We start from the raw sequence: 245,201 nt of genomic DNA, 5'->3' as shown, positions 1-245,201 counted from the left end.
GGGTGAAGCAACTATTGAAGAGAAATACAAAGAAAATATGAAAGACACATTATTCATTGTGTCCAAATGCAGCGAGAATTTGGCTTTTAAAAATCAGCTCTTTTGCTTTCGGGTCCAGATGGGGCAAGGAAGTTTTGGAACCCTTTGAAGCTACATCTGGATGATTTAAAAAAAAAAAAACAGGGAGACCTTTCTCACATGCTGCCCAGAGGAAACTGGCTGGAGCCCAGAGCAGCCCGGGGCCTTGGGTTTCTGCAGAGGCCATGTACCCATGGCCAGTAGCAATGCCTATGTAGCTCCTTATCAGAGAGCCAGACCCTCGTGCCTGAGGGACAGAAGCGATACCTCTGAAAGCAACCTACACAGCATCTGCTGCCACTGAGACCATATCTGTGGCCTCTGAGTTTGCTGTGGTTCCGGGCCCAGAATGGGGCCTGAGTCTCCTAGGCCTCAGAGGGCCGGGAATCAGCAGCAGCCTATAGCCATACTTGGTCAGGTCAGTGCGCTTCAGAGTAAGAACACCGAAGAGGCACATGGATTTACTCCGGCATTTAGACATCTGAACCAGCGAAATCAAATGCAAGATACATGTTTGTCTGTCTCCCCTGCTGCCTGCCGAGCACATTCCAGTTTAACTGACAGCCTCTTAGACCTGGACTCCCCCCAGCTGCCGTCTACCTGATCTGATTTATTTTTCTTAATTGATAATGTAACCTCTGATGATGAGATCAGTCTGTCCTTAGAGATCAGAAGAGCAGTAATGTAGGCCATGCTTCCCATTTGTAGTCAGGAATTATGCCCATCAGACTTGAGGGTGGCCTCGGCTAATGGGCCACACCTCTGGTGCTCTGAGCAGGAAGGGTGGGGCTGGATTAAGGGCATGGTGGCATCTCAGCAGCTCAGGGCCTGTCAGGGAAGCACAGTAATCCCTGCCCCCTGAGGCCTGGGAGAGCCGCTGCAGTTTACACACTTACTCAGAGCTCTGCCCAGTGTCACAGGAATTCGCCAGCCGGGCACTGAGTCATCCTCTGCTAGGGGGTCAGGAGACCAGCAGCTGGTCTGCCCACATGCCTGATTTCTGCCCCTGTGACCCAGGGCATGCAGCTCCCTGCCTTATGCCAAACCCAGGCTCGAGTCATGACACATCTCACAGCTGGTGGTGCAGATGGAGGTGGAAGAAATGATACTGGCGCCTGTAGTTAAAAGGAAACGTGCATAATGTAGGTAAAAGACTGTGCCCTCTGGACCAGATGAAAGGATAATATGTTGTTAATTCTGACCTCAACGTATTTGCACAATAGAAAAATACTTTGCTTATCAGGGATCAAGTAATTCTTCAAAAATGACATTTCCACATAATGGGATCATCCGTTTCTGTCCGGTGGGAAGCCCTCAGGGGGATTTTGTCACCCCCTCCCCAGCCCCATCTTGTTAAGGAGCACACCCAGCTTGGCCCATCACATTGAGCAGCTGGTACTGTGCTGGCTACTTGACCGGTGGGGCCCAAGGCACCATTGGTGGCTGTGGGACTCTGATTTCCAGGCTTTTGGTTTTTTGGAGTCTCCTCCCCACTCTCAGGCCAAAGTAACATTTGTGGCTGCCATCCTTGTGCCCCACCAGTCTGGTGATAGTTGATGATTGCCAGTCTGCCAGAGGGTGGGAATGCGGAGCCTCTGGCCAAAGAGGCCAGCCCTGGAGTCAACAGGAGTGAGGCAGGCCCTGGGGACATGAAGCTCCTGGACAGCTCTGACATTCAGTTGGGTCCCCATGACTCTACTGCTGAGAATTTGATATGTCAGCTGCATGTTTTCCAAGTAGACTTAGAAGGAAACAGTTCCAAGGTAGGCCTCTCAGAAGGAACAGGCTCCCCTGCCCGCGTTACCTTCCCTCAAACGCATACCTGCAAGTTACCTCCCTGTGCAGTCTTCCTAATGGTCCGGGGCGAGCGACCGGCTCAGACGCTGAGCACTGTATCCCAGCTGTGTCCCCTCCTTTTTCCCTGCAGCCCTGGTCCTCGCTCCTCATCTGTGTTGTTTGCACCCACTGTATTTGGATTGTTGCAAAGCACCGGCTTCACAAGACGCCCTGCTCTGCCCACCCTTCAAGCTCTGAAAGCTTTAGAGGGCTGCTTATATGGTTTCCACCAGCTACAGACTAACCCAGGTTGTGCTCCTGCTAGAGAAGTCACTGCCATACAAAAGCTCTTGTGAAAACTTAATCGAGGGCTGGTTCAGACTGTTCGCAGTAGCTAAAACATTCTGAATGTACAGTCTTTAAAAGGAGCGTGTACTTAGTATTTGCCAGTTTCAGCGTTTCAAAGTGTCCATGCATATTTTCCTCTGTACTTAGTTACATTCCAGGGACTCACACACTTGTCTGGAAAGACGTCATGGGTGCAGAAGGCAACAGCTTCCTTCCCCAAGCCTTGGCCACAGCCAGGCCAGTCCCAGCAGAGTCCCCAGCCCACTCGTGGGCCACCTGGTGGCAGAGCCAGCGTATCTTTTTCTTAGGGCAGTGGAAACAGATTGAACAGCCCTGCTGCTGGGGTCTGGAGCTTGGCCGAAAGCCCCGGAGGGCAGACTCCCAGACAGTGGTGCTGGCCAAGGTGTGTTACACGTCCTCTGGGGCCAGACCCCGCGGTTCCCAGGGTTGCTGTGTTGTCCACCCCCACTTCTTTAGAGAACTGCTGTGAAAAAAATCACAAATTCCTGTTAACATCAGACTTTTTGCTGATTTGATTATCAAATCAAGCAGAATTTTTTTCACATAAAAATTCCAGCAAGACATTAGCCACCAATTGCAGTCTTGAATAGGACACTTCTTTCCCAGCTAGTGCAGTCTATTCCAGGATTGCTTCCATTTTCATCCACTTAAGAATGTTTAATCTTGGAAAGTCAGGTTTGCTACAAGTTCATTGTTCTGGATATAATAAAATGTGTCTAGTGACATGCTAACATATAGTCTTAGTAAAATAACATTTTACTTTTCCTTTGCTAAAGAACTCGGAAAATAAAAACCATCACACCCTTCTTTTCTCCCTCCCATAGCCCTGCCTCAGACAAACCCAGCAGCCCTGAGGGCATAATCCAGAGGAATCCTCATTGCCCAGTGAACCAAAATTAATTCACTGAAAGAACTGTGGTTTGAAAAACGTTCTTCAAAAAACCCAGTGATAGAGGCGTTTGGGGACTTTGCAACGTGAAGAATGTCTATTTATTCAGGTTCAGCTGTATAAAGAACTGAATTATTATAATCTCTTTTTTAAAAATCCATTTTAGGGTTTGTTCATTTTCATTGCTAAATTCACTGAGCCAGAGGTCTTCCAGTAAATTCACTGTTTTGTTTTTTTTTTTTTGAGCTTATGTCAGGGCCAGTTGGAAGAAAATGCATGCCCCATGAGTTCCTGGTGCTGGAGGAGAGACTCTAGACAGCCCCATGCACAGCAGACGGATCAGTACTTGTCAGGGGCCAGTGACCAGGAGAGAGAGTTGGACAGTAGCTGTGGATGGCTGCGCACCTTATGCAGTCTCCCCACTGAGCCTCGGGTCCACCACTCACACCCAGGAGAGGTCTTGCCCTGCTCTGGTGCCCAGGTGAGGCCTGCTCGGTCTTCTCTCCGGCCTCGCAGGACTAACTTGTCCATATTGTATTTTTGGTGTTGGGTTTTCATCACCTCGGTGTCAGACCTCATTGACCTTCCTCACGACTCGTCACTCCCAGGCAGTGCGTGGCGCTCCGTGTTGAAACATTATTTTGTTCTTAAACCAGTTGTTGGTCTTAACAAACATCTCTTTAAAAATGTACTCCAACCTTGACAGCCCTGCTCACCTGTGCCCTTCCTTTCCCTGCCCATGGAGAGGTTGAGGAGCCATAGCTGGCTGCAGCGTGTGATAAAGAGCCTTGTTTCCTATTCCTAAGAGGTTTCAGCCTCAAGTTAGAGTCTGAGGAGAGGAAACCTGTCTCCCTCGGGAATGCTGTGGCTCTCGAAGGAGCAGGAGAGGCGGGTAGAGCCAGTGACCGTGGATCCCACTGTGGCTGCTGTGTGCCTTGCCAGACCAGTAACGGTGGCGTGTGACACAAGCCACAGTTGACATAGGAAGAGCAGCGGGTGGAAGAAGACCTGGCCAAACGCTCTGATGACACGGAGACAAACTGTTGGGCTGGCCTCCTCACGTCCTCCCCACCGTGCTGCCAGAGGCTTTCTGAAACGACCCTTCGCTGTGCCATGTCTTCCCACTGCCTCCAGAGTAAGCACCCTGGTGCCTGGCAGGTAGGGCCTGCCCACTGTGACCAGGCCCTGTCCACCCTGCCAGCCACTGTCCTGACGGCGCCGGCCTCCGAGTAGTGCTTCCATGCCCTGGGGTGAGGTCTGCTCTCCCAAAACACCCAGCTCCCCTCTCGGGGCTCCTGTCAAGCTTCAGTTCCCATGATCCCACATTGAAGCCTATCTGACAGGCAGATGGACAGTTCTGGGGGATCCTCACCTTCCCAGGCTTCCAGAAGCACCGAGAGTGTGGTCTGCACTTGCTCACATATGTATGCCTGCCTGTCCCAGGAGTCCATCGGCAGCTGGAGCACAGGGCCTTATCCTAGCCATCCCGCAACAACTGAACAGGTTAGTACAAAGTGCTTATTCAGTGTTGACTAGAGGCAGCAGGAGCTTGCGCACACAACTACACTAGGTGCAAGCCTGCTCAAGACAGTCACTTCATCAGAAGCTGGGCACGCTGGCCACCCAGCCAATAGCTGAGGAGGGCATCTGACACCACACAGGTGTGCAATCCACCCTTCCATCAGCTGACAGATGCTGAACAGGTTGCTTTGCTTAAGTAAATGAGCATGTGAAAAAACACTGCAGGAAAAGAAGAAATAATATCCAGCAGACTCTTAGGATGAACATGATGGTGGAAATGAAGTGTAGGATTGAAAAACTGTTTCAGTGGAAAAACCACATGTTTAGGAAAATGCAGTAAACTGCACTTTTGACTCAGAATTAAGAAGTCATAAGGAAACAATAAGCAAAAATGAAATGGCAACAGGATGAAACTATAACCATAGTAATAAATCCGCAGCACTGTGGGGCAGTAGTGATGCTGGAAAAATAGACCAATGATGTGGAGACAAATTTAATAAATTCTCCCAGAATGCAGAAGAGAAGAGAGACAGAAACCATCAGTGAGATCATGACAGAAAGGACAAAGGGGATTAGTGCTTGTGGCTAAGATGGAGCTCCAGGATGGAATGAGCTCACCCATCTGAGAAAGCAAGCACCTGTAAGTATATGCAGAATGACAGTTTTCAGACAGTGCACAGGTGGTGCAGGGCAGTGACCCCTGAGTGAGACTTGCCCGGCCTCAGCACGGGGAAGGGGGACCTACGTGGAACCCAGCAGGCACTCTGACTTGAGATGGAACTAAGAATCTAGGGAGACCAAAGGAGCTAGCATTCCCAGGGGAGAGGGTCGCAGAGAGAGTGAGCTTTGGGGACCTGCAGAGGGGTCCTCTCAGGCCTTCAGCTGGATACTGACTAGCATATGCACCTGAGTAAACTACCTGAGGGTGGGGAAGAGCACCCCCCAAAAGGAGCAGAGAAAATGACACTTGGGGCTCACACATGACCAGGAAGAGTGCACATCCCCATGAGCTAGAGTGGAAAACCTTGTGATTCCCAGCACCCTAGAAAGACTAGAGGGGCTCAGTAACAGGAAAACATATACTAAAGGCTGCACTGGCCCCACCCAAAAATGTTACAAGCAAGCCTTAAAAGGGTGCAGTTATTTCAAAGTAACTGTGTCCCAGAACAAAGACAAATAGGATTTTAAAAACCCAAGCAGCCAAGCCCAGAAGGCCTGAGACTACCATCCCCTGTCCAGAGGCACCAGAGCAGCCAGACAGCACCTGCAAAAGGGATTCTGCCACAAGCACCTGGCCCCAAAATCCTCTGGCCACCATGGGCCTGAAGCTCTCTACCGTCCTGACACACTGGGGTCACCAGCGAGCACCGATGGGGAGCCCACCACCACGAGTGCCCAGCCAGGCAAGTCTGCATCCCTGCAGACCAGAGATTCCCATTCCCCAGTGAGACAATGACCAACCTAGCCTGGGGACGTCCCATCTCAGTAGATGGGACCAGTGGGAGTCCTAGCAGCACCAGACAAACCACAGACCAAAATCACACTGCAAAGGCTCTGCTGTGCCTGGGTGCTCTTTTGTCTGGTAAAACAAAAGACTTAAGTGGAACTCACAGTGTCTTAACATAATAGAATATCCAGGATATGGGGCCAGCCCGGTAGTGCAGCAGTTAAGTTCATGTGCTCTGCTTTGGTGGCCCAGGGTTCATTGGTTTGGATCCTGGGTGTGGACCTATGAAATGCTTGTCAGGCCATGCTGTGGCAGGCGCCCCACATATAAACTAGAGGAAGATTAGCACAGACGTTAGCTCAGGGCCAGTCTTCCTCAGCAAAAGGAGGAGGATTGGCAGCAGATGTTAGCTCAGGGCTAATCTTCCTCAAAAAAAAAAAAAAAAATATCCAGGACACAAATGAAAACCACCATCAGACCAAGAACCAGGAAAATAGAAACTTAAATGGGAAAAGACAATCAAGTGACACCAATAATGAGATGAATCAGATGTTGGAATTACCTTACAAGGATTTTAAAGCACCCATCATAAAAATGCTTCAAAACCTGATTATAAATTCTCTTGAAACAAATGAAAAAAATCTCAACAAAGATAAGGAATTTACTAAAAAAAGAAAAGAACCAAGTGAAAATTATAGAACAAAAGATTTTAAAACTTCCTGGATGGCCTCAATAGTAGAGTGGAAATGACAGAGGGCAGAATCAGTAAACTTGAGGACAGATCAGTCTGAACAACAGAGAAAAATTAGACTGAAGAAAGGGAGCTGGGGGAGGTGGACAAAGCCTCCAGGACTTATAGGGGCAAAAACAAAATATCCAGCATTCATATCATCTCAATCCCAAAAGGAGGAGAAAGAGAGGGGGGCTGAAGGAGTATTTGCAGAGATAAGGCTGAAAACTATCCAAATTTGGTGCGTGACAAAATCTTGAGATTCCAGAAGCTGAATAAATCCCCAATAGGATAAATATGAAGAAATCCATGCTAAGACACACCATAAATTATACATCTGAAAACTGAAAACAAAGAAAAAAATTTCAAAAGCAGTCAGGAATGGTGCATTACTTATAGGGGACACCAATTTGAATGACAGTGAGTTTCTCCTCAAAACCATGGAAGCCAAAAGGAAACAGCAGATACTATTCAGGTGCTAGAAAAAAAGTGTCAGCCACAAATTCTATATGCAACAAAAACTTCCTTCAGCAATGATAGTGAAATCAAGATTTTCTCAGACAAAGTAAAACTAAAAGAATTTGTTACTAGCAGACCTACCTGTAAAAACTGGCTAAGGGAAGTTCTTCAGACAGAAGGGAAATGATAAAAAGGAATCTTTATCAATCATGTGATGGTTAAATAAAAATTATACTGTCTGATACTCAAGACAAGGATGTTTAAAAGTAGAGCAGGTAAAGGGAACTAAATGCAGGCAAGGGTCCCTCACTTCATTTGCAGCGGTAGAATGTTGACGCCAGGAGACTAATGAGACGCGTGTGTACGTTCTAATGCTCAGAGCAGCCACTAAGGAAAGGGATACACCAAAACAACGTGAATAGGAGTGAAATCAGCAAAGCTGGCAAAGAACTTCCAAAAACTTTCTCCCCCATAAAAACAAGAAAACTGGCAAAAATTCTCAAGAGTCAACTTTTTCAGAACTCTGGGAATTAACCAAAGGCTTGCAGCAATCCAAGGGGCATGTATGTGCTCAAGTGGGTAAATCTCAGTAAGCACAACCGGTTTGTGGCATTTTAACTTCAGCCGCATTCCTCACTCTCCAACCCCACAGTAGCCTTAAAAACTGAGAGCTAACACTCAGTGAAAACCAGTAACTTGGGAATTACCAGAGGGAGCAGAATGTGGCTGGAGCTCCTTCAAAGCCTCATCCCCAGAGAGTTTGTCGTGGTCGTTCACTGGAAGACTCCGCTTGCAGGCCCGTCTGTATTTGACCTGGTTTGGAACTCACCCAGTGTAACAATGCTTTTCCCAGGTTGCAAGATGCAATATCAATATACAAAATCAGTTATATTTATATATACTAGCAATGAACAATCCAAAAATGAAATTAAGAAGAACAATTCCATTTACAATAGAATAAAAATCAAATACTTAGAGATAAATGTAATAAAAGAAATCTAGGACTTGTACACTGAAAACTACAAAACATCACTGGAAAAAATTAAAGATGACCTAAATAAATGGAAAGACATCCTGTTTTCATGGACCAGAAGACTTAATATTATTAAGATGGCAATAATCCCCAAATTGATGTATGGATTCAGTGCAAACCCTAAAAGTCTTATGAAAATTCAAGGGACCCTGAGTAGTCAAAACAATCTTGAACAAGTTTGGAGGACCGTACTTCCCAATTTCAAAACTTACTACAAAGCTACAGTAATCAAGACAGTGTGGGCCTGGCACATAAGAAGAGACGGATCAACGGAATAGAATGGAGAGTCCAGAAATAAACCCATCCATCTATGGTCATTTGATGTGTGATGAGTGCCCAGACAACTAAAAGGGAGAAAATCAGTCTTTTCAACAAATATTTCTGAGACAACTGGATATCTACATGCAAAAGAATGCACTTGGGCTCCCACCTCATACCATATAGACAGATTAAGTCTAACTGATTAAATATCTAAATATAAGACCTAAAAATATAAAACTCTTAGAGGAAGACATAGAAATAAATTTTCATGACCTTGGGTTAGGCAAAGCATTCTTAGATGTAACACCAAAACATAAATGACAAAAGAAAGATAACTTGGGCTTGACCAGAATTTAAAATTTTATGCCTCAAAGAACATCACCAAGAAAGCAAAAAGACAGCTCACAGAATGGGAGGAAATATTTGCCGAACACCTCTGATAAAAGTCCAGTATCCAGAATATATAAAGACTTCTTACAACTCAACAATTAAGAGATAAATAACCCAATTAAAAAATGGATAAAGGATTTGAATAGACATTTCTCCAAAGCATATCTACAAATGGCCAGTAAGCACATGAATTGTTCAACATCATTAGTGACAGGAAAACTTCCTCTCCACTCACTACTCACTTCTGACACCAGATGTGTGGGCTTTTTTTCCCCATGTAGACTAATTCTGACAGCAGCTGGGTGTCCCTACAGTTCAATCCAATTCTGACACCATCTAACTGCAGTTAGCATCAGATCCCACAGGTTAAGGGCTCAGTCCTACAAGACTGCCCCCCACTGCAGATGCCAATCACAAGTCCAGGCCTCTGGGACTTCTGATTGACTGACTGAATATATATCAGGGGCTCCCATGACCCCATCTTTGGGTGCGGTAATTTCCTAGAAAGCTCACAGAACCCAGGAAAACAGTTTTCTTACTAGATTACAAGTTTATTACAAAATGATATGACTCAGGAACAGTCAGATGGAAGAGATGCATAAGGCAAGGTAAGGGGGAGGGGCACGGAGCTTCCATGCTGTGTCCAGGTGCACCACCCTCCCCGCACCTCATGTGTTCACCAACCTGGAAGCTCTCTCTAAACCCCTTCAGTTAGCGTTTTTATGGAGGCTTCATTATGTAGGTGTGATTGATTAAATCAGTGGCCACTCATGATTAAACTAGACGTCTAGCCCCTGGCCCCTCCTCAGAGGTCAGGGGCAGGGGAGGGGTAGAGCCGAAAGTTCCAACCCTAATCATATGGTTGGTTCCCCTGAAACCGGCCCCCCATCCCTAGGGGCAAGCTGGAGTGTGGTTGAAAAGGGCTTGTTATGAATAACAAAAGATGTTCCTTTCACCTTTATCACTCTTATCAAGTAGGAAGTTCCAAGGGTTTTAGGAGTGCTGTGCCAGGAACAGGGACAAAGATGAAATATACATTTCTTATTATAAATCACAACCTCACAATTAGTCATCAGGGAAATGCAAATGAAGACTACTGCACACAGACTCGGATGGCTAAAATAAAAGACAGATAGATGATAGCAAATGTTGCTGAGGATGTTGAGAAATTAGAATCCTCATCCATTGCTGGTGGGAATGTGAAACAGTGCAGCTGCTTTTGAAAACATTTTGGAAGTTCTTCAACAAGTTAAACATAAAGTTACCATATTACCCAGCAATTCCACTTCTAAGTATATAATCAAGAGAAATTAAAACATCTCCATGTAAAAACTTGTACATGAATGTTCAGGGCAGCATTGTTCATAACAGTAAAAAAATGGAAACAACTCAAATGTTCATCAAATGATGAATGGAAAAACGAGATGTACAGCCAGGCAAGGGAATAGTAAACATTAATAAAAATAAATTATTGATACTTGGTACAACCTGGATGAACCCTGAAAACATTATCCTAACTGAAAGAAGCCAGATGCAAAACGCCACATGGTGTATAATTTGATTTATATGAAATGCCCAGAAAAGGCAAACTGTAGAGATAGACAGTATCTTAGTTGTTGCTGGGGAAGACGGAATGGGAACTGAATGCTCATAAGGAGTGTTTTTTGGGGAGTGATAAAAATGTTCTGGAATTAGACAGGGGTGATGGTCGCACAACTGAAACCAGGGGCCAATTTGCTTTAACTATACTCAGTTGTGTGAAAAAGTAGTTAAATAACACATTACTAAAACCCACCCTGTAGATAACATCTCTGATGTTTGGGTCACCATGCCTCCATGGTCACAGGCACTTAAGTTTTTCAGTAACTGAGAGTTGACTCCTTGTCCAGTTCAGGCTGGTTAAAACCACCGACTTATCAACTAGGCTTGCTTGGATGACCAATAATAGGTGACCCTTTGACATCAAGGAGCCTAAAACTCCACCCTTAGATCATGGTAACACTGCCATTTTGTGAACATGTGTCCTATGAAGAGCCATAAAGCTTGACTGTGCGTGCACAGATCATCAAATACCTACCCCCTCCTTACCTCCAATCATCTGGTCCCACACTTCAGACCGCCCCGCCCCTCTACCTCATAAATATCTCTAGTCTCCATTTTTGGGGAGGCAGATTTGATTTGTTCTCCCATCTCCTTGCTTGCCTGCCTTGTGAATAAACTCTTTCTCTGCTGCAAACTCATCGTCTCAGTGATTGGCCTAATCACGCAGTGGGGAAAAGGAACCTGCTTTGGTAACACAGCCTTGTGAATATATTAACTTTTACATTTTAAAAGGGTGAATTTCATGGTATGTGAATTTTATCTGTTTTTAAACACGATTTGAGAAATCAAGATAGAATACTAAAAAATGTTTGAATAACCCACAAGAAGGCAAGTAAAGAGAAACAGGGTTTAGAACCAGATGAAACAAATAATAAGATGGTAGATTTCAGAGCTAACAATAATTATGTGTAAATGGTCTAACATACCAAAGGACAAAGATTGGCAGAGCGGATTACTATAGTTTTAGAAGATGTTACCACTGTGGAAAACTGGATAAAGGCCCTCCTATCATTTATTACAGCCAGATGTAAATCTACAATGATCTCAGCACCCAAAAGGGTAAACTTTACAATGATGATAGATAGCTCTATTACCTTTTTTCCTTAGGTATGAGTCTGTGTGTTGAATTTACTCTCACTTTCATGGAGATAGCATTCCTCAAATGTTTGGTGTAATTATCACATCCTGTTAGGTCACCTGTTGCATCTGTTTGACCAGCCCACTTGGAATCCTGTTGGCTGCTCCTGCAAGCTGCACCATACACTGCTGTTTCTAAGAGCGGAGGAGAGGCAAAATGGCCAACCCAGCACCTGGTCCTCTGTCCGTGGGCACTCTGTTCTTTCTGGGTATCACCAGCCGTGTGGGGCGCCATCTTGTCTCTCTGACTCTACTCACAGTATGTGCCGGGAAACACAAACACTCTAACTGCTGCCTAACTAGTCCAAGGAATGCTTGAGATGAATCACCTTGTCGGTGGCCCCTGGCCACCTCCAGCTCCCAGCCTCACAGCCTTCCCTAGAGATTTAGAGGATGAAACCTGCCCCTACCTTTCAATTCACCCCACCCTCCCGCCCCCTACGCTGCCTTTGCTTAATCATCTGCTCACTCACCACCTCCAGGACTTTGGCTCTTCTTTCTCTTTTACCTTGTTTCCTTGTTAGCTACCTTCTTCAGCCTAGAAACAGATTCCATCTCTAAAATATTTCCCCTTGATCTTGTACCCCTTTTCAGCTCCTTCTTTTCTCAACTTTTTGAAGAGCTGACAACATTCCCAACTCTTTCATGTCCCGTTCGTTCCTCAACTCTTTGCACCCTCACTTTCACAAACATACCCTGACTGCTCCACTGAAATTTCTCTTGCTAAATTCATCAGTGCCTCCCAATTGTAACATACGATGGACACTTCCAGATTACCTCTCAGTTGCACTTTATGCTGTCATCTGACTTTGACATTCTTCCCTAATTCCCTTTCCTTTCCTCTCCTGTTGTCTGTCCTTGTGTTCCTTTGTATCAATTTGCTTCTTAAATTTTGGTGTGTCCTTTGCTGTTGGCTGCATGTGGCAAGAAATGAGCTGTTTGCAAGCAAGAACGAAAGGAAATCAAGAATCTGGATACGTGGAGACTTGCAATGCTGAAAAAGAGGACTTCTTCTGGACCCCCAACAGGAGAGAAAATTGAGAAAGTCTACGAAAAGTCAACTTCTTGGCAAACCATCCCTGCATTCAAATTCTGGCTCCATCGCTACCCGAGTGACCTTGGGCAAGATGCTGAACTTTCTTGTACCTTGATTTCCTCATATATAAAATGAGGATAACAGTACCCACTGGATAAGGGTGTTATGAGGATTAAATTCATGAATCCATGAAAGGTGTTTAGAACAGTGCCTGGCATGTCCTCAGGGCTCAATATTGTGCCAGGTCGATGGCTTCATCAGAATTCAGGAATCTGGATCTCCGCCCTCTCTCACCACCTTCACAACTGACTTCCGTCACGGCCGAAGGGATACACGCATGGCAGACGCTCCCACTAGACTGTCACAAACAGCTCACCGCGTTCACATCTCACCCATCACTTTCCCCTCCTGTTCCTTCCTATCAGGGTAGAGGCACTAACATCCTAAGTCCCTTCGTTAATCCTTGCGTCCCCACTCTCCCACATGCCCCGCATTCAGCTGTCCCCATTCCTGCCTATTTTCACCCTAAACCTATCTGAACCCACCTTTGCTGCATTTCTACGCCCACTGCTTAGTGTTCCCCATCTCCTGCCTTGGCTATTGTAACAGCCTGCAGCCGGCCTCGCGACCTCTACTCCAGACCCCTCAATCCATCCTCGATAAAGGATTCCTAATTTCAGCGTCACCCAGGAGACGATCGATCACGCACTCCCAGAGCCGCCCCCCGCCTCTCCAGGGTCGGATGTCTCACGAGCCCCAGGGACTGCGGTAACGCAGAGCTGTGGTCCGCTCGCTCACGGGCGCCGCCTTCCCGCTGACTGCCCAGGGGCCCGCGGAGCTGAGGAGCCTGGGAAACGCCCCGGCCCGGCCACCCCCGAGTCCCCGCCACCACCTGTCTACCTCGGGGCCGGCGCCTCCTGCCTGCGCTCCGCCGCTGTGACCACGCCCCCTGTGACGCGCCCTGAGCCCCGCCCCTAGCCCGTCACCTGACCCCGCGCAGCCAATCAGCATTCCACCGTGTCCCAGCGCTGGGAGCCCCTCTTCCCCCCTCCCCCGGGAGCCCGCGGCCCGCTGAAGCGCAGGGATTGGCCGGGACTGCGCAGCTCAGCCAATCCGGACACGCTCCAGACCCTTCGGCCCCGCCTCCTCCCGGCGGGCTCCCGGTGGTGCTCCCGGGCTTGACCCGCTCCGCTGGTTGGGGCAGCGCCGGGGGCGGTTGGGTGGGAGCTGGGCCGCGGTGGGGCCGGGATGGAGGCGGTCGCTGCGCCGAACAGGGACGTGCGGGTGCGCGCGGCGAGTCCGCCCGGCGGCCGCGGAGAGAAGAGCCAGCCAGAGAGGTACGCGCCTGGAGGGGAAGGCGGGGACAGCCGCCGGCGCCCTTCTCCGGGAAGCCCTCCGGACGCCGCGAGCCGAGGTCGGGGTGCCCTGCCCGGGGAGGTCAGAGCGGGTAGCTGGCGGGTGGTCACTCTCTGGGAGAGGGCGCGGCCGGCCGGTGGTCGCTCGGGGGCATGGGCTCCCACGCGGGGATGCAGCGCTGGTCGGCTGGCCGCGAGGGAGGCCTAAATCAGGGGTGCGAGCTGGGAGGACGAGCGGATGCGAGGCATCCAGGAGTCAGCCGCACAAGTTCTGGGGAAGGGCACGCCGGGAAGAGGGAACAGCGGCTGCAAAGGCCGGAGGGCGGAAAGGAGCCTGCGGAGCGCGCGTGGCTGGGAGGAGGGCCTTGTCGGAGCAGCTGTCAGCGAGCAGAGCCACAGCCCAGGGAGGACTTTGGGGTGTATTCTAAGGGGGTTGGGGAGCTTGGAAGTTTGAGCAGGGCAGTGATATAATTTAATTATAAGGAATCCTGGCTGCTTTGTAGAGAGTAGGGACGGGGTAGGGTGTGGGACAGGGGAGGAAACGGGGAAACCAGTTGGAATCTTGTGTAATAATCTAGGAGGGAGAGGTGTTGTGGCCCCGAGTGTGGCAGTGGTGGCACTGGTGTAGGGGAAAGGTGGGATTAAGGAGGATGCCTCCCAGGCTACTGGCCTGAGCAGCTGGGAGAGTGGAGATAACGACAGGGAGGCCCTTCCGGTCCACACTGCTTCTTCAGCCTCCTGGAACGACTTCCCCTGGAAGGGAGGGGTGTGCATTTTCTTGTTTTGAGTCTTGTTCCTCCAGTCCAGGAATGTGTTCAGAACTTTTGGCTAGTGGGGAAAGAATAATCCTCTCTACGTGAATATGAGGAGTGTGTGTTTGTCTTTAAAATTTCAGTCCAGGCCTAAATCCGACCGTTCCTTTCATTAGACTTTCTGCTTTGGTTGCGATGAAGCGAAGGGAGCTGGGAAAATGTCCCCTAGGGAGACTGAGTGGAGAGGAGATTCACCGTGGCTTCTTATTTTTTGGTTCTGAACCTAATAGAGTTTAGCTTTCCCATCCCATGTTCTTAGCACTTCAAGGAAGCAGCAAATCCTGGAGCAGAGTAATCTATAAAACGCTAACCTGAAATTCAAGCCGTAAAGTAGCTCAGCCACACAGCAGATTGAAAACCTGTAGTCACTCAGCAGACACGGGTAGCCTGAGGAACTTTGCGACACTTACTTATAGGAAGTGAGAGCAGAGTTAGGGTCACATGCCGGTTTAGGTCACAGCAGGACCCGGAGATTCCTACCACGGAGTGGCCAAGCAGGGCTGGTCAAACTTCCCAAAGCCCCAAAGCCTTGAACCTGTCAGGTGACTTTGGACAGCTCATAGACAAGGTGCTGCATTAAAACCCTCCATGGTTTTAAAAAGAACTCTATTTTAACGGCCATGGTTGCTAATTGTGTTTGAATTTTCGTGTGGACTGGTTTAAGCACTGTTGTTGATTTTAAAGTCAGATAAAATAATAGTATCAGGTAGGATTACTACTATATACATTTCTGAAAGTTTCTGAAGGTTTCTGATGAGGGTAAAAAGAGGTGCAGATACGTATGCGGGCCCTTTCAGGGAATGTGCGTATTCTGCACTGTTCACTTTGTCACCTGGTAAGTGGAGCCCCTGCTGTGTGCCGGCCGTTGTTCTGTGTTGGCCACAGAACAGAGAGGAAAACTGACCGAGCCCGTCACCTTCTACGGAGGCAGACAATGAACGAGGAACAAGTCTAGAGTGTCAGATGATGAAGAGTGCCCCCAAGAAATGGAGGACGGAAAGGGGGCACAGAGCGCAGGCAAGGAGGGACGTGTGGCTGCAATTTTCTTTAGAGCCGCAGGGAGCCCCAGAAGATGTCAAGTTGGAGCAGAGACCTAAAAAGGAAGGTGGGGGCAAGGGGCGTGGTCATTCTAGGCAAAGCAAACCGAAAGTGCAAGGGGAGAAGGGGTGGGGGGACGTGCCCAGATCACACCAAGGCCTAATCTAAAGTCTAAATGGATCGCCTCTTATCAGTTGTAAAGGAAACTAGCAAATACTAGACTATTGGAAACTCTGCATACGTTTTCCATCAGCAAAGAAGATTTGGACATTTCCAAGTGCAGTTTGTGGAGCCTGCGCAGTGTCCATGCGGAGGAGCGTACTGCCCTTGACGGTGTTTGCTCCTGTCGATGGGATAGACGTGGGGCAGCTGTGGTTCCATGTTCCATCTCCTTTGTTGTCTTTCCGGCAGGCAAGTTTACATGGACTGTAATGCCACCACCCCCCTGGAACCAGAAGTCATCCAGGCTGTGACCGAGGCCATGCGGGAAGCCTGGGGAAATCCCAGCAGTGCTTACCCAGCAGGTAATTCTAGAAGATGCGCACGGATGGAAGATGCGGGGGGCAGAGGCCCTCTTAGGGGAACTGCACACCACATGCGGTCGCTTGGTTTTGAACAGATTTGCTGTTAACTGCAAATCTTTAGCTGTAACTTTTGGTAGTTTTTTTTCTGAGAAGTCCAAATTTGTACATTGAGCCCCGTTGATACCATGATCTTTCCTTTTTGACAGACTCTCCTGTCGCCCTTTCCCAGGTGAAAAAGATGTCGTCTTTGGAGTTATTTGTAATGACAGTACCTACTAAAATCCTTTCATGTGTCTGTCTCGGTCGATCCTTACAAAATTTGCAAAATTGATCTTTTAAATCATCAGGATCACATATAATCCTGGCCTTTCCTTTTTTTTTTAGCAAAAATTACTTTTAAGTTCTTTACTTTCATTATGATTATAAATATTCCCATTTGTTTTTCATTTCTTCTTGTTTTAATGTATTGAATTACATTGGAGATTTTGGAGAATAATTTGTGTCAAATCACTAGTTATGTGGCAAAGTTACATTGTGTTTTTCCCACAGTGAGCTAAAATTATACCTTTCTTGTTTATCAGGGATAATTAAGACAAACTATCTTAACTGTGGATTATGATGAACTGAAGTAACTTTCATCTACTGCCAGGCCCTGGCATTTAGTAATAGCCATGTACAACTTTACAAGTTTCCTGGGTTTTCATATCTGTTTGCTTATTAAAAGCTTCACAACTTGAGAACTAAACACTGTTTCAAAGTCAGGTGCTAGTCACTCATTAACTTCTCTGCCGGTTTACTTGGAACCTGTATTCTGGCTAACCTGGACCTTGCCTGTGTGTAATCTTTCCTCTAGAAAAATTTAACTTTCTGAGGCATTAAGCTTGAGAATATGGAGAACAATGAAATGCAAATAAAAAGCATTTATCATAAAGAAGTTTAGGAATAACCCTCAGGGAAAACTAATGTTCTTGACCAGACAAAGTCTGTCAGTGTCTTTTCAGTGGCCTTGACAGCCTTTGTTTTGACACATTAAGAACCGTAACTAAAGAATGCATTGCAGTCACTTTCTGTTGATTCTCAGGTAGAAATGCAAAAAGAAAAGAAAGAACATCACCTTTACAATAGAATGGTGTAATTATTTTCACAATATTATGATTTAAGAATGATAACCATTTCTTTGGGGAGAATTCATTTTACGGGAAGTCTTAAGGTTGGGTGGGAAGAGGTTATCACAGCCTTGCCTGTAATAGTAAAAAGCTGGAAAGAACCTCAGTGTCCATGAGTCGAGCACTGATCGCATGAAATGTGCTGAGGCCCTGGGATGGAGTTCTGGACCCTGTTGAAGTGACAGTATGGAGTGTGTCAATGGCCTAGAAGGAGAGTAGTGGCATCTGGTTCAAATGGAAAAGGCGTGATATAAAACAGGACGCACGGTATGATTTCATTATTTTCCCCTACCCACCCCCCAAGGAAAAAGTTTTGTCTGAGTGTGGAAAATGTATCGTATAGTTTTGCTGTGAGAGACAGAAACCCCAATAGCAATAGCTTAAACAGCTTGAAGTTTATTTCTCTTGCAGTCCAGGGCCCACGTGGTCACTCAGCGATGACTAAGGACCCCAGCTCCATCTGTCTTTTTCTTCTTCCCCTCTGTGGTCAAGATGGCTGCTCCAGCTCAAGCCATCATGTCAGCAGTCCAGCCTGTGGGAAGGAGAAAGAGGAGGAGAAACAGGTGCCTGAGTCCTTCACAGACTCTCCTGGAAGTTGTAGGTACCACTCTGGCTTAGAACCATTGCCAGAGGTTGGTGGTCCTATGGCCACAAGTTGGCATGCCAATTGCAATGGAATTTGGGAGATGAAGTCTTAATTCTTAATTAATCTAAGAGTTTTGTAATCTAAATGCGGCCTTAATTCAGCCATAAGCCAGCTGACAATGTCACTGTGGTAGGAGGGGAGAGTGGCAGAGAGGACAACCGGAGCCCAGCATGGATGTGAGGTACACCAAATACTTCCACCACAGTTGTGTTTGAGTAGGGGGCTTGTGGGACATTTGGGGTATTTTCTTTTTGTTTCCTAGATTTAAATTTTTCTACAGTCGGCATGCGTAGTGTAATAAAAGTAAAAGTTTACTAAGGCCCAGGTTTAGGGAGACGTCTCTTCAAGTCTGTTCTTACACTGAAGTGATGGCAAGCAGACGCTTCAGTATGGTGTGCTCCAGCTGCCCCGTCTCAGTCACTTTGAGTGCCCTTCGCTTGTGAGATGACGGACGGGTGTTAAGTTTGTATGGTGAGTTAGATGCACGGGGTTTCCACATGTACCCCACTTTTGTTAGTGGTGGCCTATGAGGTGGCACGGATTAGGGCTCCAGGTTTGCAGCTGAGGGCGCCCACTCTCAGAGCGGTCAGCAGCATTCAGTGTCATGCGCTGGTCCTCCCGTGGAACCAGCTCTGTTAGCTCTGGGTTCTGGCCTTTCCCACCGTAGCCCCTCTGACTGCAGTCAGCGCTTCCCCAGCTCCTGTGCCCATAGCGTCTTCTGATGCTCAAGGCTGCCCTGCCTCAGGTTGGAGGGTCTGTGACGTAATGAGACTTGCACTCACCTCCAAGGACTTGAGTCCTTTTTAATGACATGGAAAACCAGACTTCTGTGAGTGTTCCACCTTAGCCATTCATGCACCATGCTAAGGTGCTTACTCTGAGCCTGGTGGAGAGAACCTCGAACAAAACCAACCTCCTGCCCTTAGGGGGCTTCTGTTCTTCTGGGAGGGGGAGGGAGGGGAGCAGACAGTGAACAGATCAACAAACACACCATGTTAGTGGAAAGGGTCCTGTGGGGAACTATCCAGCAGGATGAAGGACTGGGCAGTGCTTGGGGTTGTGGGGCGGCTGCCTTTGTACAGAATGATCCAGATCTCTGATGACGGGGTGTTTGCATAGAGATGAGAGAGGGGCGTCCGGGGGAGCACTGCAGGCAGAGGGAGTGTGCCAGTGATGAGGGAGTTCGGGTGGGCTGGGCATTGGGGTCCGGGAGGTTTGGGGGCAGTGCCGTCTGGGTCTGTGGAGGCCACTGTGAGGGCCCGGCTTTCATCTGACTGAGCTGGAGCATGTCTGGAGGATTCCGAGCAGGGGAGTGACGTGATTAACACAGCAGTCCTCAAACCTTTCCATCTCACGACCCCTTTACACCCTTAAGACTTAACAAGGACTCCAAAGAGCTATGGTGTGTGCATGCCGTGCGCACAGACACTTGCCATGTTAGAAATGAAAACGGAGAAACTTTAAGTAAATATGTGTTTATTAGTTCGTTAAAAATGGCAATAATGAATTCATTACACGTTAACCTTTTTTACGGAAAACAGACTCTCTTTTCCAAAACAGAGCAAGTTTCGTGAGCAGCATGGCATTGTTGCACGTGTCTGAAAGTCTGTTTAACGTCTGGCTGAGGAGAACGCGGTGCAGCCCCGTCGTGCTCCCGTGTCCATTCTGTCGCCGTGCTCCCATCGTGTAACCTCTGCAAGGCTTCTCTCTATGCATGAGAGAAAGTGAGTGGAAAAAAGGCAGATGACGTCTTAGTATCATTAGGAAAATAGTTTTGACTTTGTGAGCCTCATGAACGTGCCTTGAGGACCCCCAGGGTTCCTCAGACACACTTTGAGAACAGCTGATGGAACCAGAGCTGGCTGAGCGCCGACTGTGCACCGAGCGCTGTTCTGGGTTCGGGAGGCATTCGTTTGGCCACTACATGGAGGATGAACCCAGTGGGGTCAGTGGAGTTGGGGGACCTCCTAGGAGAATATTTCAGCAGTGGCCTTGACTTGCTGGGGCAGTGGGGCGGTGGAGAAGTGGGGTGGGCTCTGGGTATTTTTGATAGCAGAGCCTACAGGATTTGCTGATGGATTAGATAACAGGGGACGAGAAAGGCAAGAGCCAGGGCTTTCGGCCTGGGCCCCTCGAAGGGTCGAGTGGCCATTTCTTTGCTGAGATGGGAAAGACAAGTTTGGGGGAGAAGTTGCGCATTCAGCTTTGAGCGCTTGTGGTTTCAGATGCCTGTTGGGGATCCAGGTGGAGGGAGTGGAGCCCGCAGCAAGGTCTGGGGTGGAAGTTTGGGAGTCAGTCATCAACATCCAACTGGTGCTCAGAGTCTTGAGTTGCTGACGGAGGGAGGAGCCTGAGGAGCCGGCCAGGCCTCGGCTATCTCAGCCTGGGACTGGAGCCTCACCAGCAGGGGAGGAGGTGGGGCCCAGGGCAGGGCTGCTGGCAGGGGGAGGAGGTGAGGACCCGAATTTCGAATTTCGCCACATGGGGACCTTGGTAAGAGTAGATAAGGGGCCAGGTGGCCTGAATGCCTGATTGCAGTGTGTTCAAGAGGGAACAGAGGTCGTAAAGGAAAAGAAGAAACGGGCTGTAACTGGAGGGAGGTAGAGGGTCGGGGTCTTTGACGTGAGGAGTAGCAAAGTGAAGGTGACCTGCTTTAATGAATGGGTGATGGGCGCCCCACACAGCCCTACGACTCCTCGTTCCCTCTGAGCGGCAGGAGTGCAGAGCTCTCGCTGAGGCTCAGTTACGGTCACCGTCTTGTGCTGGCTTGCCTGCGTGATCCCTGGCTGCTGCTCTGTTGTAACTCTGCCCTTTATGTTTAATTACACTTTCTGCCAAAGTTTGATTTTGGGAACTGTAACATCTGCAGAAAAGTTGAAATAAAGTATAATGAACACCTGCATTTCCTTTACCTGGATTCAGCAATTATCAACACTTTGCCAGTTGTAAATAGCATGAGGCTTCACTGCTGGATACGTAAGTTTGTGTCTCCTAAGAACGAGAACATTCTCCTGTGTAACCACAGTAACCACAGTTCCCACCCAAGAAATCGAAGCTTAATCTAATAACAGTATCTAATTGCCATTCATATTCCAGTTTCCTTGATTATGCATTTCTGTTTCAAGGGGCATTAGATGCCTTTTGAAAATATAAATTCTAAGTAGATGAAAAGAGCAACCAGGAGGTTGTTTCGGGCAGTTTCCCTCTCTGTTCAAAGGGGGCGTGGTTCCAGTGTTCACCAACTTGTACCGTGGTCTCCCATGTCTGCTCAGTGTGCTGAGGGACGGTGCGCTAGGAGCCCCTGCTCCTTTGACAGCTCTCCTGCAGTATAAGTAACACACACTAAACTGCAGAGTCGAAGTGTGCAATTTGATAACTTTTGACACATGTTCATACCCGTGAAGCCCTCCCCACCATCAAGATGGTCAATGTTTCCATCGCCCCCAAAAGTCCCCTGGTGCCGCTTCGTAATCCCGCCCCCAACCAGCCCCCAGGCAACCAGTGACATGTTTTCTGTCACTGTGGATTAGTGTGCATTTTCTATATTTTTCTGAAAATGGAATCTTACAGGGTTTTTGTCCAGCTTCTTTCAGTCGACAGAGCTCATCCACGTTGCTGGGTGTACCGACATTCTATTTTCTTTTTACTGCTGAGTAGTTTTCTATTGTCTGGCTGGACGGCCGTGTGTTCACGCGTTCGTCTGTTTGTGGACATTTGGGCTGTTTTCAGTTTTTGGCTATTACAGATAACAGTGCTGTGAATATTCGTGTATGAGTCCTGGACATCTGTTTGCTTTTCTCTCAGTAAGTAGCATTTACCTTAAGTGCCTAGGAGCAGAGTGGCTGGATCCTATGGTGGGTGTGCATTTGTCTTCTTAAGGAACTGCCATCCTCTCTCCAAAGTGGTTGTCCCATGTTCTCTTCCCGCTGGCCGTGTATGAGAGTCACAGCTCCTCCAGGTCCTGCCGAGCGCTCAGAATGGTCAGTCCTCTCATTTTAGCCCTTCTCATTGGTATATGGTGGTGGTGAGGTAGCCCCACAAGTCCTTATTTAGAAGGGTCTCCAAGACTTGTTGATAAGTGGAAAAACAGAAGTTTTTGCAAAGCAATATGTAAATTATGAAACCTCTTTTTGAAAAGAAGAAAGAAAACCCTGCAAAAGGCTTATATGAAGGTGTGTGAGTGCCTTGGAGAAGGTCAGGAGCGCCGCACACCGCCAGACTGGAACAGCGATTGCCCTGGGAAGACGGGGGAATGAGCGCGGAAGGAGGCGCTGCTTCGGGGTCAGCCCCGGGGCGTCTCCAAGGGGCATCTCGACAGCATCTTAGAGGAGGAGCAGGAGTGTAGCTGATGGTCGGGATTCGAGCGACATTCCAAGAGAAACTAACAGTGTGTGCCAGGCAGCGTCCTGCCTGAGCTGACTGACAGTTATCACGGACTTTGAGTGTATCCCTCATTGAAATGACTAGGTTTTCCTGAACACCATAGACCTTCGCTGCTTAAAATTAAAATCTGTACAAGTCTGAAGGAGTGTGCAAATTACTTTGTATATTTCTTTTTACATTCCTGTTTTTATGTATGTTTTATAATATATACGTGTATTTATTTGAGTGGTCCCCGGTCAAATTTTTTTTTTATAAATAGGACTGAAGAGTCAAAACATTTGGAGACTGCTGGTCTATAGAATAAGTAAGAATGGCCACTGAACTTTTCAGAATTCTCGTCCCAGGGCCTTTGTTCCTCTGCCATGTGAAGTTCAGTTCCCACAGGCCAGTGAAACTGGGTGGCGGCCGGGCTGTGTAGCCCTATTTGGAAGCAAATCTGTCGCTGAGGCTGGAATGTCTCTGGTGTCCCCAGGGGGACCTGCGATGCAAGATGCGGCACTGGACGTTGTGTTGAGGAGTCATGAGCTCTATTTTTGCTTATTTTTGTTGTTTTGCAGCGTGATCTTAAGCCAATTCCTCCATCCTTTCCTTCTCCTGTCTTGATGAATGGGAAGCAAGGCAGAGGGCCGCAGCTTCCCTCTCCTGTAGCATCCGGTAAGAAGAAAGCACGCCTTAGGAAATTTTAGGGTTCCCAGGCATCCTCCCGTATCTCGTTTCTGCCTCTCACTAAGTTACTTAAATCTCAGTCATTTTTGCTAATTTGCTAATATCTCACTGTTGCCCCTTCACCAAGAGGTCTCTAGGTTGTGCCGTCTTGTCGTGTTCTCCTTGACGGGACAGGTTTCATCTTAGAATTGTCCACTCAGGTCTCGCTCCTTCCTGTCTGGTCATTCTTTACATGTGGGTTGGTTGCTCTTGGTGAAGCAGTGTTACTGAATTTCCATTTTGGTCCCTCAAGGTAGGAAGGCCAAGGATATCATCAACGCAGCTCGGGAAAACCTTGCGAAGATGATAGGCGGGAAACCTCAAGACATAATCTTCACTTCCGGGGGCACTGAGGTAAAGTTTCTAAACAGTCTCATGTTCTTTTAGCTTTTATTTCTTTTTTTTTTTTAGCTTTTTATTTTTAGCTTTTATTTTTTTATTTTAAATTCAAAATAGAAAGTGATTCCCTCTTGGTATTATTTTTTTTTTTTAAAGAAAGGATAATGCTTAGCTTTGCTATTTTGCAAATTGACTTGATATAATGAACCAGTATTTACCCTACAGGTAAATTCTCAATGGCTCATAGGATATTGGTAATATGATGTGTAAATTAACTTGCTCTGCATTCTTATTTCAATAAAGAGATTTTCCCCTCTGTTTTGCCCTGGAATCATTCCTGTGAATCCCTACTAAGTTGTGTGTCTCATGAGAGTTTGAGGTTTGACCCATTCCAAAGGTATTTATTTTTTAAATTGATAGAAGATGCTCAAAGATGGTGGGATGCGGTTGAGGCCCCTGCTCTATTAATAATACTGTCTCAGTTCCCTTCCTGGGAAGGCAGGCACAATAGTCATTCACAGGTGATGTGACTGTCCACATAGAAAACCCGAAAGAATCTGCAACTAGATTATTAGAGTTAATAGTAAATTTAGATACAAAACTCAACTGTATTTTTGTATACCAGCAGCCAACAGCTGTTTACCAAAGCACCAAAAAATATCGAATACTTAGGAAATAAATCTAGTAAAAAAAAAAAAAATTGGGGGGGCTGGCCCCATGGCCGAGTGGTTAAGTTTGCGCACTCTGCTTCGGTGGCCTGGGGTTTCACTGGTTTGGATCCTGGGCGTGACCTAGTGCCACTCATCAAGCCATGCTGAGGCGGCGTCCCACATGCCACAACTAGAAGGACCCACAACTGAAAATATACAACTATGTACTGGGGGGCTTTGGGGAGAAAAATAAGAAGAAAAAAAAAGATTAGCAACAGATGTTAGCTCAGGTGCCAATCTTTTAAATAAAAAAATAATTTGTGGGGTCGGCCCGATGGCACAGCGGTTAAGTTCACACGCTCCGCTTCTCAGCGGCCCGGGGTTCGCCAGTTTGGATCCCGGGTGTGAACATGCCACTGCTTGGCACGCCATGCTGTGGTAAGTGTCTCACATATAAAGTAGAGGAAGATGGGCACAGATGTTAGCTGAGGGCCAGGCTTCCTCAGCAAACAGAGGAGGACTGGCAGTAGTTAGCTCAGGGCTAATCTTCCTCAAAAAAAAATAAAATTAAAATAAATAGTTTGTAAGACCCACATACATGCACCCCGGGAAAGTAATGGAAATATTACTGAGAGCCTTCGAAGAAGTTCAGAATAAATGGAGCAAGCTATCCTGTTCACAGATTGGAAGACTCGATATTATAAATACGTCAGTCCTTTCCAAATTGATCTGTGGATTCAATGCAACCTCAACCAAAATTCTGGCACTTTTTCAGTGGAATCTCACAACCTAATTTATATGGAAATACGGAAGGCTAAGAATAGTCAAGACTCCTTGAAGACGGAGAACGCAGTGAAGTGACTTGCTCTGCCAGACATCAAGCCTTTGATAAGGCTCTGCTGGTTAAGGCCGGTGGTCCTCAGGCTGGGCAGACACTAGACCAGAAGCAGAGCTGCGCAGGGATGGGCCCTTGTCAGGGACTGGGTGGCCGTCTGTCCTGGTTTGCTCAGGACAGTCCCAGGATACGCCTGTTGTCCTGACATAATTATAATAGTGCCTCTTATTCTTAAATGTTTCTGGCTCAGATGATAGGTTATATGGTCATCATATATGATTGGGGTAGCTAACAGAGCAGGTCCCTTCAGCAGGTGGCGCTGGGGCAACTGTGTGTTCACAGAGAAAGAGGAAATTGGACTGCTGCATCACAACATACAAAAAAATAACCCCAGGTGTCATAAAGACCTAATCATGAAAAGTGCAATGTATAAAGCTTTTAGGTGATAAATTAATATGTTTGTGACGTCTAAGAGCGATAGATTTCTTAAATATAATACAGAAAGCATTCACCATAAAAGAAAAGATCAGTAAATTCTACCACCACCACCACAAAACAAACTTTAGTTATCAAAGAACACAAGGAAGGAAATAAAAGGCAAGCAGACAGCAGGAGAAGAGATTTGTGACACATAAGCAAGAAAAGAACGGCATCCAGAACATAAAGGCGGACAACCCAATAGAAATAGGGGCCAGAAACCTGAATCTGTGCTTCCCCGGGGAGAAGCCCGGATGGTTTCTACAGCCTCATAGCGTAAAAAACATCGGAACTCCTCTGCGCACACCATCAGAAGGGTGAAAATGGAGAATTCCCATGCTAGTAAGTTTCGGCAGAGGATGTAGAGCGCTGAGCACTCGCAGAACCACTTTGGAAGGTGGGTTGGCATCTGGTGAAGTGGGAGACACGCTTCCCCTATCCGCCAGCAGTTCCGCTCCGAGGTACACATCCTAGAATGAGGTGCACGCACACCAGGGGACAGGCGAAGACTGTTCATGCCAGCCAGGAACTGGGAACAACCCAGAGGTCCCTCAGAATTGGCATGGACCAACGTTAGTACCTTGCGGTGCAGTCCCACAGCGGAATACCGCCAACTACCTGCAGCAACGTGCATGGATCTTGCCACATGGTAAAAAAGAGGGAGTTGAGCCTGGCAGAGCACAGCTGCCCTGGCCTGGCTGAATAAGGGGAGCAGGAGCTGCCTCCAGGCCCCCGGGCACTGTGACCACCACCCCAGGACCAGATTCCTGCTGGCTTACCAGGAGCTGCCTCAGCCCCAGCCCCCCTGCCGTGGGGCCGTCATGGTCTCTCTGGAGCCAGGTGCTGAGGAACGTTGTGGCCGGGGGCACATGGTGCATTTTTAGATGTGACCTACGGGTTCCGACAGAGGTGACTGTGCTCCCAATGCTGCCGGGGAGCGTTGTCATAGTGAGGTTTCTCGGGCTGATTAGTGTGGGGTCCTGTGCCCCCTTCAGCAGCTGCCTACAGGGGGAGGGTGTGCGTGGGAGGGGCCTGGGCATCTTCATCTTGTTCACAGTCAGTCACCGTCTTTTATACTGCCATCCACGGTGACCTATGGTGTGCAGCCCCCAGGACCCTCTAAGTGGGATTGCTGGGCCACTGCAGCCCCTTGGAGCCCGGAAGACCCTCTTTCCTGGACCGAGAATCGCTGTATGGGGCAGCGTGTTTTCTGCGAGGGTGTGGCCTGGGGCTCCGAGGAAACGTCCACCTTTTGGAGAAGCACATCAGAGTGGTCCAGCCCCGAGCACCTCCCCACCGTCTCGCATCGGGGGAACCGTCGTGTCGGTGGCCTGGGTTCTCCGCCAGACGTGCGCTGTTCAACCCTCAGTGCATTTTACGTCCTCTGAGCCCCGTGGGTGGAGGCCTCAGTGGAGTGCAGCAGCGTCTCCCGCCTCCCCGTGGGGCGGAGCCTCCAGATCCTTGAATAGACGGGATCTTCAGTTGAGGAGAAAATTATTCAGTTCAGTTCCGTTCACATGAAGGTCAGAAAGAGGCAAAATAGACAGTATTGTTTAGGGTGCCTATGCGGGAAGTGCAAGTATGAAGGAAACAAGGAAACGATTGCTGTAAAAGTCGCGGGGCAGTTAGCTGGGGCTGACGGGAGGAACGAGGGACGCACTCCGCGGTGTGGGCAGGGTTTCGGCCTGACCCGGGCAACAGTTACTCAGGCATTCTGTGTTACACCTTTTCATTAAACTTACATTTATATTTTATACACTTTTTTGAAAAAAGCTCCTCCCACCCCAGCCCTTCAGGTACCCACTTCCTCTCCCTACAGGAGACCAATGCTGTCAGTTTCTCTCCTGTGCTCCAGAGATAGTGTCTGCGTTCAAAGCAAATAAGTATGTAGGTTTATATATTGTCTTCTCCTTCCCTGTTTACCTTTTCAAGGGTTGTTTTGCACATATAAGCACGTGTGTATGCATTTTACTCTTTCTATGTAGATCGTAAGATACTGCGTATGAGGTTTGCCACCTTTTTCCGTTTACCGAGTGTATTTGAGGCCTTTTGGTGTCTGCCACAGGGCGTCTGCTCAGTGTAGTTACATCTGCTCTGGATTCCATTGCAGGATGTCGTGTGATTCATTCTACGAGTCCCTTTATTGAGAGACACTGCAAGGCTTTCCAAGGTTTTGCTGTTGCCAGCAGAGCTACACTTCATAAATTACCTTTATGTGCATCATTTTCTTCTGTGCAACTGTGGCCGTAGGATCAAGTCCGGGAAATGGACTTGCTGGGTATGAGGGCTCACTACATAAATAAGCCAAGTGGCCCTTAACGGAGCTTGTACCAGCTTACACTCCCCCAGCAACGGGTGCCTGGGCAGCATATGCTTTTTTGACAAATTTATAAAACTTAAAAATGCATAATGTCATTTAATAAAACAGGCATATTGACCAGAAGTGAATTCTGAAGTTTGAAACCCCAAGACTTCATAGTTAGGCCTTTCAAAAGGTACAGCCCAGGAAGCTGAGCTTCCCTGAGACAGTTTTCCTCTTTCTAAGTGTTAGCCACGAAGGAAAACACGAGTGAGAGAGCTTGCCACTCTGACTCTCCCCTTAGGACAGTCATTGTAAGTGACTTTTCTGCTCTATCTCTGCAGTCAAATAACTTAGTCATCCATTCTGTGGTGAAACACTTCCACGAAATCCACACCTCGAAGGGGGGCGCGGCTGAGAGCCACAGCCCGGCGGAGGGGGCCATGCCCCACTTCATCACCTGCACCGTGGAACACGACTCCATCCGTCTGCCCCTGGAGCACCTGGCGAAGGAGCACGTGGCCGGTGAGTGACCAGCCCAGCTGACCCCCCAGAAGGACCTCTCCCTCTATGTTGACTGACTGAGTCAGTACAGGGAGCCACCCGTGGGACACAGTGAATCGTTCACCCTCCTGCACAGGGCTTCCTGGCTGTTCTCAGGTACAAAGGTCACACAACCTGTTCTTCCAGGCTGCCACACACACACGGAGCGGTAAATGCCGCCAGGTTTTCCCTTAGGAAAAAATTGATAATCAATGTGTAGAACCAGTCGTTTGTATTACCTAATGATATTTCAGACTTCTGTGTGTAATAAATAGATGCAGGGCCGGCCCGGTGGTGCAGCGGTTAAAGTTTGCACGTTCCGCTTCAGCAGCCTGGGGTTCGCCAGTTTGGATCCCGGGTGCGGACATGGCACTGCTTGGCAAGCCATGCTATGGTAGGCATCCCACATATAAAGTAGAGGAAGATGGGCACGGATGTTAGCTCAGGGCCAGTCTTCCTCAGCAAAAAGAGGAGGATTGGCAGTAGTTAGTTCAGGGCTAATCTTCCTAACTAACTCAATAAATAGATGATACTATGTCTATAAAACGCTAAACACTGCTTTTCATTATTTGATTTAATAATTAAATCTTGGCTTCCAGTTCCTCTGATCTGAAGAAAAAGGATCAAATAGACATCAACTTCAGGTGGTAGAGAATATTATTCAGCCATAAAAAGGAATTAAGTTTTGACACATGCTACAACACGGATGAACTTTGAAAACATTATGCTAACTGAAAGAAGCCAGTGGTGAAAGACCACATGTGCTATGATTCCATTCATAGGAAAGTCCAGAACAGGGAAGTCTCTAGACACGGAACGTGGATTAACGGCTGCCTAGGGTTGAGGGAAATGGAGAGGTATAGTGAATGGATACTAGGTTTCATTTGTGGTGATGGTTGCACGACTCTGTGAATACACTAAAAACTACTGAATTGCACACTTTAAACGGGTGAACCGTATGGTATGGTATGGGAAAGCTGATTTATAAAGAGAACAATTGGGAGATGTGGAGGTGGGGGAAGTGTGAGATAGTCAAAGTCCTCATTTTATATCAGGTTTAAATGGTTTTCACCACATGCATGTCTATACTTTGTAAAACTCTGTGTAATTTTAAGCGAGAGGTTAAAGGCAACAGTAACTAATAACGATGTATACTAAGTTGCCCTTCCCTGTCTAAGACGCAGAAAAAAGGCACCAGGGCTGAACAATTGGGAGGTGTGGAGGTGGGGGAGTGTGGGATAGTCAAAGTCCTCATTTTATATCAATTCAGATGCCTGAATTGATAAACCAAGGAATGGAGATTGTGTTTCTAAGTTATCAAGCATAAACTGGAAGGAAGGAAAATGATAACGCTAACCACAAGAAAATCATGAATGGCGGTTGCCTCTGAGAAGCAGGACTCGGGGCTGTAGGGGAAGAACCCCTACTTTGCACTTGATTCCATTCATCAGTTGATGGGCATTTGGGTTCTTTCCAGTTTGGGGCTATTATGAATAAGGCTGCTGTGAACATTTGTGTATAAGTTTTTGTGTGGACACGTTTTCATCTCTCTTGGGTTTATACGTGAGAGTGGAATTGCTGTGCTACATGGCAACTTTACGTTTAACCTTGACCTTTGTCTTCCGAAGCAGCTGCACCATTTTACATTTCCACCAGCAGTGCTTGAGGGTTCCAACTTCTCCATATCCTCACCAACATTCGCTATTGTCTGTATGTTTTATTATAGCCATCCTAGTGGGTGTGAAATGGTTCTCACTGCAGTTTTGATTTGCAATTCCCTGATGGCTGATCTTGAGCAAGTTTCCATGTACTTAATAAAAAGACAAGCAGCCCTGGCCAGAGCTGCCTTTCCTTTGTTCCTCTTTGGGTCGTGTAGTGGGTGCACAAGCTCTGCCCTTCTGTTGCTGGCCTCAACCCATGTACCGGGAGCCGGCCTGGGCCTGTCGTTCCTCTCTGGGCGTGTGGTACCACCCCCTTGCTGGGTGTAAGGCGGGTGCTCTGTGGCCTCAGCAGTTGGCCCCCAGCCTGCTCTCTGCACTGTGCACCCTCAGCGTGGATGGTCACTGGGTCCCTTCCTACGTCTTATTTTTTTTTAAAGATTGGCACCTGAGCTAACAACTGTTGCCAATCTTTTTTTTTTTTCCTGCTTGTTCTCCCTGAATCCCTCCAGTACATAGTTATTTATTTTAGTTGTAGGTCCTTCTAGTTGTGGCATGTGGGACGCCACCTCAGCATGGCCTTGATGAGCAGTGCCATGTCTGCACCCAGGATCCAAACCGGCGAAACCCTGGGCCGCTGAAGTGGAGCCCTTGAACTTAACCACCCGGCCAAGGGGCCAGCCCCCCTTCCTGCTTCTTACAGAGTTAGTTTTCACCTGACAGTGTTGTGAGTGTTTTTTTCCTGTTCCTATTACTCTAACACCATTGTCCTTCTATACTCTGGGGATCCCTCAAAAATACCTTGTCCACAGGTGATTCCCCTTATTTGGAAATCTTTCTATTCTCTCGTTTCAGTGGCACGTTGGGGGGAAAGTGGATACATTTGTCTTCCATCATTTTTAACCAAAAACCTTGATTTAGTCACCTCCACTGATGTCCCATCTGCAGTAGTGAGACCACAGGTGGCTGGAACAGCTCTGGCACGAGCAGGTGGTTAACAGTCGGTCCAGGGTTGAGTGAGTGAGGGTCAAGTCTTGGTGCCCTGAGATGCTCTCGTGAGCCGAGAGTGTCTTACCTGCTCATGGTCCCTTAGAGGCAGAACGGAGAGCGTCTCCCACGCATTGAACCCGCCGCCTGAAGCTGTGTTAAAGAAGCGTTCAAGCTGATCATTTCTGGCTGGAGCCATAGTGCGTGGCTTATATTCCTTCTTTACAGTTTTCTGAACTTTTACAATAAATTAGCTTTTTAATTGTGCAGAATAGTTTTGTTAGGCTATTTCTAAATGAACCATCAGGAGAGGTTACTCTGTGGGACTAACCTCGGTTCCTGTGTCTCATACCTCAGCAGTCACCTTTGTCCCGGTGTCCAAGGTGAACGGGCAGGCAGAGGTCGATGACATCCTGGCGGCAGTCCGCCCCACCACGTGCCTGGTGACCATCATGCTGGCCAACAATGAGACGGGCGTCATCATGGTGAGTCGCCTTTTCCTTTTAAGAAAATCCAGTGGGAAAGAGGCGCCAGGCTCTGCCCGTGTTCCCGTGCTTCCCAGCCCCGACGGCTCGTTTGCTCTCTTCTTCAGTTTTGTAACTTTTTTGCCTGTCCTCATTAGTGACTCCTTGTTTCTCTCATTCAGTTTCCATCAAATGAGAGCAACGTGCTCAGCTCTTTATTTTCCCCCTTCAGCCGGTCCCCGAGATCAGCCAGCGGGTCAGAGCCCTGAACCAGAGGCGGGCCACAGCCGGGCTGCCCCTCATCCTGCTGCACACGGACGCCGCGCAGGCCTTGGGGAAAAGGCGTGTGGACGTAGAAGACCTGGGCGTGGACTTCCTCACCATTGTGGGGCACAAGGTGCGTCCACAGAGGGGAAGATGCCTCGGTGACCTCGAGGCTCACCTTGGAGCAGAGCCCGCAGCACCGTTTATCGTTCACTTGTCACCTGGTACGCCTCGAGTGCCTGCTGAGAGCAAGGCCCTGGGGACACAGTGACGAGCAGCCCCTCCCCTTAGCAGCTTAAAGAAGGGGAGACCCACAGCAGTAGGATGCCACAACGGGGTGTAACAGGGCACCCCAACCCATACGGGGCAGGAGGGGGCTGCCAGGCAGGGCTGTGCGAGGGCACTGACGTCTCAGGTGAGACATGAGGCCAGTGGGGTACAGGTGGTGAGTGTGCTCTGCAGCAGGGACGCTCGCCAGCCCCCCAGGCCCCACCCCAAGGACAGTATGTGTGAGGTTCAGGAAATGACTGTTTTCTCCAACGTGATCAAAAGCGCTGCTCCAGGATGGAAAGGCTTGGTTTTAGCGACTCTTATCTCTTAAGGTGGAACAGGGAAATAGTTCACAGTGAAGACCCTTCTGAAGCTTTTGCTCATCTTCCTGGCCGCTGACTAGAGCTGAAATATTTTTAGTTCTCTATTTTGAAGCACAAGACTCGGCTGGTTTCCAAAGGAGTGTATATGCCGGCCTGACGCTGTGGCACTTAACATTTTTGCCTAGCGTCGACTTGCAAGCATGGAGTCATACCCAGGAGAGGCCCTGGGCGCTCTCTAGTTCCCCCCCGTCCCTTTACAAATTCCTCTGTGTGGGATGCGCAGGAGCCCTGCTGCCCCTGAGCTGGGAACTCGAGCCCCCCGCCCGGGTCCCCAAGGCCTTTGCAACTCCACCCATCCGGAGCGGTGATGGTGGCGCAGCTGTGGGGCCCGGACGTTATCATTCCTCTGTGCCTCTCAGCACTTGGCCGTGTTCAGAGAAGGGTTGTGTTGAACGAATGGCGGACTTTTCCTTTCAGTTCTACGGCCCCAGGATTGGAGCACTGTACGTCCGAGGGCTCAGCGAGCTCACCCCTCTGTACCCCATGCTGTTTGGAGGTGGCCAAGAGCGGAATTTCCGGCCCGGGTAAGGCAGAAGGTTGACGAGGTCTCCGACCTGCTGGCCATGGGCACGGCCTGCCGGGTGGCGGGCTCCGCGTCTCTGGGAAGCGCTGTCACGGCACAGTCTGCATCGCTCCTGAGTTGGAATCGGCCCCGCTGGTCGATTCCATCCCCGGGACTCAGAACCGCCGTCTCTGGGGGCTGCGAGCTGGAGCCCCCTGGCTGAGACGTGCGGCTCTTCTCTGTCCCACGGGTGAGCGGGGCCACCCAGGAGGACCTGGTTTCCTTTCCAATAGCTCCTGTGTCCCCGTGACACACAGAGAGGTTTTAACCAGGGAACGAGGTGGGACCAGCACCACACGTTTTGTCAGAATCTCGACAACAAGAGGGAGAAGCAGGAACGGAGGTGAGTGCCCGGGTCGTCTTTTGCCTCCTCTGTCCCAGACGTAGAGTTGAAGAAGCGGCAACACAGACACCAACAAGGGCAGATGAAAAATGTTCAGCCAAAGCCTGCCATCTCTAGCCAGTGGACCAGGAAGGGGACAGCCTAGCAAGAGAGAGAACTTTTAGACAATGACCACTTTATTCCAGCCAGTCACCACAGAGTAAGCTGCCACCACCCCAACCGATGCCATCGAAGGCCGAGTACAGAGCCCAGACTTCCACCCTCACAGGCTGTGACAAGACACCCCCACACCCCCACCGGGTGTGTCAGAGGGCCTAGTAAGGAGCCAGGACGTTCGCCCCCACCAGCCAGTGATGAGGCACCCCACCTCGGTGTCAGTGGTGACCACATGGGGACCCTGGGCTTCCACCCACACCCGTCAGTAACAAGGAGTGTCCCCACAGTGGGTGTTGACACAGGCCAAGTGGGAAGTCTGGGCTAGGACCTCAGCTGGCAGTGATGAGGTGGCCCACTCCTTCCCCTGCCAGAGCAGTATCCAAAAAGCAGCTAAAACAGAAGGGTTAAGTAGCGTCCAGACTCCCCTAACGTGGTACAGAAACATCTCATCATACCACGAAAACCACTCACCACACCAAGAACCAGAAAGGTCTCAAAGTGAATGAAAAGAGACCAGCAATAGATGCCAACACTGAGACGGCGAGGGTGTTAAAATTATCTGACAAAGATTTGAAGGCAGGCACAATGAAAATTCTTCAGTGAGCAATTATGAACACACTTGAAACAGATGAAATAGAAAGTGTCAGCAAAGAAAAAGAAGATGTAAATAAGAACTAAATGGAAATTTTAGAACTGAAAACTGCAACAACCCAAACCAAAAGCTCAGCGGGTGGACTCACCAGGAGAATACAGGCAACAGAGGAAAGAATCAGTGAACTGAGAGAACAATAGGATTTCCCACTGTAAACAACAGAGAGGAGGTAGGCTGGGAAACAGTTGAACAGAGGCTCAGGGCCTGGGGGACTGTAACGAAAGATCTAACGCTCATTTCATTGAAGTCCTGGAAGAAGAAGAGAGAGGGCGTGATGAAAAAGCACTTGAAGAAATTATATCTGAAAACTTCCCAAATTTGGCAAGAGACATAAACCTACAGATTCAAGACACTAAATGAACCCCAAACAGGATAGACCAAGAGAAATTCATGCCAAGACATATAATTAAACTTCTGAAAATAAAAGACAAGGAAAAAGTCTTGAAAGCAGCCAGAGGAAAAAATGACATCTTACCTATGGGGAAAAATAATTCAAATGACAGTGGATTTCTCATCAGAAACCATGGAGGCCAGAAGGAATGGTGCAATATTGTGCAAGAGCTCAAAGAAAAGAACTGAGAAGCCAGAATTATATACACAGCAGAATGTCCTTCAGGAATAACGGAGAAATGAAGACATTCTCAGATGAAGAAAACTAACGGAATTTGTTCCCAGAAAATCTTTTGCTTAAAATGACTAAAGGAAGATCTTTAAACAGAAAGGAAATAGTAAAAGAAGGAGCCTTGGAATATGAGAAAGAAAGGGTGTGGTAAGCAAAATTGTGGGTAAATAAAATAGGCTTTTCCTCTTCTCTTGAGTTTTCTGAATTATATTTGATGGCTTAAGCAAAAGTCTTATCACTGTCTGACATGTTCAAAGTACATGTGGAAGAAATATTTAAGATAATTATAGATGGGGGAAGGTAAAGAGATGTAAAAGGAGGTAAGGTCTCTATTCTTCACTTGAACTTGTGAAAAATGTTTGAGTAATCCAAAGAAAGGTAGGAAAAAGAAAACAGAAGTAAAAAACAGAAAACAGAAAATAAAATGGCAGACTTAAGCCCTAACATCAAAATTACATTAAATGTTGAGCCAGCCCTGATAGCCTAGTGGTTAAAGTTCGGCACACTCTGCTTCAGCAGCCTGGGTTCAGTTCCTGGGTGCGGAACCACATCCCTCATCTGTCAGTAGCCATGCAGTGGCAGCGGCTCACAGAGAAGAGCTAGAAGGACCTAGAACTAGAATATACAACTATGTGCTGTGGCTTTGGAGAGGAAAAAAAGAGAGAGAGAGAGGAAGATTGGCAACAGATGTTAGCTCAGGGTAAATCTTGCCCAGCAAAAAGAAAAAAATATATATATGTATATGTGTGTGTGTGTGTGTATAAAATATAAATGGTCTAAATACACCAATTAAAAGACAGAGATTGACAGAGTGAATTTTAAAAAAACTGACCCTAATTATATGCTGTCTACAAGAAACTCACTTCAAATGTAGCAATAGAGGCAGGTTGAAAGTAAAGAATGGAAAAAGATGTATCACACAAACATTAAGCAAAGCAATGCAGGAATGGCTATGTAATGTTAGATAAAGGAGACTGCAAAGCAAAGAATTGTGACTTATGGGGTGGGATTATATAATGATAAAAAAGAGTCAGTCCACCAAGAAGACAGCGATCCTGAATGTGGACGCACTAAACAGTAGGGCTGCAAAATATGTGAGCAAAACCTGATTGAACTGAAAGGAGAAATAGACAAATCCACAATTATGGATAGAGACTTCAATACCCTTCCCTCAACAGTGGATGGAACAACTAGACCAAACTTGGCCAGGCAACGGGAGAACTCAGTAACACCTGTCCACCAACAGGATCTAATTGACATGTTTAGAACACTACACCCAACAACAGCAAAATACACATTCTTTCAAGTGGCACAGAATATATACGAAGATGGACCATATCCTATGCCATTAAGCAAACGTCAATACCTTTAAAGAACTGAAATCATAGAATGTGTTCTTTAACCACAATGGAATCAAGCTAGAAATCAATAACTGGAAGGTATTGGGAAAATCTTCAGACACTTAGAAACAGACAACACACTTCTAAATAATCCCTGGGTCAAAGAGGAAGTCCCAAAGGAATTAAATTCACTGAAATGAAGGAAAATGAAAATACAACTTATAAAAATTTGTGAGACACAGCTAAAGCACTGCTGAGAGGGAAATTTATAGCACTAAAGAGGAAGAATCTCAAGTCGATAATCTAAGCTCCCTCTTGAAGAACCTAGAAAAATAGAGCAAAATAACCCAAAGCCAACAGAAGGAAGGAAATAGTAAAGATAAGAGAAATCGATGAAAACAAAAATGGTTTTTAAAAAATCCATGACACAAAGAGTTGGCTTTTTGAAAATATTGATAAACTTGACAAACCTCTAGCAAGACTGACAAAGAAAAAAAGAGAGAAGAAACAAATTGCCAGTATCAAGAATGAAACAGGGGGCCCACCCCATGGCCTAGTGGTTAAGTTCGGCAGCCCCCACTTTGGTGGCCTGGGTTTGGTTCCTGGGTGCAGACCTACACCACTCAGTGGCAGCCAGGCTGTAGCAGTGACTGACATACAAAATAGAGGAAGATTGGCAAAGATGGTAGCTCAGGGTGAGTCTTCCTCAAGCAAAAAGAGGAAGATTGGCAGCAGGGCCGGCCCTGTGGCTGAGTGGTTAAGTTTGTGTGCTCCACTTTGGCAGACCAGGGTTTCACTGGTTTGGATCCCAGGTGTGGACCTAGCACCACTCATCAGGCCATGCTGAGGCAGCGTCCCACATAACACAACTAGAAGGACCTGTAACTAGAATATGTAACTATGTACTGGGGAGCTTTGGGGAGAAGAAGAAGAAAAAAAAAGATTGGCAAGAGATGTTAGCTCAGGGCCAATCTTAAAAAAAAAAAAAAAGCTTGGTAATGGATGACAGATATTGGCTTGGGGCAAATCTTCCTCAGGGAAAAAAAAACAAAAAAAAAGAAGAAGAACGAAATGGGATATCACTACAGACCCTACCAACATCAAAAGGATGATGAGGCTGTGCTACAAACAACCCTACACACGTAGATTTGACAACTCAGACAAAATGGGCCACTTCAACAAAAACATAAACTACCACAACTCACCTAATATGAGAGAGATCATTCTCTATAACTATTAGGAAATTGATTCTGTCATTTTAAAACTCCCTAAAATGAAATCTCCAGGCCCAGGTGGTTTCACAGGAGAATTCTACCAAACGCTTAAAGAATTGACACCATTTCTACACAATCTCTTCCAGAAAATAGAAGTGGAGGGAAGACTTCCCAATTCGTTTTATGAACTGATACCAAAACCAGACAAAGACAGTATGAAAAAATAAAACTACACACCAGAGATCCCTCATGGATTTAGATGCAGAAATCTTTAACAAAATATTAGCAAATGGAATTCAGCAAAATATAGAAATAATTTATACACCATAACGAGGTAGAGTTTGTTCCAGGGATGCAAGGCTGGTTCAGTCTCCAATATTCAAAAATCAGTCAATGTCATCCAGCATATTAAAGAAGAAAAATAACATTATCATATCATTTGATGTAGAAAAAGTGTTTAATAAAACTCAGCATTCATTCCTTCATTAAAAACTCTCACAATAATATGACCAGAGGAGAACTTCTTCGACTTGAAAAGAGCATCTACAGAACACCCACAGCTAACATCACACTCGAGGGTGAAAGCCTGGATGTTTTACCCCTTGACCAGGAACAAGCCAGGATGTCCACGCTCACAGTCATGTTCAGCAGAGCTGGAGCTCTAGTCAGTGCAGAGGGAAGAAAGGGAAATAGAAGGTAAACAGATTGGAAAGGAAGAGGCAAAACTGTCCTTGTCTGTAGACCATGTGATTGTCTCTGTAGAAAATCCCAAGGAATAGATAAGAAAACTCCTCAAATGAATAAGTGAGTTCAGCAAGATTACAGCATACAAGATAAACGAAAATCAGTTGTATTTCTATATATTGGTAATGAACATGTGGGCAAAAAGATTAAAAATACAATACCATTTACAGTCACTCAAAAATCCTGAGATATAAATCTAACAAAACATCTACAGGACTTGTATGCTGAAAACTATGATGTGTGGACAAAAGAAATCAAAGATCTAAATAAGTGGAGAGACATACCATGTTCATGGATCGAAAGACTCAGTATAGTAAAGACGTCAGTTCTCCCCAAATTGATATACAAACTTAACCCACTTTCTATCAGAATGCTAGCAAGTAGATCAAGGGACCAGAATAGATACAAGCAGAAATAAGCCCAAATGATGTTTGACTGATGCGAAAGCAGTTCAGCAGAGGAAAGACGGTCTCTCAACAGACAGTGCTGGAGCAATTAGACATCTGCAGGCAAAAAAAGGAACCTCGACCTAAATCTCACGCCTTAAAACACATTAACTCAAAGTAGATCATGGCCTTAAACATAAAACATAAAACTTTTAGGAAAAACATGGGAAAAAATCTTCAGCATCTAGGACTAGGCAAAGAGTTCTTAGACTTGACACCAAGGGCATCCATAAAAGGAGAAACTAACAAGTTGAACTTTATCAAGATTTAAAACTTTTACCCTGCAAAGACTTTGTAAGGGGATGAAAAGACAAGCCTACATGATAGGAGAAAATATTTTCAAATGACAGATCTGACAAAGAACTAGTATCTAGAATATATAAAGAAACTCTCAAAACTCAACAGCAAAACAAACCCCAAAACAATTCTGTCAGAAAATGGGCAAAAGGCATGAACAGACATCCCACCAAAGAGGATGCACAGACAGCAGATAAGCACGTGCTCAACATCCTTAGCTATCAGGGAAACGCAAATGAAAACCACAGTGAGATACGTACCTACCGGAATGGCTAAAATTGAAAAGATTGACAATATCAAGTTTTGGCAAGAACATGGAGTAATTGGGATTCTCACTCATTGCTAGCAGGAATGCAAAATACTAGAATGGCTAACATAAAAAATAGTGACAACACCAAATGCTGGTGAGGATACAGAGAAACTGCATCTTTCATATATTGCTGGTAGGAATGTAAAATGGTACAGCTGCTCTGGAAAAGAGTTTGGTAGTTTCTTTAAATACTAAATACGCAACTATCATGTGACTTAGGAATTTCACTCCTGGGCATTTATCCCAGAGAAATGAAGACCTGTACGCAAATGTATACAGCAGCGTTATTCATAATAGCCACAAACAGCACACAACCCAGAAGTCCTTTAGTGAGTGAATGGGTGAACAAGCTGTGGCCCCTCTGTACCGTGGAATACTAGCCAGCAGTGAAAAGGGATGCACTGTCAATACACACAACAGCCTGGAGGGATCTCCAGAGAATTACAGTGAGTGAGAAAAACCAATCCTCAGAAGTTATAAACTGTGTGATTCCATTTGTATGACATTCTTGAAATGATAAAATTATAGAGATGAGAACAGATTAGCTGTTGCCAGGGGTTAAGGAGGGGGTGGGACCAAAGGGCAGTGGGTGTGGATTTGGAAGGCCAACAGGAGGGCTCTTTGTGTGGTGGAAATGTTCTGTGTATTGTCAGTATCTTGGTTGTGATATTGTGCTACTTGGGGGAAACTGGGTAAAAGGTACACAGGATGTCTCTATATTATTTCTTACAATCACATGTGAATCTATGTTATCTTAAAATAAAAACTTTAATTAAAAAACAGGAGAAGAAGAACACCAGATGTGCCGGAAGCCGTAGTAGGTAGCTCAGGGTGTGGGCAGCGGGGTTGCATGGCTCTGAGTGGCTGACTGCCCGGGGCGGGGGCGGGGGTGCGGACAGCCCTAATAGCAGGACTGGATCATGTAAGGCGGGCTCTAGGTCCTACGTAGGGTCCCAGCTGCTCCACCCTGGCCACCCTTCCAGGCAGTCACAGGTTGTGGACCTTTAAGAGACGCTCCTGGTGTGGTTGTACAGATGAGGGTGAGGCCCAGAGAGGGGATGCCATCAGAGATCCCACAGCCGGGAGAGGCGTCCGGCCTAGGACCAAGCCCGGAGCTCCTGTCCCTCCCAGAGCCCCCGCAGGTGTTGGAGCCCATCCCCGGGGACAGACCTGACCGATGAACTCGTCAGGGGAGGACAGTGGGATCCCGTTTCCTGTAACACCTGTGCTGCGTGTTCACTTTCCTTCTTATCTGTGGCAGACAGGCGGGAGCCCGCTCCAAAGGCTGAAGAAAACTTGATTTAGCCAATATTCAAAATTAAGAAAATTATTAAGTTAATGTTCTGTTTTTCCTGAAATAGAACGAAGAGTTGGTTAGATGAATGTACAAGAACCACTGGTCTTCGGGGGTCTTGTCCCTCTCCTGAGCACCCACACGCACACCCATGCCCCAAATCTCTAGTGACAAGGATTCATCCCCTGTTACAGCTGGGAGGCCTCAGACGAGACGTCGGCTGAAAGGAACAGTGTCGGCGATGAGTTCTCGGACGCTCGCCTGGTCTGGCAGTGGGACCAAGGAGGCAGGCTCTGGGTCTGAGTCAGAGGAGGGGTTTCTCCTGGGTAGGAAAAGGGTCCAGACCCAGTTGTGACCACAGACATCAGCGTATGTTGCCCACGGCGGGCGGCGTCGAGCGTCACTGGGCCAGGACGAGGGAACCTTGTGTGGAGGGTTTTGGGGCCTGCAGCTGCCATTGAGGCCACTGCATGGCCCTGTTTAGGGAAGATGTGGGTGTGGTTTGTTTTCATTTGAACACATGACTTTCACACAGACAGGATTCCTTCCTGGGACGTTTGTTAAATGCCTTTCACAGACATAGGATTGCATCCCTTGTCTCTTACAGGACGGAGAACACCCCGATGATTGCCGGCCTCGGGAAGGTAAGCCTTGGGGACCTCGGCAGATGGAGCAGTTGCTCTGTCCATCAGTGTGTGGGGACAACTCAGTCTTCCTCCGTGTTTCTTCTCTACTCTTGCACTGCTGTCACACTCAGCGCTTCTGACAGCAGATGCGTGGGGATTTTTCCCACACCAAGCAATTCTACAGCACCAGCTTGATGTCCTACAGCTTAACCCACTTCTGACACTACCTGGAGATAGCGTCAGATCCCAAAGTTAAGGGCTCAGTCCCATAAGATGCGCCCACCACTGCAGACGCGAATTGCAAGTCCGGGTTGTCACCTGTGCTTGTGACCAACGGGCTATAAATCAGAGGCTCCCATGACCCCTCTTCGTGTCCAGCTACCTGCTAGAGCAGCTCACAGTGCTCAGAGAAACATTTTACTAACTAAATTACCATTTTATTGTAAAAGCAGATGAGAGAGGATACAGACGAACATCCAGATAGGAGAGACGCCTGGGGCAAGGAATGTGGGAAGGGGCGCCTAGCTTCCACGCCCTCTCTGGGGTGCCACCCTCCCAGCACCACGATGTGTTCAACCCAGGACCTCTCCGAACCCATGCCATTGGGGTTTCTGTGGGGGCATCCATCAATCAGTGACTCCATTTGGAGCCCCTCTCCCCTCTCTGGAGAATGGGGGCGGGGCTGAAAGTCCCAAATTTCTAATCACGGCTTGGTCGTTCGGTGACCAGCCCCAATCCAGGAGCCCACCCGGAGTCACCCCATTAGAACAAGACAGTCCTACCACCCAGAAATTCCGAGGGGGTGAGGAGCTGGGGGTCAAAGACCAAACGTTAGAATGGATGCTCCTAGTGCTCCATCACGGAGGAAATGACTGACGAGGCTTTGGGAGCTCTGTGCCCGGAAGCGGGGGCAGAGGCCGACAGATACTTTCTGTCATCTGGCATCAGTCTCGCCATTGGCTTTACTAGGTATCCGGGCTTTAGATCATGCTCTCGATCCCAATAAATGGACTGATGCAAGAAAAAGCCTCGAGTTTTATTTATCAACCCGGAGGTGTCCTGTCCGAGGTCTGTGGAGTGGGTCTCGCAGGCTTACCGTTTGGAAGGGAAAAGCTCTAGTGAGACGTACAGTGAGGCCGGTACAGCTGAGGGGGTGGTCAGGCTCGCTCCCCTGGGTCAAGTCACCCCAGCTCCCTCCTGGAGCCCCGCTGTCCCGCCTGCAGGATGGGGATGACTGGAGCAGCTTCCTAAAGGATTCCTCTCGAGATGAGCTGCTGGCCCACCAGCACACTGGCACCTCAGCTTGGGGGTCCCCACAGCCTGCCACATGTTCCTCGCCCCTGGACACCCCTGCACCCAGACCGTCTGACCCTGAGGTTGTTCCAGGACAGACCGTCATCCTCCTCCCTCCCTCCTGCCCCAGCCTGGACTGCCTCCATGCGGTGTGGCCCTGGCACAGCTCTCCACATACGCCCAGAAGATGTGTCCTTGCCCCACCCAGGCTGAGTCGGGGTCTCTTCCTGGCTTCCCACCTCTTCTCTGCCGGCTGAAGAACAGCCCCTCCTGCTGTTGTCCCGCCTTGTGCATTGTCACGGTCCTCTCTACTAGAATGTTCCCCCAGCTTTAGAACTACCCTTCCCTGGTCTCACCCCTCCATGCTCCTCCCCCGTATTTCTCTGCATGACAGCAGAAGGTCCCCAAGGAGTGGCCTGCACATTTTCGCCCCCATACCTCCTTGGATGCCCAGTCTCGCCACTTGTTCCTCTTCTCCCCTGACCCCGGCTGAGGAGGTCCCCAGCCACCACCGTGTTGTCACGTCCTCAGCCGCCCCACAGCAGCTTTCGCTGTGCTGACCACTGGCCGCCGTTGGACCGCTCTCCTCTCCAGCTTCCCCCTCCGCCCCGCCGTTCCTCCTCTGCCTCTTCACCTGTCAGCCGGCTCCTGGGCACCACCCCAGCCTCCTCTCTCCTCCGCACAGCTCCCTTGTGGCGCTCATCCCGTCCCATGGCTCTAACACCAGCCTGGCCTCAGGTCTTCGAACTGGACATCTCAGGGCAGGTGCTGACCTTTCTCCTGGGAGACCCACATCCTCACCTGCCTACTTGACATTTCCTCTGGGTCCACAACGTCCTGCTCTCTCCATTGTCCCCCCTCTGCCCATGGTGCCTCCCACCATGCAGGTTCTCCCTTCAGAAATCTAGGAGATGCCCTTGTCCTTGTCCCCTGCACCTGAGGCAGCAGCCAGTCCTGTCTGTTCTGTCTCCACAGTCTATCAGGATCTGCCTCTTGTCCATTCCCACGGCCACCGACTCCAGACCAGGTCCTCCCCATCTTTTGTCTGGACCTGCCACGGCGTCTTGCGTTCTGCACACAGCATCCAGGATGATCACTGAACATGCAGATCAGACCAGCTCACCCCTTTCTCCAAATCCAAGTGCATTTGCCCTGTTGGGCTTAGCTTCAGGTCCCTCCTGTCACCCTGTCCCACTCACTCGCTCTGTTCCAGGAGTGCACTCCCCTTTCCCTCTGTGGTGGCCGCCTTTGCCTGGGATGCCCTCCGCAGGCTCTGCCATCCCCTTCACACCTTCCCACCGCCACGTGCTGCATCCCCTCCATAGCGCTCACCCCATCGGTATGTGGGTTCAGCTCTTCCCTTGTTGTGTCCGTCTGTCTGTCTGTCTCTCCAAAATGCACGTGCCTTGAGGACTGGGATGGCTTCTTGGTCTTACTGGGTGTGGCCTCTCTGGTGCCTGGAGGCATCAGGGAGTGCCTGATAGATTGCTGTTGGACCAGTGAAGATGACCCTTCTCAAGCACTCATGACCCCTGTCACACAGCCAACACTCAATACACGTTGCCTGCGATGTTCCAGAAAATGAGCAGTTTGAGGAAATGTCACCTCTGCAGCCTAAAGCTTTTTGCTCTCCTCTGCTTCACAGTAACTGAGCGTGATTCCTGTGTCCCCAGGCCGCGGAGCTGGTGGCGGAGAACTGCGAGGCTTACGAGGCCCACATGAGAGACGTCCGCGACTACCTGGAGGAGCGGCTGCTGGTGAGCGCGGGGCGGCGCTGTCGGGCCGTCCTCCCTTCCGCGAATGAGCGATGGGGATGGGGGACAGTGGCCCCGGGTGCAGGCAGGACGTGGGGCTGGTCGCACTGGACGAAGGGAACCATGTTGATTGAAACTCAGTCCCCAGGCACCCTGCAAACAGCCAAGGTCCTGAGGAAAGAGGGAAAAATTAAATGATGAACTGTAGGCCAGAGTCAGAAACCTCCAAAGAGGGACTCCAGACCAAGTGGATTTTTTTCGCAGACACGTGGTAAAAGTCTACCAGAGGTGGGATGTTTAACGATTGTCTGTAGAAGATCTACGTGTATGCAGAATTTTTTTCTAATTAATTTGCTTTCCATAATCAGTCCCCTTAACTATTCTAGGTAGATGCTTATCGATAAGATAATTATCTTGTGTGTTGAGGTTGAGGTTTTGTTTCCCGGAAAAGTCTAAAGTTCAAACAGTTGGTGGGCAGGGGGCCTTTGAAGCTGTCGCTGAGTGTTTTGTTAATTTTTCAGGCTGAATTCGGTAAGAAGAGAATCCATCTGAACAGCCAGTTTCCAGGAAGTGAACGACTCCCCAACACGTGTAACTTTTCCATCCGGGGACCCCAGCTCCAAGGTGACGGTGGGCTCCTCCTGGTCTCTCCACGGTGTGGCGGGTGGGTGCTGGCTCATGTGCTGTCGGGGGTGCTCACTGAGGGGCCCCATGGGTTGGGCTGCTGCCGAGAGCGCGGGACCCCATCGGGTGGCGGTCCCGTGCTGGGCTGGGGCTCTCCTCACAGCTGCTCCTCTCCCTGCCTGACTTTGCTCACTGCCCCGATGCCCTGGATGTGGACAGTGCTCTGTACTTGCTCCGGTCACACCCGAAAGCTGCCAGAGAAGGAGATGAAACTGACTATGTTTTAGACCAGTTGGTCTATCTGTGCCAGCATGTTTTACACAATATTTTCTGAGGGTAAGGGAAAGCAGAGGCCATCAGCTTTAAAAACTGGCTCAGGGTAAGGATGGAGCGCAAATCTGAGGGTCCCATTTGTTCGCGCGATAGCCACCTCCCATGCTGGGAACGGTTGGGATTCCTCCCATCCAGATGCATGCAGCACCTGGCTCGCCCTGAGTCCTGAGGCTGGAGTCCAGGCGTTGACCAGCCGTGTTCTGTTTGGGAGGTGATCACGGTGGCCCCAGAGCATATGTGAGCCATGTCTGCAGAGCAGTTTTTGACTTCCCAGAAGAAGAGTGCGTTGCCTACTTTGTCGTCCTGGGTTACACAGAGAAACGGGACAGCAGCGTTTGGACCACGAAGAAACCCTGGGGCAACCAGCACAGTGGCTCCTGAGTGAGGACATGGGCTGAAACGCACTCTCACTGGAGAGGAGGCGGCGGCTGCTGGCCGTCCCGCCACATCTCCTTGCTGTTTGGGAAGGAAGCTTCCTCTGTCGTCTCTCCCCTTCCTCTGGGGTCAGACTTTGTACTCAGTGACGACTGTGTCCATTGGAATGAGGCAGAGATTCTCGCTTTAATTAAATCAGCAGTCATCCGTGTATTTCTTTACTCTCTGTGCTTGTGAAAGAAGAGGGAAGTGGCTTCCCGCTTAACAGAGGTGGCCCCCAAGAGCCTCTGTCTTTAGAAGACACAGATGTAAATTTGAGCATTATCACCAGGGCTACCAGCCAGAACTCCGGGTACGTCACTAGGCAGTTGATGGGAAATAACATTTCCAAGGCCAGTTTTAGGAGGCAGAATAGAGTCTGCTTTTCTGCAGCCAAAGGAGGGAAGAAGCTATTTCTCTGGATCCTGCTGCAATTTCTCTCACCTGCGGATGGAGGGGCCTGTGTGCTTGGATCCGTTAGGTGGCCTGAGGGAGAGAGGCTCAAAACCTATGGCAGGGGAGAGACTAGGCAGATGCGGCAGGACAGGTGGGCCCCCCGGACTCCCTGCCTGGACTCAGGGCACGTGTACTCTGTCCCCGCAGGCCGCTTGGTGCTGGCACAGTGCAGGATGCTGCTGGCCAGCGTGGGGGCTGCATGCCACTCGGACCTCGGGGACCGGTAAGTGCTCTCCATGTACTGGCCCCATCACCCAGGGCACATCCGTGCTCCAGGCATTGGGCCTGGGCCTTCACAGAGCTGTGCAGCCTGGCAGGGACACAGAAAGTGATCAGACATCGGAAGGGCCAGGAGGCCGGTGCTGCGGCTGGTGAAGTAAAGATCCTACCTGGGCCTCAGGAGCGGAGGAGTGGAAGCTGCAGCCTGAAGGAGGGCTAGGATTGACCAGGAGAAGAGGCCAGCAGCTTCCAGCCCGAGGTGGGGAGGGAGGAGAAGGCGCGGGGCTGGAGGAACAGGGCCAGGCTGTGGGTGCTCACTTCATCCTCAAGAAAAGGGGGCTACTGAAGGTGGTGACAGGATCAGGTTTGGGTTTCAGGCCACTCCCCCTGCCCCAGGGGTGGGGCCAGGGCACGCGGCCATGCTGGAGGAAGAGAAGGAGGTTCCATTTCTGGCTTGCTGTGAGTGTCGGGGGCCTGCAGAGGTGGGAGTGGAGCTGGATAAAGTGGCCTGGGCTCCAGAGAGGGCAGAGAAGTGGACATGGTCAGCAACACGACAGTCCAGGGCTGGCCGGGAGGCAAGAAGGCTCCTAGAGGAGCAGCCCCCGTGCCCATGGAGGTGGAGGACAGGCCAGGGGCTCCTCAGGGCCTTAGCACCCTGCAGTAGAGGGGCAGTTTGGAGGGCAGGCGAGGCCAGGAGCCAGAGTCACCATCCAGAGCAGAAGGCCGGGGCCAGCCTGGAGTGCAGAGCGGTGTCTGTGAGGGCCGTCCCCGGCCAAGTGCTCAGATGTGCCCTTGCTCACGGAATGCTCACCACGACCCTCAAGAAAGGCTCTGAGTAACCCATGTCTCGGACGAGGAAACTGAGGCAGAGTGGTCAAGCTGCAAGCTGACGAGTGCAGAGTGTGCAATCTTAACAGCCACAGAGCTGGGGGAGGGGATGAGAAGGGACTGGCAGCAGGGCTCAAGAGGGACAAGTGTCCAATGTGGCCCCTGCAAGGGAAGGAGGAGAAAGGGGATGGACTGACGCTCACTGCCCTTGTGGGAAGTAGGGGTGCCTTCCTGGATAGCAAGTGAGGTCACCCACCTGGGAAGGGGCAGGGGCTGTGTCACTGTCCACCTGGTCCTGCTCTCTGACCTGTGACAGGATGGCTGCAGGGGCCTCTGGTTCTGACACTCTGTGACTGGAGGTGACAAAAGCCCTCCTTACCTGGCCCTGTGTGGCGGGCACTTGTCTGGACAGTTTCCCTGGCGCTGGTGTGTGACAGTGCACTCTGGCTGGGCTGAGCGGCTGGCAGTCTGCGTCCGTGCTCCCAGGGCAGGGGGAGAGGCCGCAGCACTGCGCAGGAGTTGCAAGCACGAGAGGACCCCGGGTGGGGCGGGCACGGGGGGCTTTGAGCTTGACCCTGCAGACGGGTGTTTGGCAGAGAAGGGAGGAGGGGAGCAGGCCGGGCACTCGGTCCACGCGGCCCGACTCAGGGAGTTGGCTGGGAGCAGAGGGGCAGTGCCCTTAGGCGCACAGGAGAGCCCTTTCCCAGAGACAGCTAACCCGGTCCTCTCACCCCCAGGCCATCCCCGGTGCTGCTGAGCTGCGGCATCCCATTCGACGTGGCCAGGAACGCTCTCCGGCTCAGCGTGGGCCGCAGCACCACCAGGGCCGACGTGGAGCTCGTTGTGCAGGACCTGAAGCAGGCCGTGGCCCAGCTGGAGGGCCAGGCCTAGGGCCTGGGCCACCCCGTAGGAAGCCCTGCCGAGGGCCGTGCCAGGAGGGCTCTTTTCGTAATTCATCCACGTCTTCGTTTGTCCTGAGCGTCCAAGCGAGTGATGGCAGTGTGGGTGCTGGGCACACAGACCCCATAGGGACTTCTAGGCCCGGGACCCAAGACCCACAGGGGACTGTCACTGCCCCTACTGCCCAAGGGCGTGGGTTGAAGTGGAAGTGCTTCAGCCGTGTCCACGCTCCCCTCTGGGAAGTGAGGCGAGCCTGCCATGAGTGCCCCCTTCCTGGAAGGTGGCATTTTTATCCAGAAGATAAAATCCTGGTATTTATGCCCTGCTTTCAGCTGCGATCATGAAAATAGGAAGCCTGATATTTTGCTGTGGTCCCGCCCTTGCAGAGGGGTGGGTGGGCCCTTCACTCTCCCCCACCCTCAGGGTCCTGCTCAAGCCCCTTCCGCACGGGTGGGGCCGCCTTGGTGGGCTGGTTTCTGCTCAGGGCCCCCACTTCCCAGTCCTACCCCGCCCCCCATGAGGCACCGTGACCCCCCAGCAGGCCCCTCCCACCTCCTGCCCTCTCATCCTTTACTCAGGGTTTCAGCTCACACAGCGCTGAGTCCCGGGGCAGCCGGTGCCCCTGCGATTCCGGGTCATTCTTGAGGTGGAAATCAGCCCATCCTACCTTAGCCTTCATCGCCACTTCATCCGCAGAAGGAATCTTTCATCGCCACAGATGCTTCGTGACGTCACGTGATGTCTCAGGCGATGTTCACATAGGAATGATTTTTATTCGCACAACACTTTTAATGTGGGTTTTAAGGTGCAAAGAACTACACAGTGACATTGAGGAAACAAGCGTCAGAAATTAAATGAACTAATAAACGATGTCAATGCTCGTATGGACGTTTGTGGTTTATCTGGGGGTCCATCTCTCAGGGCCCAGGGTGTCCGAGCCAGCCGTGGGGTGGCATTAGAAGGCCGAGCAGGAACCTCAGCTTGTCACTGAATCATTACGCTTTAGCCCAAGAAATTCGGCTTGGGACTCAGGAGCCCCTAGAAGATGGTCCCTGACGCCCGGCATCGTGCTTTCTCCGGACAGAGGCCGCTTCCCGCGCACAGGACTGCGGTGTCCAGCCCTGCTGAAGAGAACAGCCTGGAAAAGGAGCTTAGCGGCTCTGACAAATGCACCTGGACTTGTAGCTGCTGTTCCAGAGACAGGTCCCCGTGGTTGGAGGGGGCCCTGGGGCAGGGGCCTCCAGACCCTCGCTCTCACCTCGCAGGCCTTCCTGTCCTCTCCGGGCCCTGTGCCCCTCACTGGCCCTGCAAAGGTTCATGCAGCCTCCGAGGGCTCGGGCCAGCCTACACGTCCCCGGGGCAGGTGGGCCCTGGGCTCCCCGTGCTGACGACAGAGCCAGAACTTCGAGACATAAGTCCCCAGAGAGGGCCCCCTGGGGATGGGGTCTGTCCTCCCAAGAGAAGGGCCTCCCATGGGCCAGCACAGCTACTCGGGATGCTGCCCCGACCGAGGTAAGCAGTCACGGGCTCGGGGGGCCTCCTGCCTCCTTGAAAGGACATCAGTAACTGTGACGCCCACCAAATGCGGGAAGTCCGTCTCAGGCCAATGCTCACGGAGCATCTCCTCGGCCCTCACTCCAGGGGAGGAAGAGCCATGGTCCAGCCACCAGGCAGTGTCTGCTGGCCGGCGCCCATCCCAACCTGAGCCGGGTGTGGACCCTTCCCTTGCACCCTTGCCCACCGCAGCTCTGGGTGCCGCACAAGTGGCTCGGGCAGGGCTGCGAGGCCCGCTCCCTGAGGCCTTCCCGCCCCCCCCCCACCCCCCGTCCCCCCACCGCCGCCTCCCATCTGCCCTGTGCGCGGCTTATCGGGTAACTGGAGCCGGGAGCCACGTCCACGCCTGAAACAGGAAGCCCGGGCCGTGCGTAAGCAGCCAGGACCCGCCGGGTGGCCGGGGCCAGAGGATGGAGGAGCAGCGGGCGCTCACGGCCGCCAAGAACGGGGACCTGGCCACCCTGGAGCAGCTGCTAGAGGCTGGCGCCCTGGGCCCGGGCATCACCGATGCCCTGGGGGCCGGCCTGGTGCACCACGCCACCCGGGCCGGCCACCTGGCCTGTGTCAAGTTCCTGGTGCAGCAGGCCAAGCTGCCGGGCAACCAGCGGGCCCACAACGGGGCCACGCCGGTGCACGACGCCGCCGCCACGGGCAGCCTGGCCGAGCTGTGCTGGTTGGTGCGAGAGGGCGGCTGCGGTCTGCAGGTGAGCAGGAACAGCAGGAACAGCAGCCGAGCAGGGGCCAGGGACAGCCCGGCGGCCAGTGTCTGTGTGGGTTGAGGGAGGAGGAAGCCTCGAGCCAGAGGGTCCAGAGCCCTTGGCCTCCCCTGGTCATGCACCGTGGCCCTGGGCTCTGTTTCTCTCGGGGACTCAGCACGCAAACCCCAGGGCACAGTCAGTGCTGGCTGTCTCAGCCCCACGCCCCGCCCCAAGGCCCTAGAGAGCCAAGGCCACCTGCTAAACCACCTGGACGCGCCACGCCCGGCACAGAGCAGCCACACGGTGCTCTCCCCTGCCCTCCCCCACAGGGCGCCTGGCCTGGTCAGGGGCTCTTGCTGGTGTTCTCCTCAGCCTGATCCATGGGCCTGTTTCCCAAAGGGTCTGGAAAAGGGTCCACAAAGAAGTGCGGTGGGTGCTTGGGCTCAGGGCTGTGGGCACTGGCTTGGATAACTGGGGCTCCCAGGTGGTGACAGCACAGGCCTGGCTGTGGGGGCAGTGGGATGAGAGCCTTGATGGTAAAGAGAAGGGTCTCCAGGGCTCAGTGGTGGTCTCGTCAGGCGCATTTCTACCAGGGCCTGTCCCCGCCCTTTTCCTGCCTGGCTGGTGCCCCTTTGTGCAGGTGAAGGACCCTGGGAGGATGGTGAGGAAGCTGTGACAGGGCTGGATGGGCATCAGCGTGACCTGCTGGGTCCCAGGAGAGGGAGGACTGATGGTCACAGCCTGAGTGTGCAGCAGCCTCACACCCCTGTGCTCACTGGCTCTTGCCAGGACCCCAAGAGTTAGCAGGTCGGGGTGATGCCGTTTCTGTGGCCAGCAGAACACCCAGGTCTGCCGGAGCCCATAGTGGAAATGTTCCCCAGCTGCAAGGACTCTTGGCGCTCAGTGGGGGTGAGGGCAGAGGCCAGGAGGCAGTGTCCCCAGACATGGAGCAGACCACCAAACCCAACATGGGCACCGTTGGGCAAGTGGAAGCCCTTCTGACTGAGCAGAGAGCGGGAAGGAGCCATGGCCACACTCAGGGGAGGGGCCTGGAGAAGGCCGAGTGACAGACCAGGGAGGCCTAAACCTGAGAGCGAGCCCTGCCTCTTACCTGGAGCAGGTGGCCTCGCTCAGTCCAGCAGAGGGGCCTCGCTCCGTGCTGTGTGATGGAGCGAACCGGGGGCGGATGCTTCCTGGTAGTGTGGCCTTGGCAGCTGGTGCTGGCCTCACTGGTGCAGCCAGCAGGGGTGGTCTGGGCCTGCCATCTGATTGCCACCCAATCTGTGCCTCGGTAGGATCAAGATGCCTCGGGCGTCTCCCCACTGCACCTGGCCGCCCGCTTTGGACACCCAGTGCTGGTGGAGTGGCTGCTCCGAGAGGGCCATGCGGCCACACTGGAGACGCTGGAGGGGGCCTTGCCGCTGCACCACGCTGCCGTCAGCGGGGACCTGACCTGCCTGAAGCTCCTGATGGCCGCCCACGGCAGGTGAGGGGCTGGGGCGCCTCCTGACAGCAATCTGGGGGTGCCAGCTACTGCAGAGGCTGCACCAGGGGGGGACAGAGGAGGACAGGTTGGTGGCTTTCGAGGTGCCGGGGGCAAGGGGAGGCCAGACTGGAGCCAGAGTGTGAGTGGGAGGCAGAGTGGGGTGTGAGGCTCTGAGCTGGGGTCTGGGAAGGGCCTTGATCCTGCAGGCAGCCGCAGTGCAGGTGCCGGGCCAGGTACCACAGCAGATGAGGCACAGCCATCCAGCTGTGGGGAGGGGGCAGTGAGAACAGCCAGGAAGCTGCTAGAACAGCCTGGGCAGAAAGCGCCCTGTGATGCCCAGGCAGTTCCAGGCGCCACCTGGGGATGTCTCAGGGCCTAACTTCCCCAGCTGGGGAAGATGGGCACACTCAAGTCACCTGAAGAGAGCAGAGGCTGCATAGTGGACTCGGAGGCACTGAGGCCCCATCAAGTCAGCCCGAATTCTCCCTCTGCACTGTCCCATTCCCTGCACTGGGAGCCCCTCCAGGACGGCCAGTCTCCTCACCTCGGTGGCCCTGGTGGATGGGCAAGGAGGGAGGGGTAGGGACGGGACAGGCCCCGCTGAGGCAGGGGCAGCAGGACTCCCCACGGTGGGCACTCCTGGTCCTTGTCCTGCATGAAGGAGACCGCGGGCACAGTAACAGGCTGTCTAGGGCGCCTCGCCCATGGCCTCCCCACCGGCTGTGCCCCGGGCTGCTGTCCTGGCCGGCAGTGGGGCCTGGGGTCCACCCCACACTTGACCTGCTGCCTTTCTCCCCGACCCCACCAGCCTCTTCTCTGAGGGGCCTCTTGTTTGGGTGGCTGTCCCGGCCATCCCGTGTTTGCTCCTGACAAGGCCTGACAGCTCCACTGTGGAACAGGGTTCTTATTCCCGGCTCTTCCCATCCTGGCCCTTCGGGACTCACTTCTGTGCATCTTCCCCAGAGTGTCCACACCAGCCGCCCCAGGCCTGGCTGGCCGCAGAGTATCTCTTAGACCCACAGCTGTTAAAGTAGTTTCTGCCATTTGAGAACCGGGAGACTTCACGTTAAAACACAGACACACACACACACGCATGCAAGCTCACACACACACGGGAAGGTCCCATGCCCCGGGGCCCACACTCCCACCTGGCACCAACTGCAGGAGCCAGAGGTGATGTCTTTGTCACCGAGGGATGGGGTGGGCCTTGGGTCAGGCACCCTCCCTCCCTGCAGCGGGTGACCGGGGACCAAGAACTCACCTGACCCTGCTGCAATGTGGGGCAGAGCAGGAAGCAGAGATCCCGTGACCCTGCTCCAGTCCATCCACACTGGGGCCCGGAATCTGGATGCCAGGCCTGGGCGCCCACGGGCAGGCTAGTGTCCTGCTCACCACGGCCCCTTTACAGAGCAGGCCCCACTGGACCACTCATCCCTAAAAGCGCCCCCTGCCGGCGAGACCCAGCTGTGCGCACAGCTTGGTAGGGCCTGGACAGAACCGGATTCTAATGGCCAGTGTCCTCCACTGGTGCGCTTGGGGGATGCACAGCCTGTGCAACCCTACAGGTGACTGGCTGGAGCCCCTCAGCCAGTAAGGGGAGTGGACGCAAACAGGCGGGCAGGTGCAGGGCCACCCCTCCCCTCCATCTGGGCCCTTGACAGGAGCAGCCCCCTGCCCCCGCGACCCCCGCCAAGCCCCTTCTGAACCCCACCCTCCCTCACAGTGGCGTGAACCGGCGAACCCGCAGCGGCGCCTTCCCACTCTACCTGGCCTGCCAGGAGGGCCACCTGCACCTGGCCCAGTTCCTGGTGAAGGACTGCGGTGCCGACGTGCACCTGCGCGCCCTCGACGGCATGAGCGCCCTGCACGCCGCTGCCGACCGCGGCCACTACTCCCTCGTCGTCTGGCTGGTAAGGGGGCGCCAGAGGTGGGGGTGGTGGAGGTGCTGGCAGGCTGGCACCTGCTCGTGCCTTGGCTCTAGAGCCGCCTCTGAGCAAGCAGGGCCTGGCTGGGGTGTGGGCTCCACCCCCCAGGTCTCATTTTGCCCACCTGAGTGCTGGAGACCCACAGGATTGCTGGGGGATCAGATGTGCCCCCCACAGCTTCCAGCACCCGTGTTTGCCAGACCCAGCCTAGGCCTGGGAGTGCAGCCAGGGTCCCACAGCTGGAACCGGTCCTGGGGTAAACCAGACTTCAGAGCCCATGCAGGACCATGGGGACGTGCAGCCCTCCCCCTGGGGCTCTCCTTTCCCTCCCCCAGGAGTCCTGATGGGTCTCCTCGGGGCTCTCAGGGTTAGTGGCATCCCGGTGCTCTGTCACTTGTGCTGGGCACCAGCAGTGCCTGGCCCATCTGGCCACCTGTTCACGCCCTGCTGCCTCAGAGCCCTGGGCAGGTCCCCAGCCCTCTTCCCTCTGGGCCTGTGGAGGGGTCATTCAGGCCTCTTTCTGAAAGGAAGCCCTGAGACCCTGGAACACAGAGTGGCCCGGGTTTGGGGGAGGCCTTCTTTCAGGACGGACTGGGGACTTCCTGCCTGCACCACGGAAAAGCAGACCAGGTGGGGCTTCCAGGAGCTCTGAGTCCGTTCCAGAGAACTGATCAGGTCTCAGAGGAGAAGGGCCTCCCTGAGGAGGTGACAGACGTTTCAGGGCTGAACCAAGGATGGACCCTAGGTGGCTGGGCAAGGGACGGAGTCCAAATTAAATTAAATTCCTAGAGGAGAGCAGAGCTGGTTCAAAATTGGGGAGAGCCTGGCCCGTGGGGCGGGGCCAGGTGAGAAAGGCAGACAGAGGCCCGGGGAGGACCAGGGCTCTTTCCTGAGGGCCCTGGGGAGCCACTGAAGGCTGTGAGCCAGGAACAGCAGGTCTGACAGGCATCTTGAAGGTCACACTGGCCGCTGGTGGAGAAGGGAGAGCCCTTCCTTGCTCAGAACCCCCCACTGCCCATGGGACCTCCTCCAGCCCTTCCTCCACCAGGCCAGCCTCACTCCTGCCCCAGCAGGGGCCTTTGCACGCACTGCACCCTCTGCCAGGTGGCAGCTCCCAGGTGTGCGTGGCCTGCCCCCCTTTAGGATGGCAGCCACCCCGCCCAGCCCTCCATCTTGCTCCCCTGCTGTCTTTCCTCCACGGCAGCAACACCTGACAAACGGAATTTGACTTCTTTATCTTGGTAGTTGTCTATTTGCACCCCTGGGTATAAGTTCCAGGAGCCCCGGGGGGCAGGGACTCTGTCATCTGCTGCCTTTCTAGGGGCTGGCACATCATAAGGGCTCCAGAGGTGCTTAGTGAGTGAATGAATGAATGAAGGACAAATGATTTCCCCTGGCCTCAGGATGAAGTCCAGCTGCTCACCTTGGCCTCAGAGGCCATCAGCCTTTGCCTCCAGCCTCCCTCTGCTGGCCCTGAGGCACCCGCCGGTGCCACACCTCTGCACGGGCTGCATCCCCTCCTGGGCTGCCTTTCCACAGCTCCTCCTGCCAGAGCTGGCTCCTCTCCCAGGAGGAGCTCTGGGCACCCCCTGCACCGACTCTCCAGATGTCAGCCCCACCCTGGCCATCGGGAGGAGTTGTCCCCATGTTCCCTCTCCTGTAGTTCTGACCCCAGCCGCTTCAGGTGTGGCCTTCCCCACCCCTGGACTCCAAGTCCCTGGGGTGAGCTTGAGTCCTGGCCATCTCTGGCCACAGGGCCATGCACAAGCAGGTTCTCGGCAAATGGAAGGGAGCCAGGGGGCTGTGCAGGTTGGGGAGCAGCAGCTCAGAGCAGTGGGGGGGTGCCCAGGACAGGGCGGGAGGAGTGGGGGCGTGACCGAGTATCCGCTGAGCCCCAGGGAGCCCCACCAGTTCATCCTGGGGGAGGAGCATCCGGGGCCCCACCTCCCAGGGCCAGAAGGGCCTTTCTAGATGTGAATCCCTGCCCCCTCCTCCCTGAGGGATGGGCTGAGTGGGGAGGGGGCGGCCTCCAGCCAGGCTCACTCACTCCAGGGCAGGGTACCCTCTCCCGGGGATAGCTGGCGGCTGTGGGGGCCTCTGTTCCAGCCTCACTGTCCTTTTCCTAACAAACATGTTTGAACATTGGATCAGCCAGCAATGCTTTTGGCTGCAGGTGACCAGAGGACTGAAGAGCCTGAAGGTTGTCCCTTCCACATAGAAAGCAGCAGGGGGCCGTTGACCTTGGGTCAGCCGCCCAACCCCATCCCCATGGGGCCACATCTCTGCTGTTCTCCTGACCTTTCCCTCATGGTGGACGTTGGCTTATTCAAGGCAGGAAGAGGGGGAAAGGGGGTGACACACATCCACCAGCTGCTCCTATCAGGAAAGCAGAATTTTCCTACAAGAGTCCCTGATGTCTCATTGGCAGCCTGGGCCTCTTGGCTGTCCCAGGTGCACAGAGTCCACTGTGTGCCCGTAGGAGAAGTGGGTGGGCAACCACAGCATTGGACCCAACATCCCCCCAAGGCCTGGCTGGATGCTGTGGACTGCAGCCCACTGGTGCCCTCCCGGAGGCACAGCTGAGGGCCCGAGAGGAGGGGCCAGCCAGAAGTCACTCATGTGTCTGCCAGTAGAACAAGGCCAAACCAAAGGATGACCAGGCTCTGGGGCCGGCACTCTGAGGAGAGGCCGTGCAGGACCTGCTGCCCAGCATCCCTGTGTCCTTGCCCTGCAGCCGTGTTCAGGGCACACATGGACCTGGTACCAGAGGATGCCCTTGCCCTCCCCACTCCCTCCCTTCCTCCATCAGCAAACATCCCTTACTGTCCCCTGGTGCCAGCCGAAGCATTTGTTCATTTGAGGTGTGAAGCCACGTCCCTGGGGATGTTCGGGTTAAGATTTGGGGCTGGGGCCGATTTGGGGACTGTGGAACCTCCCAATAAAACCACTGAGCTCACTTCCCCCGCAATGCCCAGGGTGACCCGGTGCATGTGAGGAGCCAGCTCTGTCTCCAGGGCTTCCTGGAGAGGGGTGCTCCTGCCCCCGAAAGTCATCCCCCAGTTCTGCGCCGGGCTCCCTCTCCCCATGTCCTCGTCATGGCCGCCATCCTTCTCCCTGGGAGTGGTCACCCCTGTCCAGCTTCAGCTGCTTCTCCCCCACCTCCTTTACAGGTCACCTTCACAGACATTGGTCTGACGGCACGGGATAACGAGGGGGCCACAGCCCTCCACTTTGCTGCTCGTGGTGGCCACACGCCCATTCTGGACCGGCTCCTGCTGATGGGTGCACCCATCATGAGAGACTCCTGGGGGGGCACCCCACTGCATGACGCAGCAGAGAATGGGCAGATGGAGGTGAGGCAGGCGTGGCAGGAAGCTCTGGTGTGGGGGGGCCTGCGCGGGGGTCGGGGTGGGGCGAGAACCAGCAGTCCTGGAATGCTTACTATGCCCAGGCACTTCCTATGTAACTCAACCCTCATAACAACCCTGTAGGGTAGATGTTATTATTCCTCTTTTACAGATGGGTAAACTGAGGCTCAGAGGGTCAGTCACTTGCCCAGAATCCAGACTCTGATCTATCTTGGAACAAAATCCATGCTCTCTCCTCCATATGTGCCCCCTCCCTTTGCACAGAGACTCCCCGTGTGCCTTCTCAGGGCTTGGCCTTCCTGACAATCCCCCGGGATATCTGCTGGCCCCTGCTGTGAGCCCCACCGCAGCCAGGGGCTTGAAGTTGGCCCCTTTGCTATTATCCAAATAAAACTTGGGGGCTCACGTGGCCTAGTCCCAAGGAAACAACGGCCAGAAACCCAGAGAAGCCCAGGCTGGTGTTCAACTACTTAAGGCCCGACATTGAGAATGGGCGCAGCCCGCAGAGGCAGCACCTGCACTGGCGCCCTGCATGTGGACCTCACATAAAGACAGGCCACACCTGAGGGTGATGCTTGGTTTCCTCCCCTACCTGCCCCACGTGGTCCTCCACAGCACATCTCCAGAGGGGCCCGCTCATCCCCATGCTGCCTCCTGGCCTTCTTATGTCACGCTCGCAGCCCAGGGCTCAGCCTGCTGCCGTCTGGAGCCGTGAGAACCGCGCTGGGGGCCCAGGCGAGGCTGGGCAAGGGGGACGATTTTAAGGAGGTGCAACTGAGTCCCCTATTTTGGGTCTACAATTGTGGAGTCTGTTCCCAGCTGGAGCTCAAAGTGTCCCCTGGGGCCCAGGGGGCCCGGTCTCAGCAGTGTCGAGTGAAAGAAGCCCAGGGCAGCAACAAGAGTCCCCAGAAGGCCCTCGGTCCCACTGGACAACACAGAGGAGACCCGTCCCAGCTCACAGCTTGGTCTTTCTCTGGCTGTCTGCCCTCTGGAGTTCCGAGCGCCCCCTCTCCTCCCTACCCCGGCTTCCCCTGCCTCTCAGCCCTATAAGACTCATTCCCCCAGCACGTTTCCCCAGTTCCCATCCCCTACGTAGACGGGAGGGGACACAGGGTGGGGGTGGGGCACACCTCGGGCTGGCCGGCAGCGACAGACCTCAGCAGACCTGAGAGGAGAGGGAAGGCCTGCAGATACTCTGCAGTCCTCCTTTCTGTCCTGCTCCATTGAAGAAGGAGAGCCCGGGGAGGAGGTGCCAGGATCAGGAGTTCAGAGGTGCCTGTGGGCGGGAGGTGAGGGAGAGCGTGTCCCCGACAGGCAGGTGGTGGCCCGGAGCCAAGCCAGTGCCTGTGGCTCTTCCAAAGTCGGGAAGGGGGCCTGGAGCGGGGGTTTACAAACTTTTCTTTAAGGAGCATTATCTTTTTTCATGAAATACTCTCCAGGAGCCTGAGAAGTGGAACAGCTAAGCCAAGAATCCACCAGCTCCTCGCCTTCCCTTAACATGAAAACAAAATAACTCAGGCCTCAGAGCTGAGAACTGCTCTCCTTTCCAATCTTTTTATTACAGAAATTCTCAACTCAGATGAGGACTCCCGTTGTTTTTTATCACAACCTCAAATTATCACACCTAAAAATAATTCGCAATAATTTCTTAATATCTATCCAGTCTGGCTAATTCCCATCTCACATCCATTTCCCTGACTCTGCTTCTCTGCTTGACCCAGACAAGGTCCACATGGTACTGATTTGTCTGTTGAGTCTCTTAATCCTTTAACAGTTCCAGAATTATACTTCATCCAGGGAATATAGGCTAATGCTTGATCCTCCCGCCTTTTAAAATAAATTCTTATTTTAAAATAGTTTAGAATCATTTTAGATTTGTAGAAAAGTTGAGACACTAGTCAAGAGAGTTCCCATAGACTAACATCCATTTCCCCCTGTTATCAGCAATTTACGTTAGTATGGTACATTTGTCACAATTAATGAACCCAAATCGGTACGACCTTGTTAACCAAAGCCCACATTTCATTCAGATTTCCTTGGTCTTCACCTAATGTCCTGCTCCCATTCCAGCATCCCCTCCAGGGTCCCACATGACATTTACTCCTTGCGTCTCCTTAAGGCTCCTCTTGGCTGTGACGGCGGTAGTTCCCCGTTTTTGAAAACAAAACTTCCGAATAATGAGCTGGACCTCAGCAACCTCCAGAGGGAGTGACGGTAGTTTAGTAAGTTTTTTGTTTCACTAGATCACAGTCTTTTTCTTTGAATGGCACAAATTACACTGATTACTTGTTTTTTTAGTTGAGGTAAAAAAACACATAACATGCAATTTACCCTCCTAACCATTTCTGAGTGTGCAGTGTAGTAGTGTTAGCTGTCTGCACGTTGTTGTGCAACAGATCTCCAGAAGTTTCTCATCTTGTAAATCTGAAACTCTGTACCCCTTAAACAAGAACTCCCCACTCCCGCCCCAGCCCCTGGCAACCACCTCTCTGCTTTCTGTCTCTATGAGTTTGACACTCTAGGGACCTCCTGTAAGTGCAATCATACAGTGTTTATCTTTGTGTGACTGGCTCATTTCATTTAGCAGAATGTCCTCAAGGTTCACTCACGTTGTAGCATGTGACAGGATTTCCTTCCTTTTTAAGGCCGAATAATATTCTGTTATTAATATTCTACCACATCGTCTTTATCCATTCATTCGTTGATGGGCATTTGAGTTGCTTCCACGTCTGGGCTGTTGTGAATAACGCTGCAGTGAACGTGGGTGTGCACATATGTCTTCTAGACCTTGCTTTCTACTCTGATTACTTGCTAAGATGTTAAGCCAACCTTGCATTCCTGGAGTAACTCAACTTGGTCACGATATATTATCTCATCTGCATATAGCCGAATTTAATTTGCTAGCATTTTGTTTAGGATTTTAGGTGCCGTGTATAGGGCTAGTGCGGTGGTTCTCAAATTGGGACGCACACTGGGACTCTCCAGGACGGGTTTACAATGTTCTAATGCCCGGGCTCCGCCCCTCCCTCCCTCCCTCCCTCCCCAGAGATTCCGATTTAATCGGTCCTGGGTGGAGCCCGAGTACCAGGACTTTTTAAAACCTAGGTGATTCTGATGTACAGTCAATCTTGAGAACTGTCTGTGTGAATTGCATTAACTGAGCTAATCTAGAAATAATTCATAGAGATGGTGATTCTTTTTTTTTAGTTTTATTGAGGTCACATTGCTTTATAGCATTATATAAATTTCAGGTGTACATCATTATATTTTGACAGACTGCATTGTGTTCAACATCAAAAGTCTAGTTTCCATCCATCACCAAACATATGTGCCCCTTTACCCCTTTCACCCTCCCCCCACCCACTTCCCCTTGGTAGCCACCAATCTGTTCTCCATATCTGTATGTTTGTTTATCTCCAACATATGAGTGAAGTCATACTGTAATTGTCTTTCTCTGTCTGACTCGTTTCACTTAGCAGAATACCCTCAAGGTCCATCCAAGTTATCCCGAATGGCACAATTTCGTCTTTTTTATGGCAAAGTAGTATTCCATTGTAAATATGTACCTCATCTTCTTTATTCATTCATCCATTGGTGGGCACTTAGCTTGTTTCCAAGTCTTGGCTATTGTGACTAATGCTGTAATGAACATAGGGGTGCATGTATTTTTTCAAATTAGTATTTTCTCTTCTTTGGATAAATACCCAGCAGTGGAATAGCTGGATCATATGATAGTTCTATTTTTACTTTTTTGAGAAATCTCCATACTGTTTTCCATAGTGGCTGCACCAATTTGCATTCCCTCTGCCAGTGTATAAGGGTTCCTTTTTTCCACATCCTCTCCAACACTTGTTATTTCTCATCTTTTTTATTTTTATTTTTTTTTAAAGATTGGCACCTGAGCTAACAACTGTTGCCAATCTTCTTTTTTTTTTTCTGCTTTTTCTCCCCAAAGCCTCTCAGTACCTAGTTGTGTATTTTCAGTTGTGGGTCCTTCTAGTTGTGGCATGTGGGATGCCACCTCAGCATGGCCTGATGAGCGGTGCCATGTCTGTGCCCAGGATCCGAACCACCGAAACCCTGGGCTGCCGAAGCGGAGCATGCAAACTGAATCACTCGGCCACGGGGCCGGCCCTCATCTTTTTTATAATAGCCATTCTGATGGGTGTGAGGTAATATCTCACTGTAGTTTTGATTTGCATTTCTCTAATAATTAGTGATGTTGAGCACCTTTTCGTGTGCCTGTTCACTGTCTGTGTATCTTCTTTGGAATTATGTCTGTTCATACCCTCTGCCCAGTCTTTGATGAGGTTGTTATTTTTTGTTGTTGTTGAGGTGGTGATTCTTAAACCAGTGACTTCAACATGGGAAGGAGCAGGATTTCCAGCGAGCGAGAGAGGGTTAGAAGTGGTCAGATTGCTGGAACAGAGCAGAGCGGAAGCTGGGGCTGACAGGAAGAAGTCACCGGTGAGGAGACTTGGAGCCCGTGACTAGTTTCACTATGGTGTAAAGAGGCATTTGGGAGCTGCTGTGGGATCCCGAGAAGAGGGCGTATGATGTCATTGTTGTTTGGAGGAGGGCAACGCTGCAGGGAGTTGCTGTAAGATGAGACGTGGTCTGGGGCTTCGCAAATGAAACTGAAAAGGGAACAGCAGAAGACAGGAGCACACGAGGTTCCCTCAAGGTTTAGACACGTGGTTATAACTCGGTGGAAGTTCTGCCTAACTTGAAGTTGCTGCTAATTCAAGAGAGGATGTTCACTGAGTAGCATATTGTAAGAGTCTCTAAAAAGGCATTCTGAGCACATGATGGCCTCAGTCCACCTCCCGTGCCTGTAAAAGGTAGCGGTGTACTGCCAGTTAATCCATCAGAGGCTTTAATCTCCAACCATTCATGTCCACACTCTCCTGCATTCAGATGCTCACTCTTCCGACAAGTAGTTATTGGGCACTAGCTTAGTTCGTGCCCAAGGATTCGAGAACCAGAAGACTATTTAGATGAGATGAGTGGTTCTCAACAGGGCAGTACCCTCTGTGCTGGCTTTTGGGTGTTCCAGGGCTGTTTCTGGTTGTTACAATGATTGGGGTGCACTTGTGTTACAATATGGGGACATTAGGTGACCTGCTGTTCCTGAACAGTCCTGCACCGTGACAGAAGGTCTCGTGCCCCACACAGCTTCCCAATGGATCAGACATGCATGTAGGTAGAAAACCTGCTTATAATGATCTAAGCTCTGAATCCAGCTCAAGTGTGTATAATTATCTAAGCTTAGAACCGAAACTCAAATATATGTATACCCGCACACCAGTATTTCTTCATAGTTTTAATATACGTAAGCCTTTTCCAAGACTGGTCCTACTGTATATGTGGAGGGAAGATAGCATTTTGTTTTAGTCAGCACTCTACCTGGAATTGCTCACTCTTTGGGAAAATGACATCACTGATGGCAATGCTGAGCCCGATGTTTGTCTTCAGCAGTCTGGTTTTTTGCTGTCGAATTTGCAATGGTTCCACATAGGAGAGCGTTAAAGAGCTCACTTCCTCTTCTCTCGGTCAAGCCATCTCCAGCTGGTGAGCACAGTGGTCCCCAGCAGTCCTGACTCCCTGGGATGGATTTGGACCTTTCAAGACACAGCCTAGAGGCTCATGTGACAGGAGACAGAGGGAGCAGGAAGGCCTGGGGGGATGAGGTCAGAATGGGATGGGGTTTCATTTTTAATGTGTTTTATTTCTACAGTTTTTAAAAACCTACATGATATTATTATTTTTTATTCAGTCATTGAATAAGGACTTATTTAAACTTATCCACACATTTATCACTTTTTTTTATCTTCGTTCCTTCTGGCATCTCAGCCCTTCCAATATGGAATCACTTCCCCTCAGGCTGAAGTAAATGCCTAGATGTTCTCTTAGTGTGGGTTTGCTGCTGGCAAATTCTTAATTTCATTGTGTTTGCCTAGAAACATCATTGTTTTATTGTCAATACTGAAGAATATTTTTGCTGGGTATAGAATTGTAGTTTGGCAATTTCCACTTATTTCCTTTTCATGCTCTGAAAATACCATCGCCTTCTGGCTTCTATCAAGAAGTCAGCTGTCCAGGGTGATTCTTTTCAAGATAATCTTTTTTTCTCTTGTTGCTTTTAAGATTTTCACTTTGTCTTTGGTCTTCCGCAATTCCACTACAATAGGAGTAGAGGTGGCTTGCTTTTTACTTATCTTACCTCAGATTAGCTGGGTGTCTCGAATTTGTGCTTTGGTGTTTCCATCAGTTTTATAAAATTCTCTGCCATTATGCCTTCAGATGTGACCTCTGTGTCCATTCTATTCTCCCCTCTTCCTGGGAATAATATTACATGTGTTTTAGACCGTACTGTATCCGCTGCTTCTTCTGTTTTCATCCTTGTGTCTGTCTGTGCTATATTCTGTGTTGCTTCTTCTGACCAATTTTATGTTTACTAATCCTTCAGCTTCCATTTCTAACTTGGTTATTATTTTTATGTTCTTGATCTTCTAATTAGTCATTTTTCAAGGCTACTGTGTTGCTTTTTATGGTTCGTAATTCCATCCTAAGTGTTCAAGCTTGGTTTTTGTTTCTTTGAAAGTAGGAAGCACAGTTGTGTTGGTCTATGAGTTCTCAGGTCTTTGCGGGTCTATTTCCTTGTGTGTTGGGTCCTCCAATTCTCACTTCTGGTCTCTCATTGGCTTGTGCTCCTGGTTTTGTTGACTGTATGCTGGACGTTACATTTGAAGAATGACTCGTAGGCCTCACTTGAGGTCTGGGATGACATCAGATTCCCTCTGCCTGGCAGGCACACGTGGGAACTGCCAGCCCAGGAGTGTCTTAGTCCACGTTCCAGGCTCGAGGTTCCCTGGACCACCTGCCTGGCGGGAAGCAGAGAGCTGGCTGGCTTCTGGCTTGCCTTTTCTCTGAGGGTGGAGCCCTCAGCCCATAGTGGGAGGTGGTGAATCAGAGCTCCCACCTCTGAGGACCCTGAGCTTTTCCTGGTCTCCTTCGTCCTGTGAGGCTACAGAAGAACCACTCGGGTTAGAACCCTGTCTCCTGTATAAGCATGTTCTTAAGACAAAAGCCATTCTGGGTGATGGGCTTATCCCCCCGGACTTTCCTTGTCTCCTGAGCTTGGCTGGGAGATTCCTCACTTCCTGTTACCTCTCTGATGCTCTAGGAAGGTGACTTTTACATTTGGTCTATTTTTTACCTTGTCCTTTGGGAGTGGATGTGTCTGACCCACCTGGGTCTCTACTTCCTGACGTGGATCCACCTGCCCACCTGTTTTTGCTGGCAGCACGGCCACCTCACAGATTTCCTGACTTACATCTTGATCATCTGTGACCACCCACCCTCTGCTCACAAATCCCAGTGGTAATTGGCCATCGTTCTGCACCCGTTTCTTCATATGAAAATGACACGCACCTCCGAGGGTTGCTGTAAAAACCGGTTCCATATTTAAAGCTGGGGGCATGGGCTACAAGGACAAGGTCAGGGTCAGGTTGCCTGGCCAGGATCCCGGCTGTGCCACCTATTTGCCAGCTGGGCCCTTGGCGTTTCCTGGACGCAGTCCCCTTAGCTCCCAGCCAGGATGAGGGGCTGCTGTTGCCTGCAGGGCATAGCGCCACTGCGGCCAGGACTGGGCGGCTGTGGGAGAGGCTCAGGGATTCAAGTCCTCCCCTGCAGCGAATGCCAGCGGGGTCTTGGGCAGGTTCCTCAGCTGTTGGCAGCCTCAGTTTCCCACCCGGGAGATGGGGCTGGTGAGCTGCTTGTACCACGCCCACCCTCCATCAGCACCGGGTGAATGCCACGGGCTCGGGCATGTGCCGCAGTGGGTCACACGGGCGCCCCCCCCTGCAGTGCTGCCAGACCCTGGTCTCCCACCACGTGGACCCCTCCCTGCGGGATGAAGATGGTTACACGGCGGCAGACCTGGCAGAATACCACGGACACCAGGACTGCGCCCAGTACCTGCGGGAGACGGCCCAGCCGGTAAGCCTTGAGGTCCGTGTCCATCCTGGGGGGCTGGGGTGACAGGGCCCCCTGCTGCCCTGACAGCCCAATTAGCTAGAAAGCTCACTGCACACACCCTGTCATTTGCAGGAAAAGGGGCCAGGACTGGGGCAGTGCCACAAGCCAGCTGGCCAGGCACTGAGGCCAGGCTGTGACAGGGGCCATGACAGGGGCCATGACAGAGGCTGTGACAGGGCTGTGACAGGGGCCGTGACAGGGGCCATGACAGAGGCTGTGACAGGGGCCATGACAGAGGCTGTGACGGGGCTGTGACTGGGGCCATGACAGGGGCATGGGCTGTGATGGGGCTGTGACAGGGGCTGTGACTGGGGCTGTGACAGGGGCTGTGACAGCAGATGTGACAGGGGATATGATGGGGTGTGACTAGGGATGTGACAGAGGCTGTAACAGGGGATGTGACATCGGATGTGATGGGGTGTGACTGGGGATCTGATAGGGGTCATGACAAGGGATGTGACAGGGACCATGATAGAGGCTGTGACAGGGGCCATGACAGAGGCTGTGACGGGGCTGTGACTGGGGCCATGACAGGGGCATGGGCTGTGATGGGGCTGTGACAGGGGCTGTGACTGGGGCTGTGACAGCAGATGTGACAGGGGATATGATGGGGTGTGACTAGGGATGTGACAGAGGCTGTAACAGGGGATGTGACATCGGATGTGATGGGGTGTGACTGGGGATCTGATAGGGGTCATGACAAGGGATGTGACAGGGACCATGATAGAGGCTGTGACAGGGGCCATGACAGAGGCTGTGACAGGGGCCGTGACAGGGGCCATGACAGAGGCTGTGACAGGGGCCGTGACAGGGGCCATGACAGAGGCTGTGACGGGGCTGTGACTGGGGCCATGACATGGGCCATGACAGAGGCTGTGACAGGGGCCGTGACAGGGGCCATGACAGAGGCTGTGACAGGGGCCGTGACAGGGGCCATGACAGAGGCTGTGACAGGGCTGTGACTGGGGCCATGACAGGGGCCATGACAGAGGCTGTGACAGGGCTGTGACTGGGGCCATGACAGGGGCATGGGCTGTGACGGGGCTGTGACAGGGGCTGTGACAGCAGATGTGACAGGGCATATGATGGGGTGTGACTAGGGATGTGACAGAGGCTGTAACAGGGAATGTGACATCGGACGTGATGGGGTGTGACTGGGGCTCTGATGGGGTCATGACAAGGGATGTGACAGGGGCCATGACAGGGGCCGTGACAGAGGCTGTGACAGAGGCTGTGACAGGGCTGTGACAGGGGCTGTGACAGGGGCCATGACAGGGGCCGTGACTGGGGCCATGACAGGGGCTGTGACTGGGGCTGTGAGTGGGGCCATGACAGAGGCTGTGACAGGGCTGTGACAGGGACTGTGACAGGGACTGTGACAGGGGCCATGACAGGGGCCGTGACTGGGGCCATGACAGGGGCTGTGACTGGGGCTGTGAGTGGGGCCATGACAGGGGCCATGACAGAGGCTGTGACAGGGCTGTGACAGGGGCTGTGACAAGGGCCATGACAGGGCTGGGGCTATAGCTGGGACCAGGCCTGGGCTTGTGGCTGGACCTTGGCCAAGGCTCCTGTTGGGTGACTTTATGTCAGTCTGAGGATGACCTGGGGGTGGGATCAGGGCCCTGGGCCCTCGGTGACGTGACCCTGATGAGGCCAGGCCAGCCCTGTGCAGGTTCCAGTCCTGCTCTCCCATCTCGGCGAGTGACATTGCATGACCTCACATCTCTCTGAGCCATGTCCCCAGCCATAAGGACAGGGACCTCATCTGTCCTGCTGGCCTCAGCTCCCAGCATGTGACAGACTGAAACAAGTGAATGAACAGAAGAGCAAACGGATGGATGAGGGTGGACAGACAGACAGACGAGTGGGCGGATGGACGGCCAGGCAGGTGGGTGAAGTCAGCAGTTGGTCCGCGTGGAGCCAGGCTCCCTCATTCCAGGCCCACGGCGGTTACTGTGACAAATTAGTCCCCACCTGCCACAGCTCTTGCCACAATTTTCTCTGGTGGCCGCCCCTTCAGAAGGTTCCCTGGGATCACATGCCCATTTCGGGTGCGAGCAGTGAGACCCAGAGAGGTGACATGCCCCCCACACCAGTTGTCACCTCCTTTTCCCTTGGGGGCATCCTGAGAGGGTCCAGGACCAACTGAGGCAGAGCCGCAGTCCTCCTTGTCACTGGGGCCTACAGGACGGTCCTCACCCGGCCACCACCAAGAGCCTCTTGTCCCCATAGCCTGAAACCCACCGCCAGGACAGCGTGGGTGCTCCAGGGCACACGTCGGTGCCCTCGTTCATCCTGGTGTCATAGTTTCAGAAGCGGGAACTACAGCTACTGCTCAAAGTAGCTTATTTACTCATCATCCATTTACCAAATGTTCGATTGGGTGTTGTGCGATCAGAGGTTGTCTTTCTGGCTTGGGTTTGAGAAGCTGGTGGAGCTCAGCGGATTTCTGGTGTAGTGGACCGGCTTCGGAGTCCAGAGACTAGGAACGCCCCAGCCACCTGGGTCCCTCCGGGCCCCTGTGTGGTCACTGGGGTCGGCCTGGCCACTGAGATTAGGAGGTGGGGCCGGCAGCTGCTCTGCTGCCAGGGCCTCTGGCTGGGGTTGCTGACCCGTCCCCGGCCCAGCCATGCTGTGCTGCCCTTGGCCTGGTCTTCTGTCCAAGCAGGGTCTCTGGCCCCGGGCCTCCATCCCTAGACCCTGGCACATCTGCCAGCCCCTCCTGGCCACTCTGCCCACTCTCTTAAGGGGATGGTGGCTCTGCGTGCTCTCCCCAGAGCTGTGGGGGACAGCCCATCTCAGGCCTCCTGGGGCTTCTTCTGGTCTTGGATGTCCCCTGGTGTCATCACAAACTCAAGACAGGGTCCCCTTCATTCAGGATTCCCCAAGCCGGTCTGAGCTGCTTGTGTATCCTCCCCACCCCAACCTGCAGGCCAGCGGCGCCCCGCCTGTCCTCTTGCCCCGGCCTGAGGTGGTGGCGGGTAGGTGGGCCCATCCAGCTCCTTCGGACCCACAGTGCCCACCAGCCTGCTTCCGGCCAGCACACGCAGATCCAAACCCCTGGCCCTCGCGGCTCGTTGCTGGGTCCACAGCGAGCTTCAGGACTGAGGGTTCTGACTGGAGCCTCGGTCTCTGTCCTCCCTCAGTGAGCACCCGGGGCAGCGGGGTGCCAGTCTCTCAGCCCTGGCTGGAGTCGTCCCCCAGGTCCCCACCTCACCTCAGTCTCGGCTCCGTGGGAGGGCAGGCTGTCAGCTGGACTGCGGGGCCGGGGAGGGCTGTGTGCCTGATGCAATATTGATGGCAACGCGATCCTTGGAGGTCGCCGGGGCTGGCCTCTTCCCATGTCGGGCTCCAAGGAGGTGGTGAAAGCCAGCATTTTCCCCGTGACAGGGCAGCCTGTGTCTGCTCCCAGGAGTCGTAGGTCCCGAGAGAGGCAGCCTGGGGCACCACAAGGCTGGACGGGGAGTGGTGAGACCTGCCCTGTGGGAGGTATCCACTTCATAGGCGGGTCTGCAGGGCCTGGGTTCACCCCCTGCCCAGTGAGGGGCTGGGCCTCTCTGACTCGGGTGGGGCAGTGGCCAGAGGGGCCGCCTGTACCCCGACCCCCAGGCAGTGGGCTGGACAGCTGGGCTCCTGGCTGTAGGGCCAGGTTTGATTGAGATCCTGGCCAGGCGGCAGCAGTTAGGAACAGCAGCCCAGGATGGCGAGGGTGGCCTCTGTGCTCGGGGACCCAAGCCCCTCAGTGTCTCCCATGGCATCTGGGGCTGTCCTGCTTGCTCCTACCCTTGTGCTCACTCCCACCACGGTTGGAGCAGGCCTTCCTGGCTGGGCAACTTCTGAGCGTCTCCGAGCCTCCATTTTCTCGAATCTGTGAAATGGGACTGAGGAGCCTTCTCGGAGGGTAGAGACGCACATGGAGCACCCAGCGGGTGCTAACTCCCCACCCCCAGGTCCAGAAGCGCTCCAGGACCCCTTCATTTTACAGAGGGGGAAACTGAGGCCCAGAGAGGGCAAGGGAGACACCCCTGGGCACCCTCTTCCCCCGGGGAGGGAAGGGGCCTTGACCATGCGGCCAGAAACCGAATCTCAGCTGTGGTGACCGGTGTCCGGCGTCCATATGCGGGTCATGATTTTCTCGGCCTGGGTGGCATTACAGGCCTGTAACCCGGCTTGCACAGCTGTCCTCGATGTATAATGCATGGCAGGCACAGCGCTGCTCAAATCTCACCAAAAACGCAGGAGAGACAGCAGGCCGTGGGAAGGGCGCCAACCTCGGGCCACTGCAGCGTATGCCCAACTGTCAGGACCCCAAAAGTCGGGCCCCAACATCCACCACTCCTTCAGGTGCTTGTAGATTCACTTAGCGTCCGGCACCGTATGTGGGACACAGGGATGTAGACACTCCCGTTGCCTGGGAAACACCACAGCAGAACTCTGTCCCAGTTAAAATTCAGAGATCATGGTGACACCGTGGTAACAACAGCCACGAGGTCTGGGTCCCACCATGTGCCAGGCGCTCTCCATAATTCCCATCTTCCCGACAACTACAGAGTTCTTCCTGACTTCCCAGCGAGGAGACTGAGGCTCAAGGAGTGACTCCCCAGGGCTTCTCCCGGGCCACAGGTGGAGCAGGATTTGGTCCCAGGGACCGGGAGGGTGGCATGAGGTCCCCCAGGCTACAGTGCTGCTCTGGGCCAAAAGTCCATTCCCCTGAGCCTCAGACCAGCTTCCTGCCTCTTCTGTCTGTCTTCTCCCGCATGAGGGGGCTGCTGCTACCCCAGCCAAGCCCCGCACTCTGCCCGGGGAGGGGAGGTCCTTGCCCTCACCCCTGGGAGCAGATTCAATGGGGGGAGGGGCTGAGGGCTCCCAGGTTGGGGAAGAGAGCAGGGGGAGGCACTGTCAGGTTCACAGCTCTGTCCTGGCTGGGCAGGGACCAGGGCATTGCGGTGGCCCTGTGGCGAGGGCCCACCTGGGGTTCAGCCCTCCTGTGTCCATCAGACTGTCAGAGCCAGCTTCTCTCTGTGCCGCGAGGTCTAGGGACTGACTTGACCCTACTTAAAGCTCTTAAGCCACCCTGTGCCTGCATTGTGGACGCTGGGAGAAGACACGAGACTCTCAGGTCCGAGACACACAGCAGGAAGCAAGCCTCATGTTTTGTCAGGTCCCCTTGCCCGCCAAGTCTCAGGGTGACGTGATATGGGCCCAGACAGCTGCTGTGCACACAGTGGGGTTGTGTCACAGCCGAGGACCACTGAGCCTGGGGAACCCCTGTTTTATAGCGGGTAGAAAGCAGCCTGCTTGGCCCTCTGGGTCCCTCCCTGTAGACGCAGCCCTGAGAAACGGCTGGGTAAAGAGCAGCCAGGGCTTCGCATCCTTGGTAGGAATGTGAGAGACTCAACCAGCGCCAAGGCCTCCTCTGCCCCCGAGCCCCACCCACCTGCTTCTTCCTCCACTGCCAGTGCCCCTGGACCAAAGGAGCAGGGATTTGAGGGCTCCCAGTCCTGGCAGGAGCAGGGACTGGGATCTCAAGTAAGATTCTGAACCCAGCTCTGCCACGTCCCAGCTGTGGGGCCTTAAGAAAGCCCCTTGCCCTCTCTGAGCCTCAGTTTCCCCATCTGTACCCTGGGGGCTGTACTGGGGGTGGAGGTACTATACTGGAGGATTCCTCTGGGTAGTCTCTTCCTCTCATATGACCCAGGGACCTCAGATCTCCCCAACCTTCCCTGAGGGTCTGCTCCCCTGGCCCCCGCACTGTGGATGGTTAAGGTGCCAAGGTAAGGGATCCCACACCCAGCCCAAGCCCGCCTGGCCACCTGACACCTTGGCCTTCAAATATTAATGCGATGCCTCCCGCTCCCATGGGCGGCAGCTGCGACAGCCCCCGACAGCCCAGGACGGCCGCAGCTCCTAGTGCTCACAGCCCAGACCCTGCTCCCGAGGGTCCTCCCAGGCAGGCGGGCCGGCAGACGCTCCTCACCCTGCGCCTGGGATCCTGGGCTCTCCTCACAGATTCCTGGAAGGAGTGAGGCGTGAGGTGCGTGATGGCTGGGCAGATGGGGTTTCAGCCTGTTCCTTCCCAGCGGCCACAGTGGACTGAGGGTCCTGGACGGGAGAGCGTCTGAGGGACTGGAGCAGTGGGTGCAGAGCCAGGGTTCTCCTGAGGGCACCCCCAGGCTGGGGTGGCACCTAAGGCTTGCAGCATCTCCTTGCTGGGAGGTGGGACTGGGCCCCCCCTACAGATGAGCAAGGGGATGCTGAGAGCGGCCAAGGGGTCTGCAGCAGCAGGACCAGCTACTTCACGTGCAGGGCCCTGTGCAAAATGACAATGCTGGCCTCTTGTTCACAAATGCCTAAGAATTTCAAGAGACAGCAAAGCATTAAACTGAGCTGCAGCACAGGCCACACACGGCTCCAGCCCCAAGCCACACGTCCTGCATGCGGCTGGTTTGAACCAAGTCCTCTGTCCCACTCAGGGCTCTCTCCAGTGCCAACCTGGGGGCCCTGAGGCTGTGTCCCATCTCCACTGCCCACTGCTGGGGGGAAGCGAGGAGCTTGAGTCTGACGGCCAGGGTGGGCTTCTCAGAGGGAACGCAGCTTGTGGCCCTACTAGCTGGAGAGGCAAGTGGGGGCAGCTGTGTGGCAGTCGGGCATGAAGGTGACATGGGTGCAGCTGGGAGCCCAGGCACCTGCTCTCTAAGAGACAGGGTCAGCCAGCCTTCAACTTTCAGCTCTAAACCAGAAGGTGGCAAGCCTGGCTGGGAGGGCAGCTCAGGTGTCCTCCTGGGGAATTTCCCTGCCGCCTAAAGAGGGACACGCCGGGGCGGGGAGGCGAGCACAGTCCCGCTGCTGATGGCACCTGCGGTGTTAGGGCAGCCCACGGGCCTCGCGCCTCCTGCTCCGCGGCCCTGGGAGTCTTGGTCCTGTGGTCCGATGCAAAGGCTGAGGCCTCGTGGGGCTGAGCTGGGGGAGACCTCCAGGTCAACGGCTCTTTCTGGCCGTCCACTGGTCAGTGCTTGGAGGCAGGGAACATGGCCACGGCCAGGTCTGTGCCTTGCCCCAGACGTGCGGCAGGGGGTAGGGGTGAGGCGTGGGTGCCCCTGCAGCCCCGGGCATGATTTCCCCGACACCAGGTTCCCAGGGTTGATCTTGGTGGTCTGTTTCCAGGCGGCCTGGACACTGCATGATGGGTCCACGGTGGGCACAGCGCCACTGCTCTGATGTGTGGCCATGGCCCCCGCTTATGGGGCTGAGAAGTTCCAAGTTCGTTGTGGTTTTCCCCTGTGCCCAGGGGCCGGCCACCTGCTCTCTCCTCAGAGAGTGTGGTGGTTCCAGGCGGTTTGTCTCAGCACAGAAGTCAGGGACAGTCAGGGAGTCTGTGTGTGCACATGCATATGTGTGCATGTGTGCGTGTGCACGCATCCCTCGTAAGGCCATTTGGTGAGAAAAAGCTGGTCACCAGGCCCTAACCCAGTGCCCGCAGCTGCCCAGTTAAGCTGCCTCCAGAGGGAGCCCCTGAGCCTTGAGGGGCCTTAAGATGGGGGTTCACCCGTGGGAATGGCATGGGGGCGCACAGTGGGAGATGACACTCAGACGAGTGCATGGGGCGTTTGGGGAACCCTGTCACCCAGTGTGGAGGGGGTGGAGAGACACGTGGTGAGGGACAGAAGCTCAAGGGGCACTGCCCCTCCCTCCTGCTCTCCAGCCCTGCCACAAGCTGTGCAGCGCCGCCGGGCTGGGGCCAGGGCTAGCCCACTGGAAGCCCCCAGCCCCACCTGGTAGCACTGGCAGCCCAGGTCGAGGCCCACCTGGGCCTCCTGCTGACCAGACCTGTCCACCCGCAGGTGCCACTCCTGATGACGCCCCCGCCCCCACCCTTCCCCCCTCCTCCGCTGTCGGCGGCGAGGCTCTCCCCAGAGGATGGAAGAAGAGGGGGCTCAGGTCTCGGGAGCCCCACCTGTGAGTACACGTCTCCGGGAGGGCTGGCAGGGGCCATGGGTGCCGGGAGTGGATGCCTCTGGCCTCCCCTCTGAGATCCTTCGAGGGGGTGGGTGGGGGAGTAGCTGACTCCAGGCAACTGGGCACACAGGACACTCAGGACGGGGTTGGGGTCACCCCTCCCATCGCCCAACACCCAACTTCTTCCAGGTCTCCTCTGTTGTCTTCGTTGCTTCTTTAAAGGGAGAATCACCATTTTCCATAATGGGCCCTTATTATAATCACAATTCTATGGCCTCCTGCCCACCCTGCGGGAGTCCCTCTGTGAGCTCTGAGCCCCTCAGGGCCAGGCTCTCCTGCCTGTGATCTTGGGCAGCCTCATGCCCTCTCTGGGTCTCTGCTTGTGCAGAAGTAAATCCAAGGTCAGGTCACTGGGACCCAGGCCCCTTCGGGATCTGCTGCCATTGTCCATCTCCAGCAGGCCGAGTGTCCAGGGGCTCGCAGAAGGCAGGTGAATGGTCCTCAAACTGCAGGTCACCACCTGTTAAGGGCTTGTGGCCAGCATTTATCAAAATGAAATGAGACAGCATGAAAATCATCAGCTAGTCCCATAGGTAGTGAGAATGGAATGGGTTGTAGTGATCTAGTCACACGTAGGGGGTTGTGTGTGTGTGTGAGATGCAGAATGTGTTTCTTACTAGGGAGGGTGTTTGTAGGGGTGGGGGAGAGGCAGTACGAGGACAGGCTTTGCGGTCTGCCTAGGCTGCATTAGGTCCCCAGACCACCCCATGCCCTTCCTGGCTCCTTCCAGGCCGTAGGAGGGGGTGGGGAGGGGCGGGGGACGTCCCCTGGGATGGCATGAGGGGGCTAAAATGCAGACTGTCCAAGTGGCCAGGTTGGGGTAGCTCCCTGGATGCCCATGGATGCCCCAGCCATGAATGAGTTTGCCCAGCCCCAGGGCACTTTGTGGGGGGCTGGTTGGGTCTTGGGCTCCACGTCCAGTGTCCTTCAGGGGCCGGTTCTGCCCCAGATCTGGGGTCTTCCACTCCCCATGCCCTGCCCTCTCTGGAAGCCCCTCTGACTCCAGCTCCCCCTCCTCCTGCAGCAGCTCTCAGCCCAGCCTGGCCCAGCCAGCCTGACCAGCCTCTTCCGAGGGAGCGGACGACCTGCACAGCCCCCCCGAGGGTCACCACCAGCACCACGGCTGTCCTCATGGTGAGCCCCCACCTCACATCTCTGTCTCCCGAGGCCCCCAGCCAGCCCTCAAAGCCCAGCTGGCCTCTTGCCGTGTTCTCCCATGTGGGCCCAGGCAGGTCACTTCTGGACGTCAGGCCGGCGCCCAGGGTGACTGGCTGGCTCTGGAGGGCACCCCGGGTTCTAAGGAGGTGGGAATTTCAGGGCCACAAGCAGCTTGCCACTCCATCATAGAAGACCTGGGACCCCTCTCTGATCCCAAGAGTCTCAGCTCCTCACCCTGACCTCTGAACCCAGGGGTGCTTTGTGCCCCCTTCAGACACTGCTGTCCTGGTACAGAGCAGCAGTCGTCCATGGGGAGGGTGGGCCTGGAACCAGGCCCTTATAAATCCAACCCACCCTTTCCTCGAATGGGTCCTGGGAACTCTCCGCCCCTGAGATGTTCTGTGCCATCTGGAAAATGCAGCTCAATGCCCCCCCTCTTGGAGAGTTACAGTGCACACAGCACACTAAAGGCTCTGACAAGTCCTGCAGTCCAGAATTGGCCACCAGACTTTGACTTTGCAACTATTCTCCAAATTCATCCATTCGGCGTGCTCTAGGCAGTGTCCTCTCGGCCATATACAGGAGAGGGGAGGAATCTCTGGTTGCCTCTCACCAGCGATCCCCCACCACACACACCTGGGGATACCCACAGGGGACACCTCGGGTCCCTGCCCTCAGATGCTCACACCTACCAGACAGCAGGGTGCTGTCGTGGTCTACCCGCCCTCCCTGGCCGGCCCCCACCGCCCCTCCTCCTTGGGCCGTGCTCGCGCCGCGCAGCCTCTCCGTCTGCTCCGGGACCGGGGTCCCCTCTGGTCCCGGACTGATCAGCCCGTGTCCCCACAGGGTGCGGAAACGCCGGCGGGGGATGCCCCAGACGGCCTGGCTGCGCTGCAGCTGGACGGGCTGCCCTCGGGCGACCTCGACGGCCTGGTGCCCAAGCGGGACGAGCGCGGCCAGCCCATCCCCGAGTGGAAGCGGCAGGTGATGGTGCGCAAGCTGCAGGCACGCTTGGGCGCGGACCCGGAGGAGCCGGAGGCCCAGGTGGGGCCTGGCGGGGCGGGGCCAGGAGGGGCGGGGCCCAGCCCGGGTGGGCGGGGAGTAGAGGGCGGGGCCAGGGGCGGGGCGAGGGTGGGCGGGACAGGGCTGCAGAGGGGCGGGGCCAGGAGCGGCCAGGCGTGAATGGGCGGGGCCCTGCGGGAGAGGGCCAGGGCGGGGTCCGGACCGGACAGGAGCGGGACCGCAGGCTTCGTTCTGGCAGGTGGACGTGGAAGGTGGGGTCCCTGCCCATGCCTTGAGTCCTGAGACCCCACTGCGTGCCCCTCAGCTTCCTCCTCTGCCTGACGATGAGGTTGAACCCGCTTGGAGGGTGTGAGCAGTGCCCGGTTACTGCGTTACAGGCATGACGCCCACAGTCTCTTTTATCTAACGACTTATGTTCGCACCTACCTTGTGCCAAGCCCTGTTCTCGACGGTGAAGGGGACCAGCCCTGACCCCCTGGAGCCTCTATTCCAGCGGGGACGACGGGGTGACTGGGCAAGGGCAACTGCACTGGGTGTGTGGGGTGGGGAGGGTGGTCTCAGGTGCTATGGAGAGAAGCAAAGCAGTGAAAAGGGAGGGGGCTGTTCTGTATGGTGCTCCGGGCGGCCTCTCTGGGGAGGTGACCTTGAGCAAGGGCCAGAGGGAAGTGAGAGAGGAGCTTTGTGGGAATTTGGGACAAGTATTCCAAGCAGAGAGAACAGCGAGTTCAAACGTCCTGCGGCATGAATGGGCTGGCCCAAAGGAGGACCAGGAGGAGGCAGGACCACTGGAGTGGAGTGAATGAGGGATGGTGGGCTCAGGGTCCCTCCATGTCTCTGGTCCCACAGACTGTGAGCACTTAGGGGCAGGGCTGTATCCTGGTGCCTGGGCAAGCCCAGGGCGGGTGTTTTGGGGTGAACTACTGAGAGAACCCAGAGCAGAGGGGTTGAGGCTGCCGCCTAACCACTGAAGTTTGGTAGGAGGGTCTGGGAGGGCTCTGAGGAGAGAGATCCTTTGGATTAAACATTGAGGCGATGAGGGGGAGATTAGGAAGACGCGGGGTAGCAGAGCAGAGGCACCCTGGCCTCTTCTGAGGGGGAAGACTGGGCCCCCCTGGGGCAAGGTGGCGGCCCTGAGCCTCAGACTTGGGACTGGGGCTGGCCAGCCACCTTGTTTACTCTCTAAGTCCAGGCAAGGGCCTGCTGGTGTCCAGGGGCTGGGCTAGAGCCCCCAGGGGCACGTGGGGCCAGGACACCCACGAGGAGCCTGTGTCCAGCGGGAACACGCCCTCTCCCCACCACGATGAGCGTGGGCCATGGCCTGGCTGACCTGCCTTCCCTGTGCCCAGGACGACAGTGGGAGCGTGGGCCCTGCGGAGCAGGCGGCCTGGCGGTACTCGCAGACCCACCAGGCCATCCTGGGCCCCTTCGGGGAGCTGCTGACCGAGGACGACCTGGTGTACCTGGAGAAGCAGATCGCTGACCTGCAGCTGCGGCGCCGCTGCCAGGAATACGAGAGCGAGCTGGGCCGGCTGGCGGCCGAGCTCCAGGCCCTGCTGCCCACGCCCCTGGTCAGCATCACGGTCAACAGCCACTTCCTGCCCCGGGCGCCCGGGCTGGAGGGCGAGGAGGGCCCTGCCCTGGTGGCCGAGCCCAAGGGTTCCTCGGGGGCCTTGGAGGCCGCGCCCGACGGGCAGCCTCTGCCCTTCTGGTGCAGCCACATCGCCAGGCTGGTGCGCAGCATGTCCCTGCTGCTGAAGGGCATGAACGGGCTGGTGCAGGGCGAGGAGAAGCCAGCCGCCCAGCCCCAGCAGGAGGCCCCCAGGGAGACCCCGGCCAGCCCCCCACGCAGCGCGGCCCAGCGCGAGATCCAGGAGTGTGGGGTGTCCGTGAGGACGCTGCGTGGCAACTTCGAGTCAGCCCCCAACCCACCCTGCACCCCAAACCCGGGCACCAGTGAACCAGGGGCCCGGCCCGGGCAGTGCCTGAGGGGCTGCTGGCCCGCCCCTCTGCAGCCCCGAGGCGAGGCCAGGCCGGGCGACGCAGAGGAGGCCAGCGACTCGGGCATCAGCTGCGAGGAGGCGCTGTTGGAGGCGGGCGCCGTGCCCAGCCCCGATCTGGCCAACCTGCGCAAGGAGCGCATCGTCATGCTGTTCCTGAGCCACTGGAAGAAGTCGGCCTACACACCGGCCCTCAAGACGGCTGCCTGCAGGACCCTGGAGGCCCACCGCACCGGGCCGAGGGGGCAGGAGGCGGCCAGGGGCCCCCGGCTGCCCTCTCTGCCGCCCAGCGAGGGGCCCCGGCTCAGCCACCTGTGGCAGCAACGGAGCATCATTGCCCACCTGCTGGGCAACTGGAAGGCCATCCTGGCACACGTGCCGGCCCGGCAGCTGCGGCGGCTGAGCCGGCAGCCCCGCGGCCCCCTGTCCCCCGAGCAGTTCCTGCCCCACGTGGACGGGGCGCCCGTGCCCTACGGCAGCCTCACGCTGGACCTCTTCATGCTGGGCTACTTCCAGCTCCTGGAGTGCGACCTGCCAGCCGCGGAGCGCAAGATGCGCCACCTGCTCTGCTTCGAGGTCTTCGAGCACCTGGGCGCCCACGGCTGGGAGGCCGTGCGTGCCTTCCACAAGGCCGTCACCGACGAGGTGGCCGCCGGCCGCCGGGCCTGGACCGACGGCTTCGAGGACATCAAAGCCCGCTTCTTTGGCTCCAGCCGCGGTCCCGCCTGGGACATAGAGCCTGGCCGCAAGTCAGGCCTGACCCCGCTCGGGCCCCTGCCCCACGCTGCTGTCCCCGGCAGTGGCCTCAAGCCCGCGGCACAGCGCCTGGGGTCCGGCTCCCAGCGGGGCAGCTTCAGCAACGAGGACATCTGCGGCTACATCGACCGGAGCTTCGCCTTCTGGAAGGAAAAAGAAGCCGAGATGTTCAGCTTTGGAGAGTGAGACGGGCTGGCGGCCTGCCTTCCTCTGGAATGGGGTTTTGGGGGTGGTTTTGGTTTTCTCTTCTCTTTTCCTTTTTCGCCCACCTGGTGGCCGGGCAACCCCGAGGCCAGGCCGGCAGATACTGAACATGCTGGTTGCTTCCTTCCGGTTCTGCCCCTTAACAGGTACCTCCTCACCGGTGGGACTCAGCTTCAGAATCCTTCTCACCACTGGACCCAAGAAGCCCTCTCGGGCTCCTGGTCGGCCCTGAAGTTAGATGCCTTGGCGTCCCGGCCCCGGGCCCCTCTGCCTGGTCGTCCCCCAGGCACCTGGGGTGCTGGCCTGTTTCCCCAGAGCCTCTTTGCAGTGTCCCAGGTTGCCTGGGTGTCCCGTCCCTCTGTTCCTCTGGTGCTGGTGGTCCCGGCTGTGTCCAGAGCCTGTGTCTGCCCTCCACTGGTCCTGCCTCAGTTCCTTCTGGTGACCTTGGGCCATGCCACTTCACTTCCCCAGGCGTCTTTCTCCATCTGTGAAGTGGGGGAGGCACTGGGGGTTGGAGAGAACGAGATTCGATGGGCAAGATGCCTCCTGTCAGACCGGACTGGTCTCTGGAATTTTCCAGGTCAGGGAGATGGCCCACGCTGACGTGCGTGCTGGTCATACACAGCCACCTGCTGACAGACACGTGTTCCACTGCCCTGCCACTCTAGTGCCCCACCCCAGGGTGCTCCAAAAAGGAAGGCTCCCTGTGGGGCTCCTGTCCTTTGGCTGACCACCGCACCCCGCCAGGCCACACGGCCCGAGGCAGCGCGGGGCCCCACCTGCAGCCTCAGGAGAGCAGGGTCTGAAGGGGCGTCCGTGAGAGAGGCGGTGGCTGAAGGGGGCTCTCAGCAGAGGGGGCTGGCATCCCACCCTCAAGGGTGAACCCGGACCCAGAGGAGAATGCATGGCGGCGGGGGCACACGAGCTGAGCCCCGATGAGGGGCAGCCACCTCCTGGGGTCACCCAATGTCACCCACACCTTCTCCACGAGGGGCCAAGGAAAGGAGAGGGGTGCTGCCTCTGAGGGCCTCCAGTGCTTCAGAGTATCGTGGAACAGGGCGCTGGCGACAGACCCCCAAATGGCTGGCCGTGGGATGACAGACCCCATGGCGTCCAGGAAATGGGCCCCCACCACTGGGACCCAAGGAGGGCTGGCCCCAGCCCACGGGGCTTTGGAGAAGGGCTGTCCTGCAGCTGTGTGATGGCCCCAACAGGTAGTGTGTGGGGAGGAGGTTTCAGGAATCTTCCACCGGCCACCGCCTCCCTGCCACCAGGCTCCTTTGGGACAGGGGTCTCTGCAGTGTCCCCACCCGCTGGCAGAGCTTGAAGGGCGGCAGGCGAGGTATTGGATGGAACAGAGTGTCCTCCCAGCCAGCTGACTCAGGGTCCCACAGGGAGGGACACTCAGGAAGATACGAACCCCACAGGCGGTTGAGGCTGCCAGTGTCGGGAAGGGAGGGGGCGCTGGCCCCAGCTCCAGAGCCTCCTGTAGAGCCAACCCTGGTCTTGAATTTGCTGAATAAAGACTCCCATTCCTGGCCAGCCTGCATGCTGTGCTTGTTTTCCCCTGAAAGACCCACCTGTGCCCAGAGAGGGTCCTGGCACTGGGTGGGCACCGAGCCATGTGTCCTCGTCTGAGGTCCATCAAAACTGCAGAGGCCACATGCTTATCCCCAAAGAGCCCTCTCTTCCTCATCTGTAAAATGGGGTGCATGCTGACCTGCCACTCCCAGGGTCACGTTGAGGGTGGACTGCGGTCCCGGACAGGGGAGTCTCTGTGGACAACAGTGACACTCGCCCGCATGCATCGGTATTTCAAGGAGCAGGTTGTAGTGAGCAGGACACCAACTCTGGGCAGCCGTGAGCATCTCAGCGCTGTTGCATCAGTGAGGTCCTGGCTCTTGGCCCCAAAATGCGACCAAGGGAGCCGGATGAGAGCTGGTCCACAGGGCACCACCACTGCCTGGGCTGGCGGGGGTACAGGTCTGAGGGTGGGGCTGCGGGAGCCCTGGGGTAGGGTGTCAGAAGGTACTGGGCACTCCAATGTTTCCCTCCTCGGATGCCGCCTGTGGGACACTGTTTTTCCACGGGCCTGGCAAGGGAGGGGGTGGGGGGCATGGACACAGAGCCCAGCCTCAGAGGTCGCCTGATGGCTGGGGGGTGCTCAGGGGAGCCCTGGACAGGGGACCAGCATGCCTGACTCAGGGCGTCCCTGCGCACTTGCTGTGGCCTTGGGCAAGTCCCTCCACAGCCTCCCGGCCTCAGTTTCCCAGCCGAGGGACCAGACCAAGGCCAGCAGGGAGCACCCACAAGCATCTTGGGTCCCAAGAGGACCTGGGCTTGGGTGGGCTGCCAGGAGAGGGGTGAGAGAGGCTCAGACCGAAGTTTGAAGTGTGGAAGCAGGGAGAGGGCACCTCTGCTGGGCACTCAGGGCTGACTCCCCAAATGCCTTCTGCAGACACCCTGCTTCCTGGGGGTCTATAAAAGCACTGTGTCCTGGGAGTGGCCCCAGGGATTCTGAGTCCCCCGGCATGGGCTCTGCTGGGAAAGCTGTTTTTTTTCCAAGACGTTCCAGGTGATTCTGATGCTGAGCAGCCTGGAACCCCCAACCCACTAGCAGCTCACCTGTGGGGAGTAGGTGGCCCTGCAGGAGACAGGGGCTGGCCCTAGCATGGCCGCAGTCTCAGCCATAAGCCTGTTCGGTGCCTATAACCCTGTTGTCCAGTTGGCAAACACTCACCAAGGACCCCAGAGTCCCTACATAGGCTGCAGGCTTTGGTGAGGTGACCAGACACAAAGCGAGGTGCTGACCCCGGCAGCTCCCAGATGAACTGGAAAAAGACTGGAGAAAGGGAACCCATCTCTCTCCCTGGCATACACATGTGTGCAGGACAGAGAGGGAGAAGAACGAAGCCGGATCAAAGTGGGTGCAGGACCAGCACCTTCTCCCTCATGACTAGAACAAAGATGGTAACCATGTAAGCGCTTCACATATCCATGCACAGGTTTAATGCAAAGTTGAGCACCTTTTTTTCTAATGGCTCTAAAATTTATTTGAAAGAAAAAAACAAACAAGCCAAGAAGGCCCCCAGGGACACGCCCCCCGCCCCGCCTCCTGTGTAGCCCCTCCCACATTGTACCACAGAACTGGGCACTGGGTAGCCCTTGGAGTGGCTTATAAAAGGCTCCCAGCGTTGATTCTCACCTGTCTCTGGGGGAAGCCAGCCGCCGTGTTGGGAGCAGCCTATGGAGAGTCCCCCGGCCCCAGTCCAGCCTTCAGATGACTGCAGCCCAGCTGACCCCTTGGTGCCAGCTAAGGACAGGGGCTGAGGCAGAACCACCCACTAAAGTGCTCCCAGAGCCGTGAAACTGTGTGAAACTAATAAATGTTTGTTGTTTTAAAACACTAGATTTTGAGGTGATTTGTTATGCAGCAACAGACAACTAATATGACAGACAAGAAAATTTCAATAGAAAAGGAATGAAGAGGGGCTGGCCCAGTGGCGCAGCGGTTAAATTCACACGTTCCGCTTCGGCGGCCGGGGGTTCGCCGGTTCGGATCCCGGGTGTGGACATGGCACCGCTTGGCAAACCATGCTGTGGTAGGCATCCCATGTATAAAGTAGAGGAAGGTGGGCACGGATGTTAGCTCAGGGCTAATCTTCCTCAGCAAAAAGGAAAAAGAAAAGGAACGAAGATGATATGAGGACAGCATAACTGTAGAGCAATAGTCTACCAAACAGGGGGGTGCTGACCCCAGAATGTGGTCCCTCAGATCAACAGACAAGAAGAGAGAAAGCTGAGACACCGAAAACACTGCCCCAAGGTCCGGCTGCCAGCCAATCCCTGGGGGAAGAAGGAATTGTCAACAATACTGCTCAGAGTGTGGGTAAACTATTTGGGAAAAAAAAAAAAAAAAAAGTCTGACCTTATGGCACCCCAAGGCCCAAAATAAATCCCAGACGGAATAAGAGATACTGTGAGCAAGTCAACCCATAAACCCCTAAGAGTTGTGCCGGGTCAGCCCCACCGTGTGAAAGCCCCAGGCCAAGCGGAGGGAGTGCATCACTCGCCCAAGCTGGACGGCCCTCTGGTACGTGCACTGAGCTGTAAAAATGCTCACACTCTTCACCTTGGTGAGTTCACGCTCCAAATCTATTCCAGGGAAATAATCCCAGAGGTGGCACCATATTAGTTATCATAGTCCAAAAGGGCCGCCGACTCAAACGTCCATTAATAGAAGCGACTGGGTGTCACTTCCAACTTCTTGAAGTGTGATAGATCCCTCTTATGCTGACATTTTAAATCATATTTTCGAAGACTGATCATGTCAGAAATGCTCGCGGTATAATACTGGTAAAACGGGACACGAACACACACCTGCCGTCATTCTCATGCCTAGAGTAGTAATAGCCTGGCAGGGGAGATACCGCTGTGTTAATGGGGATTGTCTTTTACCTGTGGAATTTCCTGCTTTCTATTTTTCTGTGTTTTCCAAATTTTCCACAATGAGCGTGTGCTATTTTTATCATCATAGAAAGAAACAGCCGGCGTATTTTTAAAAACTGCACCGCTCATTAGCAATCTGATGACGAGGCTCTGTTTTGAGCCCCTGGTATTGAGTTTCCCAAACTGACGTGTCATGTGAGGTGCTGGGTCTCCCATCATCGTCCCCGAAAGGCCTCTGTTCTGGGCACGCAGTGTTGTGCCTAGGTCCCTGTGACGGCGGCCTGTCATCAGAATCCCCTGTCCTCATTTCCTCAGCCTGAGTCAGAGTGCATTAACCCTCCCTGTCCCGCCTGCAAACGGAGTGGAGGACGGGAGGCAAGACCAACGCCTCTGTGCCCCCTCCAGCGTCCTCCCCCAGGGTGGTCCTGGCCACAGAGAGAGCTGGGGACATCCATGAGGGCCCCCCAACATAAGGCTGATGCCCAAGGCTAGGGGAAAAGTCTTGGGACTGTCTGGGGCAGGGGCAGGGCCTTGGGGTGGGCTGGGCTGGGCTGAGCTGGGACATGACTGGACTGAGCTGGCATCTGACTGGACTGGCCTGGACAGGACTAGACTGGGCTGAACTGGGATGTGACTGGGCTGGGCTGGGTTGGACTAAGATATGACTGGGCTGGACTGGACTGGGCTAGACTGGGCTGAACTGGGTTATGACTGGGCTGGACCGGCCTGGACTGGGCTGGGCTGAACTGGGATGTGACTGGGCTGGGCTGGGCTGGAATATGACTGGGCCAGACTAAGCTGGCCTGGGCTGGGGAGGGAAGCCTGGAATCAGGGAGCCTGTGGGTGAGCAGAGTAGGGAAGCACCCTGTGACCTCGTGATCAGCTGGTCAATCATGGCAGTTACTTGAGTAACGACGGTGTCCTCGACAAGACTGCACCCCTCATGAGAGCAGAGTCTGGTTCCCAGCTCAAACCATCTCCTCAGCAGGCAGCAGGGCCAGCGGCTGTGCTGGCGAGGCAGGTGCCCAAGCTGTCAGGATATCCCGATATGCTTGAGAAAGTACCTTACTTTGCCAGGAGTGAGGGCTGTCACCCAGGGGCCTCCTGGGCCGCTCTGCACCGTGAGAGCATCAAGCCAGTCTCTCGTGGGCATCGGGGCCTCTATGGGACCTGGCCCTCCCTGACTCTCCCACGTCCCAGCACACCCAGAAAACGGTTGTGTCAGTAAGGCCCACATGGGTAGAGTGGGGAGGAGCCGACAGGTGGAGGCCCCACCTGGCCACTCCCGGCTGCAGGCCTCTCTCCTCTGTACCCACAGGCCCTGGGCTGGGCAGCCCTGCTCTGACCCACGGCATAAGACATGTCCAGAGATGCCCTGTCGGCCCCCCGGGCCTCAACTCCCCATCTCAGTCAGGGCCTGTGGGTCCAGAGCCCAGCAGACCCAGGCGTGAGGGATTCCCCTGTGACCGCGTGACCCCAGCACGCAGGGGAGGCCGCCAGCCGCCACTGCTGTATTTTTAGATGACCCCGTTTCTCCACCGTCCTTGGCTCCCATGACTGGTGAAGGCACACAGGGCAGCCCCGAGACCAAGGCCACGATATGACGGGGATGGGTCCTCAGGATCCTGTGGCCCTGTCACCAGACTGGTGGGCACTCAGGGTGCCTCCTCACCTCTCTGGGCACTCCCTTGACCACGAGAGACTTCCCTGCCACCACAGACCCCAAGTTTTGAAAGCCTTTGCTGACCAATCTGCCTTTCTTCATAATAGCCACTTTTCCCCACTTGACAGACGAATGAGAGGCCACATGGGTATCTGTCCACAACCGCAGGGAAGCTAGTACCTGTGGGGCCCTCACAGGTCCCCTCCTGAGTCCCCCGCACAGGCAGCACTGTCCCCCTCTTGCAGAAGTGGGGAGCCACAGTCAGCCCCCACCCCAGTCAGCCTGACGCCCTCGCCCTGGAATGCTTCCTGCTGCCCATCCCCGTCCCCAGTCCCAGGAGGACTCAGCCTTCCTGACACAGAGTGACATGGGAAGTGTGGGCTCTCTGAGCGGACAGCCCGGAGGAGTCATCGCCTCTCTCCTTCCCCCACCGGCCCATCCCTCCCTCCTGATGCAGGCAGAGGCTAAAAATACCCTTTCGTCCCCACGTGGTCGCCCAGCCCAGCCCAGCCCAGCCCAGCAGGCCTGTATGCCCCTTGCCGGCTGGCCAGTCCTGTTCTCCGGCCTGCGTGCTCAGCACCGGGGTCCAGGGGCCGACAGAGAGGTAGGGTCTGGGGGTTCTGGAGGGGAGCAGACAGGAGGGGGAGCTGGGGACCAGGGAAGGGACCAGCAGGGCAGGGTGGGCTGCAGTGGGACAGCCCAGCTGCACGGAGATGATAGCGTTGGGTGGTTTGGAGAAAGACCCCCAACCCTGGTTGAGCCGGGCTCCTCGAGGTGGTGGGGGGGCTCGTGGGCCCGCCTTCCTTTGTGTCCTAGCTGGAGAGGCAGGGGGGGGAGGCTGGACCACACCCCCTGACTGCAGCCGGGCCACAGCATCCAGTCCCCGGCCGGAGCTTGCTCAGGCCCTTCCCTTGCTGTCCTGCCCCTCAGCCCTCCTCAATCCCCACCTGGGCAGACGCTGGCTTGAGGCTCCAAGACCCTGCAGAAGCCCCGCCTCGTGCTGGGACTACAGGGAGGCAGGTGTCCGCAGACACGGCTAAGGCCCCTCAGGAAGGTGGCTGGGCGCTCCAGCCCGCTGGCCCCTGTCGCCGCAGCAGCTGGCCAAAGGGAACACAACAATGATGGGAATGCAAGGCCTGGGGGCGGCGGCCGACTGGCTAATCTCTGGTCCTCCCCGGGGAGGGCAGAGCCGCCTTTGCCCGGCCAGAGGGCCTCCCTGGGGAGCGGGTCAGGCAGGACGGATGCCAGCCAGGGCCCCTGTCCTGTCCTGTCCGGGCATGAGCCCAGGCAGGTCCTTGGGCCCCAACGGAGGCTCCCTGGGTACCTCACTGCTCTACAGGATGGAGACGGGCACCCACGGGGAAGGGGGCCTCAAGCTCCCGCCAGCGGTGCTCTCACAGTAACCCAGCAAGACCCTCCTGCCCCTTGGCCTCGGGAGTTCCCCGGTTCTCCTTATGGGGCTTTGTCACTTTGATGGCACTTATTTCACCCAGCTTCTTGTCCCCATGGGCGCGCTGGCCCTTGTCCTACCCTCTGATGGCTCCGGAGGGCGCCCCCTGGTGGACGGGCCATTCCCTGACTGTGCAGCTTTCGGAAGCTGTGGGTCACGGGCGCGAAGGCCTCTGGCAGAACGTTTCTTTCTTGGAGTAAAACATCAGAAATGCGTAAATAAACATGCACATAATTAAATTAGCCCAGAAGAGGATCTGCTGAATCAGACAATGCAAAAACTGGGATGCGAAATCATCCTCCGGAAAGCCCCGTTGGGTTGTTTCTTTACCAACCTACACCCAGCGACGTGAAACCTGGGGGTTCAGGGCAAGGCCCCCGAGCCTGGCTCCCCCACTTCCTGGCTGTGTCATCTTGGACAAGTGACTTGAGCCTTTTGTGCCTCAGTTTCCTCACCTGTAAGAGGGACCCTCATGGCACCCACCTCACAGGGTTGTCGTGAGGGCTAAGTGACCAATTCGTGTGCCACACTCAGGACGTGGAGAGCACTGTGTTGGCGTGCTCATGCAGTCCCTTCGCCGCCAGCCTCTCAATCTGCAGATGAGGAAACTGGGACCAGAGAGGGGCGTGGCTCACCCAAGTTTGCCCCAGCAAGGTCTCGGCAGGCCGAGGCTCCATGTGATGCAGACAGTGAGGATGGGTGGGCAGCAAGCCTTTCAAATGCCCACAAAGCCCTCCCCACCAGTGTCGGCTCTGGGAGCAGAGGAAGCCACTTGGAGATTGGGGGCCACAGGGAGCCCCGTGTGTCAGGAGGTCTGTGCTGCGTAGCCCAGAGTTGGTGTGAAGTGGGTGCCATGAGGGTCCCTTTTACAGGTAGGGAAACTGAGGCACAAAAGGCTCAAGTCACTTGTCCAAGATGACACAGCTAGGAAGTGGGGGAGCCAGGCTCGGAGCCCAGGGCGGGGGTTCTCTTGCTGGCCCCGTCCTGCCCCAATGGCCTGGCTGTGTGTAGGTCTCCCACCCTCTGAACCTCGACCTCCTCACTGTGACTTGGAGGGAGCGCTGTGCCGTCCTCACGGGCTGTGGGGCTGCATCAGGGGAGATGTGCTTTGCCCAAGGTTGATGCTTAGCCAATGCTTGTCGAGGGGTGGAAAGGACTACGGACAGATGGTTGGATGGGTGGGTGACTGGGGGGATGAGACCATCCCCCTGACCCCGGCTGACTCTGCTCTCCTCTCTCCCTAGGATCCCAGGTGGGCACCAGGGCCCTTCTTCCTTGCGAGTGAGTGGGCTACAGGGCGCCCCTGCGGCTGCACTGGTATCCATGGTGCGGAACGTGGATGACCTGGACTTCCACCTGCCCTCGCATGCCCAGGACATGCTGGACGGCCTGCAGCGGCTGCGCTCGCAGCCCAAGCTGGCCGACGTCACGCTGCTGGTGGGGGACCAGGAGCTGCCCTGCCACCGCGGCCTCCTGGCACTGAGCAGCCCCTACTTCCACGCCATGTTTGCTGGCGACTTTGCTGAGAGCTTCTCGGCACGCGTGGAGCTGCGGGACGTGGAGCCCGCCATGGTGGGGCAGCTGGTGGACTTTGTGTACACGGGCCGGCTGACCGTCACGCAGGGCAACGTGGAGGCCCTGACCCGCACGGCCGCGCGCCTCCACTTCCCCGCTGTGCAGAAGGTCTGCGGCCGCTACCTGCAGCAGCAGCTGGACGCCACCAACTGCCTGGGCATCTGTGAGTTTGGGGAGCAGCAGGGGTTGCTGGGCGTGGCTGCCAAGGCCTGGGCCTTCCTGCGAGAGAACTTTGAGGCTGTAGCCCGGGAGGACGAGTTCCTGCAGCTGTCCCAAGACCGGCTGGCCACCTGTCTGGCAAGCGACCTGTTGCAGGTGCAGCCAGAGCAAAGCCGGCTGGAGGCCCTGCTGCGCTGGGTGCGCCATGACCCGCAAGCCCGGGCCACCCACCTGCCAGAGCTGCTCAGCCTGGTGCACCTGGACGCCGTGCCCAGGCCCTGCGTGCAGCAGCTGCTGGCCACAGAGCCGCTGATCCGGGAGTCAGAGGCATGTCAGGCGGCCCTGTCCCAGGGCCACAACGGGGTGAGTGAGGTGGGGAGCAGGGAGACCCCACCTGCATGGGGATGGAGGGTACAGAGTGGGCATCCCCACTGTGGCCCCACGCTTACAAGTCTACCTGCCTCGGGCCGGTTACCTGTGAGGGCATCGCCATTCACCCCCAAGTACAGACTGTACCCCTGTGTGTGCCAAGCCTTGTCCTGAAAGGAGCCCACAGCCTGGTGGGGACAAACCTGGAAACAGACCTAAAGCAGTGTGAGAAAGGGCAGCGCTGTGCTGGGGGCATCCTCGGTGGAGTGGTGGTCAGGGGGAGCTCTCTGGAGGCGGCGGCACCTCAGCTGGGCCTTAGAGGAGGGGAATAGGAGCTGGGCAGGAGGGCAAGCAATCCAGGAAGATGGCACGGTTGTGCAAGGGCGAGGAGCACGGACAGCATGGCAGCCGGCCATCACCTGACCCTCAGGAAGCTGCTCGAGAGTTTATGGGGTGCAATTTCCTATCTGTGCTGGCTGTGGGCCTGGCAGGCGGGGCAGGTCCTGATGAAGTGACAGCCCAGGGTGTCCCTGAAACAAGATGTTGATGAGTCTGTCTGCTGCTGGGCAGCCTGCTCAGGACCTTGCTCTGAAGACTCCTCGGGATCCGGGTCTGGGGACAAAGATGTGGCTCAGGCCAGGAGTGGGGTGTGTGGTGGCAGGATCCTAACCCCTGCACTGCCAGGCACTGCCAGGCACCATGGGGCTCCGCCGGGCTCCACCGGGCACAAGGGGCCAGCCTCATGCTGGAGCCGGCTGGAGGCCCCGCCTTGCTAGGTGTTGACCTTGTAATTGCTGGAGGCGGGCGGTCCAGGGTTCCATAGGAGGGGTCAGAGAGGCGGTAGGATGCGGCTCCGGGGAGCTCTGTGGGGTGGCTCCTTACCAACCAGGGAGGAACCATTCCAGCATCTGCTGCTGGGCCAGGGCCATCCTGGTGTGACCTGCTACGTGCTGGTCTGGGGGAGCTGGGCTCCACGAGGTGGGGCAGGACGCTTAAATGGGGAAGTGGGGACAGGGACTGGGGGTAGATTCCGAAGACGGGGGCAGGAACGCCTCCAAAAGCCATGAAGTGACTGCTGGTGGGGGAGCAGCTCTCATGTTCTGGACTCACATGGACCTGCTCCCAGTTCTGAGCACCTGCCGCCACACCCAGCCCCACGTGTATGTGTGTGCGTGTGCGTGTGCCCACGCGCATGTGTGCACAGGCACATGCACACACATGCACAAACACACAGGCATCCACACACCAAAGCTTGCCCCACCCCACACATGTGCATGGACACAGGGGCACACTTGTGGACCCACAGCCACCCCCATGCATCCAGGCCACCACCTGCCCCAGAAAATGCCCCTGAGGCCTGCCAGTGCCCGGGCCTCTCTCTCCGGGAGACAGCAGCCCTGCCCCTCTGATTCTAGCCCTCTTGGCCCGCAGGCGCTGCTGGCCCTCCCGCAGACACAGACGCTGGAGGAGGTGCTGGTGGTGGTGGGCGGGCGGGCGCTGGAGGAGGACGAGGAGGGCGCCGAGGAGCCGGCTCCCCACCCAGGGAACTTTGCCTTCTACAACACCAAGGCCAGTGAGTAGCCCCTCCCAGCGCCCAGGGCTCAGGCCCTGCACCCGACGTCAAAGGCTTGTGTCCATCTAGCGGGCAGAGCGAGTGAGGTGCACAGAGAGCAGTGGCCCCCTGAGTCCACAGTCCTGGGTGTGCCTGGGCCTCCCCGGGGGGCTGCAGAGGAGCCTGGGGGCCATGGCAGAGGGAGGGGATGCTGGGGGGGGGGCACTGTGGCCCACCTCTTTCCAGCCACAGCCCTGACTGTGGTCTTTTAGGTCCTGGGGTCCCAGATAAAGGACTCTGCTTCCCAGACTGCACTGGGGTGGGCAGGCGGGGGGCCACTGGCCTGAGTGAGGTGAGCAGCCTGGCCAGCTGCTTCTTCTTGGTGCCCTCTCCCCTGTGCACCCACTGGAACCGTGGGCCCAAGAGGCGAACAGGCAGCTGGGCATGTAGGCAGCCTGGAGGGGTGAGAGCTCGGGGTCTGGATTGGCCCGAATGGGGTTCTAATTCCCACCCTTGAGTGGTCACCTCACCTCCCTGAGCCTCAGTTCCTTCATCTGTGAAACGGGCTCCTCACACAGTCGTAATGCAATGCCAACAGGCTCAGGGGGCCAGGCCTTCCATTTGGATGTGGCCTCTCATTCGGGGTGGGGGATGGCATTCCCTCTTGGGAAAGGAGGAAGAGAGGACGGGCAGCAGGGGCCGTGGAGGGGCCGTGCTGGCCCCGGGCAGCTCTTCAGAAAGCACGGATGAGGGCTGGCTGGTATCCTGGGGCCCCCAGGCAGGTCGCCACCGTCCCCATGGCGTCAGCGGCTGGTGGCTCCAGGAAGTCAGAGGCCAGCTGTCCCAGGTCAGGGCTGACGAGACGGGATTTGGGGCTGACGTCAGGGGATGAGCTCTGCTGGTTCCGCCTGGGAGCAGCTGTCCCTCGGACCCCGCGGGGAGTTGGGGGGGGGGGGGCGGGGAACGCTGGCAGGCAAAGGCCTGGTGACCGCTGGGCAATCCCCACCCTGGGGTGACACAGACATGAGTCAGGGGGACATGCAGTCCCTGCCCAGCGGGCAGGTGCCCAACAAGGCCAGGAGCTCCTTGTGTCCCGAAAACTGTCACAAACAGTAAACAGAGTCTCCCGGGGGGACATCCCCGAGGCCTGGGTCTCTCACAGCCTTCCACAAACACCCAAAACATGTCCATTTATAGGACTTACATTCCCACGTTTGTCTCGTTTTGATTTTTTCAAAGCATTTTTTCATCTCGTGCCTCAGTTTACCTCACGTAGCTCCGTGAAGGCAGATCCAACATGTGCACATTGCTCTGTCCCTCACAATAGCCACAGTGGTCCTAACAGCCACCATCAGCTGAGCAGTTGCCGTGTGACAGACAGGTGTCATCTCACGCAGTCCCTCCCCGAGAGCTGGGAATTACCCCGTCCTACAGACGAGGAAACCGAGGCTGGGGTTTGCCCAAGGCCACACGGCTGGCCTGCAAGAGCTGGGATTCGGACCCACTCTGCCTCCTGCCAGGCCTGAATCTGATCCCCTACACGCCCCTGGCTGCACGTGAGCACAGAAGGTGCCGGGGATGAAGGAATGAATGAATGAGGAATGAATGAATGATGTTTGTATTATGACTCACTAGTGACCAGAGATCAGGCCCCTTAACCCATCACCCCATCTGACTGGGGTCAGTGCGGTCAACTGCAGGGTCAGGGTGAGACCTGGCCTCTGGACTTCGGCCGCCTCTCTGCTCACCCTGGGTGTGGTCCTGTGTCCAGTCTGGGTTCTGGGCTCCAAAGGGCAGCATGGGGAGGTAGGGGCCACCAGGGACCAGGCCTGGCAGTGGCACACACAGCATCCAGGGCTGCCTCGGACCCCCACCTCCCCTGGGTGTCTCCCCCAACCACTGCACCCGGCTGAGTGCTCCCCCTTGGCCTTCCACCGGTGAAGGGACATCTGTGCAGCCACTGGGTGGAGGGGCGCTGAGGGGCGAGGGGAGGCCCCAGCAGCGAGCTCAGCCCCTCTAACCCCCTGCCTCTCTCTCTTCCCGCCAGAGAGGTGGATGGCGCTCCCAGACTTCCCTGACTACCACAAGTGGGGCTTCTCCTTGGCAGCGCTGAACAACGCCGTCTATGTCACAGGTGGGCAGGTGGGGGCCCTGCAGAGCCGCCTCGGAGCCAAGCTCCCAGCGGCTTTGTCAGGGCAGCCGATCTGAACTCTGAACATAACTCCAGCGAGAACCAGCTCTCCCCCTTCACCCAACCGGACCCCTGACAGTTGAGTCAAGGCTCTTCCAGAACTTTCCATGATGTGAAAAATGAGGAAATTTAAACTCCCCGGGTCCACACATGGGTGCAGGGAGCCATTCCCTGATCTGTCTGACAGGGACCCCCAGCATGGCCTTGCTCTGCTTTTGCAGCCCGGGCCTCCCCAGAACGAACTGTGCAATCGGCGGGGGGGGATGGTGTCACTCTGCTCTTTCATATCTTAAAAGTTGGGGGTCCTTGTAAGATTTGGTTGGGGAAAAAGCTTCCATGGATGGAGGTTTGAAACCACTGATCTTGTCCCCTTTGTTTATGGGGCACAGAGGGACATGTCTAAGTTGTATGTACCACCACGGTCCCACCCCAGCCAGCGTCTGGCAGCGTGGAGGCCTGGCAGGGGGAGAGGGGGCAGGCCTCACGGTGTCCGGCCCCCACTGGTCAGGAGATCCCAGGCTGGTGGGCGCCCGAGTGACAGCACTCCTCTGGCAGGTGGCTCTCGGGGCACCAAGACGGACACCTGGTCAACCACGCAGGCCTGGTGCTTCCTGCTGACGGAGGCAGCCTGGAAGCCCGTGGCCCCCATGCTGAAGGCCCGTACGAACCACGCCAGCGCGGCACTCAACGGGGAGATCTATGCCATTGGTGGTAAGGCGCCCCCCCATCCCCCTGGGCGCCTCCTGCTCGTCCGAGCCCCCTCCCCTCCTCTCTGCAGCCTGGGAGCCCCTGCATCCCACAAACAAGCCTCCTGCCCCAACGCCCCCACCAGGGACCAGAGAACCCCCCATGCTTGCCTCAGGGATGACAGAGGTGCAGCTCCCCACTCCTGCCCACAGGAGCTCGCTGTCTGGGGTAAATGAGCCCCCCCAAGGACTCCCAGTCAGGCTGTGCCACCTACCATCTGGGCGTCCTGGGCTGAGGCTCAGCCACCAGCCTCAGCAGCCAGCTCCAGGGTGACTCTGATGTGCTCCGGGGACCCAGAAAACAGGGCCATGAGTCAGTCGCCAAAGGGGGACCCATGAGGAGCTGGGGCCTCGAGCTGACCGTGGAGAGAACCACTCCCGTCCCAGACCCTTGGGCTTGGCCCTCAGCTCCAGGTCACCTCCTCAGTGAAGTCTCTGGGATAAGGGGACCCACAGTGGGTCCCTCTGCTGTCACCTTTGTCCCTACCATGCACCCAGCCTGAGCACAGGGGTCCACCCTATCCCCCTCACACCCAGGGCTACGGCGAGAAGTGACCCCAGGGATGCTCACGGTTAGATGAATATTGAAAAACGAAATGCGTGTGGCTGAGCAAGATTCCCACAACCTGTGTAGGTGACGGACTGGCCCTGAGGCCACTTCTAAATGTCCCCACCTGCCCTGAGCAGCCCCTTTTCTCTCAATGGCTGCATGTCATCCCCCCCACCCCCGCCAAGAGCAGGCACAGCTCCTGAGCCCAGGACAACTTGGGGCCCCAGGCTCTCAGAGGCTGAGGGGGGCCCCCAGGGAGAGCAGGAGTGCCCACCGTCCCATGGGCAGGTCCGCATCAACATCACATCCCGGCTCTCGGGGGCTGGGGTGGGGGTTGCCTACAGCTCCAGGGTCTTACCTCTTACAGCTACCCAGGACTGAGCTCCCCCACCCCAGGGAAGGACACCCACCATGTGGGAGGCCCGGAAGTGGCGGCCTCCGGGGGCCCCCACGGCACCTTTCCAACCCGGCCTGGGCTCTGAGGGTTGAGAGTGGCAGGGCTTCACTGTGAGGTCTCCTCGAGCATTCTGGAGTCAGGTACTCCTGAGTGCCCACTCCTTGGCAGTGTGGCCCTCGCTCTCGGAGTCTCAGTTTCCCTCTCTGTGAAATGGTGGTAACTCACCCATCTCACACGGCTGGGCCCTCTTTCACCTCCCTTCCCTCCTGGGACACCCAGAGTGGCCCCTGCGGCCTCTACAGATCCTCTGACCCTGCGTGTCTGGGAACCATCCTTATCCCCACCCCCCTGCATCCCTGACCCTCCCACCTCCGCAGGTACCACTCTGGACGTGGTGGAGGTGGAGAGCTACGACCCCTACACGGACACCTGGACGCCCGTGAGCCCAGCCCTCAAGTATGTCAGCAATTTCTCAGCGGCCGGCTGCCAGGGCCGGCTCTACCTGGTGGGCTCCAGCGCCTGCAAGTACAACGCGCTCGCCCTCCAGTGCTACAGTCCCGTCACAGGTGGGGGCTGGGGCCGGGGGCGGGGGCAGGGGCAGGCGGCCCCGGGCCTCTTACAAAGGTCAGACGTGGATGGGACAGTGGGGGAAGAGGGCCGAGGAAGCAGGGAAGCAAGGGGGTCGCCAGCACAGGGCCACAGCCCCATCCCAGCCTAGAGGTGCCGGGGCTGGGGGATGGTGGCAGGGTGCCCATGGCCAGGGGATGGCGAAGCCCAGGCCCGGGTCCTAAAAGTTCTCTGGCTGGGGCATCCACCTGGAACTGGCCTCATGAGCCAGGAGCCGTGGCCCAGACCCCCCAAGGCCAGGTGGGTGCTAACTGGGACTCTGGGTGCTGTAGCAGGGTTTGGCCCCAGCTGGGCTCTCTTGGGCTCAGTGGCCCTCCCACCCCATCTCTGACCCTCCATCCCATCCTCCACACGGTGGAGATGACAATAGGACCCATTTTGCAGGGTGGGTGTGAGGATTCCACAGGAGATGGACTGGACCCAGGGTCAAGAACCCAGGGGCGACGAGTCAGGGTGGGGCGGGTTGGGTGGCAGCCAGGCCAAGGGCTCTGAGTGCCCTAAAGTCCTGCTGAGGACCTGGGGACGAGGTTCCAAGGGCGCCCTGCCCGCACCAGCCTGCCCACCCAGCCCAGGGGCAGTGAGGCTGGTGAGGCTCGGGCAGTGGGCAGCCTGTGGTGCCCCCACAACCCCCCCAATCCCACCAGGCCCTCACTCCTGAGCCTCAGAGAGGGGCCTTCCCCTGGGGCCCCACCTGGTCCCCCCGGTGACAGTGGGCCTGTGCTATGTCCCCGCAGATACATGGAGCGTCATCGCCTCCCCCTTCCTCCCCAAGTACCTGTCCTCGCCGCGCTGTGCTGCCCTGCAGGGGGCGCTCTACTTGGTCGGAGACAACACCAAGAAGGTCTATGTGTATGACCCAGGGGCCAACCTGTGGCAGAAGGTGGGCCTCAGCCTCCCTCCCAGTGCCACCCGCCCCCCAGGACTCCTGACTCTGCAGAGAGCAGGCTGCGGACAGGGGATGTGGGGCTGTCACTACATGGGGCGGGCAGCGAAGGGAGAGATGAGAACCAACGACCACGGGCTGCTGGTCACCTTGGTGCTCTGTCCCCAGCATAAGGCCACCTGTCCTCCTTCTCAGGGAGCAAAATTGGGCTCACGGGGGCTGCTTCAGGGACAGCTAGACTAAGCAAGAGCACTTCCTTCCTGGTACTGGCCAGGCCTGAGAGGGAGTGAGTCTCCTGTCCCTGGGGGTGATCAAGCCAGGGAGGGGACTCCTGAGCTGTGGGTGAGGTGGGAGCAGCCAGCTCCTTGGCGTCCCATTTCCCCCAGTGCAGCCGCTTCTCCCCTCCTCCCCCACCATCAGACCCGGGGGACAGGACAAGAGGTGGGCATCTCAAGACCTGTCCTCGGGGCCACAGGTCCTTTCCCCACCTTCCTTCCAGAGAAAGAGGAGGGACAGTGCCTGGAGCCCATGGTGGCCTCTATACTAGCTGGACATCCTAGGCCTTGAGGGTCTCAGTCCCCGGAGGCCCCAGGAGGTGGCACTGCTTCCAGAGCCACCCCAGGAAGGCCATGCTGGGCAGCCAGGCAACATGAGGGCCTCTGCGGTCCGGCTGACTGCAGCTGTCCCCTGGCGTCAGTGCTCAGCTGACCGGAGGCCCCCGTCACAGAGTCGGAACAGGTGCAGGGCGGGCCCTGGCAGGCTGGCGCTTTCTTCCTGGGCCCTGTCAGCTGGGCCTCAGCCTGGCCTCTCCCAGCCTACGCCACTGTTCTGGGCTGGGGTCCCAGCCGTGTGGGGCTCCCCTTTGTCCTCTCCAGGCCTGGGTGCTTCCAGAAGTGCCCACATCTCTCTCTGGCCTCTGGAAAGCTGCTGGCCCTCACCCCACAGTCCCTCTCCAGGGCACTCCTGAGGCCACGGGCCGAGGCAGGGGGTGCAGGGGCAGAGCGAGGGGTCCCACGGGGCGAGGGGTCACATGTGCATCTGTCAAGGCTGTGGCCACATCTGTCCCATCCAAGAGAGCAGCTGAGTCAGAGGCCCAGCCCAGTCCTCATCCTGGGAGGCAGCTCCAGCCTCCACATCCCCCACCCCCGCTGAGTCCCCAACTTCACCCTGGGAGATGTGGGTTGGAGGGGAGCAGTGGGGTCTCCCCACTAAAGGGAGAGTCTGTGGGGTCCTGGAGGGGGAGGTGGGGGGAGTTACAGGTCCCCAGGTAGCAGGTGTGCTGGTGCCCTGGACAGGATGGCGGGTGAGTACTGGCTGTCCTCTCTGCCTGTCCCCCGCCCCGCCACCCAAGGGCACCCCTGGCCACCCCCTCCAGCAGCCCACTGGGCACTGACCGCTGACCATCCACAGGTGCAGTCCCTGCACAGCCTGCATGAGAACGGTGCGCTGGTGCCGCTGGGCGACGCGCTCTACGTGACCGGCGGCCGCTGGCAGGGCATGGACGGCGACTACCACGTGGAGATGGAGGCTTACGACCGCGGGCGCGACGCCTGGGTCCGCCACGGCGCCCTGCCCCGCCTCTGGCTCTACCACGGGGCCTCCAGCATCTTCCTGGACATCTCCAAATGGACGCAGCCCTTCAGCCCCGCCCAGGAGCACTGAGCAGCTCCTCGTCATACCTGGGGGGGCCAGCAGAGCCCCCACCCCTGTGGGATGGCCCCCCTCTTATTTTTGTTTGTTTGTTCACTAAGTGCCACCGTCCCCTCCAGGGCTTGGGCTGGGCTCGGGCCACCAGGGACGTCAGAGGACACAGCCTTGCTCTCTGCAGCCACCACCCCAAACTCCTAGCTGACCCATGGCAAGGGCTGGGCCTCAGGATGCCTGTATAGAGGGGAGACCTCAGAAGAAGGAACTGAGGGCTCCGAGGAAGCATTGTGAAAACTCTCGGACTCTGAATGTTGGCCCTTCCGGGCTGTGTCCCACTGGTGGTTTTTGCAGGAGTTGCACAAATGAAGGGTGACACGGATTGGCCCGGGAAGCTGAAGCTGTTGGAGAGGGTGGGCACAGAGCAAAGGGCCCTGGGGTGGGGTCAGCACCAGGCCTTCATGGGCCTGCTTCTGCCTGGCCCACAGCTGTGTGACCATAGTCAGCAGCTGCCCCTCTCTGGGCCTCAGGCACATGGGACCGGCTCCGGTGGGCTGTCATCTCTCCCTGCTCCCAGCCTTGCATGCTGGCACCTTGTTTCCAAAGCTTGCTCCTGGGGACCCAGGAGGCCCAGCCCTTTCTGTGCCACATCTCCCAGGAGGACAGCACCGAGGGAGGCACTGGAAGGAAGGATGTGGGGTGTGGGGGCCAGGAGAGAGGGCTTTTCTGCCTGCCAGGGGTGTGCGACTTGGGGGGGAGGGCCAGCAAAGTCTTCCCAGGGAGGTGAGCAGGAAGGGGTGCTCCCTGGCCAGGATTCCCCCTGTTTATAGGGGCGGTTCCCTTCAAAACCAAGGCTCTTCCTCAGAGTGGAGGTCCCCAGTGGGGCTGGGGGTCCTGCAGGGATTTCCAGGAATGCCTCTTGGGTGCGTTGGTGGCTGACTCCCAGATGACTTCCTGAGCGAGGCTGGCATCCAATGGGCTCCTCCTGCAGCACGTGGTGACTCAGGGTGGCTCAGGGCTCTCCCAGAGCCCCCGGGGCAGCCGGAGACCCCTCACAGAGCTAGCTCAGCCTCCCTGCCCCTTCTCCCTCCTCCTGAACAAGGCGCAATTTGTGACCAAGGGGACAACAAAGGACTCCCACTGGGCGCTCGGTGGCCTCCCCCTTTGTCACAGGCTCCATCGGGGGACACAGGGCTGCAAGTCGAGAGTTCCAGGCCCAGCCCTGGCACTGACCAGCAGAGGTCTTGGGTAGCTCCAGTCTCCCTCTGGACCTGGGGTTCCTCTCCAGGGTCAGCCCACAGGCCCTCCGTGAATCCATCAGGGACCAGAGAGGCCTCTGACATCCCTGGTTCTGAGGAAGGAATCCCCAGGTCCCTCCAGCTTCCAAAGATGTAGATCCACCGGGCTCCCAGACCTGACTCCTCACGCCCGGATCTCTTGGTGGGGAATGGAGTTGGCCCCGCAGGGCCCAGAGAGAGCAGGGCCTCCTGAGTGTCTGCTCCCAAGGCAGCAGGAGTCCCGGACCTGAGGACACCTAGCCAGCTGGTGGAGTGGGTAAAAATGAGGATGAAGGTTTCTGGGATCCTTGAATCTTTCCGTAAGAAAATCTTCTGAAATGTTTTCTAGACAATTCTTGAAGTTACTCAGCTAAGTGCTGTTTCAAAATAAAGACTCAATATGTCAAAATGGACTTATTTTTTTCACAGTTGGGCAGTTGACAAGGTGGTGTCCTGGAACAAGGCTTGCTTTCTGCTCCTGTGCGCCATCATGGCAATGGGAGGCAGTTCCTGGGGTGGGGGAGCACATCCCACTCCAGGGCCTGGGCCTCCCCTTTGGGGTACCAAATTGCCCCTAGTCTGATCAGCTGGACTGCGCCTATTCAGGGCGCTGGATTAGGGCAATTGCATCCTTTAGGACCCCAGGAGGAAACAGATGGCCCCACAAATTGGGTTATAGGGGACAATTAAATGAAGGGTGCTTTCCAAGGTGTGGGCCGGCTGACAGGAACTCAGCAAGGACTTAAGGGGCCCCCAGGGCTGGCAACAGCTGGCAACCTTCACCATCCCTCTGCCTCCAGGGGCAAAGGAAGGAGCAGACGCAGACTCCAGGAGGAGAGCCGGAGGGAGAGGGCTGCCAAGGAGCCGGGGTCTTTGCTGATGGAATGCAGCCCCTGACACCGCCACCTGCAGCCCAGTGGGGAGAAGTGGCGGAATAGATACCCCCACCTCCCTCTCTTTCCTGCCCCGTAGTCTCTCACTAGTGCCTCCCACTGGCCAAACCCAACCAGAATCAGAAGGAAGACAGGCCATTGACACAGTTCATGGCGGCCAGCCCGCAGGGACAGGTAGCAGGTGGAGAAGGTAGACAGGGACCAGGATGGGCAAATGGAAGATGTCTGGCACGCACATCAAACGTTCAAGAGATTCTCATGTAAGACAGACATTAATGGACTAATTCACACAAGGAACAGATGGAGCAGCCGAAGGCAGCGTCTTGCCTCATCAAAGTCCGCAGGAAAACAAGGACTCATTAGAAGCTTTGGGGCTAGTCTGGCTTCTAGAAAGGGCAGTGGAGACCTTGGAACATGTGCAAAAGCCCACCACACTCTCAGGCCCAGGGGGGGGCCAACCACCTCCCCAGCCCCAGAGTATTCACATCTGCCAGGTGGGTGTGTGTTGTCTTTCCCACAATGTTGGGTAAACTGAGACACTGCGCCTGCCCCAGCAGACCTCAGCCCTCAGGGACCACACAGTGTCCTCAGGAGCCAGGCCCAGCACAACCAGCTGGGGCTCAGCTCCTTTTCGTTCCCAGGTGAGCCAGGGTCCAGGGATGTTTCTAGCCACTTCCATCAGACTTGGGTTTTCCAGTACCTCCCAGACAAGACCCTTTTATTATTGGGTATCTTCCTTGTACCGGGCAGGGACAGTGATGTCTGGAATAGAGCAGTTGACACTCTCATGTAAATGTGTGTCATTAAATGGACTGTTCAAATGACAGTTCACCGTTGTCACTTTAGACCACTGCTCCAGTTGGTTGGTTGACCAGTTGGCCCAGTGGAAAGTCTGCGTATTGACCTGGAGCCTGTCCGTGACTTAAGAAGGAGGTGGTCACAGCCACATGCAATGGAAGGATGTCGACTCCTGCAGGGCCGTCTCATTCACCTTTGCTCCCCAGCACCCCCAGCACAGTGCTGTCACTCAGCCTGAAGTGTGGCTGCCGTTGCCGTGTGTCTGTGATTCTCCTGAGGCCCCAGCACCAGGCACACAGGAGGCCAGCCAGGCATGCAGCTGATTAACTGAAGAACGAAGTGGACTGAGACGAGAACCTTCACGGAGGAAGCAATTCCCTGTTTGCCGTGAATATCCCTGGAGCCGACATGATTTCCTCAAGCTGTGGGGGCTGGACCCCAGAGAAGCTTTCATTTGGTGGCTCAAGGACCTTGAGCCAGTCCCAAAATCTGAGCCTCAGTTTCCTCATCTGTGTTATGGGGACAATCACGTGATCTGAGAACTAGGTGATGTCATGTGCTGGGGAGGCTCCGGTAAACAGCGAAGGTCGCCTTCCTTGTGCATCGGGAGGCCACACAGCAAGTCGACTTCAGGCTCCCATTGTGTTCTGGGGCAAAGGGAGCTTTTATTCCCATGACTTCATCACAAAGGTCCTTCCTTTGGAGGAAGAGAGAAGAGTGGGAACAGCTTGACTGCATCAGGCTGCTGGGAAGCCAGCGCGGAGGCCGTGACATGAGGGCCCAAGAATGAAGATTAGATTTCAGCCAGGCGTGAAGGCGTGTGGGGGAGGCCACCTCGAGCCCTGCCTGGGTCCCCTTCTGTGGATGCTCACTCAGTACCCTATCCAGGGGTGGATCAACTTGCCTCCAGATGCTGCCTCTGCTTCTGAACCTGTGGGCTGCTGCTACAGGCAGCAGGGGCCTCGGCGCCATCAGAAGACCATTTCTGGTGGTCCCTGATCCATGCGTTTCTTTGCTAAGCTCAGCCTTCCCCTGCGTGGAGGCCGTTTTTGAAATGTGACCCCAGAAGCACGCAGGGAGCCCACCTGAAGGCCCCAGCCCTTTGTGCCCTCCTGCCCCAGGTCCAGCTGAGTCACAACCTTGGGATCGTGTTACAGGACGCAGCACCAGCACCAGAACCGATTTGATTTGGGCCCTCTGGCAGGGCCTATGACATCACTAGGATTGTTCACTGTTTGGGAAAATAACTGTTTTTCACATGGCAACAGCTCCTGTCCTCAACGCTGGCCTCCTGCGGGCTGGGGCCCCCCACTGTGAGGTGGAAATGATGTCACATGAACACAAGATCACATTCCCCAGATCGGGTCCTTCCATCCCCACATGTCACCCGCATTACCAAAGGTGACAGAGCGTGAGCATCACCTTCCCAGGGTGCAGGTTGGCCCAAGTGGCACTTGACCTGAGAGCAGCAAGCCCTCTGGCCCCTGTGGACAGAATCCGGGCCAGCAACCCAGACACGGGGCCCCAAGCAGCCTGGCCTCCGGGCTGGGGGTGAGCACCATCGGCCGCCTTCCTCCTGGCCGTGGCCTTGCCTGTTCCCACGTCCCTTATGAATGGGATCCCAGAAGAGGGCTCAGGGACAACAGCTGCTATTATGCCCACTTAACAGAGGAAGGCTGCATGCCAAATGGCCCTAGATGTGCCACCTCCAAAGCCCCATGTGACCTTTGCTCCAGGGGGTCGTGCAATGGCCAGGTTTGCTGAGCAGACCCACTGCCGGGATGTCCTGGGCTCTGACCATGCTCTGCCGTGGCCCCCACAGCCTGGAGCCTCTGTCTTCACATTGGTCCGGGGGTACCTCCCTGTGACGTGGTGCTGATGGCCTGGGCAGGGACCCTCGCCACTCAGGTGGCCTGGAAGGCAAGCAGGCCACACTCACCACAAATCCAGCTCATCCTGGAGCAGGCACCTGTGCCTTATTGCCAGCTCTCAGGCAAGGAAACTGACACTCCAAGATGCTCTGGGACAGGCTGGCCACCATGAGGTCCCCAAGCCAAGCTCCTTTCTTCCCACTTCGTTGGGCTGCCCCCAGGGCATTCCACCTCCTAAAGCGGGGGAGGTTCTGTGGACAAGCCCCCTGATTCAAGAGTGGCCAGATACAGGCGTTCCCCTGGGATTCCCTGCCAGCCAGACCCCCGGAGGAAATCCCACCCCCACGGGATGCCCACTGGTCTGAGAGAGACACAGGGCCACATCCTCTTCAATAACCTTCAAGCTCATCCTGCAGCTCATATTTCACGCCATCTAGAATAGGAAGGACCTTAATGGATGAAACGTGCGGCTGTGAAGATGTCATCCTGCCCAGTGGGCAAGAGGGTCTGACTTCAGCCCCAAGCCCAGGCTGTGTGTCCCTGGGCGAGCCACCCACCTCTCTGGGCTAATCAGTGGGGCCTGCGAGAAGTGAATGAAGGGCTGGATGTGGACGTGCTTTTTCAGAAACACCAAGGGACCGTTCACAGAGCTGCGACTCCTGGGGACAGGAGGCCCTCTCTGCCAGTGGATCTTAGGTTTCAGCAGAGAATACCCTACGCTTGGTGTCCTATGATCGCGGATGCAGTCTCCTTGAGTAAATGAAACAGAACAAACTTACAACACTTAACCCTGAAGCACATGCCCAGCACATACAAACAGGTCATGAAAACGTTCCAACGTGAGGCTTCCTAACAGACCTTCCTTATGGGCCCAGAAATAAGAAGCCACCCGAGAAATCCTTAACTCTTTTCCGGCTTCCCAATAACGCCCTCCACGCATCTGGAAGCAAATCTCCTTACTCATAACAAAACTGCTGAACGTTTGCAGAGGAAATAAGTTCATATATTTAGTTGAGTACATCTTACATAAGCCGGTATTCCACAAATGTCTTCTTGGAGATCTGCAATTTCTGTAGGGATTTCTCTTTTTTCATTCCATGGATAAATCTTTTTAAAAAATTGTTAAAAAGATGAGGACAGAACTTCTCTTTTGCAATCCTAATTTGCTTCTGAAAGACATCCTCATAGAGTAAGTCTTTGGGACACACTGACCCGTGGGGGGAACACATTCTATGGTGGGCGGGGTATTTTTTCTTTAAACATCCTCCCCCACCCCCAAAAAACTCTACCACCATCCCCACATCCTACAGGAAAAGAGGCCAAGTCACGGGGAACAATTAATACCAGGCTTTTTCTAAAATATGGAGTATTTCCCGTCCCCTGGAAACCGTGCCTGAGCGGTGGGGACTATAGGTGGTCCATGTGAGCTCCCCTCTGAGGACTACCCTCGTCCCCTCCCCCAGGCCAGACTCCTCCTGGCTTCCAGTTCCTGGCGCCACATCCTGAAATAGGACCGGGTAAGGCCTCCTCTCTTCTCAGAAGAGGTCAAAATCATCCCTTGGTGTGGGTGTAGGCCCTTTGGAAGGCGCATTCCTCAGCAGCGCCTTCTCCCACTGTTGAATAAAATGCACTGTGCACCCACCAGGTGCAGGCCCCCAAGGGCGGGGCACAGAGCCGGAGGGCTGTCGCAGGCCATCACCTTGCAGTGGCTGAGACAGACAGGCAACGGGCAGGGAATAGAACAAGGTGGCCCAGGGAAGGGGTGAGGAGGCTGGCTCTTCCCAGGGAGGAGCCTGGAGCTCAGGCCTGCAGGATCTGGTCCACCTGTCCCAGTGGGGTGCCCTGCGCTGACGTGGGTGGGCAGCAGGCAGCCTTGTCCCTGGTTGGGTCGGCTAGGTCCAGATGGAGCTCAGTCCTCCCAGTCCCCTCCTCGGTGCATCAGTGCAGGGTGCTGCCCCGGGTTGTAGATTCACCCGTGCACCCTTCCCGCCCCAGGCGCCCGCAGGTGTGCCGGGGTGGGGAAGAGCGGCTCATCCTTGAGCTCAGGGCGCCCCAGCCATGAGGACAAGGGTGCCCTAGAGGGGAGGGGCCCTCGCCTGGGAAGGGGGCGACAAGGAGGGACTCAGAGTGTCTTCCTGGTCCGCAGTACTCAACATACGTCGGCAAGGCCAGGACAATGGGGAGGCAGGAGGCGTCTCAAGGTCCCCGCAGAGAAGGCGAGGGACAGAGAAGGAAGAAGAGATGCCCCCGGGCCCAGGAGAAGGGGTGTCCCGGCTCCCCGCGAAGCAGAAGCGCTGGACAGCGCGCAGGGAGGGACCAGGAGCCAGGAGATGGAGCGGAAAAGTGATCGACAGGAGGGGGCGCTCCCGCCACCGCGAGCGAGTGCTCCCCGCGCCCCCTGCCTCCCCGGTAGTCCCCTCCTCGCACCCCCTTCCCTACCCTGTGCCCCGCACCTCAACCCCTCGCTGCAGCGCCCCCCCGCCCTCCCTGGCACCACCCCCGCCACTGCCGCAGCGCCCCCTGCCCTTCTCCGCACCCCCCGCCGCAGCGCCCCTGCCCTTCCCAGAGCCCCGCGCTGCAGCGCGCGCCGGAGCCGGGAGGGGGCGCCGGGCGCGGCGGGGGATTCGAGCGCGTTATAAGCGCGGAGCCCCAGCGCGGTTCCGAGACGCCGCGCTCGCAGCCCAGAGGGACCCGCCGCCCGCATGGCCCCCGCCCGCCGCCCCGCCGGAGCCCGCCTGCTGCTCGTCTACGCGGGCCTACTGGCCGCCACCGCCGCTGGCCTCGGCTCCCCGGAGCCCGGCGCGCCCGCGGGGAGCCGCGCCCGCGAGGAGCCGCCGCCCGGGAACGAGCTGCCCGCGGGCCCCGGGGAGAGCCGCGCGGGGCCGGCCGCCCGCCCGCCGGTAAGACGCCGCGCCCGCCTGACCGCGCCCCGGGGACCCCCGGGCTCTGCTCCCGCCGGAGCCAGCCCGTCCCCGAGGCCCAGGGCGCACCGGGCGCGCGGCAAGCGCGGCGCCGCGGACAGGGACCTACGCTGACTTGGCGTCCTTTCTAAAGTGGGGCTAAAACCGCTTTGCTCTCGGGGCTCCAGGGACACCCGGGAGGTCTGCACGCCGCCGCCTGCACCGCCGGGCGCTGTAAAGGCCAGCCTTGACCTTGGCTTTTGGTGGTTTTCTTTGGCATCGAAGCAAAATTCTACCGGGCCAGGGGAAAATGCCTTTTTTTTGGGGACAGAAGGAAGTTGGGGAATATGTAAAATGTAAATAACTTGATTCTCGTGAAATTGGGAAGGAGGTATTTGTAAAAGTGTGAGCAAATTACTGACCTCTCCCCCCCAATCTACTTGGGGCAAATCCCTCTGAAAAACAAAAAAATGCCTCCTTGCCGGTCTGGGGGAAGGAAGTGGAGGGGCGATGCAGGACCCCTCAAGGCCGTGTGACTTCAGGTGTGGAGGGGCGATCTTTAGCTCTGCCCGGCTCCTTCCTTCCCAGGATGGTGCAGAGGGTGGTAAGGTTGGGGGGGCTGGGGACTGCGGGGCTCCGGAGTCCTCAGTGTGGGCGGGGCCTTTCAGACTGGGTGGGTGGTTGGGTTTCTTTTACTCTGAAGATGCCCAAGGGCAGAGGGTCGCTGGGGCCTCAGGACCCGGCCTCTGCTCTCAGCATCTCACTTGGAACCAGGATGGCCAAGGACGCCTTCATAAGGTGGGCAGAGGTGGCAGCCAGCCCTGCGGGCTCCCTGGGAGGAGCCTCCCCAAAGCCCTCTGTCCCCACCACCCTCAGCCACTTCCCATGGACTGAAGGCAAACTCCCCCCAAACAGTGGGCCACCATCCCTGGGGGGCAGGTACGGCTGTCAGATGTCCAGTACAGTCTCCAGGAAGCAGGAGCCTCCAGGCGGGGTTCTGGCTGTGGACCCTCTTTGGGGTTCAAGGTGGCACCAGAGGCTCTGGCTCCTTTCTGAGACTCCCTCGAGGCTGGAGACCTCCGTGAGCCAGGGTGGCTGCCTGCCACCCACCCACACTGCCACAGGCCCGTTTCCATGGGCTCCAGACCATGTGGTTCCTCTTGTTTCTGCTCCCCCAGACCAAACTGGGGTCTGAGTGCATCCAGAGGCTGCTGGTCCAGCTGAGGGGGCAGCCAGCTCGGCATGCCCACCCGGCCCGTGTGGAGTCCTGACGTGGGTTTCCACCAAGGGCGGCATGAGCCTGTGAGGTGGGGTCACAGGTGTCCGTGGAGAGCAGCTGGCGGGGCAGCACCTCGCGGGGCCCACCACCCAGCTAGGCATGGGGAAGCCCCGGGCACTCTGAGGCCCTTCTCTGTCCACCTCAGGTTCCTCTGACCAAGAAGTCCCCATCTGCCCCCCACAGCACACTGACTCCCAAAGGAAGGCCCCGGGTGTCTGCAGAGTGGCCCAGAGACCACTGGGTCTGTCTCTGATGACAGCCTAGCCAGCACCAGAACCCCAGGGTCCCCCCATCAGCCACCAGACTTGGCGCCCATGACCTCATCTAAGGACTCTTGAGCCAGTTTCCTTGCCAGCTGGCATCCTTGCCTGGAGCCCAGACTGTCCCAGGCCCTCTGCCCAAAGGGCTGAAGGCCTCTCCCTGGAAGGACCCTCCTGGAACTTTCCTCATTGTCAGGACTGGTCAGAATGCAGCATGCCGGGGAATGGATACTTCTGGAAGAGTCACTGTCCTTGCAAGGGTCGAGCATCTTGGAAGGCCTGAGGAAGATGAGTGGCTCACGCTCCATGCAGGGGCCTTGACATCTCAGTGCTGGCCCACTCAGTCCCCCTAACCACCCTGGACTTTAAGCCAGGCAGCCCTGAGGGCTGATGTTGGCCTCCCTGGAACTTCGGACCGTAGGGGTTGGACAAGGGGGCCCACTGGTAGCTGGGGTCCCCATATTCACAGTTACCTCCTGAGCACCTGGGGGTGCCAGTGGTCCCATCCCCCTGGTGACTCTCCCAGGAAGCTGTGATCACTGCAGCTCCTACGGAGGAGGCTGGGAGAGGCCTGGTGGCCCAGCAGTGCCAGGCTTCCCGCCCGCTATGGAGCTCTGCAACCCATCTTCCTCCACCCACGTCTGGGGTCCTCTTCTCCTGTTCCCCAGGGATCATCCTCCATGTGCTAAGAGGAAGGGGTCGGGGGCCAGGGGCTGTGCTGTCTTTGAGGGCACCACTGTTGACAAGGACGGGGCCCGAGGGTGCTGAAGGCCAGTTCTACATGGTCACATGCTGTGTGTTTGGTGGGTGTCAACTAAGGGAGGCGAACCAGCCTGAGGGCCACCTGTATTCCAGGAGCCCAGCACCGAGCGAGCGCGCAGCATCGACCCCCATGATGCCTGGATGCTCTTCGTCAGGCAGAGTGACAAGGGTGTCAACAGCAAGAGTGTGAGCAGAGGCAAGGCCAAGAAGCTGAAGGTGAGCAGGAAAGCGGCAGCCAGTGTGTGTGTGTGTGTGTGTGTGTGTGTGTGTGTGTGTCCCAGGGGAGGGGTGGGAGGGGGGTCTTCCGTGAACCCCTAGCCCACCGCCATCACCCCCTGCACCCCTCGCCAGCCCCCACTGCACACCCTGAGCGTTTCCAACAAACACAGCCCCTACCCCTCGGCCTGGGGCCAGAGAGCACAGAACGTGCCAAGCTGGGGCCCAGGTGACCCTGAGTTTGGGGCCTGATCTGACCACTTACCCTGCACCCCTTGAATGCCAGGCAGCCTGATGGGCTACCCCCTTCCTCTTCCCTCTGCACCTGGTGAGGGAGGCCTGGGCTAGCCTGGGAGGGCAGTCAGGGACCAAGCTGGAGGGGCCTGCAGGCGGGTGGGAGTGACACACAGTCTGGTTCCCAGTGGGTGGGGGGCACGGGGATCCTGGCAGTGCTGGTTCCCCTTCTCATTCAGCCTCGGACCTGGCGCCTGGTTCCGACGTCTGACTCTTGCCTTGAGCCCCAAAGAGGGCCATGTCCCCTGGGGTGGGGAGCTCTGGGGCAGAAGTGTACTGCCCATGCTGGGTTTAGGTTTCTCCATCCACCCAGAGGACCAACCTCACGCTGCCCCAGATCTGCCCCAACGATGCAGTGCCAGGTTCTGAGCCTGAGGCAGGTGGGCGGCTGGGCTGTCCCCACGGCCTGGCCTGGCCCATCACCCTTGCCCCTCTGAGCCACCTGGCCCTGCCCCAAACTGAACTGGGGGGTTTGCCATGCTCCTCCCTGCAGGGACTTCCTTGCTCCCGTGTTGGGTCCCAGCCCTGCCCAGGGTGGGCTCCTTGAAGTCCCAGGCCCTGCTGCTGGGCCAGGCACAGTGGGGACTCACTGATGTTTGGCCGACTGGTGCAGTAACAGACCCTGAGACGAGAAAGTGGCCTGGAGTGTCCTTCCCACCTCCTTTCCCTCCTTTCCCCCTCTGCCTCCCCACTGGCTACCCTGCCCTCCCTCAGCCCAGCCCTGGGGGCCACCCCACCCCACCCCTGGCCAGCCACCAGCCCCTGCCTCCAGCACAATCCAGTCCTCACACTCAAGGCCTGGCAGCTTTCAAAGCGCGGACCCTCACTGCCTTCTCGGGGAGTCTGAGGCTGACCTCCACCTTGGAGGTCACTGCGGGGGCCCCTCCTGCCTGCCTCTTTGTGGCAGCTCCCAGCCTGCCAGTTCAGATGTCCTCACTGCTGAGGTTCCCTTTCAGCTCGGCCTGCCAGGGCCCCCTGGTCCCCCCGGCCCCCAGGGCCCCCCAGGCCCCGTCATCCCACCAGAAGTACTGCTGAAGGAGTTCCAGCGGCTGCTGAAAGGTAGGGGGACACCTACGCGGGCACAGCCCCCACCTGGTGCGAGTGGGGCCAGGGGAGGCATCCTGGAGGAGCCGAGATAGCTAGACCTCAGCACATGGGCCAGCACCCAGGGGGGCCCCTGTTCTGTGCCAGGCTCAGGGGCCGCCCAGCTGGCCTGGGTGGGCTGAGGGTCAGCAGCTGGGGGTTGGAGTGTGGCCAGGAGGGGGCTCCACAGAGGAAGGTGGGCTTGGCCACTCCATGTTCAGTAGCTGCTCGGGGACCAGCACCCATGCCCCACCTGGACATCAGGTGAGCCCAGCGAAGGCCAGCAGCCCGGAACCTACACCCCGAAAGTGGAGAGTGTCAGGGGGAAGTCAGGGCCTTAAGCTTGCAAAGTGCTTCTCTGACCCTCATGGTGACACGGGGGAGATCTGAGGCTCCCCTAGGTACACAGGCCCCCTGACTGCAGACGCCAACTTCCTCCCCTCCATCACCCCTGCCCCCACCTCCTCCCCTGACAGATCTCAGCTGCTGGGCAGAGAGCCCCATGGGAGGGCACCTGTCCCCAGTGGGGCACGGACGATAGTGTATGGGGGCAGCACAGGGTGGAGTCCAGCCTGGCACCCCCCAGTCACTGTCCGGCCCCGGCTGGGGCAGCAGAGCTGGAGGGTGCACAGGGAGAGAGTGGAGTGGAGCTAAGCTGTCACACTCAGGGGGCAGCCTGCACTGTGGCCAGCTGCTAAGCGGTGGCTCACGTTCTTTACTAGAGTTGATTTTATTAGGAAGAGCTATTGAGAGAGCTTGTCCCCCTTCCCGACAACTTACTGTTCATTGAAATACACCAGCTTCAGCAGAGGGAGAACCTCCATGTTATTTCCCGTGTAGCTGCAATAATTTATTTACACCCAGCTCCTTCCAAAAATGATCAAGCCTGGCTTATACGCTGGCATTCGCTGATACAATAAAAAATGTAACCAGAGAAAAAGCAGCAGCGTGAAGGGGGAAGTGTGCGTAGGATAGAGAGCGCTGAGTGTGTCTGCCCCGAGCTTCCCGGTAGCCAAAGCGTGAAAAGAAACAGGAGCGGCCACAGGGCCAGGAAGCAGTTTCTGCAGGCCCCGCAGGCCAAGACGGGGTCTCCCGTGGATTCCGGAGTGCGTTCAGGGGCCATCGGTGAGGCCTCCCCCCCCCCCCCCCCAGCGTTCTGGAAGTGCCAGGGTGTGGAGAATGGGTCCGGGACACCCACGCGCGGGCGGGTGGTCCCGGCGCGCGGCCACCGCTCACTCTGTGCCAGGCGCGGTGCGGCAGCGCGAGCGCGCGGAGGCCGAACCCTGCACGCGCGGCCCCACCGCGGTCCCGGCCGCCACCAGCGGGAACGAGGAGGCGGCGGCGGGGGCCGCGGACGTGCTGGCGCTGCTGGCCGCGCCCCTAGCCCCGGGCCCGCGGGTGCCGCGCGTCGAGGCCGCCTTCCACTGCCGCCTGCGCCGGGACGCGTCGGTGGAGCGGCGCGCGCTGCACGAGCTCGGCGTCTACTACCTGGTGAGGCCCGGCCGGCCGGGGCGGGGCGGGGGGGAGCAAGGATGCGGCGGGCCCGTGACCGTCCGTGCGCCCCGCAGCCCGACGCCGAGGGCGCCTTCCGCCGCGGCCCCGGCCTGAACCTGACCAGCGGCCAGTACACGGCGCCCGTCGCCGGCTTCTACGCGCTCGCCGCCACGCTGCACGTGGGTGAGGCCCGGGGCCCGGGAGGGGGGATCGCCCGCGCCGCCCCGGCCTCCGCCGCCCCATGACCACCCCCCTCCCCGCAGCGCTCGGGGAGCAGCCGAGGCGGGGGCCGCCGCGCCCCCGGGACCGCCTGCGCCTGCTCATCTGCATCCAGTCCCGGTGCCAGCGGAACGCGTGAGTGGGCGCAGGGGAGCGTGGATAGAGGAGACTCAGCCCGAGGCCGCGCCGCCGCGGAGGCAGGCAGCTCCGGGCTTCCGAAACAGGCACCAGAGCCGCCTCCTCCCTCCAGCACCCACCCCGCGTCCCGGCCCCCTGTGCACACTCCCCGACACCCTTCCCAGGACCTGGGAGCCTGGCCCTCGCCCGCCTCGCCCCCCGACCTCCCGCCCCAGGGGACTGACTCCATCTCGTCACCTCCTCAGAGAGGCCTTTCGTGACCACTCTGCAGGGCCCTCCCCAGTCACTCTGGCCCCTCCTGTGGACTTCCTTCCCGCACATGACCCTGTTCATCTTCCCCGTTGCAAGTTGGTCCGCGCGGGCAGGGGCGGCTCCCTCGGTAGCCCCAGCCCCCAGAACAGAGCCCAGGCACAGAGCAGACGCTCCCTGATAAGTCCTATAAGGCATGAATGAATGAAATTCAAAACCTCGTGTTCTGATTTGCAAGTCCTCCACCGATTGGCGGAACTGCTTATTAGCGTCACTGCCGCCATCCCACCACCTCCGCTCGCGTCGTTTCCAGCAAAGCTAGGACCTGCTGCCCCTGGGCGCGGCCAGCCTGCCGGGCCGGCCCTCACAGCTCACCTTGGCCCTGTGGAGACTGTCCTTACTCCCCTTGGGGAGCCGGTTCAGATACCACCTCCCCCAGAAGACCCAGCCGAGACAGCTGTTCCACCGGCACTTTCGCAGGCCCGGTGTTGGTTGCTGGGTGACTATGAGCACATTGTGTGTAAAGGTGGAGGGATCTGGGGCGGGGGGGCGGGGGCTGACCCTCTTTCTGCTTTGGCTACAGCTCCCTGGAGGCTGTGGTGGGCCTGGAGAGCAGCAGCGAGCTCTTCACCATCTCGGTAAATGGCGTGCTCTATCTGCAGGTGCGTGGGGCAGGCTCAGGCATGGGGAGCACCGCCTGGGCGTGGCCTTTGGGTGACAGGGCAGGGAGGGGTGCTGGTGGGTGCTCAGGAGCTCTGGCAGCAGTGCCCTCAGACTCCAGGCCTGGGAGAGGTTTGGGGTCGCATCCAAGCAGAGCCAGGCCATGTCCAGGTCACCTTCCCCCAAAGATACAGAAGGTTGTGTGGGTCCCCAGATTCTGCATTTCTGGAAGTTCCCTGGGGCTGTGACCCTGCTGGTGCACGGACATTTGGAGCAGCCAGCCCAGAGTACCAGTCCCACGAGGCTCTGCTAAATGGGTCGCTGGCCAGGTCTATGGGGCAGGACCACCCTCACACCCCACTGTGGGGCTCTCACCAACTCAGCATGCAGCAGAGAAGCCTGTTTGACTCTTGAACTCTCCGGCCCTGAGCATGGGCTCGCTCCCAAGCACGTGAACCACAGTGAGCCCCTGGCCACAGGGGGGGCCCACGGAGCTGCAGAGAAAGCACTAGAGTAGGGGTCAGAGGCACTGGGTTTGAGGGCAAGGCCAGCCAAGCCCTGGCTCCACGTCCTTGGGCAGGTGGAGTGGGGGTGCCCCTGCAGGCTGGCAGTCCCCAGGCTGACTCCTGGTGGGCGCCCCTCCCTGTAGACGGGCCAGTACACCTCCGTATTCCTGGACAACGCCAGCGGCTCCTCCCTCACGGTGCGCAGCGGCTCCCACTTCAGCGCTATCCTCCTCGGCGTGTGAGCGGCCACCCCAGGCCCTTGCTCTTGCTGGGCAAACAGGGCTAGGGTCCAAATGATCTCTGGGCAGTGTCGGAGTGGCAGAGGCCACACACAGGAGGAAGTCCCCTGCAACTGCCCCCACTGGCCACCGCAGTTCAGCCCAGAGATGGCCACAACAGCCAGCCCCAGGAGGTGACATGGAAACTGGCAGTCCTGGAACCCGGATGACTTCAGGATGCTGTCATTCAAAAATGGGAAAAGCCCCATTGGGCTGTTATTCTGGAAATGTTTCCAGTGAGGTTCAGTGTGCCCAGGAGCACTTGCTTTTGTCCCTGGCTGCACACCGGGCCCCTCCTGGCCGGTTGGGCACCTTGCCCAGAAAGCATCAACTGCCTTGCTGTGGCAGAGCCCTACCTTTTCCATCTTTCTTAGCATTCTCTTGGGCTGTCTGGAGTGCCAGCCTGGAGGGAAAGGCTGGTCAGCCTGCCCAGGTGCCCTGTGTGCAGGGGGAGGGCCTCCCAGGGAAAGCGAGCTGCATGGCAAGGCCGCCATGAGCAACAGCCTTCCCACAGCTCCCCTCTCCACCTGGGGCCCTCTGGTCCGCACCTGTTCTTCCCCCAACAGTGTCTCTGGCCTGCCCAGGGACCTCAGGGTGCTGCTTGGCCTGCAGTGACCACAGGACTCAAGACTCTCATTGTAGCTCCTTGGCAGAGCAACCTTGGAAACCAGAGGGACGCTGGAAAGGGCTTATGAAGGGACAGTGAGAGTCTGGGCCTGCCTTTGAGGAGCTGTGGTCACTTCTAAGGTGTGCAAGATGACCTGCAAGTTCACCTCGCAGATGGCCTTTCCAAACAGGAGCTATGCTCTTCCCCTCCTCAGGAAATCCTTCCCTTTTCCCATCCCCGTTGAGGTCTCAGTGCTGGGATCCACCCACCAGATGAAAGATCTAGAACATCTTTGCAGATTAGAGACGGCCAGGCCCTGCCCACCCATCTGAACAGACACAGCAGAGGCTTCCCAGGAGCTGACAGCTCCCACTGCCCACCTATGGCCTAGCTTGGTCCAACCAGCTCGGGGGTTATTCAAAGCATCTTCCCTAATTGGGTGGAAACGGGGCCCCGAGCTCGGACGGGTGGAGGAGACAGTGCCGAGAACGAGCTGGTCCTGGGAAGGCTGGGTCCCAAGTCCGCCATGCTGCAGTAGCAGTGATGGGACCCGGGTGGGGGAGGGGGACGTGTTCCTGTGAGGAGACATGGGTGTTGCCCTGCAGCATGTTTCTTCCAAGGTGCAGGGGCCCCCACTGCCTGCTGAGGAAGTTACCCCAACCCGTCCCTACATACAACGGGCTACCGGGACCTGGAACCACAGGTTGTCCTGGGGGCCAAACTGCTCTAGCAAGGGTGTGTTCAGGCCTGGGAGGGAAGAGGGCACTGGCCAGTCACCTTAACCTAGCTGGCCTCAGGGTGCGCAGGTGACTGATCCCCAGACTCAAAGACCTCCCTCCTCAAGCACGGTACACGCCGACCCGTCTGTGCCCTCTGGCAGGCCTGGCACGGTTCTCAGTAGGACTCGCACCCGCCCTACCAGGAAGCGCCGGCCGGCCTGTCCTGCCTCCCCTCGCGCTTTGATAAGGGGTGACGTGACCACACCCTTTTCTGGATTTCACTTTGCATCCAGTGGGCACAGATATTTTAGAGAAGTTCTCTTTTACCCTTGAAAAAGCCACAGATCTCTTTCATTTTCTCAAGTGTGTTACACAGCAATTTAATGAAGTATTTATTGTATAATATTGCCAGGTAGAATATATTTATATATAACTGACTTTATGAAGTGGTGCAAGTACGTAAGAATTGTGTTATGTGATTATACAAAGTTGCAATAAAAACAAAGGGCAGACCTTAAAACACAGCGTCGTCTTCATTTAGACCAGGCTCGCTGGGATGGTGGGGCGTGCACTGTGGGGGGTGAGGTGGAAGGATGGCCTCCAGCCTGTGGGGGCCCCAGGACCCCAGGAAGGTGGGGGGGGAAGGCCTTGCCAGGGAAGCCGCGGTGCCAAACCTCTCTAGCTCTGCAGCAGTGGCCCTCTGGGAAGCAGGGACACGTGAGTCACAGGCTGACACCTGGTCTGCTATAGGAAGATGCTTATTGAATAAATTGTTCGATTTCCCAATTCTGAGATGCTGAGACTCTTTTCTTCAATGGTGCCACCCTGTCTGATGTCACAGTCCTCAGCAGAATTGGAACCTGGCTCTAACACGGGCAGGGTGTGCTCTGAACACTCCCAAGGAACTTGGAGCAGGGGCCCCAGTTCCGCTGACCGAGCTGACGAGCTGACGGGCCGATAAGCCCATGTGCGCATGCTGGGCGGGGGCCAGGGAGCATTACAAAACAGCTGCTTCAAAGGCAAATTTTTAGAATCTTACATCATCCTGAGGCTAGCATTTACAAAAACAGACTAAGAGCTGCTTTACTAGAAAGCAGTCCCAGCAATACTGATGGCCTGTTTCACTATAAAGAAGGGCCTGGAAAGCATTTTAAAGTTTGTTTTTCTGAGTAGGCCGATCATGCCTTTTTTAACATCTCTATCGAAAGGGTCCCCTCTGAAGTGGTATGCAAAGACCAACCTCAGCCCAACACAGAGCCACGTGAGCGCAGGCACGCTCCCAAGACTCGAAGCTGGGTCTGAGAAGTGGTGCTGAAGAGCAGCTTGACTGCTCACACCCTGGAAGCGCACATTTCACACCCAGGGGGTCCAGATTCGAGACCTAGCACTCCAGAGTCCTTCGGCCAGATTGCATCTTTATCAGTGGAATCAGAGACGAGCATTGTTCTCGGAGAGCCTGGCAGGGGCACGCTGCTCTGCAGAGCAATAACCTCGTGCACACAGGGCCCCTGGGCAGGCTGACCCGCCTTTCCCTCCATGCTGGCACTCCTGGCAGCCCACGATGGTGCTGCGGAACGTTCTGTCGACTTACTTTCATCCAGAATACTGAAAGAAGCCGCAGCGCTCCCACAGCCCAGGTGCTGGTCTAGCTCATCCTCACCTCGAGCTCCTCGCTGTCAAACGCCACTTCTCCAACCAGGTCATCGCAAGGGTGAAAGGGCACAGGGAGTGAAAGGGCACGGGTAAGGTGCCCGTAAACTACACAACACTGCCCCGGGAGCGGCCTGCAGGGTGGGTCATTACTAGATGCTGACAATGGTCTTAACAAGGAAAGACCCAGAGCATATTCAAATGCAAACACAATTAACCTGTGAAGGGTCAAGAGCTGCTCAAAACGTAACAAGATAACTCAAAGGACTAGAAAAAAAAAGAAAGAAACCTTTATTTACAACCATGGGAGTCCCACAGGAGTACACGAGACACACAGAATGTGCACACACACAATGAACCTTTGAAGTCACTGCCATGCCAGGCTCCCGGCCCGCGGCACCCTCAGTGCCCTATCCGCACCACCATCACGGTGACGTTGTCCGCTGAGCCCCGCTGCACCGCCTTGTTGGCCAGCCTGTTGCAGGCCGCTTCGTAGCGGGCATCGACGGCAGGCTTCCCTTCCCGGCTCTGGATCTTCTCATCCTGCCAGGCAGGAAAGGGTGACTGCTGAACAGGGGGACCCTGCACCCCGCCACTCTCCTGAGACACCACCACCTCAAGGAAGGACTGCTCCCCAGTCTCCATCAGGGCAGGCAGGACAAACTGACTGGCGAGTCCCTGGACAGAGCTGACACTGACAGAGTGCGCGGGGGCTGCCCCCCAACAACAGGCGACACGGGAGGAGCAGGGTCTCAGGACTCCAGTTCTCTAAAACCTAAGGTGCAGCTGGAACTGGCACTCCCCAGGAGATTCCTTACCTCAAGGCAGGACAGGATGAAGTTCACAGCTTCTTCTGGGGTAAAGACCTTGAAGAGGCCATCACAGGCCAGCAAAATGAACCTAAATATAGCGAAGAAATATACGTGGGTTTTACCAAACTTCATAAAATGGGCTGGCAACGGAGGTAAAATAAATACTGTCCAACTGCTCAAAGGCTGAGAATTTTTTAAAACCAACAAGTGCTATGAGATAAAGGTTAAAAGTCCTTAGACATATTTGTAGGTGGGACGGCACACAGCAAGATCAGGACTGCCCTTGTGTTCACCAACAATCACGGATTAACCCCGACACCGGGTGCTGTGCTGCACTTCTCAGACAAGCTCGAGGAAACCACCGAATAACAACGTCGGGTGTTCGGGTGAACACACACCAGATTTCTATCACCACCTGCCTCAAGCCATTTCCCAAGGACATAGAGCTGACAGCCGACCCTCGATGGCATGCCCTTGAGCACTCTCTACCCACATGAGAGTATGTGTGAGCCCCAGAGCCCAGGGAGGACCACCGACCACCCTCACTGTCTGCAAACAGAGTTATCTATCTCCCTTCACAATCCTCCTCCTCCCAACTTCCCCAGGCAAGTCTTCGTGAACCATGATGGGTTCCATGGGACAGCTCTGGTTCTCCCAGCCTGGAGGAACGTTCTCCGCAGCCTGAAGGGAACTACCTTTCTTTTCTCAGTGGAATACTCAGGTCATGATTTTCGTTTTATGACTGGGCATTCATTCAACAAGTACTTACTGAGCACACGGTCTGTGCTTGGGACCCAGCAAGTCCAGGCGGGTTCCTGCCTTTCCAGTGAGGTGACAGACCCTGCGTAACTGATCATGCAAATGCAACACTACACCAGCACATAGAACAGGGGGCCAGGTCCAGTGTTAGAGCAGACAAGACTGTCCTAAGGCCACACTGAGAAAGCCAGAGGAGGCTGGTGAAAATGTCCCCCGACCCAAGGCAGGCCAGACATGGCCCACTGCAGGCAGGCATGGAGAGGCGGCCAGGCTGGGCAGGCAGGGCCGCAGTAAGGCCCCTTGTCGGTGGCACTGGCAGCAGGGCCTGGAAGAGCACTGCCAACTCCAGTGCGGCCAGTGAGCATCTCACCTCCCTCGTCAGTTCAGTCCTGTGAATCCCACTGTTCTGAGCTCTGAGCTCTTCTCTCTCCTCCTTCCCCCTGCTGCCTCGCATCAGCCCTCCCCCTCAAGCCAGGGCCACGGCCTCAGCTCCTGAAGGGCCTCCCAGCTCCGTCTTACTTCAAGCTTCCACAATTCCTTGCTGAGGGCTTCCTGTCACCTAGCGTGGTGCCTGGTCTGTTCAGGCCGCTTAGAATGGGAGGCGGACAAGTAAATGGGCAGGCTCTGTCCGAACACAGCTCAGCTCCACTTAAAAACCTCCCACGGTTCTCTACCAATTACAGGCTAGAATTCAAAGGCCTCAGCATGAACTCAGGGCCCTTCACAATCTGTCCCTGAAGGACCCTGCCATCATCCTTCCATCATTCCCTTTACTGGGGTCTGCCTGGCCACTTTCACACTGTTCTACTTTAATGCCTTTGTGTGTGTCCCCTCTGCCAGAAAGCCCTCTGCCTATCTCCAGCAAGAACATCCCCTCTTCCCCCACTGCCAGAGTATCCCAGAGCACCCCACACTCCCAAGACGCCCTGGATCGGAACCACCCATTCATGTATGCTCCCCTTCCAGACTATGGACCCCACTAGAGCAAATTGTCTTTCTCTCTGCACCTCCAGGGCCTAGCACCGTGCCTGAGACATGGCTGCCCACCCCCACCCCAGGTGCGTTATAGAAATTGGAAGAAGTCAGGAAGAGAAACAACCGTCTGTGTGCACATCTGTGCCTGTGGTAGGGTCATTTTACCTGTCATTGGGGGTCAGCTGGCAGCGCCTGATATCTGGCACAGAAGTGACCCCACAGCGCTTGTACTGCCCATCCCCAATGGAGCGGGACACCTCCAACACACCCAAGACACGGCCGTCCCTAAAATGAGGGGAAAGCACATTAGGACTCCACTTAACAGATCATGGCTCCACAGTACTTAGAACCTGACCTTAAAAGCAGAAAAATGGGATGGAGTGAACAATGTAACCTGTGGAAGCAGCATTATTAAGCAGCAGTGACATCTCTTAGCCTCAAATAATACACAGGGATGTCTAAGTATTTTTGTGCTGAATCTTCATTGCTCTAGGTCATTAACATGGCTGCTGCCCTTGGCGCCTCAGCCCAGCTGCACAGTGATGGGACAGGCGCCCCTCTAGCTGACACATGGCACTGTCTGGCCTAACTCATCCATGTGCCCACAGCCCAGAGTCAGACTTGACTGGATGGGATGGGGCTGGGCTCTGTTTTCCTGTTTTGTTGGCTCTTAAAGCTGCTTGGGTGATTCAAACGTGCAGCCAGGGTTAGGAATACGTGGAATAGAAGGATATTTTGTATTTCAATCTAATTAGATTTGGAAAATACCCCAAAGTGACTATTTCCAGATTCTGAAAAACATTTCCTTTCTATCAGGTATGGGCAGCATGCAACTTAGATAAGAACAGCAGTATTCTGCACAGCATTATACTTTTACTCATTCTATTTTTAGGTGAGGGACATGGAGATGGGGAGGTGACCTATGAAAAGGCCTCCATGCTGTAAGACAGAGGCCTATCAGCAGGGGAGCAGTCCCCAGCTCAATGCCCCCAAAAACCATTGTGGTGGGCTTACTTGCTGTGTGACTTTGGACAGCTGCAACCTCTCAGGCCCTTAGACCTTCATGTGTAAAAGCAGACAAGCCACACTCGATAAGGTGCACAAGAGCGCTCCACAAACACCAAAGCTGTGTGTGGAGCTTTAGCGTCACTATGGGGCTCCCAAATGATGAACAAGCACCTCTGGAGATGCTGTGCAGACGGATGCACACCAGGAAATTCCTCACTTGGGCTGCTGACTCAGAGTCAGAATTCAGCCTGGCCCTGGCCCTTTACTTTAGTCTGCCCACAAACTCACCCCCACCCCCCACCCTCCCACCTCTGCCCCCGGAAGTGGTCACAGCTGAGTAATCAGCAACAAAGACTTCTGCTGGCATCTGTGAAAAGCTGAGCAATCGTGTTGAGTACTATTACTAAGGAAACAGCAAGAGGCGCCAAAGTGCAGAGGAGCAGAGCTGAAGACTGGAAGGGGGTAGGGGTGGGGAGTGGGGGGCCTCTCACATTTCAGAGCACCATTCAAGATGCAGCTTAAAGCACAAGAACCATGAGAAGCCAACAAAGTGCTTCCTCAGTGACCAAGTGAGTGGGTGCCTGGTGTGGACCCCTCCTCCAAGGCATAAACCTGGCTTTTTCAATGAGACTGAGTGCAATGACCACCTCTGCTATGGCAGGTCCTGGAAGACCCAGGTACTACCAGCAACTTCTGGTACAGCACAACTCAGTACAGAAAACGTGGAACAATTTCTAAGTCTGATGAAGAAAAACATGTGTACCACACCACAGAAGCCACCATTTTTATTCTTGTTTACTGAGCAAAGTTCCACTCAAAGTTCCAGAGTGGAAATCCTGCACTCGCTCAACTACAGAGTGACAGGAGAAAGCAACAAGAGACAGAATCGCGGCCCAGAAAAAGCCAACGGTATTTCAGAAACTGGCACAGCAAGCTGGCTGGCACTCTGCCTGCACCCAGTGCAACAGCCTATGTAGGACGTGCGTCTGCACACACCAGTCAGCTCGACTGAGGCAAATCAGAGTGCCAACTCTAAGACTGTGCATCTCTGGCATAAACTCCACCACTTGCCTTTCATGTTCAGTAGAAGTGCAACAGGAGCACTACTGCCTAGGCTGGTCAGGAATCAGCCACAACATGCACCTTATCTTCCCTGCCTGCCTTAGTCCTCCTAGAACTCTCCTACACTCAGCACTACTCCAGACACAAGTGGAAGCTCATGGTTGCAGCAGGTTCTCCCCCAACAAACTGATGAACACTCATTGTCCTTCTGCTACCCTCACAGTGTTCTCCCCAGACCACCACGCAGAATGAGGGTGGGTTTTCAAGTCCTAACCACCAAGCCAATGTGCCCATCCCTTTGTACCAATCATCGACAGGACCAGTCTCCTGCCCTTAAGCACTGGCATCTTTTGCTCCACGCTGCTTTATCTCTCACCTCCTTTCCATCTGCCTGTCAATCAGAACTGTTTTGCCATTGGTGGGCAAGCCATCTGACAGAGTCCCCTGACCTCAGCTACCTCTGCTGGTATTTTCTGTTCCAGTTCTTCCTTCACAATCAGAGAGAAAGGCACTGAGAGACGGCCAATCTGGCTGCTAGAACAAGCTAGACACTGCCCTGACTTCAGCTCCTCTAGCACGTGAGCAAAAGCAGGGACACAGGTGTTCTTGATATGCTTGCAAAGCTAAGGCTGGGAGGTGGAAGCCACATCTTCTGATCATCCAAGGATGGCAGAGGCCAAAATTCAGTGTATTAATGTGATGGGTGCTACAGATGACTGAAGGTATGATTCCAGAACTGTTTCTTTTCAGAACTTGACCGGGTCCCTGGGACACAGTACTGCACATTTAAAACTAAATGCTGCAGAGGGTGATGTCAGCCATCACCGCAGAGCGAGCTGTTCCCTTAATCTCTCCCTGCTAAGATACAACGAAAAGGACATTCATTAGCCATCAGAGGACATCGACACATCGCAACAGGACATTTGAGATATCCACACAGCTATACGTCTGAAAGTGGGGGGATTGGATCCCTGGGAAGCAGTGGAAGGAGGTAAGCGGATCTCCTCCCCTCCCAACTGGCAGTGATCTAGGGTGCAGGAACTCACACAGCAGCCAGCACACAACTCTGAGAGGAGATGGGGAAACAGGTAGCCATCTGAGGGGACGCCCCACACAGAGGTGCTCACACACCATGTGGGTGCCCCCACCAAGCCAAATAGCCTGGGCAGGCTGCAGTGAGTGTGGAGCAGGATCATACAACATCATGTGTGTGATACAAAGCACCTCCCACCCCCAGTGTACCAGCTCAGCTGGTAGGCCAGGGCAGCAAGCCAGCACCAGAGCACCTGCGTGTGTGAAGCAGCGGCACCCAGTGGGCAAATGCAGAGAGCCCTATCAGTCCAACTTCCCGCAGACGCAGCAGGTTCAGAGAACACAACTCCTGCACCCCTACTCCATCAAATACCATGAAGTACATTAACACTCCAGAGCAGACAGAAAATTAGAAACCAATCCTGAAGACACAGAAACCTACAATCTAAATGACAGAGAATTCAAAATAGTTGTCATAAAGAAACTCAACGAGTTACAAGAAAACACCGTGCAATGAGCTCAGGAATAAAATTAATCAGAAGGAATTCTTCACAAGAGAGATTGTAACTAAAAACAATCCAAACAGAAATGCAGGAGATGAAGAACACAATAAATGAGATAAAAGTTATCTAGAATCCTTAAAAAATAGACTTGATGTTATGGAGGAGAGAATTAGTAATTTAGAGTACAGAAACACTTCAGGTGGAAGGAGGAGGGAGAAATAAGACTAAAAAGAAATGAAGAAATTCTCCAAGAAATAGCTGACTCAATTAGGAAACGCAACATAAGAATTACAGGTACTCCAGAGGGAGAAGAGAGGGAGAAAGGAGCAGAGAGCTTGTTCAAAGAAACACTAGTTGAAAACTTCCCAAACCCAGGGAAGGAACTGTATAATTACAAGTAAATGAAGCCAATAGAACTCCTAATTACATCGATACAAAAAGACTTTCTCTAAGGCATATATTAGTAAAGCTAGCAAAAATGAAGGACAAAGAAAAAATACTAAAAGCAGAAAGGCAGAAGAAAGCTAACATACAAAGGAACCCCTCTCAAGCTTTTGGCAGAAACCTTACAGGCTAGGAGAGAATGGAATGATATATTCAAAATACTGAAAGACAAAAACTTTCAACCAAGAATATTCTATCCAGCAAAACTATCCTTCAGATGGAGAAATAAAAACTTGCCCAGAAAAACAAGAGCTAAGGGAGTTCATCACCACAAGACCTCCCAAAGAAATGATCAAGATGGTCCTTGGGGTCGGCCCCGTGGCCAAATGGTTAAGCTCCACTTCAGTGGCCAGGGTTTTGCCGGTTTGGATCCTGGGTGCAGACATGACACTGGTCATCAGACAATGCTGAGCCAGCATCCCATATAGCAGAGCCAGAAGGAACTACAACTAGAATATATAATACGTACTGGGGAGGCCTTGGGGAGAAAAAGGACAAAAAAAAAAAGAAGGCCCTCATAACTGAAACAAAAAAGAAAAGGTTTACAAAGCCTTGAGCAAGGAGACAGACAGCCAAAATCAGAAAATTGTAGCTATCAAAACAGGTTAGCAAATAATTATAACATTAAAGATAAAGGGAAGGAAAGCATCAGAAATAACTATAAACACCTCATTTTAATCACAACTCACAACACAAAACAGAATAAGTTATGACAACAATATTTAGATAAGGAACAGGAAAGGGACAGAAACTGCTTAAGCTAAGGAGTTAAGAGGCTACCCAAAAATGGACTGTCTCATCTATGAGATCTTTTATACAAACCTCATGGTAACCACTAAATAAAAATTCAGAACAGAGACACAAATGATAAATGAAGAGAAAACTGAGAAAACCTTCGTGGAAAGTCAACAAACTGAAATGGCTGTCAGAAACACACGGGAGGAGAAACAAGGGAAACATAGAACAACTGGAAAACAAGAGATAAATGGCAGCATTAAGCCCTCATACATCAATAATCACCTTAAATGTAAATTCACTGAATCCTCCAATCAAAACACACAGAGTGGCTGAATGGATTAAAAAACAAGACCCAACAATACGCTGCCTCCAGGAAACACATCTCCCCTTTAAAGACAAACACAGACTCAGAATGAAGGGATGGAAGACAATACTCCAAGCTAATGGCAAACAAAAGACAGCAGGTTTTGCCATACTTATTTCAGACAAAGCAGACTTCAAGATAAAAAAGACAATGAGAGACAAAGAGAGGCAGTATGTAATGATAAAAGGGACATTTCACCAAGAGGACATAACACTTGTGAATATATATGCACCTAACACAGGAGCACCAAAGTATATAAAGCAACTATTAACAGACCTAAAAGGAGAAATTAACAGCAACACAGTAATAGTAGGGGACCTCAACACCCTACTTACATCAATAGATAGATCATCCAGACAAAAAGTAAAGAAGGAAATGGTGGAATTAGACGAAAAACTAGACCAGATGGACTTAATAGATATATATAGAACACTCCATACCAAAACAGCAGAATACACATTCTTCTCAAGTGTACATGGAAAATTCTCCAAAAAAAACCATATGCTGGGAAACAAGGCAAGTCTCAATAAATTTAAGAAGACTGAAATCATGTCAAGCATCTTTTCTGACCATAACACTAAGAAACTGGAAATCAACAATAAGAAAAAAGCTGGGAAAGTCACAAATATGTGGAGACCAAACAACATGCTACTGAAAAGCCAATGGATCAATGCAGAAATCAAAAAAATATCTGGAGACAAATGGGTGTAGCAAAAGTGGTCCTAAGAGGGAAATTCACAGCAATACAGGCCCACCTCACTACCTCAAGAAACAAGAAAAATCCCAAATAAGTAATCTTAAACTACACCTAACAGAACTAGAAAAAGAAGAACAAAGCCCAAAGTCAGCAGAAGGAGGAAAATAATAAAACTTAGAGCAGAAATAAATGAAATAGAAACCAAAAAAACAATAAAAAGAATCAATGAAACTAAGAGCTGGTTCTTTGAGAAGATAAACAAAATTGACAAACCCTTAGTGAGACTCACTAAGAAAAAGAGAAGGCTCAAACAAATTAGAAATGAAAGAGAAGAAATTACAACCAATGTGATACACCAAGCTAACAAAATGAGAAATAAAAAAATCACATGATCAAGAGAAGTTACAACAGTTACCACAGAAAAACAAAAGATTGTAAAGACAATACCATACAAAAACTATATGCCAACAAATTGGGCAACCTAGAAGAAATGGATAAATTCTTAATCTCTTACAACTTCCCAAAACTGAATCAAGAAGAAATAGGAATCTGAATAGACCAATCACACATAAAGAGATTGAAACAGTAATCAAAAACCTCCCCAAAAATAAAAGTCCAGGACCAGACGGCGTCTCTGGAGAATTCCACCAAACATCCAGAGAAGATTTAATACCTATCCTTCTCACACTATTCCAGAAAATTCAGAAGATGTAACACTTCCTAACACATTCTACAAGGCCAATATCACCCTGATACCAAAGCCAGACAAGGATAACACGAAGAAGGAAAATTACAAGCCAATATCACTGATGAACATAAATGCAAAAATTGTCAACAAAATATTGGCAAATCGAATACAGCAATACATTAAAAAGATCATACACCATGATAGAGTGAGTTTTATACCAGGGACACAGGGATGGCTCAACATCCGCAAGTCAATCAATGTGATACACCACATTAACAAAACGAGGAACAAAAACCACATGATCATCTCAACAGACGCAGAGAAAGCATGTGACAAGATCCACCATATTTATGAATAAAACACTAAATAAAATGGGTATAGAAGGAAAGTACCTCAACATAATAAGATCCAACATCCATTTATGATAAAAACTCAATAAAATGGGTATGGAAGGAAAGTACGTCAATATAACAAAGGCCATATATGACAAATCCACAGCCAACATCATACTCAACAGGGTAAAACTGAAAGCCATCCCTCTGAGAACAGGAACAAGACAAAGGTGCCCACTCCCACTCTTCTTATTCAACATAGTACTGGAGGTTTGGGCCAGAGCAATTAGGCAAGAAAAAGAAATAAAAGGTATCCAAATTGGTAAGAAGTGAAACTCTGTTTGCAGATGACACGATATTATATATAGAAAACCCTAAATAATCCATCAGAAAACTATAAGAAATAATCAACAACCACTGCAAAGTTGCAGGGTACAAAATCAACTTGGAAAAATTAGTGGCATTTCAGGGCTGGCCTTGTGGTGTAGCTGTTAAGTTCAGCATGTTCTGCTTCGGCAACCCAGGTTCGTGGGTTTGGATCCCAGGCATGGACCTACACCACTCATCAGCCATGCTGTGGCAGTGACCCACATATAAAGTAGAGGACGACTGGCACAGATGTTAGCTCAGGGCTAATCTCCCTCAAGCAAAAAAATGAGGAAGACTAGCAACAGATGCTAGCTCAGGGCTAATCTTTCTCAGGAAAAAAAATCACTTGCATTTCTATACTCTGTTATAATAACAAACTAACAGAAAGAGAACTCAAGAATACAATCCCATTTACAATTGCAACAAAAAAGAAAAATATCCAGGAATAAATTTAACCAAGGAAGTGAAAGACCTATATACTGAAAACTATAAGAATTACTGAAAGAAATAAAAACCTAAAGAAATGGAAAGATACTCCATGCACATGAATTAGAAGAATAAGCATAGTTAAAATCTCCATACCACCTCAAGCAATCTACAGATTCAGTGCAATCCCAATCAGAATCTCAATGACATTCTTCACAGAAATAGAACAAAGAATGCTAAAATTCATATGGGACAAGAGAAGACCCCAAATTGCTAAAGCAATCTTGAGAAAAAAGAACAAAATTGGAGGCACCATAATTTCTGGCTTCAAAATATACTACAAAGGTACTGTAATCAAAACAGCATGGTAGTGGTACAGAAACAGGTGCACAGATCAATGAAATAGAAGTGAAAGCCCAGAAATAAAACCACACATCTATGGACAGCTAACCTTTGACAAAGGAGCTGAGAACATACAATGGAGAAAGGAAAGTCTCTTCAATAGATGGCATTGGGAAAATGGGACAGCCACATGCAAAAGAATGAAAGTAGACCACTATCTTACACCAAACACAAATCTAAACTCAAAATGGATTAAAGATTTGAATGTAAGATCTGAGACCATAAAACTCCTAGAAGAAAATATAGGCAGCACACTCTTGGACACTGGTCTTAGCAACATCTTTTCTAACACCATGTCTACTCTGGGAAGGGAAGCAAAAGAAAAAGTTAACAAATGGGATTGCATCAGACTAAAAAGCTCTTGCAAAGCAAAGGAAACCATGAACAAAATGAAAAGACAACCCACCAACTGGGAGAAAATATTTGGAAACCATTTATCAGACAAGGAGTTGATCTTCAAAATATATAGAGAACTCACATAACTCAACACAACAAAACAACCTGATCAAAAAATGGGCAGAGGACATGAACAGACATTTCTCAAAAGAAGATATAAATATGGCCAACAGACACATGAAAAGATGTTCACCATAGCTAATCATCAGGGAAATGCAAATCAAAACTACACTAAGATATCACCTTACACCCGTTAGATTGGCAAAAACATCCAAAACCGAGAGCAACAAATGTTGGAGAGGTTGTGGAGAAAAAGGAACCCTCATACACTGTTGGTGGGAATGCAAACTGGTACAGCCACTATGGAAAACAGTATGGAGATTTCTCAAAAAGTTAAAAATAGAAATACCCTATGACCCAGCCATCCCATTACTGGGTATCTATCCTAAGAACCTGAAATCAGAAATCCCAAGAGTCCCTTGCACCCCTATGTTCATCGCAGCATTATTTACAATAGCCAAGAGGTGGAACCAACCTACACGCCCAGAAACTGATGATTGGATAAAGAAGATATGGTATATATACACAATGGAATACTACTCAGCCATAAAAAAAGACAAAATTGGCCCATTCGCAGCAACGTGGATGGACCTCGAGGGTATTATGTTAAGCGAAATAAGCCAGTCAGAGAAAGACGAACTCTATATGACTCCACTCATAGGTGGAAGTTAGTATATTGACAAGGAGATCTGATGGGTGGTTACCAGGGAAAAGGGGGGGTGGGGGGAGGGCACAAAGGGGGAAGTGGTGTACCCACAACATGACTAACAATAATGTACAACTGAAATCTCACAAGGTTGTAATCTATCATAACATTAATTAAAAAAAAAAATTTGCATTTCTAAAAAAAAAAGGGCAGAGGACATGAGCAGACATTTTTCTAAAGAAGATATACAGATGGCCAACAAACACATGATGTTCAACATCACTAATTATTAGGGAAATACAAATCAAAACTACAATGAGATATCACCTTACACCTGTCAGAATGGCTATAATTACCAAGAGGAAAAACAAAAAATGTTGGAGAGGATGTGGAGAAAAGGGAAGGCTCATACAGTGCTGGTGGGAATGCAAACTCATGCAGCCACTATGGAAACAGTATGGAGATTTCTCAAAAAATTAAAAACAGAAACACCATATGATCCAGCTATCCCACCATGGGTACTTATCCAAAGAACTTGAAATCAACAACTCAAAGAGACTTATGCACCCCTACATTCACTGCAGCATTATTCACAATAGCCAAGACGTGGAAGCAACCAAGTGACCATCAACTGATGAATGGATAAAGAAGACATGGTATACGTATACAACGGAATACTACTCAGCCACAAAAAAAGACAAAATTGTTGCAGCAACATGGATGGCCCTTGAGGGTATCATGTAAAGTGAAATAAGCCAGAGAGAGAAAGACAAACACCATATGCTTTCAAACATATGTGGAAGATAAACACATGGATAAAGAGAACATATCAGTGGTTACCAGAGGAGAAGGGGGTGGGGGGTGTGCAAAAGGGGTAAAGGGGCACATTGATATAGTGATGGATAAAAATTAGACGACTGGTGGTGAGCACGATGCAGTCTATACAGATACTGATATATAATCACGTACACCTGAAATTTCAGTGTTACAAACTATTATGACCTTAATGTAAAAAAAAAAACTAAATACTGCATGTGCAAGCTTCCCCCAAATAGTTAAAATTTATCATTTTAACTCTTTTTTTTTTTTTGATGAGGAAGTTTGGCCCTGAGCTAACATCCATGCCCATCTCTCTCTATTTTGTATATGGGACGCCTCCACAGCATGGCTTGATGAGCGCTGTGTAGGTCCACACCCGTGATCCGAACCCATGAACCCTGGGCAGCTGAAGCAGACTGTGCGAACTCAGCCACTATGTGATTGGGCCAGCCTCCATTTTAATTATTTTTAAATTTACAGTTGAGTGGCATTAAGTACATTCACACTCTTGTGCAACCATCACTAGTGTCCGTCTCCAGAATACTTTTCTTCTTCCCAAACTGAAACTCTGTCCCCATTAAACGCTCATTCCCCATCCCCCTCCCCCATGGACCCACATTCTACCTTCTTCTCTATGACGATTCTGACCACTCTAGGGACCTCATGTAAGTAGGATCATACAGTATTCATTCTTCGGTGACTGGCTTATTTCAATTAGCATAATGTCCTCAAGGTTCATCCACATTGTAGCACGTGACAGGATTCCCTTCTTTTTAAGGGTGAATAGTATTTCCACCATATAAATACACCACATTTTGTTTATCACTTCACCTATCCATAGGCACTTGGGTTGCTTCCACCTTTTGGCCACCATGAATAATAGTACTGCTATGAACATGGGGGTACACATATCCGTTCAAATCCTTGTTTTAAATTCTTTTGGGTATATACCCAGAAGTGGAATTTCTGGATCATACAGTAATTCGATTTTCAATTTCTGGGGCCCTGCCATGCTATCTTCCACAGAGGCTGCATCATTTTACATTTCTACCAACAGTGCACAAGGGTTCTAATTTCACCATGCAAACGTCTTATAATAAAGGGAAAAAGTCCCTAAAATACAAAACGAACTGAAACTAATGATCATAATAACCAAAATGGTAACACAACCACAGTGGACACAGTAACTCCACCTTTCCACACAGCACCCTGCGCACCCTCAGTGAGGCACAGTCTAAGGACAAGAGAACTACAAGGAACTCTCCCTAGGGATAATGTTGATACTATGATTTTGAAGCTATTTTGGCAAATAAATATACTAATGTTATTAGGAACGAAGATTTTCAGCATAAAAGAAAAGAACTACAACTACTGAGTCAAAGAGAAAGCCCTGTAACATTAAGTTTGAATAAGAAATCGCAATTTAAGCTCCCAATCTAAAACGTGTGTGTGCTTCCTAGCTGTGTCTTCGAGGAGACCTGGAATTAGCCACACCCCAGGTGAAACAGGCTTCGCCAGCACAGGGAGCTCAGGCTCAAAGACGAATGCAGGTGTGTCTGAAGGACACAGGAGTCAGCTCGCAGGCGCTCCTGTCCACTGGCCGCATCTAGGGTAAAGTGAGCAGCAAAAGCACCATGGCTCTGTGACTAGAATTAGCACATGGAATAAAGAAAATCCACTGCTGCACGGTGATTCACAGAGTAAGGGAAGAGGGAGAAAGGGAGAGAAGCAGAGGAGTGAAAGAAAAACCACTAAGTTCCACAACTGCAGGTGGCTATCTTACTTTGCAAATTGGTAATTAAAGAGTTCAACACTTACTCTGCTTTGTGGGAAGAAACTATAGTTCATCCCCTACTGACGAAGAAAAGCCTTTCTTTAGAGGATGCCTGCTAATACACATGGAAGGTATCACAGAATTAGAAAACCACCTTCATTCCCTATGAAATAACTGATTCAGGCAAGGACCACCAAGGGATGCTAAAACCATCAGGGAAAGGTCAACAGGAAACAACATATTCACAGCGTGCCGAATCACATGCTGACCAACACAGGGAGACGTGTCCCTTTGCTCTGGAGCCATCTGTTGTGACTACCATAGTCAAGTGCTGGGAAGCAGCACCACCAACAGTGACCTTATGCATCTACTCAAGTGAGGCGCTATCAAGTACGCAACATTTCCCTGTCAAATATTTTTGCTAAAAACATTTACTGTGACTCTAAAGAGGCCTTTAGGCCTAACTTCGAGTTTACAGGAAATACATGCAAACAACTTAAGTGATACCATGAAAAACCAGGCAAACTTGGAATGTTGCTGACCCTACACAACCACTGGCCTGGACTACCCATATGATCCAAGCCTGGACAGAGTGGAGACCATTCTCCACTGAAAGATGCCCATTCCAGGTAAACATGAACGCTGACTGGGCCTGGTGTCAACAAGACTCCTTGGGGACAACTGGGGAAATACAAATATAGAAGGGCTATTAGATAACCTAATAAAACCGAAGGAATTACTATTTTGTGCGGTGTTACACCTGCAACTAGCTTTCTAATAGTTTGGTCTAACACATAAATACACAGACAAAGCAAACATGGCAAAATGTTAACTACTGAATCTAGGTGGTAGATATTGAAATGTTTGTTTCATTATTTAAAAATTCTTTCTGCATGTTTGAAAATTTTAATAATAAAAGTGGGAGGGGGTGGAGGAAAAGAAAAAGCATGCCATTCCTGTCCTCGGGCCGGAGACCGGGGCACAGCCTGGCCCTATGCTCAGGAGCAGAAGGCTCCTGCCACCTGAGCCTCCCGCCCCCCCTTCTCTGAAACGAGGGGCTCACTCTGCGCCCACGCTGTCAAACCCTCTCTAAGGCATCTACATACTGCTGTCAGTAAGGGGGACTGGGAAATAGGAAGGACTGCAACACGGCTGAGCTTACTTTCAACCACAGAATTGTCAATGTCAAAACCTTTTCAAGCAGTTCAGGCAAAAGCAGAATTTTAAAGTCACAAGAAAGGGCAGAAAAGGTGCTGCTGACACTACATGAGGGTCACGTTCTCAGGCATTAACCTCCACAGCAGTCACAAGAACAGCAGTCAAGGTGGAAAAATCAGGCACAAGCTCTGCCCGCAGTCTGAAACCAGGCCTCTGATCCTGCTGATGCTCAGGTAAACGGCTGCAACCATGATCCAAATCACCTGTTACTAACCCAGGAGCTTCTGCACAAACCAGGAAAGTCCTGACTCCTCTCCAGAGGCCTCCCTGTACCACTAGCTGGAACCAGCCTGGAGCAGTCCCACAGACCTCCCCAAACAAACCACAGAAGAACAGGTATCCCGCAACGGTAAGAACTGCAGTCTGACAGAGAACATCACTGCCCCCTGATCTCCAACGGAAAAGAAAATCATAATGGTCAAACTATAAAAGGAACCAGAAAAACACTTCTGGTCAAATTCATAATGCAGTGTCCTTGAAGTGGAATTCTCCTAAAGTGCAGACAAGACTTAAGCCCTCCTTTAGCTACCTTAGGGAGATGGCACGTGACACACCAGAGCAGGCCCATGGTCTTCAAAGATTCAAGAGGCGAAACAGAACTGCAGACAGAGCCAGTTAGGAGAAGCTGTTCCCCAGGAAGCCCAGAGATGGTCTGCACCACCACAAATATTTATGTCTTAACCACCTCAGATTTTCTATCTGGAGAATGCACCTAAAGCTGTAGCTTATTCAGTTGTGATAAATGACAGTATTTATGAAAAGTTCCTAGGCACAGAATTTGAGACAGGTCTCTTCCTTTTGCAAATGTAGGGAGGCGTGTTTCTTGTACACAATTTTTGCTCCCACTTGGGCGTACAGGAAATTCTACAACATTCATTTACCTATTTTACCAGGTTACACCTCAGACAGAGCCTCATCAGGCTGACGACTGCAGAACATGGAAAATTCTACCCCTCAGAGGTCTCGTGGCCGTTTTTACAGTAAACGACCTTCCCCAGAGTTCCCATCAACCCCTGCTTACCTGACATTCCCTCCAGCCTTCTGTATTCTCATGCGTTCTTCATACTGTGTTGGATTATGCTCCTTGCTGAGGCTTAAGGCTGCATGTTTTTGACTCTCCTCATTGTAACGACACAGGATGGCCTGGGAAGATGGAGATTACAACAGCTGTGAAACTCAATGAGCCATGCACCGAAAGTTACCAGCTGAAGAGAAAGGTTAACAATGGAGTTTCAAATTCAGCCTCCTCCTGACAAACCTGAGTTCAGAGAGCCAAGCATGGAAGAAGTGTTAAGTAGCAACGTGGTGTCTTGGAAACACCAAGTAAGGGAGAGAAGCCCCTGGTCTGGGTCTCAACTCTGGTACAAACTCTGCTGGATGATCACAGGCAATGGCTCACTCTCTCTAGGTTGTCTTCTTATCAGTGACACGAAAGGGAGGCACTTAAGTATCGAAGTCCCTTAGGTGTTACCATCCTTTGAGTCTACAAGAGGCAAGATGAGGCTGACCAAGTGCGTCTCTGTGTCCCCCAGCTGCATGTTTATCATGTGGTAACTTCCAGATAAGCTTCTATTTTACAGAGGAGGAAGCTGAGGCCCAGAGGATAAGTATCGTGCCTAAAGTCACACAGTAGGGCTAGGATTGAAATTTGGGTCTGACACCAGCCTTTTTTTTTTCTTCCCCAATTTTACTTGTGCAATTTTTTAAATCATTTGGTCTAAACACACACGTACTAGAGACAGTCTACTGGAGGATCGCCAGAATATGAACTCTACTACGGCAGGGACTATCATCTGTGATGTTCACTGCCGTACCCCTAGTGCCTGGTATTTATTTATAAATCACCCTGAAAGCAACAGGGGTTGGGCCATTATGTCCAGATCTGAAGATGCCAGCTTAAGAGTGGGAAGGGTCACTTTGTTACTGTGACTGCTGAAGGAGCAGGGAGGCTAGCTGAAAAAGCAGCAATGGAAATACACATTTCATCCTGACGGGGGAGGAGGAAAGGACTGCCACCAGTCTTGCAGAGCATCACCCTCCAGCTTACGTAGTTCCCCACAACTGTGACTGGGACACAGGATATCACCAGTGGGAAGTAACTGGGTTTTCTCCCTTAGCCACGTGGACTGGGCCCAATGGATGATCAGCACATCACCTAGCAGGTTTCTAGCTACAGCTTTTGAGTTAGTTTGCAACCACAATGATTTTGAGGCAGGGATTAATATTTTCCATTCAATACTGCCTGAGGTCAGAAAAATAAAGTTGAAGAATATTTAAGCTACTTGCATACCCAATTAAATTCCAACCCACAACACCATCTAGACAGAATATGCATACAAAAAAAGAAAACAGAATGGATCTGGGTTTTAAAGCAGAAGAGGTCTGTTAGAGGGCTTCCTCCTGCTCAGCTGCTGTTCCCTACCCAGAACTTACACTCTGCAGCGGAAGCCCCTGCAGCAACCCCACAGGACAGACTTCAACCCCGCCAGCGTCATTAATCTTATCCAACAAGTGCTGCTATGGCTCCTCCCCCATATCACATGCTGGTATCTAAGTGGGTGGCTCCAGAGCCACATACCCGACTATCTCCGAGGTTGGCAATATAAAGAATGTTGTCTACAGCCAGAACACACGTGGCAGTGGACCCATCTTTCCAGGCAGGCTTCCTGGGGGGAAACACATCAGAAATACAGTCACCACCAACACGCTAACACCTTGAGACTAATTTCCAGAGTTGAATAGGAAGTGTCTTACACTTTAAAATGGACTGTTTCCTTGATATGTGCTTTTTTTCTGTTTCCAATTAACAGTTTTAGGAGCTTACTAGATGCTAGGTACTTTTCAGACAGGGAGCATTAGCATTAAACCATATCAGAAGACCTGACATGCGTTTGGGAAAACACCACACACTCTCCACTCACACGTCTTCACGTGGTTAGACTTACTGGCTGGAAGCTTGTTTAAGGAACTCTTCATCAGTATGCTTAAAGGTGTCCAAAAGGCATCTCTTCACGGTTTTCTCTACACTGATCACGTCTCCTATTACAAAAGGAATAAAAGAAAAACTCTTAAGAGGGAAGATCGTCATCCTCCCACTGTCACTTTGCTTTCGTACTGTGACCAGGAACACCTGTAATTCCTCACCTACAAGGCAGTGCCATTTGTATTTGATTTTGATAGTTTCCCAACTGTGAAGGCAAGACGCCCACTTGTACCCAACGACACTTCACAAGAGGTGCCCCTCAGAGACACGAGAAGTTGTATACTGGGCTCACCTCGGAGCCCAGTGCCCTCAGCCCTACTCTTTTAAGATCATCAATCATTGTTTGACTAAAGCCAAAACGACATATCTCAGTGATTGACACAAACAGCAGACACCAAGACGAACATGAACGATTTAGTTCTCAGTCTCACCTTTAGGAAACTTCCTGATTAAGTTCTGATGCAAATTCTGTGCAGCGAATTTTGAGGCTCGAATTCCTCCATGTCCATCAAAAACAGCAAAATATGAAACCCGGGTACTGCAGGAATGAATTGAGAGGCTGTAAGATTCTCAGAGCAGAGAGTCCTCCTCTCCATTAAAGCTTCTAAATCTTAAACAGTGAACGTTAGTAAGACAGGGAAGTCCTGCTGCTAAGACACCAGTCACACTGTCAAGAATGGGAAATAAAGGCCATAAGTAACATTAACTGAGAAAACATTTAAAAAGCTTTCATGGTATTTTAAAATTAAAAACTCACACTTGTTTCAAAAATCAAAAATTATTAACTGATTTTTCACTGAAGATGAAACTAAAATTCCTAACTTTCTTCTATTAAAACCAGATTTGTTTAAACACTAATACACAGATAAACAGTTACTGTTCTACACAGTCAAAACTATCTCTAAGGGCAGGGGGTGGTTCCACAACTGTTATCCAAACTTTGACCGATACCTAACTCTTGAAGTTTATCTTAACAGTCTTATTCCTGCTCCCCTTTCAAGTTTTGACAGAAAACTCACATCTATGAAACAAATGGCATGGCATTAAATAATAAACTGTTTCAAAAAAGAAAGAACAAAAATACTATGAGAAATGACCTTCACCCTGCAGAGCTGCTCTTTTTTCAAACCTTTTTGGAATGGCTTTTCAATTTGGGACATCACGAGCCATGAAAAAATGAACTTCCTCTGGTTTGTAACTCAGAACTGCTATCTCACAGCATGGCATGTGCTACGTAGGGTGTTCCCAGGTAAACCTGTCCCCTAAAATCTATCTGTCCCATGGGGATCTCCAGAAGTCTCTTTCCTGGCTTTAAAAACAACTTTAAAGCATAGTCCTGATCTTGGTGAGCAACAGCAGTCTAACAGCAGTGAGCGTGTGTGTGTGTGTATATATATATATAGATATAGTCACCCCCACACGTGACCAGGCACCCTGCAGGGGCCACCACCTTCTCCCAATTAGGCTTCATCTACTGGACAAAAGCTCTGACACCAATGGCTCCAGCACACTGTACGTTAATGACCTACTGGTGTCAGTTAACAAATGTAAGGTATAGATTATGTAATCAAGGAAATTAGGTGGTGTATGTTATGTAATTACACATTATAATATATATAAATATAATGCATGTTAACAACCAATTCAGTGTCCTACCTTCCGGTTGCTTTTCCTCCATGTCTAAGACCTTATCTGGAAAGTTTCATTTCGCTTGTACAGGTTCAGGAAATTTTCCCCTTCTTCTTGACGTCACTCTACTTTTGTTCTCTCTCTGGGCCCTCGCTATCTGCACTAGCTCTCCCTGATCACTGACTCACTGCTGTAATCAGCGGCTTCCACCTCCATCCTCTCGGTCAGAGTAAGAATGCTCCCTGCCAGAAGCTCTTCAGATACTGGTGAAGAGTACCACACCCTAAAGACCCACAATGTGGAGAGTCATTCTCCATTTAGTGGGGTTTCTCAACTTCAGCAGGACGGACACCTGGGGCTGAACAATTCTTTGTTGTGGGGCTGTCCTGGGTGTTGTAGGATGTTTAGCAGCATCCCATCCCCCAACCAGAGGTCAGTAGCATATCACCCTGTTGTGACAAACAATAACGTCCCTGGGGGGCAAAATCAACCCCAGCTGAGAACTACTGACATTGAACCAAGCGGCTCAAGTGATATGTCTTTCTAATAAATACAAACTGGTTACAGTCCAAAATCCAGTCAGATCAGAGACTTTCATGCCAACCAGGCTTGCTGGGGTGTAGACACTCACATGAGGGATGACGGGGGTTTACACTCCTCGGTGATGTCATTCAGAATGACATGGGCATCCTGCATCTCCTCCCGCTCGCCCTTCCGCTCGGCCACATAGCCTTTCAAAGCAAAGATTGCTGAAGAGGCTACGGAAAAAGAGAACAAAAAGCCAATACAAAACTGTGCCCTTCCCTCCAGAAGCCCTAGGCCCAGAGCAAATGAGAGGGAACTCTGGCTGCTTTACTCAGCAATGGCCTAATGGTGCAAATACACTAGACTCCTCAAGGCATCTCCCAGCTGCATGTCTGTAACTAAAATCAGACAACTGTTGGACAGGGCCAGTCTCTGAACAGCGGAGAGAAGACAGGAGACGACAGTAAGATAGTACAGAACAGCTCCATTTAAAAAGCCCTAAGTCAAAGCACCAGAGTGTGCTGCCATCCCACAGAAGCAGGGTTTGAATGGAGGGAAGGAATTACGTGCAAACCTAGTCTTGACAATAAATCCAACGAGGACAGAAGAATTCCTAGTTTACAGAAATGCAAGTAAGTACAGTTTATCCCAAATGTCTTGTTGCACACCCTGAAAATATCTATTTCCATGCTTAAAGCTGGAAGAATTTGAACAAATGGTAAGATCCGTTGCTTTTACTTTGAATAAAAGGATAAACGAGTCCAGTGAGCCACAGAAATCTATTGATACTGAATGGTTAGGCTGGTTTAAGCTCCCTTTCTGAGACCTAGGGCCATGGAAATAATAAAATGAGCACTTTCAGAAGAGCTGTTGCTGGCAGGCGTAACATTCTTTAGGCTAAAGGCAATGATAAGCTAAGCTGAAGACCAGGTCTTCACAGCTGAGCTGGGAGTAAGGCCTTCCACACACCTCTATGTGTATCTTCCAGCTTCATTCGGGATCGTTTGTGGCAAAAGACAAAGTGGTCTTGTGCAGTAAGTGAAAATCCACAACTCTCTCTCTTCAGCTGATATTTTTCATTTCTCCCCCATGAACTCTGATAAGTTACAAAGCCGATTACAAACTTCAATTGCTTTTTCCAACCTCAGGCTCTCTCAGGAGGCTGCCTGCTGAGCTACTCACAGAATTCAAAGTGTTCATCAACAGCTTGTAAACAAAGACAGGGAGTCAGAGAGAAGATGAGTGCTCCATAAGCTAAGTGTTCCCTGGAAAAGGCGAAGTAAAACTACCTGTGTTTTTTAACCCTTCAGAACAAATGTCAGTTTCCTGTCTGACCAAAGGTAACATCAGAGATGTACACGGAAAGTAAAGAGAGAAAGAAAGCAAAAGAAAACTTGGAAATCTGTTTGCAAAAAGGGAACCCTACCCGCTCCTTGAATACAGACATAAAATGGAAGTATTATAATCAGAAAGCTGAGCTTGTTTTTGCTCTGGGTTGTTTTAAAATATGAAGTCTAATACATTTGTTTTCAAACTGTCTGAAAACCTTTACAAACTTTCTTTTCCACAAGCTCTTCACTGCCATTCTTCTCTTCTTCAGAGGTTTTTCTCTTTGCTCCTTTCCCTTCATTCTTTACCATCTGGGATATCGAAGTGTCAAGAGAACCTGGAAATAAAGTAAAAGCCAGACAGAAACAGAGCTGTAGACTGTTAGAAAGACCGTCCCGAGCAGAGCAGGCTGCACCCCAGCCCGCAGAGACAAAGGCTTCTCATGGTAAAACAGACATTCACGTCTTTGGGCTACAGCGCATACATGATGCTTTACATCCACAGGCCCTTATTCATAAACAGGGAAGTTTCCAAAATCTGCAAAGAGACACATCCTGAACAAGTTCAAAAAAGTAACAAGTGCCAAAAAAGGCTTAAAACGAGGTAAATGTCAGGCTTTAAGAACTGTATGCATCCTGAAAAGCGAAAAAGGGCTGCCGAAGCCATTCCCATTCGCAGAGGGATGAATTTGTGCACAAAGCCAGAGCTAAGAGCACCTGCAGTGTGCGTGTGTTTTCGAATGAGAAAAGCCTAGTTTCAAATTCCAGCTCTGTCACTCACAAGAGGTGCACCCCAAGGGAAGTTACTTAACCTTCCAGCCTCAGCTTCTTCATCCATAACATGGGCAGAACACTGTCATCTCACAGGGTTGTTCAAAAATTGATGGGGACAAGGTATGTACAGCACTTATCACAGTGCCTGGTCCAATAAATGGCAGCTGCTGTCATAATTACTGGCCCTACGTATTCTCTGCATTTAGGGATAAAAGCATACAACCATTTATTCAACTTCTCTTCGCCAGACATTTCTGAGTACTGCGGAAAAAATTTCCCAGCCCTCAAGAAGAGTCAATTACTTGCAAAAGGACAGATTTCTGCAACAGTATGACACAACACATATATCTCACCCCATACAATAAGGCAAATTGACAGAAACTTTGAGAGACATTTCTAAAAGACTCTCTCCGTTAGCCTCTTGTTGCTTACTTTTTGTGTTCCAGTTTTCCCAATGTATATGCAAAAGAATCTTCTGTTAAGTTGCAAAACAGAGAAATTTTTAAAGCTTTGTTATTGCCTTCTAATCAAATTACATTGTAGTCAGAATGTAGCCTGTATATGAAATCAATTCTTTATTGGGACTGACTTTATGGCCGAGAGTATAATCAATTTTTGTAAATGGTCCTTGCCTGCTTAAGAAGAATATACGTCTTCTCAAGAAATCCAAAATAACAGATGCAAGATTGGATTCTACATCCAAAAAAATCAAGCTTGTTCAAAGTGGCGCTGAAACCTTCTACGGTGTTACCAGTTTACTGTCTTTTGCCCTATGGATAACTGAGACATAGCTATGCTGACTCTTTCTTTTATTAAATCTGTTAAGAGCCCAGTTTGCATTTATTAACTTTCATTATAACTAAGAGTTCAGTCATCCCTCAATATTCACGGGGATTGGTTCCAAGAACAGCCGCAGATACCACAATCTGCAGATGCTCAAGTCCCTTATATAAAATGGCATAGTACAATGAATACAGTCGGTCCCCCACACCCTCTCGGATACAGAGGGCTGACTGTACTGTCTTTACTGGGAAGGTTTTAGGCTAAACTGTATGGGAACCCTGTAACTTTTTGGTATGGGTCCACAGCCCTGAAAACCTGAGAATTCTTACGTAAGATGATTGTAATACTTTTTGTAAATACGGGACCTATACTAATCTAATCTATTCTTTCTAGACTAGTTCCAGTCATTTTATGGTAATGAATTAGTAATACCAAAAATCTGAAGCAGCAAGTGTATCTGACAATGCAATGAAGGTTTTTACATCAAAAGATAATTCCACATGAAAGAAGATAGCCTGCATTCCCACTGTCCCCCTACGCCCTACCCTCTCCTTCCTTTAGGGGAGGAGCATGTGAGAAGTTAGAGGAATCTGCTCTAGGCTTCCCGCTGCTTAACTGAGACACAGAAAGAAAAGCTACATATATATGGGACTAGGTAGAGCCAGTGTTAATGAGCTTGACAAAAATGACATCAAATCAATAAAAAATCTTGAGAATGTATAAGGACTGACTGGAAAATAACTAAGGTCTTGAATTTCAAAGAAATTCCTACACATCATCTGTACCAGTCACCAACCAGTGTCATTCAGACTTCATCTTTTTAAGGTCAAAATTTTTGTAATGTGGGTGACAGAAAACAGAAGATCTACTTATTTGTACTTATGGGTTCAAGGATATGGAAAATACTTTAACTGTATTTCATATATGCAGACACTTCTGCTGGATACATTTGGGTCTGTCAGGAACATTACAAACCAGAATGACAGACTCGGAGATTTTTTTTTAAAAACATTAATAACAAAGTTCAAAGTAAATTATAGAACCCTTAATTCTTAAAGTTGTAAGAGGATGAACCTCAAGAAATAAAAAATAATCACAAAAAATGATGTAGTATTTAGGTATCTAATCTTTTTGCTTCCACCTGATGGTGCCTATTTAGTCTTAATAGACTTTATGTTGTACTATGATTTAATGTCATCCCAAACCCTGTTAAAAGCTATAAGAGTAAAACACTATGTACTAGTTCCATTAGTGCATTGGATGTTTTTCCCCTACCACTTACCTGAATCGCCACTGCTGGCTGGTGGGAGGTCATCAAAAAGCAAAGGTCCCCCTGATCCTGAAACACAGCAGAACGCCTAGTGAGCCCACAAAACCTGCATGAGGCTTAAGTTTCAGAATCCATCCCACCAGGAACCTCTGCAGGTCATTGAAATAAACTCAAAACTCTTGTGTCAATCCAGTGGCCACTCACAGTGCGGTAAATAATGTCTTGAACCTATTTTATTTTAAAGTCCTATCATTTCAAAGGAAACAAAAACCTGCCTTAAAGAGTTAAATCTTATTTCAACTAGTAAAGTAAACACTCAAATGAACCAGAGAAAACTGCTCAACATTTTCACGCAGTTTCTCAGTGCTTGTGACTAGCAGATTTTTCTGCCTTACCTGATGCCATGGATTCAAAACTTAAGACAGTCCAACACCTAAAACATCTGTGTGTTGAAAACGGGGGAAAGGGAAAAAGATTGAGACAACTACAATCCCAGGATGACATGTTGACACACACCTGGGAGAGCCTGAAGACTGTACCTGAGTCAGTACTGCTGGCCGGAGGGAGGTCATCAAAGAGCAGAGGTCCCCTCTGAGCTTCCTTCCCTAGAACAGGGAACACCCGCTTAGAGAGCATTTGGTCACCGGCCAGGAGGGCTTTTCAAAGGGGGATCTTCTAAGTTCGCTACTAAATCCAAATTTTCTCCTCACTTAATTTAAAAAATATTTTTTTGACATCTATTTAATATGGACATTTGTTTCCAACAGTTATAGTCAACATAAAAGCAATGAAAGATGACCCAACAGGCATTTTAAGGACTATTGGGTATTTTGAGGAAAACAAATATTTTTCTTGATAATTTCATTATTGATAGCAAAAAACATTGAAAAATATTTCTTTAAAAGTGAATCCTGGGGGCCGGCCCCGAGGCCGAGTGGTTAAGTTCGCTCACTCTGCTTCGGCGGCCCAGGGTTTCAACGGTTCGGATCCTGGGCACAGACATGGCTCTGCTCATCAGGCCACGGTGAGGCAGCATCCCACATCCCACAGCTAGAAGGACCCACAACTAAAATATATAACTAAGTACTGGGGGGCTTTGGGGAGAAGAAGGAAAAAGTAAAAAATAAAAAGAAATTTTAAAAAATAAGTTAAAAAAAGAATTATATTAAACAAAAAAGTGAATCCTGGGAAGAAAAAATCTGACTCTAGAGCAAGAAAATGGTAATCTGGTACCTGAAGATAGAACTTAAGAGATGGAGGGAGTCTTCAGAGATCTACAGTCTTAATAAAATCCTATTTCAATAACTGAAATTAACTACCAAGTAGAATCTCAAAACAAACGAACACAGAGCCGACAAGAGGCTTGAGGGAAGCAAATCTGTCTTGACTCGGCCTCCCAGCACAGTGCCCAATTCAGCAACAATCCCCGGAGAAAACGGGGAATTTCAGATACTCCACGATAAACTCTGGAGAAAGTCAGGGAAATTTTTTATCTAAAACATCTGAAGATTTACATACCAAAAGTCCTTGCCTTAAACGTTTCATACTCAATTATCCCGTGCCACATAAAATTTGACCACCATTCCTTATTCTCCAGCTGTTCCCAAAATTTCTATTGAAGCTATTAAATGTATGAACTGGCAACAGAAACGGGGAACAAAGGGCCGAAGACGAAGGTGCCGGCTCATGTCCTGTGAAGTCCAACACGCTGACTCAACACAGGCTTTGTCCCACCTCCTGTTCTTCAGAGTTCAAGTACAGAAATGTGCTCCTTTGAAAACCAATTCCCAAGGGCCAGCCCCCGGAGGGCCTAGTGGTTAAGTTCGGTGCGGTTCATTTCAGCAGCCTTGGTTCAGTTCCCAGGCATGGACCTACATCACTGTCAGTGGCCATGCCGTGGTGGCAGCTTACACACAAAAAGAGGAATACTGCCAACTGATGTTAGCTCAGGGCAAATCCTCCACAGCAAAAAAATAAAATAAAAATTAAAACCACTTCCTTTGTCCATATGGTCTTTTTGCCTCTATGTAGAAAAGAGGCGGGTATCAATTCTACCCTTTTAAAAACAAAAATTTAAATTTAAATTTATCAACTCCAAGGAGGGAAAATTTTTCAGGAGTCTTTAGATCAGAAGTACCTTAAATACCTGATAAATTCCCGACTTAACAAAAAGTAACCTTTCTGCTTTATGACCCTAATGCAAATGGGAAATGTTCACTCCATTAAGTTATATTCTTATTCTTCAGAATTACCCTAAACAAACTAAGTAGTGCGAATACTTTCATTTCTCTCACAAGTGACATAAAGACTCTATGGGAAGTATTCAAAACAGCATTAGCACATTAAAAGACATTTAGGATAACTACTGACTCACTGTACCAATCCTTCTACGAGCATCCCTAATATTCTAGCAGACTACTAACATGGGGAGCGCAAACTGTACGGGGTCTAACCATGAGAATGGGCATTCTCCTAACAGACTCCAAACCGCACCGGATTATCCAGAACAATCACACTGCATTCACCGTGGCCAGAGAGCCCGGCATCTTGGGAGGGGGAGACATTACAGGGAGAAGGCCAACGTGAAGAGCAACCAACCCTTCTACTTGTGCCAGGTCACTTTAATTTTTGGGTTAAACTACCCAACTAAATTAGTTCTTTCCATTGCCAACATCCAATGGGGAAAGCCCTCTTTTACGTAGGTGACACATTTTCAGTTCCTGGAAACATTCCTCACAACAGAGTTTCCAGCTTAGCAACAGCCTGGCCTCTCTCCTCTGGCTGCAACTCAGTCTAAGACAGTGCCCTAGCTGAGCACCACCCACAGAGAATGGCCTATCTCCCCGTGCTGAATGGAATGAGCCTCTCCCCAGCTCCTTTCTCACTCGGGAATACCGTGCGTGGTGTTTCAATTAAACACAATGAGATCATCTCACACTTTTGTTGGCCACAACTGAGAACAGCTTATAAAAATGATAATTAAGATTTCCTGCCTGCCAGACACTATTCCAGTGCTCTGCATATTTTAATGCATTTAATCCTTACAATAACCTTATGAGGTGGGTACTATTACTATTGTTACTTACTGATGAGGAAACTGAGGCACTTAGGTCAAATAACTGTCCAAGAGAGAGAGCCAGTGAGGAGTTGGGGTTCAAATCTAGGCAGCCTGGCTTCCCATCCATGCTCTAGGAGAGGTGCTACCCAGCCTCCAGGTGCAGGCCCCATTCTAGGAACTTCACAAGGATCACTACTACATGACCCTCACAACAACCCCATGAAGATAATCCTGAGGCTCTGTAAGATCTCTGCAATACCTTTTGCATCACCAAAAGGATCAAACTTACAACAGCTTGTATCTGGATTCTTTAAAAAAATCTGTAGGTCAAAGATGCTATAAAGGAACTTCTGGTTAGCTGAACCTTACATTCTATTTCGGATAACAAGTAATTCCAAGAAAGTAATTTGGGGCTACAATTATTGGACAAAGTGTGACTTTGACCAAAAACTTCGAAGAGGCCCCAGGGTGCTAAATATAAGAACCCTAATAAAGAATGACACAAGAATGAAGACAGTTTTTCATTACAGTTCATCTCACCTGGGATTTTTAGTTATCTACAGTACTCTGAAGCTGGGTCTACTGAAAGTTATATACTATGCGAGAATACTCTTGGGTTGATCACATTCAGGTTAACTAAAAGTCACTATGGACAATAAAGCAACAAAAAGACCTTAAATAATGTTGCCTAAATTGTTTTTTATACTTGAATTTTCTTTTCAACTACAAACACAATACATGTTTTCCAAATACCACAGAGGTATGAGAAAAAGGCCCTGCCTCCCCACCACACCCGCCAACCACAGTAACAGCTGAGTGTGTATGTTCCACCTTCCTCTATGCTCAGGTACTTGTGTGTGTGGATTAATTTTTAAAAGGTACAAGCGTACCATACACAATAGTCTACATACATCATTGCTCACGTAAGCCATCAGGCATGTTCCAGGCCAGCACACCTGGCTCTAATTACTCTTTCCAACAGCTGCACACTATTCTATATAGGAAGCCTAGCCACTCATTTCAGTTCCCTTATCGATGGGCATGCAGGCTGATTCCGGTTTTCCAAATGACAAATAATGCCACAATAAACAACCTTAGACATATATCTTTACAAAATCTGCAATGACTGCCAGTGAAAGGGTAGATGTAGTTTAAATTTGACAGATGCCAAAATTTGTTCCAAAGAAAGTTGTGGTAACTTCGACTCCCAACACTATTCATGAGAATGTCCATTTCTCTACATCCTCACCACCACGTTGCCAATTTTTAAATCTAATGGGTGAAAAACATGGTACGTCAGTGATTTCCTAGTCCTTTCCTCAGTGACTGAGGAAGCTGAGCATTGGTCCCTGTTGATGGGACCATTTCTTCTTCTATAAACTGTCAGGATTCGTCCTTCAGCTATTTTTCTAATGGGTTATTCCTCACTTATCAGGAATAGTAACTTTTAATAATGTGTACTGCCATTATTTTCTCTCAGTTTGTCATTTGCCTTTGTAGTATTCTGTCCTGCAGAAATGGTTTATTTTTACATAGTTAAATCCATTTTGTTTTTATGACGAGTTTTTTCCTGCTTAACCCTGACATTTTGAAATCAGTCTAAGTTTTTTTCTAGTAGCTTAACCTTTCTTTTATATTTAGACCTACAAGTCCTTTACAAGAATTAGTTTAAAGATGGCCTGCCAAGCAAACATTTAGTCCCTGACAGGTGACCATCAGTTGTAAAGTGTACTGGTGTAGCTACCCAGAAAGTGAAAGAACCACTGAAACCAAGTTATGGCTGAATCCAACTTTAAAACAGATCCCCTTTAATTTGCTAACCTTAAAGACACCAAGGCAGCACTGTCACGAGTATGAAAGAGCAGAGAAGTTCCACTTCCTCTTTTAGGTAAACTGTATATACCGAAAAAACTTGATGCACTCAGCAATCAAATCTGTAAGTGCTGGGATGAAAACTACCAATCTAGTACAAAATCTGAAAACATTCAATGCGTTCTTTCTACATTTTTCTTCAGACTATAAAAATTAAGAGGCTTGGAGATAGGAACATTAGATGTGATGTTTAAAACAAAAATCAAAGAACTAAACAAAATACACTTGATGTGATCTGAGCAGTACATTTACTCTTTGGACACTTAGCATTTTCACAAAATCCATTTGAGAGTGCCCTCTTGCCCCCTGTGAAGTAGCTGCTAAAGATAGCGGCTCCTTGACTAGCACCTCCTAGGCATGACCTCCCGCTCCTCTCTCCTCTCCGCCCCAAGCACCATGCATGGAGTGCTCTCTAACCCACGTGCTAACAGTAGGAGGCGACACTCTCTTGTACAGACGTGGGAACAGCCACAGAAGGCATGGCTAGAAGAACAGCCTTGGGATTTGAAACCAGTCTGATCACATGTCCCGAACAACTCTTTATGGGGACTATGAAAATGACCAGGTCTTTTATTGTTTCCCGCATTAACTCAAAAATTTGTGGCACCTGCAATCATGTGTGAGGGTCATGATGGCGCAGTTTAGCCTCATCTTTCCATCCACTTTATGAACCCAACCTTATTTTCCTTTCATTTACTCTATTTTAAATTTTATCAATCAATACCATAGATTTTCTGAAACAAAGTATGATGTGTAAATTAATTTCTCAAAAACCACAGTACTTCCACAAGACTGTGAAATCAGACTGTTGTTGATTTTTTTTAACCCGTTACATCTTGTCTTGTTGGTTAACTTAACTGCCTGTCAAGATAACTCTGGATCCCCATTCTGTCACTCAGTTTATCCCTTTTCAGCTTCCTGTCATCTACAAATTCAGAACCATGCCTTCTTTGTTTTTAAAGCTATTTTTAAAAATACATGCAGCCAAGCAGGGCCTGTTGAGAGTGTCAGCGCCCTCCCCACAGGCAGGGAGCCGCGCACTAACCCACTCTCCTGGAAAGGGGCATTGAGACACCATGCAGCCCCCTGCTGCCCTGGCATCTCAGCCAGGACTGGATGCGCCCTCCCCACTGTATCTGGTGACAGGCTGCCAAGTGCCAACCTGTAAGACTCAGAGTTGTCAGGTTTTATATCATCTCAAGGGTGCCTTCCCTGGAGCAGACCCAAATTAACTTCAGGTAAAAAGGTAGGGAAATTTTTAAAAAAACGATCGGCTTACAGGCACACCTGAGAATCCAAACTCTGCCCCAAACATGTTCACATAGAAGTTATACTCCATCAACAGGGCAAAAGAGACTGCATACACAAAGCCAGAGTTTTTACCCACAACTAGAACAATCTAGAAAACAAATGGCCCAGCTGAGAACACAGGCTTAAGCACCAGTTATTTAGATACTTCTGTATCGTGAGAATGGTCAGTGGGGTAAGGGCATCATTACTGGGAATAATGGCCCGATAAACACTGGCCAGGCTGTGCACATGTGACAGGCCAGACTCCAGGCCCTGGGGAGGGCAGAACCAGCCCTTCCTTAGGGCCCCAAGTCCCATCACTCCTCCACACCGGCATGCTCAGGCCAGCTGGAGAACGAGACGTTCCCCCTTTAAGCACATTGTTCCCTTGCCTAGAAACTCTGCAAATCACAGGTCTGCCCATCTTTAGAGGCCCAATTCCAGCACCGCCTCCTTCCCCCACTCACTGGACTACAAATATCACTCGTGGGGGTACTCAGCATCTCCCATAGTCATTGACTTTTGCCACTCTTAATTATAACCAACTGCATTCAGAATTACGCTCCTTGAAAGCAAAGGCTGGCTCTCATTCACCTTCCTATTCCCTGCAACAGTAGTTCTCAAACCGTGGTCCCCTGGGCTGTCCAGGCAAAACCCCCTGGGGATTTAATAACACAGCTTCGGGGCCGCAAGCCAGGCTTTCGGATTTAGTGGGGCTGGGGTGGGGGGAGCCTGGAAATCTGAACTTGTTTTTAAACTTGTCCACGTTTTCTGCCACCAACTTAGGCTTGTAAATAAAGCCCTAACCTACAGCATCTAGCCGAACGTCTTGCACGTGGAAACATTAAGCGGTCTCGCCAAACTGCACCTGGGGTGACAACAATCCACTGGACCTCCAGAACTAACAGTCATACTGCTCCTACGGGGATGTCACATCCCCGGCCCAGCGCAGGGGCGAGGACGAGCGGACCCGGGCTAGTGCCCTTAACTTCGGGGAGACGGGGACCGTCCTGAGACCCGGAAAGAACGAGAAACTGCTGTTAACCAGGAATCACAGGCGCGCAGAAGATGAGCCCTCTCTTCTGGGCTCAAAACCACGCAGGATTCCGTTGGCGATTAATCTCGGGGGTAAAAACAAAGCGAAAACAAGACCCCGAACTTGCAGCAGCGCGGCGGGAACGACGCCGCTCGAAAGGACAGCGGCCGGAAAGCTGCGAGCAGCGGGCCGGGCAGCTCGGCGAGGCAGACGCCCGTGCGCGGAGCCCCGGAGGAGCGGCCCGGCCCGCGTGGGCCGCACACAAAGGACGCGCGGCCCGGCGAGCCCTCCCTTCCTACGCAGCGAACATGGCGCAGGCTCCGGGCGCCCGGGCCCGGCCGGCGCAGGCCGCTCGCCCTCCCGTCCTCCCCGCCGCCCGCCTCAGGCGCCGCGGGCCTGCAGGCCGCCGCCAGCCCGGCCGCCCGCGCGTCCTCCCGCCCCTCGCGGCCCGGCGGCCCCCGCTCACCCGCAGCCGGGCGCGGCGAGCGCTCGGGCTCCGGCAGGTCCCCGAACAGGTCCATGGCGGAGGCTGGGCGGCGGCAGCGGCGGAGGCAGACGCGCAGCCCGCGAGCGGCGGCGGGCTCCACACCCGGCGGCGGCGGAGGCGGCGACGGCGGGGCGGCGGCGGTCCGGGCGCCGTCAATCACGCTAAGGCGGGCCCGGAACGCCACCAATCGGCGCCCGACGTGGTCCGACCGCCCCAGAGTTCTGCGCGCGGAAGGGGCGGGGAGAGATGGGGGCGGGGCGTCGCGGGACGCATGCGCGCGGGCCTCCTTTGCCGGAGCCGCGCTCACGTCTGGGTCCCCGGAGCTGGAGGCGGGGCCGCCATATTTCCCGCGGGCCTCCGGCCAGGCTGTTCGTGCTCTAACCCGGCACCGGCTCGGATTCCAAGGAAGCCGGTCCAGAGGGAAGAGACTGAGCTCAAGGGCAACCGTAGCGAGCCCTGATGTCCGAGAAGGCTTCGTGGAGCCTATCACATCCGTCCCGCCCCTTCGTCTTCCCACCACCACGGCAGGCCTCCATTCCTGGCCCATTTTAGAGATTGAGAAACCGAGCCTTCATAGGGCGGCCCAGTGCCTTGGACAGAAACCCCATAAAGTGCGGGATGGAGAGGAGACATTCCTCCACCCGTTTGCACTCACCTGGGCAAGTGGCGGGAGTGGGAAACAGGGGGACCCCATGTGATGTTCCAGAAAAGCAGCTGGGGACGTGGGGAAGCCAGTTTGGTACACACAGCCAGGGCTTGGTGTTCTCCCGTTGAACACACACAATTTCATAAAACCTCAACGTCAGGCTATGATGGATCAATACAAAGGAGGCCACTCTAAGCATGTCTGAAAACAAAACATGAGTTTTGTCTAAGCTGCCAAATGACCAAACATCCCTCTTGGCTAGTAAGAGTAACCACTTTTTCGTTACCAATTCCAAGTTCAAGCTTTGTCTAGTCTTCCTACCTGCTAGATAAGATGTATTAAGACACCTAGTTAAGGAATTACATCCTCTGCCTGACATTATCCAATCCAGGGCAGAGCCCCTCCTGCCTTAAAAGTTTCCCCAAGTCAACTAACACAAACCCAAGTCTTAGAAGTCCTTTCCAGAATCCCCTTACTGAGGCTTCCCATGGTTGTGGTCTCCCTCGATGAGTAATAAACCCAACTCGTTCCACTGCAGATGTGTTTCTGGAGATCTGGCACTTTAGGACATTGACTGGCCCAGCCTTCGTGCCTCTCATCTACTGGACTGCTCACTCACCACTATTTGAAACCTGCACTGCTCTCTTCTGACCCTCAACAGGTGAGCTGCCTCCTCCCTTACAGCAGAAATACTCTAAAGTAACAATACTGTAGTCCCCATTTCCTCACCTCTCATCCACTCCTCAGCCCACCCCACCCTAGCTTCAGCTATTGATGTGGGGTCGGTGAGCCGAGGAGTCGAAAGAAAGATTTCTTGGACTCTCAAGATCTGGCAGTAGTGCTCTTTTATTTAGGGACTAGTGTGGAATAGCATGGGGACAGGACCCATGGGCAGTCAGGCTGCTGCGTGGGGACAGGGCCCACGGGCAGGAGGAGCTGCTGCTGCTGCCCCGGCTACTGCCACCGCTTCTGCTGCTGCCGCCGCTTCTGCTACAAACATTGGTGGAGAGTAAGGCTAAATTTAAGGCATAGGTATGTGAGCCATCTCTTTACAAGACAAAGGAAAGAACATGTAAAAAAGTTAAAATGGTATCAGTGCAGGTGGGGTCTGGCCATTGGGTGGTCCCACAACTTTTAGATAAAAATCAAATCAGATTAAGTAAAGGCCAGAAGCCACCACCCTAAATCAGTTACATGAGGTTGCCAGACAGTAACCAACTTAAGTCCTTGCCTTCCCCATTAAGAGTTTCTAGAGATAAGGCCATCCCCCTTCTTCCTGGCACAGAGAGGGAGGCCTCTTTACAGATGGAGGTTTCCCTTACAAATGTAACGTTTCCTAACAAAGGGTGAGCAAACTCCAGTCCTTGGAGCCTGCTTCTCATCTGCAGTTTTAAAATTAACTAGCCTAAAATCCTCATCACTATCACTTCTCCAAAACAGCTCTTGCTAAGCTCACCAGTGACTTCCCACTCTTGTTGCTAAATGGAGCTGACCTTTTTGGTCATCATCTTAACCTGAACCCCAGCAGTATTGACGCTGTTGGCCTCTCTTTCCCTCTGGTTTGTGCGACACATCACTCTCCTGGTTTTACTCCTGTTCTCTGTCTGCTCCATCTTTCTCTTTTGCGGGCCCAACTTCTTCTGCCCAGCTATGAATTGATGGAATTCTTTAAGACTTAATCATGGCTCCTCATTCCATACTCTCTCCCTCGGCAATCTCATCCACACTTGGCTTGAATTACCATTCATCTATATTTCCTACCAGCTCCAGATCCACGTGTTCAAATAAGTACCCATGTGATATCTCTTGGATGTTTCAAAAGTACCTCAAACGCAGTGCGTCCCAACTGAGATCATTTTCTCTACTCCCCACCCTATCCCTTTCAATCTGCTCTTCTTCCAGGGTTAATACCTCCCTACCTGGTCTTCCTACCCGAGAAACCCTCTATGGAAGATAGCCTGTAAGGTGGCCCCCATGACCCCCCACACCTTGCATTCAACTCTTGTGTGGTCCCCTTCCTTTGAGTGCAGCCAGGGCCTGTGACTTGCTCTGGCCAATAGAGTCCAGCAAAAGTGTCAGGATGTATGTAATTTTATGGACATGATTCCTTCACACAGATTTGTGACACCTGTCCTGCTAGGACACTCTCTCTCCCTTGCTGGCTTTGAAGAAGCAAGTTGCCATGTTGTGGGGTGCAATATGGAGAGGACCATGGCCAGTAACTAAGGGTGGCTTCCAGCTGACAGTCAGCAAGAAACTAAGGCCTTCAGTCCAAGAGCCCACAAGGAGATGCATGCTTCTAAGAACTATGTGAGCTTGGAAGCGCCTCCTTCCTAGTGGCTCAGATGAGCCCCAAGCCCTGGTCAACACCTTGATTGCAGCCTTGCAGAGGACTTGGTTGTGCCTGGACTCCTGACCCCTGGAAACTGTGGGATACTTGATGGATGTGGTTTTCAGCAGCCACGTTTGTGGTAATTTGTTATACAGCAGTAGATAACTAATACACCCTCCATCACCAAATCCTATCCGTTTTATCCCCTGAATGCCTTTTGAATCCACTCCTGAGCTCACCCCAATTCTGTGTGACCCAATCACAGCCTCCTTTCAGGCTTCTCCCTCAGGCCTTATCAATCCCTTATACTTGGCTTTCTCTCTCTTGTCCCAGGACATTTTCTCCTGCGGGTTCCTTGGTTTGGAATGTTCTCCTGGGTCCCCTTCTCCTGGGTAAATTCCACTCATTCCTCAGATTTCATCTAAGTCATCAATTCCTCAGGAAAACTCTTCTTGAGTGTCCTAAGTAAAATCCGCCTTGACACCTCTCCTGTATAGCTTTGGTCATACTTGCAGTTTTACAGTTATCTCTGTAATTATTTCATTAATGACTGTATCCTCCATCAGAATGTTAGCTGTAGGCGATCAGGAACTGTGTTTGGTTTTGCACATTGCTGTACCCCCGGCAGCTCGCACATAATAAGTGCTTCCATATATTGAATAAATGAATGGAGGCGTAAATGGGTGGATGAATATGTCTATTTTTGATGCTCAAAGTGCATGACACAAGCCTTCCTACCTCAGAAACGTCAGGAAGGTTGGAGCCAAATGTGATGCCTCCTGTGTACTTGCTCAGGACTGCCCAAACTAAGTTCACTATTTTGCTCTTAGAAAAAGATCATACATTTCTGATTTTGAGACCGTAAACTGTCTAGCGACAAGGAAAATACCTGATGTCCCAGGACATTATCAGCTGCCTATGTGGCAGATGGTATTTTCCAAAGTTTGCTGCAACGTCTCCCATCCACATGGTCTTCTAAAATGTGTCCTTCCCTCTCTTCCCATCAAGAGGTGGGCTCTGAGTCACCTCCCCTTGAACAAGTGTGAGCTGTGACTGCTTCAGCCAAGAGAGAGTGGAAGATGTGCCATTATATGATTTTCAAAGCTGGGTCGTAAAAAGCCATGCACCTTCTGCCTGATTCTCTGGAGATGCTTGCTCTGAGGGAAGTCAGTCCCCAAATAGGAAGTCCGGCTACTCTGAGGCTGCCGTGCTGGAGAAGCCACATGTAGGCACTGCATTCAGCACCTCCAGCTGAGCCTCCGGCCAACAGCCAGCGTTCACTGCCAGCCTTGTAGAGTGAGTCATCTGGGACATCCAACCCAGTGGAACCCTCAGATGACCCCAGCCCCAGCCAAGATCTGACGGCGACCTTCTGAGAGACCCCCAAGCAAGGACTGCCCAGCTAGGCCTGTTACGAATTCCTGACCCACAAAACCACAAGCAAAATTTTAAAAGATTTTTTAAGCTGCTAAGTTTTGGGCTAATTTGTTACCCAACACACAATAGTAACAGGGAGAGAAACTTGGTACCCAGAGTGGGATGCTGACACATCAAAAACCCAAAACATATGGTACTGTCTTAGGGACTGGGCAGCAGGCAACTGTGGAAGGGTCTTGAGAGAACATTGGGGGAAACTTGATGGGCCTTAAGGCTGTTGATACTTAAAGAATAGAGACAAAAATGTTATTGGAAGATGGAGAAAAGAATATCATTCTTACGTACTGGTGGAAAGTTTAGCAAAACCACTGCTTGAAATAATGTGGGAAATAGAAAATGTACCCAATGACCTGAGTGATCTGGCTAGGAAGATTTCCAGGAAAAATGTTGAAAGTGCCAACTGCAACCACGTGAAGAATCTTAAGCAAGAAGTGCCAAGCCAAGCCCTTCTGGAATTGCCGACCCACAAAATGTGAGCAAAATGGAGTGGTTGTTTTAACTGCTAAATTTTGGGGTATTTATAATGCAGCAATAATAATCGAGCAACGGGTTGTATAGGCTTGTTTTGTGCACTGTGAGAGGGCTGACAAGTGAAGAAAATGACAACTGTTCTGTTTTCTGTGGCCGCGGGGAGAGGGGTTTTACAGCAACTCTGGTTTGGGGAAGTTTGAATGAATGTCAGAAAAAGCCTCTTACACTGTGGAAAATAATTGACTGTACAGTTTTTAGGGTGAACCATGTCCTTTAAGGAAGGGGCAGAGAACGGGGGCCACCACCTGCTTTTTTGGGGCCAGGCACTAGTTAGGCGCTTTGCATAGGTTAATTTGATTTAATCTCTTAACAGCCTGGAGAGGAAAGTACTGTTACCGTTTGATGGGTCTGCAGAGGGTCCCTTGAGTCTTCAGGTGAGAACTGATTAGCAGTTGAGTAAGATATCTGCCTAAAGCCAGAGAGAGAACACCCAGGATGAACAGGGGCAGCAGTTCTTCAAGTTCACACAGGGCCCCAGGTAGGTCCCACGTCCACTAGCCAGAGTAGAAAATTCTCAAACTACATGGGACATTTGTGCACATGCCCAAGTGCACGTGTGAAGTGCTGAGAGATGGTCAAAGGTATCGAGGAAAATAATCCATAACCAATCTACAAGTGAAAATTGGGGTGAGTTTATAATGAGCCAGATCTAAGGACTAGCTTAGCCCAGGGCCTTCCTTCCCCAAGGAAGGAAGGGCACCAAAGAAGTGGAGTGTACAGAGTGGTTATATACCCCCAAAGAGCATGTTTCACATATGATTGAAATGTCTGTTTTACAATAGTCACAAGATTGCTCTGTTGGCACACCGATTGATGGACACAGCAGGTAGTAGGTCTGCTGTCTCGAGCTGGGTGGTTAGAGGTAAGCTCAGCAATTAGCTCCTAGCCTAGGGAGAGATGCTTATCCTTAAGGAAATGCCAATGTGGGGGAAGTTGCGTCTTTATCTTAAGGCTGGTTGTTCTTGTCTGTGGGGTGTAGCAAACGCTTAAAGCAGATATACAATGCGTCCTCAACAGCCACATCAGGCCCTTTCAAAAAAAAAAAAATAAAGTTAGGCCAAGTCAGCTTTATACCAAGTGTCTTCCTCATATACTCCAATATATCCTGTTGCTTGCCATTTTTATCAAAGGGCTCTGAGGGTGCCTGGACTAGACATCCACAGAAACTTCTACCTGGGGCTGTGAAGGTTGGGGTGATTTTAAGATACCTAAATGAGAGATTCATTTGGGGTAGAGGGCAGAGCATAAAGACATGGATATGGGGCTACTGTCCCTCTGTGAAGGATGGACAAGAGTTGGGTAGGTGGGTGGGAATTGGGATCCCAAGTCAAATTGGGGTCATTTTACAAGGGGTCCTAAGTGCAAAGAGAGTGAGTTTAGCCCAATGGGGAGCCATAGAGCTTTTGCAATTAGAGAAATCTCAGTGTTCCAAGACGGTGATGAATGGGTGCACCCTCTCCTGCTTCCGCCCTCTACCTGCAATCTGTAGCCATTTCACGGAACAAGAGACCCAGCTATTGTCATAGCACAAAGACCCCCAGAGGGCTTGTAATCTCACCTGCTTCACATTAGAGGGGAAATATGGCCCACTCTGAACACCTTTTCAGATTTAATTTATTTGTTTTTCTTTCTTTCTTTTTTTTCTTTCTTTCTTTTTTGTTTTAAGGAAGATTAGCCCTGAGCTAACATCTGTGCCCATCTTCCTCTACTTTATGTGTTGGACGCCTGCCACAGCATGGCTTGATAAGTGGTGCCATGTCCATACCTGGGATCCAAACCAGTGAACCCTGGGCCTCCAAAGCAGAACGTGGAAATTTAACCACTGAGCCACTGGGCTGGACCCTTGTTTTTCTTTTTCTTTTTTTTGAGGAAGATTAGCCCTGAGCTAACTGCTGCCAATCCTCCTCTTTTCTCTGAGGAAGACTGGCCCTGAGATAACATCCGTGCCCATCTTCCTCTATATGTGGGACGCCTACCACAGCATGGCATGCCAAGTGGTGCCATGTCCACACCCAGGATCCAAACTGGGGAACCCTGGGCCGCCAAAGCAGAACATGCACACTTAACCACTGTGCCACCAGGCTGGCTCTGGACCCTTGTTTTTCTTAAAATGTTGGTGTGCCCCAGGGCATGGTCCTAGACCCTCTTTTGTCTTCAATTTACTCTCCTCCAAAGTCATCTGTATTAGTTCTTTGGCTTTAAATACGCCTATATTCTGATGACACACAAGTGTGCATCTCTTGCTCTGACCTCTTCTCAGAACCCTACATACATATCCCCAGCTGTCCACTCAACACGCCCACTTGGATGTCTAATAGACATCTCAAATTAAACATATGCCAAATACAACTCCTGCCCTCTCCCCAAAAACCAGTTGTCCCCAGTCTTTCTTCTCAGATCAACATCCGCCCAGTGGCTCTGCCATAACCAAGGTCTCATCCTGGATTCCTACCTTCCCCTCATCCCAGACATCCCATTCCATAGTAGGTCTCGCCTGTTCTACTTCCAAAACTCTTCCACATCCCATTTCCGCCACTGCAATCCTGGACCAAGCCCTGCTATTTCTTTCCTAGACCAATGAGACTGCCTCCTCTCTGTTAGACGCTTGTGCTCTTACAGTTGATTTTCCAGGAACGCAGGGAGAGCTTTTAAAAACATAATTTGGCCCATTGCCCTCTCCTGCTTTAACTCTTTCAATTGCTTCCTGTTTACTTAGAATAAAACCCAGACTCATGCTCATGGGGCTCTCCATGGTCTTACCGCCTGTGAGTATCTCCAGCCTCACACATCCCTCCCTTGCCTGTGGCTCTGCCCTGGGTTCCTTTCTTTCTCCTGGATACACTGGGCTGTTTGGTCCCCAAGCCCAGGCCTTGCAGTTCCCTCTGATTGGAACAACTTCCTCCCGTGCCTAAAGTGGCTGCCACCGGCTCAGCCCTCCAAACTCAGCTCAAAGGTCACTTCCTCCGAAGGCTCTCCTGGACCCCCATCTCAGGCACTTAGGTAAGCAATACCAATTTTATTTATGAATATATTTGACTTCTCACAAATGAGATTTGATCAAACATTTTCTGAAAGTTTTTAGCCAGGAAAGTAAATTTACCAGGAATCTTTTATACTTTATTCACTTAAGGCAGTGATAAATAGTTCACCATTATTCACTTTTTATTTAAAAAAAGTTTTATTGCTTTATTTCCATCAGGCATATAATTTTCTGCTATTTGTAATGATTGATTTCTGTACTTTTTCTCTTTTTCTGTTCTTTTTTTTTTGAGGAAGATTAGCCCTGAGCTAACATCTGCCACCAATCCTCTTTTTGCTGAGGAAGACTGGCCCTGAGCTAACATCCGTGCCCATCTTCCTCTACTTTATGTGTCAGACACCTGCCACAGCGTGGCTTGACAAGTAGTGCGTGCATAGGTCTGCACCCAGGATCTGAACCGGCGAACCCTGGGCCAACAAAGCAAAGCCTGCAAACTTAACTGCTGCACCATCAGACCAGCCCCTGTGCTTTTTTTTTTCCCTTTCTCCCCAAAGCCCCCTGGTACGTAGTTGTATGTTCTTCATTGTGGGTCCTTCTAGTTGTGGCATGTGGGATGCCGCCTCAGCGTGGTTCGATGAGCAGTGCCATGTCCGCGCCCAGGATTCGAACCGACGAAACACTGGGCCGCCTGCAGCGGAGCGCGCGAACTTAACCACTCGGCCACGGGGCCAGCCCCTGTGCTTTTTCTTTCAGTAAACTTTTTATTGAAGCAAAACCATACTTACAGAAAAGTACACAAATTAAGCAAACAGCTTGATGAATTTTCACAAAGTGAACTCGCCCATTAAGTAGGACCCAGATCAAAAAACAGAACATTTCAGGCAGCCCGAAAGCCACTTCCAGTCATGACCCCCCAAAGTTAGCATTATGCCACAGATTCATTTTGCTCGGGTTTGAACTTTGTATAAATGGAATCAGATAGAAGGCGCTCTTCCAACTCTGACTTCTTTCCCTCAACGTTATGTTGGTGAGGTTCATCCATACTGTTAACAGTCGTAGTTCGTCCCCTCCCAGTACGTTTTGCTGGATGTGCCACCGCTCTGTGTATGCATTCTCGTAGGATGAACAGCTGAGCTGGATCCAGTCTGGCTCTTACAGAGAGTGCTGCTGTGAACGGTCCCGCACACGCTGTGTGGGGAACACCAGTACTTGTTTCTGTTGGGGTACGCCCAGGGATGGAATTACTGGGTCGTAGGGCACATTTATGTTGAGCTTAGTTAATACTTTCCTTGGTTGATTTTTTATTAAGGTAAAATATATATATATGACAGAAAATTTACCATTTTAGCCATTTTTAAGTGTACAATTCAGTGGCACTAAGTACATTCACAATGTTTTGCAACCATCATCACTATTTCCAGAACTTTTTCGTTATCCCAAAGAGAAACTCTGTACCCACTGACTAATATCGTCCTATCCGTCCCTCTGCCCGGCCTCCGGACACTTCTAGTCTGCTTTGTCTCTATGAATTTGCCTATTCTAGGTACCTCATGTAAGTGGAACCATACTCTAGTTGTATTTGGCTTATTTCACCTAGCAAAATGTTTTCAAGATTCATCCATGTTGTAGCGTGTATCAGAACTTCATTCCTTTTTATGGCTAAATAATATTCCATTGTGTGGATATACCACCTTTGTTTAAACATTCATCTGTTGATGGACACGAGTTGTTTCAACTTTTTGGCTATTGTGAATAACACCCTCATGAACGTTGGTGTACAATTATCTGTTTCAGCCCTTGTTTTCAATTCTTTGGGGCATATACCTAGGAGTGGAATTGCTACGTCATGTCATAAAGATACTGGCCCTGAAATTGGTTCCCCTACATTAAACCCAGCATATATGGGGTTAAAACCAAAGCACTTATTCTCTGCTTACTCCTTGGCTTCCTGGCTCCAGAATCCACTATCTGCCATGGAGACAAATGGCCAAGGACACCCACCTGCAAATTCCCTTATAATCCTCCTCCATGTAAGCAGTTTTGCAGCCTTACAAGGCCGAACACAGGGTGGTGAGAAAGCTCTGACCACCAAGGCCACTGACTCCCCCCTCCCCCACAAGCAGACACATTCCTTGCAACCTTTAACAACCCTTGCCTCTGATCTTTTGGGGAGACAGACGAGATGAGATGAATTTGAGGGCTCACTCTTGTCTCCTGGCTGACATCACCAGAAATTAAAACACTTTGCTTGTCGTAAGCCTGGTGTTCCAGCTTTTATTTGGCCCCTCTTGTGTTGCAGGTAAAGAACCTATGTTTGTAGCCAGTAATAATAATTCTATGTGTGGCTTTTCTTTCTTTTTTTTTTTTTTTTGAGGAAGATTAGCCCTGAGCTAACATCTGCTGTCAATCTTCCTCTTTTTGCTAAGGAAGACTGGCCCTGAGCTAACATCTGTGCCCATCCTCCTCCACTTTATATGTGGGCGCCTACCACAGCATGGCTTGCCAAGCAGTGCCATGTCCACACCCGGGATCCAAACCAGTGAACCCCAGGCCACTGAAGCAGAACGTGCACACTTAACCACTGCGCCACCAGGCGGGCCTCTATGTGTGGCTTTTTGAAGAACTAGCAAACTGCTTTCCACAGTGCCTGTACCATTTTTCATTCCAATCAGCAATGATTTCTATATTTTTGATATAAAATTCTATGTACACCTACTTGTGAAATGGTATAATTCACATTAATTAATATAAATTAATTATGATCTATTTCTTACATTAATAGATGCATTTTAAATGTATGCTAAGATTGTTTAGACAAATAAGGTATCTAAAAAACCAAGTGATACAATATTCAGGAAAAGAAGAAAACATATGCAGAAATGGATGAAAATTATAGGGGACAATTATAAGTTTGGCTAGAAAAACAATATTCCAGCTACTGAAACTGAGAGTCCCTTAAAATTGAGATTATTAGAACTTATATAGATTTTATAGAACTTATATCGACATTATACATAATTACCATCAAATTCAGAGTTAAAGATTCTTCAGAAAATGAAGAGAAATATTAGAAATTTCAGAAACTAGTGAATATGAGTGTGAGCAAAAACAAGAAGATGCCATTTGAAATACATTTTAATAATTTTCTTTCTTTCTTTTTTTTTTTAAGGAAGATTAGCCCTGAGCTAACTAGTACCAATCCTCCTCTTTTTGCTGAGGAAGACTGGCCCTGAGCTAACATCCATGCCCATCTTCGTCTACTTCTACTCTATACGTCGGACGCCTACCACAGCATGGCTTTTGCCAAGCGGTGCCATGTCCGCACCCAGGATCAGAACTGGCAAACCCCAGGCCGCTGAGAAGCAGAATGTGCGCACTTAACCGCTGCGGCACTGGGCCAGCCCCCATTTCAATAATTTTCAGTTGTATCTGCTACCTTGTGATAAAGTATAAATGATTTTAATAAACAGACTCAATAAAGGGCAAGATATAGATTTTGAGAATCTATTTTGCATGATGGCCAAAGACTTTTCTTTTTTTTTAAAAAGATTGGCACCTGAGCTAACAACTGTTGCCAATCTTCTTCTTTTTTTTTTTTTCCTGCTCTATCTCCACAAACCCCACCCATATATAGTTGTATATTCTAGTTGCAGGTCCTTCTAGTTCTGGCACGTGGGACACTGCCTCAACGTGGCCTGACGAGCGGTGGCATGTCCGTGCCCAGGATCCGAACCAGCGAAACCCTGGGCCGCCGGAGTGTGAGAACTTAACCACTCGGCCACACCAAAGGCTTTTCTAAAGACTTCTTTTTGAATGTTCTAATAGCATGTGAATTCACTGTAATTGGCTCTTTTATTTCAAAGAAGAGTCTTTTTCATGCATACTTTTCCACAGTAATACAACAGAATCAAATTGTTGCAACTCAAAAAGAGATTTAAAAGTTAGAAAAATTTGAACAGAATTTGTGACCATGAAAATTTGATGTTTCATTGTGATGCTTCTCTAAAATGAACTGTTTTTAAAAAATATTCAAACTGCACAAAGTGGTGGGATGGATTAAAAAACAAGAGGCAACAATATGCTGCCTCCAGGAAACACATCTCAGCTCTAAAGACAAACACAGGCTCAGAGAGAAGGGATGGAAGATGACACTCCAAGCTAATAGCAAACAAAAGAAAGTGGGTGTTGCCCTACTTATATCAGACAAAGCAGACTTCAAGATAAAACAGGCAATGAGAGACAAAGAGGGGCAGTATGTAATGATAAAAGGGACATTTCCCCAAGAGGACATAACACTTATAAATGTATGTGCACCTAACACAGGAGCACCAAAGTATCTAAAGCAACTGTTAACAGACCTAAAGGGAGAAGTTGACAGCCACACAGTAACAGTAGGGACCTCAACACCCCACTCACATCAATGGACAGATCATCCAGACAAAAAGTCAACAAGGAAAGAGTAGATTTAAATGAAACATTTGATCCGATGTACTTAATAGATATATAGAGAGCATTCCATCCAAAAACAGGAGAATACACATTCTTCTCAAGTGCTCATGGAACATTCTCAAGGATAGACCATATGTTGGGAAACAAGGCAAGCCTCAATAAAATCAAGAAGATTGAAATCATCCCAATAATCTTTTCCAACCATAATGCTATGAAGCTAGAAATCAACCACAAGAAAAAAACTGGGAAAGTCAGAACTAAACATCCTATTGAACAACTATTGGATCAATACAGAAATCAACGGGGAAATTAAAAAATAACTGGAGATAAATGAAAATGAAAATACACTATACCAACTCTTACAGGGTGCAGCAAAAGTGGTCATAAGAGGGAAATTCATAGCAATACAGGCCCACCTCAACAAGCATGAAAAATCTCAAATAAGTCATCTTAAAATGCAGCTAACATCTAGACAAGGAGAACAATTGCCAAAGTCAGCAGAAGGAGGGAAATAGTAAAAATCAGAGCAGAAATAAATGAAATAGAGACTAAAAAAATAGTAGAAAGGATTAATGAAACTAAGAGGTGGTTCTTTGACAAACCCTTAGCCAGACTCACCAAGAAAAAGAGGGGAGACTCAAGTAAATAAAATTAGAAATGTAAAAGGAGAAATTACAACAGAAACTTCAGAAATACAAAGGATTATAAAGAGAATACTATGAAAAACTATATGCCCACAAATTGGATAATCTAGAATAAATGCATAAATTCTTAGAATTATACAGCTCTGGGTACAAGATCCTGAGAGGGAAGTGGGCAAACCTGAAGGTAGCTGGATCAAGCCTTGGAGGGAAGAAGGGGCAGAAAGAATTTTGCGCTGGGCAAGGGGAGATATGCTGTAGGCTCCAAAGACAGGGCAGGGCCCGGACCTGGGACCCTTTGCCCCTCCCCACCTCCCCTCATTTCCTTCCATGCTCTCGAGGACAGGCAGGCCAAGGCCAACAGATTCTCTGAAGAAAGCCAGAGCCCTTTTCAGATTCAGTTTATTACTTCCACAGACTACAAAAGGAAAAGTAGCCAAAGACGCCAGCTCCCCATGGCCCTTGTGCAGGGTGACACCGGAAGTGACCAGGTAACTGCAACAGGAATGACAGGCGCCTCGTTCTGAGGAGCCGCTGCCCGGCTGGAGTTCAGCTCTCCTACAGCCTCATCCTGGTCAGAACCTGGAGGCCACGCGCAACCCTGTCAGTCCGGCCTCCGGGAGAGACGGGCAGGCCAGTGGGACGTGCTGGTGAAGCAGCTCCTCCCCAGCTCTCGTGTTGCAGGGGACCATGACACTTTGACTCAGGATTAAGGCTTAGAGTCAGCTGTGGTCCAAGCCTTGTCCGTGTGGCTTCCGTGGGTATGTGCAAGGGCGCTAGGGCAGAGCTGTGCCTACACTTCCTTCTGGGACTTTCCTTAATGTTCCTCCACTCCCAAGACTGCACCCTCAGGGACCTCTGGAAGTATCAATAGATTGGGGGGCGAACCTGGCTCCGAGGTAAAGATAAATAACTTGTAAGCTTAAGAAAAGATGCTCTATGTCACTCAGGAAATGGGAATTAAAAGTAATCAGATGTTGGGAAGGATGTAGACAGAACGCTTCCTAATGAGCGCACCTCTGTCATTGCATTTCACTCTCAGGTACATCCCACAACCTCACAATTCAGGTTACAGTTTAAAAAACAACAGTCAAAGACTAGAATAACAATACAATGAACACAGTACTACCATCTCTGGTGAGGAGGAGGCGGAGGGCTGGGGGACAGCAGGAAGAGCACAGACAGAGTGGTGGCTAGGGTGTCGTGGCAGGCAGCCTGTACACAGCCCTCAATGATCCCCTTTCTCCTGATATATACTCCCTCTGGAATCCCTTCCCCTGGAGTGTGGGCTGAACCCAAAGAACAGAATACAGCAAAAAGTGACAAGACGCCACTTCTGAAACGAGGTCCCAAAGACTGCCTTCAATCTTGTCTGTCCTGTCTTGCTTGCTCCATCAGATGGAAGGCACCTGCCATGTTGTGAGTGGCTGAGGGGAGGCCCGTGTGGCAAACAACTGAGTAAGGCTTTCAGCCAAAATGCAAAAAAGAACAAGGCTTTCAGTCTAATAGCCCATGAGGAACTGAATCCTGCCAACAACGACGTGAGCGAGCTTGCACATGGACCTCTCCTCGGGGGAGCCTCCAGCCGAGGCCATAGTCGCAGCTGACGCCCTGCCTGCAGCCTTCTAAGACACCTTGAGGCAGGTGCTCCCAGCTAAGCCGTGCCCGGATTCCAGACCCACAGAAACTGTGAGACAATAGATACTTGTTTTAAGCTGCTACGTTGTGGGATAATTTGTTACACAGCAACAGATAACTTTCTCGTTATCTACTTTTGTGACTTTTCTTCTACAGGGCACAGAGTCTGGAGTGATCAGCTCCTGCTAGTCCCGGCTCTGCACAGCCTTGTGGGGGAGGCCGGGACTAGCCCTCCCGGTCTGGCTCTGCCCCCAGAGCTCAGGGAGGGCCAGGAACATGGCCGGACTGCACGGAGGCTCAGAATCCTTCCAGCTCTGACTGCCAGGAAGCTGCTCCCCAGGACGCTGCGGAAGAGCAAGCATCCGATGCAGGTGCGATGCCAGCATGAGTGCGGGCTCTACATCCCATGGGAAGGAAGGGGAGAGAAGTACAGTGAGGCCCCAGAGGCAGCACCCTCTCCAGTGCTGATCCCCTCCCAGGGGAAGGCCCCTTGTGCTTTGCTGCCGCCCCATCCTGGTTTTCCCCATCCGTGTGTGGGGGACTCCTGCATTTCAGGGATTGCAGATTCCCACAGGAAATTCTCAAGTCAAAACTGCAAGTATGGTGACTTTGGGGTCTGAAAGGCAGTCTTCCTTCTCCGCTGGCCCTCCTTCCTCCACCTGTCAGGGCTCACATCCCACCCCCTCCAGGAAGCCCCCCATCACCTCACCTTTTCTTAACCCCCCAGCCCTATTTATTGTTCTCCTCTCACAGACCTTGTTTCTTGTACGTTAATTATCAGGAAATGTCTGTTTCCCCTGAAATTACATTCTCCTCACGGCAGAGGCCCTGCTCCCCCAGGAGGTGGTGAAATTTCCTGCTGGGATTCCTCCTGGTTGTGGGGTCCACAGGCTGCCCCCAGGGATCGGTTCTCAGCTTCCCTAGAGCACAGTGTGCATCCCACCCCCGCCCTCCCCACGCCAGCCAGGGTCTCAGGCTCGCTCAGGGCCCAGCGGAGGCGGCCCACACCCGGGCTGTACTCATAGAGCACAGAGGGACAGTCAAGCCTCTGCAGAAGGCCAGGGATGCAGGGCCTGGGTACAGACTGGCTCTAAAGGCAAAGCCTGAGGACAAAAAGCCAAGGGCTCAGGGGCCGAAGGACCTGCAGGGGCTTCTGGATGAGGAATCAGCTGGCAGCAGGCACCTTTGAGAGTCTCAGGGTTTATGAGGAACTCTCATCAGACCCTTCGAGAGAAGAAGTGGAGTCTGGGCTCACGTCCTGCCCCCATACCTATGATACTCCCATATATATCCCGTGGGACAGTTCATATGTAAATGGCACTTCTCCCTCCTGACTTTGTCCCAGCACTCCCACCCAGGCCTGCGGTCCTTTACTGAATCTGAGGTCCCCACTAACTAAAGATGCTCCCCTTCTATCTACTGTAGGCAAGACCAGCAGGGGCTGTCTGTGGGCGGTGGAGGAAGAAACAGAGGAAAGGGGAGCATCCTGCCCACCCACTTCCATCCCGCCTCCCACCGTGGGCAATCTGACTCCCTGCTGACTCACCGTGGCAAACGCCAGGCACGCTTCCTTGGTGCCACTGCAGCTCTCTTTCAGAGTGGCGAATATGGCAGCCACCATACTGCTCGAGTAAATGAGGAGCCCAGAGCCTGCAGTGGAGGGAACACGAAGGTCACCTGCCCTGCAGGAGCTGGACTGTCCCCCCACACCCACTCCCAGAGACAGGGGCAGGAGGTGGCCACGGGCAGCGGCGCAGTCCCCTTTGGGAGGGAGGCTGAGGCAGGGGCAGGCTAGAAAAAGGGGAGGCAAGGCAGGAGCAGAAGGTAGAGGCAGGGAAGGCCCAAAGAAGGCAGGGGTGGAGGACAGGAGGAAAGGGGCTGAGAGGAAACACAAGGGAAAGAGAAATGAAGGAGGCAGAGAGGAAGAGACGGGACCGTGAGGTGAGGAAAGGGCAGAGACGAGAGCAGGAGAGGACGAAGATGGAAAGAGCAAGGTCTTGGATCAACTTACCTAAACCTACAGCCTGCTTCCACAACGTTGCTCTGTCCCCTAGACCTGACTTGCTTTTCTTCTTGGCCTGTAAACACCATCTGCCATATCATATATTTATTTTCTGTTTCCCTCATTGCAGCGTAAGCTTGAGAAGAAACCTTTATCAACAGCAAGTAGAACCACGCTTGACAAAGAGTAGGCATCCAATAAATATTGTAGAATGAATGAATCAACTTTGTCTGAAATATACCATCAGGGAAGGAAGGAGAAACCCTGGAAACGGCATAAAACCAGGAGGGACCAGGAAAGTCTTCCCACGGGTGGTATCTGAGCCAACCTTGAAGACAAGCAGAGGGCAGAGAGGTGGGTCAGCAGGGCAGCAGACAAACACCTGGCAAGGGGATGGGAACAGGAGAGGGCTGAGAGGCAAAGCTGGGCAGTTCTGAATCAACCCTGGGAGTGGGGAACTTTGCTCATTTGCAAATCTGCAGTGTTGGGCTTTTGAAGGACTGAAGTTCAGGAGGTAATACTGGATGCAGAGAGTTTTCTTAACGACCACTGCCATTGTCCAGGTGAGAGACAAGAACCTGAACCAAGAATGGAGCAGCAGGGACAGAGGGCAAGGGACGAGGTCTAAGACACAAACTCATTCATTCATTCAACCTAACTGGATAGATTCAACTAGAGCTCCAGAGCGGACCGGGCTGAAAGTCGTTTTTGGAGTCAGTGACCCAGTAGGCAAAGCCACGGAGATCATACACACCGTAGTCTAGAGAGAAGAGGGCCGAGGAGAGAAACGTGGGACACAGCAATATTCAAAGGGTGGGCGGAGGAGGAGTGCCCTGTCTAGAATCTGGGAAGGAACGGTTGAAGAGAAAGCAAGACAACTAGACCGAGACCAGTGTTTGAAGAAGCATGAGGTTACTGACAGTGTCAAAGGCTTCAAACTTTCGGGAAGACGGAAACTGAAGAGTCTATTGGCAATTAGGACTTCATCGGAGACTGGTGAAAGTTTTCGGTAGAATGGTGGGAAATGTGGGTCATACTGAAATTTTGTGATGAGCAAGCAGGTGAGGAAAGGAAGAAAACGAGAATGGAGACTGTTCTCAAGAAACTCGACTGTGAAGGAAGCCTAGGGCAATCACCAGAGACCTCAGTGAGGTCTAAAACCACTTTCCTGGGATAGAGTGTAAGGTTTTGGAGCAGGTTCAACCGTGAGCTGTGACAGGGTCCACTGTAGGGCTATTAACTTAGCTGTCTAAGGGAACATACATAACTGTCCAACGTTAAGGTGGGGCAGGATCGGGGAGGGGGGTGGGAAGCGGGTGGGGAGGAAGACAGGATCCCCAGCATCATCCATTGACGGTCGACGGAGAGCATGGCAACAACTGGGAGCAGGACAAGGATAGCCATCATGCGCATCCTCAAAGGAGGGCCATACTTTTACATGAGGATGAAAGAGCAAGAAGCCTGAGGCTCCCACGAGGAAGGCCTCTGGGTCACGGGTGTAAACGCTTATCCCTCTCCGTCCAGATTCCTTTAAACCCAAGGACTGACAACAATCTCAGCAGCTCTGGGCTTCCCTGGCTACTCTCTTCCAAGCAATGCCTTTCTCCACCTCCGGGCAGTTAGCGGAGGCCTGTGGCTCTCTGTGGGCCCTCGCTCATCTTAAGAGCATGCAGGTTCCACGCCAGCAAGGGTGGGTCAGTCTGGTCCAAGAGTCCCAGCACAGAACAGGTGCTCGTCACATCTGTAGAAGGATGCCCACCAGAGCCGAGGCGTGGTCTCCCGCGGTCAACCCGGCTCGTGCGCCCTCCTGGAGAAACCCGCCTCCGCTCTCGGCCTGAATCACCGCCTCCGTCCTCAACACCAGTCGCTGTTGGCTCTGGCTGCACGTCCAGGCCGCCTGTGACCCGAGGGGGTCAGCGACCCCGGGCTGGAGCCAGCGCACACGACTGCCCCGCCGGCCGGGCGCCCGCTCGCCGTCGCCTCCATCGCTCAGTCTCCCGGTCCCAGGGGTGCTGGCGAGATCGCAGCCCAGCCTCGGCCGGCCGCAGAGCCCCGGAACCGACCGCGCGCCGTTAAACTCCGTTGGGCACCGTTGGACACCAGGTTCTGAGCGCCAGGCGGCCGAGGGAGTGACCTCCGGGCCAAGGAGGCCTCTGGGAGTCGCAGTCCCGGCTTGGCCTGCAGCGGCCTCGGGCAAAGGGAAGTCGAACGGTGAGAACTACACCTCCCAGTAGACCCCTCGGCTCGCCTCTGGGGGAGTGGAGACGGAGTGGGAGGCGTGGCTAAGACTTCGGCGCCTCCGAACGCCTTACGAACGCATCCCTGATCCTTGCGAACGCTTCCGAGCGTCTCCAGCGCCTCCCTGCGCCAGACGCCGCCGAAACCTGGCTGCTGGCCCCGGGAACTCCCGCTCCCTCCTTCCCAGATCCCTCGGGCATCCGCAACGCGGACGGCAGGCCGTCCAGGAACGGCTCGCGGGCCGGCACGCGGCGCTGAGCGAGACTGGCCGGATCCCCGCGGACGGGGCGCTCGCAAAGGCTCGAGCCTGGCTGGAGCAGAGCTGCGGGCAGGAGGGAGGGAGGGAGGGAGGGGATCCTGGAGGTGGCAGGGCCGAGTCAGGCAGAGCCTTGAAGGCCGCGTCAGGTGCTCTGCGGAAGCAAGAGGCGCGTAGGACTGCTGCTAAGGCCCAGGTTAAAGATGAGGTGAAGGTGCCTGGACCGGCTTGGCGGGAAGGATGACAAGTGGAGAAAGGATTTAGAAGTAGAGCTCAGGGACTTGAATGAGTGGAAATGGGATGACAGCAAAAGGAGATTGAGGCTGACCTCTAGATTTCTTTTCCCAATCAGTGGGGTGCCGAGAAGTGGCAACGACTGGGGCAGTGACAGTGCATTTGGCGTGAGACGCAGTTGTGCTTTTTTCTCTGGTTTGTGATGCCCATCTGACATCTCGGTGGAGACACTGAGTAGATAGAAGGATATAGGGAGGCCATCGAGGATGGAGATGGGCTTCGGCTCAAGGTCACCCGGATGGAACAAACCAAGTGGACCAGATAGGGTTCCTGGGCTGGGTGGTAGGGAAGGGCTGAGCAGCACAGAGCCTTGGATGCGCATGCCCACAGCCGGAGGTGGGCAGGAGAGGAGCATTTAGACAAGGAGACTGAGGATGGCCAGTGAGGTGGGCCAGCTGGGGAGTGTGTGTCCTTGAGGTGGATGGGGAGAAGAGAGCATTTCTCGAGGGAGTGATAACCTGCGAGGAATGCTTCCTGGAAGATTGCTTTTCCCTGGAAGGGTGAGTACCTTGAAACTTGAGAGAGGCAACCACTGGATTTGGAAACATGGATGTCACTGGAGATGGTGACGAGGGCAGTTTCAGTGTAGGGGTGGGAATACCCTGATGGAGAGGAAGGAAGGCGAGTGAGAGGTGTGGAAGTGGACACAGCGAGTATTGATGACGCTTTCAAGGAATTTTGCTTTAGAGCAGAGAAATGAGGCAGGGGCTACCCGGGTATGCCAAGTCCGGGGAGGTTTTATCTCCCCTTTTTCCAGATGGAGATGTTATAGCTTGTTTGTAGGTCGATGAGAATGATCCAGAAGTGAGGAGAGATTAACGATGCAGTGGAGAGAGCAGGGTCACTGAGGAGGTCAGAGGGGACAACCCAACCCCTGTGTGGAAGACGGGCACCATGCTGCATCACGATGGAAGGCAGAATGTCTGGTGTGGTCGGCAGTATAATGGCCAAAGATGTCCACATCCTCATTCCCAGAACCTGTGAATGCGTTACCTTCCATAGCCAAAGAGGCTTTGCACATCTGATCAAGGACCTTGAGATAGGGACATGATCCTGGGTTAGCCAGTTGGGCTCCATGTGATCACAAGGGTCCTTAAAAAGAGAAGGAAGAGGGAGGCAGGAGAGGAGGGGCAGAAGATGTGACTATGGAAGAAGTGTCAAATAGACGCACCCTTGCTGGCTTTGAAGATGCAGGAAGGGGGCCACCAGCCAAGGAATGTGGGCGCCCTCTGAAGCCTGAAAAGGAAAGGAAATGGCTTCATCCTCAAGCCTCCAGAAAGGAAGGCAGCTCTGCCTTGATTTTAGCCTCACAAATCCTGTGTAAGCGTGCTGACCTACAGAGCTGCAAGATCGCAAATTTGTGTCATTGTAAGCCACCAAATTTGTGGCCATTATGGCAGCTAGAGAAGACTCATAGAGCGGGCTAGGGATTTGACGTGGGTGGGAAGGAGGCAACGCTCAAGGCTGTCAAATAACCAGCGCCAGGCCTGCGAGGGAGCCCAGGAGGCTTCCGAGAGAGAGGAGGTGGCGTGAGACAGTTGTCTAGCAGAGTGGAAACCCCGCTTCCCAAAGAACGCAGGCAGGAAGCTGGTGGTCCCAGGCTGCGCCGGGCAAAGAGCAGCTCTCGCCCTCTGGAGGCTGATAGTGATCGCTGCTCTGGGTGCCGTTTACGTTTCTAAGAAAAGAGGCTGCTCCTGGAGTGGTTCGGAGAAGCTGCTTTATAGGTGGGAGGGGCACAGGGCTAGAGTTCTGGTTAGAGGCTTCTGACCTTGGGAGGGTCCTGGTCCCAGTGACAATTTTCCCCCCAGGTGAGCCTCCTGCACCTTGCATCCCAAGTCCTGGGCTCCCCTGGGCCCCCTTCCAGGGCCTCTGGGAAGATGTCACAAGTGTGGGTACAAGAGGAAAGAGTTATTCCTTCAAAACAGCTCCTGGCTTGATGCAAATGGCATCAAGAGCTCATCGCAGTGGCCGTCGGGAGCCACAGGGGACAGAAGTCTCACAGGTGGACCAGCTCTCCATCTGTGTCCCTGTGGATACCTCCTACGTCAGTCTGTCTGGGGCAATTTAAATAATGCCAGGAATAATGTTTCCTTCCCTCCTGAGCCCTCTGTATGGACCTGCCTCCCCCACGCCACCCCCTTCAACAACTCATCCCCAGTCACAAAAAATAAGCTGAGTCAGGTTATAGCCTGGTGGCTGAGGTCTAAGACTGAGTAACAGGGGCGTCAGTGTGAAAGCCCCCTGGTGGCCAGGACATGCTGGGGAGCTCTCGTTAAAAGGGCTGTGGCGAAAGCTGTTCTTGAAGCAAAGGCACACAGCCAGCGAGGAGACCCAGGTGTCAATCCTCAGTTGTCACACCTCAGCCCCGGCCCAGGCACTGCCAACCTAAAGTGAGAATAAGCCGCTTTGGGGTCCTAGCGCAGGAGATGACAGGGCTGAGCTACCTGCGGCAGAGACTGCTGTCAGCTGACCACCAGCCACATGCAGGTCCTGACCCAGCCCAGGAGGGCAGGCTCCCTACAGCCCAGCTGCCCATCCCGTCACTCTCCCTCCACGGTTTCTGACCTCCTGGGCCCAGTTTGACCTCCAGAGCGAGCTGCCTGCTCCAAGCCATGAACTGGGTGGGTCTCCTTGTCCCTGAAGTCACCTGCAGGCGGGGAAACGCCCTCTTCAGTTCAGAAAAGTGACAACCGAACACAAATAGACCAATATCTGGATCGTGCTCATGGGTCATACAATAGGTCTTTGAAAAGAAACTTCCAAACCACGTGGCTAGCAATTAGGCATTAGTTTTATTCCTGGAAGCTCAGGAGCCAGAGAATGGTCCAGGGACGGGCTGTTTCCCTATGGCTTAGTTATTCTGGAGACAAACCCCGTGCCAACGGTATCCATCTCCAGGATGAACACAATTCCCAGGGAGAGCGGGCGGGGCTGGATGTCCACTGTGAGATGTGCTGGGGGGGAAGGTGGGTGTCCCAGGTCCACCACCACTACACTGCTCACTTTGCTGACAAAGGGTGTGAAGTTTTAACAACACTCACCAGCACTAGATACAGGAAAAACGAGCTTTAGTATTTACGCATTTCACACATCAATGACACCGCATCATTCTGTAATACTTCAGAAGGGTAACGAACTCTCCAAAATCCTTTATTTAACAGAATTGGAACATTTGACGGCAACCTAATACACAAGCTCGAGCATGCTAAATACAAGACGTAAAGAGAGCCCTGCTTCTCCCGGCAGCTGTGGGCAGTGCTGTAGAACGCACCTGCTCCCCCCCCCCCCCCCCCCCCCCCCGCCCCGTGTCCTGGCTCAAGTGGCAAGTTCAAGCTTCAAGCCCAGGGCCACCAGGGCCTGAGGCCCCCCTCTGCCCTGACACTAGTGCCGAGCACCAAGGAGAGGCTCAGCGTCACTCGGGTCACCTCTGCCCCCAGACCCACAAAGTGCCTGAGAAGCCTGGGACAGGTGAACTCCAGAGAGCCTTGGTTGCTCTGCAAGATTCTTTCTCCCGCCTGTAGCTTCCTCTCTCCATGCACCTGAGGGCTGTGGGGCCCATAAAAGTTACTTCCTCAAGAAACAGGGATAGGGGCCTGATTGGGCTGGTCCTCTGGGACTGCTCTGTAAGCTGGAGGAGGGAGGCAGACAGATCTGGGAGACATCCAGGACCCTGCCCCACCACATCTGGACCCCAGGGAGAAGGGACTACAGAGCAAGAAAGCTGGGCCCACCCCCGCAGCCCCAGGCTAGCAGTCACCAAGGCCTCCAGAGGCTCTGGGATATGCGGGCAGCTGTCAGGCTGCCCAGGGCTGGGAGCACCAACTCCGGCTCCTCAGCAGGCGCCGGGCTCAGTTCAGCCTCAGGCGCCTCCTCCAGATCGGAGCACAGGTCGTCCCTGGGGCCCGGAGGGCTGGGCTGCGGGGACCCCACGGTCCCTCCTGTGAGCCAGCGGCTCCGCCCAGGGGCTCCCGGCGGCGCGGCCAAGGCGTCCCCCAGGAGATCCCGGAAGCTGCTGCCCTCGCGCAGCGGCATGGATTCAAGCAGGTGGTTCAGGAGCTGGGCAGCCACGGTGGCGTCGATGGCCTGGCATGTGGACACGAACGTGTGCACCTCGTGCATGCACTGGATGTAGCCGGCGGCGAAGCGCTCGCTCGCTTCCGCCTGCAGCTGGTCGCGCTCTGCGCCCGGGAGTGGGAAGGAGAGAGCCGTGCCAGCCCGGTGAGCCGCGACTGCGGCGGACCCGCCAGCCCAGCCTGCGATCGCGGGGCTCACCCAGGAGATTCTCCGGGGGAAGCCCTCGCCGCCCACAGCACAGGAGCGCTGGGCGGGGAAGTCCTCGGTTCCGGCAGGGACCAGCTGAGCAAAGGCGCCCCACGCCCAGGTGGCAGGCGCCCGCAGCCCGCGCCCCCACCCGCCCGTCCCGCGCCACTCACCGCGCGCCCGGCCCCGCAGCGCGCCCTGCACGCGCCGCACCGTCAGCTCCAGCACCTCGGCGTTCTCCAGCTTGGCCTGCACCTGCACCGGCGGCAGCGCCGGGTGGGGAGGGGCGGTGAGGCCGGGCCGGGCCGCGGCACCCCGCCCGCCGGCAGCCCACGGCGGCCGCCCGCCCGCCCGCCTCACCTCGGCGCCCGCCAGCAGCAGCCGCAGCTCCTGCAGGCTCTCGTTGATCCGCGCGCGCCGCTTCTTCTCCACCAGGGGCTTCCGAGCCTGCGGGGAGCGGGCGACTGAGCCCCCGGCCGCGCGGCCCCCCGCCCGCCCACCCGCGGCCCCGGCCCGCACCTTGCGGTCCCCCCGCGCCTCCCAGCCGTCCTCCTCCTCCCGGCCCGCACGATCCCGGCCGGGCGCCAGGGGCGCAGCCATGCCCGCAGCGCCCGGAGCGCGGTGAGCGCCGCGCCCCTCGCAGCGCCGCCGCCCGGCCCTCGCCGCCCGGGCTCCGCGCGTCTTCCGCCCGCCGCGGCCCCGCCCCTTTTATAGCGCCTCATTTGCATCTCAATGCGCCGATTGGCTGCGCGGGCCCGGAGCCGCCGGCCGCCCGGCGCGCCGAGGTCAATGCGAGCCGCGCGCTTTGTCCCGCCCCGCCGTCCGGTCGGCCCGCAGCTGGCGGGGCGTGGCCGGCGGGCGGGGCCCCCAGCCCCGCCACCGCGCGACTCCCTCAGGGGGCTACCCCGGGGGGCCGGGGGAGGCCGGGGAGTGACTCGGGAGCCGCGGCCTGGGGTGCTCCTGTCTCCCTCCCTACCCTGAGCGAGGCCCCCAGGTCCGCTGCGCTTGGGAGCAGGAGCTCACCCATCCATCCATCCGTTCATTCATCAGTTCATTCGTTCATGCTGGACGTCGTTCACCGCAGGTGCCTCTGCACAGAGCGCTCTTTAGCCAGTGCCCCAGTGCTGGGTCCTGGCGGGCAGGGCCACAGTCAAGGCCGTGGTCTCCGGACCTGGAGGGGGCTACGGGTCCGGCTGGGGTGGTTGCGGAGCCCCGCGAAGGGGGCGCTCATGGAGCACCGGGGGTGGGAGCGGGCCTGTGGCCCCCTTGCGTTGCTTGTGGACTTGTGGGTCCCGACGCCGGACCCTGGACGCCGCCCCGCGCCCGCGTGGGGCTCCTAGAGGAGTGGGGTTCGCGGGTCCCGCTCCTCCTCCAGGCTCTATTCTGGTCATTGCCCCACACCCGCTAGTCCTTCCCTGGTCCGCACCTTTCAGCAGCCTATTCCCCTTCCCCCGGGCCTCTCTCCGCCGCTGCCCATTCTTTCCTTGTCATCGTCGCTGGCCCCCAGAACACCCCATCTCCCCCTAATCTCCTTCGCTCCCCCGGCCCCTCTTTGACCTCCCTTTGCCCACTCAACCAGCCCCCCACCGCCCTTCCCTGGCTCCCCCAACCCCACCGCCTTTCCGGTGAATGAACGAACTTTCGCCCAGGCCCCCCCTCCCTGCCAGTCCCCATCGTCCTCCCCACCCCCCAGCCCCCCTCGGCTCCCTCCCCCCAGCTCTCCCCCCGCCAGGCTTGCGGAGGCCGCCGTCTGGTCCCCGTAACTTGATGCCCGTGACAGTTGGCAGCTGCAGCCGCTTCGGCGGGGAAAAGCGGCGGCCGCGCCAAGAGCGACAGGTGTTGGCCGCGCCTTTGTCTCCTCCGCTTTGTCCGGCGGGCGGGCAGCGGGCGCGCCTGTGTCAGCCAGACCTCTACCCGGGCCGCCCATCTGCCGGCCCAGCCTCCGGACTAGGGTGTGTGTGGGCCACGGTGGGGCCGCGCCCTTGGGCAGCGCCCTGGGGACCCCACCCGGCCCCTGCTCCACTGGCCTAGGTCCGAGCCGCGGCTGCCCGGCAGAGCCTGAATGCCGAGAAGCCTGCACGGAGCCCTCCTTCTGGAACACTCCCAGACCCCCTTCAAGGGCCATTTCCTCACTGTTCAGGTCTCAGCTTCCCTATCCATCTACCTGGTGGGAGCCCACCTGCCCTGCAGCAGCGCGGCACCCTCACCCAGTCCCCCAGTACTCACCCAGGATTGGGATTATCAGGCTGGTCTGCATCCCTCCAGGCTATGAGCATCCCTGGTCATGGGTACAGTCTGACCTAGGACCCACTGTCTACCCCAGCACAGAGCCTGGCCTCACAGAAGAACTGGGTGGATAGGGAAGGTGGGAGGATGTTGCAAGCATGGCTGGAAGGCAGCAGGGGAGGGGAACATCCAGGGGCTGCAGTGTGGTGGTGGTAGCAACAGGCCACAGACACCCACCATGCTCTCCCCCTCTGACCCCATCAGAGGGACCTCCACAGGCAGGGCAAGGTTGGTGGGAGGTTTGAAGGTTCCCAAAGTTACCCCACTGACCTCTGCAACTACCCGGGAGCCCCTTCTGCTGATTTTCACCTGAGCCTGCACTGCCTCTTGGCTGCTCTCTGTGAGCGGGCCCCTGAGACTTCCCCAGCCCAGCCCTGCTCATCCGGGCATGAACCTACTTCTTTACTTCAATCACCCCCTGTTGTCCTCAGTCTCCCCCACAAGCCAGCAAGCTCAGCTCTTTTCCTCCCACCTTCCCCTGGCTGTTCAGCGACCCAATGCTCTTTCTCCTCTACTCCTAGCAGGGAGGCTGACAGAGTTGGGGGGCTTGAGTTTTGGACCCTAAGAGAGCCCATAGCTGGCCTGTAACTTTATTCTTTTTCATCATTTATATATACATCACCCCAGGGAAGGAGAACCCACCCCCTACCCCCCACCCTCACCCCAAGTAACTACAATTAAGCTTCCACTACTTTGAGAAACTGAGATATGGAAAAATACACTCAGGGATATTTCTTGTACTCTGATTCTTACCCCTCCCATTATCCATTATACTGTTTGAACAAGGCCAAACACGTAATTTAGAATGCTCTTTAGGAAAAGCAGTTCATATTAGAAGAGGATGATCAGGGCCCTGGGGAGGCTTCTGGAGAAAGGTCAGTAGAAGATCTGATTGGATGGGGTATTGAGCATAGGAGAGCAGAGGAGGAAACGATAAAGGCAAATGGTGCAAGTGAAAAATGAAAGGCAACTAGGAACTCCAGGAAAAACAAAAAGTCCCAGAAGAGAAATGTAACCTTACCCCCTTACTTGCCTCAGTAGCCAATTGTTTCACAATCACAACAATGTAACACTGTTCAATATGGTGAAGAGGGATTCAACACTTAGACTCAATCTATGGAGAAGACAAGGAAGGCTTAGTTATGGTCACAAGACATGATATGAAGTTGACTTTGTAAAAACAAAAGGACAGGTGACAGTTGTCAGACGGGAAGAGGCTGAGGGGAGGGCTGGGGACCTCAAAAGCCTGGTCTTCCGTGGGGTGGGAAGATTGAGGAATGCTGTCTAGAGTTGAAGGAGGAAGAAATTAAAGGCTGGGATATGCCTCAGTGTGACCAATTATCCTTGGGGGGAAAAAAGGATAAGGATAGAGCAGGGTATATGAATTAGCAAAATCCTTCTTGGTTGGACCGGAAGTTGCCCAAGGTCCCATCTTTGAAGTCAGCCTCAGTTGCCTTTAGTGTGACCACTGGCTGGCTGGCTTGGACTTGTCCTCCCAGAAGCCTGGCTACACTGTGGGCCACCAACCCTGTCTCCCTCCTTCACACAGCCTTTCCTAGCAGACCCACTTCCTGCCATTTGTCCGTTGGACCGATCCCACCTTCAAAGGTTGCCTGAGCACAGACTTCCTGAGCATTTGGGCCCTTTGATCCCCTCAGATCCAGGAACAGAGGCCAGCAGAGGCTGGTCAGGGCTCTCGTGGCCACAGGGGGACCAGTTATTGGCAGGGATGGCAGGCCATAAATCCCCAGGGAACAAAGGCAGTGGCCAGCCTGTGGATGTCCAGGCCCCTTGTGGGCAATCAGCCTAGGAGGCTCAGAGAAGGTCCTTTTGGTTTGGAAATAAAGGGAGGGTGCCCTTGGGGTTATATGGTAAATAAAAATGCAATTAGGAGTCCCCAAAGGCACTCAGAAGTTCATTGAAACAGCCATATCTGGCCAGTTAGAGCCAGTTTGCAGAGGCCTCTGTCCCCACTGGGAGGACTTTGCCTTTTGTCCCGCGTCACCTCCCTCACCACTTGGATTTAGGTGGCCAGGCCAGGAGTCACAGAGTTGAGCCCTCCCTCCCGTTCAGGGAGCTCCTGGCAGGCTGGGCACTGGGTCCAGGATCCATTCATCTCCCTGCTCTGACCCTCATGGTCTTGGTGTGAAAAGTGGGAGGAAGTGGGGAGCAGCCCTCCACAATTTCGACCAGGCCCCACAGGGCTTCACTGTGGATGGAAGGACTGGGTGGGTGGGGTGGGAGAAGACTGCTGGTTGCCTGTATCACCTCTGACAGGGGCCCGAGGCCTTCCGGACTGGGATCCTTCAGACCTCTCTGCCTTCAGGTGCGTGGCCAGCATACCCAGAAGGGACAGACAACCCAGAGCAGGTTCCCAGGGTCACTGGGACAAGCTAAGCAGTCCCACCCTTCCATGTGCAAGAGAAAAGACTGTGGGAAGACTGGATTACAAGAGCAGATTTACAGCACAGGATGTGCACCCGGTGGCTGCTGGCCAAGGAGCGAGGAGCGTGTTAAGAGTGTAAGAGAGAAGCGTCCTTAAAACAGACAGGAAGGGACCATTGAGAAGCACGCTGCACCAGAGAAGAGAGGAGGGAGGCCTTTGTGATAGAAGTGTCCCTAACGCAGGATTTCTAGAGTTCTTTTTAAAAGAAATCCTTTGATAATCTTTGATCTCTATTGTTTTTGCTCTGTGCTACACTAAATATACATACAATTAGCGGCCAGGCCGGTGGTGTAGTGGTTAAGTTTGTGCACTCTGCTTCAGTGGCCCAGGGTTTGCTGGTTTGGATCCTCAGCGTGGACCTACCTACTACTCATCAAGCCATGCTGCGGCGGTGTCCCACATATAAAATAGAGGAAGACTGGCACAGATGTCAGCTCAGGGACAATCTTCCTCAAGCAAAAAGAGGAGGATTCGCAATGGCTGTTAGCTCAGGGTTGATCTTTCTCACCAAACAACAACAAAAAGTACATACAATTAAAAATAAAAATATACTTGCTTTATTTACCAATTTTCTAAAAGGCAAAAAAGTCGTAAAAAGACACAAGCCGTCAGACAAACATATTGCACTGGGTGGAGAAGGTTTAGTTGGCGCGTGAACAAACCATTTGTCCCGAAAGGCTTAACAAGTCATTGCACAGACTCTGAGAGCTTATTTACACATCTTCTTAGGAATATATTAAAAAGAAGGCTCAGTTTAAAATCGAGAAAAAGTTTTTATAACACCCGTGTAAGCACAGAGACTAAAGAAACACACAAGTCGATGTGTGGCACCGTGTAAACAATTTCACAAAATGCTCCTACTGTCAACTTCTCAGCATGTGTTGAAGCGATGCAGTTAACAATGAGTACACGTTAAATAATAAAAGAATGCCAACGGTAAACACTCAGAACAGTAGAGACAGTTTTGGCAGTTTTGTGTTTAGGTAACATTCATGTGACCTTGACTAGGGTCCAATCCCTTAATGGTCTGACTTCAGAGGCAGGAAGCAGTTTGCAGCATCTTATTTCCACACAAATGCACAGACCACCACCTCATTTTGGGCATCTGAAGGTGATGCTACTTTGTAAATTAGAAAAAAAAAATTTAACAGTGTTCTTGTGTTTCAGTTTATAAAAAATAGAATTAATATTCAGGCATAAGATGGTTTTACGATGAAAATCAACTGGGTTACAAGGAGATGTCACCTGCTCGAGCAGCTGCTCCTCCAACAGAGAACAAGACAACCCTACTTCCTTCTCAGTTTCTACAGACTCCATCCAATTTTAAGTCAATTGTTTCCTCAGTGGTAACTTCCCACTCACGCCAGGGACCAATATAAAATTTTTCCAAACAATCTTTGGGATAACGATGCAACGTGAGGTTTTGTAAAAGTTGGACAGGCTGCCCTCACTCTTTGCCAAGTGTCCCAATGACCAGAAACTGCTGGTGACACGAGCGGACATCACGGCAGAGATCAGAAGTTGCAGCACGAGGTCAAGCCCACGGAAAGAGTGAGGGCCAGCGTCCCAGCCCAGGGTGGGGTGGGAGAGGTGAGCTCACGGCCCCCCGGAAAGCACAGACATGGTCTGCAGGAGAAGGCGCTAGCTGGGCTGGCCCAGGGCTGACGTCTGGGAGGCTCCAAGCAAAGCACAAACACGAATGGGTCCCAAATGTGGCGATGAGAGCCCGGTGTGCAGAGGGAAGTCACAGGAAAGAGGTGACCAACAGCATATTTTTATCTACATATTGGTCATGGTCTGAAAAGGATACAAGAACGATGGAGAAATATTCAGACAGGTCTGGGTGTGGATTAATCTGATGGAGCTGGTCACACAAACCACTAGGCTCACTAGTCCAGAGAGAGCATCTCAACTTTGTTCGCCCCCAATGAAAACTGCGTCAGATTGAAATGCTCGCCACTACGCTACCTGAAGCCAAACTACGCTTCACGCTGCTGAACGCGAAACATTTTGAAAGAAAGTTAGGAGAGGCTGTGATCTCTACTTGGTATGTTTTAAAAACATCTAGTTTGACTGAACGATAATTTAGATAAAAAGCAGCCCCCGAGAGAGGACAGAATTTGATCTGATCCAAACGCACCCTGCGGAGGCTCCGGGAGGCTGGTGCCCTCAGGTCAGAGCTGCACGCAGCATCCTAGCTGTCGGCCACGGCTGGATATGATGCCTCCGGCAACCCATGCGAGGCCGTGCACACTGGTGCACTGGCCACAGAGGCTTCAGCGTGGTCCGAGGACTTCTGAGAGCCGCAGGATGGCCCCCGACACTCACAATGAGGGGGTTCAGTCTTTCTCAGGTTAAATAACTATGAAAACCTCTTCCCCCGTTCCCCAAAACTCGTATTTATATTTTAAATATAAAAATGTGTTCCTTCCCAAACTCTTCTCACCCTACACAGTTTTAAATCACCCCTTCAGAAAACTATGTTTTTTTTTTTTCTAAAACAAAGAAAAGCAACATTAGCCTATCTGTCCATTTCCTCAGAAACCAATGAAGCTCCTTCTTCTCTTCTGAGCACCATCTAACGCAGACTGCGGCTGTGCGGGCTGGGGGCTGGGGGGTTACGACTGCTCCTCGCTTCTGTGACTCGGGGGGGCTCCATTTTCCTCTTCTTTGGTGTCTGTTGCTTCGCTGAGTCGCAGAGGAGGGATATCTTCCTCATATGGTACAAAAATGTTGCCTTTTCCCTTGTTTTCACAGTAAACACATCCCTTAAAAGGAAGAATGTGAAATCAGTAACAAAAATGAGATCTTCATTACAAAATAGCAGTTCGACCTGAGGGAGGTGCGGGTGACCAGGTGTTCCCCAAGGCTGCTGGAGCAGAGGCAGGAGGGCGGGCAGCCTCTGAGGGTGCCGCTGGGCTGTGGGGCCCCTGCTCTCGAAGAAGCCCCCATTCCGGGTTCCCCCAGGGCCAGGGGAGGGTCCTTGGGGCCCTTATCTCAAAGGCAGCTTTTAAAAGGGGGGGGGGTGGTGTAGACCAGTGGCTCAGGCTCCATTCTCGCTCCTCCTCCTCTGGCCTGTGGGACCTGGAGTCAAGTTGCCCGCTTTCTCTAACCTCAGTTTCCTAATCTGTAAAATGGGACATCAGCAATGGACCGTCCCATTTGTTCATCCCCGACTATCATTAGCACCTGTCACGTTCCAGGCATGTTCTAAGCACTGGGATTCAAGTAGTAGACAAAGACGAGGGTCCCGCCCCAGAGGAGCTGACATCCTAGTAGGGGAGAGGGACAAGGAACGAAAGGAGAAGTGCTCCACGGTGCATTCAAAGATGGGAAGGGCTAGGTTGACGTGGAACAAGATATGCACGTGGAGGATGTCTGTAAACTTACACTGGACACTCAGAAAAGGCCACAGAGAGGCTGACTGTGGCGGTTTTAAAGTATGTCCACAAATTCTTTGACACCCCTCCCTCAAAGGTGAAGCCTCGTTTGCCTCCTCTTAGGCATGGCACTCGCCCCTAACAAAGAGGATGTGACGGAAGTGACGTGTGACCTCTGAGACTGGGTCATAAAAGGCACTGCAGCTCCCTCTGGGGGAAGCCAGCTGCCATGTCACGAGGACACCCAGGCAGCCCTGTGGAGGGGTCCACGTGGTGAGGAGCGGACACCAGCTTCACAGGCGGGTGAGGGAGCCTCCCTGGAAACGGATCCTCCAGCCGCAATCCAGCCTTCAGATGACAGAAGATCCAGACAATATCTTGCCTTCAACTTCAGGAGAGACCCTGAGCCAGAATCACCCAGCTAAGCTGCTCTTAAATTCCCAACCCAAAGAAACAGTAGGAGACAGATAAAAAATGTTTACTGTTTTAAGCCACTAAGTTTTGGGGGTATTTTCTATGCAGCAATAGATAATACAACGACATGTGAAAAAAAGACTTGAAGGAAGCCAGATTGAGTCATGTGTCTATCTGAGGAAAGAGGATTTCAAGCAGAAGGAAGGGCAGGTGCAAAGGCCCTGAGGCAGGATGCTGCCTGATGAGTTCAGGGAACAGCCAAGAGGCTAGTGTAGCTGGAGAGGAGACAGTGAGGGGCAGAGAAACAGGAGAGGACATGAAAGATGTAAGGGGGGTCAGATGTGTATGGCTTTGTAGCGGTTTGCTCTGATTGAGATGGGGCACCACTGGAAGGGTTCCGAATTGAGGGGTGATGGGATCTGACTGTAAGGGACAAGGGGGAACAGAAAGTGCAGCGGGGAGGCTATTGTGACAATCCAGGTGAAGCAGCATTGTGGCTTGGACCAGGTTGGTGACACAAGATGATGGGAAGTGGCTGGTTCCTATCCACCTTGAAGGTCAAGCCAACATGACTCCTAGTGACTGGAGGTCTAAGAGGACAGACTGGGGTGACACACAGTTTGTGGCCTGAGCAAGTGGAGTCATGGAGTCGCCCCAGAGTGAAGTGGGAAGATAGCAGGGGGCAGGTTCCCTCTGAGGATAATCAGGAGGTGGGTCTTGGACAGATCAAGTTCAGCAGAGGGCTGGACTGGAGGGCGATGTCGGGCACCCTCAGCACACTGCCCATCGGGGGCAAGAGCTGGTCCTGAGGGCAGGGCAGACAGAGAAGAGCTCGAACCCTCAGCCTGGGGCCCCGCTTCCACCCTGGAGACCAGGAGGCCCGGGCAGACAAGGAGAGCACAGGGCGGGGCCGAGGGAGGGAGAAGCTCCAAGGGGAGGGGTCGTCCTAAATAATGGGTCCTGTAAGTGAGGACAGAAAAGGCAGTGGCTTCAGCCGCTGGAGGCCACTGGGACCTTGACAAGAGCAGCGTCCAGGGCATGGGGCTCAGGAGGGCGCGGGAGAGAGGAGCTGGGCACACACGTATCTTTAGAACTCTCGGGAAGAACAGAGACAGACGGGGCAGCTGGAGGGGGCGCAGCCTGGTGAGAGCAGAAAAGGGGGACCTTGACACTCCCACCATTATTTAATGGCCTACACGGATACTGAGGGTTGATGACAGGACAGGTGGCTTTTGGTTTTGCTTTTTCAATTGAAAACAGAATTGAAAGAAAGAAAAAAATTCAAGTTTCAGCTCTCGAATGAGATCAGATATTTAGAAGACCTTTTTGGGAACAGTGATGAAAAGCCACCAGAAGGAAGTTCTTTCAAGTAGACCTAACAGTGTCACGGCATCTTTTTTTCAATGAACTTTTAATTTTATTTACTGATTGATTCATTCATTCATTTAGAGGAAGACTGGCCCTGAGCTAACATCCGTGCCCATCTTCCTCTATTTTATATGTGGGATGCTGCCACAGCATGGCTAGACAAGCGGTGCCATGTCCGCACCTGGGATCTGAACTGGTGAATCCTGGGACGCCGAAGTGGAACGTGCGCACTTAACCGCTGCACCACCGGGCCGGCCCTGAATTTTTAATTTTAGAAATTTAAGTTTATAGAACAGTTGCAAAGATAGTACAGAGTGCGCCCATCCCAGCGCCTTTTAATGCAGTATCAAAAACCCAGTCATGAGACTTACTGCTACGTTGACGGCCGCAGGCAGGCCGCCCGCCTGGACCCACGGGTGGACTGCCCGCAGTTCCTGCTTCTGGCCCTCCGTGAACCTGGGCTGGAATCTCTGCATCACTTTCAGCTTCTCTCGGTCCTCCTTCAAAACCGTTTCCAGATTTCTTCACAGAATATTTAGAAATAGGTAAGCTTTAGAATGTCTTAATGGTTCTCATTCTTTTAAAGAATACCCTCATTTTTCTACCAACTCTTTCAGTATTAATAATGTAATTTTAGATGGTTTTGTTTAATGCAAACTCCCTTTCCATTTAAAGTAAATTACCTTATTTAAGGCAACTTAATCTCCCTAGTAAATAACCTGCAGTTTTTCTGTTAAAATGATAATCTGAGTGACGATTTTCATTCTACTTTCACTTAGACATGGGACCCGGGTCCCGCAGACGTGGGGTCTGCACGGTGGTTAATCTGGGAGATCCTTGCTGTGGAACGGCAGGCAAATAACCTTACCGTCCTCCTGCCAACAAGAGCCAGCCCGAAGCTGCCCTGGGGATGGAGCCCTACTCCTCGGCCAGAGCCTGGCTGTTCTGACCTCAGGTGAACCCTTTCTTCCCTCCTTTCCCCCAGCTTCCCCCACGGAGGGTGCTCTGCTGGGGCAGGGACCAGACGGCTCCTGAGAGCAGCCTGACGTGGAGTCACAGCGGGACACAGACCCGGGGTCACTACGGAGCAGCTGGCGGCCTCGGGCTGGTCCCCTACCTGACCCCGGGTTTCTGCATCTCTAAGACACCCCCCATTTACTCACAGGGTTACCGGGCAACAGAGCAGAGAGATGATGCGGCACAAAGCAAACCCTTCCTGGAGGGTGGCCGGGAGCCCGCCTTCCTTGCAGGCTGCTCCAGGGCTCCGTGGGACCAGCAGAACCATCCAGAGGGACCCCCTCCTCTACCTGCTGCACTCAACCCCATCTGAGATAAGGCTTCAGAGGGAAGTCCCCTCGACCGGGTGGCCTTGCAGTTTGGGGAACCCTCAACCCAGACCCTCGCGCGCCCCTAGGAGAAGGCAGAGGGTGGGTACCGGGAAGGCATCTGGTACGTCATCATGACACTGTCGTCCGTGTCGGCCATCAGCAGCCAGACGGGGTCCTGCAGGACGTACTTGATGAAGTGCTCGCTTCCGTCCACATCCACCTTCGCTTTCGCTTTGTGATTGTTCTCCGAAGAGTCGATGCTTCCGAAATATTTGCTGGTGTGACTCGTGTCACTACTGCCTTTAAAACACAAACGGGGCGGGTCGGAGCCTGTGACGCCATGTTGAACCTGGCCTAACGCGCTCGTGTGCAGTCACGTTAGCGTTAGGGAGCTGAGGAGTCATCTTTGGGAACGAGGGCTTGTGTTGGTGGTTTTTCCCTTCTCTTCCCAATTCTCGAATCATCTGGATAATTTAGAAATGGGATACCAGCCAGTCCTTCCATGGAGGTGATTCTCTCCCAGGGAGGCCCCGAGAGCCTGGGTGGGGCCACGTCTTAGAAATCGGGGTCTTCTTTCCCAAGTGCTCACTACCTCTTGACCAAGCCGGACCAGGGAGAAGCCGGTTTTGGTTTCACAAGCGGGAGGCGGCTGGGCCAGGGCATGCAGAGTGGGCCTCCCGCAGGGAGAGAGGCCGGGGACGCAGGGGACGTGAAAGGTCACTTCAGGGAAGCAGGGTCTTAGCATTTGTGGAGAGAGGGTGCGTTCCCCCTGACAGAGGTTCCAGTTTACACTGGAAAGATCCCGGGTGGTCGAGCAAGTGGTCCACACGCCAGGATCACAGGAGGGGAACTAACTCAAGAAGGTGAAACACTACCGGCCCTCCTGGCACAGCCAAGAGCCTGAGAGAGGGTCCAACAAGGGCCAGCGTGGTGTGAGGCCTGCAGGGATGCCACCATCGAAGGGGACAGGTGACAGAGGTGACTGGCGAGGGCCCAGCACCTGTGCCGGCAGAGCCTGGACAGGAGGAGCACCTGCCCACCCGTCTGCACTGCTGTGGCTCTGAGGAGCACTCTGGAGCACCCACGGCTCTGGGGAGCTCATTCGGGGGGTGTGGGAAAAGTTGAGGACACCCAGGTACATCACGTGAGAATCTTCCAAACGCCCCTGAAACCCAGCAGCCTAAAACATGCCCATCCACTGGCACGCAGGTGCTCCCATCGCCACCAACATACCTGTCCCGCTTCTGGACGCTTCACAGGCCAGCAAGCCGGAACCCAGGGAATCAGAGGTGGCAGAGGCCCCGCTTCCCGACAGGGCCGAGCCTGTGGCCGAGCAGAGGTCCTCGTGCAGTAACAGGTCGAGCAGGTCGCTGGACGTGGAGAGGGCGTCGCTGCTCTGGGGGTCTGCGGGCTCGTGGTGCTGGAGGAACAGGGAGAGGGCACCTCAGTCAGGACAAGGCACACAGCGAGGTAGGGCGAGAAGGGCAGGGGCGGGAGCTGTGGAGAGGCTGTCTGCCCAAGGTCACTCGGGGACACAGCGAAGGGCACCCCTCCCTGGATCCCTGGCCCTTCCTTCACACGCCAGTGAAGAAGGCCATGCGAAAAGACCCCGCGGTTATCGGGACTGTGGTGAGAATCTCGGTGGTCCACGAACGCCCTTAAATTTAATTCTGGGAGAGCCGCAATGAAGACGGCAGTTCTTGGATCCCGGGCGGAAAGCCCCGTGCTTGTGTCTCAGCCACAGCAGACAGGGATGCAGAAAATGCCTCTGCAGCACCCTGGGCTGCTCCCCACAGTGGGTGCAGCTGAGGTTCCCCAGCTCCTGAGGATCTAGAGTAGGGGCTGGGCCTGGGAGCACTGGCCCTCGGAGCCGTGGAACCGGGACTGTAGGCCCAGGACCCCCCGAGACAGGGGTCAGGAGGGCAGCAGAGACGCTAAGAGAGCTGATCTGCGTTTGCGAGCTTCCACTCCCCCCGCCCCCCCACCCCAGGGGAAAGGCAGGGAGCCCCCGCAGCTCCCTCCTCGGGGCATCGAAGGACTGTGCTGCCTCCACTGATGCTAGGACCACTGAAGCTCGTCCAGAACGCAAAGGGGTTGAATTGGAAATAAAATGACAATTTCATTCACCGAGTAAGAACTCCACGCCACACCCTGGGAGGATGCCCTGAGGCACTGGTTTGAGAGCTCCCCTCCTCTCCCTCCTCCTTCACCCTGAGCCCCTGCACCAGCTTCCCCCAGGCCCTGCGAGGAGCCGTGGGTCTGGCATTCAACCCCGATGGTGCTTTATCCCTGAAGGAGGCACGAAAAACTTCGAGCCCCATAACCTCGAAGTCATGTGCGGCTCCTTGGATCCTGCATTTACCACCAGACAACCAAGCTATCCTCCCTCGTTCAGATCCCAAGACAAAAACCTCCCACTAGTCTGCCCTGACAGGGTCATTCAAGCAGAAGTCGGGAATTTCTAGCACCTGTGTTTTTGTCAGCACGGAAGTGGTTCGGCACAAACCTCAAGTGCACGGACCCACGCCCGTCTGAGACGGCAGCGTGCCTCCGACCCACCCACGGGGTGTCGGTTTGCTGCCCGCTTTAGAGAAAGGGCATCAGGCTGTCCTTACGGTTGAGAGGGCCTTTGGCTGCTGGTTGCAGGCCGCACCAGGTTTGCAGTCCGGCCCCGCCCCTGTGGTCCCCGCGGTCGCTGTGGCGGCGGTGCTGCCCTCGGGCATCTCCTCCAGCTGCAGCAGGTTGAGCTGCAGGGGTGAGCTGCCACGGGACTGGAAGAGTGGTGGGGAGGCCCTGCCTGTGGGCGCGGCGACCGACAGTGGGGTGGCCGGAGTGGTGGCTCTCGAAGCCAGTGGACCTTGTTCTGCCCGAGGACAGGCGCACGGCTGTCTGGGGGGTGAGGTCCGACCAGGGAACTCGGGCTGCGAGGCAGGGAGCACCTCGGATGGGAAGTTGGGCTGGCTGGTGAAGAAGGCCTGGGGCAGGTTCGAGGTCACCGGGGAGAAAGGATAGCTGGGCACCACCAGCGCCATGACCGGGCCCAAGGGGGTGGCGAATGGCGGGGGCTGGACGGCAAACTCGTGCTGGGTGTCCATGGGCACCGTGGGCACCGTGAAGCTGGTGTGGGGAGCCAGGGGCGCTGCTGCCATGCTCCCTGGTGCAGGCACGATTCCTGGGGTTGGAAACACGGGCAGGGAGTAAGCCGGCACAGGGGCGGGGAAGGGCATGGCGGGGCAGCTGGACTGGGATGCATCTGACGGCGACCAGGCCGTGGCGTTCAGGCCCCCCAGTGGGGCCCGGTGGGGCACAGGCCCCCCAGACCCAGTGCTCTCGGAGGAATCTCGAGGCTTGACCCGTTTGGACTTTAATTTTCTGCTCTTCCCAGTTTTTTTCCACGATGAATCGATTCCAGAGGTATTTCTTAGTCCAGGAGCGACTAAAAGAATGGAAAATCCACCAGAGTTAAAATGTAAAAATTTACGTGTTTCCTGTTATGTCAACCCTCAGAGACGTGTAGAGTCTTAGAAACTTGAAGGCACCTCCTAATTCAACAGTCCCGTGTGCCCAGATGCCAACCTGGGTCCCAGTGGGTCCACCAGATGGTTTTCCCTGGTCCTTGGTGAAGCGAGAAAAATCAGGGCAAAACATTAAGTTTTCCTAAAACTAGATTGTCAATTTAAAGGACTGCCCTTAATTGCAAGGCCACATTCCTTGTTTCCTTCTGGTATCAAAATGTCCTTTCTTTTACAAGAGGAAACTGATGGTAAGTGGTATTAAAAAGGTTTTATTTGGGGGCCGACCCCGTGGCCGAGTGGTTGAGTTCTCACGCTCCACTTCAGTGGCCCAGGGTTTCTCTGGTTTCAGTCCTGGGCACAGACATGGCACCGCTCATCAGGCCACGCTGAGGCAGCGTCCCACATGCCACAACTAGAAGGACCCACAACTAAAAATACACAACTATGTACCGGGGGGCTTTGGGGCGAAAAAGGAAAAATAAAAAAATCTTTTAAAAAAAAAAAAAGGTTTTATTTGTCCAAAAAAAGTAAAAAGCTGGCGAGTCGATGCTCTGCCCCAATGCTGGGTTTGTGAAATCTGAAAGGCCGAACCACTGAGCTCATCTAACCTTATTTTTCAATTTTAGGAGCTTTATCACCACTGTTCCTTAGAAAGAGATGTTTCCTGCTTCACCTGTCAGAGAAAGCCTGTGATTCCAGCCCATGCGGAAGGGGACACGCCCTTGGAACCAAATTCTTCCTCTCCGATGACAAGTGCTGCCGAGACGAGGCCTTCTTCAGAGGCCGGAGGGACTCTACTGGTGACAGAGGGATTCTGGGCACGTCCCCATACCTCCCCCGGATACGGCCAGTGCCAGGAGTCCTGCGGGCTAGGGGTCATGCCTCACCTGGGGTGGGATGGGCACTGGGATGGTCCCAGGAACCTGCTTTTCCTCTCACACACACAGGGTGATTGAGAGCTCTGGCAGCAGGCGTGCAGGGACATCTATCTGTTTGCTGTGCCAAGGGGTGTCCCATGCCTTTGCTACATGCTGAAGGCAATGGGCCAGCCCAAGGCAAACTGCTAAGTGGGTGGAGGTTTTGTGATTCACACTCTCTGTCTCTGGTGTTCTTCCTGCAGAAAATCTGTCCCCTGTGGGACTAGTGGCTAAAGAAATGGGTTCCTGTGATATTACCTCAGGGTGTGGGTGGGGCTGCTGTGGACAGCTGTGCGGTCTGTGCACTGCACAAACTGCTGGGTCAAGGGGGCAAGAGGGAGTTGGAACTCCGCACCAAGCCCTGCCCAGGGGGTGTGTCTGCCCAGAGACCCAGGGGGAGCTGGGTCCTTGGGGTGTGTGTGTCCCCTGGGCTCATCAGCTCTGATCCATGTCAGGCCCTGGTGGCCCAGTGAAGAAGTGGTATCTCTGATCAGCCCAGCCCTGTCCATGAGGGCTGGGAAGGTGGCTAGGGGTCAGGAGCCAGAGTCCTGGACCAGAAAAGGGGCAAAGAAGTTAGTCTATTGTACTCCATCCCTTGCCCAAAGACCACCTGGTGGCTCTCAGCCAAAAAGGCAGCTTCAAGCACCCACAGGCTCTGTCTGCTTCGGAGTCTGCAGCTCAGCACTGAGACCAGCCAGTGAGGAGGGTGCGTCTTCTGGGGAAAAGGCTGCCATTCCCTCTCATGGTGTCAGTCCAGGTTCCCTCCTTCCTCAGGAGCCCGACACCAGATACTCCATCAGTACTGCACTCATTCTCTTGGAGGCGAACTAGCCTGTGGCCAGCCTGGTTCTCCGAGGGTCCCCTCGGGGTGGGCAGGTGGGGTAGGGTCCCCAGCCCCTTGCAGTCACCCAGACAAGAAATGTCTGACATGGCAGCATTGCAACTGCCCCGCCCTGTGCTCCATAGGGGTCTAGCCTGGGACTGTCACTGCTATTTACAGCACTGGTCCCCTTGGAACACGAGATGACATCTTTGAGAGCATTCCCCCCAACAGACCGCATATGGGAAAGTTCCAACAGCTGCCTTACAAACTCACGTGTCCTGAATTGGGGACATTTCACACTTTGCAAGCAGCACTGGACTCAGTACCATTAAGAATAATGTTTTTTTAAAAATCCATATGGAATTTAGGTATCACTACTTACTTCTTTCATTCGACTGCCCCTTGGATCTTTCTTGTAAATAATAATGGCAGTGAGACTGGAAAAGGTCGAGTTTCTGGATTTCTTTGAACTTCAGCAGGAAGCTCTGCTCCTCCTTCTGGGTGTGGGCGGCCAGCACTTCCTTGGTGAGGCCCAGCTTCCGGAAGGGCTCCTTCTCCTGGCCAAGGCTGCAGGGCAGGGCGGGGCCGACCGGGCAGTCCACAGACTCGGGCCCACTTGCAGGGTCTTCCACGGTCTCTGTAAGAGAAGACGCAGACCTCTCATCCACAGGGGCCCGTGTATTTCAGACAGCTGAACACCCAACGAGAAATGCTTCACAGACAAGGTTCCTCCCCAGTGCCCACAGCATGGGGATGAAAGTCACGCTGCAGCCCTTCAGCTTTCTGAGAAACTTAACAATCAAGGCGAACGCATGACGGAAAGCCCCGATCACCCCGGGGTCTCCGGGATCAGTCTTCTAGGCAAATGGAAATTTGGGGTTTCAGCCTCTGACGGCGAAGATATCCGTAGGCTGTCCTTAGCTTTTCGGACACAACCTCGGCCTGGCTCAGGACCATGGGGCGAGACAGTGTGATCAGCGGAACGGCCGGTGCAGACAGGACAGGGCAGGCAGGACCCACCGGCCGTCCTGAAAGGCCACATTGACTCTCTGACCCCTACTTTTCCATCAGCATCTCCGTCTTCCAAACAAAGCACACATTCAGGATTCATTTCACTCAGGGCTGCTCTGAAGAACAAGACAGCTCAACAACGACGCCCTTGGCTGTCCTGCTGGGGGTGACGTGGAGGGGAGGCTGAGGCTGGGCAGGGATAGGCCTGCAACCCCATCTATGTAGCAGGAAGTGGGGGGCCCTCCTGGGATCCCTGCTCAGTTCTGGGGGGCCAGGCTCAGCACCATTATCACACCTTCCATATTTACAACAACTGCCACGAGGTGGCGCCAGAGCACAGAGGGGAATGAGGATAGGTGCGGCCATGCCCGCCCCGCATTCCATGCGCCCAGATTTCCTGGAACCCCCTTAGTGGGCTGTGGCAGGGTACTCCCGCATTTGGAAAAGCAAATAAAATTTTAATATGGCAGTCAACACTTCTAATTTTTATTAAAATCTGATTGCCTTTGATACCATCTGAGAACCAACGAGCATACCCAGCTCAGGCTGTGGCTTCTTGTCGCCCACGTGGACAATGGTGCTGCTGTAGCTGCACTGGCTGGTGAGGGACACCACGCTCTCCGCCTTGCCGGGCAGCGTCAGCGAGGTCAAGTGCGCGCTGACGTCCGCGTGGCTGTTGACCTCGGGGGGCGACGCTGTCTCTTTACAAGAGAAAATGGAAGCAGACACAAAACGTAATAAAAATGGAAGCACTCGGATAAGACACGCCCCCGGCTAGACGGTGCTCTGATACCCAAGTGACCGCACAGTCTGTGCACATCCTGGCAGGTGACGATTTGTCCTCAGGTGTGTTTTCACGGGGGACATTCTGAAATGGAACAATTACTGTCTTACATCCCGAGTCCTCTGGGAGGAGGCAGGCGGCTGGGCAGCCATGGGCACTCTGGGTCAGGGGCTCTGGCCAAGCCCAGAGCCCCTCCGTGGGCTGGTGGGGAGGGACTGCCAGGCAGCCAGCAGCAGACTCTCTGGGGAGAGCCAGCAAGCGGTCTGCTCTTCTTCCCTGGGTGCTAGGGCACAGACTGTCACTCACAGCCTGACTGTCCAACTGTGCCTCATCAACAATGGGCTACCTGACTTTTGATCCCGGAAACGACCACCAGCAACACTCACAACATTTGAGGGGCCTGAGATTTGATCTGGCTCGTGGGTCAGGCTAACATTCACAGGCCAGCGTTCCTGCGAGACACCATGGAAACAGGACCTGCCTGAGAATGACACCCTGAGACGCCCCAGGCCGCCGCAGCCCAGCAGAATCCTGTTCTCAAAGTCCAGAATCGCCTTTACCTCCAGCTCATAAGAAGGTTACTGACTTTTGAGGTACTTTGGTCATTCTGAAAACAGCCCACAGCCCCATACTGTGTCCCTGAAGCTGCTCGGAATTCATATGGGGGGGAAGAAGGGGACTCCAGGCCTTCAAATGATGCCTGAGCCCAATGGAGGGGACCTAAGCTACTACACGGCAAACAGCCCAAACGAACAAGACACCTGTGCAACGCAGCCCGGGGCCGACGGTGGCCTTCCGCTTATCGCTGGCCTTCTGTGTGAGGACGTTGGCGGGGAACTCGCACTTCCTCTTCAGGGTGGAGGCCTCACTGCAGCTCTCCAGGTACCTGCGGGGCGGGTGGCGGAGGGCTCGTTAACACGAGAGCCCTGGGAGCCAGGTGCCACGCCCTGGTGGGGGGGCCCCAACTGCCGTACCTCATGACACCGTCCAAGCAGCTGATCTGCTGGTAGGAGCCGGCCGGCGGGTTCCTGCAGGCCAGCTCCTCAGGGAGGCTGGCCTTGGCGGGGCTGGCCCCGGAGCTGTCCTTTTCTGCAGCCGGGACGGCTGTCCTCTGAGCAGGGGAACGACTGTGCATTTCTGAAAGAATGATAAAATTGTTCTTTCAGTTAATACTGCTCCCTCCAAAAAGCACAGTCTACATTTATAAAGCATTTTACTTCTAGCTAAAGCTAAGGCTGGGGCGCAGGATTCGCCTCACAGACACGGAGACCCAGGGACAGCCTGATACGCAGGCAGCCAGGGTGAGTGCGGCTGTGTCACTGCAGGAGCCTGGAGAGACTGTCACCCGGGCTGGGGGCTCGGTGGCAGTTGGCCAGGGCTGTGCCCATGGTCAGGGACTCAGCAGTGGGAAAGGCCAGCTCTTGAACTCTGGAAACTTTTGGGCTGAATAAGATCCCAGGTGCTCTCTGGTCAACCAACGTTCCTTGCCCTGGGCACGGTCAGTCTTCTCAAACACAACCCAGCAACGACAACAATTATCATCATAATCGCCTCCAGTGCAGCTTCCCACGGACATTTCTGTTCTTGCCCTCACCACATGCTGGTCCCTCCAGGGCCCTGAAGGGCAGAGCTGTGTCCTGCTCATTAGTGTGTCCTGAACACCCAGCACAGAAGGTAGCATGCAGTGTGTCCACCAGGGACAAAGTGCACACCTATGTATCCCGAAGGCCAAAACTTCAGCCAAGAGGAGACGAGGGGCAGCTCACTGGAGGCTTCCTGGAGGAGGTGAGGCCTGAGCGCAAAGGATGAGCAAGAGCCCAGGAGTGGAAAAGGACGGGGGTGTGTGTGTGCAGGTGTGTGCACGTGCGTGTGTGTGTGTGTGTACATGTGGGGCAGCATGAGCTCAGTGTGAGGGTGCGACGTCTCAGTGTGCTGAGGCGGGACCAGGCTGCAGCGGGGGTGGGCTGGTAGCCCCATGCCAGCGGGGCCCACGTGAGAGGATGGCCTAGGAGCAGAGCGGGCGCCTTCCACTTCAGACGGGTTCAGGTTTGAATGTCTGTGTGACAGCTGGGCAGCCCCTCCGGGGCAAGCACGTGCATCTGCTCATATGAGTGTGAGCACACAATCCCACGGCCACTCTAGAGCCCAGAGAACAAGGGGCCGTTGGGGCAGAAACACACACCTCGGCCACACCCCGCAGGGTGCCAGGTGCCCACACACGCAAGGGTCCACGATGCCGAATGAGTGATGGCCCGGGCTGCCCTGCATCTCACAGACGTGGACCACTGACCAGGGAGGGATGCAGCACACATTTCAAAGGCAAATTCCCTGCCGTCCAGAATGACAATTAAACCCAGGTTCCTCTTCCCACCTTGCCATACTAAAGGTTTATTAAGGAAATGGTGAATAATTTTTTACCTGTAGCAGAATTTTTCTTTTGTTCTCCAGATTCATCAGGATAATGACTTTTGTTTTTGACCTTGTTACCATTTTTACAAATTTCCTTGAAAAAAAACAAAATGAACACATTATTCACTGTAGGACACCCACAATGTATTTCAGACCATCTCCCCCATTGAGAACCCAGAAAAGCAGAAACAATCCCAGCAACACAGAAACACGTCCTGAATGAGAACTCTGAGAGGCAGAGCTGCGTAAAACGCATTTCGCGATTCTGAAGGATAAAAAATAAAGCGAAATGGCAGGTTACACGTTCTTCTTTCTATCCTACAGTCAAATCTTCACTTTTGCTTGATTCACCTGCTTTAAATAATTTTCACCCAAACCCTTAGCCACCATTTTTAGCAGCTTCCTCTCTTAAGAGATTGTGGATAAGTCCCAAGTGAGTGAAGTTCAGAGAGTGGCCAGGAGTAGCTGGGATTATGACTAGCAAGTGGTTTCCCATGTGCTTCGTAACTTCCGTGTGTGTCAGCAGTTTTCAGGGATGGGGACAGAGAGGGACGTACGGCTCTCCTTGGGCAGGAGTCCTCGTGGCCGTTGCTGTCGCTGGAGGAGGTCTGGCTCATGAGGTGCTCGTGGGAGCCGTTGCTGCCCAGGCTCCCGTAGCCGCTGGAGCCGCTGTGGGGGACGGGCTGGGGAGAGAGCAGACAGGAGGGCTGTGGACGCGGCCCGGGGTGCGGCTGGTGCTGGCCAAGCTCTCCTGGAAGAGCTGTGGCTTTAGTCCCCCTGACATGCCTGTTTCCCCGACAGGCTGTGACCTGCCCAGGGGCTCTCAGCGAGGACAAGGTGGGGCCAGATTTGACCCCGGGGTTGGGCTGCAGAGTGGTCTCCTAGCCTCCATCCACTGTGCTGGGTGCCGGGACCCGTCACCCTCTGCTAAGAGGGAATTCAGTCAACCCTCAGCTCACAGGGCCGGGGGCCCGTCCTGGCCAGCCTTGCTTCCATCAAGTGGTTTTAGAAACAAAAAAGGTGCCTTTCACTTTTGACACAGTCTACGGTGACTGAGAGCACACAGCTGCTCAGCCGTGGGCTCACGGTGCTCACACCACTTTTTCTTGAGTGCTGTGTCCTCAAGGACAGGGATGCCTCAAGGCATCCTCAAGACCCCTGGAGCCAGTGTGGCATCCTGTATGGGGGTGACCCGCCCCCTGTACCCGCATGCAGAGTCATGTGTGGACTGGCACCCGAGACTCAGAGACTGAGCCGGGGCTCAGAGGTCTGGGTGTGTCCTTCAGCCGCTCAGCCAGGGCTGCGGTTCAGACACAGATGCCCAAGCATGCAAGCGTGGGCATCCCAACTGCACAAGACACAGGTGCGTCCACTGTCTGGGGCCTGCACAGACTTGGCCCGAACCAGCCCACACGGTGGTACAGACAACACACCTGGGCACCAGGGCACAGAGGGAGCAAGACAAGCCTGAGGAAGTGGGTGGCGACCCCAGGACTCAGGTCAGCTCTGGGGCTGCGTACACAGGGGGAGGGGAGGGGGCGTGTAGGCAGCCACCCACCTGCAGCAGCAGCCGGTGGATCTGCTCTGTGAGCTCCTGAATGCTGGGGTGCAGGGCCTTCTCCTCCGCACATGGCTGAGCTGAGAACACGTCTTCATTCAAAGGGCCCCTGTGCAGTTTCCATTGGTCTCTGTTAGTCTGGGTCCCATGCGGCATGCCCCTCCAGGCCCTGCCTCCTTCTGGCAGACCCCAGGGCTGCCACCTGTCTACTCCCCACTGCCCTCCTCCTTTCACTGCTCTGCCAGAGTGAGGTCCCTCCCACCTTGGGGCAGAGATCAGGGGGTATGTGGGGGGAGCTGACTTGGGTCCTGGTCCCCTTGTCCTGCCCTGTGCCATGTGCTGGTGGGGAAGCGAGGGCCCCGAGCTGCGCTGGGCCCTGGGAGCACTCACACCCTGACTCTGTGTCTCCCGATGATGAAGGAGATCTTCCTGCTCCACGGGTTGACGAAGCTGGACCAGCTGGTGTCCAGTGTGATGTACTCCCCATTCCGGGCTCGGAACCGGATGGGCGAATAGTCAAAAGGCTGCCCACCAGACTGCATGACTAGGAGAGCGAGAACAGAGTTCAGGGCGCAGGAGAAGCAGCCAGTGTCCACAGTGAGAGAAAACAAGTCACGATGCACTTGATTTTGAGATAATTGGAAAACTGAAGAGATGCCAACACCTCTTCAAAGCTACTGCTTTCAATCCCGTTTTCCTTTAAATTGCAACAAGGGACTGTTCCTGGTAGCGTCATTATGTATTTTAGGATGCACTTCTCTGCTGGCTTCAACTGGTCTTCTCTAAGAGGGATGTTCAGTGTCACCTGTGTCGGTGAGGCCTGGGAGTGGTGGGGACATGTGTCATCCACTCCCCTGGCCTGGTCACTACCTCCCCGGCCGCAGCTGAACCTGTCCCCACTCCCCAACTTAAAACAAGATGCCAGGTCTCAGGCCACGGGCCACACAGGAACCCATGCGAGTTGACTGCTCTGGACCAGGCAGCTGATAGCGCCAGGACTCGGGCAGGGAGGGGGTCATCCAGTCCTGCACCTTACTGGCCCATGGACCTGTCTCAGTTGGGTGCCGACCTCAGGAGGAAGGCCAGGAGTGCACTAGCTCTGTCAAAGCTCTCAGGATTGACCAGGAAAAGGGGACCTACTCTTCTTGTGGATGGCGAGCATCAAGGGCCTGTCACTGGGGTGAAGCTGCACGAGCACGGGGGTTTCGATCAGGTCCTGAGGTAGGTAGCCCAGGAGGGGGACCGCCCTGCAAGGCAAGGACACACACAGGCGTCACCGCGGTAGCAGGCACCCGGCCTCAGCCCCACAGCCACACATCAGGGCACATTCCAGAATACAGCCTCCAAACAGGGCAGCAGACCGCCCCCAAGAACTGTCTGACTCGTTGGGAAAGAGAGACAGACTTCCAATTCCCCAAAGATCAAAATTTGGGAATTGGGCTATGGAGAAACGGTCAGTCTTTCAACGACCAGCAGACAGACGATGGCAGCGCCCGCGGCCTGTGGTGGGAAACGAGGCCCCACGAGCCCCATGTGGCCCTGGGAGGCTAAATGTGCTGGCTTTATGTCTAATCTCCTGAAGGAAAAAATCGGGATAATGTTTTTGTTTTTCTTCTTTTAAGATCTTTTTCTTTTTTTGCGTCATGCCTAAGTTTGGCCAGACCGCGGCCTGGCATGGCTTTTTCAACCAGTTTGGCCTGGACCTGGACAGCCCTGTCTGGGCGCATCTTTTCCAGCTCAGGCTGTTTTCCTTCTCCGGTGGCTTTGGCCTCTGCGCCTGGTCCGGGCTCTGTGGCTCCCGAGGAGGCACCATTTCTGGGGGGCCTGTGCCCTGTGCCCACCAGGTCTTCGCTTGAAGCTGTTACTTTGCTTTCTGGGAGAACGTTCGGGGTTGAACTTCTCTGTGTCTCCTCTGCCTGTGTGTGTCCAGCACCCTGTCTGCATCCAGTGTCCCCTCCCCAGCTGCATCTCAGTCTCCCCCTGGAGGCCAGTCCCCCTGCATCCAAACAGATGTTTCCACAAACTCTTCTGCTCACGTGGAAGGACGCTCTCCTTCGAGTCTTCAGAGTGAAGCTCCCCCATCCCCCGTGGTGTAGAACTTTCTCGTGGGCACAGCGTCACTCTCATTTTCTCCTCCCCGTCTGAGGCGTGCTGTCTCCAGCCCGTGTTTCCCTTTGGACAGGTTGTACAGAATGTCCCTGGCGCCCTCCCAGGTCAAGGCCTGGCCAGAGGAGGAAGGGGGGGAAGAGGGCAGGGGAAGAGAAGGAGGGGGAAGAGGAAAAGAGGAGGAGAAGGAGGGTGAGGAGCAGGGTGAGGGCAGCGAGGAAGAGGAGAGTGAGGAGGAGGATGAAGAGGAGGGGGAGGATGGAGGGGGGAGGGGAGGAGGGGGAGGAGCACAGTGAGGAAGAGGGCGGAGGAGTGGGAGGTGGGGGAAGAAGAAGAGGGGAGAAGAGGAGAAGGAAGGGGAGAAGGAGGAAGGGAGGAGGAGAGAAGGGGGAGGAGGAGGAGGAAGACGAGGAGGGGAGGAGGGAGAGGATGAGGAGGAGGGGAGGAGGGAGAGGATGAGGAGGAGGGGAGGAAGGAGAGGATGAGGAGGGGAGGGAGGAGGGAGAGGATGAGGAGGAGGAGGGGAGGAGGGAGAGGATGAGGAGGAGGAGGGGAGGAGGGAGGGGATGAGGAGGAGGAGGGGAGGAAGGAGAGGATGAGGAGGAGGGGAGGGAGGAAGGAGAGGATGAGGAGGAGGGGAGGGAGGAGGGAGAGGATGAGGAGGAGGAGGGGAGGAGAGAGAGGATGAGGAGGAGGGGAGGGAGGAAGGAGAGGATGAGGAGGAGGAGGGGAGGAGGGAGAGGATGAGGAGGAGGGGAGGGAGGAAGGAGAGGATGAGGAGGAGGAGGGGAGGGAGAGGATGAGGAGGAGGGGAGGGAGGAAGGAGAGGATGAGGAGGAGGAGGGGAGGAGGGAGAGGATGAGGAGGAGGAGGGGAGGAGGGAGAGGATGAGGAGGAGGAGGGGAGGAAGGAGAGGATGAGGAGGAGGGGAGGGAGGAAGGAGAGGATGAGGAGGAGGGGAGGGAGGAGGGAGAGGATGAGGAGGAGGAGGGGAGGAGAGAGAGGATGAGGAGGAGGGGAGGGAGGAAGGAGAGGATGAGGAGGAGGAGGGGAGGAGGGAGAGGATGAGGAGGAGGGGAGGGAGGAAGGAGAGGATGAGGAGGAGGAGGGGAAGGAGAGGATGAGGAGGAGGAAGGGGAGGAGGAGGAGGACAAGGGGGACAAGGAGCCCTGCCCTGGGCTCTGTGGGCCAGGCTGCCCACGGAGCTTTGCCAAGGAAGATTCTGCAGACTGCCGGCCCATAATGCCATATACACCTGCTCACCAACCCTCCTGCACACGAGTGAGCAGACACCTAGGGCAGTTTGCAGACAGGAGTTCTTACACTTTTGGGGAATAAAAACTATCCTGGGGTTGCTTTACGAATGCAGGTCCCAGGCCCCACCCTCTGGATCCTGGTTGGGCAGGGCTGGGTGGGACCCAGGAAGCTGCCTCTTGAAGTTGTCTCTCTGGTGATTCTGCTGCAGGTGGTGGGCAGCACGCACCTGAGCCGCCTGGGGCTGGAGGCTGACGGTTCCTGGCCGCCAGAGAGCAGAACCTGCCCAAGAGGCCCCGTGGCCTGCGTCCAGGAGCGTTCAGGGCCAGCTGGAGGCAGTGGGGAGGACCCGATCCTTGACAGCGTCTGTGGAGGCCACCTTGGCCCATTTGGGAAAGCCCAGCATGTTGGTGCTTCTAGGGCCACTTCGCATTTGTCCTCTCCGACCACTGCCAGTGGCCTTCGCTGTGTCTTCATGCATCTGTGCAGGAGCTGGGGGAAGGCACCCCGGGGGCCTTGGCCCAACAGCACTAACTCAGAAGCCTCTCAGAAGGTCAGGCACCATTCACACAGCTGCAGCACCCCGGGCGGGAGACCCAGGAAGGGGGTCCGAGGGGGGCTCTGGGCAGAGGAACGGGGGTGAGCCCTTCCTGCAGCAGCTGCAGCTCAAAGGCTGGCAGATGCACCTCTGCTGGGATCCTGCCAACGGCCTCTCCAGCTTCAACCCTAACACGGTCTCAGGCACACTGTCCCTGGTTGTACCACCCCCTACTCATGTGTCTGATTCTGCAACAAGTTTAAACAGGATTATAAAGACAGGCTCAATTAGAAAGATTACCAGCTCCTCAGAACGCTCTATTTATATAGTGTTCACATCTTAGGAAGTTCTTAGTGTAGTCTCATAATTATTTCATTGGCTATATAGAGTTAAACATTTCTGTTGATTATCATGTAAGTAAAACCAACATGCAGCCGTAGCTGTGACATTAGCTACACAGCTTCAATGTCAAAAACATGAAACTTCATTGAGCTTTATTCAGTTGTTATTGAGTAACTACCGAGAAAATGATGAAACACTAAATATCATGTGAGGGATCTGCTGGCAGGAAGGACGCAATACTGATTCCAAGACAGGAGGGAGCGTGGGAGGTGGGTGTGGAGGGAAGGACGGAGTCTCGGCACTCACCTGTCGTCCACGTCCTGGAACAAGCAATTTGGGGTGTGTGTGGTCGTAAAAATTCTCTTTTCAGGAGGAATTCTGGGGGCTGAAAGAATGGAATTTTACACAAATTTCTGATTCCACGAAATGGATACTTCGTGTAGTTTATATTACAACCACTAGAAAATCCCATGTAGACTCAGAGTGACGGGCAGCTAAAGAAAAAATGAAGAAGTGGACTCTGAACAACAGAACTGTCGCCAAGGGAGCAGAGCAGACCCTCCCCCCCACCCCGGCGCCCCTTTCAACTTCTTGGTGGACCAGTTTCCAGGACCAATTTCCTAGAAAGCTGGGAAGTGACACGTTAACAGAACCACGGGGCAATGTGTGGGTTTCTCTCAGCAAAATCATGCTGGAAGGCCGTCTTCATTTAAAATCAAACAAGAGAGAGCTGAGCAAATTACTTTTTTTAAAAAAAGAGTTTAAGTATTTGGACTCAAAATTCTCAGCAAAGGTCACTGTCTTGGGATTTGACAGTTTCCAAGGCAGACAAAGGTGATAGGGCAATTTGCATAAAAGAAGTCACAAATCCAGAACCGTCCTCAACAACCAAATCATGAACATTCAAAATTCCGAAACGATTCATTCCGAAGAAGACTCCGATCATTCTGGGGAATAACTTGCTGAAATCTGAGTCACCCCTCTAAGTCTTTATCGAATATTTGGGAGAGAACATTCTATATGCAGGAAGCCATCAAACATCTGAAAGAAAGTCGCATACTAAAAACAACGTTTCTATCACTCTCCAGAAATGCCTTTTTAAAAAAGGCATCGTCCACCACTGAGAGATTATAAATACAATAAAGCATGGAATGGCTGGATCCCTGTGAGTAAGCAGTTAGGGATGGCACCTGCTTTCAGAGAATTACGAATCATGCGGCTAGCTGAGTTGCCATGGTAAGGGTCTACTGTTTCTGGCCAGGTACCTTGGCCTGAGGACGGCGTCACAGGCAGCCTATCAGGAGGTGTCGCCAGAAGGACACATCAGGGTGGCAAAGCACTGGGGTCCTTTGGGCTTCGAGGGAAGATTCCAGATTTGGGTTTTGTTTTCAGGGGAGGGTGGCCTGAGGAGCTGGCAGGAGCAGGAAGGGACCCCTGGAGAGACAAGCCTGCTGTGACTGGATTTCCACAGGCAGAGGTGGAGGGGAGGAGCCTCAGGGAAACAGCGGGAGCAAAGACTGGAAGGCAGGAGGCCAGCTCATCTGCAGAAGCCAGAATGTGTCCAGGAGGACAGGAGATTCAGGAGAAGGCAGGATGGGCCAAGCGGGAGGGAGGGATGCCCGGCACCTAACTTCTCAGTGGGTGGAGACAGTCTGGAGCTCTGAGCAGGCAGCAGTGTCCCTGCACGTCAGGGGGGCCCACGAGGCTGAGGTCTGGGGCTGCACGAGGATGAGATGCACCTGGGGCCCTGGACCCGACAGGCTGTTCTCGCTACTGGACGAGAGACAGCAACTGGGGAGGGGGACAGAGCACGCACAGTTGCAGTGATAGCCTGGACACGGGTCAGAGATGCTGGTGCCTAGACCCCTTCACTGACGTGGGGACATGGTGTAGCAGGGGGCACGGGGACGGCCAGGTGACAAGGGTGGGTGTGCCGAGCCTTCAGGGAGATGCAGCCTCTGCTGAAGGCTGGGGGAGAGGCAGAGGCTTGTGTGTGAAGCACGGGAGGAACTGAGGGACCAATGGAGCCCACGCCCGGCCCGGGCCTGGCTGTTACCTTCGTAGCCCGAGTGCACTCTCTCGGCCAGCAGCACGCAGCACAGCTGGCTCTCGGGGGCGTGTGCGCCCCGCACCTTGACCAGGTAAGGCGTCATGCGGAACGGGTGGTAGCGAATCTCGTTCTCGTGGTTCTTCCCGACACTGGAGAGGAGGCATGAGGAGAGGTTTGGAATTACGGCAGAAGGAAGCGTCCTTTGTTGCTAGGTACCTCTCTCCTAACAGCTGTTACGTCTCAGCACTCCTCTTATTTGTTGCACAGCCACCCAGGGAGCGGAGCCAGGCTCCTCGCTTGGGGACCCAGGGCAAGCTGGACATGCTGCCCTGGGGCTGTGGTCTGGGCCTCTGCCCAACCCGAGGAGCTGTCCCCAATACCCCGCTCCCTGTCCTCTCCCTCCAATATCCGGTGACGTTAAAGGGTAAATCGAGGACTCAACAGCCCTGTGCAGGGAGCACAGGGCCCTTCCAGCAGCCCTGCTCTGCAGCAGTTTGCATTCTAATTGGGGTTAGGGACACTGCTCCAACAGTGGGTCCTAGCCCCGACTTCTGAGGGCGCCAGGGTCTGCCCGGGGGTCACTCCTGGCCCTGCAGCAGGATGCTCAACCCGTCTCCCTGTTTCGGGCCAAAAACCTATTGGGAAAGCTAGGGGGCTCTCCCTGGAAAAATGCACCCAAACCAAAGGCTGCTCATGCTTTAGGGGTTCTCACAGACCCGGGGGTCTGCGCCTTCCCAGGTGGTAGATGGCAAGTCCAGGCTCCTCAGGCTGACAGGCTCCAGAGGAGCAGGTTAAACCCCTCCACTGTTGACTGTGCTGTCTTAACTCCTTGTGCACGTTTAAAATGCAGCTTATAAAAGTGTGTTTCCACGCAGACTCTTCAGTGGCAGGGGCACTCCTGCAGAGCCCCTCACACTGAAAAACATGGGTACACGCGGGGGCGCAGGCAAGCCGACAGCCTGTCTCCCCCCACCACGCCCCCCGAGGAGCAGGAACCAATGGAGGGCACACCCGGGCCTCCTCCGCCTTCACAAGAGGAGCCCAGGAGGAAAGGCTGGTGCCATTAAAAGGAGGGAGTCCAGTGAGTGGGCTCACCTGACGCGGCAGAAGAACGACTTCTCCTCCATGCATTCTTGAGTAAAAGAGTCTAAAAGAAAGAGCCCAAAGTCACGCATCTGATTACACAACTAAACAGAGACAGCACTCAATCTCTCCCAGACTCGAGAGAAGCAGCGGGTTCAAGAGTCAAGGCGTGAATGCAGATTCACCCGAGTTCAAATCTAAGAAGCTCTTAGTGGTCTTTGATTATAGTTCTGACTAAAACGAAACAGTTCCATGAGTGTGCTGCAGACCAAATTATGCCATGCTAGTTTACAGCCAGGCCTTGATTTGTGAAATGGTACATACGCTGCTACAAATGCACCCAGTAGTCAACAATGTAACTCCAGAAGACACACCGACTGATGGGCGGAATTTTTGCGTGGAAAGCCCTAACCATTTCAATCTACCTATTTTGGGGGATATTCAGTTCCCATAGAAGCAACTCAGGGCCTTTCAAACCTTACATCAATCCTTTTGCCAAAATACTAAGTAGGCAATTATTAGTTAGGGAAAATGACACAAAATTACCGGCCTGGAAAGGCCTCTGAGAAGTCACCTGGTCCTCCTTTTTTATTCAGACATTCAGTTGCACCATCCCAGGAAGATGGCACCACCTGTTCACACTGTAAATCCACAGGCAGAGCGGTCCCTCTCACAGTGATCCTGCACTGACCACGTCCTTGGAACACACACTGTAAACTTGAGGGATCTGGCTGCACAGCCCCCCGGATTGGAATTTGGGGAGAAAGTGGACAGCTCGGTATCTGAAACCAATGGCGAATGTCTCCTCTTTTGATGAGCCAACCCTACAGCAAACTGCACTTCCGGTCCTGGCTGTTTGTTGTCAGGAAGGTAAGCCACTGAACTGCAGTGGTGACAGGGTGACAGCCCTACGCCACCGGCTGACTGGGAGCAGGGGGAGTGGAGAGCACCACAGGTGTGCGGGGGACCCAAGACCCAGGAGGCGGTGAGAGTGGGTGTAAGGAGCATTTTGATGTGAGCAGAGATGCTGATCCAAGAGCAAAGGAAAAACGGGGGACGGTTCTGGGTGACTCAGCCAGAGCTGGCTCTTGGTCAAGGTGACGACTGAGGTCAAGCTTGTCTGGGGTGCCTCCCGGCCCCAGCATCTCCTGTTCCTCTCTCTTGGCTCCTTCATGCTTCTCTTCAGTCCAACTTCAGCTCTGAGCAATCAGAGCCCACTTGGGGCTAACGACTGTCCAGGGTCAGGCAGGCAGAAGCTACAAACTTGGGCTTCCAGAGGGGAGTTTTGCTGGCCGCCCTGGTCACTGAAAGTGGAGGGGCTGCAGGGAAGGCCTGAGCTGGTTGGGACCCTCCCCTCTCCAGCACCTTCTGCCAGAACCCCATGCTGTATTTCTGCAGAGACTAGTCTGGCCAACCAGTCCCCTCCTGCGCCTACTCATGTGCAAGGTCTGAGCTGGTCACAGTGGAACCTTCCAAGCCTTCCAGACTCTGTCTTCCATGTCAGGTTGGAGGAGGACGCGGACATGCCACAGTTAACAGCAAGGGCCCTGCTGCAAGGAGCAGGGAGGGCAGGGCTGGGGCAAGACGCCTGACACGAGGAGACCAGTGGACACACTCCACACCCTGCATCGAGGGGCAGCAGCGCCTACTGTGCAGACTGGAGCCTCAAGTGCCTGGAGAGCCTGCGGGCAAGCCCAGGAGGATGTCATAGTCTACATTCACGAAGCTGCCTGTGACCAAGGCGAGGAGCACTTCCCACATCACCTGGACCTCGTCACACCACCTGCAGAAGGTGGGGCGCCCCGCCTACGCCCCGACTGCCTTCCAGATGCACCGCGGCCCTTCCCCACGCTCTGCAGACTCACATACTCACATCAAGATTCCAGCTGCTTGGAACAGCTTCCCTTCCAAAACGCCTAACATTTCTGAAAATCTTCCGAAATGGCTCTCCCTCTCTGAAATTTATGAAAAACCATCCTTCTCTCTAAATTTATTCTGAACAAACAACTTCTTATCCTTTGCCTGGACAGAGGGCAGCCGACGGCCTCTTTGGGTGAGTACACTGTACGGGTCTCCAGCAGAGGAGACATGGGGAGCACGCCCCACATCTGGGGGTGGCCCCAGCCCGGCCCTCACCCCGGGAAGGCAGAAGTCCCCACCTCCTCCTGCTGCCAGGAGGAAGGACAAGGCGGCCAATGCCGCGGGGCCCTCACCTGCGCCCCCGCAGATGCTCCACGGGGGAAGCTTGTAAGGCGTGGTGGAGCTGTGGAACACGCTAACATCATGGGGCGCCAAGAACTCCACGAACTTGGCATCGTAAAAGGTGTCTCTCTTACAGTGAAAGATGGAGGCAACTTGGTCAGAGATGTACAGGATTTTCCCAGTGACCAGAGACACAGCCGCAGCAAACATATCCTGGAAAGGAAAAACATGGCTCCAGTGAGGACAGACAGAAGGGGAATGGACGGGAACTCCTCTCCTGAGAGGCACAGACGCGGGGCAAGCAGACGGGAAGGGAGCAGGACAAGTGGAGGGTCAGGGAGCTGCCAGGCCCCTCTCCTCAGCCCTGACTAGAATAATTCTACTTTCCCCTCTTAGGTATATTGGGGTCCAAATGGGATGTTATTTGGAAAAACACACTGGAGTTCCACAGCCAAAAGGAGCCCCGGTGTGCCGATTCCCTGCAGGTGTAGACCATTCAGCCTTCTCGGGCATGGGGCTCCCTGGCGTCTGGGCTGGGCTGATTTGGGAGGTGAAGGGCGGCCCTCCAGCCCCTCTCCCTCTCTCGCCTGGGCTGTCAACACAAACCTCTGCCAGCACAATCCTCTCCTGGGGGCCAGGGGCAGCCTGGGGAGGTGGGGCCCCTTTGGCCCACCGTGGGCTCTCTCCCTGCCAGCTGGCCCTCTGAGCGCAGGGCCGGGGGCTCCCTGGGGTTAGGCTGCAGTGGGGGCACTGGAGGAAGGAGCTGGGAAGGGCTGGGGAGCCCACTCTCCCGGCCAGCTTTGTCTGGATCCCCATCTGCCCTTCCATCTACTCTCAGTGGCTGAGAACTGCGGATGGCGAGCACAACGGTGACTCACCTCCCCTCCCCAGACCTCCAGGGGCGGCGAGGGGAGAGGGAGGCTCTTTATGGGTTACCTAAGAATGCAGGAACTTCGGAGTTTCTGAAACTGAGTTAAAATGCCAGGCCCCCGCCAAGCGAACCAACAGTCACCTAGTGTGTCCTTTACCCCCATGCGGGCACCACACTCGGCGAGGCAGGTCATCCTTATACGCGCGAGGAATGGGGAGGAACCAGCCACGAGACAAGGACAGCCTCACAGAAAACAGCAGAAGTCTGCACACAACTGCTACTTCTCGACTTTATATTCTTTTTTTTTTTTTTTTTTAAGGCACAAACTCATTTCCTGAAGCTCCAGACTCTGCTGCTTCACTGTAAAGCCACCGGCCGTGGCGGCTCAGCTAGCTTACCCGGACGAAGATCTCGTGCAGCTGACAACGAGCTTTCTAGAGGAAGCCTCCACCGGTGGAAGATACGTACCGCGTTCTTCACGATGAACTCGGAGGTGGCGTTCTCGATTTCCTCTACGGTGTAGGAGGGCACGTCTGCGCTGCTGGAGTGGTTCTCACTGGACATCAGCAGCTGGTAATACTCCTCGTTGGCTGCAGGAGAGACGAAGGGGAGGACTGAAATGGTTCCTAATTCTCACGTGTTGGGGGCTCTACTGTTCTCCTGAGAAAGTGGGCTACGGAGACTATCTCCTGGGACATAGAGAGAATAGAACAAACAGAAACCAACAGAAATCTGCTTTTTTTCCCTGAAAAATCAGAAGGCCTTTGATTACAGAACTTTTTTTTTTTTTTTTGGAGGAAGATTAGCCCTCAGCTAACTACTGCCAGTCCTCCTCTTTTTGCTGAGGAAGCCTGGCTCTGAGCTAACATCCGTGCCCATCTTCCTCTAGTTTATACGTGGGATGCCTACCACAGCATGGCTGCCAAGCAGTGCCATGTCCGCACCCGGGATCCAAACCAGCGAACCCCAGGCCGCCGAGAAGCGGAACGTGCGAACTTAACCGCTGCGCCACCGGGCCGGCCCCTTTTTTTTTTTTTTTTTAATTAATGTTATGATAGATTACAACCTTATGAGATTTCAGTTATACATTTTTGTTAGTCATGTTGTGGGTACACCACTTCCCCCTTTGTGCCCTCCCCCCACCCCCCCTTTTCCCTGGTAACCACCGATCAGATCTCCTTGTCAATATACTAACTTCCACCTATGAGTGGAGTCATATAGAGTTCATCTTTCTCTGACTGATTACAGAACTTTTTAAATGATAAATATACATTATTCTAAATACCCTGGCCACAGAGCTCTACCTAACCCTCACTTCCCCATGAGGTCTTGAATCGTGACACAACATTGATGTTTCCACATAGGACGGCTATGGCAGCCCTGCACCTGCCACTCTCGGTGGCCTCGGCCAGATGCTTCCATCCAGACAGAATCAACAGGTGGAAAACACTGGGCACAAGAAGCAACATTTGGAACAAACTGTTCAGAACAGAACCTGCAGACGAGGGCCACGCATCCTGGATCGTCCTGCACAGCTTTGGGGTGACAAAGCCACGGCCGCAGCCGGCTCTGCAAAGGGGAGCCCTCAGGCAAGGGGAACCCAGGGCCGCGGCCTGGAGCTGGACCCGGGATCCCGCCAAGCGTGTGCGAGGCCTCTGGACCCGAGGCTCAGTCGTGTCTGATTTGGATTCTCCACCTTGCAGACATCAGGAACTGGGCCGTTTCTGAACGTACTCTCAAATCCAGAAGTAAACTGCTGGAGGGGCAGGAAACGCCCTCTTGATGTGGGCCCCCCTTCCCAGTTCTCGAGCTATTGTGGGTGCCAAGAATGAAACACCCGACACGCCAGCGGACCAGACAGTGACCTGCCCCGCAGTTCCTCCTTCCACAGGCTTGCGGCCCCCAGAGCCGTCCCTCCCCAGGGGAGCACACACCCCAGGGGCACCAGACAGATTCTCAGATGGCATTTTTAGGCCTGACCAGCACTGACCAGCCACACCTGGCACTCAGCTTGCGCCCTCAGTGGGCCGGTGAGAGTGGACCATCCCCGTGCTATCCACCAAGGCCTCCTGAGGGCAGAGGAGCCCCCAGCGTTCTCCACCCTTCAGAGAACTGCCTGGCCCTGCAGTTTGTGTGCGCCCCAGAGGGCTGGCCCAGCATGTCAGCTGTTTTCACTCTATCAACCCTCATGAAGGGACACGGCCTAGAGAGGAGCCTGCAGAGAAACATGGGGCTGAAGAGGGTGCCCCAAAGGCAGCACAAACCAGCATACAGCAGAGCCCACCCTTCATGCCTGGCACACGCTCTCCCAGACAGACCACATGGGACAAGCAGCAAAGACGTGCCGACAAAAGTTATCCAAACGTTAGAAAATAGGAGACTTTGAAATACAGCTTTGTATCCACGATTATTAGTGACAAACCCTGCCCTGACTGTATGCCATGCCTTGACACAGTAGCTGATGATGACAGAATAAAGCCACTGTTCCTTTATCTCAGCCTTTAAGGTTTTTCTATTATAACGTGCGTTTTTAATGTGCACAGTCTCCTGGGACCTCAGTGCACATGTGTAACACGGGTGGAGTGGGGGCTGGGCTCACACATCTGCTAGGTAAGGAAGCTCCCTCCTCTGACCTAGTGAGATGCTGACTTTTCTTCTGTCTCTGCTTGTTTGTCATAAGGGATCAAAACAGCTAAGGAAGGCCTCAAGTGCAGGAGCTGGTGGGTTCCACTGTAAGGAAAAGGGTCCGCCTAAGCATCCACTGCTCTAAGGTCAGAAATGCGTCCATGTACACTTCCTCCGAGACTTCTGCTGTCATCTCTGAAACACTGGAGGAAATCCTAAAACCTCTCGAAGCTCACATTCCCTCTTCCCAGAAACAGACTGGAAGGCAAGGCTGTGTGGACCTTTCCGACCAACTTTTAGAGCTTAACCATCCTAAGATGACCCCCAGTGCAGGGGTCACGGGCCTGAATTCCCTGGGATGGGCTGTTTGCAGAACAGCCCAGCCAGGGGTCGAGGGCTCGGTTCTCTAGAAATGCCAGCACCTGTTCCACGGCAGGGGGCTCCTCACCTGCCCTGGAGACAGAGACACCCGCGGTTATCTGAGCCCCAGGAGAAGGGGGTGCCCGCCCGGAGGAAGGGGCAGTCATAGGAGCAATTGAAGGAAGACTGAACTCTGTCGGAAGTTATTCAAAGGGCCTGGAGTTTACTGAAAAGTCAAGTGTCTGAGCTCGATGATGCGAACATTTCTGCAATTTGTGGCGTTTGTTCATAGATTCCTGCTTTGCATCCATGAGGAGTTCTGCACGTGTATTCTCAGATGAAAGCCTTAGTCTGTTCCACTGACCAGTTCTAAAAGCTCTTACGTATTCTGCCATCTAATAATAAAATCCAAATACACCCACAAATGGAAGCAGCATCTGGATGCTGGAGGCCGGCTGCGGGCACCTGTGACGGAGGGCGGTGCTCCGCCCCGTGTGCCTGCCTCCTGGTTCAAAGACCACCATTGCGGAAATTCACACAAGTTTAGATCAACTCGAAACAAACTGCCCAAGGTCTTGAATCGTGAGGCTCTAAAATATTGTCCTTTGAGGATCAGATCTAGCAATACCCACCCTCGTATCTTTCACGTGTTTTAAAGGAGGGCCTGGCCCTCACTAAATGCTTTGGGCTTTAACTCCATTTCACTTCAATCCCATTCTGAGGGGCTCACACGGCAGGCCCCACCGCAGGTCACCAACTCTCCAGCCAGAGCCTGGAAGGTGCTGGACTCTCCTGAACACAACCCAACCCCAGCCCAGAGCACAGACTTTTACGTTTACAGAGGTTTCTTTTATCACCTGGTTTCCCACCTGAATTTTTTCCTCTAAAAGTCAAGTGCAGTAGAAAACTTCCAGTGAATTAAGGGTCTCCAATCCACGGAAGCTCTGTCGGCCTGTGAAATTCCCTTCTGCTGTTTCAGGGTTGAGCTTTGGAAAGTCAGCACTGTCCAAGCTGTAACGTGGGGTCTGTGAACCTACAGGTTTGGGACAGACGCTCGAGGCTGACATACCTTTCACTTGCTTCACACTCCTCAGGGCGTACTTCAAGGTTGCCAGCGTGCTGGCCTTCCCCTTGGCCTTCCTGTCTGCGGGCAGGTGGACTTTCAGCTCCCTCAGCGTTTTTATCAGTTCTTTGTGCGTGTCTGCCTTGGCGGACTGCTCGCTACTACGGGGTTAAAGAAAGGCAATCAGACGTGAGCGTCCCACATGCCCTTTTCCGAAGAACGTGCCTCTAGTCCAGTTTCCCAACCAGGGCGCTGGGACATCTCAGTCCGCGTAGTTCTCTGCGGTGCACTTCAGGATGTCAGCAGCATCCCTGGCCTTACCCACTGGAGGCCAGCAGCACCCTCGCCAGCTGGGAGGACCCAAAATGTCTCCTGACATTGCCACATGTCTCCTGCGAGGAGACAGTTGAGAACCACCTCTTGAACCCAAGTGAAGACTGCTGAAGTCCCTCCGACTGGGTTCTAGTCCCCTGACGGTGAGAGCTGGGCCCTGCCCAGCAAGGCCTGCCTGTCGACCCACAGTCTGGCAGGCAGCCTGCATCCCTGAGCTGTGCCTTCCTTCCCTGTCTCAGATGAAAAGGACCGAGTGACAGAGATTACAGAGGACAGCAAAGTGGCTTCCCAGGGCGTGAATGTGAATGACGAATACAAGGAAACCTCAGAGAAGAAGGAGATTGATAACAAAGATCTCCAAACAAAGATACAGAGATGGGAGGAAGGCAGGACAGGTGGCACTTGCTGAGGGAGAGGGGCCTGTTTAGAGTACAGGGTGCAGAAAGAATGACAGAAATCAGGGCTCTGAGGCCGTGACAAAGTGCCCACATGCCCAGGACTAAGAGCTGGATTTTAGTCTAGCAGTGATATAAAAATGTCTGTGGATATGAAATTAAGGATACTTTGTTATAAATACCTAAAAAGGGTGAGGAATGTTCCAGAGGAAAAAGTCTGAGAGGCAGACAAGTCTGCTCAGATAGACTGGAAGCACTAGAGATTCCTAACAACATCAGGGGCTCTGACAGGCCATGGGGACAATTGGTGCCCGTAAGGGCACGGCCAGGGTCACAACCGAGCTGCACAGACTAACAGGTTCTCGCAGAAGCTTGTAAAAAGTCACATCACCCCCAGAACTAACCTCTAGTAACAAATCTTTCAGTTTCTCCAAAGACTCTACGTTAAGGGAGCTCTGACTGGCCTTACCTGCAGCCGCTTGTGGACGGGTTGTGTTCAGACTTCGCCATCATCAGGCTAAAGGCATCTGGACTATAAGAATAAAAAATAAAGACAAAACACGGAAGATGGTATGTTCCAGCCACTTCCTCCCCCGTCCAACCCGTGATAACAGGCTAGATTACACCATAGGAAGACAATTTAAAAAAATATGAGGTTAAGATAAAACTGGAACATAAAACCTTCAGATAACAGGAAAAATAAGTATTGCGCTATGGAAACCCAAGACTGGAGGAGCCAGGTCATTTTCTATGAACCATGCAGCGTTGGTGTAAGGAGCTGCCAGCGGGGCTACCTGACTCTTCTGCCTCCCGAGAGCTCGTTATCCTCACTAGCTACCCACTGGCACTCCGATCTTCAAAGTCAACAGTGGCATCATTAGAAGGAGGGCTAGACTCTAGTAAATTTCAGTTGTTCTGAGTTAACGAGATTTTCAAAAATCTTGAAAAATTTGGTAATCATGATATAAAGACCGCAAAAGCAGTCAAGTTACAACAGGATGAGACATGGAGAAAGCAAGCAACCGGCCTCGCCTTGGTTGGGCGGGCCAGAGGCCACACCTACCCCTGGTGGGTGTCAGGCGGCTCCACCAGCATCCCCAGCTCCTTGCCAGCGTCCTCACAGTCGCTGCCCTGCGAGTCCCGCCCCGTGGAGCAGTTTTCGTTGGTTTCATTTCCACTGGAGCCACCGCTCATGTCGACGTCCTCCTGGAGTGGGGCTCCACTGGGCATGGGCTCTGTGTGCTCCGTGGTGGGGTGGGGCGGGCTGGGGGCATACTCAGCGTATCCATTCATGTTGGCTCCCGAATGAAGCTGGCAAACGAGAGAGATGTCGTCAGGCATTGAAGAGCGAGGCGGTTCTGGCGGCCACCGCGGAGGGCTGCGGTGAGATCCCCCTCCACGTTTTGCTACATGACACAGCAGTAGTCGGGTCAAGTTGGGTACCCTTCTCTGTCTCATTCACTGAGCTCCTGCCTGCCACGAACGAGGGAGGCCGTGGAACCAGGCACCCCAGCCCCAGACATTGGGTTGCTGATGGCCTAGTCAGAAGGTGACAAGAGCATCAGTGATCACCGCTCAGCACGAGGAGAGCTTTGGGAAAAATACAGATTCCCGCTGAATGGCATGCAGGGCCTAGGAACCTGCATTTTACAAATCTCCCCAAGTGATGTAGGGGAGGAGTAGCTCTCAGAAATCTCGGCCATCACAAGTTAGAGGAGACCCCAAAACCAGGCTTCAGGCAGGGGGGATGCCCAAACCTGGCTGCGGGTAAGGGGAGACTTCAGGGGGAGATGGGGTTATGGGAGCAGGTGCTACCCTGTGCAGAGGGCAGAGCAGGCGGGGGCCTTACAGCAGCACGAGTGGTGGTGGGGTGGGGGCGGGGGGGGCTTGTTCCAGGCACTGCAGGCAGTTCCTGGGCTCCACTACGGCCTGTGTGAATTGAGTGTGGAAGGGAGATGGACCAGAAGGAGGCCAGCATGGAGTTTGTACTTTATCTGGGAAATGACAAGACTAGGAGCCATGGAAGCATTTTGAGCACCAGACTCATGGAACTTGGTTTGCATTTGGGCAGTCCCCACTGCTGCCCTGATAGCTAACTTTGGCGCTTTGGGGGCAGGGGGGTGGAGGGGGTGGAAATTAGAGACAGACTAGCCATAGGCTGGGACAAGTAAAGACCATGAGTACACGAGGCAGAAGGGGTTCAACCAGAAGCCTAAGGACCAGAGAGATGTCACAAGGTGAAAGGGGGACCCAGGAAGTGTCTCCCTCAGGGTCCCCACAGGAAGCAGTCACCCACTCAAACCAGAAGGGTGTTTGATGAAGGCATTGCATAAAAGGATGTGGTCACGGTTACGGAAACAACAAAAGATGTGCAACCCTGGGGGCTACCAGGTGGGGGCAGGGGGAGCTGTTATCCCCCTGGGCCTACCTAGGAAGAGGAAGAGGGCTGCTGAAACCAGAGCAAGCCAGTCAATCCGCGGCTGGGGGGATCCCCCGGCTTCTCTCTCCTGCTGACCTCAGAGGTCAGGGAGGCAGGAGGCAAGTGGACCTGCTGACACAGTCTGCTAAGACCAGCCTCAGGGACTGAGCCGGGAGGGAAGGTCTGCAGGGCCCAGGCGGTGGTATCTTCACTGAGGGGTGTCCCCAGAAGGCAGAATGTGCCCCCCAGCTTCCACATGCTCCGGGAAGCAGACCAGACGCCTGATTGATGATGCCGACTACAGACACTACGCTAAGAGCGTGAGCCACGCCATTCCACGGAATCCTCATGAGCACTGTCCACAAAGCACGTAGGGTACTCTTCCCGCTCCATTCTAAGGACGAGAAAACAGGCAGTGACTTGCCCAAGGCCACACAGCAGCAGGTGACAGTGCTGGACTCTGGGCCCACCAGTCCCTGAAGATGGGGACCCGTGGAGGATCCAGCACATTATTCTTTGGAAAACAGGAAGTCTGACTAGACCTTGACTTGTTCACCAAGCACACACAGAAAAGAGCTAAGACGTGGCTTTGAAAAAGCGTGCTACAAAGACAAAATGAATACAGCCTCCACGACATGGAGGAAACAAGCAAATTCAGGACAGCACCAACTCTGTGTCATATGTAAAAATCAAGAAATGATGGATTCCATGAAACAGGTAATGGAGGATGAGCCAAAGCCACAGACTGAGACGAAAATGCCACATCAGAACAGAAGATTAGAAAGTTAAGTTCAGAGTCAATAATGAGGAAAAGGGTTTCAATGATGGGGAGGAGAAGCATGAGAAACTCTTTTAAAATGCAGGCAAAGGGCTGATATTACATACGAAGGGAGGAGAGACATGGAGGAAAGCTGTGTGTTGACCTGCGGATAATGGCTCTTTCAGGAAAAGACACCAGAGCAGTGAAGTGGAAACCACAACGAAAGATACACGTGAAGAAAACCCTCCTGGCTGAAGACAGACTTCCTGTGCCCATCAAAGGACTCCCTGCATACCAGGCAAAATTATGCGATGAGTCCAAGCCTCCATCATCCTGATGAAAAATATTTTCAAGTAAAAATAAAATTCTCCCTGGGGCCGGCCCGGTGGCGCAGCGGTTAAGTTCGCACGTTCCGCTTCTCGGTGGCCCGGGGTTCGCTGGTTCGGATCCCGGGTGCGGACATGGCACTGCTTGGCAGCCATGCTGTGGTAGGCGTCCCACGTATAAACTAGAGGAAGATGGGCACGGATGTTAGCTCAGAGCCAGCCTTCCTCAGCAAAAAGAGGAGGACTGGCAGTAGTTAGCTGAGGGCTAATCTTCCTCCAAAAAAAAAAAATAAATAAAATAAAATAAAATAAAATTCTCCCAGCATCCAGACAGGAAAAACAAGCAGGTTACCTACAAAGGAGGGAAGTCCTGTGCATCTGGACAGCTTGGCTGCAATATTAAATTTTCAGAAGATCATGTCTCCACAGCCCTGCAGGGGGAAGGTCATGGCAAGGGAGGAAATCCCAGCTAGAGGACAGCTGTTCATGGTGGCTTTAGACAACCGCAGCTTATCCACGTCCCCAGTGACAGACAACCTAAACTGCCAGCGGCGTTCCAACAACGTGAGGAACAAACAAGCAAGTCTGCTGCTCAGTCTTTTTTAACATTTCAGGGAAGTTCTAGCTAATTCAAGGGAAGAATGAAAGGTGCTACCTTTGGGGAAGAGAGAGATCAAAGACGAAGCAGAGGCTATTCCCCCAAGAGAAATCTATAAACTTAGGGAGATGCTCAACCTCACTAGTCACAGGGAAAATGCAAAGGCTGAAGTCACCCTAAGTGGACAGGACCAACAGCATCCGATGTCGGCGAGGCAGAGGACTCTTGTGCACTGTGGTGTCCCAACAAAGTCTTCCTGGAGGGGACTTGGGGTGTGTCCAGCAACATTTACGACCCGCACCCCTCCCCACTCCTAGGAGCCACTCTGGGAATGCTTGTGCATGTGCACGAAGACGCGTGAGCATGGCACACAGAGTGATGAAGGACCATCAGCAGGGAGCCTATCGATGTCTTATCAGGGCACCTCGTCCACCACGACCGCCCTGGCCAGGCACCAGCCCCAACTTCCAAACTGGGTCCCCTGCCTCTGCCCCCTGCCCTAGGGGGCCCAGAGCACGGCCCTGGTCTGCACGGAGGGCCCACAGCTCTGCAAGGCCTCCTTGGCTGCCTCCCGAGCATCTCCTGCTGTGGTCCCCCACCTTGGCCCAGCTACTGGGCTCCGACCTCATGGACTTTGCTGCTCCCTGAAGCCCACGGCACTCATCCTGCAGACAGCTTGTTCCTCCTGCACAAACATACCATCTTCTCCCCCACCAGCTCCGCATCCCCCATCCTGCTCTCTCCTCCATGGCGCTGACACTGCCGGACTCCACACCGACGTGTCGGAGCTTTGAGGTGCTCCCTGCTGTATCCCCAGGGCCTGGCACCTATTGTTGACAGCGTAAAACCCGGGGCAGCAGCACTATGGAATACTATGCACCCACCAAAAAGAGGGAGACCAGACATAGCGAGGTGGGAAGATTCTAGGACATAAATGAACAAGTCGCAGAACAGTAAGTAACAACCACAATAAAACGACAGGCAGCACTTATGCAGGGCTGGCCATGTGGTGGCACCGTTATAGGTGCTGCTTTCTGCTGATTACCTTCCTCTTACTGCACACAGCATGGAGGGCTCACGCTACGACAGAGGACAAGACAGACATCTTTCCTGTCCCCATGGAGCTCACGTTCTAGAGGAGAAAACAGGTCATCAACAGGGGAACAGCATACACAGCAGATTAATGACACGTGCTAAGGAGAAGGAAGTAGAGCAGGGGACCAGGAGAGGCTGCGTGGGAGGGGCTGGGTGGGACGTTTTACGGAGGGTGTCCAGGGAAGGCCCACGCAGAGGTGACACTGACCTGGTACCTGAGCCCCCGTGTGGGGTGCTGACTCAGAGCCCCTCGGCCTCGCTCCCCTAGGTCTGTAGCTGCTCGCTCCTCCCCAACCCCATGGGGCACACACACACCTGGTCCTCCTGGCTTCACAGCTGAGGCCACCAGGAGTCTCTGGCTGAGTATGCCCCCAGCCCCAGAAAGTCTCTGGCCTTGGATGGAGCGCCACACCACGGGGTGGGCCCTCGCTTCCCCAGCTGCTGCCAGAGGGCCTGGCGAGGCAACTGGACCCGAGAGTGCCACTCCCCAGGGTGAACTTAGACCACAGCGGGTCAGGAAAAAAGAAGGGGCTGGCAGATAAATCTCCTCTCCATCCCCCCGCCTCAAAGGAAGCTTTCCTTTCCGCCCTTCCTTCCTGTCTTTTTTTGGGTAGTCTCTCTGATGAGGCCCCAAGGGGCTGAGGGACCAGCCAGGTATGTGTGAAGCAGGGCGTCACCACTAGAGCATCATCTTGTGTGCGCGTCCCAGCCTTTTTGTCCTCACTTCCCTCTTCCCTCACTCATGCTGCCCTGGGATCGCATCTCACAGGAAAGTGCTGGCATTAAGTCTCAGCCCAGACTCTGCTTTTATGAGAACTCGAACTGACAGACAGACTGAAGAGGGTGAGAGAGTGGGCCAGGAGGATGGTGGAGGAAGAACGTTCTAGGCAGGGGGCAGCAAGTGCAAAGGTCCCGATGCAGGTGAGTTTGAGGAAGGTGGGCAAGTCTGGAGCAGAGAGGACAAGGCAGAGGGTAGGAGGGCAACATGAGGTCAGAGCCAGACCCGGTGGTGCCTTGCGGTGGGAGAGCCAGGACTCCGGTCTCATTCTGAGTGGGATGGGGACTGTGGGAGAGTTCTGTGCTTACAATGTAACGGCCTTGTAGGCTGGGGGCCTGATGGAAGCAAGGAGACCTCTTTGAGGGCTCTTGCTACGGTTCAGCAGAGTTGCCAAGGGGCTGCCCAGGGTGCCCAGAGCATCCTCTCACTCCTGCCCCCAACAGCCTGGGTACCACGCATCTCATCCCATGGTCCCCACTGGATAAGCAGCTGGCCCTTCCTCCTGAGTGAATTAGGAGGGCTGGGGGGTTAAGTGAGCAGCCCCCGGACGGCAGGGTCTTCGGTGGGTCCCACCACTTCCTGACCGTGTGTTCTGGGGCAAGTTCCTGAGCCTCTGGGCCCTGTTTCCTCATCTGTAGGGTGGGGCGGCGGCAGCCTCTGCCTCCTGTTGGCTGCCGGGAGGGTTAAGTGACACAGCCTGTGCAGTGTCTGCAAGGCAGTAAAGTGTCCAACACACGCTAGCTTTTATGATCGTTGCCGACTACTACAGGAGAACAGATGGGTAACACAAGCAATTTTTTTTAAAAAAGGAGATATTTCATTGCCATGAGAGCTGTCTCTGGCTTGTATTTAAAGGACTAAGATCTCAGCTGGCCACCCCCGACCCCAGGCAATAAAGACCCCTCTGGAAGGAGCCAGCATGCACTCTGCTTCCAGGCATGCCCCGGGGGCTTGTCTCTTGGCTCCTTGGAGGAGCTCCAGGCTGGCCCCCAGTCCCCACCCCTGGGAGCTGGCACGAGTAGGATTCATTGAGCAGGAGTCACCTGATTACCTTAGTAGGGAGCAAATCTTCTTGCAGAGGGTTGGGCAAGCAGGGCAGAAATGTGAAACAATGAACCAAACCAAATCACCTGAAACTTCATTATTCCAGGAAATGCATCGCTCAGCACCGACAGTTCTAACAGACCGACCTCATTTTGCCAAGTTAGCAAAACCAACATGCCGGTCAAAGCAGACTCTGCCTCCTGCCTTCCACAAGCGTTTACGGAGTGCCCGCGTGCCGGCACTGCCAGGGCCCTGCGAAACCTGTGTTTCCACCCCTGGGGGGTGCTCACAGCCAAGGTGCCAGGGTCCCCGGAAGGAAAGGACAGCCAGGCTCAGAAGGGGCTGCTGGAGTGCCCCTGTCCCTAGAGATGTCCCCTCCGCAGATGTCCGCCCACTGGCTCTGCCCTCGGAGAGTGGTCAGACTGGAGGAAAGGAGCTGAGCTCCCCGCCCCATCTCCAGTCTCCTGGCCACACCTCCGGGAGCGAGGTTTGCCTTGACAGGACAGAGGAACATTTAGAAAGTGCAGTCCCGATGAGGTCATAGTCTGGGATCGCCCCATAGTAATTCGGGAGCGGGAGGACGCGGGCGAGGGTCTGGAAGGAGAGGGGCCAAGGCCTGAAGCCCGCTGAAGCTGATGGAACAGTTCACGGGGTTCATTACACGGTCCTCTCTACTTTCACATATATTCAGGGTTTCCATAATAAACGGTAAAAAAAAAAATTGGGAATGAAAGGACAGCCTGGTGTCCTGTTCCACCCTGCACTGCCACTGCCAGGGCTGGTAAGGGCTTCTCAATCTCAATATCCTTGGGCCTGAGGGAGAAAGACATCTCTTTGTGGAAACCAGAAATCAGCATAGAGCCCAATTCCTGAAGGCAATCAAGTTTTAGAAACAGAAGTCAAGATACACGCGGAAAAGTCCCAAACCGTAAGGTTACGGCTTGATGTATGTCCACAAACTGAACACACCTGTGTACGCAGCGCCCAGCTGTGGAGGCAGAAGACTGCCACCCCCCAGGGGCCCCTGGTGGCCCTCCCAGCCACCAGCCACCCCGGTGACACCACCAGCCTGACTTCCCACAGCCTGGTTCATTCTGCCCGTTTGGGGCTTTATGTAACAGGCATCTCAGAGCCTGTGTCTGGGTCTTTTACAACCCCCAATATTTTAACACGTCTGTCTGCTGCTTCCTGGTAGGAGTCAATTCCCCGAGGCCAGCCTGCTGTAATCCGGAGAAAATGTTTGTCCTGCTAAATAAACACCACGCTCTCCATGGCAACAGTTGGGTAACTGAGGAAAATGTGACCGTGGCCGTCCAAATATGGAAGGGCAGGAGACTGGGAGAGGCCCCGCTCAGCCTCTCCGAGATCCCTTCAAACATTCTCAGCTCCGCCTTTAAACCTCAGATACGGAGAGGCAGAGATTTAAAACAACGACACTGTAGACAACGTCACCCTCCTAGCTTCAGCGCTGGGGGAAGGAGCTGCCTGGTGGCCTATTCTCACTCCTCTCTGTCACCCCAGGAGGAGCACCAGGAACCCTTGAGGCCTTGGGGGCTGGAGAGGGTAGGGTACGCCGCCTGGAGCCTGCTCCTCCTTCCCTTTGGAACTGCCCCCCTCTGATAATGCAGTGGCCTTGACCCTGCCTGTGACCAGTCACTGTCCGCCTGCTCACCTAGGGCTTCTGATTTGCTCTGGACTTGGAAATACAATAACAAACGTCACAGATGTGTACTCAAGGAGCACAGAGTTGAAACGAAGGTGTAACAGAGAAGCTGCTTAGGGCACAAACCCATCAGAGGCCCCCATCCAGACTTTCTGGTTCTCCCTTGGGTCCGCAGGTGGGCCAGCTTTCCACAAGCGCTGGGGCCGCAGAGCCGCTGCACAGCTGCCAGGTTACGTGTGGCTAGTTAGTTTTGCCGGGCACAGTGGTTTTCAATGTCGCTCTTTATTTTGACTAACTGCTGAGAGGTTCTGCCAGCCGCTCAACGACCTGATGGAGCCTGCGGTTTGCTGAGGCCCCGCGAAGCGACGTCATCATTTAAAAACAGAGGCGTGCCCACCAGTATGTTTCTGAAAGTTAAGTGTGCAGGACAGAGAGTACAAATGAGAGGAACCTTTCCTATTTCCTCCTAAGCTCGGCAGAAATGCCTCACAGGGTGACGTGTGTGGGCACCCGGGGAATCATCCGCAGAGTAACAGGAATCCAAAAATCCAGGCATTGAAACAGACCTCGAATCCGAGCCTCCCTACAGATGGGGAAACTGAGGCCCAGAGGGGGGCTGAGTCACCCAGCAGCAGCTGGCTGGCTGGCCGCAGGACTCCCCTCCCAGCCCAGCACCCCGGCCTCCAGAGAAAGTCAGGGCTGTGTGGGTTCTGTACCAGTGAATCACACCAGATGACAGGGACAGATAACTGCGAACACCCACGGTGCCATGCCTGAGTTGGCATATCACGGAGCTCCCACTTAAAAATAGGGAGTCTCTTGCCTTGTTTCACTCATACCTCTTATAAAACGTGATCAGCCCTGTATTTAACAACTCAATTTCCAGTTAAAGCCTTCAGGGGCAGTCTTGTTCCCTTCTCCACTAAACCCAGCCTGGGACCACAAACCCCAGGTGGGGCAAGTGGGGGGCCTCTCCCCCCTGCAGCCGGGGACAAGGCCAGCGGCCCTGATGTATGAGACATGGGAGCTGAGGGGTATTCACGGGGGGGCTTCTCCCATGGTGCTGGGGTTAACATTCGGAGGACCTGAGGACCCTCCTCCCAAATTTCAGACCACTCAGGATTCAGCACCCAATTTCAGGCCTTCATGGAATCTCTGAAGCTCACCCCGATCAAGACCCTCAGGATGATGGAAAGACCCTGGAGACGTCTTGGGCCCGGGCCCAGCCCTGCCATGGTGTGTGCCCAGCAGCTCTCGGGGCCTCAGTCTCCTGATCTTCGAAGCCAAAGGGTTACCCTGGATGATTCCCAGGGGACCTTCGGGCTCTGGGGTTCTGTGACTATGAATCAGACTTCCAAACTGGTTTCCTCTGTGTAGGTTTCAGAAAGCCTGGCAACCGAGTTATCACACTTTAGCCCCCGCCTTCTTGGAGGGGTAAACAGGCTGTCCCCCGACGCGGTCCTGGTCCATGTCAGGGACTCGGTAGCCAAGGTGCAACCCAGAAGGATGGTGTGACTGCTGCATGGCAAAGTCGGACACCTCCCCCACTTCTCCCAACCTGGGGAGAGGGAATAAATACAGGGAGGTCCAGCCTGGGGAAAGGTTTCCAGGCCTGCCTTGGCACAGGAACTTTCTAGACTCTCTGCTCATCCACTGCAGGGGCCCCCTGGCCTGTTTAGGTAAAGCCCCTAGACCAGCGCCCAGCAGCCGCCCTTCCCTAGCCTGAGACTTGGTTATCTGGCCTCAGAGCAGAAAGCTGTCTCCCCAAGCGACCCTCCAGAATCCCAGGGGCAGCTGAACCGACCCTCCGGCGGAGGCAGGGTTCAATAAAGAACATCATCTAGAGAAGGACAGTCCGGTGTGGCAGTCACTCAGTAGCTCTGTGCCCTTAGACAAGCGGCCTAACCTCTCTGGACCTCAGTTTCTCCATCTGCAAAATGGGGATAACAGTACCCACCCTCAGGCCGGTTGCAAGCCGAGAAGGAGTCAAACGGCCCAGGAAACTCTCGGATCGCGCCTCCGCGGGCTCCGTGAGCCGCCGCCGCCGCCACCGCCGCCCGGAGTCCACCCGCCCGCTGCCCGGCGGCCGTTACGTAACCAGAGCCCGGCCGCACGGCGGTCGGCGCCCCAGCCCGGCGCCCGCCCCCGCGCCGCGCCGCGCACTCACCGCCGCGCCGCGTCCTCGCCCGGCCGCCCGGCCGTCCGCGTCGGTGTCCCGGCCGCCACCACCGCCGAGAGCGCGTAGCCTGCAGAGCCGCCGCCGCCGCCGCCGCCGCCTCGCCGCTGTCACATAGTGGAAAACGTGACCGCGCGCGCCGGGCCCGCCCCCCGCGCCTGCCATTGGCCGCCGCGCCGCCTCATCTGCATACCGCGGGGGCCGGGCCTGCGAGCGCCGCGCGTCCATTGGCTGTGGCGCCCGTCGCTCTCTTTACATAAGACGCACATGGAACTCCATGTTCACCGCGTCGGTTCCTCAATGAAGACGCGACGGCGCTCGTGCCCCCCTCCTCGTCCTCCCGAGTGGTCCCTTCCACTTCCGGCCTCGGCGCCTTCCATTCAAGACAGCTCGCGTCCGCCGGTTCGGGGAGCACGGCCTGGAGCGTACCACCGCGGGCCGGGGGGGCTGGCGCGGGCCGGGGACCCGCTCCCGTGCACCTCCCTCCGGCCAGCAGGCCAGCCGAACCCCTCCTGCAGCCCAGGCGCCGGGAGGCTGACACCGCCGGCGACTGGCCAGAGGCGCGCCCCCAGGGGCCGGCGCCGCGGGAAGCTCCCTGCGGACATCTTTCATTCACTCATTCATATTCATTCATTTACTCACTCGCTCATTCATTCATGGCTGGGCGCCGAAGCTGCCCAGGGGACCGAGACGGGACGGCCCTGCAGGAGCTCCCGGTGCAAGCCCACCCAGGCTACTGAGGTTGACACTTGTCTCAGATCTGCCTGGAGGGCTTTTCTTATTTTTGAGACCGTGTGTCGCAATTTTTGGTTCAGCAAATAGAGTCGTTGTTACTACGAGAAGGTACAAAAGAAAGAAATGATGTGGTCCCCGCCCCCAATCACGCCATTAGGGAGAAAGGACCGTCTTGGGAAAAGGGAACTCAACCAAATACTGAATTGGGCGTTGTGGGTCATAAATTAACCAGGGCCAGAGTTATCCCCGAAGTGTCCACGGAGGGGGCAGCACTTGCAGAGTGAGTAGGATGAGAAAGGCATTGGAAAAGGAGGGTCTTTGGGAGGCGCAAAGCCACTGAGACCTAAGGAGTGTGGGCGGCTCTGGGAGAGAGCGCTGGACCCTGGAGTACCTTGGTTGAGGACATTTGTCCTTTCAGTAAGCGTTGTTTGGGGCATACTAAGCCCCCAGCCTTCTGTCTAAAGTGTCAGGAGAGAGTAGAACTTCGTCTCAGACAAATAAAAATGGCAAGTAATAGGATATATTGGAGAATATGAGGAAGCCACTTGGTGTAAACCTAATTCGGCCTGACCTTGTCTTTCCAAAAGGGCCTGACTGAGGCCGTTGAGCATGCATTGTATATCTGCTTTAGATATTCCCCATGGCAAGAACAAAGGCCCTTGAGATAAAGGTGCAACTTCCCTCCCCCTCCCAACGTTGGCATTTCCTTAAGGATTAAGCATCTTTCCTTAGGCTAGGAACTGATTGCTGCGCTCACCTGTGACCACCCAGCTCCAGACAATAGACTTGCCTCCTGCTATGCCCGCCGAGATAGCAGACACACTACCTGCTGTGTCCATCAAGTGCTGTGCCGACAGGGCAATCTTGTGACTATTGTGGGAGGGACATTTCAATCATATGTGAAACATCCTGTTTGGGGGTATATAACCACTCTGTATACCTCACTTCTTTGGTGCCCTTTCTTCCTTCAAGAAGAAAGGCCCCGGGCCATGGTCCTCAGTTGTTGGCTCAGAATAAACTCACCCAAATTTTCATTTGTAGATTGGTTATGGATTATTTTCGTGGACACGGGGTAGAGGGCCGAGACTTGCCTGTGGGACATGAAACAGCGTGCAGGCTCCGAGGCAGGTCAGCTGCAGCAGGCTCTGAAACTACAGGGTCTGATGGGGGAGGCGAGGCTGGCTGGGCTCTGAAGGGCTGCAAGGGCGTGGACTCTTCCAGTTCTCCTTCGTGGGCTCTCCTGGGGACCAGGGATGGGAAGAGAGGAAGAGTTATGAACCGGTGGTGCCTGCAGGCAAACTGAGCTATTAGTTCCTGAAGCCAGTCCCACAGTCAGGAAGTCTCATGTGCCAGCCACTTTCCCTTTCCTTGGCAAGGTGTGTGCACGACTTCATCAGACACAGACGCAAACCGGAGTGAATACCAAGTTCACTGGGGCAATCCTGAAACCCTGGGAAGACTGCTGATTGGCTCACACTCCGTGAGAGAGGCCCCTCCTCCAGTTTCTCTGACATTGACACCTTGACATGCTCCCTGCGCCCCTCCCTAACACACACACACACACACACACACACACGCACACACGCACACACACACATGCCGAGCAAATCCAGGCCCAGCTGCACCCTGCACACACCCAAAGGCTTTTTTGTTTCGTCGCATACATTGACGTCAATGGTGAGCTCCATTATTCTGGAAACAAGAATAAACAGACAGCTCATCCACACTGCACAGAGGTTCTCGTCTTGCTCAGCTTTTCCTTGGTCTCGCTCCACATTCAGCCTGCAGCCTAAGGTCACATTTCCTCCCTAAATGTAGCCTCTTCTATTTTCGCCCATAAATCTGGTGGAAAGATAGAGAAATCCATTATTTCAGAAGTTATCAAACGTAATGGGCCTCTAGAACTCTTCAGAATCTAATCTATTTTCAGTGTCTCACAGCTGGGTTCTTCTTTCTTGTTCCTGGAAACTTTCATTCACTCCACAAATATTCGTTGACACCTGAGTATTGGGGGGTGGGCAAAAACGCACCTCGTTGGATCCTTTGCTTGTAAGAAGTTGGCAACATAGAAGAGGCGATGAGGCAGGTTTGGACACAGTTTCATTTAAGATGGGGTATAAGTCCCAGGAGAACAGGACAGGCCTGGGCAGAAGCCTCCACTCCAGCTCCAACAGGAGAACACTGTGGGGTGCAAACCCCCAGACCAGGCCAAGTCCATGGATGCCGTTCTCCCTGAACCAAGATGGTGGGTAAGTGAGTGAGTGAGTGTGTGTGTATGTGAGCACACGTTGGGGCATCCAGGTTGGATCCATCTGAGGGAGAAAGTGCTCGATATTTCACCATAAGTATGCTGTTAGCCTTGGGTGTTTAGTTCTTTATACTTGTGCTTTGTCATAGAGAGAAAGTCTCCTCCTGTTATCGTTTGCTGAGAGGTTTTTTTAAATCATACATAGGTGCAATGGGCTTTTAATCCGTGACAATTATTACATTTTAAAATATCTCCCCCAAATAAATCCATTTTTTGCAGATCTGCAGATGATTTAAATCACCATAGTTTTCTCTCTACTATGCAACACTCTGTATAGACTTTCTTACTTCATTATTGTATCTTAAAACCAAAAAATATAAATGAATTAAAGAATTAGTGCCCAAGACTCTGCCTTTCTCATGTTGTGAGTTTCTTCTTTATTGCTACAGGAATCCAATGATTAAATGTGTACCCAACTGACTTCTCTTATTCTCAGTTTTGCAAATAAAAAGCATGGTTTTAACTGAAGCCAAAAAACCGTTAACATGTCACTTGAGAAAGGATTAAAACTTCAACTTCCTGGTCGTGAGGCCATTAAAAGAAAACCCGAGGATTAACCCAGATCAGAGCTGTACACTTCCCGAATGGAGGTGGAGTTGGCAGTGGGGAGGTCGAGTTGCTGGTCAGATTTTTGCCTCAGGACCTTGAGGGCTGATGTGTGGGCCAGATTTTCTAGTCTCTGACAGCATGAGCCCTCTTCCCAGGGTTTCTGGGCCACGAATACCCCTCACTCTCCTGGAGAGGCCCAGGAAAGACAGCTTGCCAACAGCTGCTCCATGTCCAAGGTGATGCCCTATGTTAGAGGCCATGCCCCATGCAGAGGTGACCCCTGTGTCCACGTGATATCCCATGTCCAAGATGACCCCCATGTCCAAGGTGATGTCCCATGTCCAAGATGACCCCCATGTCCAAGGTGATGTCCCACGTCCAAGATGACCCCCATGTCCAAGGTGATGTCCCATGTCCAAGATGACCCTCATGTCCAAGGTGATGCCCCATGTCTGAGGTGACCCCCATATCTGAGGTACATCTTCTTCAGAGGGCAGAAGGCTCTCTCATTGGTTGGCATGCCATCTGATTGGCCTTTGAGGCCATGGATCTGGACTGGGCAGACCCCTGTAGCACGATTTCTTGCCCTGTCCCATTCAAACTGCTGTGTGTCCCCCAAGGCTGTCATCACAGCTTGGTTCTGCCAGCATTGCTTGGGTTGGTGCTGAGGGGTAGCCCGACTGGCCCCCCAACCATGGCTGTCCTGGGGCAGTGTCAGGAATTGGGGCCCTGAATGCCCTGGGGACCAAGAAGACCCCTCCCTGTCAGAATGTCTGATCCTTCAGGAGGCTGTGGTCTGGGCTCTGGACTCCTGGATGGGCTTGGACCTCAGGCACTTGTCCCCTGTGGACGAGTGCTGACTTAGCACGTGCTCACGAGTTTACCATCATGCTTAGCGCTTTCCGTGCATTCTCTTATTTTATCCTCATGACTCTATAAGACGTATGTCCAGATTCCCTTTGTCCCTTAGAAAAAGACACCCTCAATGTCACGATGCATTAGGGAATCGTGTGGGGCTGTGTCATACGTCATGGAGGGGAGATAACTTCATCTGCAGAGTGATCTCGTGGCCACCCTCACTGCCCTGCCCCTGTGGAGCCTGGGAAAGATGCGACCAGAGTCCAAACTCCAATGTCCTTCTCATCCCTCGAACATTCTCCTCACCCAAAATCTCCCCCTGTGATGTGGCTGGCCAGGTGCTTCCTGCACCCTCCCGACTTCCCTCTAAATACCTAAGGGCTCATGGGGGGCATAGCTGGAGTGTCAGTCCACCACCTACCATTGGTCTATGCAGCCATACAAGCCCACGGTGCCCCTCCTGGGATGACAGGGCCCCATGCATTCTGCCTGAATCTCTGCCTGTGCTTTTCCTCCAGTAAACTCTGCCCTGTGTCTCACTGTGTGTTACCTGCCATGTTGCTCCTTGCTCATTGGCTTCTCCTTAGTGCCCAACATGGAAAAAACACCTCTTGTCCCTGGACTAAAGCTTTTTGGCAGCAACAAAGGGGTTTGACTGGACCGATCTCAGCATGGGAGGCATCCCCTAGCAGGTGGTGGTGGGTTACCTGGCTGTTGCAAAGGCAAGTGCCCAGGGGACATAGCTGTGGATTGCAGTAGCTTGGGGCATACAGTGACCCGAAGGAGATGCTGGGGGAGAGAAGGCTGCTGTGTGTCCATCCCCCATCCCTCCTCAACAGATTGAGTCCTATGAGGGAGGAGGAAGGGACCATAGCAGAGCCCCATCATTAGGCAATATGGAAGCTTCTGGGGCCCCATGTTGCAGGGAGGAGACCACATGTGGGTGCTCAGAGGAAAGATGGGGTCCTCCTGGCATTGCTACCACCAGCACCCTGGGTTCTCAGAAAGCCTGGAAGGTTTGTCTGCACAGAGAGGCAACACCGGAGCCGCTGAGTGAAGAAAATGGCGGGTGGTGGGGGCCACCCCAAGACTTCCAGAGGCCGCAGAGTCAATAGTCTGGACCGACTGGCATGCACGCCCGTGTTTTGGAATGAGTGCTCAAGGGAATTCACTGTACCTATCCTGGGGGACATTCCCTGAGACCTTGAGCACAAACTAGGACACACCACTGAGGCTATGGGCGCTCTGAAAGAACTTGGGGGAATCCAGAGAGAAGCCCTGACAACATGCTCTGGGCTCAGAAAACACCGAGTGATGTAATGCGGGTGAGGCCCTCCAGGATGTCCTCGGCTCTGCTCCTCCACGAGGTGCTGCTAGGGATGGAGCAGTCCTCCCAGATCTCTGCTTGAGATAGGAAAGGGGAGCAAAGAGAGAGGAGGACCTGCCCCCCCTCCCAAACTGTGGCTTGAGAACAAAGGGCATTGAGAAGGAAGGTCACGGCCTGCCAAACCCTAAGCTATGGAAGCCTGGCAGGCCAAGAAGAATGATAAAGTGGCTACGGCAATAGGAGGTGAGGGACTATTGGTGTGTATTGGGGGGTGGGGAGATCAATGTGGTAATTAGGAGGAGGAGGGGGACAAGTAGAAGACTGGGACCAGGGGATCCTTGGGAGAGTAGAGCCTGTCACTCTCACCTCTGTGGTCCACCCTGCAAAGCTTCTTGCTGCTGTGAAGGACTTGAGAGATGAAGCTGAAGAGCTAGCATGCCATATTCTTTTTTTCTTTTGGTGATGAAGATTGGCCCTGAGCCCTAAGCTGATATCTGTTGCCAATCGTCCTCTCTCTCTCTTTTTTTTTTCTTTTCTCTCCAAAGCCCCAGTATATAGTTTTATGTCCTATTTGTAGGTCATTCTAGTTCTTCTGTGTGGGATGCAGCCACAGCATGGCTTGGTGAGCAGTGCCTTGGTCTTGGCCCGGGATGTGAACGGGAGAACTCCAGGCTGACGAAGCAGAGCACATAAACTTAACTACTTGGTCATGGGGCCGGCCCCAAGCATGCCATATCCTGACAATACTGGAATGCATTCCTAAAGGCAATTCTTGTAGCTATAGGATCCACCCTGCCAGACTAGTCCCAGTCTGACCTTCTCTACACCCTGTTTGAGTCCTTCAAAATGAAAGAAGATGAGGAACGAGGCCCTGTCCCCTCTGCTCCCTTTGGGGGGAGACTGTATGCTCCAGTCCATATATGCTGGAAAGGGGAGGGATTCTAGAGCTGGGTGGCTGTCACTAATGGCCCAAGAAAGGTCACTGTCGTAAAGGCATGGGGTTCTTCCCATACCTCCTCGGTGGGCGCTGCAGAGCTCGCCTTGTCGTAAACCAGTGGGAGACAGGAGGCAGGGGAGAGCTGGCTGATCAATTTCTCGCCCTTTGCCCTCCGGCAAAAACCCCAGGCACGGTTTTTCAGTCATCCATTCCAGAGAAGGCCCGTGGGGCTGAGCATGTGAACCCACTGAGTGTCTGATTTGTCTCATGCGCTTCATTGGGAAGTAGCGACCAGCGCAGAAAGGTCTCATCTTGTGTTTTCTTCCCTTTTCCTTCACCCTTGCTGCCCTGGTATTCCACCTCCTGATAAAACTTCAGTTCCTAAGCCGATCCTCAGGCTCTGCCTTCAAGGAGCCTAAAGTAAGATCCTGGATGCTGAAAATGGCTCTAGAAAGCAGACCCTCAGGGTTTCATTTTGGAATTGAACTTCCCACCTGTCTCAAAGCCATAGGGGCCCCACTCCTAGGGGTAAGTGGATTGTAATAACCAGGGTTCAGCCATGGCCTGTTTTGTACAGCCTTTGAATTAAGAATGAGTTTTGCATTTTTTAAAGGGAAAAAAAAGCAAAAGAATATGCTACAGAGGTCATACAAGGCCCACAAAGCCAAAATTATTTACTATCTGGCCCTTTACAGAAAGAATTTGCTGACCCTTGGTGAACTCATCAGGCAGTGGCATTTCAATTACTTAAGTTTCCACCTATGGTCAATTATGGTGGGGCGCAGGCAGGGAGCAAGGCACTGGGAGATCAAGTAGACGTGGTGCTCCATCAATGGGGGACAATGGTGATGATATTGATTATGGAGAAGGGAGCCTCTTTATGTTGGTGTTGGAGACCTTGGAAAAAGAAAATGGTATGTTTAGTGCAGTTCACTGCCAGCTTAGACAAACTCTGCAGCCTGGGGGCCTCCAAGGCCACACAGTAGATTTACATCTCCTACAGCACTGGGCAGGCTGTAGGAAATCAGGCCTGACCTCTGATCATAAGGGTCTCAGAGCTACAAAGGAAACCAAAGTCGCAGCCTTGATGGGTCCCCTATGTCAAGGTCAGGAGTCAGATAAGGAATGATCCTGGGCCATGGATGTGGGCAACCAGGTAGATGAGCTGAGCATTTCAAAGCCCCAAGGTCCCAGGAGCCTCCTGGTTGGCAGAAGCACTCTCCTCTTGCAGAGAAGAGATGGTCCTTGCTAGATACCTTAAATGGAGCAAGTGTCTTGCAAGATGATGCTTGTTCTCTTCAAGACCTGCCCTCAGCACCCGTCTTTGATTCCTGCCTCTAACGAAGGTCAGGTCTCAATACAGCTGGAGCGGAGAAGGTAAGCCCTGTGCTGGTAAGAACCAGCCTATACCCCAAAGGAACTGCAGACCTGGCTAATAGGTGCCAGCAGGACCTGAAGGGACATACCCAGTGGGTCTTCAGAGTGTTGTAGGGGGAGGACTATAGGCTAGAGGAGAATTCACTGGCATAGGCGCACTCATCGGTGCTTTAGAAATCAATGTTTTGACAAACACACTAAGTTCTGATCGTTTGTTGGGCTGACTCCAGTGGAGTGCTAGTGAAAATTTAACAAAGGGGTCTCTGAAGGGGGCAACAAAATTTGCAGTCTTTATGGTGGCCAATTTCAAGTTACCAACATGACTCTCTTGTGAAGGTGGCGATGCCAATCAAGGCCAAATGTGTGAAGAGAAGAGGCCCACAGCATCCACCTGGGCCTGGTCCAACACAGCCAATGTAAGCACTTCTTTAGAAAGTAGGGTCTCTTCAGTTACAAGGAGGAATCAGGCTCCCAAAGTTTAGCACCCAGAAGACGATTTTTCCAAACCCTTTATTTCGAAGGTTTTAAAAGGGACCATCGTTACCAAGTAATGTCAATAAAGTTTTCCTTGTACAAGTATTTCTCAAGGGTATTGAGACCTCTGGCTTCTTGTATGAGGAGTCTGCTCTCAATCATGCTGTCATGCTGGATTTGTCAGAGTGGCTCTCGAGACGTTGTTTGTGGCAGGGACAGGCCATTCCTGGCTCAAGGCACTCCTGCTCTTTGTGGCCATAAAATCTACTGTCAACACAAATGAGGCTGCTCAAATTTCGGTCCCCTAAGTGAGGGTCCTGGTTAGGGCAGTGGTGCGTGTCCGAACATTGGTGTAAATCATTAGGGTTCCAGTCAAGGAGATGTGGCTGCTGAGCATCCCCATTTCACCCTCTTGGAGTGACCCTGCTTTCTGGGATGTTTCTTTCTGGCCCCATCTCTCATGACCTGAGCCCGGAGAGCCGGAAGTCTCGGCCGACCTTGGTGTTCCAGCACCAAACTGACTCCAGCCCTCAGGGTCTAAGGCCAGGAGGAGGTCACTGAAAGTCTCAGTTCCTGACAGATTGTTTCTCGGTGGTAGGGACGGGAAGCATGGCCAGCAGTGGACCAGCTGTGCCCGAGTCCCCCTGCCGCTGATGTCGAATATTGGCCCGAGAGATCCAGACTTGCAACTGATTAAAAGAAAATGGACTTACCTTATAGATGAGGTGCATAACGTAATAGCCTATGTTTTCAGGGGAGTTTGTGTGAATGTGTACATAGAAGAAAAACGAAAAGGAACGTCAAAATATTTATAGTGATTTTGCTCTGGGTTTTGGAATATGAGTGACATTAGTTCTCTTCTTTATATTTTCCAGTATCCTTCATTTATTTATTTATTTTTTTTAAAGATTGGCACCTGAGCTAACAATTGTTGCTAATCTTCTTTTTTTTTTTTTTATTGCTTTTTGTCCCCAAATCCCCCCAGTACATAGTTGTATATTTTAGGTGTGGGTCCTTCTAGTTGTGGCATGTAGGATGCTGCCTCAACATGGCCTGATGAGTGCTGCCGTGTCTGGGCCCAGGATCCAAACTGGCGAAACCCTGGGCCGCCAAAGTGGAGTGCGCAAACTTAACCACTCGGCCATGGGGCTGGCCCCTTCATTTAGTCTATAGTAAGTATTTATTATATGTTATATATATTTGTATATAGAAATTATAACTCTATATAGCCTGCATTTATATATTATAATAAGCATTTTTATAATTAGAAAAATATGGCTTTAAATGTTGTAAACTACTAAACATAAAATAAAAAATTAATTTTGAATAGGATGTTTTGTATCAGTTTAAAATGGCTTGCTTTGTGAGCCATCCTATGTTCAGAGAGACGGAGAATTGGGGTTAGAGCAGTAAAAACCAAAAGCACTGAACTCTTCATATTGCGGAGTTATTTTTGTTTGACTTCTACTTATTTCCCGGTTTTTGTCTTCAATAATCAGATCAATAGGAGTTTCACGCTATTTCTGACAACCACTGCTAGAGATTTACCAAGCTCATAGTTATCTTTCGAAACTTTGCAGAAATGACAAACAAATAAAACAGTCTACAGAGCAAAAGTCAGACGATAAAGCAATAGAACCAGCCCGGTGGCGCAGTGGTTAAGTGCGCACGTTCCACTTCGGCAGCCCAGGGTTCGCAGGTTTGGATCCCGGGTGCGGACACGGCACCGCTTGGCAAGCCATGGTGTGGCAGGCATCCCACATATAAACTCGAGGAGGATGGGCATGGATGTTAGCTCAGGGCCAGTCTTCCTCAGCAAAAGGAGGAGGATTGGCGGCAGATGTTAGCTCAGGGCTAATCTTCCTCAAAACAAAAAAGAAAAGAAAAGAAAAGAAAAAAAAGCAATAAATAGACTCTGGGAAACAATCCGGCAGATGCAGACCAGGTGCCCTGTGAGGGCAATGAACAGCTGGAATAAGAGGCGTGAGCTCTCAGCTAGGATTGAATATTCCTAACATTCGGGGACTTTTAAGAGTCATGCCAAGACACAAATGCTACAGAGAGGTAAAAAAATAAAATGACAGGCATGGCTATATGCATGAAACCAAAAGAAAGTTGATATGGCAATATTGCTGAAAGAGCAGAATTCGGGCTTTGTGGGGGTACGTATCTTCCACGTACAACCATAGAAAACATTCGTGCCACCATAGAAAACATTCGTGCCAAGGAAAACGCTGGAGGGAATACATAAAAGTGACGTATTTCTATCGGGTGGATGGAGTGGAAGTGTTTCCCAACCTCTGCAAGTGGCTTTCCTGTTTTGCTTGTACAAACAATCTTGGGGACCAGAGTTGCTAACTCTTGTGTTCTCCTTCCATCGGATTAAAAAGCAAAACCAAACAAAACCTTCTAAGGATGTTTGCTTAGAGGCTGTGCATCTCCAGCAAGTGGGGTTTCAGGCAGCTGAGGGAGAGATCCAGCATGAGGCTCTTCCCGGACCAGAGCCCAGGCAGTGCGGGGGAGCCCTTGGGGTGAGTGGGAGAGCATACCCCTGCCCCAGCTCAGCCTCCTGTTCTGGACCCACGTCGCAGACCAGAGAGGCCTCAGGGCGCCCCCGGGTCGCTGTGCAGCCCCTTCCTCCTCTGACACCCCGCAGGCACCCAGGTTTGAACACAGGATGCTCTGCCCCTGCTCTTCCATCAGTGAAGAGTAAGAGAACGCCGAGCCCTGAAACAGTGACGTCAGTCAGGGCGGGGTGGGGGCTGATGGGTGTCCTGGTGCCACCTGGTCACCAGGAGGGAAGAATCTATGTGTTCCCAGCTCTCACTCTGTGCAGTGTCCGTGACGGGGACACTGTGTACCCACGTCCCCCCTCTGGTCATTGACCTCCATTCTTGCCCTCCTCTCCCTTGGCCCCGCTCAGCACTCCAGAGTTCTCCTAAGACTCAGAGCTCATCACCCAACTGCCCCTTTCAGGCAGCTTTTGATGGCATCTGCATCTGGGGAATGGAAGTTTTTCATTCTCAGGGACCAAGTTCCTGTCACCTTGGCTCTAGGTTTAGGAGTGTTCTCCAGATCCATTTGGAACTCCCTCAGGATAAGAACCATTTCCTTTTTTCCAAGGACGAGCCTCACCTCATCCTATCCAAGGCTGTTTTTCTTTTTGCTCCTTTATCCCAACTTCTCCGCCCTCCCCCTCAGTATTTAGGTCATCAAGACTTCAGGCCACATTTCTGTTACTCCAGCGATGGCCTGTCCTCTAAGACAGCCTTCGCTGGCCAATAAGGGGACGCACTGCAGGTTGCTGGTGGAGACTCTACCGTGAGAATCGTCCCTCCGGGTCTTCGGAGGGTGCTCAGGCCAAGGCTGAGGGATACCCAGAAGAGCCCTGTCTGCCCCTGTGGCTCTGGGCCTCCAGCTGCACGGCCCAGTGTACGTGTGTGTGTGGTGCGTGGGGTGCGTGTGTGTGCGTGCGTGTGCGCCTATCACCAGGGACTGGCATCAAAAGACTGACCCATTTTCAGTAACCGCCTTGCAGCCGATGAAGCCTTTGTTGCCTTTGCACAGGAGGCCTGAAAGGCGGCTCCCGCAGAGCCGCCCGTCTTTAAGAGAAGTGGCGGGCGCTCAGCAGGTGGGAAGGAAGTTCAGCCATGGCTCGCCTTCCTTCTTTTTGGAGAATTTCCAAGACTCTGGTTTCCTTTTTCTCAATCATAATTCAAACCTCTCTTCAAACACAAAGTCAAAAGTGGACAATGGGAATATCCTGAGGGCGTAACCCCCGGTTGGTTCGGATCCGGGTGTGAAAGCCTCTGTCCTTGGTGGTTGCGGGCGCCATGTGGACACCAGGCTTGGCTCTTGTACACCGCCCAGGTCCACGTTTGCAAAGAGAGCGTCAAGACAAGACAAGCTGAATGCACTCAGCATTTGCTAAGAGCCGATTAAGTCCCAGCAAGCTGAATTGTGTTTGGTTTGTTTGTAAAATTTCATTGCACTTACAATAAAAGCAATTGCTTCAACTCTTAAAATATTCCATCCTCCTTCTGCATGCAGACCCCCAAGAATCTCAGGGGTGGGCCTGGCTCCACTCCACTATGCAGCCCAGCCATTTCTAAATGCTAGCATTATGCCTACTATAACCCGCCCTAAATTTATAACAACTGTTGGGCACATATAAAATTCATCTATTTCGATTGAACAAACAGAATGGACAAGAATAATGTCTAAACTGTTAGCCAGATATTTTTTCCTGGAGAAACGCATCTTTACTGGACCTCTGTCTCAATAAAGACCCAGAAATAGGCATGTTCTCCCTTTTGCGGGGCCATCCAAGGGGAAATGTTCCAATCTGCCAAGAGCTAGTAACTTCGAGGGAGTTCAGTGTGGTTCTGAGACCACAGACCCCGGAGCGAGCCCCAGTCCCAGCTCTGCCATTGACTAGCTGCATGATGCTGGAAATGTTCTCGAGCCTCAGCATTCTCTTCTGTAAAATAGGGTTAAAAGTGGGAACTACATTGGGGGTTGTTTTTTAAAAATTAAAAATATTTTAAATTGTGGTAAAATACACATAACATACAATTTACCACCTTCTCTATTTTTAAGTGTGCAGTTCAGGAGTGTTAAGTGAGTTCACATTGTTGGGCAGCCCGCCTCCGGAACTCTTCATCTTGCAAAACTGAAACTCTGTCCCCATTAAACACTAACTCCCCATTCTGCCCTCTCCCAGCCCCTGGCAACCACCACTCTGCTTTCTGTCTCTATGAATATGACTACTGTAGGTACTTCATGTAAGTGGACTTTACAGTATTTGTCTTTCTGTGACTGGCTAATTTCACTTAGCGTAATGTCCTCGAGGCTTATCCTTGGTGTAGCATGTGTCAGAATTTCCCTCCTTTTTTAAGGCTGAATAATATTCCCTTGTATGGATAGACCACACTTTGCTTATCCATTCATCCATGGACACTTGGGTTGCTTCCACCTTTTGGCTATTGTGAATAATGCTGCTGTAAACATGGGTGCACAAATCTCTCTTTAAGATCCTGCTTTCACTTCTTTTGGCTACACACCCAGAAGTGGAATTGCTGGATCATATGGTAATTCTACTTTCAATTTTTTGAGAACTTGTCGTCCTGTTTTCCACAGTGGCTACACCATTTTACGTTCCCACCAGCAACACACAAGTTCTCCACGTCCAATTTTTCCACATCCTCACCAACCCTTGTTATTTTCTGGGGCTTTTTTGAATAGTAGCCATCCTAATGGATATGAGGTGGTATTTCATTCTGCTTTTGATTTGCATTTCCCTAACAACTAATGAATTGAACATCTTCTCATGTGCTCAGTGGCCATTTGTATATCTTCTTTGGAGGAATGTCTATTCAAGTCCTTTGCCCATTTTTGAATTGAGTTGTTTGTTTTTTTGTTGTTGAGTTGTCTTGGAGATTGTTTTGAGGATTAAATGAGAAGGTGGATGAAATGGGCTTAGCATGGAGTCTTGCACACAGCCAGGAGTCAATGAATGTCAGTCATCACATTTAGTGAGGTATGAAACAGTCATGCTGGGAAACACCGCCCAACGGAAAATGGGAGAAAGAAATGTCCCGCAGGCTCACCTTCCTCTCTGCGCTTGCCAGCACTCTCCCACGGCTCATGTCCTTCAGCCTCACACTTTTCCCGTCACAGCCATAACCCCAGGCTGGACTGCCCTGCCCGGCTAGACCCCCTCCCGACCCTCCCGTCATACACCTGTCATGCTGCGTCTGGGGGCACGAGGTCCCATTGTCACATCTGATCTCTCCTGGCAAAGCAAATGGGAACTTGAGGAAATGTGATTAAAATTTTTGTCACCTTTTAAATAAGCTGTAAATTCGGCTACGTGAATTATGAAACTCAAGCTACTGTTCAGCACAGTATACACAACATACATTCTTTTGGATAAGATAAAAAATAAAAACAAACCAAAGGATGCCCAGACGTTGCGTCTCCCGAGAGATCTTTGACTCCCATGTCAGCTGGTCCAGGATTCCACACTGGTGATCATTTTGATGGTCAGACACCGTGGGTGCCTTTGCCCCCTCCCCTCCCACCAGCACCCCTGGCCTACACACACCTCCACTCTTTTTCCTTTCCCTTTGCCCATCGGGTTGGGCTCTGATCCACGGAAACAGAGCTTTTACCAAACTCAGTATTCCCTTCCTTCTGACGCACCAGCCTTCAAATCAGATCAATGTTGTACAAACAAAAATGACATGAACTGGAGAAACAGGAAAACAACATTTATATCCACTCTCACAACATTCATTGTAAGGCAAACAAAAAGCTCTTGCTGAAAAAGGGAGACCCCACATTGCTATTTTCATTGCAGGCTTGACCAGCGGCCGTCCTGGACGTGCTCTGCCCCACCATTGATGTACCCACCCACGTGCTCTGTCCCCATGAACAGGTACGCGGTGGCTGGGCTGGCCTGGTCGGTGCCAGGGGGTCTGTCTGCTTGCCATCCCCCAGCGCTGCTGTCTTGCCTCCTGCTGGTTTTCTCTCGTGCTTTCTCATGTTTACTGGAGACTGAGCTGCTTTGAACTACTTTTGTTTTTGTACCGTGTTGCTACAAGATCCCAGATCGTGTTGGTTTGAGTTGCTTTCTCGTCCGCGCTGTCTTGCCCAGTTTTCTCTTTGGGGTGGCCTCCGGTCAGGCTCCCTGGCCACGGACTCCAGGGTAGAGGTTTGTGCGTGGGGATGGAGGGGTGCTCTCAGGAACAGCCCCCCATAAGGAGTGAATTAGGCAGGATGGGGCAGGGGAGACCCGAACGCCAGGCAGTTGCAGCTGAGGACTCAAACAATTCCCCAGGGCCCTGTAGGGACCTCCTGAATCCAGGCCAGGGGCTGGGCCTCTATATCCATGAAGCAGTCAGTGGAGGCCCATAACCCCATGGTAGGACCAGTGGGAGAGCGTGTAACCTCAAGGGAGGCAGCTCCATTCAGCTTTGGACAATTCCAGAAAGGAGATAGACTAGTAGCTGGGACCTGCAGCCGGACTGTCCTGGGGAATCTGCATGGCATGGCGTCTGCCCCAGTCTGTCCCTCATGTCACGTGCATCCACTAGCCTTGCGCAGTGAGTTGACCTCATCTGGAAGCATCTTCTCTAAGATTCTGTCTCGTCTCCTTCCCCGGGTTACTGACGGGAGGGAGGTCAGTGGGATGAATCAGAGCCTGCCCCTGGAGCTGATCTCGAGGTCGCAACTGATTCTCATCGTCTACTACCATTCTAAATTCCCCTCTCCCTCTGCTAGCTCCTTTGCTGGTCTTGGTGGCTTACCTGGCGGGAGGATCCAGACCCTTATCCCTGAGGAGTCTGAGCCCCGGGTCACCATGCCCTCTTCAGGCTGTGACTGCTGCACTTCTCTATTTTCTATCAAAACTGGGCAAGGGAGGACCAAGTTGCTCCAGGGGTCACCTGGCTGCCATATGTATTCCCCCACCCCCACCATAGCAGCCTCACCTGCTCCTGATGACCAAGGTCATTGCCCCCGCCAGGATGGTGACTCCTTTCCTTGCCTGCTGGTCTCTTGGCACAAAGAGCTTGAAGTGACCAGTGACAGCCATAGCTTACAGTTTAGTGGAACTCCTACTGGGTCCCCTGGTGGAAGCGGTCTCCCTCTGGAGGAGAAGTGCACATTCTCCCAGTGAATCCCTGAAAGTGAAGGTCAGGCGGCTACTCCTGCTTCCACCCCTTGGCTCCCAGACCCATGCGTTTGATCAATTGGACACAGCAATTTACGATGGTCATTGATTTAGTGTATATCCCATGCCCTAAAGGATGGAATCCCATCCTTATAGGTATCTTCTCTCACCTGGTCCCTCAACTGAATCTTCAAGAGGCCCACTCCATCACTCACTCAGACTGCCAGCTTCTGGATATAGCAGTAAGGAGTAGACCCAGTGGGCTCATGTGCCCAACACCACACCTCCTTTGCTGTGAAGTGGGTCCTTTGGTCTGGGGCAATACCATGTGGTATTCCATATCTGTCCATCAGATGTTCTATAAACCCCAAGATAGTGGCCAAAAGGCAGGAAGAGCAAATCCACACTTGGAATATGTTGTCGAGAGAGTCAAGGTAAATCACTGCCCCTTTTAGGGTGAAAAAATCCAATGTAATCTCCTTCCCACCAAGAGCCCAGTTGGGTTCCTCGCAGGATGGTGCTAGAATGGGGGCTCTGGTGCTGTCATGGTTTCCAGTGCTGTCAGGCTGGATTTCAGCAGTTGCCATAACTAGATCAGCCGTGGTGGGTAGGAGCCCATGACATCCTGCCGGCCATGCCATGGCTCTTCACTGAATGGCCAAAGGCAGAAGCATGCTGATTTCAACTGGTCAAGCCATTTGTCTACTGGGTTGTTTATTTCCTCTTCCATGGTGTTCTCTGGTGGACATCAGCATGGGATACAAAAGTCTTCACACTCATGGTCACTCCCACAAGTCTGTTTACAGTCGTGCCCCTTCCACAAACTCCTTGCTCCCAATCTTTGAATCTTTCCAGGCTCAGACCAGCAGCAACCAAGTGTTTTGTCACTGTCAATGAGTTTGAATACATTCTCACCTTGGGTCACTTCTCTTTCTATGCAAAATAATAGCCAAGTGTGCTGCCCAAGTGTGGTGGGCAGAATAATGGCGCCCGTAGGTGTTCCCGTCCTAATGCCTGGAACTTGTGAGCGCATAATGGTACATGGCAAGAGGGACATTGCAGATGTCATTAAGTTGAGGATTTTGAAATGGAAAGATGATCTTGGATTATCTGGGTGGGCCAAATTTCATCATAAGTGTCTTTATAAGTGAAAGAGGGTGGCAGGCGGGTCAGAGTCAGAGAAGGACTTGTGACGACAGAAGCAGATTTTTTTTTTTTTCTTTTTCTCCCCAAAGCCCCCCGGTACATAGTTGTATATTCTTCGTTGTGGGTCCTTCTAGTTGTGGCATGTGGGACACTGCCTCAGTGTGGTTTGACGAGCAGTGCCATATCCACACCCAGGATTCGAACCAACGAAACACTGGGCCGCCTGCAGCGGAGCGCGCGAACTTAACCCCTCGGCCACGGGGCCAGCCCCAGAAGGAGATATTGACGTGATGTGATCGCTGGAAAGGGGCCACGAGCCAAGGAACTCAGGTGGCTTCTGGAAGCTGGAAAAGTCAAGGAAATGGATTCTCCCCAGATCCTCCAGAAAGAACACAGCCCTGCCCACACCTTGATTTTAACCCCAATGAGACTCGTTTTGAACTTCTGACTTCCAGGACTATATGGCATTAAATTTGTGTTGTTTTAAATTCCTAAGTTTGTGGAAAATGTTTTATAGCAGCAACGGTGAAGTAACACACCTAGTTTCTCCTCACTGGGAGATTGGGAAGACTTCCCCTCACTTCTGGCTTTCAGAGACCACCAGTGAGGCTGTCATGCAGCAGCTGTCTGTTTTTAGGCATTTTTTGCACCCCATCCTGAGCCAACCCGTCCATTAATGAAGCTCAGCCCATTTCTGGCTGGTCATAGGCACCAACCCCACCCAACACAGCAGTAGTGGAGGTGAGGGACAGGCACTGGGGCAACAGCGGTGACATGAGGGGCTGGGCTTGTGTGGCTGGCTTGTGTCCTCTGGCCCTGCTCACACCCAGTCCTTGATGCACCACGTTCTTCTTACAATAGATCACTGTTGGGCACGCCTGACCCTGCGACTTGGAGGGTCTGGTAAGACCCAGCTCTAGTGGCATGGTTATCACTTGGCATCGCATGGTCAGCCCTCCATCTGTCCTAGGGCACAGAGGCGTGCCAGCAGCTCTTTGTCTTTGCTGCAGACAGTGTGGCCTTGCTCCAGAACCCTATGTTGTGATTCTCCTCCTGGGACTTGCCATAGAATCAACACAGACTTGGTGGTTTGAAGCAACGTAGCATCTTTTTCCAGCATAAGTACCTCTAGAGTCTTCCAGATCGTATGGCCTAAGTGGCAGGGTGCTTGCACCACAGCCTGCACCTGCTAGAGTTCTTTCCTGTTCTGGGAGCCACTCAAAGCCGGAAGCCTTTCCTTAGGCACTTGGTGAATGTGTCCAGGCAGTATCCCAAATGTGGCACATGCTGCCTCCAGCACCCAAAGAGGCAACCAGGCATTGTGGGTCCTTCTTAGTGGTGGGAAGTGCAAAAGGTAGTCTTCCCTTTGGAGCAGAGGTCTGTCATGCCCCATCCAATGGACCACTGGAGGCCCTGGTAAGATACACGTGCTGCAGAGGGTGGGAGAGAAACCCTAGGAAGATGCAGCACATGTATCTTACCAGGGCCTCTGATGTGTTTCCCCCTTGCTCATCCCATTTAATTAATATGATATCATCAAGATGCTGGACTGATAGGGTGTCATGCAGTGTCCAAACAGTCTAGACTATATTAGGACAGAGGGAAAAGAGAAACACAGCACTGAGGCAAGACCACCAGTGTGTATTCTTGTCCATCCCAAACGAACGTACACTGCCTCTGACCCTCCTTTTTATTGGGGATGGAAAAGAAGGTATTGGCTGTGTACCATGGACTTGAGACTGCGTTGACCTGCTCTAGCAAAGATATCATAATTAGGGCTCCTACTCATGTGGGTTTGCAGTAATCCACCATCACCTTCAGGATCCATCTGTTTTCTGTAGGAGTTAGACTGATAAATGGCTATATGATGGTGAAACTGTCTGTCCTAAGAGTGGGACATATCCCGTTCTCGTAATCGCTGCCATTGCCTCCAGTGTGCAGTATTGTCTTTGACTTACTTTCTCGGCTGAGGCTGGGGAGGGGCAGTGTCAGGGGTGCCCACACAGCCTTCTCCATTCCTACAGCTCTTCCTCCACAGTCCTAGGACCTGGCCAACACGCGGTACCCATCTGCCAGGTATGTCCATTTCAGTTACGCACTGGAGGACTTAGGAAATGACCACTAGGTGGGTCCATAGACCCAGTGGACCCACCAAGATCCACACCTTACCAGGACTCTATCACCCGACTCCATATGCCCTCACTCTAAGAGGGGCCATGACGATGCTTCAGGTCCCCAGGACCCTGTGTGCACCACTCCCTGAAATGGTTGGGTGTTCCCTACCCCCCACCAGCGTACGGTTACCTGAACAAGTGTCCCTTTGGGAAAGGACTGGGAGGGACTACGACTGCACATATTGGCAGTGACCTGGGGAATCTGGTCTTTCGTTCAGGTCTGAAAACCGGGCAAGGGATAGTGGCATTTTATTGGAGCAGATACTCTCAGCCTCCTGAACATCCATCTTTGATTTCTTCGGTAGCATAGATTAAGGAATACCCTTGTCGGCTGCCCATCCATCTGGCCCTTAGGAACATCGTGTTCTGTTAACCATCTCCATAGCACTCTGCACATCAGGTCCTCCTGACCACCACTCCAACACGGCCGCTCTACTGTAATTGCATCTACCTTGCTTCTGATCATTAAGTACCGCTACTTGGCCTCTATTATTTTGTGATCATATCCTCCCCATTGTTATCAGGGAGCCCAGACCTACAACATCATCTTCTACCAGGAGCCCTGGCCTACAGCGGACAGCCACCACTGAGCTTCTCACCAGCCTCTGCTTTGGTAAAAGAAGTGACCCCTGGGCCCTCCCAAGGAATCAAGTCAGCTAGGGGGTTTGCTGGCCTTCCACACTAGATCTGCTCCAGCAGGCCCCATTCGTTCCTTTTCCCCACCATCTCTCACGGCAGGTCTGGCAGTTTGCCTTCACTTAGCAAAGGCCACAACTTTTTGCAGGCTTCCAAGAGCCATTTGAACAGTGTACTGTCCTGTCTCCCTGGATGCTTGCCAGGGTCATAAATCCTGTATCGTGGAAAGTCCTCCCATGTTGATCAATTCTCCCTTATCCGATTTTGTATTCCATTCCCTGCTGGATCCAGCATCCAGCACCTTGGGATATGCTCTCCCAACTCCTTCTGGTCCGTGCTGGCCGGTCCTGCAGCTCCTGTCCCTTTCTCCCTTAGCAGGCTCAGCAGGTCCCAGCCAGGTTCTGTTGTGACTTGACCATAGTGACTGGTCTGGGGCCAGGAGGGGGATATTAGGGAAGATCCTGAGAGAGGCGTGTGCAGTGTCGCATGTTAGTGACCTCTGTATTGTCTTTGAGAAAAGGGGGAATGCAGGTCCTTAACAGGGAGGAGTGGGCCACTTCTGGAGGCCCAGGTGGCTCAGGAGAATCTGGGGATTCTAGATTTCTGAGTGCCTCCATCCAGATGTGCCCTTCCCAATCTCACAGTCCCAGTACTTCTCAATCAGGAGTCTGACCCCGGCACCGTACACTTCCTGAGGTCGAGTTAAATCTTCTCTGGAGCCTCACTGCCCTTGAAAGGAATTTGGGGCCTGGTCCTCAGCCGTTTCTGATCTTCGGCTGCAAGAGACAAGAGTTTCTTCACGAGCTGCCAAGGAGGCCTTCTCTCCCTCGGCCTTTGTGATCTCTGTCCGCCGCCCTGGCAACCCCACAACAGCTGTCTGACTCCACAGTCAAGGGCCCGAGATAGCACCCCCTGCTGGACTCCCTTCCTACTTCATGCTGGGGAAATTTTTCACAGTTGTCTCACTACATTGCCGGGGGCTCAGTTCTCCCTCTTACACCAATCGTGGGGATTTCCGTTCAGCTGGCTGGTGGGTGATTCAGCCCCGAAGTCTCAGGTTAGGGGCTGCTTCCTCAGACCATCCTGATAGCAACTCTCTTGGGTGGAGGTCCCTGAGACACTGGGTTTGTATCCCCAACACAATTAACCCTCGAATGTGGGCTGTCCCCGGGGAGCAGGAGGTGAGGTGGCCCCTTTGGTTAAATGTCCCCAGAGAGGAACTCAGCTGTGAGCTGAGGGGTTGAAGGGTCCCCGCTCAGATCCCCAGGCCCTGGGAGACCCTGGTTGGAGGGGATGCTGGTGGAACTGGGCTCTGCTCGGATTCTTCCCTGAGGAGTTGCTCCAAGGGTTTGCCATTGGTGATAGTTATTGGAAGAGGCGTTCGAGCTTATTTAGTTGAAACACTCCTTGTGGAGTGGGTCTTGATCCTGATGGGCATCTGGACGGCGAACCACAGCATCCACCACAGCGGTTTAAGACTTCCTCCTTCAGGCTTGTTTAGAGAAGATGCATCAGGTGCCCTAAGGAGATGGCAGAATCAGCTCCTATCTTCCTGGAGCTTGCGTGCTAGTGGGGAGAAGACATTGTACAACCAGTTACACGATTCTTTTTTCTTTTGAGAAAGATTAGCCCTGAATAACATCCACTGCCAATCCTCCTCTTTTTGCTGAGGAAGACTGGCCCTGAGCTAACATCCACGCTCATCTTCCTCTACTTTATAGGTGGGATGCCTGCCACAGCATGGCTTGATAAGCGGCGTGTATGTCCGCACCCGGAATCCGAACCTGTGAACTCTGGGCCGCTGAAGTGGAACGTGCGAACTTAACCGCTGCACCACTGGGCCCGCCCCCACAATTCTCATTTAAGTAAGCCTCATGGGGAGCCAGGGACCTTCTGACAGAGGCACCGTGAGGTGCGGGTCAGGGAGGCCCTCTGAGGAGGGACCCACGGGTCAGTGGGAGTCGATTACAGGGTTGTGGGGTGGCAGGTTGGGATAATTGAGGCAGGAGAACTCGGTTTTTATGTAATTCGAAAGGGAGCTCTTCTCTTCAACTCCTCTCTGAGGCCTAGTTGGTGTGCTGGAAGCTGGTAGGTGGTGCACACAGGTGGGGCTGGGCCCAGGAGGTGGGGCGGGCCGCTCCCGGCTGAGCTGAGGTTCCTCAGGACTTGGCACCAGCCCCAGTGGGCATCTCTCCATTCCCACCTGCCCGCCTGCTGCCCGCTGCCGCCCACTCTGGCAGAAAGCTTCAAGTCCACATGTGTGCCTTGCTCTCATTTACTTTTGGAAAAGGCAAACAGCGATGGACCTTGGACACTAGTTAACCAGACTTTTCTGGAAAAGGCTTGCTTGGGACTCTAACAGCACCTGATTCTTGCCCTTTCAATATTTGAGAAGCAGCGCCCTATGCAAACAGGGTGAAAGCTGTGGACCCCCGCTCCAGGAAAGTGCTATTCAACAATGATTCTGTACGTGTTTTCAGGGGTTTAAGGCCCTCGCTCAGACCCCCAGGCCCTGGGAGACCCTGGTTGGAGGGGATGCTGGTGGAACTGGGCTCTGCTCGGCTTCTCCCCTGGGGAGTTGCTCCCAGGGTTTGCCATTAGGGACAGTTATTGGAAGAGGCGTTTGAGCTGATTTCGTTCAAATCCTTCTCTTTCCTGGAGAAATGGCTGAGGACTGAAAAGGCCAGAACTGACCAGAGTCACACAGCTATTACAGGCAAAGGCTGTGCTTGGCGGCAGCTGTTCCCACTGCTGCTCGGGAGCCTGCGGAGGGCCCAGGTCAACTTCCGTCCCCTAAAGGATCCTGTTAGAGGCCCCAGTACGTAAACGGGGGATAAAAGGGCACGTGGGACATGGCTTACCAGCAAGTCATCAACACTGTGGCTTTCCCTAAGTGGGGGTCTCCTCTGACAACTTTTAATTTTTGTTTCGGATTTAAAATTTATTTATTGGGAAATAAATCTAAATTCCAATGAGGTATAAAGAAGCAGAAGAAATGTCTCATGATCCCAAATCCTGGATAACCTCTGAAACCCTGAAACTGCTGGGCTTATTCACACACATGCACGCGTGTGCAAATAGACATTCACACACACATGCGTGCACACACATTTACACACACATTGACACATGCGTACGCACACACAGACATTCAACATCACTGAGATCAGTTGTTTACATAACATTATAGTTTGATTTTTTTCATTTAAAATTGTGGTATAAGCAAACCATATTATTAAGAGCCCTTTGGAAAGAATGATTTTGGTAAGAGCATACTCTATTCAACATTTGGCCAATAGTCATCGAGAGCCCATACATGTCTGACCATGTTGAAGGTGTAGCTGAGTCGGGGGTGAGCAAATCAGCCAGACCTTTGGATTCATGGAACTCACTTTCTGGGGGTAATTTGTTGGGGGGAGACAAAAAGCAAAAAGGCAGACGTGAATTACAAAAATGACTTTCAGAGAATAAGTGCTTTGAAGAAAGTGAAGTAAGATAATAGGCTGTTGAGTTCAGATTCACTCTGGTCGACATTTGATATCTCTGAGGACCTCACATGTGAGCTGAGACGTGAATAATGGCAAAGATCCAGCCCTATGAAGATCTGGGGGAAGAGCGTTATTCTTATTCAGCTAAAGGGACCAGCAAGTGCAAAGGTCCTGAGGCAGAAACAATCTCAGCAAGTTTAGGAACAGATGGAAGTCTTTGTCTTCTTTTTCTCTAGGATCAGGGACAAGGCCTTCCATGCAGGCCCCTCAGGTTTCAAAAAATGGTATCAGTCACCTCCCTGCTGAGAGGATGCATGTGCAGCCAGGCACTTGCCTGGCCACACAGACTGATGCCTGCCCTTCTGAGTCCTGTCTTGGACCCAGGGCTGGCGAGGCTGTCTCCAGGCTCTGGGCCATTTCTCCTCCTGCCTGGTACCTGCCTCCCCAGCCCTTCCAGCAGGCTGACCCACATCCTGGGCTCTCTGCAGAAGTTGGCCTCCCAGGCCTTTGTCTTGGGGAATGTTTACTTCTTAAGCAAGGCGAGAGGAGCCTGGGAGCCACTCTGCTTTGTGGAGCTCTCGCTCCTGGGGTGAGCCAAGGCCACGGTTATCTCATTCATTCATTCAGAAACTGCTTATTTCAAAAGCATCTCCTGCCAGCCTTTTGTATTTCAAACACTTTCTTTGCTGTAATCTTCTGTAGTTATTTAATCAAGTTTCTTTTTTTATGAATGACTCCTTTATATTCTGTGCCTTTTCCTCTAATTCTTTCATGACTCCCGGCCCTTAGGGATAATTCGGGCTACAGGGCCCCCCACCCAGCCGGCCCCCAGAACTGCAGCTCCAGGCTAGCCTGTGGGCCCCTCACCCCCAGGCCCTGATTCTAGGTTTCTTTCTTGGAGTCGGGAATCCTTAGCTGCATCTTCCTGGTCCTGCTTTCCCAGGGCCTAGAACGCCCACCCGCTCTCCCGTGTGGAGGTTATGGACTTGCATGGGGGCAGTGTTGAGGCCTCATGAGGACGCAGTGGATGGCCGGGAGAGTGCTCCACAGAGGCTGTGACCTCCAGGGATGAGTGTCCATGCCATGGCCACCTGCCCCCAGGCAGGCCCTCAGTGGGGTATGGCGGCTCTGCTCCCTTGTCCCAGATCCTCTCAGACCCTCTCTCATGGCCCTGTGGTCCCAAGGAGAAGAGTAAGACCTGTGTCCTCAGGCCTCCACGGGGGTCTCCTCAGCCCAGATGGATCCCTGCTCCCCACAGTCTGTGAGAACCAGGCTTCCCCCTCATGTGGCACTGGCTGAGGTCCTCAGTGGAACCTGAGGGGCCAGAGGGCTCTCCACGGCCACACCTACCTAGCTTCCCCACCGCTCTGGCTGACCGCTCATGGACAAGCCGGTTGCTGGTCACGGGCGGACCCCACAGCCCCGGGCCCAGAGGAGGACTCTGCCCAGCGTGAACGTTCTGGGAAGGGGGCCCGGGGGATGTCTGTTGAGAAGGCAGGGCACTTGGAGTCGGAGGCCAGGGTCAGCGACCTCCCTGAGTCTCCCTTCACCCCTGCTAAGGCTGATCCCAGCCAGGGTTCAGAGCTCAGAGGTGGGCGTTCCTCACAGGAGCCTCCATGCTCCCAGCTTGGCCATGGTGACCACATCAGGGAAGAAGTCTGGGCAGGACACTCTAGCTTTCAGACACCACAGCATCCTCTGCATCTCGGGCAGCCCCTGAGGGGCTCCACCTGGTCATCCTGTGAGAATAATAGCTCACCCTCTCTGTCCTTAACACCTGAAGGGCAGGGAGCTGGCACGTCTTTGTCTCAGGGCTTCCTCACTTCAGAGCTGTGGGCCAGCTCGTGGACTAACGGCCCAGGCGTGAAGAAGGACGCAGTCTCACCACGGCCCCCTTTTAAAAGACCTCCAGGGGTGGGGCTGGCTCCGTGGCCGAGTGGTTAAGTTCGCGCACTCCGCTGCAGGCGGCCCAGTGTTTCGTTGGTTCGAATCCTGGGCGCGGACATGGCACTGCTCATCAGACCACGCTGAGGCAGCGTCCCACATGCCGCAACTAGAAGAACCCACAACGAAGAATACACAACTATGTACCGGGGGGGCTTTGGGGAGAAAAAGGAAAAAATAAAATCTTTAAAAAAAAAAAAAAAAAAAAAAAAAAAAAAGACCTCCAGGGGGCCTGAGGAGGGGTCGGGTGGTGGGTAGGGAAGGGGATGAAGGGAGCCAACACGATTCTCCTTGTGGATGTGAAGGATTAGTTCCGGTGTGGATGAAGATGTTCAGACATGATGAGGCAGTTGGGAAATTATTTTATTCTTCTTTATGGGATTTGATGAACTATTTGAGAA

The 245,201-nt window shown here is 53.2% G+C and overlaps 7 protein-coding genes and 2 long non-coding RNA genes across 28 annotated transcripts; 5 read left to right on the top strand and 4 right to left on the bottom strand.

Moving 5' to 3' along the window:
- Positions 1-13,862: 13,862 nt before the first annotated feature.
- On the top strand, positions 13,863-48,837 carry SCLY (selenocysteine lyase). Of its 6 annotated transcripts, none has more exons than XM_070489270.1 (13): positions 13,870-14,065; positions 16,345-16,457; positions 23,210-23,306; positions 23,611-23,711; positions 28,302-28,482; positions 31,503-31,630; positions 31,842-32,006; positions 32,944-33,050; positions 41,114-41,150; positions 44,099-44,182; positions 44,701-44,803; positions 46,154-46,229; positions 47,791-48,837. In XM_070489270.1, exons 3-13 carry the CDS (start codon positions 23,255-23,257, stop codon positions 47,942-47,944), a joined length of 1,188 nt encoding a protein of 395 aa, XP_070345371.1. In that variant the 5' UTR covers positions 13,870-14,065; positions 16,345-16,457; positions 23,210-23,254; the 3' UTR covers positions 47,945-48,837. The 6 variants fall into 6 exon arrangements, with proteins under 6 accessions (XP_014698314.1, XP_070345371.1, XP_070345373.1 ...); XM_070489271.1 differs by having other exon boundaries at positions 13,916-14,065; positions 23,615-23,711; XM_070489273.1 differs by lacking the exon at positions 13,870-14,065 and adding an exon at positions 14,098-14,165 and having other exon boundaries at positions 23,615-23,711.
- Positions 48,838-49,879: 1,042 nt separating this feature from the next.
- ESPNL (espin like) lies at positions 49,880-81,575 on the top strand. The gene is made up of 9 exons (XM_070489269.1): positions 49,880-50,211; positions 51,501-51,691; positions 53,415-53,601; positions 56,787-56,969; positions 64,854-64,985; positions 72,869-72,983; positions 74,071-74,168; positions 75,033-75,245; positions 76,571-81,575. Exons 1-9 carry the CDS (start codon positions 49,918-49,920, stop codon positions 78,161-78,163), a joined length of 3,006 nt encoding a protein of 1,001 aa, XP_070345370.1. The 5' UTR covers positions 49,880-49,917; the 3' UTR covers positions 78,164-81,575.
- Positions 81,576-84,774: 3,199 nt separating this feature from the next.
- KLHL30 (kelch like family member 30) lies at positions 84,775-98,122 on the top strand. Its single transcript, XM_014842831.3, has 8 exons — positions 84,775-84,897; positions 86,988-87,840; positions 89,278-89,419; positions 91,446-91,532; positions 92,145-92,300; positions 93,660-93,848; positions 94,644-94,789; positions 96,203-98,122. Exons 2-8 carry the CDS (start codon positions 87,067-87,069, stop codon positions 96,452-96,454), a joined length of 1,746 nt encoding a protein of 581 aa, XP_014698317.1. The 5' UTR covers positions 84,775-84,897; positions 86,988-87,066; the 3' UTR covers positions 96,455-98,122.
- Positions 98,123-103,872: 5,750 nt separating this feature from the next.
- On the top strand, positions 103,873-113,459 carry ERFE (erythroferrone). Of its 6 annotated transcripts, none has more exons than XM_070489262.1 (8): positions 103,888-104,175; positions 106,570-106,692; positions 107,943-108,045; positions 109,222-109,560; positions 109,638-109,742; positions 109,827-109,917; positions 110,753-110,831; positions 111,479-113,459. In XM_070489262.1, exons 1-8 carry the CDS (start codon positions 103,978-103,980, stop codon positions 111,575-111,577), a joined length of 1,137 nt encoding a protein of 378 aa, XP_070345363.1. In that variant the 5' UTR covers positions 103,888-103,977; the 3' UTR covers positions 111,578-113,459. The 6 variants fall into 6 exon arrangements, with proteins under 6 accessions (XP_070345361.1, XP_070345364.1, XP_070345363.1 ...); XM_070489265.1 differs by having other exon boundaries at positions 103,890-104,175; positions 109,316-109,560; XM_070489261.1 differs by having other exon boundaries at positions 103,896-104,175; positions 109,638-109,746.
- A 1,403-nt stretch (positions 113,460-114,862) lies between these two features.
- On the bottom strand, positions 114,863-147,371 carry ILKAP (ILK associated serine/threonine phosphatase). Of its 5 annotated transcripts, none has more exons than XM_014842833.2 (12): positions 147,128-147,367; positions 139,945-140,010; positions 139,418-139,474; positions 136,797-136,916; positions 135,357-135,483; positions 133,528-133,634; positions 133,059-133,152; positions 132,692-132,779; positions 131,135-131,256; positions 117,301-117,420; positions 115,408-115,489; positions 114,863-115,132 (listed from the first exon to the last, which is right to left on the bottom strand). In XM_014842833.2, the coding sequence occupies exons 1-12, from the start codon at positions 147,180-147,182 to the stop codon at positions 114,992-114,994; spliced, it is 1,179 nt and encodes a 392-aa protein (XP_014698319.2). In that variant the 5' UTR covers positions 147,183-147,367; the 3' UTR covers positions 114,863-114,991. The 5 variants fall into 5 exon arrangements, with proteins under 5 accessions (XP_014698319.2, XP_014698320.1, XP_070345367.1 ...); XM_014842834.3 differs by having other exon boundaries at positions 139,922-140,010; positions 147,128-147,302; XM_070489266.1 differs by lacking the exon at positions 139,945-140,010 and having other exon boundaries at positions 147,128-147,371.
- LOC123278406 (uncharacterized) lies at positions 147,364-158,558 on the top strand. 2 transcript variants are annotated; one of them, XR_006515766.2, is made up of 5 exons: positions 147,364-147,807; positions 148,333-148,455; positions 153,761-155,094; positions 155,371-155,635; positions 158,244-158,380. It is a non-coding gene; the product is annotated as an uncharacterized lncRNA (long non-coding RNA). The 2 variants fall into 2 exon arrangements; XR_011495475.1 differs by lacking the exon at positions 155,371-155,635 and having other exon boundaries at positions 147,459-147,807; positions 158,244-158,558.
- LOC106832195 (uncharacterized) lies at positions 158,554-165,999 on the bottom strand. The gene is made up of 4 exons (XR_001398337.3): positions 165,564-165,999; positions 163,814-164,132; positions 163,349-163,452; positions 158,554-162,199 (listed from the first exon to the last, which is right to left on the bottom strand). It is a non-coding gene; the product is annotated as an uncharacterized lncRNA (long non-coding RNA).
- Positions 166,000-169,367: 3,368 nt separating this feature from the next.
- On the bottom strand, positions 169,368-171,554 carry HES6 (hes family bHLH transcription factor 6). 2 transcript variants are annotated; one of them, XM_070489876.1, is made up of 4 exons: positions 171,372-171,551; positions 171,213-171,299; positions 171,026-171,107; positions 169,368-170,770 (listed from the first exon to the last, which is right to left on the bottom strand). In XM_070489876.1, exons 1-4 carry the CDS (start codon positions 171,450-171,452, stop codon positions 170,346-170,348), a joined length of 675 nt encoding a protein of 224 aa, XP_070345977.1. In that variant the 5' UTR covers positions 171,453-171,551; the 3' UTR covers positions 169,368-170,345. The 2 variants fall into 2 exon arrangements, with proteins under 2 accessions (XP_070345977.1, XP_070345978.1); XM_070489877.1 differs by having other exon boundaries at positions 169,714-170,770; positions 171,066-171,107; positions 171,372-171,554.
- Positions 171,555-176,125: 4,571 nt separating this feature from the next.
- PER2 (period circadian regulator 2) lies at positions 176,126-219,322 on the bottom strand. 4 transcript variants are annotated; one of them, XM_070489256.1, is made up of 23 exons: positions 219,164-219,322; positions 209,377-209,624; positions 208,783-208,845; positions 207,592-207,746; positions 204,006-204,127; positions 202,678-202,879; positions 200,477-200,528; positions 199,388-199,530; positions 197,638-197,716; positions 194,232-194,338; positions 193,482-193,635; positions 193,092-193,200; positions 192,091-192,216; positions 191,543-191,627; positions 190,099-190,261; positions 189,886-190,010; positions 188,877-189,041; positions 187,712-187,966; positions 184,690-185,510; positions 183,308-183,494; positions 182,182-182,374; positions 181,118-181,268; positions 176,126-178,352 (listed from the first exon to the last, which is right to left on the bottom strand). In XM_070489256.1, the coding sequence occupies exons 2-23, from the start codon at positions 209,604-209,606 to the stop codon at positions 178,203-178,205; spliced, it is 3,837 nt and encodes a 1,278-aa protein (XP_070345357.1). In that variant the 5' UTR covers positions 209,607-209,624; positions 219,164-219,322; the 3' UTR covers positions 176,126-178,202. The 4 variants fall into 4 exon arrangements, with proteins under 4 accessions (XP_070345357.1, XP_070345358.1, XP_070345360.1 ...); XM_070489257.1 differs by lacking the exon at positions 219,164-219,322 and adding an exon at positions 218,954-219,075; XM_070489259.1 differs by lacking the exon at positions 219,164-219,322 and adding an exon at positions 211,788-211,812.
- Positions 219,323-245,201: the final 25,879 nt, after the last annotated feature.

The sequence above is a fragment of the Equus asinus genome, chromosome 19 (genome assembly GCF_041296235.1).
Source record: "Equus asinus isolate D_3611 breed Donkey chromosome 19, EquAss-T2T_v2, whole genome shotgun sequence".
Lineage (NCBI taxonomy): Eukaryota > Metazoa > Chordata > Mammalia > Perissodactyla > Equidae > Equus > Equus asinus.
Note: the sequence above shows the minus strand (reverse complement) of the source record. Positions and strands in the feature narration are given on the sequence as shown.

Excerpts from the sequence above, each read along its gene's own strand:
- SCLY (XM_014842828.3), top strand. The coding sequence starts at position 13,977 with ATGGAGGCGGTCGCTGCGCCGAACAGGGACGTGCGGGTGCGCGCGGCG. Across the intron at positions 31,631-31,841 it reads ATGAGACGGGCGTCATCATG|CCGGTCCCCGAGATCAGCCA; the intron begins GTGAGTCGCCTT and ends TTCCCCCTTCAG. Across the intron at positions 46,230-47,790 it reads CACTCGGACCTCGGGGACCG|GCCATCCCCGGTGCTGCTGA; the intron begins GTAAGTGCTCTC and ends TCTCACCCCCAG.
- ESPNL (XM_070489269.1), top strand. The coding sequence starts at position 49,918 with ATGGAGGAGCAGCGGGCGCTCACGGCCGCCAAGAACGGGGACCTGGCC. Across the intron at positions 56,970-64,853 it reads CAGAGAATGGGCAGATGGAG|TGCTGCCAGACCCTGGTCTC; the intron begins GTGAGGCAGGCG and ends CCCCCCCTGCAG. Across the intron at positions 74,169-75,032 it reads TCACCACCAGCACCACGGCT|CCCGTGTCCCCACAGGGTGC; the intron begins GTCCTCATGGTG and ends CGGACTGATCAG.
- KLHL30 (XM_014842831.3), top strand. The coding sequence starts at position 87,067 with ATGGTGCGGAACGTGGATGACCTGGACTTCCACCTGCCCTCGCATGCC. Across the intron at positions 89,420-91,445 it reads CTTCTACAACACCAAGGCCA|AGAGGTGGATGGCGCTCCCA; the intron begins GTGAGTAGCCCC and ends TCTTCCCGCCAG. Across the intron at positions 94,790-96,202 it reads GGGCCAACCTGTGGCAGAAG|GTGCAGTCCCTGCACAGCCT; the intron begins GTGGGCCTCAGC and ends GACCATCCACAG.
- ERFE (XM_070489260.1), top strand. The coding sequence starts at position 103,978 with ATGGCCCCCGCCCGCCGCCCCGCCGGAGCCCGCCTGCTGCTCGTCTAC. Across the intron at positions 104,176-106,569 it reads GGCCGGCCGCCCGCCCGCCG|GAGCCCAGCACCGAGCGAGC; the intron begins GTAAGACGCCGC and ends CCTGTATTCCAG. Across the intron at positions 109,561-109,637 it reads AGCTCGGCGTCTACTACCTG|CCCGACGCCGAGGGCGCCTT; the intron begins GTGAGGCCCGGC and ends TGCGCCCCGCAG.
- ILKAP (XM_014842833.2), bottom strand. The coding sequence starts at position 147,182 with ATGGACCTGTTCGGGGACCTGCCGGAGCCCGAGCGCTCGCCGCGCCCG. Across the intron at positions 140,011-147,127 it reads CTCGCCGCGCCCGGCTGCGG|GGAAGGAAGCTCAGAGGGGA; the intron begins GTGAGCGGGGGC and ends TCCCTGTTCTAG. Across the intron at positions 115,490-117,300 it reads CAGCTGACCCCCAATGACAG|GTTCATTTTGCTGGCCTGTG; the intron begins GTAAAATGACCC and ends CGCTATATTTAG.
- HES6 (XM_070489876.1), bottom strand. The coding sequence starts at position 171,452 with ATGGCTGCGCCCCTGGCGCCCGGCCGGGATCGTGCGGGCCGGGAGGAG. Across the intron at positions 171,300-171,371 it reads AGGCGCGGGGGGACCGCAAG|GCTCGGAAGCCCCTGGTGGA; the intron begins GTGCGGGCCGGG and ends CGCTCCCCGCAG. Across the intron at positions 170,771-171,025 it reads GCTGCGGGGCCGGGCGCGCG|AGCGCGACCAGCTGCAGGCG; the intron begins GTGAGTGGCGCG and ends TCCCGGGCGCAG.
- PER2 (XM_070489256.1), bottom strand. The coding sequence starts at position 209,606 with ATGAATGGATACGCTGAGTATGCCCCCAGCCCGCCCCACCCCACCACG. Across the intron at positions 207,747-208,782 it reads CCGTCCACAAGCGGCTGCAG|TAGCGAGCAGTCCGCCAAGG; the intron begins GTAAGGCCAGTC and ends TTAACCCCGTAG. Across the intron at positions 193,201-193,481 it reads GGGAGACACAGAGTCAGGGT|GGGCCCTTTGAATGAAGACG; the intron begins GTGAGTGCTCCC and ends GAAACTGCACAG.